Here is a 259,296-nt window from a genome sequence, read left to right as displayed (position 1 = left end):
GACCCTGTCTGTCAGCCTTTAACCAGCTGTCTGAGGACTGGAGCCATCACTTTCCCCAGACTGCCCTGAGCCTCAAACCCAGCAGGACACTTACAAACAACGTTGTGGAGCTGTCCTTGGTGCTGATCCTGCGTCTGCAGGCGCCTGCCTCTGGGACCTGGATTGGGGCCACCTCTGGACTTCGGGAGGAACTGAGGATGCATTATTGGAAGTATTGCATCATAGTCAGGAAGAGTGATTTTTCTGCCATGCTTCATTCTGGCCTGGCACGTCTAAAGCCTTGCCTGTCTTCTCGCCTGAATACTTCTTATGGAGTTTCTTAGGGACTGAGTGAGGCTGATGCAGCCTAGGTTCTGGTTCAGTAATATTTGCTGGACTGCTGAAGGAGAAAAACAGGCCCTTGGGTGTGTTGAGGGGAGGACAACATGTTGAAGGAAGGTCTGAGAGCCATGGCAAAGGAAGATTGTGGCAAGACCCTGTAAGGACAGTGAGGACAGGGGAGCATCACCAGTCATTGTCTTCAGATCATGGTGGGACTGTCCTGGGAAAGGGACTTGGGATATTTCTTCCCACAATCAGAAAGTTGAGACTTCATAAAGACAGATTTCAACTCTACTTAAGAAACTCTTCTTACTGTCAGAGCTCCCCCAGTGAAGGATCATTTTGCCTCAGAAAGAGAGGAGCTTCTAGATATTGAGAAAGACAAAACATCCCATTTTTCTAGGATTCTCATGAGAGCGGCCAACCCTTAGGCACAATGGCTGCCATTTACTCAACACCCATTATGTGCCTGCCATGACCTATGGGCATGTGTATTGAGCCCCATGTTATAGAATAGGAAACTGATGCTCAAAGAGAGGAAGTGACTTGTTCAAGGTCACATGGCTAGTAAGTAATTGAGCTGAAATCATCCCCAGGTATGTGAATACAAACCTGTGCTATTAACCTCTGTGCTACAAAGTCTCCCTGAAACAATACAGAAGGTGTAGAAATCCTACCCTCTCCCTGACATCCCTCCACAGCCTTCCCTCAGTTCCCTCCCTGACTCCTCCCCATGGGTTAAGTTTTAAGGAAGAAATAAATTTAAAATGGATGAGGCACTCAGCACAGAGTGTGGGGCCTGATCCGATTAACACTGATGTTTTTTTCATGAGGGATGGACAGTGATTCTCACCTGCAGCAGCCCGGGGTGGTGGAGGAAGCTGCCTGTAAGTCACCAAGGCCACCTGCCTCCTAGCTCTGCCGGTTCTCTGACCCGCGCTGCCCCACCATCTGCCGCCGCCTTCCCCTCCTCCCGTGCTCCCCATGGCCCAGCCATGGCTCTCAGAAGCCCCACCAAGCTCTGGCAGCATCTCCAAGACTGCCTGGGGCAGAAGAATGAGCTCAGGCTTTGTTTGGGTCAGACCAAAATCTAGATCCTGGCTCTGCCTCTTACTACAAGACTTTAGAAAAGCCAAGTAAGTTTGGCTTTCCCTCCAGGGAAACAGGGGAGGTACCTGCTTCACAGACTCACCGAGAGGTGTGAGTTGACATACCTAGAGCTTGGAACCTAGTTTATCTTCTTCTCAGTAGATGGCCGTTACTGCGACTACTGCTGCAGCTACTATCATTACTTTGATGAATGGAAGCGTTTCTTGTCTTGAGTGCTTTATGACCAAAATGAGAAATGGATGAAAATCAAGGAGGCAAGAGTTGAGGCTCCATTCATGGAGGAGCAGGGCACTCCTTAGGGAAGCCCGAAATTTCTCCCTACCAGCCACGTTCACAGAGCAAGGGACAAGCAACAGAGAGTCAGACTGACCAGTGACCTGGTTATTGGGGGTTTACCCCACCTAACTTTGCAACCACCTGAGAGGCAGATGGAGGTCCCTCACATGGGGCCAAACACATCTGGATCACTGGAAAAGCTGATACTGGAGGATGTGGCCTATACCTGAGGCCTGGGAGGTTTCCTATGGTGAACCCCAGGGACTGACAGGCGCACTGCCCAGCCACAAGGGCACTGGACCCAGCAGCCCCATCACCCGCGGAGACGCAGAGCATGCACGGGCTCCCTGCAGCAGCCTGGCTCTCAGAAGAAACGATCCCACGACTTCACCCTGAGTCCTTGGCCTGAGTGCTTTTCCTCTCTGAGCCCCAGTTTGCTGCTCTGTTAAGTGGGGATGACAACAAATCCTTCCACACAGAGTTGTAGCCAAGGTCAGAGGGTACAGATGAGGCAGGGGGGCAGCGGACCAGAAGGCTCCGTCCAGGGCTTCTCAATGCCCCACGTCCCCAGGGCTAGGCCCTTCACTGGGTCTGAGCCCCCCAGGGACAGGTGGGCCCAGGTGACCCACGGAGGAGTCCAGGCACTGCCCCCACTCCCCAACCATGGAGCATACCTCAGCGGCAGCTCTGAGCCTCCTGCCTTGCGTGCCAGACACTGCACATGGCTGTGAGGAGGAGGGGAAGAGGCCGGGAAGCCTGGGGCCCAGGGGAGCACCCTGCACGCCAGTCTCCCTCACGCAAGGGGCTTGGGCTTGACACGCAAGATGAAGGCATCCACCAGGCCTCCCCCGCCTACCCTTTCCCCTTGCCCTAAGCACATCTAGGGAGGGTTAGCAACCCCAGCCTCTGCCCCAACTCCAGCCTCCACTCCCTGCTGCCTCTCAGTCCTTCTGTCCATCTGTCCTCTAAATGGGCAACTGGCCACCTGCCGCTCCCTTGATCTGTTTCTTGGGCTGTCACTGTGCTGTCACTGTCACTGTGCCCGTCTGTCTGCCTGTTGATTGTCAGACTTCTTGTGGGTCAGGCTGACTGTCCATCTGTCTGTGCGTTGGTCTTGCTTTCTGGTTTCCCACTAGGTCTATCTGTTTGTCTTCCCAAGGGTCAGACTGGCCTCCCATCTCTTAGTCCTCCTGTAGTCTGTCATCACAGTCATCTGTCAGTCTGTCTGTTCATAAACTCTCTTATAGGTCAGGCCAGCTGTCCATCTGTCTTTCAGTGTGTCCTCGCGTTTCCTTCTGTCTACCTGGCAGGTCGTCAGTCCTGTCTTCCTGTCTGCCTGTCCATTCACCTTATTACTCTGCACCCCGATTTCTCTCCATGTGTGGAGCTCATCATTCTGTCTGCCGTGGACCAGGGCTGGCTGGCCCCAGCGAAGCAGAGCAGACAGGCCAGGATGCCCAGGAGCCCCTCCAGCCCTCGAGCTCCCGTTCCCCAACCCCCAGCCTGCACGGCACAGCCTCTCCCTTCTTTTAGCCCCCACGCCCTTTCGCTAGCTCCAGAGTGTTACAGAAAGATTTAGCAAAAGGTATTTAAGGGAGACTAGGCTCAAATTAATGGTGAAAATAAGGTTTTATGATTCCATTTCAGTTTTATTCCTCAACTGATTTTCTCCATTACCACTGAGCATCGGTAGAGGATGGCTATTCTCTGCAGTATTTATGGTAATGCAGGTTAATGTCTGAGTTCGAGGAGCTCAATTAGCAGATTCATGGACAAGGGGGTCTGTTCACACTTCTCTTGTGAAGCCCGATGATTCATTAGCCACAGGGAGATGCTGGGTTCCGTGTCCGCATACAAAATAAGGGCCGCTGTTCTCCCAGGCATGTGGTGCCTGGCTCAGAGCTGGTGCTCAGGACGCCCACGGGTCCTTGTTCCCTGTACCCGTTACAGCACTTGGCATGGAATGGGGCCTCAATATTTGCTTGATACTCAGCACAAGGAACTTGGCAGGTGCCTCTAAACATTGAATAAATCAATTAATCACTTTGTCCCCAGTGCCAGGCACAGAGCCTAGAACAGAGAAGGTGCTTAATACTTGCTAAAGAAATTGACACACCCCTAATCTCTTGTCCTCATTGAAGAATCTGAATTTAGAGACTTGCCCTGGGTCTCACAGCTAGTGAGTAGTGGAGTCGGGGTCAGGATCCCAACCCAGTTCATTCTGTATCTGAGCCCTGAGCCCATACCCACTGGGCACCTGCTCTCTGCACCGCTTGCTTGAGGCTGAGGCCACCCAGCTGCCCACCTACCAGCTCCATTTAAGGCTGGCCCCTGGACTGACAGCTCCCTAGCCCCAGGCAACATTCAGGGCCACCTCCCAGGGGCTGGAGCCAGTGCTGTGACAAGGAGACCAAGAAAGTCTAGGCCGAGGAGGAGCGAGGCCAGGCCCTGGGCTGCTCCCTGCCCACTCTCCCCACCAGGGGTCTCATCAGTGTCAGTAGAGGCCTCTCAGTGAGATGAGGTTGACATTTCCTGTACAGCCTGCCACGAGCTGCCTGTCTCTCCCAGGAAGGGGCTCTGGTGGGAGGGGGTGTGGCATGAAAGGCAGATGTGACAGCCAGGCTCGGGAGACTGGCCCCAGCTGCCCTCCTCCTCCAAGTGCTTGATGAAGAAAACAGATGCAGCTCTGGTCCCACACTAAGGACTCGCAGAGGAGCTGCCATCACTTAGAGAGGCTCCTGTGTGCCAGGCACTGCACTGAGTGCTTCACCTGCACCCAGTCCTCTGTGCTCACAGCTACATGAAGGAGATGCGTGGAGTAGCCCCATTTTACAGTTAGAGAAACTGAGGCTCAGAGACATGAAATTGATTGTCTAAGATCACAAAAACAGAGCAGTGGATGCAGGACCAAGTTCTGTTTGACCCCAGAGTCCTCACCCTTAAACTCCATTCTCAAGGGCCTCAGCTGAAAAATGTAAGTCACGTAAACATAGACCCTGCTCCCTGGGATCTTCTCCCCTACAGCTTAATGAGGCAGGAGAAAAAGCCCCTAGCTGGAAGATACCGAATCAGTCCCACTTCTACCACAGCCTCCTTCGCTGTGTGACCTCGGACAAGTCACTTAACTCCTCTGATCCCCAGCTGTGACATCCTCAAAATGGAGAGCTTATGCATCCATGTCTGAGAGGGATGTTCCTGCCCGTCGGCTCCTTGGAGGCCCCTCGACCTCTCTCTGATTTCATGGGCTGAAGAAGACTGTCATATTGAGAACGAGGAGGTGGCCTATAGCAGTGAGTCTCAGGGAAAACAAACAGCACAGCTTATGAGAAGGTCCCAAAATGTAGGGCGGGGCAGAATCAGTTCAACCCTCATCAGGGATCTGACGACCAGAGAGAAGTGACTTGCCCAAGGTCACACGGCACATTAGCATCCATGAAAGGACTCTCAGCCCAGCACCTTCCCCACACAGCTGCTACAGAAGTAAAAACGTTCAAAGAAATTTAAAAGCTTTACCTTTGGCCCTTGTTGTTTTTTTGTTTTTTTTTTAATCTTTATTCCTTTTTATTTGAACAGAATAGTACATTAGGGTTCTTGGAAACCCTTTTTTTTTTTTTTTTTGTCCTTTTAAACAAAAAATAAGCAAACTCAGTCTAGAAGACCCTGAAGACAGAAATGGCATCTCAGCTTCCTCTTGCTACACCCCCCCCACACCCCCGAGACCCAGTGGCTGTCTCCCCGCATCCCTGGTGGCCGGCACCGTCATGGAAAGGCCCGGCGGGGGGACTAGCCGGACCAGCTGCTGCATAAACAGCCAGCAACTTCAGACAGACTGGAAAATCAGGCGCCACTTCAAAGGCTCAATGACAGGCGGCACCGGCGGTGGGAGCATGGAGGTGGCCTCCCTGACGACCAGCCGTGAAGGGGAGGCCGGACTCACTGCTGTGTTCTCACTGAGAAACAGCCAACAGAAAGGCAGGCACTATCTCTCCCCACCAGCCCACCAGCGAGAAAGCTCTTACAATATTTGTCAACCCCTGAGCTCCGGGACGGTGATGATCCTGCTTGGGGAGGCTGGGGGCAGAACTGGTCCAGCGGTCCAGGACAGGGAGGCCTGATCCCTCCCCAGAGCCAAGCATCCCCTGCAGAGCTGCAGGCCTTGGGCAGAGGGCAGGGCAGCTGGGAGCCTGGCTGAGATGGAGGAGGAGAAAGGGCCAGCCCATCACGAAGCCCACTCCAGGTACCAGACAGTGTGCAGGCCACAGCAAACCACGGAGCCATGTGGTTCCTCTCCCCTTTACAGGGGAGGGAAAGATGGACTCTCTGGCCCCAGAGGAGCCGCAGGAAACCCTGCTAGAAAGGTTGGAGTGGAGCAAAAGTAATGGGGGTTATGCCAACATGTGCATGTGTGTGTGCACCCATGTGTGTGTCCTTAGCACCACGTCCTTCACACTCACACCTTGCTGGGCATATTCCCCTATGGGTTCATCCCACCTCAGGCCCCCACTCCTCCTCACTTCTCCCTGTCCTCCCTCCCCCTCCTCCATGTCTGCCCCTCAGAGAGACCTTAGAATGAGACGACCCAGGTTCCAGACTCAGCCCATCACCCCCAGGCTGTGTGACCTCAGACAAGGGACCCTGTCTCTCCAAGCCTCAGCTTCCCTGTCTGTAAAATGGGACTTGTTGCTCCGCCTTTGTGGAGCGGTAGAGTTGTGTGAAGCTCCGAGCTTGTGCCTGGTGCACACAAGCCCCCAATGTGCACAGGTCCTTCCCCTCCCCCGCTCCTCTTCTCCCCTCTCCTTAGCTCCTCCCAACCCCTCTCTGTGCCACTGCCTCCCCATCTGTAAAACGGGGATGACGCTGCCTGTCTCCAAGTCTGGTGGTGATGAGGAAAGATATGTTTCAGCAGGGCCTGTGGTTTCATCACTCACTAGCCATGTTCCTCATCATCCGTCTCAAACTCTGGCCCATAAACCTAAGTTGTTAGTACTGAGTGGGGGGGGGGGGGCATTGGTCTTGGTGTGTTTAACGGTTTGCACTAATCCTAAGGGAACAGTAAAATGGCTTATTACATAGGTATACACCCATGAAACCACCACCCAAGTAAAAATGTGGAGCATTCCTAGCATCCCAGAATGTTCTGTCTCCCGGTCAATCCCTCTCCCCTCACCAGAGGTAACCAATCACTATTCTGGATACAGCCGAATCTTCAGTCTCAAAAAGCTGCGGAGTTAGACTGCAGGGAGGAGAAGGGACTGGAGGGAGAGGCAGGGGACCAGCGCACAGGTATCTGGGCAGAGACCTAGCAGAGACTGCAATTGGGGTGTGGTGCCAGGAAAATGCTGGCTGTCAGAGAGGCCCCCTGAGCCTGGGGTCTTAGGGGACACCTTCTCCAGAAGCCTCCCACTACCGGAGGGAGAGGCAGGAAGTATGCACGGTGGCTTGTGGTCACGTGCATCTGGGGGCTCTGGGCTGCGCTGGCCCAGCAGAGTCAGAAATGTGGGCAGCTGCCGCCCCCAGGCCTTTGATGTGACAGAGATGGAGACACACACACGCCCGACAATTAATTAATTGTGACTTTCACCATGCAGCGGCCGCTTCCTATTGATCTAGGCCCGTCTGGAGTGAGAGAGACAATTAGGAGGGAGCAGAGCGGCGGCGGCTAATTACCTACAGAATGAAAACCGTGCCTTTCAATTTATTAAACTTCTATCACAAAAATAACCTGGCCACCCCCTCCTGCTGAGAAGCAAAAGGGGTGTTCTGGAAGGGCACCCCCATTTAGCCCTTCGCAGAGGCTGAAAGCCCCAGGAAGTCACGACAACGTCATTGCCACGGAAGACCCTGCACACACCTGGGCTCTGGGAAATAGAGCAGGGTTGGGGGGAGGTGCGCAAAACCAGCCCCAGGGGCCTGAGTAAAATCAGGCAGCAGAGCAAATAAAATCAGGCAGACGCCTTCCGGGAATCCAGAGGCTTAGCTAAAGGCTGCGAACATTCAAGCCAAGTTGCAAAGGCTCTTGGTAGGTCACCCAGCCCTACCCCTCAGGTGACAGAGGCAGCCTGGTGTGTGAGCAGGGCCAAGAGGTCGCCCAGCCCTGGTTCAAACCTCAGCCAGCCCTCCTTGGACTTGTCCTGCCTAAAAGATTGTTTGTGCCTGCACAGAAGGGACTGACACTCCCATTTTACAGATGTGGAAGCTGAGGCTCAGAGAGGCAAAATGCTCACTCAAGGCCACACAGCTGTATATGGTAAAGCCCAGTTTGCGATTTTGCTCTCTTATTCTCACAGTGCATGGCCTGGAACAAGTGATATCACCTCTCGGAGCCCCCATTTTCTTCTCTGTAAACTGGGAATGATAAATCCACCATGCAGGGAAGTTGTGAACATTTAGATACACTTAAATAAAAAACAAAGTCCCTCCCTGCCCTGAAGCATGACTAATTGCCATTGCCTGCAGCGACAGGGGAAAGGAGGTTCCGAGATGGCCTCACAGACTCAAGGCCAGCACGCAGGCTGCAGTGGGAGCAGAAAATAGCCAGCCAGCCCTCTTTCCACTCCATAAATGTCTCTAAGTCCAGACCTGGTTCTGCCTCTTGTAGGATGTCTGTGGGGGACCCACTTAGGAGGGATGTGGATACCCTTAAATCTCCCTGGCTTTGAGGACCCACCTTCTTGAGCATCATCCCATGGAATCTGCCCCCGGCCCCACTGGGCACTCAGGATAGTGCGTGTTAGAGATGAAGATACTAACACTGTGAGAAAGAAGGGAGGAGCTGAGGCAGCACAGACAGCCCCAAGTCAGGGCCCCCTCTGGGTGCCTGGGCAGAACCAGTGCCCAGCCTGACTCTGACAGCAGCTTAGAACCCCTACCCCAGGCTGGCCCCAGGGACCAACCCATGAGCTTTTGCTTCCTCTCCTCCCCGTCAGGTCAAGCTGGCCTCCGGAAAGCCTCCTGCAGCCTCGGTTCCTGCAGGAGATGGTGGGAACGAAGGGAGGGGTGCTAATCCCACCAGCCCCTACCCCAGTGTGTGCCAACTCCCACCAGGGTCTCCCAGCAACTGCTGCCTGCTGGGAGCCAAGAGGCTGAAGAAATCGAGTAGGGGGGCCCCAGAGAGGGCTGCCCAGAGCCCCTTTCCCAGGGGAGCTGGGAGCAGCTGAGCCAGGGCCATTTGCCCTGTTCTCTGCTCCTACTCCGTGCCTTCACCCCAGTTCCCCCACTAACACCTGCAACAGCCTTGCAGTGTGGGCAGCAGGTACATTCTTTACTTCGCGGAGACAAGGAGACGCCAGGGGCGAAGCTGCTCTCTCAAGATAACCGGGCACCTGCTGACTTTGAACCCAAGTGCCATCTTTAGGCTCCTTCCCATGAACTTGGCCAAGATTCCTGGAGCAAGCACCATGCATTTCTTGAATAAATAATATCTAGTGATTTGTAAGCACTAGCTATGTACTTGGCATTGTTCTAAAGACATCACCATCTTGACTCCATTCAGCCTCAGCGCAGTCACATGAGGTGGCTTCTATCACTATCCCCATTTTACAGCTGGACACACTGAGGTGCAGAGGAGTGAGGAATAATGTCACCTGCCTGATATCACACAGCCAGGGAGGGGTGGGGTCAGGTTTGAACCCAGGCTGTAAAGGATGCTTCTCTAGCAAGTGAGCAAGGGTTGGAGGTGGGGGGGGGGGGTGTGAATGAGAGGGAGGAAATGGTAAGGAAGGTGCTGTCTATGTGCCAGGCACTGAGTCAAGCTGGGAAAAGGTGACTCTGACCTGTCCCACCCCCCAGGACTCACAGTCTGCTGGGGCTTCTGTTGGTTCAAACAATTGAATCCAGTCACAAGGACACTTGCACTTCAGGCATCTCAGAAAGAACAAGAGGCCTCTTACCTGGAGGTGAGGGTCCACATCAAGAAACAGGGGGAGTCCATGGCTCCTGTCCCCCTGCCCCTGCCTTCCCCGATTTTCTCTCTTGGGGAGGACTTGGCTAACAAGATCTTTTGGGTGGAATTTTGTTGTGCCTTGGCCCCCATTTTCAATTGTGTGTTCTCATGGAGAAGCTCCTGGGACCAGGTCTCAAATCCCCACTCAATAAAGCAAGAAGAAGCCATGGAGCTCAGCCCTCTTGCCATGATCCCTCTCGCCCGCCATGCCCTCCCCACCCACCTTCTCCACGGCAGCCTTTGAACTGGGCCAGGTCCCTGTGTTGGGGAGGACTCCCACCTTTGCCCCCCAGGGCTTGTTCGGTTCCAAGACCCATTCAGAAAAGGAGTATTTAACTACTTGGCTCCGCTGCCCTTTCCAGCTCGAAAAGTCAGAGTGTGGCAAGATTCAGGATGCCATGTTACCTCTAATTCATCCCACTAGTGCATTGAACCAAAAGGTCTTTGGGCACCCAAGCTGGATACATTCTAGGGGGTGGGGGAAGGACTCTCATTTTTGCTTTTCTTCAAGAGGAGATGATCTCAACAATATTCTGAAGGAAACTCCCTATTCTGCAAGGGAGGGGGTAGGTGACACCAGCCACAGATAATGTTCACCTAAGGTTTAAAGCAGTCAGAGACTTCAGGGAGGGATAGACAGGCGCTATAAGGGCAGGAGAGGACATTTGAGGATAGAGACGGCTTCCTGGAGCAGGGGAGCATTCAGGATGAGCCTTGGGGAACAGGTGGATTTGGACTATGGAGATGGCTCAGAAGGACATGCCAGGTGGAGGGGAACTGTGACAGCAAAGGCATGGAGCTGAATGGGTAGCAAAGTGGCCAGTGGGCTCTGGGCTGGGTGGGGTCTGGTTCCTGAATCACGGGGAACTGGGGATCCTGGCAAAGACCTTGGAGTGGCCCCCAAGGTGGTGGCAGTAGGAGGGTGTCATGAAAGCAGCGACTCTGATATTTGTACAGCCGGGTTCATGGCAGCATTAATCACACTATAACTAGAAGGTAGAAGCTACCCATGTTCCACCAATTGGTGAATAGATACATAAAATGTGGACTATACATACAATGAAATATTCAGCTTTAAAAAGGAAGGAAATTTTGATACATGCTACAACATGGAGGGACCTTGAGGACATTATGCTAAGTAAAATAAGCCAGTCATGAAAGAACAAATAGTGTATGATGTCACTTATGTGGGGTACCCAGAGTAGTCAGATTCATAGAGACAGAAAATAGAATAGTGGTCACCAAGGGCTGGAGGGAGGGAAATGGAGAGTGGCTGTTCAATGGGTACCGAGTCTCGGTCTAGGACGATGAAAAGCATTCTGGAGATGGATGGCAGTGATGGCTGCAGAATGTGAATGTACTTAATGCCACTGAACTGTACACTTAAAAATGGTTAAAGTGGTAAAAAAATTTTGTTATGTATATTCAGACTCCACACAATTAAAATTAGGGTGGAGTCTCAAAGCTCAGGCATTGAAAGAATGAGAGGTGTGGCTGAAGCAGAGGACGCAGTGAGGACACAAATCCTGACCCCAAACAGGCTCTAGTGAAAGGCAGCACAGCCTCCAGTCACACTCAGCCGCTTCTTAGCTGTGTGTCTTTAGGCAAGTCACTTGCCCTTTCTGAGGCTCCTTTTTCTCACCTATGAAATAGAGGCAATACTAGTTATTTCTGTTCTCTTGCAGGGTTCTTGCAAGGGCCAAATGAAGTCATAGTAACAGCTCTTCACTGAGCAATTGCTACATGCCAGGCACTGACATGTAAAGCAGTTTACACATATTAACTTGTTCATTCTCACAATGGCCCTATGAAAATGTACTTTTATTGTCCCCCATTTTACAGATGAGAAAACCAAGGCTTTATGATGCTCTGCATTACACAGTGGGAAGTAGAGGAAACAGGACTTAGACTTGAGTCGGACGAGAGCCTATGAGTACCCAGAGAGGAGTCGTTGCTGCCACCCCCCTCCTCTTCCTCCTCCTCCTTCTCCTTAAGAAGTCACCCGAGATTCCTGCACTTGGGGTGACTCTTATCTTACCCATTGGGAACTCCCACTTCTGATTTCTATGTGTCTCAGGCATCCAATAACCTTCCCACTTTGGAAGTTATTTCTGTGTCTGCCTCCCCCAACAGAATTTAAATTCGCCAAAGGTGAATCTGGATATTTTTCATGTTAGAATCTCGGGAGCCCAGCCTGGATGGCACAGAAATGATGGAAGTCTGGGCTGTGGTGGAGAGCTCAGGCAGAGGACAGGACCCTGGACAGCTCAGCAGGGATCAGCTGGGGATGGTGCTACCTGAAGAGTTATCTTTGTCAGTGACATTGAGACAGCTGAAAACGAAGGAGGAGGAGGGTAGTTCAGACTACGAGGCTAGCAACAATATCAATGTCACACCATTCTGTGTCAGGCCCACCCTGTGCTGTATCAGTCAGGATAAGGAACAACACCAAGGTTTACTCATCATTCCTGAAAAGCCTGTGATCCAGATGACTTTCCAGGTCCCCTGTCCTCCACGCAGACACTCAGCAAGCCAGGCCACTTGGATCCTGTGGCTCCGACCATCGCAATATAACTCTACCACAGCAGTAGCAGGACAAGACTGTGTTAGAGGGTTTGCACCAGTAATGTCACTTCTGCTCAAGTATCATTGTGCAGAACTGATCGCAGACCCCACCTAACCGCTAGGATGAGGTAGGCAAGTGCAATTCCCCTGTGTCTCCAGGTGTGCAGAAGCTCTTAATCTCTCGACAATATGTGAAAAACATTTCACATATCACACCTCATTTCACCCTCATGATGATCCCTGAGCACACATAATCCTGGGAGTGTCAGAAGCATAGAGTTGAGGCCAAGGCCTTGCACTCTAGGGTCAGATCTGGGTTCAAATCCCAGTTCCACTGCCAAACAAGCAATGTTCTGGCTCTGTAGGCAGTAAGCTCTCTGTCACAGGAGGTATACAAGCAGAAGCTGGATGACCACTTTTGTATGTCATCATCAGTGTACACATTGTTAATGTGTGATATCTCCCAGAAGATACATTTTATTTATTCCTAAATCATGTTTTATGGAAATAAAATTTATATACAGTGAAATACATGTAACTTAAATGTACCATATGGTAAGTTTTGACAAACCTGTATACCCATGAATCTGACACCCCAGCTAAGATATAAAATATTTCCATTATCCAGAATATTTCCTCATGCCCCTCTCCCTGCACCCCAGCCGCCATCCCTGACTTTAAAGGACAATGCTTAGCACCAGGAGATTCCAAAGGTGGGGTTTCAGCATAGCCTGGACTCAGATGAGGTGAGTGAGGTACCCAGGGCACATTTTGAGGAGGTCCTCACTCTGGGGGTCAGTTTTGCACTCACACAGTCCTAAGTGAATGCCTCCTTAAATTTTGCTCCTTGGGAGCCTCACTCTCTTTATCCTTGTCCTGTTTCAGAATTTCAGGCGAGGCTGGAGAAATAATGTACCTGGGAACAGGAGGGCTAACCCTGAAACCTTTCAAGTCACACATCACAAGGCTGACTGCCCCTCTGGAAGGCAGACCAGGTGAGGATGTGGCCCCAAGGGGGCAGGGCCTTGACTCAGGCCCATGTGGATGCTTTGGGCATATTTTGATGCTTTCGGATAAGAGTTCCCATTTACTGAACCCTGAAGTGTCAAGCCATGTTTGATAGTTTATGCACTGTCCAGCTGTCAGTAGAAGCCTGAAAAGTATATATTTGTATCCCCGTCTTTCAACGAGAAAAATGAGGCTCAGGAAGGTGGGAGTGAGTCACCCATGTGAAGGACCAGCGGTGTTGCGATTCAAAGCCAGTCCTCTCTGAGCTATTTCTCCCTCTGCATCCCCCAGTGCTTTAGACACAAGGACAGCAGGTGTGCTGGGGAGCTCTGACGGTGAGTCCCCCACTCCTATGCTGAGCCCTCCAGCCCCACCAAACTCAAGGGACCAGGCCCCCTGCAGCTGGGACTACTGTCACCCAGAGCCTGTCCCTCCTCAGCAGCCAGCACCGGCAGCTCTGACAGCCTTTCCCAGGAGCCCGAGGGGGTGGTTTGCATACTACGGGTGTCATTTGCATACTACTTAGGAAAAGCCTTCGCTTTTCCCACCTGCAGCAAACTCCAGGCTGATTAGTTCACCCCACATTGGAGAGTTAATTACTCTCCCGCGTAGACCGGGTGTTTATTTGTAATCAGCAGAGGGCTGGGAAGAGGGGGAGGAAAAAGGCTGAAGCAGCTGTCATTAGCCCAAATTCCAAAGCAGCCCCGCGGGTGGAAAAATGAGTAGGAGCTGATCACTGCAGGCCCACACCCAATCCAGGCTCTGCCCCTGGGCTTGCGCTGCTCAGGGAAAGGAGAAGGGAGATGGGCCTGAGGTAGGGGAATGTAGGACAGAGACATCACAATGGCTCAGAACATCACAATGAAGAAAGCAGTGTCTGGACCTCAGAGCAGGACCCTGTCCATCGCCAGCACCTTCCATAACCACCCTAGGGTGGGGCTGGTGGGCAGGGTCCTGGCCCCCAAGACTGGAGACTGAACCAGCTCTGCTGTGTGACATCGGAAACTGATTGCCCTCTCTGAGCCTCAGTCTTCCTATCAGCTCACTGAGGCTGACAACAGTAGTCTCACCAGTCCCCTGGTGGGGGTATCATTTGAGTCAGAGTAGGGGCTGTGAAAAACATAAATCTACTGACATGTAAGAAATACTCCTGAATTCCCAGTTGGAAATGGTCTCAGCCCTGGGGAGATTTAGTGACCCCTCCCTCCTACCCCGACCCAACACAACAAACCTGGACTTTCTCCCTCTCCTATTCCATCAAGGTGTTTCTAGACCCTTCAGCACCTGCTCCCCACTTGTCAGATGCAAGAGGCCCAGCCCACACGTCAAGGCTGAAGAGACACTCAGTTGCTGTCAGAGCTCCAGAAATGTGCTGGGCTGCCTGCCTCAGCTCACCCAGGGCACCCATGAAAAGTGCACAAGCCCCACCCCAGGGAGTCTGATGCAGTAGGTAGGGGTGCAGCTCTGGCAACGGTGTCCTTAACCAGCTCCCCCGGCGACTCTGACCTAGGGAATTACTGCTTTGGTTCATCTCCTCCCTCTTTTTTACAGATGGGGAGACTGAGGCTGGGAGGGGTGATCTGTCCACGGACACCCAGCAGAGCTGGGAGGAGAACCCAAGTCCCCTGCCTCCAGTCCACAATGGCCTCTCCTGACGAAAGTCTTGGTGATGACTTGCGGGTCACGGTGGGGGAACCTGGCTGGGGTTCTTGGCTCGCCCACAGGGAGCAGTGATCTTGGACCCTAGATGGAGATGAAGGCACTGGTGCCCGTTGCCCCTGGGAGGCAGAGAGAAGCATCCCCCTCAGCCTACCCCTCCCTACCAAGACAGGCTCCCCAGTGAGCCCGGGAGATGGCAGAGTACAGGCTGTGTGACCTCTGTAGGTTGCCAGATAAAATACAGGATGAATAAAATTTTTAGTATAAGTATATCCCACACATAGTGTTGTTTCTGAAATTCAGATTGAACTGGGCATCCTGTAATTTTATTTGTTCAGTCTGGCAACCCCAGACCCACGAGCAAGTCATTTCACTTCTCTGAGCCTTAGTTTCTTCACCTCTGAATATGAACCAAAATACTGCCCTGTCAGGATACTGTGTAACTTGAGATGACATATGTAAAATGCCTGGCACAGGGGCGGTAAATTTGTGAAGCTAGCAAATCTGGCCTTCAGTGTCCCCATACCCAATACTGTTATTTCCTCCATTCCTCTCTCCCCTTCAGAGTTCCTGTTTTAGACCCCCAATCTGTAGGATGCCGATGAACATCTTCAGAAAGTACCTGATGTGGTGGAAATAAGTCTACCACTTACTGGCTGTGTTACTTTGTGAGAGTTGCTTACCTTCTCTGAGGCCCATCTGTAAAAGGGGCTTGTCATAGTACTACCTCCCTGGGGTTGTGATGATGAAATTAGTATATTAAGCACTAGTACTAAACCTAGAATTAGGGCTCACTAAGCAGAGCCCATTAATATCCTGCAAATGCACCAAGACGCATCTTCAATTTTAAAACATCCCAGAGAAGGCAATGATTGTTTCACTGAAAGAATTGCAGGACAAGCCATGGGCACATCATTCTGTTGGGGGAATTGGGGAGTGGTGGGGGGTAGGGGGGAGTAGGAAGATGGGGGACCTGGGGGGTGGGGGGCTTTCCCCAGCCACTCTCCTTGCGTCTATGTGAGCTCCTTGGAAGCTCATGTTATCTGGGTTTTCTGGGTGCCACATGCCCTGGCTGTGGGGTCCAGACAGCCCTCAGGATCTGGGGCCTGGGTCCCCCCAGGCAGACGCTGTCCTCCTTGCTGGCTCCCACAACCTGCAATGTTTGTTTTCCAAACTGTCTCCTAATCCTCTTAATCTTTTTACATCTCACCTGCCTGCATGCCTGGTGGCTTCCATTAGCACCTTTCCAGCTCGATCTGCACGATCTGCACGTTGGGAGCTTCTCCCAGAGTCGCTCCACCTGGCCCCTTGCAGGCTTGGCTGCTTCCCCCTGGGCAGCCAGGATGCTCGGCTCCAGCTGTGGCCAGCCGGTGGGAAGCTTGTTTTCTTCCTATTTTTCTTCTCTCTCCCTCTCCCCAAAATTGCTTTTGCCATATTTGGTCTTCCTTTTACATTTCCCCCCAAAACTTCTCAACTAGTCACTATGCACAGGCCCCCTGATCGGCAGGTGGGATTTTTGCTAAGTACCTGCCACGCGCCAGGTTCAAGTCACAGTGATCCCAGTCCGAGGGGTCATTGCCATCCCCGGACACAGGAGTTCTTTCGTGCAAGAGTACACACACAGCAAAAGGGAGGCAGATGCTGAATTTGAACACACAGTGCCTCCATCTCCACAACAAATTATTTGTTGTTTTACAATCCCCTCCATTTTTCATAAAACAATTCCCCAAAGCTCTTTTATCTGCCAAAAAAGGCAAAGAATAAAGACCGTACACTGATGACATGAGGCAGTTTCTGACAGCTCCCTCCCCAATTCCCAAACACCCCCCCCCAAAAAAACCCTGATCTTATGGGCAGTGGGAAGGAGAATAGAAGGAGAGATCCAGGATGCCCTGGAGGAGGGGGAGGATTTAGGAAGAAAGACAAGATTAAGACAATCTCCACAATAAAGAGTTGGGAGAACGAAGGAAAAATAAAAGTGGATTGGGCAGAGGGACCAAGAGGTTTGTGTTTTTGAGGGAGAGGGAGTTGAAGAGGGAGATGTGGGGCAGTGGATGGGAGAGGAAGGGGTATCCCGGTAAACTCCATGCCTCCTTCCTGGTGTTCAAACAGTCCAGCGGGGATTTGAGCATGTCGGTTCACAACATGGCGCAGGGAGGAGGCTTGGACAAGAATGTTCTTAGCAGCTTTTTTCGTCATAACTGAAAATATTCACAAACGGGGGAAAGGCTGCACAAACTGCACTGCAGGCATACAGTGGAGTACCACTCAACAGTAACACCGAGCACACACAAGCAGTAACACGGCTGAATCTCGAAAGTGCGTGAAATGAGAGAAGCCAGGCACAAAAGTAACCCATGGTGAGAGAAGTCAGAATACTGGTCACTTTGTGGGTAGTCAGGGGTACAGTCGTCCCTCAGTATCTGCAGGGGATTGATTCCTGGACAGCCGCCCACTCCCCACGGATATCAAAAATCCAGGAATGCTCCAGTCCCTTCTATAAAACAGCGCAGTATTGGCATATAACCTACCCACATCCTCCCATATACTTTAAATCCTCTCTAGATTACTTATAATACCAAACACAATGTAAATGATATGTAAATAGTTGTAAATACAACGTAAATGCTATGTAAATAGTAGCCAGCATGTGGCAAATTCAAGTTTTGCTTTGTGGGAACTCCCTGGAATTTTTTTTTTTTAGTATTTTTGATCCGCGGTTGGTTGAATCCGTGGATGCAGAACCCACGGACATTGAGGGCTGACTGTACTACAAAGGGCATGAGGCAGCTTGCTGGGGTGATGGAAATGTTTTGTATCGTGATCTGAGTGGCGGTATAGGGTGTCTTCATTTACATGAAAAACCATTGAACAGGGCACTTAAGATTTGTGTATTTTACTGCACGTAAATTATGCCTCAATTTTTTTAATTATAAAAAAGAAACGCAAGAACTTCAGAGTTACATTGTATACACATTTGACTATCTGCATTTTGCCTAATAAGTTTCAGAGAGAGAAAGAGCTAAAGATACCAATTAAAATAAGGTAGAGTATGCTGCCTGTCACTCCAGACCCTCAAAGAGCCTTTTCTGGAGCGTGGACCTTTTGTCCCCACGTCTGCCTCAGATACTATGAGCCTCTTGTGGTCTAAACTCCTCCCCCTGATTATAGCTCCAACCTTTAAAGAATCAATCATTTTTTTCTTTTTTCAGAAAAGGGGGTATACATTAGCTAACTAACACTCAGCTGTAAGAACAAGAAATCTGTTCTAACATCAAAGCTGAGTGACAGCATAGAACTATGGAGAAATGGTATGATATGGTCTTCATCACGGCACTTTCCAAAGAATTTTTTCCAGCGGTGATATTGACCATTTACAATCATTGCCTTCTATGATGATTTTGGAACCCAACCCTTGAGTAAAACATGACTGCACCATAAAGAATTTGAGTAAATTTAGAGATGATTTTTTCTGGTTACTCCTTAGACCCCTGACTATACTCTGAGTCAAGGCTCGTGGATCATGACCTCACAAGCCTGGCGGAGGGTTTCCTCTCATCCCTGCATCTCCTGCCTACCCTCCAGGAGCTTGAGCTCTGGAGAAGAGGAAGAAAACGCCATCCCCTCTGACGAAGGTGTCCCTGTTGGGACATTCACAAGGCTACTGCCAACCCATTACTTCTCACACTAATGATACATGCTCGTTACTATCGATGCCTTTTATTTCTTGGGAAGTGTTTATACTCTTGCAACAGCCTGATAAGTGAAATCATCCAACACCTGGAAATAAGGCAAATAGATAACTGGTGTCCTTCCAAATTCAAATTAGAGTAGTGTCTAACAAGCCCTCCTAAGGGCCATCTGACACTCGAGGGGAATGTCACTTTGCTTGACTTATTATTTACTATTGATCAGGGCACAGGCTCTGTAAAAGTAGCTGTTTGCTATTGGAAAACTGATAAGTTGCCATTCATTTTTGTCTAGTAGAGATGCAAATGACTTCTTTCCAATAGAGAAGATAACCCCAGCATTATGATTTTATTGCCGAAACATTAACCAGTTTTGTTTCTAACTTAGTAATCTTATGAATATTCCAGAATTCTTGTTTTTTTGGTTATTGGTTCTTTTTGTTTTTACTGAATCTTTCTCTCCATATATAGGTATATCTAAATATTTTTTTCACATCCTTCATTGAACTATCTCTGTTCCTTCATTTATAAGCTACCAAAAAAAATTAACGTGTGCTCACTATGTATTTCTAAACAAATTGTGTATTTAATATTTTGAAAACTATACTTTGAGAAGCCTTTCACAGTATTTGGTTTTTCCTCATGCCAAATCTGCCACTCCCTGTGTGACCTTGGGCAAGTCTTTCTGTCTCATTTCTTTAGTTTCTTCATCTGTAAAATGGGAGCAATCAGGCTGACCATTGTGGCTCTGACATTGTATTTCTAACTCCTCCTGCAGAGAAGCAGGACTGACACATACCATCAAAGAAGATGATGCTGGAAGGGACGTTACAGACCAGCCTTCCTTCTTCCTACCACTCCTTCATCTTGAGAAAGTGAAGCTCAGAGAGGTTAGGTAACTTGCTCAAGGTCACACAGATATTATTCATAATAATGACTTATTTTAATGTGGTGTTTGACAGTACAAACTTCCTCATAAATTCATATAATCCCTCGGCAGTCCACTGAGGGGGCTATACCATCCCCATTTTACAGATAAAGAAACTGAGGTCCAGAGGAATGATGTGGCTTGTCTAAGATCATGCAGAGATTATAGCTCCCCTAACCCCCTGAATCCTGGGGAGCAGGAGAGGGGCCGGCAGGAGAAGCTCTGAGCCCCCACCCTTAAACCAGATCATCCCCACCTGTATACGTCATATATATATATTGAACATCACACAAGATTGCAAAAGAAAAAGGAGTCCAAAAGTCTTGAAAAGCCTGACCCTAAACCGTCATCCTCTGGCCAGGTTCATCAGCCCTCCCTCTTTTCCTCCCCCTTTTCCTCTCTCCCTCCCTCTGGCAAACTTTTCAGGAAAAAAACAAAACCAAACAAAAACAACAACAAAGCCATTGTCGCGGGAAGAAGCAGAAAGACATGGTCAGCCCAGGCCTGAACACACTGGTCTCCAGTCTGGGAAGACAGAGTCGCTCAATCTAAAGAAAAGCATCCTCAGGATCCAAGCTGGCAATGATGAAGTAAGCTGTGCTTACAGGTAGTGAGCACCCCATCAGTGAGAGTAAGTAAGGCTAGATGATCCATACAAACATTAACAGCAATTCTTTAGATGGATTTTTGTCTCTGATCTTTAAATGTTAAGAAAAGCTAATTATTAAGCATCCACCATGTGCCCACTGTTTCCATGTCATTAAAGCTTTATAATAATCTGATGAGGTAGAACCTGTTGTTTCCAATTTATGACTAAAATAACTGAGGCCCCAGGAAGTTAAGTATCTTTCCAAGGGCACGCAGCTAGGAAGTGGCAGTTCTAGAAAGCTGATCACTGAGCCTCATTACTACAGCACTGTTCTGTCTTTGTGCTTTTCTGTATTTCCAAGCTTTAGGCAATGAATACATGCTGCTTTCTCAATCGTGAAAAAGTCTTACAAGTTACTGATTTTTTTAAAACGGTTCCTTCCATCCTGGTTTGATGCTTCTATAGGTCTCACATCCCTGCCCAGTACCCTCTCCACCACCCCAATGTTTGCAGACTTGTTCGCAGACATTTTGAGCAGACCTCAGCAAGACTGGGAAATCGAACATTCTCCCCAGCCATAGCTGGTGTTGGGGCGGGGGCAGCAAGGCTGAAGGAGGAAGTCCGATGTCCCAGTCTTGCTGAGGTCTGCTCAAAATGTCCCTCGCTGGCCTCTGGCCGCTGGGGCAATGCTAGGGGGCAGTTCCAGAGAAGAAAGAGAAGTGGGAAGGGATGTGAAACTTGGCCATGGGACAGCACCGCCTCTGCTGGGTGTCCCACAGGGGTCCCTGGGAGAAGGACAGGAGTATCCAGTCGTGTTGACGACCAGAGGCAGGTGAGGCCAGTGCCTGAGAGGGAGGGGGCTGCGAAGTTCAGGGAACCAGGGGAGCTGGCCCAGGAGGCCAGACCAGGCAGGGAGGGAGAGAGAGTGCAGATAGCTAGTTCTGTGCCAGGACAGGGTTGGGGCGGGGGGACTGATTCAGGACCCAGAATGAGTGAGTGGGGGTACGTTAACTCCATGGGCTTGGGGGAAGGTAGGTGGTGATGACACAGACCCAGGAGCTCTAACCAGAGTTCCTAGGTCTGGCTCCCCAAAACACAAGAAGTGGGAAAACGGCGGTGTCAGAACCCGGCAGAGGGGTCCCATAGAGGGGACAGTGGGTGACAGGCAACCACCTGTCCTCCTATGAGTGTTGAAAGGGGCGGAGTGTGTTGACAGGGAGCAGATGTGTATGTCAGGTGTTTGTGAAGTCCAGTGTGTATGCGCTGCTCTGCCATCTGGGTGAGAGAGTGTTAATTAAACAGAGTAGGCGCTCAATAAATATTTGTTCAATGGAATTGATTGTCTGTAGGAGTACATGACTCATGACTGTGTGTGTCCAGGTGAGTGAGGGATGGAGTGCGTCTACGTGGGTGTCAGTGTGTGTGTCTGGGACGTGTCGTGGATTTTTAAGCTTGCTTACTGTGTTGTGTAGGTGTGTGACCCACAGCTTCTGACTCTGAGTGTGTAACTATATGGGTGTGCTCAGTTGCATGTGTGAATCTGTGTGAGTTTGTGGTTCTGTGTGTATGTGTGGTTCTGTGTGTTGTAGTAGGGGAGGATATGTCTATACCATTGTGGGAGGATTCAAGTGTGTGAGTTGGGTGTGCATGAGTGTGTGATGTCCAGCCTGCCCAGGCCCCGCTCGTGTCTCCACAGTGGCATCATGGAAGCCCCCTGGGGCTGGCTGGTGATCGGTGTGCTGGCCTTATCCCTGGCCTCTTCCGTGACGGAGGACGTGTGCCGAGCAGAGAACGGAAAGGATGGGGCCAAAGGAATACCCGGCCGCCCCGGGCGGCCAGGCCTCAAGGGGGAGCAAGGGGAGCCGGGTAAGCCTTCCCTCTGGACCCCAGCGCCTTATCCCTGGGCCTGGCCTGGCCTCCAGCGGGGAGGCTCAGGGTGGCACTGACAAACAGGAATCCACTTAGGCCCCCACACAAAGCCCCTCCAGTCTGTGCTTGGTCGCAGGGGCTGAGGCAGGCTAGCCTTCTCCCAGGGCCATGTCCCCAGGCCCCAGGGCCTCTCTGTACCCCCTTCCCCTTACTGCCTGGGTCCTCTTCCCTTGGCCTCGCCTTCCTCCTCTGGAGAGTGGGTCACTGCAAGCAATGAATATGAAAGGTCCTGAAGCTGAGCCTAGTCCTTGGTCTTTGTTCAGTTTCCAGAAAGATGAATGCCCTAGGCTTTAGACTCAGGAGCCCTTGTCTTGCTGTGTGACCTTGAGCGAATTCCTGATCCTCCCCGAGACTCAGACTCCTCATCTGTAAAATGGAGAAATGACCCCACCTGGCACATAGAGAGGGATCAATTAATAGCAAGTATCCATCTTTTTTGCTGCCAGCTCCCCAACCCCAACTCTGTCCCTGCTTCCCCATTCCCAGTCCCTTCAGGCTTCAGAAAGTCTCTCATGTTCTAGGAAAAAAAGGCTGGGGGTGAAGGAAAAGGGAGGAGGGCATGACCAGAGGAGCAAAGGAAAGGAAAGTCTCATGTAATCTCCCTGAGCCTCCCAGGCCAGAGCAGAGCAAAAAGGTCTGCATAGACATTTGCAACAATCCTTCCCCAGACTTCTGACCTGTGCTCCCTGAAGCTGAAGAAGTCAAGGTCAGTGGCCTGGCAGGGTGTGGAGTGCATGGCTGTGGGCAGGAGTACCACGGAGAGCCCATGTCCTACTTTTCCCAGAAGTGCCAGTCCACATTTCTGTCCGTTAAACAGATAAAGAAGCTAAGGCTCAGAGAGGTTGAGACACTTGCCTGGGGTCACACACAGCCAGTCAGAATCAACGTCTTGATGGCCCAGGCACTCCCCTGTCCTCTATCCCACAGCCGCCCAGGGCCCCAGCCACCTCCTGGAGGACAGCAGGACACTAGACGACCACTCCCAATCTGGCCTTTCCCCCCACAGGGGCCCCTGGCATCTCGACTGGCATCCGTGGCCTTAAAGGAGACCAGGGAGATCCTGGGCCACCTGGAAATCCTGGCAGAATGGGCTATGCAGGGCCCAGTGGCCCCATAGGGCCCCCTGGCATCCAAGGGTTGAAGGGCATCAAGGGCACCCAGGGAGACATCAAGCACCAGCCGCGGCCGGCCTTCTCGGCCGTGAGACGGAACCCTCCGACGCGCGGCAACCTGGTCGTCTTCGACACGGTCATCACCAACGAGGAGAACCCGTACCAGAGCCACTCGGGCGAGTTCATCTGCTCCGTGCCGGGCTACTACTACTTCACCTTCCAGGTGGTGTCTAAGTGGGACATCTGCCTGTCCATCGTGTCCTCTGGGAGGGGCCAGGCCCAGCAATCCCTGGGCTTCTGTGACTCCAACAGCAAGGGACTCTTCCAGGTGGTGTCTGGGGGCACCGTGCTCCGACTACAGCAGGGAGATCGGGTCTGGGTTGAAAAAGACCCTGTTAAGGGCCGCATTTACCAGGGTTCAGAGGTGGACAGCATCTTCAGTGGCTTCCTCATCTTCCCGTCCACCTGAGCCTGGGAAAGACCCCTCCCCACCATGACTCTGCTTCCTGCTGTGTGACCCTGGCCCACTCACTCCACCTCTCTGGTGTCTATACTCTGCTCTGTAAAGCGGGGGTGCTGTTGCTTTAGCTGCCTGAAGGAAGGTCATTTCTTAGAACTCTTTCTGGAATAAATACCTGAGTCCATGTCTGCTGAGCTTGAAGTTCAGTTGCTACCCTGGGCATTGGGAGGGAGGCTTAAGAATGACACCAGTTATTGAGTTCTTGCTTACAAGGCTGGTCTGTATTTAGTATTTTATAATATTTATTTCACAGGTCCTGGGAGCCTTATCGGCCTGGGTTCAAATCCTGGGCCACTATTTACTAGTAGTCCAATTATGTACATTTTATATTATTTCAGTGAACCTCAGTTTCCTTATCTGTAATGTGGGGATACTGGTGGCATCCACCTCAAAGGGTTGTTTGGAGGATTAAATGACATAATATATGAAAATTGCAGAGGAGTGCCTGCTGCGTAGTAAGGACTATATACATTTTAGATATAATTATATTTCATTTAATCCTTACAGTTGAGTTCTGAAGTGGGTATTATGACCCTGTTTTACAGATGATGAAACTGAGGCTAGGGGTTGGGGCAAACTTAAAGCCCAAGGTCAGAGTGTAAGGGGAGGAACTGGGATTTGACTCCAAGTGTTACTGATGCCCAAGCCTGTGTGTTTACCTGCTTCCCTCGCCAGCCTCCACAGCCACATGCCCAGCAAGTGACACATTTCCAACTCTGAACCAGAAAGGCAGGGGCAGGGCTCAGCAATTGGTCCAAGGGCATCTGGAAGTCCTCCCCAAGCCAGGTTTCCTAAGTCCAGCTCTGCACGTCTACCCTGGCCGGCATGGAGACTGGGGCTGCTGCCTGCTGGGCATCCCGCCTGGACTGGGGACTGGAAGGATCTGGAATGTTCGGGGTGCATTCCCATGGAGCTTGTCTGGGCGCTGCTCAGAAGCAAGAAGCCCCACTATGTTCTTTGTAAGTGAGGAAAATAAGGAGACTAGAAGTTTAGTCCTGAAAATGTCCAATGCCCTGTGCATTTTCCCAAAGGAAGCCAGTTTTACCCTTGTGCTGCATACTCGCACGTATACACACACACAAGCATACACATCACACTCACATGCACACCTCCCGAGATGCACGTGGACCCATGTTCCTGGACCAAGACTCTCTACTCCTCACCCACAAGCCCTCTCCCTGAGACCCTCCGGGCACAGCCCTGGACACACGCCTCCAAACCCAGACATACTCAGGGATGTACGTGTGTCATACCTATGCACCCCCCAACCGCCACCTCAGACACCCAGGTGCCTCCATCAGCCATCAGTAGTGCTGACGCACACACGTGTCCCAGACACACCCCTGACACACAGCTGTACATGCTCTCCTCTCCCTCTGACATGGGTGTGCCTTAGAAACGCCCGTGTTCTCTCCCACGTTGACCTCGGAGTCCTCACACGCCCACAACCCCCACCCCAGGCTCCCACACACACTCAAGACCCTCTCCTGGGGCTGCCCATCCCGGCCCCATCCCCAGCCTCCAGGGGTCAGGAAGAAAGGAGTGAGGTTCTGCAGGTCCAGAGCAGTGCTTGACTGCTCCGGCCCCTCGGCCCCCTGTGTGCCTCCTCTCTGCCCCAGCTCTCCCATGGCCCACCCAGAACACACATCCACTAACTGGGAAGAGAAACGGATCTGTGAGCACCTACTGTGTGCTGGACATTTCATAACCATCAATGCATTTAATCCCAGCAAAATCAATGAGGACACAGAGGCTCGGAGAAGGGAGACAACTACCCAAGGTCACATTGCCAGAAAGTGGCAGGGCTTGAACTTGGACTAGGTCTGCCTGACCCCAAAGTGGAGGGCTCCTTTCATTGCAACAGGCCTCAGACAATGTCAGGGGTGGAGGCCCCATAAGTGGCGGGAGAGGCCAGGTTCTAGATACGGTGGATGCGGGGCATGCCCCCCTGCTTCCTACCCTAAATTCCACCCATACCCATCCTTCTTGGCTGAGGCAAATCACTGGCCCCTCTGAGAGAAGGGAACGAAGCCAGAACCAGGCTGGCCAGGCGGGTGGGGCAGGGGAAGGCTGAGAGCAGGCTGAGGCTGCCACCTGCTGGACAAGCCGGACCCAGGCGCGAATGAGGTGAGGACAGAAGACGGGAGCCCTCAGTGCCATCTGGCTGGTCCCTCAACCCCCATAATACTGTGTCTGTCATTTCTGCTCTTCCCAGCTCTCCACCCACCCGGGAAATTCCGGGGTCAAGTGCATTCATATTCTTGATCTTGTCCCATACGCTGCAGCCCTGTGCCACAGGGTGGAGGGACAGCTGGGGAGACTGAGGCCCTGAGGGTCACACTGCAAGGCAAGAATGGGGCTCCAAACCCTTGCTCACAGCCCGCACAGGTATGCGTTAGCACTGCCCTGCACAGAAACTACCAGAAACCCTCATTTGCAGAAGAGAAATCGACACTCAGGGAGGTCAAAGCACTCACTCCTATGGGTGGCAGGAGTGCATTCGGGGTTGGAATCCTCCACTGCGCATCAGTTCCTCCCTCCCCGGAATCTTCCATGAGGTGAACAGAGTAGGGGGCCTCTCTCAGCTCTACCAGCCTGGCTGCGACTGGCAACCCACAATCAGCCTTAATAAGCTCCAAGATCAGAGACAGGGATGGCAGGGAGGTGAGGGAGGTGGTACTGGCAGGGAAGGTGGAAGCATCAGGGGCCCCAGCAAAGGAAGAGGCACCAACATGCAAACCCTGGGCCTCATCCACCACCCAATATACAGATGAGAAGACTGAGGTCTAGGGGCCAGTGGTTTGATGAAGGCCTTGGAGCAAGGGAGTGACAGGGCTGGAAGGAGACCCCAAGGCTACTGACTTTGTATCCAGAGGAATCCATCCACCACAGCAGGCTTCCTGCCATAGCAAAAGGGAGAGGGCATATGGAAGTTTCTAGAGTAAGACCTGCCACTTGACAAGTGTATATGAGACTTGTTTCTGGGGGCAGCTAAGCAGAGGGGTCTGAGAAAGGCCTTGGACTCAAGAAACCACTCACTATGTGACTCTGAGCAAGGGTTTTCCCCTCTCTGAGCCTCAGTTTCCTCACCTGTAAAGGAGAGGGGTTATAACCTCCCCCTAGGGATCTTGTGAAACAGCTGAGTCTCAGGCCCAGTAAATACCAACAAACGGGGATGGGCGTTAGATGGGCTGAACTTTACTTTGGGGGAAGTCTGGCAGGCACTGGTGTTCACCCACACACACACACAACCTTCATCAGATTCAGGACAGTGGACACTTCCTCATTTCAGACACTCATGACCTGGAAGTGGGGGGACACAGGGGTGTCACTGTGGTCAGCCTGGCTCAGCACCCAAAAGAAAGTACTGAGTCAGGAAAAATTATGGGAAAGGGGATGTGGTATTGTGGGGGAGGAGAGGAGGGGGCCGTCCAGTCTGCTCTGGGCCCTCCTTGCTCTGTCCACTCTGACACGGTGTCCTCCAGCTTTGGTGAGGGGAAGCAGATCTGAGGACACCTCTGGGACCAGACCAGAAACCTCCCGCCTGTCCAGGTGAGAGCAAATGGCAGTTTTACCCCCACCACTTTCCTGAAGCATGGCCCCAGGGACCATCTGATTTGTGAGAGGAAGGAGGGTCCCCATCTCTGCTGAACTGGGGGCCTGAGCTTGAGGAAGAGGCCCCACTTTCAATCCATCGTGTGGTCCCAAGGGCCGAGCGGCCTGGGGAAGGGAGGCAGGCTCCTAAGGACTGTGAAGGGTGGGCCCTGGGGAGAAAGAGGGTGAGGAAGGTGGGTGAGGGGCTTGGGGGCCAACTCAGCTCTCTCATCATCTACCTCCTTCCCCAGATGGACATGAGGTCCAGCTCCTGGCCCCTCCTTGTACTAAACCTGCTGCTGCTTCTGCTGGCACTGCCACCTGGGGGCCAGGCCGCAGACTGCTATGGGATCCCAGGGATGCCGGGCCTGCCCGGGGCCCCAGGGAAGGATGGGTACGATGGACTGCCGGGGCCCAAGGGTGAACCAGGTGAGTCTGCTGGCCTGATGGGGAGGGGTCACCCAGGGCCTGAGGGCAGGGGTCAGAGTGTCCATCCGGGGCTGACCCGGGGAAAGGGAGACAGCAGCTTGACGGCAAAGAGCATGATCCCTCCAGCCACACCTGCTCCCAGGGCAGAGTCTTAACTCTTGTGTCGGTCTAGACCGTCTCCCCTAGAGCCCAGACCTCCAGCCTCCCCAGCTCACCTCTCTGCTCCTCAGAGAGCACAGATTCCTCACCTGATAGTAGGGAGAGAACAAGAACACCTGCCAGAAGGTGGCAGCGAGGATCACCAGAGATGGTCTGGGTGAAAACCTTTGGCGAACTCTAAAACACTCTGCTACTGTTTTATTACAACCCCTCCTCAACTTGCCCTGCAACATGGACCCATGAGGGGAAGTGGGTGCCCACCTGGCCAGGGTTCAAATCCCAGTCCCCGCCACTTCTCACTGTATGAACTTGCACAAGTTATTTAACCTCCCTGTGCCTCAGTTTCCTCATCTGTAAAATGGAGAGATGGTAATACCTACTGCACAGAGGTGCTGTGATGACTCATGTGATCAAACCTAAAGCAGCACGAGCACATGGTAGGTATCAGTAAGTGTGCACTCTGGTTGTTACTGCTGTTGTCATCTTTGTTTTTGTCAGAGATCTGTGCTCACCCACCTCCCTAGGATTCTGGGTAGTTGGAAGGATGGGGGGTAAGAAGTCAGGATCACAGCCACAGAATCTTCTGTCGGAGAGTCATGGGCAAGAGGGCTGAGGACATGAACAGGTGCGGTGCTGGGTGAGAGCTGGAGCCTGGGGGTGGCCTTGCCTGTGCGTAGGTGCACATCTAGGGGGTGGAGTGTGTCCGGAGCGGGCATGGGTGGGGTGGGGGTGGCAGAGGAAGTGGGCGCAGGAAGCCAGGGGAGAGGAGGGTCCTTAGGAATTCCTCACTGTCGTCTTCCCTCCTGGCAAGACAGTGGAATTGTACCAACATTCCAGACGGAATTCTTCAATTTGCGGTGAGCTGGATGAAGCCCCCAGGTCTATCATTTTTCAGGACTCTCTACTTCACAGCTGCCTCTGCCATCTCACTGCCTGGGGTAGATGATGGCCACTAATTTTTGAGCCCCCACTTTGTGCCAGGCATAGTACCAAATGCTCTACATATATTCATCTCATGGGGAAGATAAAATTAACTCTATTTTACCAATGAGAAAACTGAGGCCAAAATCCTATGAAGAAGCAATATACTCCTATTTTACAAATGTCAAAGCTGAAGTTCAGAGAGATTGAGCAGCTTGCCTCAAGTCACATACTGGAATCCTGTCCAACCCTTAAGCACCATCCTGCGCTGCCTCTTAAGCCCCTTCCCCACTGCAGTGTCCTGCCCCTCCCAGTCTGTTGCTGGAAGATATCCTGAAGGATGAGGCACAAGTCTGCTCAGCATCACTGACAGCATCATGGGGACCTGACATTACTGAGCACTGCCTATGAGGTGCCGGCACGTGTCTCCTCCCACCCCATGCTTCCAGCAGCCCTGTGGGATCTGTTCTGTTATGCCCTTATCTCAGCTGGGCAAACAGAGGCTCTGGGAGGGGAGGTCATCTGCCCAGGATCATGTGGCCTGAAGCCTAGGTCTGCTGGGTTCTGATTCCCCCCTCCTAACCCTGAGACCTAAAAAGCTCACAGTTCACAGAGGATCTGTCACAGTAGGTCTGCACAGACACCCACCCTTAGGGAAGTTAGAGAAGGAAGTGCCCACAAAGGCCAGTGAGGGTGGTCAGAGACGGCTTCCTGGAAGAAGAGATGAGCCAGGCCCTAAAAGATGAGTATGGCTTGGATAAGGGAAGAAGCTGAGAGGATCAGATAATCAGGAAGGGAATAAGAATCAGATGCTCTGACTAGGACTCAGCCAGACTTAACTTTGAGTCCTGCCCCCACCTCCTATGGGCTGCATGGCCTTAGGCAAGTCTCTGGCCTCAGTTTCCTCATCTGTAACATGAGAAAAGTTGAATTAGGCCAACTGCCACAGAGGCTGAATTGGGCTGAGTGGGGCTGGGGGAGCTGGAGAGAGCACATGCCAAGCTGGCCTGGGTGGTTCCAGCTCACAAAAGGAAACAGATTTTCTGGGGCTCCGAAGCTTATAGAATGTTGTGGACCCTCTTTAAGAAAAATAATACAAAATAAGGATACATTTGATTGGGGGTTTGGTTACACAAATCTACACATGCTACAAAACTGTATTAGAACTACACACACACACACACACATACTGCATGTAAAAGTGGAGCTCTGTGGTCATACTAAGATCAATTTCCTGGTTTTGATTTCATACTTTAGTTATGTAAGATTGGGGAGAACTAGGTAAAGGGTGCAGGAGACCTCCATGTCCTTGTGTTTTTTGTTTTTTGTTTTTGCAACTTCCTGTGATTCTGTAATTATTTCAACATAAAAACTTGAAAAACTTATAAAATTATTTAAAGGGCCTTGAGGGGGCCAGTGCAAGTTAATGGGGCCTGAAGCTTAAGTCTTACGAGTTATCTGGGAAATTTGCCTCTGACTAATCTTCTGATTTTTGTCAAGAGCAACTAGGAACCTAGACTTTCAGGTGAGGCAGTACCTAAGGCCACATACTGTCCATGGGGTGACAGTCATGGCCTCTGGCACACTCTCTGAGATCCTGCCCAGCTCTGACACCCTGAGCTGGCTGGTCCAACCCTCTCAGTCACAAATGTGGAAACTGAGACCAAGAAACAGGGTCAGAGGGCAAGACATGGGGAAGCAGGACTTGAACCAGGGTCTCCCTCCCCTCTGGCCAGCTTATAAGCTTCTCCCTTCCCTCCTACTCTCTGCACACTGCTCCAGAGTGGCTAGGCCATCTGGGGAAAAGAGATTCCAGAGACCAAATGCTACTGGTATGCCCCCTGGAGGACAGCCCCATGGTCCTTCTTCCCTGTCCCCTGCCCCATCACTTCCTTCCCACCTGCTCTCTCCCCAGGAGTCCCAGCTACCCCTGGGACACGAGGACCCAAGGGTGAGAAGGGAGATCCCGGCAGACCTGGCTTTCCTGGGAAAAATGGTCCCATGGGAACCCCTGGGCTTCCGGGGGCTCCCGGAGCCATGGGACCCCCTGGGGAGCCAGGTGACGAGGGCAGATACAAGCAGAAGCACCAGTCTGTGTTCACCGTCACACGGGAGACAGTCCAGTTCCCGGTCGCCGGCACCCTGGTCAAGTTCAACAGGGTCATCACCAACCCGCAGGGAGATTATGACACGAGCACCGGCAAGTTCACCTGTAAAGTCCCCGGCCTCTACTACTTTGTCTACCACGCATCGCACACAGCCAACCTGTGCCTGCTGCTGTACCACAACAATGTCAAGGTGACCACCTTCTGTGACCACATGTCCAACACCAAGCAGGTCAGCTCGGGCGGTGTGCTGCTGCGGCTGCAGGTGGGCGACCAGGTGTGGCTGGGGGTCAATGACTACAACGGCATGGTGGGAACTGCGGGCTCCGACAGCGTCTTCTCTGGCTTCCTGCTCTTCACTGACTAGGGCGGGCCTGCTCCAGCCCCCTCACGGCCCCCTCTCCCTCAGCAAGATCCCACTGTGCCGCATCCTCACTCAGGCCATTCTCACCGCCAGATGGACTCCTCCTCCAGGAAGCCCACCCTGCCCTCCTGCCCCATGACTTTTCTCCCTCCTCTGAGCTCCTTCAGGAATCACTGCTTTGACATTTAACCAACACCTTCTGGGACTGTCATTACTTTTTTCCAAGTCCTGGAAGAGATGGGGAGATATATAAATAAATAATTACATCAACAAATATGCCTGGCTCCGATTCCTCCCTGCCAATTCCTTGAAGAAGCAATTCCCTTCATCTTCCACTTTGCACCTGCCACAGCCATCTGTGGGCTGCAGATTCAGGCATCTAGTTGGTGCTCAGTAAAGCTTGGTGCCAAGGTTGAGATGCTCAGCACCATTTGGCCTTTTGGGAGAGAGATGCTCAAATGCGGCTGAAGGCTGCAAGGGGTCCCCAAGGTGCCGTCTGCTGTCACTTGTTTGGGTGAGAGGCACTGCTGTCATTAAAGGCATCCATGCTCACAGGTTAACGGGAGTGTGTTTTAATTCTAAGACCTGTGTTGACTGATGTTGAATTTTGGGGACACCCATGCTGGGAGGGGTGTGGGCTCAGGTGGGCCTAGCATAGAAAAAGCCAAGATGCGCAATGAATTTGTGCTGAATTAATGAGTGAATTGGGGTGAATGAATGAATGAATGTGGGTAAATGAATGTCTAAAAGCAGAGTAAATGAATAAATGAATTAAAAAATCGTAATAGCTAACATGCATTTAGCACTCACTATGCACCAGGCATCATGCTAACCCATCTATTAAATCATTTAATATTCATAACTATGCTCTAGCTGGGCGTGGGTGGGTGAGGGAGAGTGAGAATCTGATTCCCGGATGTCTGATTCACCCCGAAGAACTGAGACTCTGGGAGCCCCCAGGAGATCACCCAAAACCACTGCTGCCCACAAGCCATCAGAGTTTCACTGTGAGGTTCCTGATGGTTGGGCCCAGCTGCCCTGATCTTTGTTGGAGGACCAGGAAGCAGCTATAAGCTGCTGCAATTTCACTGTGCAGATCACGAGAAGGGGTTGACAGTTCAGGTTCAAAAAGGTAAAAAGTGTAACTTTCCTGTGGAGATTGCAGGTCTGGCCTCAGAGCCCAGTGAGACCTGAGGTTCACTCAGGCCAGGGAGAACCACCCTGGCCTGGCTGGGCTCTCAGCTTTGCTCCACAAGGCCCCTCAGAGCTCACAGAGGCACGAGACGGGCTGTAACAGCAGGGGCTCGAGCCCAGCTCTCCAACCACTGCCGTCCACTTTTGTTCCTTTGTTCCCAAAAGAAGCTCACACCTCCATAGCTTTGCCCCAAATGGTCCTTCATTCTGTAGTGCCCCCAACCCACTCACACAAATCCTCTGTCCACCTGGATAATACAACTCAGCTGTCAGAAATCAACACAAAGATCACCTCCTCCATGAAGCCTTCCCTGATTCTCTCATTCATGTCCCCACAGCGCCTTCCACCAACCTGGGCCACAAACCCTGACTCATTAGAGCCCGGGTTCTCAAATTGAAAGGGGGGAGGGAGGTACAACAAAATACCTGCAGACTTAGTTACAAAACAAAACAAAACAAAACAAAAAAGGACCCAAGCCTGTTTTATAAGGGTTTGAGGAGGATGGAACTGTGGGTGGGTGGACAGTTTCTAGGTGAAGTCAAAGCATGTGATCCACCAACTGGCTTTCATGCACTTATTTACTTACAGGTCTGCCTCCCCCACTGGACTGTGAGCATCCTTGATGGCAGGACCACTTTGATCCATGCCTGGCGCATAGTAGGGCATGGGAAATATGTCCAATGAGGAGGAGGAAGGAGAGATGAAGACATACACACACACACACACACACACACACACACACACAGAGCATAAACAGAGGCCAGGGCCTAGGAACCCAGCCCGGTTGACAGAGTCTGAGAGCCTCTGGCAGGGACAAGGCTGGGGTCACGGGGCCACTCCACTCACAGCTCACCTCCAGCAAGCACTTAGCAGTCCACCTGGCAATGCCCCAAGTGGTACACCTTTCTTCTCATTTCTCTTGTGTTTAAAAAAATCAATACCCGTTTATGTAGTTCACAGTGTCAGATCAGAAACCTGTACTTTGGAAACGACCATTTTTGTGCCATTTTTATTTTCCATAATTGTTTCCTTGTTGTTCTTTCTTTGTCAGGAAAGACAGACTTTTGAAAATGCCAGCTTGTCTGTTGAGCTGAGGAGAGCTGGGGGAAGATTTTTAAGGTGGGCAGCAAGGGTGGGACAGGAGCCAGAACAAGGGTCCCCCAAGGGTCAGGGAGCCTCTTTCAGACCACGGGACATTGAGGGGTCTTAAGGCTCCTTTCTCACCCTCTGTAGGGATGGTTCCTCTCTGTCAGGGATGCAAGCAGCGATTTTAAGGGTGCAAAGACCAGCTGGCTGCCACTCAGGGGCCAAGGCCCAGAGACTCCCAGCTCCTGAGCCTAATCCAGGCACTGCTCCTGTGTTATCTAGGCTCCAAGAAACTGGGAAACTGAGGTCAATAAACGTGCCTGAGACCACATAGCTAGAAAGAGGCAGACCTGGGATTCAGACTTGGGAGGGGCTGATTCCAAAGCCCATGCCCTGCCCCCTGCCCCCAAATCTGCTGTTTTTCTATTCTCAGGCTCATGTTGCTTCTACCCCAAGTTCAAGCCCAACTTTTCCCATTGTCACCAGCCACTAAGTCATTGGAGGCTTGGCTGAGCTCAGAGACCCTTGGGTTTTATCAAACGAGTCTCTTCTTTCCCTGTCACCCATTGCAGTAAACTCTCCCATCAGGCAGCATCCACAAGCCCAAAGATTTTCTATCATCTCCAAGTATGAATGTCAAGAAGGCCCTCCTGACCTATGGCAGCTCCTGGGACTTGCCAAGCAACCATCCTTAAGCGGGCATCGCATTGCCTTGGACGCAGCCTCAGTAAGAGGGCTGATACCCCAGTGCCAGGGATACCTGGCTCTGAGTCCTGCATCTGCCACTAGCATGAGGTGTGGGCTCCTGCAGCCACTTCTTGTGACATTCTTCACAGGAGCAATGAAGCCATTGTGTCATTCAATGTTTAATACCAGTCTACCCCAGTAGAAAAGACACTCCGTGGGGGCAGGAACCAGGGCTGATTTTCTCTTGGCTGTATCTCCAGTGCACACAGAGGCTCACGATAAATATTTGTTGAATGGTGACTCTCCCCTCTGGGCCTCGGTTTCCCCATATATAAAAGGAGCAGCATGGGCTCGGTGACCTCCAAGCTCCTCTCCAGCCCTGACTTGCTGTGATTCCAGGATCCACAAGCACCAGGCTCCTGCCTGTGCCTATTACCGCCATCAGCTGCAGGCCCTGCTGGAAGCAGAAGAAGGGGTATAAATAAATAATGACCACACTTAAAATTCGTTTTTTATTATTAGGTTATTTTCTGAGAACAGGGCAAGAGCAGGGGTGCAGAATGGAAAGAAAGCAGAAGACATGAGCCCAGAAAGGGGAGGCCTGGGACATGGTATGATATTAACAATTCACGTGTGCACTGCACTTTACAGTTTACCCTTCTCTTTCTCCTCCACTATCCCATCAGAGCCCCCTGGTGCCCGGTGCAATCTGTAGAGCAAGTGCAATTATGACCCCATCATAGAGCAGAGGAAACTGGGGCTCCCTTGGGGTCCCTTGGCTGAGATGTGTAGCTGTTAAGTGGCAGAGCTAGAATTTGAATCAAGGTTTCTGACTCCATATCCAGACCTCAGGCCCCAGGCCAGACACGTTCTCATGCCATTGAGGAACATCTCTGTTCCCTGCAGAAGCTCCTGAGGTCAGGGACTTTGGCAGGCAAGCCCCACGTTGTGGACATTCTCCCGGAACAGCCTGTTCCCCTGCTGAGCTGGTGAAACCAAATTCGCCACCCACCCATCCGCTTTACAGTAAACCCCTCCAGATTGCAGAAATGGGACCTGAAACTGCCTGAAGACAGCAAAACAGGGTGCGAATGGGGTAACAGGGAGGGGGGCTGGCTTGCTGGGCCCCTGGGAGGGGGCTGTCAGGGGAAGGCCCTCTTGTCTCTGGGAAATGGAACTTCTGCTTTGGACTGAGGACGGCCAGCTCCCGGCTCCTGGTCCCACTGCTGCCCAGCCCAGCGGCATCACAGGACGCCAGGTTCCCAGGTGAGGATGGGGCTCAGCACCTGGGGGTACTGAGCAGAGGGTGGTGAGTCCCAAAGTATAAGCTGTGCAACCCCTGCCTCAGAGCCAACTGGGGTGATTGGCAGGGAGGATTCCTTGGGCTCAGTTCCAGACCTCGGGAATCAAACTCTCTGGGAGTAGAGGTTGGGATTCTGTTGCTACCAGAAGACCCAGGTAATGGGGAGGCAGCCTAAACTGGGAGCCACCAGAGTAAAGGCTTGGAGGTCACCCTGCTTCTGCCTCTCAGGGGCTGGTGATCGGGGCCAAGATGCATAACCTCTCTCAACCTGGACCGTTTCCAGGGATAGCAGGATCTTTCAGGGGTGCTGGGAGCCCTAAAGGAGATCAGCTCAGTCAGGGCCTAGTCCACTACCTGGTTCAAGATATATCAGAGGCAGAGGTGACATTGGAACCCAGGTTCCCGTGCACCCAGCCCAGCATGTCTCCAACACCTGCCTCCTCTTGTTTCCTCACAGGCTGGTAAGAAGCTTCAGCCTGACTCTTTCAAGGAAGTAGCAGGACTTGCAGGTGCAGCTGCGATTAGTTATCAGTTAGTCCTGAGAGAGCTCGGTGCTGTTTGCAGGGGAGGGTGCAGGCTTGGGCACCACACCAGGGATGTTGTCCCTTCCAGGTTCCATCTCAGGTAATCCTCTGGTAGAACTGTCAGATCGAAATTAACTTTGCCAAAGGCTCAGAGAGGTTAAGGCACTTGCCTGAAGTCATGCAGCAAGGCAGCAACAGAAAGGGAGATCAAAGTCAAGTCAGCCTGTCTCCAAGTTAATTGGACAGGGACCGTTGGGGCTCGAAGGAGATGGCAGGATAGGAGATGCGGGGAGAGGAATGAGGAGCAAGGCTGCTGGCGGTGATGAATGCTGAAGGCAGAAGGGATCAGGCCAGGTGAGTTTTAAGTCCTTAACTGGGTCTGAGATGCAGTGGCCCCTGAAAACTCCCCCCACCCACCTCTGGCTTCCCCCCAAAACCCCAAGTCTCATCAGGACCCTGCTCCCCTCAACCCCCACCCCACCCCCACCCCCAGCAGCCAGTCAGAGCTCCCTCCACCTGACAGACCTCCTCTCCCTGAGCCCCATCTCCCAAAGGGACCAGATTCTTTTCTACTTTTCCAATCATCCTGCATTATGTCCTGAAACTTGAGGATTCCTGGATGATGCTGATAACAAAAAAAATAGTTAATATTCATTAAGCATTTCCAATCTTCCAGGCTGTCGTAAGCCCTAACTCATCTTCCTCCCGCCAACCCTGCAAGGTGGAGGTTAGTAATATCCCCATTTCACAGAAGGGGAAACTGTAGCCAGAGAGAAGCCACTTGCCTAAGGCCCATAGCTAAGAAGGGAAGAGGCCTGATTTGGACCCGGGCAGTGGTGCTTTCCGGGCCTTTCACCGTTGGTGATTGTTTGCTACCCAGACAGCTGCAATAATAGTAATGATAAAGGCCTTCAGCATGCTCCGGCCCCGTACCCAGCACTGCTCTAAGTACAGCCCATGCTGTAGCTCCTTCTGTTCGGCTGTCTGGCTCCAAAGCCCATGTTTTAACCACCAGGTACAGAGGCATCTTAATGTAACACCCGTGGGGTTTAGATCCAGTGGGAGTGAGTTTGAATCCCAGCCACACCGGGGCTGGGTGACCTTGACTGAGGTTCCTGCCTTCTCTAATGCCCAGTTTCTTCATCTGGAAAATGAGAAGGCAGGAGTGCTTTCTCAGCGGGCTGTTGTAGGGACCAAATTAAATGAGATAATGGCCTGTAAAGCATTTGGCAGAGAGCCTGGCACCTGCTAAGTGCCCAACACACTGATTATTAAAGTTGTCAAATTGTTGTTTTGTAAAATCTCCAGCAAGATAAGCAGGATCGTCCCTGGAGCCACCTGCTCTTGGGAGCCTGACAGAGCCTAAGCCGGTCGCCCATGGCCCTGGTCACACTCACCTCTGCAGCCCCCTTTCCTTGGTGCCCAGCACAGCTTCTGGCCTAACTTAGGGGTCTGAGCCATGAATTGATTAAGACCAGACAGAGGGCCTGAGGCTAATTTTCTGAGCATGTGAACCCAAAATCAGCAGGTTCTTCTGGTCTCAGGAAAGCTCCTTGTGTCACATTCTGGATTGGCAGGGTCTGATCTAGAGCTCAGAACCCCATGATCTCTCCCATCCATGGCCTTGCCTGGATCCCCACAGTTATTCTGGGAGGTGGGTAGGGACAATTCTGCTCTCCTCTTTAAAGAGCAGGAAACTGCTCAGCCTTTGTGGGCTGAGGGGCAATGAGGGAAGACTTCCTGGAGGAAAAAGGCTTTGACCCAAGCCTTGAAGGATGGGGAGAATTTGGATCTGGGTAAAGGCAGAAGGGTCTGCCTTGGTAGGCAATGAGCTTCCCATCACTGAGATGGTACAAGCCATAGATGGAAGAGGCCTTGGCAGAGATGTTACAGAGGAGACTTAACAGTAGGCTGAGGGTTCCTACAGAAGCCTGCTATGGAAGCAGACAGGCAGCCTGAATTCATAAACTCTAATAACTGAGAACACTTGGAAGAAAATTCCAAACCACAGCCATCAAGACCCTGACCCGCCTCTGTCCTCTGTAGCCTCCCTTCTCATCCTCAACATTCCAGCATCTGTGTGGCCTCTAGGCCTTTGCCCTCACTATCCTCTCCTCCTGGAACATTCTTGCTCCAACCCAGTCTGAATCTTCAGGTATCAGTCTAAACATCCCTTCTCAGAGATGCCTCTGTTGTCTAAAAAACTTCCCTGGTGGGAGAACTTCCCTCACAAAACCAGCCAGACCTCCAGGCACCCTTTCATTTCGGTCAGAGTATGAACCACAGTCTATGCCTTGTAAATTGACCTGTTTATCGGCTGTCTTACCCAAGACTGTCAGATCCATGAAGGCAGGGCCCAGACCTGTCTTGTTCATCACTGTATCCTCAGCACTCAGAACAGGGTCTGGTGGATAAAACACTCAGGGAACACAGGAACGAGTGAAGGAATGAATGAGCAAACCATGGTGGTAACCTGCCATATCTTCTTGTACCCCGACAGGGAGCTGCTGAGACAGTGCCGTGATGAAGTCCCAGAGGGGCAGCGGCCTGGTACTGCTGCTGTTGCTGCTCCTATGTCTGCTCCCTGTCTCCCCGGCCCAGAGCACCTGCACTGGGCAGCCACGCATCCCTGGCATCCCAGGCATCCCCGGGGCACCAGGTCCTGATGGCAAACCTGGGACCCCAGGGATAAAGGGAGAGAAAGGTACTGTGGACTTTGGGAACAGACTAGAGTCACGGACTGAGGGCCCATCTCCTGCCTCCCAAGTCACAGCTGCCCACCTTAGAAATTGCAAAACACTTGTAAATCCATCAACTTGCTGAGCCTTCCACAGTAACTTTGCAAGGAAGGAATTCTGATTCCCATTTTACAGATGGGAAAACTGATGTCCAGAAAGGCTACTTACCTACTTACCTGCCCAAGGGAGCCCAGTAAATGTTGAAGCTGAGACCAAACCAGGGCTCTCTTACCACTAAGTCCACCACAGTCACCCAGTCCTGGGTTACCTCCAGGGTAGGTGGCTTCACTTCTCTGAATTGCTATTCCCTCACCTATAAGATGTGGATAGTGATACTTTTGCAGGGGTGTCGCAGGGGGTTCAAATGAGACTTCCTGCCCCCCCCAAAAAATCCCTGCAAGATGTAGTTCATGTGTTCATTTAACCACAGCCAACTGCTCTCTTCATATAATCTCATTTAATCCTCGTGACCCCACAAAATAGCATCATCCCCATTTTACAGATGAGGAAGCTGAGCCTTGAAGAAAGTGACTCAGTCAAGGTGACACAATTAATAATGGCAGATGTGACATGAGAAGCACATCTGTCTGTCCCCCGAGTCCAGGCTCTCAGCCACTATTCCCAGCCATTCTCCTGGAAAAGGTTTTACCTGGTGTTGTGTCCAGCCAAGGAATAGTGGCTGTTTGGAGTGATGGGGTGAGAAGGATTCTAATGCCCACCTCCAGGTTCAGCAAGAAAGAATGACGCAATTGATTAAGGATGTGCGCCATCGGGGAGGGAGTGGAGAGGGACAGCACATGTGCCAAGGACTCCTGATCTCTGCTCCAGGCTTGTGCCTGTATGAGTTGGAGTGGAGGGTGGGCCCACACCTTCCTGAGGGAGATACCACTTCTCACCCCTACCGGATCTGTCCTCGTTACCATCAAGCACATCCCAGACTCAGAAAGCTGGGCTGGAGACTCAGAGGCCCTGCCCTATATCCCAACCTCTCACCCACAGGTGAGAAGTTGAGGTCCAGAGAAGAGTAGGGGCCTCTCCAAGGTTATGGGGCCAGGCTCCCTGTCTCTAAGCCCAGGCTCCTTCCTGGTCCTCAGTGATCTCTGGCCGCCTCATTTCTCTTGTCTCTGCCTTACCAGGGCTGCCAGGGCTACCTGGAGACCGTGGCGAGTTTGGAGAGAAGGGGGATCCAGGATTTCCCGGGATTCCAGGAAAAGTGGGCCCCAAGGGCCCTGTTGGTCCCAAAGGTGCCCCAGGGCCCCCCGGAGCCCGTGGCCCCAAGGGTGAATCAGGAGACTATAAGGCCACGCAGAAAATTGCCTTCTCCGCCAAGCGCACCATAAACACCCCCGTGCGGCAGGATCAGGCCATCCGCTTTGACCAAATAATCACCAACGCCAACAGGAACTACGAGCCTCGAAACGGCAAGTTCACCTGCACGGTGCCTGGCCTCTACTATTTCACCTACCATGCCAGCTCTCGAGGGAACCTGTGCATGAACCTATTCCGGGGCCGAGAGCAGATGCGGAAGGTGGTCACCTTCTGCGACTACGCCCTCAACACCTTCCAGGTCACCACAGGCAGTATCGTCCTCAAGCTGGAGATGGGGGAGAGTGTCTACCTGCAGGCCAACGACAAGAACTCCCTGCTGGGCATCGACGGCGCCAACAGCATCTTCTCTGGGTTCCTGCTCTTTCCAGACACAGAGGTGTGAACTGTGGGGCTGATTCATTCCCTCCCCTGCCAGCCATGCTCACTTTACCCCCAACACTTCCCCCAACCCGGCCAAAGCACACAGTAGGGCTCCATGGATGTTGCTGAATAAATGAGTAAATAAACTTATCAAGGCCAAGGGACAGTGGTCTAATTCAATTCTGTGTTCCAGCACCGGCACATAGTAGGTGCTCAGAAATGCTGCTTGAATGCTGGTTGAATGACTGAACAATGAATGAGTGAATGAATGACCTCTGAAAGCAGAAACTATCTAACTGGAGGTGACTGGAGGGCCAGACTTTGTGTCCAGCTCTGTGCCAGCCACACAATGGGAGATGGGGAAGGAATATCATCCACTGAGCACCTGCTATACTCCAAGCAGTGGGCTAGACCCTTTCCTCTTTGTCTCAACAATCCTCACACTCACCCCTGGAGATAGGTTGAATCATGCCCAGTTTACAGAGGAGAAAACTGAGGATCAGAGGAGCAAAGGGATCACCCTCAATCCCACAGCAGAGCTGGGATTCAAGGGCAAGCCTGCCCACCGATGACCTGAGACTTCTTTCAAGGCAAAATATCTAGGCCCCTAAAGGGGTTTTCTGTATGTAATGTCACAAACCTCTACCCAAGGGATCAAGGAGTCCTTCTCCAGTCCTAACTGCCCTTGGAATCTAGTCCCTTCCCCTTTTGATTCTCCCTCCATGCTCTTCCTTCCAATATCTTCCCAGCCTGGCTCAAGCTCAGCCATCCAGTTAGAACAAATGTCACTCCCCTACTCAATAACCTTCAGGGGCTCTGCACTGCCGGCTGGACATAGTTCTTGCCCACGAGTCTGGCATTCAAGGCTCTCTATGGATTGGCCTTCCAGTCTCAATCCTTCCTCTCCTGGATGAAGAATATCTCCACTCCAGACCAGCTGAGCCCTGTCTGTCTTCTAGGCAAGATCCATGCTTTCCTGCCCTTACTCTCACTGTTCCCCTTCCACTCTGCCTATCTAACCATCCTTTAAAACCTCATTTAAGCCACACCTTCTTCCTAAAGCTGGACCATTCCAGTCCTCACAGCTCTCCTCTGACCTCCTCTAACCCCACTTCTTACTTGCTCAAGTCCAGCACACACTACCTGCATCTCTGGCCTTTCACTCATGCTCACCCCGTTTCCCCAGCTAAGCTGTGAGCCCTTTACCCTGCTCATCTCTGAACCCCTCCCAGCCCTGCACCTGCTCTCTGCAGCCCCTCCTATTAGCCCCACCCCCCAAGACTCTCAACCAATCCTGACCTGAGGTAGGAGGGCTTTAAGGCACTCCAGCCTATCACATAGGGCCATGGCACCAGTCCAGTCCTGCTTGGCTAGCTTGTTTCTCAAGATTCCATTCATTGGGCCCAGCTTCTGCCCCATCTCCTGCGCTTCAAGCCTGGCCCCAACCCAAGATTCTCCAACAGAAACCTGGATGAAGCATTTCCTCCAGGGGCTAGGCCTTCTTTCTGCTATTCAACCCTTTCAGTGCAAACTGTCTGCCTGGTCTTTGAGTCAATAAAAGTAACCACACCACAACTGAGTTAATGGTTAGTGGTTTACGTGTATGAATTCATTCAGTCCCCACCACATTATCCTCATTTTTTAAACAAGAATCTGAGGCTCAGGGAGGGCAGGGGGTTTGCCCAGGGTCACACAGATTCAGGTGCACAGCCAGGATTGGAGCCTGCTTCTGTTTGCCTCAAAACTCTTGCTAAACCTGTAGATAAACCACCTCCTTGCCACCCACTCCTGTTGGAATTCCCTTCTGCTGTCCCCCAGGCTCCCACCCGAACTCATGGGACCTCTGGAGTCCATGTTCTCAAGCCTCTACAGTTGGGTCTGTCTACACAGGGCCACACTTCAACCCAAGGGCAGATCTGGCTGCTGGTGTCGAGCATGTGCTGGGCACCCCAACTTGCTGCAAGGACCCAGGAAAAGGCGACCATGGCCAAGAAATCAGTTTCTCTCCAGTGCTGCCTCGAGTCACTGGCTTTCCTGCAGGAACGGCGCTCCTCTGACTCCTGACCCATAAACGCTGACCCTGCCGCCCGTCCTCCACCAGACACACCCACACCCTCACCCGGCCACCAACAGCGCTCTCAACACTGCCCCTTTCATGCCTCCCCAACCCAGCTTCCAGATTCGCCAGAAACCCAGGGCTCTCACTGCGTATTCAGTCATGCCCACTGCAATCAATCACACCTTGCTTTACGCAAACATTAACTTATCTAAACCCTTCACCTTTGTTGTTTCTCCTTTCCAGCCCGTGAGGCGGGTTCGCCGCTACAGCTCTCCAGGGAGACGTTGGAGTCTCCTCACAGGAACCAGGACCAAGAATAATGGGGGAGCCCAGAAGAGACCTCAGACGGGTCTCAGGACTTTGCCTATCCCGTCACTTTGCCTATCCCATCACTGTTCAGACCTGCCTTTCCCCCTTTGCCCCTTCTCAGAGGGGATGGGGTTGAAACTCAGATCTCCTGGCTGGGCTAGCAGTTGGGCAGGGGAAGGAAGGGACATGGTCTCCTCATGCCTGTGTCCCTTGACCCTACACCCACCTTGACCCTGACTCCCAACCCTCAACATGCCAGAGCCCTTTTGGTTCCAGGTGACAGAAACCTCCTAGAACCCATTTAGGAGAAAAGGAGGGACTGATCAGGAGAGCCGAGCAGCGTCCTACAGGACCCAGGAGCAGGTGGGACAGCCCAGTCTCAGTGGATATGGGAGCCAGAGCTGGATGCCCCCCAGATCGAGGCTGCCATGTTTCTCTATGAGACCTCTCAGCTCTGAGCCTCTCTCTGCAGGCTGGCAGTCTCAACTGTTAAGACAAGTGAAGAGAAGTGGTTGCCCCCATGACAGCCTTGACCACCAAGTTAGCCCGTACCCCTCATCTCCAATTCCCAGTTCCCAGGAGAGGGGAATCTGATTGGCCCAGCTTGGAGCAAGGATACTCCTGGCCCAATGAGCTGAGGCCAAGAAGAAGCAGGCCTATAATAGTAGCAGCTCACAATTATTGAACTAAGTATCCAGCAAGTATTCTCTCCTGAACTGGTCACAGCAAGCCTAGGAGTAAATCTTCTAAGGCTCTGGTTCTCAAACTTGAGCAGGCATCACAGTCACCAGCAGGGCTTGTTAGAATCTGCATTTCCCAGGAGCCCCCACATGCTGCTGCTGCTGCCTGAGGGACCACATTTTAAGAACCACTGCTCTAATCTAATTGCTCCCACTCTATAGATAAGAATATTGAGGCTCAGGGAGGGGATGTTACTTGCCTATGTAGGATTAGGATTTAGATACAGACCTATGTAACCCTCCCGCCCAGACTGCAGTTGACCCAGCCCTGTGGACGGAGCAGATCTCAGGGCAGCGTGGGTGGCCCTACTCTGTCTGCGGCTTCCTGGCTATGTGCCCCATCCCTGCTTCTTCACCTCCACCCTAGTCCATCCAGACCGGCTTGCCCCTCCCAGTGACCCACAATCTTTGAGTCATTTAAAAAGAGGAATGGAGGGTGAAAGCAAAGAAGGAAGGCAGGGCTTGATAAGTAATAATAGTAACAGCTCACAGAGTGACCAATTTAATACTCAGCAACCTTTACAATCATGTCCCCCTTTTACAGAGGGTAACACTGAGACAGAGCAGTTAAGTGGCCTGCCTGACATTACACAACTAGTAAGTAATAGGACAGGATTTAATGCAAGGCACTTGGGCTTCAGAGTCACTGCTCCCCATGGAGAGCAGTGAGGAGGCCCCCTGAGGGGCTGGGTAGTGTGGCAGTTGAGGGCACTGGCTCTTGAATCAAACAGACTCAAGATCAAATCCTGCCTGAGCTTTTTACCAGCTCTGCAACAGAGTCAAGTGACTGCCCTGACCTTCTATGTCACCCTCTTACAAACAAGCAAACGATGCAGTAAGCATCCTGGTGCATGTCCGTGATTCTTCTCTCGGATTAAATTCCTAGAAGCGGACTCCCTAGGGGAAAGGATGTGCAAACTCTGAAGTCTTTGAAATTTGTTTCCAAACAGAAGGATGAGCTGTCAAGGCTGAACACACCAGGCCAGCTCCAGGCTTGCTGCCACCAGGGGGGAGCAGACACCAGGAGAAGGACGGCCTGGAAGAGGAGCTGGTGGACTGGACAGGATGCTCAGGCGGGACTTGGAGCTCCTGCCTCCTCCGTCCTGTCTCCCCAAGCCCATCCCACTCCCTGTGTGGGCTATGAGCTTCTGGGGTGGGATCAGCTCTGAAGACTCAAATTCTTCTAAACCAGGGTCCTCAGTGTGTGGTTCCAGCATCAGCATTCACCCCAGACTAGATGAATCAGAAAATCTGGAAACGGAGCCCCACAATCTGTGTTTTAACAAGCCCTCTAGGTGATTTTGATGCAGCTACAGTTTGAGAATCACTGCTGTGAACCAGGGATTGCCAAATTTTATTCTGTAAAGAGCCAGATAGGAATTTTTTTAGGCTTTAGGGCCATACAGTCTCTGTTGGAGCTACTCAGCCCTGCTTCTGTAGCATGAAAACAGCCACCAACAATATGCAAAGAACTGAGCATGGCTATGTTCCAATCAATCTTTAAAGACACTGGAATTTGAATATTATGTAATTTTCACATCACAAAATACTTATCTTTTGATTTTTTTTCCCCAACCATTTGGAAATGTAAAAACCATTCTTAGCCAGCAAGCTGTACACAGCCCGGGGGCAGGATTTGCCGTCCTGCTCTAGATAGACCCAGGCATGGCTCCAGGCTTGGAAGAGAAGAGCAGGAACTTGAACTCAGAACTGCCTGATTCCCAAGCCAGTCCACCTTCCCATAGGCTAGCCTGCCAGGTTCAGCCTTGGGACACTGACAGGAAAACTCTCTGGGTCTCGTTGTATTTGACGGTAAAAAGGGCATTGCAGTTCCTACCCTGAGTGATCAGAGCCACTCGGTCTCCAATTTTACGAAATCCCCTGAACGCTTGCTGGTGTCTAGGCTTCATCCTAGAGCTTCTGATTCCATAGGAACTGGAGGCCCCAGGAATCTGCACTGTTCTCAGACACCACAGGTGATGGCAATGCAGGTGGCCTTCTGTGTCCAGTGAGAAGGCTGAGCTGATGGACATGACAGCTGTGCCCAGTAGTAACCCAGCCTCTGCTCACAAGAGTCCATGGACTATGTGGAGTTGAGGGAAGAAGGGGAAACATTTCTTGTCTGTTGGAATCTACACAAGATGAGAAATGCAGATAGGGAGGAAAGCCTGGCGGCTCATGAACTGGAAGGACAGAGGGGCTGTATTCAGTTCCCACCCCTGCCACTCATAGGCTGTGTGTTCTCAGACTAATTACTTAAACTTTCTGGGTTACAGTTCCCTCTTCTGTAATATGAGGGTAACAATCATATACACCCCAGAAAGCTGATGAGGGTAAAATGGGATTCTATGTACAGAGCTCCTGACACAGAGAAAGTTCTCGACAAGAATTAGCTATAGCTATTGATGGGGGATGTCACTGGACCTGGGGTGCTGTGATGGTGCAGGACTCCTCAAATTCCAATGTGCACAAACCACACTCCCAGTCTTGGTAAAAGGTGTATTCCAATCCAGTAGGCCTGGGGTGGGGCCTGAGAACGTGCTTTTCTAACAAGCTCCCTGGGGACATTGATGCTGCTGAACCAGGGACCACACTTTAAGGGACCAGTTAGGGGCCCTGGTTCAGTCTGTTGATCTGCTGGGAACTGGAATTCTCTTGACCACGGGCAGTGGGTAGCACAGGAGCTGGTAGCTGGCGAGCACTCGGTGATAGATCTCTTACAGTGATTGCTGCCATCATGGTCGTGGTCATTATGTTCTGATGTGATGGGGAGGGAACTCACAGGCAGACAAAGGAAAGGACAAAGAGCAGAGGGTTCATCTCCTCGAAGCTGAGCACCCGTTGCTCTGAGCACTGTGGGTCTCACTCCCATTTCTCCTCCACATCCTCCCCTTTCTGGTCTCCTACTGACAACGGACACCAGGTGCTGTGCCTTAAACCCCCACTACCCACCACACACACACACACACACACACACACACACACACACACACACGGCCTCCTTTCAGAGCAAGCTGCAAGCTGCGTTTATTTTTGCACGTAGCCAGGAGGCATTCTCATAGACAACCCTGTTGGCCAGATGCAGGAGAAAAGGGTATTTGTTCAAGAAATCCAGCAAGGCCCACCCAGGGAGGGACACCCACAGTGAGGGGACCTGGCAGAGAAGGAAGCATCCTGGATGGGAAGCCAAGAGCTCACAGTTCTAGGTTGGCCTTGGAACCTGACTTACTGTGTGACCTCAGAAAAATAAGTATGCCTCTCTGAGCCTCAGACGTCCCCACGAAAGGAGAAGGTTTAACTAGATCAGTAGCATTAGACTTACTCATGACAGAGATTCTCAGGCCCACCCCCAAGCGTACTGATTAGGAACTTAGGAGAGCTTGTGACACCCACAGGAAAAAGGAGAGTTATTACAGGGTCACTGACTAGGGAGGATGCAGTGGCCACGTCTTCCATCACACCTCACTCATTCAGCATCCTCACCCATATGGAACATAACCTGGACCCAGAAGGAAACAAAGGAGGCTAGAAACAGACATGTCACAGCTCAGAAAGCCCAGAAGATACATGTTTATCAAATGAACGAATGAAAACGTGTGTGTTAGTTAACTAATTGACTGATGAATCTCTCTTACTCTAGAGAGTGCAGGGCCTGGAGACAGACATACATAATATAGGCTCAGTAAATAGTTGTTGAATGGAAGGAAGAAAGGCAAGATGGGAGGAATGTCAAAGTCATGACCTGCCTAGAGAGAGAGGGATGCAATAATGGTTCGTAGGCCCTTGGGACAATTTCCCTGGGAAGAGTTGGCATTTCCAGGGGAAGCAGAGGCAGGCAGGCAGGAGAAACTTAACTGAGATCATGAATGTGCCAGGCATACAGACATTAACCCATTTAATCCTCAGGATGACTCCCCCCTCCCCCGCCCCGATGCAAGCGTTGTCGCCTCCAAATGGAGGTGACTGGGGCTTATTCCCCAAGGACACAAAGAGAACAGGGGCCTGAGCATCTCCTGAGAGACACACCAGCAGCGAGTGGGCACATCTGATGGAACATATTTTCCTGGAAGCCTCCTTCCTTACTTCTGTTCCAGACCTTCCTGCCTCCCCAGCCTCATTCTCCCATGCTCTTCTGTGATTCTTCTCCTCTGTGCCATCTTGCATGCATGTGTCTCTATAAGCTCTTATGGCACCTGGGGAGCAGGGAGAATGTAAACAAACTGATGGCAGATAGAGGGCTAAAGAGGCAAATTTCCACATCTGGAGCATCTCCTGTGCCTCAGGCACCGCATGTGACGCTTTGTGCATGTTCCGTCACTGGCTTCTCACAAGAGCCCCACCTGGTTCAAATCCAGCTTTGCCACATTCTAGCTGGGTGACTTGAGCAAAGAAGTCACCTCCACCCTGAGCTTTCGTTTCCTTGGCTGTAGAATGGAGCTGTATTGGCTAATACTGGCATGAACACTAAGTGCCTGGTGCATAGAAGGCACACAATCAGAAGTGGTTTCTGTAAAGAACCACGTGCCACACCTGATACGTAGGAGGTCCTCAGCAATGCTAGCATCTTCATCTGTAAAATGAGACTTGGTTGTTGTGGGGTTTGAGAAACTGTAGGAGGCAAAAAAGCTTTGCACTTGGAGAAGCCCTGTGCCCACGCTGGGACAAATTTCCCTTTTACCTTCCAGCCTGGGTTTGCGGTGGGGGGTGGGCTGCACCACGGTGCCCGTCTGCAGGCTCTGCTCCTGAGTTCACACCTCTGGGGGCAGCTCTCTCCGCAGACACAGGTTTCCATAGGAGAGACAGCTGGGCCCTCGTTAAAAAGTCGTCTGCAGACCTTGTTTGGAACACGTCAGCTAATGTGATTAAAGACAGGACATAAATGTCAGCCTCTCCGGGACCCACCCCAGCTGGTTTCCGGGGAAGGAGCCCTGAAAAATGTGTTTTCATTCCTCCTATTTCTCAGTGCTGGATGACTGTCCAGGGCCTGTGAGGGGTGGCGAGAGGGACAGTCTGCCAGGTTGATGATTGTGTGACCTGGTGTCACCCATGCCCTTTGAGCCTTTTTTCTCATCTATAAAATAATGATGATAATCTGTGTGCCACGGGCTATTAAGAAGAGCAGGATGGTGCCTTGTACAGAGCAAGTGCACATAGCAACCAGGGAAGTAGAAACGTGGACACTGGGGAATAGAGCCACACTCTTTGTCTACAGAGATGCTCAAAGAATGGCCCCTAAGCTGGTAGGGACTTTGAGATCCTCAGTGAAAGGACATAAAAAGTAGGTAATGAGGGCAGAGTTAGATGCAGGAGCACTGTTCCAGCGTCATTGACTCATTGTGACCTCAGGTAAGTGACTACTCTCTGGGACTAAAAAAGGGGGGCTTACCCCTGGACTGTCCAGGTTCTTCCTTCTGGAGCACTGTCACTGGACTGGGAGCCGGAAGACCTGGGTTCAAGTTCTGACCTAAGCATTCACAATTGCTGTGCAGCTTTGAGGACCACCCTTTCCCTCATGAGCCTCAGTTTCCCTATCTGTAACGTGAGGAGGCTGGACCAGATGATCCCTGGGTCACGTCAGCTCAGGGACATCAAATTTCTTCTGAGAAGTGAAACAATAGTTGGGACTGGGCTGTGGGAAAAGGGCAGTTTAATGATTAACCAAAGGGCAGAAATGCACGGTGGGAAGAAGCCCCCGGACGTTCTTGGAGTCCCCCAGCCAGGTTGAAAGATAAACCCAGAGCAGGGAGTGAGCTCCTCAGGAGGCAGCCCCAAGCCCCAGATAAAGGTGGCACTGATGGGCCTGCACCCCAGACCCAGGAATGGCGGGATGAAGACAGGGGAGGGGAGCTGGGATTCCTTCTCCCGATTGCTTCTTAACCTCAGAAGAGAATAATAGCTGCTGGCATTAACTGTGCTCCTCCCTCGTTCCAGGCTCTGCTCTAAACACTTTGTCTATCTTAACTCCTCTAATTCCCATGAGGCAGGTACTATTATTATGCCCATTTCACGGATATGGAAACAGAGGTACAGGGAGGTTACATAACTGGGCCAAGGCAGCGATGGGACATGAATGAAGAGTGTGGTCCCTAAGCTGCTGTCTTGAAGTAGCAAAGATGAAGAATTATTTAATGAGCACCTACTGTGTACCAGGCTCTGTGCTAGCTTCTTTACAGCACGAGGAAGGTATGTCATTGATCATATTTGGCAGAGGAGGACATGAAGATCCAAAGAGATGTAGTTCTCCCTAGAATGCAGCTGAACTGGGATTCTGACCCAGATCTGCCAGTATCCAAGGCTTGTGCTCCTTCCATGCCACCAGGCTGGACAGGTCCCCTCCCCAGAAACTGCAAGGGGGTGCTACAGCAGGCATCAAGAGGAGACACAACCATGGCTTGTGGGGAATGTGACAAAAGCCCTTAAGGCCCCACTGCCGGGCCAGAGAGGAGCTAGGACCCCCACAAAGGAAGTTTGGGATCTGCGAAGAGCTATCGTGAGGTTCACATGGCATCAGAACTGTGGGGGCAGGTCTCTTTATTGAGCACCCGCTGTGTCCCAGGCACCACACAGTACCTACCGTCAGGGGATTCTTACCTGTGATGTAGTCATCAGCCCCATTTCATGGGTATGGAAACTAAGGCTCAGACAAGTGGAGTCACCAGTCCAGGTGACTCAGCAGGAGCCAATCTCAGGTCCTTGGTTCTCAAAGCCAGTGCCTCTTCCACAGGGCACACTTTCCCATCCGAGTTCAAGTGCTCAGCCCGTGGGAAGCATGGCAGCACAGTCTCTGGCACATGGCAGGTACACATGGAAGGTACACCAGGAATGGAAGCTGCCCCGTGCCCTCCTAGCTCCCTCTCAGGACCCTTAATGGGTTAACTTCCCTAAGGCCCCTGGTCCCTGTCAGTCTCCCATCCTCTCCCCTGCCTTATGAGGACTAGACCCGCTCCTTGCTCCGGGCAGCTGACGGGTTCTCTGCTCAGTGGTTCGCGCTCCAGATATTAAATTACTCATAAAATATTTGGCCTGTCCCCAAAGCGGCTGCCTCCTCCTCCTGCCGCTCACCTCCCACTACAAGGTCAAGTTCCTCAGTGGAGGGGGGCACTCAGAATATGAACCGAACTTCATCTGGAATTAGCCTATGATGGGGGGGTCAGGGAGCCCGGGAAAGAGGCTCTGGGAGGGTAGGGATATTCCAGGGGAAGGGATGCTGTCTGTGACCCCTGCTCTGGGTTCCCCAGGCCTGACCTGAGCTGAGGACTGCTCCCCTAAATCCCGATACTGCTGACCACCCCAAAGTCCTCAGGACAAGGCCAAGGGTGACCTGGAATAGGTTTCTATTGTCTGAGGGGCAAGTGGTCTCTCCTCTCCTCCTCCTCCCCCACTCCGTTGTCATGGCAACTGCAGTGGGGGGTGGGAGGCTGGACCGCTCAGCTCCTGTCCAGGATACCCAGCATGCTCTGCTTTCACCCAGTTTTCTCCCTCGCTGCCCTTCGGCAGGCAGAGGCTGGGGCTGATCCTGCCTGGTCACCAGCCTGCAGAGGGTTCACATCCAAGGGTCACCACCTCCATTCCCCTGTCTTCAGGCAGGAGGTTTTCCAGCACAGCCCTCAGGAACAGGACTTTTATGAATGTAGTTTGACAGAGAATGATTTGGGGGGTCTCTCTGGAGCCCCCTGGAGTTAATGAAGTCAGTTAAGCCCAGGGATTAGAAGGTCGGGGTCATGGGTACAGCCCATGTTTGCAGAGTATCACCCCACCCCACCCCTAGCTCCCACCAGCTGTTTCAGAAATGCCTAATGCTGGTGTCTAGGGAACTGGTGAAGGAGTGTGGATGGGGTCATCCACAGTACCCAAGTACCCACAGTCACAGTCCTCAGAGCTCACACCCTGCAGCTTGGACTGGGAGTCTTGCCCACTTCTTCCAACAGAGGGCACGTTTTCATAATAGCAATGTCTGTGTTAGCAAACCTCATCATCCTCGCCTGGGGTTTCATAAATTCAACACCCAAAGATACTGGGCTTGGCCTTTGCTATGGCTCCTCCTTCTGGGGTACACTGCCACCAGGTGGCGGCAGTCACTGCTGAGGTGTAGGGTTTCCCTGAGATTCCAGGAGGTGATTTTCAAGTTTACACCCTCCACCACAACCTATAAAATGTAATCCCATGGCTTAAAAAAAAAAAAAAAAAAAAACTCTTACATTAAGTTTACTGTGCTTTATCAATAGCTGAAGTTAAGCAGGCTTTAAACAAACTCTACATTTTGGCAGCATAACAACAGATAGCCCAGCCTCTGCAACCAGACTGCCTGAGTTCAAGTCCTGGCTCAGCCGCTTGCTAGCTGTATAACCTTGGATAAGTTACTTACTCTTGCTCTACCTCAGTTCTTGCTCGGCAAAATGAAGATGATAAAAAATTATCTCCCTCGTAGGGCTGTCACGAGAACTTAACAAGTTAATGCACATGAAGTGCTTAGAACAGTGCCTGGCACAGCATTATGCTCTTAAAAAATGTTGCTTATTAATATTTAAAGATGATGCATGAGAGCAAAGTTTCAAAACTAATTTGCATTCTGAGATTCACAGGCATATCTTTCTCTGCTGGGTCTTTCATCTGCTGATTCGTTTCAGGGCCGCACTGCTTAGACACCCATAATCTGCCCAGATGCTGCCTCGGGCTCCCTCAGCCCACAGCCTAATGCTTTCACCTCCTAAGTGTCTGTGGCATCCGTCCCTTCCACTCCAGACTCCTGCCACCCTGATCTCACCCCTGAACCTCTACAACTGTCTCCTGCCTCTCGTTCTGCTCCCCACGGACCCACTGTCCTCAGGCAGCCACAGTGATTTTTCTAAAATAAAAATACTCCCCTGCTCAAATGCCCTCTGTGGCTCCCCAGCCCCTCCAGGATGCAGCTCAGCTCTTCAGCTGAGTCCCCGTCCCCCATATCCCACTCCAGCCTCGTCCCCCTCCCTTGGCTGTCAGAATGCTGCGCTCCTGCCCTCGCAGCCTCCTTGCCTTCCCCCACAGCCTCAGGCTCTCAGGCACTGCGGCCTGTGCAAGGGCTGCTCCCTCTGCCCCCATCTCCTCCTCCCTCCCTGTCCGCCTAGCTCCTGCCTGCTCAGCCTCAAGCTTTGGCTGCTGTCCCTCCTTCTCTGAAAAGCCCTTCCTTGTGCCTCTGCAGCCTCCAGACGGGATGGAGATCTTTCTTGGATGCCTTGAACCCTCTGTACGCTGGATGGGCCCTGTCATAGTCCATCTGTATTCCCAGAGATGCCCTGCGTGCAGCAGGCCCTCTGTGAACCTCTGCGGAACAAATGCAGGATGGCCAGTCTGTCCTGTTCAGCCTGGAATGTTCTCTTTCCCACTGTCTCTGTCTCAGTACCTTCTATTCATCCTTCCAGGCCTGGCTAAATGTCACCTCCTCCTCCAAGAGCCTTTGGTAACCCTGGCCTCCATTTCATCCGTGCCTGAAATGTTTCACTCCCTCCTCCAGCAGGCAATCGCAATGGGCATGAACTCGACGCTGTAACTCTGCAGCTCTACCCCCAGCCCTAGAACAGCGCCTGGCACACGCTCAGAGCTCAAGAAACATGTTGAATGAAGGAACAGACAAATGACCAGGATTCTAGTCTAGACCGATGGTTCTCAGCTGAGGTGATTCCACCGCTAGGGGACTTTTGGTGAGGTCTGGAGACATTTTTAGTTGTCACGGCAACGGGGTGGGGATGCTACTGAGATCTAGTGGGGAGAGGCCGCAGAAACGGTTAGACATGCTACAATGCTCAGGACAGTGCCCACATCAAGGAATTATGTGTCCCAAATGCCAGTAGTGCCGAAGCTGACAAACCCTGGTCTAGAGCCTGTAACAAACAAATCTGTCCCCCTTGCACACGGAGGACTCCTGAGTGGAATCTGATCTTACTTCTCTGTTTCCTCAGCACCCACCAGAGATGAGGCACGCAGTCAACAATTGTTTTTTACAAACTCATAGTGAAATCATTCCTGTCCTGTCCTCTCCCAGCTGCCACCTCTCACTTGGAACTTGGCCTCAGACGGGGCTATTCCTGGGTCTCCAAGCTTCAGTTCGTCAAGTCCCTCCAGTTTTTCCCAGCCTCAGTCTTCCTTTTCTCAGATTCTCCTGATCCCCACAGCCATGTGGAATAAACCAGCAGGAAAGGGAAATCACATTTTCAAGATTGCAGGGAGTTTTGCTGGGCATTGGAGGCCTTGAGAGCAAGTTCTGGTTGGCCACTAACTTGCTAGATGAGGGGGGTGGGCAGGTAAGACACCCTCTGGGCCTGTTCCCCTAACAGACTGCCTGAGGTGTCCCACCTGCCTCCAGCGAACCCCTGGAGTGTAGCCTGGAGCCCGGGACTTCCTGCCCTTCCTGGAGCCTGGGTGCTCCCTTCTCCCGCTCACGCGGGGTGCCGCCATCTCCAAGGGCGCCACTGTCAGCTGTGACCCCTGCACCCCCAGAGGCAGCCAAACAAGCGGCCTTTGTGGTCTGGGCGCGGGAGGCCGCGGGGAGCGGCACAAAGGGTGGGAAGAAAGGCGCCAATCCTCTTAGGACCAGCCGTGCGCTTTCCCACTGCGGCCCATCTGCTCCCGGGGAGCCCGGCAGAGCCGGCGCCTGGCCCCACAGCGGAAAGCAAGCAAAAGCTGCCCAGGAATGAAAGACGGGCCGGGCCAGCCCAGATCCCCACAGCAAACACAGGCCTGGCCCGGGGCCTGGGAGGGGGCAGGGCTGATCCCGGGGGAGAACACAGTTAAAAGCGCCGCCCCAGGAGGGGGACCCGGGGCTAATCCCCGCCTGCCCTGCGCCTTCCCTTCCCACACCCCTTCGCCTGGCTGGGGCGAGGGACAGGATGGGGGAGGAGCAGGGATCCAAGGTCCCCTCTCGAGTGCCAGGCCCCCAGTGGCACCTTTATATGCACCCCTTATCTTTTCCTTGCAGCACCCCATTCTATGAACCTGCTCAGCAAGGCCAAGGTCGTCACCCAGCTGCTTCATGGCAGAGCTGGGATCTCAGCTTGGGACTGAATCTAAATTCACTCCTCCAGGTGATTCTGAAGTTTGCTGAGCCTCTCCATGACAGGGCTCTAAAACCATCTCTATTTCTTACCACAGCGCTTAGACAGATGGGGAAACGGAGGCCCAGGAGCAGAAGGCGATTTGCCCAAGGTCACAGACCAGAAAAAGTCCTGGCTCTACCCTGCGTTCTGGTCCCAACCCTCATAGCTCCATGTGCAACCTTGGGAAAGTTAGCGTCTATGAGCCTCAGGATCTTCATCTGTAAAATGGGTGTAAGATTAACCATCCCATAGGGTGGTTGGGAGCATTCAATTAATTAAAGCATTAGTTACAGTCACTTGGCATGGTGACTCTTTCACCTAGCTCATGTTTAAGTGCCCCAAAATGTTAGCTATTATTAGTTGTGGAGCTGTTCACAGCAGTTTTGAAGAGTGGACAGATAATATTTGTCCCATTTTGTTGATGAAGAAACTGAGGTTCAGAGTGCGGAGGTGACTGACTTAAGGGTAATAGCAGAACGGGGACCTGAATTCACCTCTCTGACTGCTTGCCCTGTAGTCCGGGGTTGGGGCAGTGCAGGGGGAGAGTGGGTCTCTAGACTCAGCTGGGCTCGGGTTCCCGGCCCAGCTCTGCTGTCTCTGGCTCACATCCTGGGGCTGGTCTCTTCCGCCCTCGGAGTCTCACTTTCCTCATATGTACAGTGAGCATCCGTGAAGAGAGTAATTCTGAGGGTTTGATAAGATAATCAGTTAAAGACTTTAGCTCAAGCCTGGCACACAGTAGGTGGCCAACAATGGTATTAAATGACCCAGAGCAGGATGGATCCCAGAAAAGGAAGAGCAGGAAACAATGGGTTTCCGCCCATTAATTGCTGGCCCCAAACACTCCTGTTTTCCATGGTTGGAGTTTGTCTGGCAGAGTGAGGAAGGAGCCAGAGGAGGGGGAGGCAGGTAGCAGCTGGGGCCCAGGATGAATCCCGTCCAGGGAGGGGACTGTGGACCCGTGGCCCCCGCCCAGCACCCACCATGTGAGGCCCAGGGAGTAGTGGAAAGTGGGATTCAGAATAGCAGAGCCCTGATGCTGTCTCCTACACCCACACACACACACATACACACAGCCCAACTCTGACCATTTTACAGATGACTAAACTGAGGCTCAGGAAGGAAGCTGTGAACTCCCTGAAGATCACCCAGCTCCTGAGCATAGCCCAGGCCCCGGCCACCTTCTCCCGTCCCTTGAAGGGATCTAGCCCTGAATCCCACCAGCCTTCCCCCATGCCCTGCCCACCAAGGAGCCACACAAGAAGCAAGGTGGCAGTTACGCTCTGGCCAAAACTGGCTTAGTGAGCCGTCCACCCCTTCTGTCCCCAGGTCTGGAAATGGGCTCTGCTCAAAGATTGAAGTGAGCCCATGGTTCTCTTCTCTCTCCTCCAACCCTCCACTCCTTCCTTCCTATCTTTTCCCTGCTTGCTTTCTGTTTCTGTCTCTCTTTCTTACACTCACACTGTCTCTCTCTCTCTCTCCATTGCTCTCCCTCCTCCCACCCTGGCCCGTGACACACTTTCCCAGGGAACATGGCTGTGTGTCCCTCTCCACGTACCAGGGGCTCTCCTGGGAGCTTTCCTTACTGATAGTGTCCCCCTCTGGGGCACAGGGTTATGGTCAGTGCAAGGTCATCGTCCGGGGCCAGTTTCAGCTCTGTCACCAGTCCTAGGCAATTCCTGTCTCCTCTCGGAGACTCCGTCTCCCTCTGTGCACTCGGCCAGGGCACACGATGGGCATGGCCCCACAAACGTTCCCATCCTCAAGAACCAGAGCCACTGAGTGACTTGAGGAGTGATGTTTGAAAATGGTCCTTCCTCCAAATCCTGTCTCTTCCACCCCTCCCCCCAACAAACCTCCCATGCTTTGTGCCCCTCAGGGACCCCCATGTCAACCACCTGGCCTGACCACCTGCCTGAAGCTCTCAGACTGCATCCTCCCAGAGCAGAGTGGGTCTGCGGGTACTGATTCTGTTGCACCCCAAGGTGTCACCAGATTACCACAACATTCCTAGTTAACTTTGGCCTGGAGGTCCTCAGGAGTCAGGCAACCTGGGTTCAAATCCCACCTCTGTCACATAACTGGCTGAGGATGTTGGGCGAATCATTTTACCTCTCGTGGGCTTATTTTTCCTCATCAGTGAGATGGGAATAATTACTGATTTGTAGTTAAAATTAAAGAAAGGGATATTACAAAAGAAGCTGGGGCTAAGGTGACATGCTGTTGAATTCATGGATTGGCTAATTTATATACAACATAATGTCTGCTCTGCATGGGCCCTTTATACTTATGGGGAAACTGAGGCTGGGAGAAGGGAGGCCACCCGCCAAGGGTCCGACAGCGAGAGGCAGCGGTGCCCAGACTTGAATTCTGGCCTGGCTCTCAGCAGTTACTCAGTGCAGATTATCAAAGACAGCGATTCCAGAAGGGAGATCAAAGGCCTGCTTCTTTATTCACAAAGAGAAATCCTCATTAAAACATGGCCAACGGCTGAGGCAGCCAGGGAGACGGGCCACGTATGCACAAAAAGAGAACTAATGATCCTAGGCAGGCTGTGCCGAGCGGCAAGGGAGCCATTCAGAGAGGCTGAGCTGGGGAGAGCAGGGGCCGGGGCAGGGGCGGTCTGGGAGGGCTTCCTGCAGGAGGAAGGGACTCAGGCCAGCCCCTCAGGGAAGACAGGATGTCCAAGGAGAGTTGACTACAGCTACTATTCATAGAGCACCTACTGTGTTCCAGGCACTGAAAGGATGGGGGTCCTATTCCCATTTTCCAAAGGAGAAAACAGAGGTAAGGGACCTGTCTGAGTGGTGTCATAGGGCAAGCCAGAGCCAGAATTTAAACCAGGCCTGGGGGCTGCGCACCTCCAAGCTCGTCACCACTGCGCTGCACTGCACATGTAGGAATAGTGTGTGTGCAAGTGTGTCTCTGAGGATGAGCAGAGGATATGGATGTGGTCTATCACCAGAGCAATTTGTCAAAAGCAAAATGTCTGGGGAACGGAAGGGCCTGGTTAGAACAGCGGGTGGGGGCCCATCTGAGAAAAGGTACTTTGAAAATGCCAGTTGAAAGGTTCACGTATTCACCCATTCTTTGATTGGACCAAATATTTCATGAGCATCTACTATGCAACAGATACTGTTCCAAACCCTAGGGACACAGCAGTGACAAAAATAGATGGTTCATGGTCTCATGGAGCTGATCCCTTGGAGGAAAAGGATGGAGAATAAACACATAAATAAATAAAATCATTTCAGATGGTATATTAGTCTCCCAAGGCTGCTGCAATAAAACCACCACAAACTGGGTGACTTAAAACAACAGAAATGTATCATCGCAGAGTTCTGGAGACCAGAAGTCTGAAATCAAAGGGTGGCAGGGCCCTGCTTCCTCTGAAGACTCTAGGTAAGGAGCCTTCCTGGCCTCTTCCAGGTTCTGCTGGCTCCTGCGTTTCTTGGCTTGTGACAGCATCACTCCAATCTTTGCCTCCGCCTTCACGTGACCTCTTCACTGTGTCTTCTCCTCTTCTTATAAAGACTCAGTCTATTTTACAGAAGAGGAAACAGTCTCAAAGAGGCGAAATGACTCACTCAAGGTCACACAGCTAGGGTTAGGGTTAGGGGATGGGGAGCCAAGTCCAATTGATCCCCAAGGGCTATGTGGGTGCCCCAACTCTATACTCCATGCACAGGGGGCTGTACACCCATTACCTCCACAGGAAGAAGGCCCTCAGCTCCAGGGGCATCTGCCCTGAGGGAATGGCTCTCACCTGTGTGGGTCCAGCAGCAGCCTCCTTGTTTTCCTTTGGGGACCCCCTGTCCTCACTCGCTGTCTATGCAATTTGGGAGGGGCTGATACTGCTGCCCCCACGCATCCTACCTCCCGCTCCAAGAGTGGGCACACATCCCACACATCCCAGTGACTAACTCAAAAATGGGCATGTGACTCCAGTCAGGCCAATGAGAGCCTCTCCAGGGATTCTGTGGGTGAATATTGGGGAAAGGGAGCCCTCTTTTACTGAGCTTGCTATACAGGAAGCCATCCTGCCAGCACATGAGAAGAGAATGCTTGGGGATAAAGCCCTTGAGGAGGAAAACAGAAGTAAGAGTTGGGAGGCTGATGACATCATTGGGTGGCCTGGATCCAACCATATCAGAATGAGGCCGGCACATGGGCAGAGCTCACCCAACTGCCTGCGGAAGGACCAGGGCAGCCTGGAGTTGGCATTCTTACATCCCAGATCCACCATAAGAGACCTCTCACAATGGTATCAGAGCACCAGACTGAGGTCGGGCCCCTGGCTTGACATGGAAGGGCCCACATTGAGTTCATCTGGCCCAGCACCCGCCTCCACCTGACAGAGTGTCCGATTCTCAAAACACAGCAGAAATTCAAAGGTGAGGAGAACGTCTTTTGGTGGCTTTCCCACTGATGCCCTGAACATGCTGCTCCCCTGAATTTCCCCCACCCCTACCTGGGCACTTTGGGCACCCCCTAGAATGCCCACTCAGCTCCTGGGCCTCCAGCCACTTCCTCTCCCATGTCCCCAGTTCCCCTCTGGGCTGAGCCCTCCCTCAGCCTCTCCTTGGCTGCTCCTTCTTGGAGCTGTCTTGGATTGTGCAATGTTTGCTCAGCAAGGCTGGGAGGAGACAGACCCCCACCCCCATCTCTTGGCTCCTGCCCGGCTGGTGGCTGGTGCGAAGCCTCCAGGCCACACACCGCTTCCCATCCCCCCATTAGCCTCACAATAACAGTCGGTGCACCCAGCTTGGGGACCATCCCCCTGGTCCTGGCATCTCTGCTCTCAGTGACAATCTCCCTTCTGTACAAACTCATCTCCTCCATGGTCCTGGTGCCAGTCTCTGGGTGCTGCACATGGGGGGTCCACAGACACTTGGAACCCAAATAGTTCCAAACAGGATTTACCGTCTCTTTCCCAATCACTCTTCCATCAGAGCCCAGGCTGGGCAGCCAGCACTCAGGCACCAGAGCTGGAGCTGGACTGCAGTTAAAACCACACCCCAGACCCCACCCCTTGGCCCCACTAACCCTCTCAACCCGGCCCCTCCTCGCCAGGCCCTCAGTCAAGATTCTGCCTCAACTCCCAAGAGGGGATGGAATGCAAAATCTGACCTCTCTGCCTCCGGGTCCCCTCATTCAATTCATCCTTTTTTCAGTGTTCAGGGATCCCCCATCAGGGAATCAGTGAGGTCAAAATTTGTTCGTGATAATAAACCAGACATAAAAGAGATCTGCAAAAACATAAAACATGCCACTCTGCCCTCTAAATACTTTTATTTTGGAAGATACAGTTATCTTTCATAAGAAGGTATTGTTTCTTTTAACATGTAATAGTTTTATTATTGTTACTTTGAAATTAACAAGTAAATAAATATTTTAAAGTTTTCTCAGTCTACTGGAGTGAATCCAAGCCCCATGGCCTTTTTTAAATTTCCCTGAAGGTGCCGTTCCCTTTTTCTTGTCTCTAGATCTCTGTCCACACTATTCCCTCTGCCCCAAATACCCTCTTTGTTTATCTTCACCTGGTTATCACCTACTCCCTCTTCAAGATGAGAGTCAGTTATCACTTTCTCCAGGAAGCCTGCCCTGATGCCTCTCATCTTCCCTGGGCTCCCACCATTCTCACACTGCTCTTTCTTTCAGAGCACCTGTTGGGTCTGCATTGGTGCATCTCCTCCACCAGATTGCAAGCTCCTCTCTCATCTCTGTATGCCCCACCCCTCACACAGAGCCTGGCACTCAGTAGGTGCTCAGAGAATTTTGTAGCTGAATGAAGAGCATGTGACAGGTGGTTAGATATTGGTGGGTCCAGAGTTTCTATGAAGGAGAAGGTTCGAGGTGGCTGACTGGTTAGAAGGCATTTCGGAGGGCGGCTAGGATTTGTCTGAAGTTGTAGTGGTTCTTACAGACTAAGCCATTTGGGCTCTCTAAGCCTCCATTTTCTTATATGTGAGATCACCTTAATGACAATACCTCTCCTCTCTACTTCACAGAAATATTTTGTAAACCATAGGGGGCTTTGTATAAGCAAGATTTGCATTACAACTATTAGAAATGGGAAGAAACATGGAGATGGCAGGGAACCTTAATCTTAGAGCTGAGAAAGTCTGAGCAATTGATTCATCCAACCTCCTCAATTTACGAGTGAGAAGACTGAGGCTTGGGCGGAAGAGGTTACTTATCTAATGTCACACAGTGTCATGGGACATAGGCATTTTCCATTCTTGATTCCTAGGCCTGTATCTCCCTCTGTCAACCCAAGGGGCCTCAGAATTATGGGGAAACCTCTTCACCTGGGTATTGACTACTTGGTTTCCATTCTGGTCTATCCCTGACTTGCTTGTGGAAGAAGCTCCTCCCCTCTGTGCCCATTTTCACAACTGTCAAAGTAAAGGGCTGGGTGGATAAGCTCCCAAATATGTTTTAGTGTAATTGACCATTAAGGAAAACATGTCCGACATCCTACAAAGAAACACAAATTAAAATAACAATGAAATACAAAGTCATAATACTCAGTGTTGGCAGGCATGAGCTGAAATGGGCACTCTTGATACTTTTGATGGCAGTGTTAATCAAGACTGTCAAATCCTATAGCCAAAGTCTTTTAAATATGGTCTGCATATCCTTTGGCCTAGAAACTCCACCTCTTGGATTTTATTGTAAGGAAATAATAAAAACACTTACTCCAGGAATGTTATTTATTGCTTATAGTAGTGGAGAGAGAGAGGAAAAAAGAGACAGAGAGAGAAAGGGTCCAATCAAAGGACATTGGTCCTGGCCATTGCCAAAGATATACACAATGGAATAATTCTGCAACCGCTCAAAGTGATGATGTCGCAGTGCATATATAGATGTAGAAAAATATTGAATGGGAAAAGCAGATGATAAACAATATAAGTAGCATATTCCTATTAATGTTGTTGTTTTAAAATGTATGTAAAAAAAACCAAGCAAAATATTCACTAAAGTGTTAAAAGTGGTTATCACTGGGTGCTGGGACTATGGGTGATATATATATATATATATATATATATATATATATATATATATATATATATATATATATATATATATATATATATATATACATACCCCCCCTTTGGGGGTTTTTGTAGTGAGTATGTCTTACTGGTAAAATAAGACAACAAACAGAATCAAGTCCCTTTCAGCTCTGGAATTCTAGAACGTGGGGTCCCTCCCTGGTTGCGTCCTCATTAATATCAACTCGTCCCTTTTAGTGCTAGTGTGAATCATGGAGAACAGGAGTGACAGTCAACCAAAGAGGAATGTGGATTTGGTGGGGAAATGCCGGGAACCTTTGGCCAGGACGTGAGCAGTGGAAACTGCCTGAGTGTGTCATCCATGAGAAGACCCTTCTGTGACTGCAGAGGCAGGAAATCAGGTGTCAGTGGAGACAAAAAAGTCCTCAGGGCGTGAAGTGGGACTTGGAGCAGGACCCACCGGGAGGGGACAGAGGGTGGCTGCCCAGCAGGACAGCCAGTCCTGACTCGGGGAATTCCAAAGACCAGAGCATCCCAGGGCGATTTGACTGCGAGGCCTTCAGAGCATAGCTGCTCCCTCACACCTTTTTACCCTCGAGGAAACTGAGGTCCAGCAAAGTGGATCAGAAAAGCCTTTAGACCTACCTGGGCAAGAGAGGCCCTGCCCTTGGGCCCTGCATTTTGTAAGCAGTGCTCTCAAACTGTCTATTGCAAAGGACCATTTGGCTTTTAAAATTTCCAGTCTGTCACAATAAAAATGAATTACTACCAATAAGGTATCTAAATTAGTCTAATTCATAGACTCAAGAAGTAGAAGGATGGTTACCAGGGGCTGAGGGGAGCGGGGAATGGGGAGTTGTTATTTAAAGGGCATAGACACAACACTGTAAATCAATTATACTTCACTACAAAATACTAAATAAAGGGCATGGAGTTTCCATTTTGCGGAATGAAAAAGCACAAGAAAGCAGTTTCACAACACTGTGAATATGCTTAACACTACTGAACTACACACTTAAAAATGGGTAAGACGGTAAATTTTATGTTATGGGTTTTTTTAACCACAATGAAAATAGTTTTATAACTTGCAATGATGTAGATGCCAATACATAAAGTTCTATTTTGAAACGACAGTCAATGCTTCCTAAGGCAACAGTGCTAAAATTGGGCAGGAAATGAGAGAAACATATTGTATTTGTCTGAGAACATTTTATAAAATAATTAGAAAAAAATGAATTACTAGGGAAATGAACATGAGCTTAGAGGTAACAGCAATGCTAGACAGCTGTGGAAGTTCTGAAACACTCTCGGTTTCTGCACAGCTCACACACCAACCACGGTCTACCAGGCCACACATGAGTCGTACAGAGACCCACGTGTCACAACAGAACACCGGAGCCTTGGTCACTTGGCACAGCACACCCTGTCACCATCACCATCCGCTCTCACAACTGACACTCTTCAGACCCTGGGGAGGGAAGGGAGATGCTTCTGTTCATTCCTTGCTCTGTGTCCTCAACACAAAGGATGGCTGCACCCAAATGCCACCCATGCTTGGGGGCTGCGTGGCTGCTGCCATTGCAGATGCTCCCTGCTTTGAACAGTGTCAGAAAAGCCTTTGCTCTTCCATAAGAGAAAAGACCAATTAATTAACTTGTTAAATCCCTCCTCATCACACGAACGCAGTCAATTCCCAGTGGTACTGAGCGTCCATCTCCTTGCTTTCTCTTTGTGTTCCAACGTGTGGTTCCAGAGGTTCTCAAAAAAAGGCAGACAATTCAAAAGAGTTGCACGGGGCAGCTGGGGAGCATTTTGCACTATTAAATAATTCATATTATTCTTAAATTTGTATAGATGTAGGTCCAGATGTAACATGCTTAAAGCATGACACCAATCGCTTATAGGAGTGTTAGATCTAGATATTGCTTTGAGAGACAGTAAAAATCAAGATACACGTGATAGGATTTATATGAGGAACTTAAAGAGCTTGTAATATTTTCCACAATCGTCATAATTTATCATATGCAATCCCATTTCAACATTTAAGCTTGCTCTGTGAAACCCATGGCTCATTTCCTAATCTAAATATTGCTTTAAGAACATTATTGACAATTTCTTCCTACAGCCTCAACAGAGCAAGTGTTTCCCAGTTGAGATTAATTAAAAACTATCTGAGAAATACAATGACTTGAGAAAGGCTGTCTAATTTCACATTACTATCAACAGAACAGAAATTGTATGAAAATCTTGATTAGAGCAACACAATGATCGATTTGGCTGAAATAAAGGCAAGAAAAACAAAATTGGTAGAAGAAATGTGTAATAACTTATGAATCGTGTCTGTTTTTATTTTATCACTCACTCAACTATCATCAGCCCATCAAGAGACAACCCAGGCATCTACAGTAATCTTTGATATTGGCTGACTTTCAGTCATAGAAAAACAATAGTTTTAGCAGGGGAGAGTAGAGCTCAGTGGTAGAGTGTGTGCTTAGTATGCATGAGGTCCTGGGCTCAATTCCCAGTACCTCTATTTAAACAAATAAACAAACAAACCTAATTTCCTACCCCCCCACAAAAACCCCATAACTTTATACATATTTTTTTGTTTTATTATAATGAAGGTATATTTCTCAAAACTCATTTACTATTGATTAGCTTGATTTATAACTTTGAAATTCAGATACAAAGTATGTGGGGCTCCATTTGTATCTTGACCTGGACCCCACAAATGTTTGAATTTGGCTGAGGGGCCTGCCCATGGCCACACAAGGTCCAAATGCCTTGTCTCTCATTCAAACATGTATTTCATGAGCACCTACATTGTGGTCAGATTGCTAGGCATGGGGATTAGGCCAAGATGTGTAGTTTACAGCTGCTGTTCTTGGGAGTGCACCAGCTCCTAGTGGAGCCAGAAAGACCTGTACTGGGTCTTTGGAGCACCTCTAGGTGATGCCTGGCATGTGGTTCCATACAGAGCAGCTTCTAATTCAAATGGACCAGGGCTGAGTTCTTGAGTCCACTGCATCCTTACTGAGTGGCCTCAGGCAAGTACCACCTCTTGTTGGAGCCTCGATTTTCTCATCTGTGAAATGGGGATAATAACAATACCTATGTCCTAACATTATGAGAGTTAAAAGAGATTATATATGTTTTAGTTGTCTATTGCTGTGAAGCAAATTATCTCCTAAAATTCATGGCTTAAACTAACAAACAATTATTATTTCACACTGTCTGTGGGTCAAGAATTCAGCAGTGGCTTTGCTGGGTGGTTCTGGCTCGAGGTCTCTCACCAGGTTGCAGTCAGAATGTGGGCAGGGGCTGCATTGATCTGAAGGGTTGACTGGGGCTGGAAAATCTGCTTCCCAAATGACTCCCTCACATGGCTGGTGGCAGGAACCTCAGTTCCTCACTGGCTACTTGGAGGAGGCATTCATTCCTTACAACCTGGGCCTCCCAACCCATACCATGTCCTCAAGACATGGCAGCTAACTTCCCCCAAAGTGAGGTGATTCAAGCAAGAGGAGAAAGCCACAGTGCCTTTTTATGACCTAATCTCCCAAGTCACACATCATCACTTCTGCTTTATTCTCTTGGTTAGACACAAGTCACTAAGTCCAGACCACCTTCAGGGGAGGGAATTAGGCTCCACCTCCTGAAGGGAGGAGGATCTCAGAATTTAGGGGATGTAGTTTCAAACCACAACCTGAAGATGCTTAGCAGAGGCTCTGGTAATAAGTGCTCATCATGAATGCCATGAGTATTTCCCATGATTGTATTTCATTTTATAATAAGAGGATTCATTGCCTCCTTTACCACATTTAATGTTCGTAAGAACCCCATGTTATCATTATTTCCATTTGACAAATGAGGAAACAGGCTTAGAGAGAAGTGACTTACTTAGAGTCAAACAGCCATTGGTGGCAGAGCAGGGCTGGAACCCAGTCCACCGTCAGCCTGGCAGGGCAGCAGCAAGCCCCACTTCTTCTCCTATTGCTTCCACACAAGACAGGAGTTCAAGTACTGGGAAGTCTGAGAAGCCATAGAATTCTAGCAGGCCACGGGCAAGGGCAGAGGCTCTTCCAGGAGGAGAGGGTGAGACAGGACGGAAGGGGTCTGGTGAGCATGCAGGAGGGATGGGATGAGACAGGGTGTGGCTGGCTGGCACAGAGAAGCTGCTTTTTGAGCATGAAGTGCTGAGGGATGAGGGCGGGGAAGAGATGATAGAGAGAGACCTGGGGCAGGTGTTGGCAGTACCTGCAGACAGACTGATGCAAGTGACCACGTCTGGAAGTTTCCAGCAGGGTGATAGGAGGCTGGCTGGGCTCCGAGGCGGGGTTAGCCTTGGAGGGGTTCCTATGTGGCATTTCCCCCAGCAGAGGAGACAGCAAATCTCAAGGACAAGCCTGGGACTTGTAGTAGGGTTTCCCCAGAGCCAAACCCTGACTCTACCACCTCTAAGCTACGTGCCGCTGGGTAATTGCTAAACCTGTCTGAGTCTCTGTTTCCACAACTACAGTGGAGACTGACGTCCATTGAACTCCTCTTGGTGTCCCCCCATATCTAGTATAAACACAGCTATCAGGACGCCTGGAACATACTGCAGGACTTACTTGTTGTCACAGGGCAGAAAAGCGTAGTTGTCTGGAGCTGTGCTGGTCCAATGCCGTAGCTACCAGCCACATGTGAAAAAAAATTCACTTTCTCAGTCACAATAGTCAAATTTCAAGTTCTCAATAGCCACATAGGTCTTAGTGGCTACCATATTGCTCTATGCAGAATGAAGTATTTGCCTCACGGCAGAAATGCAGAAAGTTCTATTAGACAGCGCTGGTTAAGAGCAGCAGGTCCAGGAGAAATAGAAAGCAAGCCCCATGAGTAATTTAAAATCTTCTGGTAGCCACGTTAAAAAGAAAATAAAAATAAATAGAGGACATGAATTCTAACAACATATTTTATTTAACCCAACATATTCCGAATGTTATTTTGACATATCACCAGTTTAAAAACAAAACAATTAATGAGATATCTCGCATTCTTATTTTTTTCCTTACTAAGCCTTTGAAATTCAGTGAGTATTTCACATTTATAACACATCTCAGTTCCCACTGCCCGTATTTCAAGTGCTCAATAGCCACATGTGGCCAGTGGCTACTGTATTGGACAGTGTATTGGGAGAGCACAGGCCCAGGGAACTGCAGAGCTGGGTATGAATACTACCTCCTCCACCTGCTGCAGTGCTGTGTGACCTTGGGCAAGTTATTTAGTCTTTCTGAGCCTCAATGCCCTTACCTGTAAAATGGCTGTGGTATCCTATATGTGATAGTATTACATAGGTGCCACTATCATATTCTATATGTGATATTATTATGTTACTATATCATTGGCTTATACCTTATTATCACAATTGTAGCAGCCCGTGGTCGTTGTGAAGATTAACGAAATGAGTAAGTATAAGCCTGCAGCACAGTGCAGGCTACAGCGTAAGCTCTTGACAAATGCCACTTGTGATGGTGGTGGCTGTCACTATTACAGGGCTGACTTCACCAGGCTGAGTTCCTGGATGGCAGAGACCAGGGTCTGTCATTCTCTGCTCCCTCCCCCGTATCCCACCACCTTCCTCCCCACCCCACCCCCACCCCCGCACCTGACCCAGCGCTCCCCTGTCTGGGCCTCTCACTATGGTCAGACAGGTATGAAGGCTGTTCAGCTTCCTGCCTGTCCCCGCCCCCAGGGCCTCGCTCAGAGCTCATGACTCAAGTTCAGCAAACATTTCCAGCCAGGAGGCTGTTGGTGGTTCAGAAATCAATTCCCCTGTGGTGAGTAGGGGCGGGGAGGGAAGAAAGCTCTGGGCTGGGAGACAGAAGACCTGCTGACAACTCCATCTGCTACCTTGGGTGGGTGCCTTTCCCTCCCTGGCCTCAGTTTCCCAACTGTAAATTGGGCAGATCAAACCCAATGAATATCAGGGCCCTCCCATGGCAGCTGTACAGCTGGTAACTAGGGCCCCTGACCAGCCAGGCTCTGCTCAGAGGCAGGAGCACAGCAGATGCATCCTTCCTGATCCACACATTCTCTGGGACCCAAGATCAGAACGCCCAATCCCCACACCTTGAGGAAAATCCAGGCCTGGACCCCAGGTCTCCTGACCCCAAGGTGCCCACCATCCTCCTCCTTCCACTGAGGAAAGTGAGCAATGGCACAGCCCATACTCAGGAGCCAGCCTGTCATCCTGACTTGGCTACTCACCAGCTGTGTGACCTTTAGCAAGTTTCTTAACTTACCTCAGTTTCCTCGTCCATAAAATGGGTGTACTATTACTTACCTCATAGGGTTGTTGAGAGTCTTAAATGAACTGCTATATGTAAAGAGCTCAGAACAGCCCCCAGCTCTTGCAAGTGTCTTCAAGTGTTCACTGTGTATATGTATAGTTTGATGCTATACTATTATTTATATTACTGATGTTATTATATTACGTGAACTATTGTTATATTCATTCCACACGAAGCAGGTGAAAGAGGAGGCAGAGCTGGCACTACGGAGCCATCCCAGGCCGTTAATGGACTTTATCTCACTCAGTCCTCGCATCAGCTCTGTCAGGGTGCTATCACTGCCCCCCATTTCACAGATGAGGAGACTGAGGCTTAGAGGGATGAAACAATTCACCCAAGGTTGCACAGCCAGCAAGTAGCAGAGCAGGGATTTAAACCCAGTTCTGACTCCAAAGAGCTCACCCTGTCTCCCATGCCTCTATCTTCTTGGAGAAGAACTAAACTCAGGGGTCTATGGCTGAGTTCCTGTAGGGTGACCAATCCAAGCACCTCTCTGCTAGGAAAATCTACCCCTGGACTCCTTCTAGAAGTTCTAGCCCCTAACTGGGCCCTGTTAAGTCAGGGTCCATCCAATGGTGGCATGGCCTTAGTGGGTGTTCCCTGGACAGCCTTTACTGTGCAGTCAGAACCACCAGGAGCTCAGAAATCTCCCTCTCCATGGTTTCATTTGCATAATCCCCACTATCCAGTGCAGACCCAGCCTCCCTTTGTGATTTAATTAAGTGGAGGAAAACATCCCGGGCAAGGACAACTGGCTCCTGATTTTTAACCGTTGCCCCTCATGCCACCCGTCCAGCTCACCCCTCCCAAATATATTAGGGGTAAGCTGCACACTCAGAACTCAGGAACAAGAGGTGTGAACCTGCTCCCACACGTCCCCCCATTCCTGCATTCCCCTCGGGCTGCCTGGGCCCCTTGAACCACTGGAGGAAGGAAGGCCTGGCCCCTGCTCAGAGATCAGCCATCAGTGGATGTCAAATGTTGAATTGTGTGATAAAACATACCATTTGCATATAAAAATTATCCCAGAGGAAAATAACAGACTCTTACTTAATAGGTGAAATTGACAAGCTGGCTACTTTCCAATGCCATCTCAGGCAGTTACAGTGCTAAGCTTTGCCCCGCGCTTGAGATGGTCCTAGAAAGATGAGAACCACCTGCCTGGTCTTCTTGGACTCCCCTTGAGCTCCTGTCCAAGCCCCATAGTTGGAAGTCTGAGGCCAAATGCCAAGTCTGCTCCATAACCAGGAGAACACCTCACCCACTAACTCGCTGTGTGACCTTGAGTTAGTCACTTTCCTTCTCTGAGACTCAGTTTCATCATTTCTAAAATGAGAGGGTGGAGAAGCTGATGCCAGGCTCTTCCAAATTTAAAAGTTCTAGGGTTCTGCCATTATCAACACTAAACACTTGTACTGAGGCACAGCACTTTGAGGTTTCTCCTCTCAGGAACAGAGTCTGTCCAAGGGGAGTCTGAGAAGGCTGAGAAGTTTGTGCCCACTACCCCAATCCTCTTTACCCTTCCTCTTCTCAGAACCTCTCCTGGACCCCACATGGTTGTTCCTATCCAGGCACAGAGACAGAAAAGCACCAGGAGATCTGAGTCATTGTCCTGGCATTGCCCCCAACTTACCAGAGACCCTGGACAGGACTGTTCCCTCTCCCATGAGACCCAAGGGCAGAGGACTTTGAACTGGCCAGGGACCTGTGGGTGGCATGAATGCTGTGCCCACACTGGGCTGAAATGCTGGCTGGGCCAATCCTAGTCCCTCCCAAGAGGCACAGTCAAGCAGTCAAGGTGTGTGCAGAGAGGAACAACCTGCAGAGAGAAGAAAGGCTGGAAAGCCTTAAGCAAGCATCCAAAGAGAATCTTCTGAGGAGTGAATGAGATCACATTTGTAAAATGCTCAGCACAGCCCCTGACAGCTATTGTTATTACTATCATTAGCTCAATGGTTAGAGACGCTCAGGCCTCCAGAGACTTTTGCTGGGTTCCATTAAGGCCTGATCAGAGAGTAGAGATTCCCATTTTTTATTGCCAGATGTGTCCTTCCAAAAACTCCTGAGTCAATTTCTCATAATACAGAGAATTGTCACAGCTCATATGTCACCACCTCCTGGAAGCCTGCCTGCTTGTCATCATCCTCCCTCCTCTTCATCCATCCATCCATCCATCCACTCATCCATTTAGTAAATGTTTCTAAAACACCTCCTTGTGCCTGGTCCTGTTTAAATATGAACCAGCTGTAATCTTTGTCCTAAAGGGGCTTCACTATTATCCCAGGACCTTTCCAGAGAGCTCAGCTATACCTGGTTCTATGACTTTTTCTTTTCATGTCAAAGGATCCTTAAAGAATTCCTTACCCTTCCATGAGCTTCCCCAACCCCAGTGCCTGTCTCACTCAGAGTCTTTTCTGATCAGTCCTGGATGGGGACAGCTCTCCTGGCCTTCAGTGCCTCCACACCCAACTTACCAGCCCAGCAACCCCACCCTGCTGCACCCCTGTTGCCAGGCACCTATCAAAACAGCTCTTTCAAACTGCAAGAGAGAGGCAAATTGGGAAACGGCCAGGCAGGTGAGCAGCCATAAAAACCCTGTGTACTCCAGCATGGCGCAAAGATCAAAGCATCCTGTTCCAGGCTTAGTGGTCAACTGTAACAACCTTTTACCTGGATCCGGCACCCACAGTTTACAGAAGCAATTCCTATCTCCTGGTTCCTTTTAGCTCCCATCAGGGCCCCCTGCCACAGGAAATGGAGGCTCAGGGAGTGACACAACCACCCAAAGCCATGCAGAAAGTCAGTGGCGGCATCGGGATTTGAACTCGGGTCTCCTAACATTTAATCTGGTGCCACATCACAGCCACAGCTTCAAAAGGGTCTTTATCTGGGCTTCAGGACACCTGGCTCCCAGCTCAACACCCACAAGTCTGTTGAGTGACCTTAGTAAATTCACCTCCTCTCTCGGCTGCTGTTTCCTCCACCGTAATATGGGGAGGGTTGCCAGGCTTACTAGATTGTTGTAAGGATCAAAGCCATGATGAGTGGGAACAGGCTGTGGAGGCAGGCTGCTCACTTCGAGCCAGACACCCACCCCTACTTCCAGGACCCTCGGCTACGAGCTGGACAATGCAAGCCCTTCCAGATCCCAGGAGGTAGTGACTCTGGTTCTAAGTGGTCATTCCCATGGCTCATAGATACTGAATAGCATTTCACTACCTGTTTCCAATGCCAAGAAGGTCTTTTCTGCCATTAGGAGAGAGGTTTCAATTCACTGTAACAAGCACTTATACAGTACCCATATGCTAGGCCCTCTGGGATTCCGAGGTGAACAGGATGCAGTCTGCCCTGAAGGGGCTTCCTGTCATGAGGGGAGAAAGGGACTAAGTTCTCACAGGTACCTGCAAGCGGCAGGCATTTTGCATGCGTCCTCTCCTGTGCTCATAACAAACTTGTAAGGATTTGGACCATTTACAAATAAAAAAAACTGAAGCTCTAAGAGGTTAAGCATCCTCCCTGCTCAAGATCACACAAGATTTGAACACATACCTCCTTTAACCCCAAAGCCCAGACTCTTTCCACCCCATGAGGCTGTTTGCAAGAATACAAAATAAAGGAAATTGACACATGTGCCATCTGCATGTTGGGAAGCTTTAGAGAGGAGAAACTGACCTATGGCAGGATTCCTGGAGGAGGTGGTATGTGATGAGGTCTTGGAGGATGGGGAGATTGTGGTCTGGAATGAAGCTGAGAATGAGAAGAGTGTGGAGGTGGGGAAATGGAGGATGCCCCTGGAGCCTTGAGGACAACATTTTGGCTGGAGCAGACGGGATCTGGATTTGAACAATGGGGGAATGAGCCTGGTCCCGTTCCTGAGGACCTTAGATGCCAGACTAGGGCATTCGTATTTTTTGCAGGGAGCGATGGGGAGCCATAGAAGACTTTTGAGAAGGAAAGTGGTTCAGTTGGAGATTTCCAGTTTTAAGAGAAACTTCCAGGGGCTGGAAGGTTATGAGCAGAGAATTAGAGAAAGAGAATGAGACTAAATAAGATCCACTCTCTATACTTTGCATTTAGTTTTTTCCCTCGTAATTAAAAACATTGAGTACTTAACTGTGGTCCAGTCTCAGAGCTTAGTACTTCATGGATTATCTCATTTCAGACTCACAACTCTAGGAAATATGCACTATTATCAGCCCATGTTACAGATGAGGAAATTGAGGCACAGAAAAGTGGAGTGGTTACCCAAGGTCACAGGGCTCCTAAGAGGTAGAGCCAGATATGAACTTGGGCAGTCCCTCTCCCAAAGCTATGACCCTTCAGAATGAGACCAGGAAGGAAGCTCTTCTCCAGAATGAAAACTCAGATGATCTCCACCATGGAAGGTTGGTCACAGAGTAGGGTAGAGACCCAGGGGTGGAAAAGTGGAAACCTAGGACCTCAGTGCCACCTGTGTGGTGTTGCGCTCATAGAGGGTGCATTCACTTCCAGGGCCGCCAGGTGGCAGTGGGGAGACTGGCTGATCAGAGCCGCAGCCCAGCCCAGGCTCCTGCAGCTCCAAGTCACAAAAGCCCAGGACTGCCATTAAGGGGTGAGGCACAGCATGGCTTTCAGGGCACCTGCCCCTCCTGGCTGCTCTTCCCCTAAATCCCTGCAGCCTCTGTGCTCAGAGGGGCATCCAAAGTGGAGCTGGGTTTGCAGGTACCCTAAGGTGAAGCAGGAAAGTATAAAGGTTTTATGGCCAGTCCTTCCCTGGAATAGTACACAGCTGATAGCAATACTGTTGCATGAGGGTTTTTAACAAACCAGGGAAATGCTCGCTCCACAGTGCTAGGAGAGAGAAAAACAGGACACGGCACTGTGCATACAGCAAGATTCTAGTTATATGCAAAATTCTTGTGACTAGAAAAATGCCTGAAAGGAAACAGTTTGAAAAATTAACAGTGCTTCCAGGCTAGGTAAATTATGGGTAGTTCTTGTTTCCCCTTTTAACTCTTCTATATCTTCTTTATTTTTTAACCACTTAAAAGTAGTAGGAAAGATATTAGCTGTCAATCAGATTCTTTTTTCTTTCAACTGTCACCTCGTTCAGGAAGGCTTCCTTCCTTCTCCAGGCAGAGGTAGTGACTTCCTTCTCTGTGCCCCTAGAAGGTTTGAATAGTCTTTATAAAAGAGCACGTTTTACTCCTTACGGTAATTATTGGTGTCAATGTCTAAATCTATGCTATTTGAAAGGATAGCCATTAGCCACTTGCCCCATGTGGCTATTAAGCATTTGAAATGTGGCTAGCACAAACTGCAAGATTCTGAAATATAAAATACACACCAGACTTGAAAGACTTAGTATGAAAAAAAGTGAAATAGTTCATTAATTACATGTTGAAATGATAGTATTTTGGATATATTGGGTTACATAAATATATTAAAATTAACTTCACCTGATTTTTTTAAATATGTCTATTAGCAAATTAAAAATTACATATGGGGCTTGTATTTTATCAGACAGTGCTGGTCCAGTTGTTTCTTCTTCTTTTTTTTTTAATGTGGCTACTAGAAAATCAAAAATTACATTTGGGGTTTATATCATATTCTATTGGACACTGCTGGTCCATGAGCTTCATGAGGGTAGATCTGTGACTTCCAGCTCATGCCCAGAGAAGGGGAGGGCCCTGTCTGAGGTCACACAGCAAACTAGTGGCAGAACTAGAACTTGAGTCAAGTCTCTATTAAGAAAGTCCCGCTAAACTGGCACTGGCTCCAGGTGGGGTATGACCCACAGCTGGCCACATGCCCTCATCAGTCCTGCACCTGGGCAGGGAAGGGGCCCTGGGATGGGAGTCGGAGACCTAGGTACACTGAGAGGTGACCTCTATGTCCTCTCTAGGCTCTGCCACTCAGCATAACACATTTCTGTTTCAGAAGCTCCTCCACCTTCCCCCTCAGGAAGAAAACCTCAGGGAAAGCTGAGGGGACCCAGGATGTACTGCATCCCCTGGAATGGCAGAGATGAGGATATAGGTCCTACTGTCCCCACTGAATTCACAACATTGAGACAGTCAGGGCTGAAAGTAGCCTCAGAGAAACCACCTTGGCCATTGTCCTCATTCTGCGTGTGTGTGTGGCAAGCAGGGCCAAGAGAGGGTGAGTGCCCTGCATAAGCTCACACAGTGAGTTAAGGGAGGGCTGGGACATACCCTGGAGTCTTCATCTAGGGTTGTAGAAGCCAGGCCAGCCCCACAGACTGGGATGATGGTGGCATGGATTAGCACCCAAGCTGCCCCCAGACTCTGCTGAACCAAGCTCATACTGCTTCCCCTACCTCAAGTGACTTCATTCTCTACTTATCATCCTTGATAGCTCCCCACTGTGCTTAAAATACAATCATATTCCTCCTCCACGACTTAATCGCCTCCACATTCCAGTTGTTTGACATGCTTCCACAACTGTTCCTAGAAGGTACCCTGGATATTCCCACCCCAGGGCCTTTGCATTTGCATTGCCTTCCACTTGTGCATGGTGGACGCCCCATCAGCCAGCTTTCAACTCTCACGTTCCCTCTTCCAAAAGGCCTTCTCCAGTCCCCCAGCTAGAGCCGCTGCCTCCTCTGACACCCAGGGTCCCATTGCCTGTTTTACTGTCTTCCTAACATTGATCATTATCTCAATTATCTTGTCCATCCATAGGTGTTACACAGCAGAATGTAGGTTCTAGAAGAGCAGGGCCTTTTTCAGGCAGGTCCACAACTGTGTCCCACCTCCTCAGTAACTGGCAAGTAGGAAGTGCCCAACTCATGTTTATTAATCAAATTTGATTGAAAGCGACATGGACAAATCAGGTCACTGAAGCCTAGTTTCCGCTGTACCACTCTCCCCTCCCCCTCCCACAGGTCCTTGAGCAGATACTTTTTCCCCCGAGCCCCACTTTCCCCTCTGAGAAATGGAGCTCCCGCTGCTGCCAGGCTGGCTGGCAGGATAGGCTGGTTGAATTAGCATCAGTCGAGCTGATGGGTGTGAACACTGCTTTGTAAACTGTTAAAGCGTGATTGCAAATGCGAGTAGCTGTTGTCATTAGACAAATGAAGCTTAAGCCGCCTCTTCCTCTGCTGAGGAAGTGATTGGGTCAGATACTCTCTGGGGCCTTCTGCCCGGGAAATGTATTGTTCTGAGTCCAGGCACTGCCTGCAGGCCGCTCACAGTCTGAAGGGGCAGTAGAGATTAGATGCAAACCAGAAACAATCTGAGACACCAGCAACGTCCTTGTAGGGCCGACCATCTTTCAGGAAACAGTAAGTGCAACTGATCTGAAGCGGGTGAGGCCAATGTCAATTAAAGCTCTTGGCTGTGGGTGGGGTGGGGCCAAATCCAAGCCCTTAGAGTGGAGAGGGCAACCAGGTGGAGTGCACAGCTGGGACAAAGGCACAGCTGAAGGCAGTTGCCACAGAGACCAGTGAGGAGGAGCCTGGTCAGAATGTAAAACCCAGCCACCCTATGGGATCCAAAGGGTGAATAAAATACTGTGTAGGGAGAAAAAGATGGGAGAGAAAGGGGCTTTATTTTATTATTATCACTGTTTTTCCTTTTAGCCAGTTAAAGGCCCTGGGCTGCGGTCTGTTTAATAACATAACGCTGAGTGAGTCACTTCCCTCTTTAGGCCTCAGTTTCCTTATCTGTGAAAAGGAAATGTGGGAAGTTGACAGATGACTCCCTGAGCTCTTTGCATCCATGAAAGGTACACGGGGGATCAGTGTTGGGGTCAGACAGGACTGGGGTTGAATCTGAGCTCTGACTTGCTGTGTGACCTTTAACAAAGTGTCTGGTCCTCAATTTCATCATCTGAAAAGGTCAACACCTACCTCATAGGGTTAAAAGATTAAGGGGAACAATGTGTAAACAAAGTTTAGCCTAGTGCCTAGTACCAGATCCTTAGTAAATGCCATTGCTGTTCCTATTTTGAGTCAAAGACGGGGGTACCACTGGGGTGGGAAGGTGGGGACAAGGGCCCCAGGAGACAGAAACAGAGCAGAAGAGCTGAATCCTGCCAGCACATAATAGGTGCTCACGGAAATATTTCCTGAATTGGGAAGCTGCAGCGCACCTGGATGTTGGCCCAGGTGAGTGCAATAGCTTGGAACCGCTCTGCCCAGGAGAGGGAGTCTTGTCTCAAGATGAGCCAAATTCAGGTCTCTCAAATCCTGGGTCCCCTGGAAAGTCTGGGAAGCAGGAACTAAAAATAAAGGCCAGCCACACCCCAGTGGATTTTGACCCTGGCCAAGGAGGAGTCTGAGGCTTAACAGGGGGCAATACCTCCTACCCCCTACCCTTGCCTTTTCCTCTTTCTGCTTACTTTTGCTCTGTCTCCTTCCCAGGCTGTCTCTCCCAGCCTTCCAGGCCCACTTCCTCCTGGGGGCCTTCCACGATGATGCCCATTTCAGTTGGACCCGTGAAGCTTCAAAACACGACCCAGTTTTCCAAACCTTAGAAGCAATCTCAGAGTTTGTGGTGTCCTTTTCTTGTATGAACCATAGAGTGGACCCTGAATGGAGGGACTTGCTGGGACATTTTGATAGTTTGTGGGACAAAGGTCTGGGATAGGTCTGTGTGGCATAGGTTGAATTTAAAATGTCTGTTTCTCCACTGGGGTCTTACGCCCACTCCACAGGGCAGGAAGCTCCTGGTTAAGTTGTTCCTGGTTGAGTCTTGTCAGGAGTGCAGCTCCCAAAGGCTAGGGGCGCTGGTTGGGTGATTCCTGCAGCCCCCCTGCAGCTCGGCCACTATCCGACCTCAGCAAAGCCCGTTAATGATGATGGTGATGAAGGCTGTCAGAGCAGGGATGGAACAAGGGGTTGTGTCCTCCCTGAAGGGACAGCCACAACACAAAACCATGGCTGCACAGACAGGTCCATTCCATGGGGGGGGGGGGGAGCGGGGAGACGGCTTCCCCAGACACCCCCTATCTGCACCACCCCCAAACTGCACTGGGAACGAGATGAACATAGAAGTAGAAATCCAATGTACAGATAGAAAGGTCTGTAGGGAGGGGCTCGTAGGCTCATTCAGAATAAGGCAGGGAGGGTAGGCCTAGGGTCTGCCTGCTAGGGCTTGGCCCACCCCGGCCAGGGTGACCCAGCCCCCCAACCCAGGCCCTCGTGTTAGCGTCAAGGCCTGTTCTCCCAGGCAAAGGCCCCAGCCCAGCTCCAGCGCCTGGGAAAGCCGCCTGTTTTGTTCCCATCTCCACCACCACCACCCCCTTTTTTTCCCCCATTCATTTCAGTTCGGCCCCTTTCCGAGCCGCAGGGATTCGGGTGGCTGGGCTGAGACGAGGGGGTGGCACTCCTGGCCCTGACAGGTAGGGCCAGCCCCGCTTTGGGCAGCCCCTTCCCCCGCCCTCCTCCCGGGTCCCCTTTCCCTGCCCCTGTCAGCCGCGCCAGACGCTCTCCGGCTTTGCAGCATTCAATAAAAATTCAGAAACATTTGGGCTGAAATCGCTGCTTTATCTGGAGGAGCCACAGCGCCGGGAGAGACCACTGCTGCGCGGGGGGAGCCCGGGGTCTCCGTCGCCCGGATGCTCTAGGTCTCCGCGCTCCAGCGCCCGCGCGGCCCCCAGGTGGTCCTGCGGACGCTGGGGACTGGGGCTCGGGGGAGCGCGCGCTACGGGCTGGGGTCCCGGGCGCGCGCGAGTGACGGCAGCCCTGCCGGGCTCCCCCCGCGCCCACGGCTCAGGTGGGCCGCGCCCAGCGCTGGCGGAGCCCGGGTCCCCGTTCTGCCCGGGCTGGATGGCTCATTCTGCTGGCTGCGCGGTGGCGGCGGCTGTGTGTGCGCCGCGCCTCGCCGCTCCCCCCGGCCCCCCGAGCCCGGGGCGCGCGCTCCCGCCCGGGCCGCCCGGGCCCCGCGGCGCCGCGGCCCGAGGCCCCGGGAAGCGCAGCCATGGCCCTGCGGAGGCTGGGGGCCGCGCTGCTGCTGCTGCCGCTGCTCGCCGCTGTGGAAGGTGAGCGGGCGGGCGGGCGGGCGATGGGGGCGGGGAGCGGCCGGGCACGGGCGGCCGCCGGCGCCCACCTCCGCCCCGCGGCCCGCAAAGTTTGCCCCGGGGCTCGCGCCGGGCGCAGGTGGCCGCGGGGAGGTGTGTCCGGCCGCGTCGGGAGGCGCGGGCCCCGCGGGCGCCCGGGAGCGGCGGGCGCTGATTGACTGTGCCAGGAGGAGGCGAAGGGACCATCTTGCCGAGGCTTTGTAGCCAGCCGGGCGAGCGCCGCCCAGGGCCGGGGGCTGCCCACGCGCGCTCGCCCCCCGCCCCGGCCCGGGCACCCACTGAGCGCGGGCCTGGCCTTGCTCGGCACAGGGTGGAGGGGCGCCGGCCGGGGGGCCCGGCGCGCAGTCTGGGCTGGAAAGTTTGGTAGGGAGCGGAGGGAGGGAGGCACCGCTACTGGCTGGGGTAGGGGCTCCCAGTCCGCGCCCCCAGGATGGAGTCGGAGCCCCAAAGAGCGGGGACTGGCAGAGTGGAATTGAGCGCGCCAGCCTTCCGCGCTGGAGTCTGCCCATCGCCCGCGGCGTACAATGGGGTCCCTTCCCTGGGAGGACTACTGGGGGATGGGTTCGTGGGCATCTTTCGGCCGCGCGGGGTCTCTGGGCACCCCTGCCGGCCACCGCCCCGCTGGCGGCAGTGCTCAGCGTGGCCGCTGGAGCCCCGGGAGCTCTCCAGCTGCCGCCAGGGCCGGACCAGATGCTCTTGCCATGTGTTGGCCTTGGCCAGGGTCGCTGGGCCCTCTCCCCGTGGCCTCGTGTGTTGGTACTACCCGAACCCCAAAGGGACAGGGTGGCTGCCAAGTCTCCTGAGATAGCTTGCTCTGGAGGGAAAGTTAGTGGGGTCTGGGTGTGTCCACCAGAAATGGCCGAGCTTGTAAGGCAAGAAATGAATATGAATAATGATTCTCATGTGTACTGCACTTTACAGTTTTCAAACCGCTTTACAGTTTATGAAGTACTTTGCACTGTATGCAGCTCTCTGTGGTTTACAACGTGCTGCACAGTTGACAAAGTACTTTAAGCTTTACAAAGTGCTTTCCCACTCACAATTTTGTTGGATTCCCCAAAACAAGTCTTCCACAGAAGCCAGGTGGGTAAGATTCTTACTTCCTTTTAATAGAAAGGTAAGCCAAGGCTCAGAAGTCAGTGTATCATCCGTGGTCATTGGGTGATAAAAATAGAACAGGGGTCCCAAGTCTCTGTAGCCTGTGCCCTGTTCATTTTGCATCTTCTTGTCCCTAAACAGAGTGACCTCTTTCAGGGTTCTGCCACCATAGTGTTGAGGGGTACCCTTATCTCAGGCCATTTTGGGGTGATATGAAGCCTCTTTCCCTCTTGCAGCTCAAAAAACAAAACAAAACAAAACCGAAACAACAACAACAGAAAAACCTGATAGGACCAGGCATGGAGGCAGCAGTCTCTGGGAAAGGCATGACGGGGGATCCCGTGCTATAACTTTAGTTTCTCTCTCAGTAATGAGTGCTTTAGTGACCGCAGTTCAGGGGGTGGAGGGGTGTCCCTGGATGGCAGCCATAGTTTCTGGCACTGAGGCAGCTGTCCTCCGGCTCCTAGAGGATTGGCGGCTGCCTGAGGTTTCCCGGAGTGGGGCCCCTGGGGCACCGAGGGTGCCACAGGCCCTGGGTGTGGAGGGCAGCCCTGAGGCCTGGCTGCTGGCAGGAGCTCCCTGGAATATGGCTGAGGTACCACTTATTAGCTCTGGCTTTGGGAAATGACTCACCCGTTGGCCCACTATACATTGGGATGTTTACAGTATTATGGGGAGCTTGGCATAAATATTGCTATTTGGGTTGTAGTCAGCGGAGCTGGAGGGGATGAAAATTGGCCCCTCTTGTGTAGGAAAGGGCCTGGGTGTGTTTTTAATTACCATGGGGTAGATGGAAGGGCCACGTCTGTCCACCCTGGCCCTGGCAGGCGGTGGTTGGAATCTGGTGGGCTCTGGCCAGGCTGGACCTTGGGCCCCAGATACAGGGCCGATCTGCTGCCGACGTCAGAGTGGGGGATGGTTGCTTGGGCTGCCACTTGGGGGCAGGGTGGGAGAAGGGCTGCAGCCGGCACCCCAAACCTTGCTTCAGGCTTTTCCTTGCCTCTTGGACACTAAAGAGTCTAGTCCAATAGGGGTTAAGAAGGAGCTGGCCTAATGGATGGGGAGATAGTGTGAGGTGGAGGTCAAGGGCCTGGCTTCTAATTTACTGGGGGACCCTGGGCCAGCTCCCTTCTCCATAGGGTGCTCGGTTTCTCTGGGTATGAAATGTTCTACCTAATCTCCCAGGATCCCATCCTATACACCTTACCTCCCTTCTCTAGCCTCAGTTTTCTCATCTGTCAAATGAAGGTAATCATGTCAGTCCTGCCTTTCTCACAGGTGGGTTTTGAGATTCAGACCAGATCATGGATGGGAAAAAGTCACCTTGAAGAACTGTGTGGCCTTTGGGGGATGGAAGATGGGGTGGACAATGCTGCTTGTGACACAGCCCAGAAGAGACAGGCTCCTCCTGGGAGCAGCACAGTCTATGGAAGCAGATCTGAAGATTGGGTTGACAGGAGGGCAGCTCCTGGGGCTCCCGGTACCCAGAGACATGTGGCCACCACTCCTTGTGCCTCTCCCCCATACCCTGTAGTAACAAAGGCTGCCCTGAGCATTAAGGTCTAGGAAATCCCCAGCCTTTGAGAGAGGAGAGAGGGTGTGTGTAGGGTTGTTTTTTTTTTTTTTTTGGCAGGGGTTACACCTTGGGTTAGGAAGGGGAGCTTAGCATCTCCTCCAAACCATGAGACCCTCCAAAGGAGACACAAATCTGGGGCATCAGGAGTGGGCACTTCGAGAGGTTGGAAGTGCCCCTGGGGAATGTCCAACAGAAGAGGCCAGAGATAGACCAGCCACTAGATGGAATCCAAAAGCTGAAGTCTAGAGAAAACCAACCTCCTCCGTGCATTTGTTCTTTTGATTTCCATATATTTATGGAGCTTCTTTAGCTGGTGTGGTGCTGGGCCCTAGAGCAGGTAGGGAGATAGGGGACAAACTGACAGGGGAACAGTTGGCAAGACAGAATGTGGTATGTGTCCCTGTGCTGCCAGGAGGAAGTTGTGAGCCACCTGGGGCGGCAGAGGCCATTTAGGATGGAAGATTGACTTTGACTTTGTCTCTCTGCAACAGAACTTTCTCAGCCACTGTCACACAAACAAACGAATGGTGTTCTCAGAAGTTAAGGAGGTTGACTTTGGGGCTAAGAGGATGGGGAGAGTTGTGCCTGGAAGAAGAAACAGTGTGTGTAAAGACATAGAGGCATAATGATCGGGTACTCGCTAGAGTGTCTCTGAGGTAGGTGGGTGTTGATGGCGACAAAAGGGGATGGAGGGCAGGACTCGGATGGAAGGCTAAGGAGTTTGGACTTGACGCTGAGGGCAGTGGGGAGCCATTCTAGGTTCCTGAGGGATCGAGGGTCCTGTCCAGATTTGCTTTTGGAATGATCGCTGACTTCCAGTGTGTGGGAGGTTCAGATGAGCCAGACCCCATCCTGCATAGTCAAGAAAAGGCCAGCTCGTCTGTTCCTTGCTAGATTGTAAGCTCCCCGAGGGAGTTCATCTAGCTCATTTTTGTGTCCACAGTTGTGATAAAAAGAGTTCTGTTCAAATGCCACCTCCCAGAGGCCTTCCCTGATTGCCTCATCTAAGAGACCCAGTTCAGACACTTTCTATCCCTCCTGCTTTGTTTTACTTCATAAAACCCATTGCCACCTGAAGTCGTATCAGAGATTTGTTAGTTTCCTTGTTGAGTGTCTTATCCACTAGACTGTAAACTCCAGGAGGGGAGAGGTTTTTATCTGCCATGTTTCCTACGGCAGCCGAGGGCCTTGAACTGAGCCCAGTCACTTGGGTGCCCAGTGACTGAGAGGCATGGTCAGCTAAGGAACATGGAGTGAATGAATGTAGGGTGAACAAATGAATGAATATATTATGTTGCTACAAAATAAGTATCAGGAGAATGATACAGAGGTGGAGGAGAGAGCCATCTCCCCGGCCAGGTGAAGGAAGTCTTGCCAGAGGGAGAAGCAGAGGGGATGGTTTGAGCAGCGATACAGAATGCAGGAAAGTGTTTGGGGATAATGGATAGATGAGCCAGCCAGAGCTAAGGATTCAAATGGACCAGCAGCAGCTATATGCCATACAAGCCCCCTTCTTACAGGGATTGAGGGAGCCTGCCTCCCGCACTCCATACACTCTTGTCTCTCCCACCTCCAGCCTAGCTCTCTGCTGGGCCCACCTCTTGGGCATTACCTATCTAAGACCGAGCGACCTTCAATGGGATTAATTTAGAATTGGTTTTCCTTTTATGTTTATTTCTCCTTCTTCCCATTTTTAAAGGAGGCTGCTTTCATGTATTCGTCTTAGCCAGGAAATCAGGGCTTAGATTTAAAGCCCGAATGCTGTAGAATTCAAAAGCAAGTTGACTTATTCATTCATTCCTCCATCCACCCATCCATATATTTTAAAAGAGTCACCAGGCACCTGCTTCATGTCAGGTGCTGGGTGGGAGAAGGGATTTCGGCTCTGGAGGGAAACAAGGCCATCCAAGTTTACAGACAGTGTGGGGCAGAGAAAAGGCACAGCCTTCTGGGCAATCAGACCAGGGTTCAAAGCCTGATACTGCACACTGTGTGCCCTGGGCAAGAAGCTAGATTCCGTGGACTCCATTTCCTCAGAGATTCCTGTGGATACCCATCCACATCAGTGTCAGGCACACAGCTGTGTACAGCAGAGGCTGTTCTCAGCCCCTGCAAGGTCTTCTTCCTTGGAGCGCCTGTGGTTATGGTCAGTGATGGCTGTGTCCTAATTTGGTCCCCTTTTTGGCATTTAGATTGTTCAGCAACAAATCAGCCGTCAGTGTCTCGCTCAGCCCATCACATAGGCTCCAACTGCCCCAGCCTTGGGACTGCAGACCCACAAGTATGGGCAGGCCCAGAGCCCCATCTCTGCGTCCTTCTTCAGGGCCCTGTCGGCGGCAAATACTTGGTTCTTACAGTGGCGGGTGGGGTGGGGCTCTCAGCTGGGGTCCACAGGCCTCCTGAGTTATGGGGCTCTGTGACTGCCCTGAAATTATAATAGAATGTTGGATGTTAATGTGGTTTTTCCGAGGAAGAGGGACCTTAGCTTTCAGAAGAGTCTCAAAACAGTTGTGAAAACACAGGGCTATACCCAGGCTCACAGTGAGGGGCTTAAGTCCTAGATTGGCCCCATGGCCCGACTGCCAGCCCCCTGTCCCTCCCAGGGGGTTGTCCTTCCTGGTGCCTGGCCCCCTCCACTTCATCAGGGTTTTGTATCAGCCCCAAAGCCAGGGTGGCGGCAGGTTCTCTGGGTAGCTGTGCTGGGTACTCAGCAAGGCCCAGGGTAGCAGCTGGTCAACTCTGCCTGCCCAGAGCTCACCTGTGAGCTTAGGCTAGAGGTCGGACCCCTGCGTGCAGAGAGACCCCTACGAGAAAGGGCAGATGGAGCTGACTGGTGACAGGAGGCCTGGGCGGGACAAGGCAGGGGAGCTGTGCTCCCTCTGAGGGTGGAGGGATGAGACCAGGGTGGCCTGCTGGCAGAGGTGGACCTGGCTGGCACCTCCGACCAGGGCCCCATCCCATCTCGGGGCCTGGCCTGCTTGCCTGACTTAGCTGGAGATTTGGTAGCTCAGGATCAAGTCCTGGGATCTGTGTTTTTAACATGCTCCCCAGGTCCTTCCAGTGGGCAGGCAGATTTGCCCCTCAGTGGCCTAAGATAAAACATAGGACTCCTGAGAAAGAGGAAGAGAAACCTTAGCAGGAAACTGGAAAGACTGAAGTGAAGGGGAAATCAATCAGAGTTTGCGCCCACCAGCCCGGGCTGGCCGCCTGCTGGTGAGCTGGGGGAGGCTTCGCTGGGGGAGGGCAGGGCAGGGAAGAATGTTTGCACACCTCTCAGGGGTAGGGTGGACCGTTGATCGTGACAGCACCTGGAAGCTTCCTGATTGGGATCAGCTGTCTGATAAGGCTGACTTGAAAGCATTTTATGGGTCTAGGGCCTTTTAAAGCAGCTGCCTTCCAGAGGGTGGGAGAGGGGACACCTGTGTCATCTGGGGGCCTTGCCTAGGCCACCTTAGCCTGGGCCATGCTAGGTGAGCTTTCTGGAGCCATCAGTAGCCCTGCTGCAGCCCCCTGGGGCTGGGGGTGTCCTCGGGGAGGAGCCCTTGTCTGTTCTGTGGCCTTGAGCAAGTGATGTGCTCTTTGAGCCTCAGTTTCCTGACCTGTAAATTGGAGATACAACCTGTTGGAGGCTCACGGTGAGGATTCAGTGAGGTCCTGTATGCAGCGGCCAGAAGAACAGCCTGACTCTCGGCCATGCCCGTGTTCATCAGTTGTCACTACTGTGAAATATCAACACCCTCAGTCCTCGCCAGAGAGCTTGCTCCTTTCTCCGAAATCCCAGAGTCCTTTAGCCAAGCCCTGACCACTTTCTCTTTTGTTCCATAAACAGCATAGCCTGGGAGTTACAAGGATGTCTGGAGTCAGACTGTCCTTTACTCTGTGTCCTCTGGCCAGTTACTTAACCTCTCTGAGCCCTGGTTCCCTCATCTCTAAAATGGGAGTAATAATAGTTCTTGAGATGGTTGTGAGGAATGGATGGATTAATCTATGAAAGATGAAGCTGCTGACTGAATGTGTATGTCACGTGTGCTGAGCTGACAGTAAATATTAACTGCAGCTGTTACTTCTCGATACCAATGGGAAACCAGAATTACAGTAGGGGGACATGGGTGCCATTTTACTAGGGGGTGCTATCTCCAGCTCTCCCCCGCTCCCTCTCAACCTCAGGAAGAAGCCAAATATGCAGAGTTCAGTTCTGACTCTGCCTGACTCTTGCTGAGTAATTGAGAGGCCCCTCCAGCCTGCCTCCCTGCTTCCCATCCAGCTTTTCCTCAAGGGCCCATCCCCACCCCAGTTCAGCTTCCCCAATCCCAGGAAAGGGACAGGATCTTCCATGGCTGTGCCCTCTTTCTTGGCGCTGTGCTTGCCAGGCACCAACTTCCATACATGATGATAAACAACCATCAGTTCCTGTGCCTGATGCTCTGTGAAGGGCCTTGTACATGTCATCTCATGTGGTTGCCCCAACTGCCCACCCGGTGGTTTTATGATTGCGCCCATTTTATAGATGTGGAAACCGAAGCTCAGAGAGTGAGTAGCCCAAGGACATGGAACTAGCGGGTGGGAGGCAGGGATTCGAACCCAGGTCGAGGGACCTTTGAAGCTCCGGCTCTTCACCGCCACTCAGGCGGCCTCTGGAATGTACCTCCCGGCTCAGAGGAAAGGCTTGGCTCTGGCGAGGGTCTCCAAGGCAGCCATCCAGCCTCTGACTCCATCAGCATCCTGAGATAATGCAAGTGGGAGGGTTCTGGAACTCACAAACCTGCCATAAAAATGCAATCTCTGTCATAATGGTCAGAATAATGTTGTTCTAACTTAGACAAATCGGGTGTTAACTCATTACATCGTAAGGGGTGCCTCCACAGAGAACTGAGGCCATGCAACAGTCACAGCACCATTCATAGCTTGTATTTCTAAGTCCATTAGCTCATTGGGTTTTCACAGCAACCCGGTGAGTGGGCAGGAGCCATGGGGCCCATTTTAGAGATGAGGAAACTGAGGCCTGGGGGATAATCTGACTTGCCCAAAGTCAGTGACCAGACCAAGCTTGAAGCCCAAGGCCAGCCTCAATGGCCCAGAGATCGTCAATCCAATTTGCATTCTTAGCCAACATTTAAAAACCAAGAGAGTGTACAGAGAAATCCTGTTTCTGGCTTTGTGAAAAGTCAGACAATCTGGCTTCACTAGGCCCACATTCCTACATGGCCACACTTGGCTGGAGCCGAATAGTGGCTGCCTCTTCAGACAGAACACGTGAACGTGGGGGTAACTCACCACCAGCTCGCCTCACACATTTGTGTTACTTGCCCGGCTCCAGCAGGGTTCAAGTTTGCCTCTGAGATCTGCCCCTGTCTCTTTCTGTGATCTGGAGTGAATTGCTTCTCTTGCCCAGGCCTCAGCTGCTGCCGTCTCTAAACTGAGGGGGTGGGGCTCCGTGGTTTTCAAGGCCCCTTCCAGCTCCAGGATTTGATGCCCAGTGCAAGGTTCCAGGCAGGGGAGGGAAGAGCAAGAAAAAGTACAGGGCTTTGCCCCTGGGAAGTGTATCAGTTATCTATTGCTGCCTGGTAAGCCACCCCAGAACTTACTGTCTGAAAAAAGCAGTGATTTATTATTTCTCCTGATTCAGTGGGTTGACTGGGTGTAACGGGGCATTTATTCTGCTCCATGTGGGGTCAGCTGGGGTCATTCATGAGCTTGTACTCAGTTAGACTGTGTTGGAAAGTCCACTGTGGCCTCACTCACATCTCTGAGGCCCTGGTAAGGATGGCTGGAAGGGTGGGCCCCTTGTCTCACTCCTTGAGACCTCTCAGCCATCAGTAGTCTAGACTAAGCTTTCCATGGTGCTCTCCCAAGAGGATGAAGTGGAAACTGCAAGACATCTTGTGGCCTGGGCTGTAACATCACAAAACATCACCTCTGCAACCAGAGCAAATCTCACAGCCAGCTCAGATTCATCCCAGGCTTCCTCATCCAGTTTAGGGAGAGGGGAAATACATGGGGCTTAATTTTTTTGTTTAATCATTAAAGGGAGGAGACATTTCCTGCTAACGATTCAACACACAACATTTGCCTGTGTGTTGCCCATAGTCTTCAGCACATCTTTGGAGGTGATGCTCAGAGCTCAGTGTCCCCCACCCGCCCACTTCACCATGTGCACACATCTCCATGTGCTTTGGGCCAACCTGTGGTCCAAACTTAGCTTTAGGCCCCCTTAATGGGAGGCGGCATTGCGTTTAGTGTCGGCAGGTATAGTTGATGGCCACAGTGTGGGGCAATCTACCACAGGGAGTATCTAGTCTAATGCAGGGTAGGGGTAGCAGGAAGCCAGAAACCTCATTCCCCACTTTTTCTTCCCTCCTATCCCACCCAGCACTTAGCTTCCTGCATTGGCTTCCCAGGCTGTCTGCCTCCCCTGAGAGGGCAGGGACTCTCCACTTCACCTTGTCCCCTGTCCAGCACGAGGCCTGGCTTGTGATAGGCACTAAATAGATGTTTGTGCAATAAGGAGCCTACAGATTAATTACAAATGGCAGTCTGAGGCATAGGTATTCAAGAGCAGGCATGAGAAGGAGGCCCTGGGCTAGTGGGATTGAATTTAGAGGATGGGGCCAAGGTACCATTGTGGCCTGAGGCAGGTGACATCACCCCCCTGGGCCTTAGTTTTCTCATCAGTAAATAGGGGATCATGATTTAAGCACCTCGGAAGGCTGTACCAAGGAGCAACTGTGTCCTTTATTCAGCTATAAGAGAATCTGTGATGGTATGACTGTGGTTTGTCACTCCCACCTTGGCCAGGAGCCACTGTAGGAGCAGGAAAGCACTGGAGGAAACCAAAATGTCTAAAGGCATTGGTCGGCCAGTTGCTATCAGATCTCAGTTTGGACCACAGGTTCACCGAGAGCACGTGGAGATGTGTGCACATGGTGAAGTAAGTGCGTGGGAGACACTGAGCTCTGAGCATCACCTCTGAAGATGTGTTGAAGACTATGGGCAACACACAGACAAATTTTATTGTCAAATTGTTAAGAAAAAAATGAGATTTCTTTTTGCTGACTGAATAGGAATCAAGCCCAATGTGGACAGTAATAAATCACAAGAGTCCTGGCCAGAGACCCCAGGCTCATGAGCTGGCCAGGCTGTGAATGAGTGAGGTGAGCTGGGAGTTGGACAGACTGCCGTGCCTTGGGGGGAGTGCGTGTCTTGTCTGAAGAAGGCGGGTGCTACTCACTTTTGACCGTGTTGCTGTGCCAGGATCGGAGCTCAGTTTTGCCAGATCTTCTGGTTTGCAAAGTTCTGACATTTATGGAAAAACTGATTTTTAAATGTTTGCTCAATTTACTCTAAAATACAGTCCTGGCCAAACCAAATCATGTTTGCTGCCTGGATTTGGCTCACTGGCTGGCAGTTTACAAGCTCTAGTTTAGGTGTCTGGAGGAGAGACAGAGCAAGGGTGTTGTTACATTCATTTTACAGTTGGGAAAGTTTGAGATTCAGAGAGCTGAAGTAACTTACCCAAGGTCACACAGCTGGTAGGCAATGAAGGTGTCAGAAATGCTTCCTACCTTGAACTGGGGATTCTCTTTTCCTGGAACCTCCCTCTGTGGTTTCTGTTTCCTGCCTTCCAGAACAATCCAGGAGAGAAGCTCCTTCTTGTAGGCATCTGCCATGTTTGAAGGCAGACAGCATGTCTTCCTTCAGTTTCTTCTTTGAGGGCGGAGTTGGTGGGATGGAAAGCATGTGGTCTTGGAGTAGAACCATGCCAGGCTGGACCTCTCCTCTGATATATACAAACAGCCTGAATTTGACCCTTTTAACTTAACTCTTTCTGTTGTTGTTGTTTATATATTTTTATTGAAGTATAGTCAGTTTACAATGTTGCGTCAATTTCTGGTGTGGAGCATAATGTTTCAGTCATACATGAACATACACATATTCATTTTCATATTCTTTTTCGCCATAAGTTACTACAAGGTATTGAATATAGTTCCCTGTGCTGTACAGTATGAACTTGTTGCTTATCTATTTTATATATATTAGTTAGTATCTGCAAATCTCGAATTCCCAATTTATCCCTTCCCATTCCCTTCCCCTCCCCGTAACCATAAGTTTGTTTTCTATGTCTATGAGTCTGTTTCTGTTTTGTAAATAAATTCGTTTGGCTTTTTTTTTTTTTGATTCTACATATAAGTGATATCATATGGTATTTTTCTTTCTTTTTCTGCCTTACTTCACTTAGAATGACAATTTCCAGGTCCATCCATGTTGCTGCAAATGGCATTATTTTATTCTTTTTTATGGCTGAGTAGTATTCCATTGTATAAATATACCACAGCTTCTTTATCCAGTCATCTGTCGGTGGACATTTAGGTTGTTTCCATGTCTTGGCTATTGTAAATAGTGCTGCTGTGAACATTGGAGTGCATGTATCTTTTTGAATTAAGGTTCCCTCTGGATATGTGCCTAGGAGTTGTATCAGATAGTAATTAACTTACCTCTTTGAGCCTTAGTTTCTTCTGTGGTAAAATGGGGTTAGGAGAGGCTTCCTAGAAGAGGTGACTTCTGAGACGCTTGATGAGGAATAACTGGGTGAAGGAGTGGCAAGGCAGGCATTGCAGACAACAGGACAGCATCTGCAAAGATCCAAATGGGAGGCCTATGAGTGTGTAATGTATTGGGGGAGCTGGAAAGAGTCCTGTGTGGCTGAGAACAGGGCATGCCAAGCACTGAGGCGGGGTGCAAGCTGCCTGGCCCCAGCAGGAAGAGAGCATGGGGTCAACATTCCCATTATGGCGACGACATATGTCCACAGCACCAACTTGTCACTTGGCCTGAGTCCATGGGAAGCCGGAAGGACAAAAAACATCTGAAACGTGTAAGTGGGGAGAAAGCGGCTTAGCGCACAGTGGGATGCGTCCTGCCTGAATGGGGCTTCTCGGCCTCTCACAGGGAGGCAGAGCCTGGGAACAGCCTCGGCCAGAGCCCGCGGGGCCTTTCTGGAACCCACGAAAGGCCGTGGCCCAGGGAGTCTGTTCGAGTCAGGGCCTCGGCCCGTACGTCCTCTTGCCTGTCCCCATCAGCGTCAGCTGTCACTCCGCACGGCCTCAGATGGCAGCTCCCGCGGCTCTCGGGAGAGCAGTCGAAAGAGCTCCTGAGATGCCAAGGTGGCCCTGACGCTGGGTGTCCCCGAGCCACCGGAAGCCCAGCCACACTCGCCCGTGAAGTCGGGACTGGCCCCTTCTGGAGTTGAAAGGATTTCGATGAGACTGGGCCCCTTGGCCTGGGTCCAGGGACATAGGAGAGGCAGGAGACACTGGGGGAAGATCCCGGACTTCAGAGACAGACAAATGGTTCAAATCCTGGCTTTTCCACTCATCAGCTGTGTCACCTTGGGTGAGTCATGTCCCTCTTCAGCCCTGATTTCTCATCTGGAAAATGAGGATAACATCACCTACCACCTGGTGGTGTTTGGGGAATTAAAAGAGATAATGTATGAAAAGCAGGTGCTTACCGAACCTCTGCTGGCCTCAGTTTCTCAGTGGTTCAATGAAGAATAATAGTAGCAGTAGTACTAACAGTAGCCACCAGCGTTGTTTTGAGGGTTTGCTAGAGACCAGGAATGGGGTTTAGGTGTTATTACAGCCTGCATCCTATAGATGAAAAAATAAAGGCTTAGAAAAAGTAAATAATTTGGCCACAGTTACTTGGCCAGTAACGGTGGAGCTGGAATCCAAATTCAGGCAGCCTGATTTCAAGATAGATCAACAAAGAGCTAATTTCTTTTCTTCTTATTTTTGATATTTCAAACATACAAATTTAAAGTATAGTAAAATAAACACCCATATATCCTTGACCTAGATTCAGCAATTGTAAACATTTTGTCACGTTTGCACCCTTCTTTGTATGGGGGTGTGGGTATGTATGTGTATATATTTTTTTCTGAACCATTTGAGCATAAATTGCTGACATGGGCAAAGAACTAATGTTGACTGAGAATTGATCCATGAATGTCTAAGGCCTACTTTCTTAACCACTCTTTTAGATCATTTTGCCTGGCACACAGTAGGACTTGAATGTTGGCTGCAGTTGGGAAGAACAGCTGGCATTACCTACAGCGACCACGTGCTCCCCCTGTATTCCCTCATTCAGTCCTCACTGCAGCCTACAAGGGAAACACTAGTGGTGTCTTCGTTTTCAGAAGAAGGAAGAAAGGCTCAGAGGTTAAGTCACTTACAGCAGAATGTGAGGTTGGGAATTATACCTGTGTCTACTTGACAGGAAAGCCTGTCCCACGAAACTTTGGGGGCCTGCTTTTCTCCCTTCCAGGGCCCCTATTAAAGCCATGAAAGCATAACCCAGGGCAGAAGATGATAATTTTGCACCCAGCTGCGGTCCTGTCTCTCTGGGAATTGAGGGGAATTTATAGAGGTGGGTGGACTTGGGACTGGCCCAGGGTCCACAGTTAACCAAGTAGCTATGGGAACTCAGGCCTTGGGACTTCTAGATCCACCATGCTGTGTCATGTTGCTTCCTTGCCTAGGTACCCCTCTCATCTTTCTCTGGCTAATTCCTGCTGCTTGTTAAGACCAAGCTGAATGTTTCCTCCTACTTGAAGCCTGCCCTGACTTCTCTGATCTCTCCCCATTCTGTGTGTACTGTTGAACTGTCCCGGTGGCTTCTGTATTCTTGGTGGCACCTTGTATATACTTCTTTCTTATTGCCTAGGTTAGACCATAGTGGGTACTGTGTCAGCATGTCTGGTTTACCTTAGCCATACTTGGAGATCCTCAATCATCCTGGCTAAATAGTGTACAATTGGAGAGGTAAATAGCTGAGCAGTTGGATGGGTGCTTAAGTGATTGATGGCTGGATGGATAGAGGATGAGTGCATGAATATTTGAATGGATTGGATGGTTGGATGAATGATGGACAGGTTGATAGATGGACAAAGGGATAGAGATAGATGATAGATAGATAAAAAGATGATTTGGTGGAGGCGGGTTAGATGGATGGATGGATGGATAATGCCAAAATGGCTGCATGTTTTAAATAGTTGAGTGCATAAATGAATGGAAGAATGAACAAACACAAAAAACCAGAGTGAATTTCTCCCCTTCAGATTCCCTTTGGCATCTAGACTGTGATATTTCCTTATTCTCCGCTTTCTGGACTTAGAAAAAGCTGGCAAACAGCACACTCAACCAGGTTTGGAGAAACCTTCTGAGCCATTGACCGTGGATTTGCCAAATTTTCTGCACTGGGGAGTTCCCAGAGAAGTTAGCCCCCAAAGTGAATTTCTGTAAAGTAAATCCTATTTTCCCATTGACTTGGCTCACACTTTTGGAGATATGTTCCTGCTGTCAGGGGCTGGTGCTCTCAGGGGCTGGTGACAGGTGGGGGAAGAGCTGGAACTCCCAGGGGCTTCAGCTGCCCTGAGCTTTCACTTACTCAACCTTGAGAGCAGACTGATGCTGGCCAGGAGCACAGGAGCTTGGAGCCAGGGGGAAACAGATTTGGCATCTGGTCCCAGAAGCCTCAGCTGCCAGTAGGAAGCTATGCTGCTAGGCTTCTGGGATAGCACACTCAGGCTCCTCCAGGCTTAATCTGTTTTCATTCATCTGTCCATACATCCTTCCTTCTTTCCCATAATCCTAACTTCCTTCCTTCTGTCCATCCATCCATCCATCCATCCATTTACCCATTCAACAATCATTTATGAAAGCCTCCTGGATGCTGGGGGACAGAGAGGAATTAATCAGACTTCACATTCTGATGTCAAAGAGTTATATCCCAGCAGAGGGATAGGCGATGTCTCCTTCCCCCTTTTTCTTTCTCTTTCTTTTTTAATTGAAGTATGGTCAGTTTACAATATTGTGTCAATTTCTGGTGTACAGCATAATATTTTAGTCATACATATACATACATATATTCATTTTCATATTCTTTTCCATTGTAGGTTACAAGATATTGAATATAGTTTCCTGTGCTGTACAGAAGAAACTTGTTGTATATCTACTTTATATATAGTAGTTAGTATCTGCAAATCTCAAACTCCCGATTTAGCCCTTCCCACCCCCTTCCCCCGCCTCTTCCTCCTTTTTCATCTCTTCTTTCCCTTCCCCTTCCCTTCCTCTTCCATCACCATCACCATAGCAGCCTCTCACCTTTGAGTCCTGTTAAGTGCTAGGTACCATACTAGCTGCTTTTCTGACATGTTCTCATTTATTCCCCTCAATAACCCTGCATAATAGTTATTAACACTGATTTTGCCTATAAAAAAGCAGGTTCAGGGATGTTGGTGATGTGAGTGCAAAAGGGAAATGTCTTCCAGCCTGAGCTGGTGGGGAAGACATATTTAGCCAGGGAGGATTTTTGACACACGGTAAAGGGGATGGAGGGCCTTCTTAGGAGAGGGAATAGCTTGGAGCAAAGGCCCAGAGGCTGGAGAGGGACAGGTTTGTAGAAGCCACAGTGAATGGAAATTGAGAAAGAAAGGAAAGGGAAATGAGGCTGGGAGAGAAGGTTTGAACCAGGTAAGAGAGGCCTTGAGTGACAAGCTATGGTGTTTAGACTGGATGCTGAAGGCCGTAGGGAGCCATGGAAGGAAATCAAAAGCAGGGAAGGGTTCAGGAAGATGGACTTGGGGGCCGGTGTTGGGGGAGGATCCAGAGCAAGCTGCAGGCTGTGGAGGGCTGTGTGGGTCTGGCCTGGATTAAGCCAGACCCTGGGTGCAGGCTAATCCTACCCAGCCAGCTACTCTGGCTGCGGGAGGGACCGGGATATAGGGAACATCTGGGAGAGGGGCCAGAATGGAGGGGACCATGGCAGAGTGAACGTGTCAAGGAAAGCAGCTGCCAGGCCCCTTGCTCTGCTCCCGGAAGCACCTCCTGGGATCCTGTCCCACCCCACCCACTTCACCCCTCAGTGCCAGGGAAAGGTTGTGGACACCTTGCTGGGCACAGCACAGCACCCTGCTGGGAGGAGCCAGGCAGCACACCAGGAACCATCCCAGAATCTAGAAAAAATACTAGAGCTGGACCTGTGGGGAAACTGAGGCCCAGGAGGGGACAGCACCTGCCTGGGGTCACACAAGGCCGGTCACAGGCCTAGAATGAGGTCTGTAGCCACTAAAAATCTTTAAAGCCAGTGCCTCCCTTCTTTAACTGTAGAGACTTGGATAAATTATTTAACATCTGCCTCTAGCCCTTTTGAGAATAAGATTGGATAAAAATAAATAATAGACATTTAAAAAATGACAGCCATTCTGACTGTCAGCTTGCCCTTCTGTAAAATGGCAATAAAAATAACAAAAATAAAACATCATTTAGTCATTGTTCTCCCCATAAGAATGTAAGCTTCATAAAGGCAGGATTTTGTCTCTTGTTTACAAGTGTCCAGCATGGTGCCTGGGACATGATAGGTGCTCAGAAATCAATGAATGAATGAATGAGGACTGGCCATCATGTATGGGTGCCCTACAGTGTGCCAGGCACAAAGCCCTTGTCATGTAGAAACCAGCTTAATCCTCACAACAGCCCCGTGGGGGGTAGGTATGATTATCCCCACTTTACAGATGAGGAAACTGAGGCTCAGAGAGGTTACCATGACTTGCCCATGGTCACAGGGTTCCTGGGTGATGGAGCTGGGATTAAAACCCTGCAGGTCGCAGGCGCTGCAGAGCTGCCTGTGTGCCTTGGTATTTCTGGGACATATTTCAGAGCCTGGCACAGAGCAGAGGCTGGATGTACAATGTCCCCTGCCCTGTTCTCCCTATTCCTCTTGCCTGGACCTCAGTTTTTGCATTTGGAAAGTTCTGGGGTTGGACTCCAGCCTTTGCAGGGTCCTTCCACATGGACCTTCCACACTAAGGAGGGGGTCCCACAGCTAACAATTCTAGATTGTCCTGGAAATTGTGACCAACTCCCATCCCAAAGGCAAAAGACCTGAAGGTTTCTCCACACTCCCTTCCCCTCCTGGGACTGCAGCACCTCCCTGGTCTCTCCACTAGCTTCCCGAGGAGCCCTGAATTTGCTTCCAGACAGATCCGCCTGGATGGCAGGCCTTCGGGAGGGGTGCGCTCCCCGCTCCCTGACGGCGTCTTGACGGAGTCCGTCCCAAGGTGCGAGGCTCCAGCTGCACGCGACGGGCCAGGCTGCCGCTCTGTCTGGAGCACTGCGCAGAGAAACAAACACAGCTGTGTTTATTCCAGAAATTACACATCCTGATAATCTGCTCACTCGGGGTAATGCCTCCCAGTTAGGATCACAGGGGGAGCCGTGCCGAGCTTCCCGAGTTTCTGGGCAGATTTTAATTCTCTGTGACGACTGTGCTGTGGGTAGACCTTGGCAAATGGGTAGACCTTAGCCAGCAGGCACCTCGACGCCTTTGGAATGTTTAGTCCTGAGGATGGTGGGCATTTTCACCTGGGCATGAGGTGCTGGGAGGAGAGGACCTTTCACCTTGTCATCTTCAAATTGAGTTGAGTCTACCACCACCCAACCCTGGCCACACTGGGACAGAGAGACACACGGATCTGTTTTAGGAGAACATGACCTGAGGTTGGATTTTTGAGTCTAATCAGGCTATTTCTCTAAAACATTTCTACAACTTCCTATTCCTTTAAGGATAAAGACCCATCTTCCCCATAGCCCAGAGGCCCTGCTTGGTCTGGCTGCTGCCCATTCTCCAGCCCATCTCCATCACCTCCCTCAGCCTAGTAGTTCCACCCACTGTGGCCTTCCAATCCCTTATGCTCCCTAGGCTTCCTCCCACCACAGGGCCTTTGCACTGGCTGGTTCTACTACTTGGAATGCTCTTCCCTTTGCTCATCACCTGGACAACTCTTACCCTCCTCCACTTTTTCAGGTCTTTTACAGCATTTGTCAAAGTCATAATTGTAAAATAATTAATGTTGTTTCTTTAATCCTCTCTCTCTCTTTCTCCCCTACCCAATTATATACTCCACAAGAGCAGCAACCATGATTCAATTGCTTCATCACTAGATTCCCCAGGTCTATCATAGTGCCTGGCTCATAGTAGGTGCTCAATGGCTATGTATTGATTGGAAGAATGAAGGAAGGAAGGAGGGAAGGAATGGTTCTCGGGATAAGTGAAAGGAGGATATGCTTCTGTTTGTTCTTTTGGGTGACAGTTGGCAGAGTGCTGTGACATCCATCATCTCCCTTTAATTGAACAGACTGGCATTGAAGTCTGCAGGGGCTTGGCACAGGGCCAGGCCCAAGGGTGGGGGTGGGGTTCCGAAGTGAATCAGACATCATGGGTCTTGCCATCGGGAGCTCGCATGCTGGATGTGCACAGCCCCCTGGGAGGAAGACCCACTGGGATGAGATTGCTCTTCTAGATGGATGGATAAAGCTTCTGAGACTGAGAGAGGGGGGAAGTGGCTTGGTGGGGCCACTCAGTTGGTAAGTGGGGACAGATGTACACTCAGCTGGCAGGTATCAAGTCTGCTGGCCCTACCCCTGCTTCTCAGATGGGTGGTACCAAGGGGGTCTCTGGCCTCCAGGGCTCTGCAGCCTGTTGACACCCAAGCCTCTTACCAGCTGTGTGATTGTGGGCAACTTACAGTGGGCAGTGCAGGCTGTCCTGCCCCGTGGATCTTTCCTTCTAGTGGGCAAGGCTGGAAATAGCTAGTGAACAGGTTAGGTAGTGATGATGCTAAGAAGAAAAATGGAGGGAGGGGAGCCATGGTCGAGACTTGGCTTCTACCTTGAGCAAGATGGGAGCTGTGGAGGGTGTTAAGGAGGTGACAGGATCTGACTTGTGTTTAGAAAGCATTGCTCTGGCTGCAGTGAAGGGAAGAGACTGGGGCGGGGGTGGGGTGGGCATGGGAAGAGCAGGGGACAGGGAGGAGCCTCTGCAGAATCCAGGCAGGTGGTGGTGGTGGGACTGAGTTGGTGGGAGTGGGAACCAGTTGATAGATGGCCCCGGTTTTGCTGGTTTGCAGGGAGGTAGGGGAACGGGATGAGGAAGCACCATTCATTTCTTCTTGCCCTGACCCTTCCCCTTCCACCCACCCCAGGAAGCTTTGTTGGTGTTTGTGATGTGGCAGCATCTGTCTTTTTGTATCTAACATAAATTAATAATTTATTGACAGCTCAATCTCCTGGCACTCGTGTTGGCAACTCAGGCACGTGCTGGACTGTTCTGGGGGGCTGGAGGGCAGTGGGGTGGGGGAAGCACCTGGCCTGGGTCCGGGTCCAGCCTCGGTCAGAACCCTCTGGATGACTTTGCACAAGTCCCTTCCCCTCCTCGGGTGATGGTTTGTCTATCTGTAGAACAGGAAAATGACACTTGGCGCCTCTGCCCTGGCCGCCATAACCTCGCAGCCAGCATCCTTGGGTCTACAGATATTAAGCGCCTGCTGTGTGCTGGAATCCTTTGAGCAGTACAGAGAGGACTGTGCCCTTTTGCCATCCTCTAGGAAGTCAGAGTCACAGTGAACCGACTGGGTTAAACAAAAGATGTTTCTTAGGCACAAGATGACTAAATAAAGCATGGCCGGAGGCTGTAGTGGAGGGCAGCTGGCTGAGGGGCTCTGCAGCCACGCCAGCTGGGCTCACATCCTGACGCCAGCTTTTACTAGATGTGACTGCCTCGGAGCTCCAGCTTTCTTATCTGTAAAATGGGATAATAATAGTCCTTTACCTGTGACACCCGGTAAGTGCCCAGTCAGTGATCATCATGGTGTAGAAGGCCTTCTGCATGGGAGGCAGAGCTGGGAACGCCTTTGTCCAGACTGCGCCCCTGCCCCTCTATACCCAAGGAGAATTTGCCTAATCCTTAATTCCAGCCGTCCTCAGGTTCCCCCTTGGGTCTCAGGACCTACAGAGCAGCAGTGGCCCCGGGAGACAGTGCCCTCTAGAGGAAAGGACTCCTCTCCATGGCTGGATAGACCATGTGCAGGCTGTGTGACCTCAGGCTGGGGACACAGCCTCTCTGAACTCCAGGAGTGATGAGTGTCCCCATCTGTGCAGTGGGGATAACAAGATCTGCCTCCCAGGGCTGCTTAAGGATGAAACAAGAACCCATTTGGAAGGGGCCCAGAGGGTGGGGCTCAGCGAGTCCTGGCTCTCTCCCTCCCAGATGTGTGGGCCAGTTGCCTCCCAGGAGTGGGAGCCAAGAGCTGCGGGGGCCTGGGAGAGGTGAGGGGACATGGAGAAGGTGGTGGGCAGATGCCTGGTGGTGGGAGGCAAGAGGATTTGGAGGAGGCCCTAGGAGGGGCCAGAGGGGAGCTCTAACAGTTCTCTTTAATTTTTGAGTAAACCTTTCCCCCATCTTCATATAATTAAGAGTATTTTTAAAATGCTGTGTTGAAACAAAAATAGCCCATTTCCATGTGACCTCATTTCATTCCACGCCCCACCAACGAGACTAGATTTTAAAGCAGTCTGTTGTGCCTCTGCTGCAGTGTTCTTATTTTTGTGTGGCAGGTAAATATTTAGGGATGCCCCCACCCCTTTATGTTCTGATTTGCTATTGGAGGCCCTTTCGGGGCCTTTGGCAGTCGCCGGCCCTGCAGCTCTCTGCAGTTTACAGGGCGGGTTCTCGGGCAGTATCTCAGTTGCTCCTCCTGTGGGCCTGGGAAGGAGGGGGTGTCCCTGTGATCCACCACTTGAAGGTAGGACCATTCCGACTTCATCTTTTTATCAGCGGCCTCTGGCCCAGGACCTGGCACGTTCCACATTCAAACTCAGCTGATGTCAGTTGAACACAGATGAAGAATGAGGCCCATAATACAGAGGAAGAAACTGAGGCTCAGAGAGGTGAAAGGACTTGCTCCAGTGGACTCTTCTTCTGAATCAAACCCAGGACTTTCCAAATTTTTGGTGTGTTCCCCTCCTCCTGCCTTTCTAGTCAGCCCCTTCATTTTGAGACTGGGGGACCAAGACCCAGAGAGAACAGAGGACCTATGCTAGGTCCCTCAGGGCTTAGTGATGATGTGAGCCACAAAAAATGTGAACACAGTGTTGACTTTACAAAGTAGGTTCCCGCAGTAGTAGCCGCAGCCTCACTCTGTGCTAATTACAGTGCCTTGTTGCATCTACCACGTTTGCTATCTCTGTTTTCAAGATAAGAGAACTGAATCTCAGAGCGGTTCAGTAACTTGCCCAAGGCCGTACAGTCAGTAAGTGACAGAGGTGGGGTTTGAATCCAACCTCTTCTGCCTCTAAAGCTCTTGCTCAAGGCTACTACATCAGGCTGGCCGGACTTGGTGGGGACAGAGCCAGGAATCCAGGGCTTCAGACTCTTGGCTTCCTGGCCTCCAAAAACAGAACTACAGCCAAGAGGCCACCCCCATCGGGAGCTCCCGAAATGGAGAGGACAGAGCCCTGCCCGCCCCTCCCCACAACCTCCCACTCAGAGTCTAGCCTAGGGTTGGGCAGGGGGCTGGTGTCTCTCTCAAGCCCTCTGTGTGGGGGTTGGGGGGGCGGCCGCTGCTGTGGCCTGGCCTCTAGGCAGCTGGCCCTGTGCCTCTTCAGCAGGGTAAGGTACCCCTCCCCTCCCCCACTGCCACGTACACTTTCCCCTTTGACCTGCACAGTCCGGACTGAAACATCCTCATGAGACAGGCAGGGTAGGGATCCCCAGTCTTCAGGTGGAGAAACCGAGGCTCAGAGATGGTACACCCCAGGAGAGTGCTTGCTACAGGAACATCAGTGTTCTTTGGCTATGGTTCTTAACTTCCTTTGGGTCATGAAGAGCCTGGAGAAGCTGACAAAAACTATGAACTCCCTACCTCGCAGAAAATTGGAGACACACGCACACATGCTTTTGTCTATAATTTCAAGGGACTCACAGATTAAAAGCTTCTGTGGTTTTGCTCTGGGTGCCGATGGTGATGATGACATGCTACTCTGTGGCGGGGAGGAGGGGTGGCGTTTGATGCTTTCCATACATTATTTTGTTGAATCCTCGTAACATCCCTGCAGGGTGGGGAAACTGAGACTCAGAGAGGGTAGCGCTCACTAAGCCTGCACAGCAGGGAACTGGACCAGTTCTGCCCGACCCTGAAGGTTGTGTTCTTCTGCCTCTGGCCTGGGGGCACAGGTTGCAGCATCCTTCAGAGGCTGTTATCTAGAACCAGGGGCTCTGAGCAAGTTCAAAGTTTCTGCCCCTGGGGAAAGGGGTGCTGGCTTACCCCCGGGGCCTGAGAGCAAGGAGAGCTCATGTGGTGGCTCTTCTTCTGCTTCCTAGGGGTCTGATGGGAGGGCCTTGGGGAGAGCCCCTCTCTGGGTTCTGAATGACTGGAAAAATCTGCCGTTTAAACTGACCTCCTTTGGCTTAAATTATGGGAGTTTATCTTCCCTGAAACTGCCCCTCCCACCCCCGACACCCCCAGTGATTGTAGGGCACTCGGATTCTTTGGAAATGAGTCTGCCCTGAGGGCAGTGATAAGGTCACTGGACTTGGGAGCAGTGTTTGCCCTTCATTAACAGCCTTGTGTGGTGGTTGAGTGTGGTCTCTGGGGTCTCGTGGACTTGGGTCTGAATCCTGGCTTTGCCACTTACATGTTCTGTGACCTTCGGCTGCTTTCTCTCGCTCAGCCTCAGTTCCCCATCAGTAAAACGGGGATGATAATACAGTACAAAGAGGCTCATCGCGCAGGCCTGGCACAGAGGAAGTGCTTGATAAGGATAACGGTAGTCGGCCACAGTTATTTTTGCCATACTTGAGGGTGTGTTGGGTGGGCAGGGAACGCGTTGCCCAGCCTCCAAAGGTGTGCATAGATGGGCGTCTGCAGGAGGCTGGCCAGGGCGAGCGAGGAGCAAGAAGGCTGTTGGGGGCATTGAGTGGGCAGTTTGGAGACAAGGAGGCCCCTCTTCCTTGGGTATGTGGGGGATGAGGCCTGGGGGCTGGGCACAGAGGCACAAAAGCCTTTCCCCTTCAACTTTCCTCCCAAATCATTCTGGAGGCTGGACAAAGAGTTCCTTGGGGCCCCATTGCATAAGTAGGGGATCTGTTTAGCTGCCCCCCACCCCACAAACCCGCCTTGGTCACCATGCTGGCCAGAGCATGATTTCTCGGGGGGTGGGAAGGGGCCTGGGAGCATCAATGGGGCCTGCAGGCCGCTGTCTGGTTCCCAGAGGCCCCAGGAGGAGGCCCCTTCACAGCTTCAGCACGAGGCCCTTTGAGGGTGGGGGAAGCCTCTGCAGCCCGACACGTTTGTGCCGCTGACACTGTGGCAGGGTCACCGTGCATAAAGGCGCTGCCCAGACCCCGGGCCCATTCTGGAAAGGGGCTTTCTTGTCAGAGAGGAGCTTTTCTTCCCAGTGCACTGTGGGGCGGCGGCAGGGGGTCGCCCAGCCTCAGAGGATAATGGAACATTGCTGATGGAGACACAGGGCCCAGCCTACGCCCCCCCACCCCCACCCCCACCTCCCATCACAGCTTTGAGGGAAGGGGAGGCTGGTTGGCTCAGAAATCCTGGCTGCCACCTTGGCAATGGATCTCCAGGCAGAATCTAAAGGGGAGACACAACTGAGAACTTGGGACTCCCCCCAGAGGCCTCCGGGTATCTGTGAATCCAGCCTTTAGCCTGACGAGGAATCCTGGGCCAGTCATCCTGTGCTTCAGTTTCCTGATCTGGTGGATGTGGGGAGAGAGTATCCAAGCCAGAGCCAGCACAGTTCTTTTCATCTTTCCCTTTCTCCCTGGCCATTCTGACTGCTCCCTGACTCTCCATCCTTGCAGCCTGCACTTGACCTCCAGGCCTTACCCTTCCTCTCCTAGACTATCTCAGTGACCTCTGGACCCCACAGAGCATCACCACTGAGTCTTCAAAACTGCAGCTCAGATCATATTACTCTCCTGCTCAGACCCTGGGCTCCTTGTTATCTGAAAAATCAAAGTCAGACTCCTTCCCCTGGTTTACTAACCCAGCTGCTTGGTGATCTGGCCCCTGCTGACCTCCCTGCCTATCCTTGTCATTCTCAACCATAAGGTCTAGGTTTCATATATATATGTCATAAACTCCTGTGCCCCCAGACTTTTGTTCAGGCCCTAGTTGCTGCCTGGAATGAATACCCTTCTCTCACTTTTCTGTCTAGCGAACTCTTAGTCATCCTTCAAGGCCCAACTCTAATGTCCCCTCCCTAATATATCCCTCAGCCCTTTAGCCACAACTCTTTTATAGATGATCTTAGAACACCATATATGGCTCATCTTGTCCACGTCAGCCTCCCCCACTTGACTGGACTTTCTGATCTTATTCATTGTTGGGCCGCCAGGGCCTAGCACAGCGTCTGTTACCAGTGGGCGCTCAAACCAGTGTTTTCTGAATGAGGGAATGAATGAATGCACTGCCTGCCCATAAAAATAACTTCGTCCTCTATCCTGGAAGCTTTTACAACTCAGCGTGACACCCTCTCAAGACCTTGGAAGTGGGAGGAAGTGATCATAATACACAGGCTGTTCTGATGCTTCTAAAACTAGGTGGAACCTAGAGAGGACGGGAGCTGAGTCTTGGGCCAGAACAAGGTGGCTCTTTCATGGGCCCAGCCTTGAAGAGGCCTTTGAGTTCCTGCCCTGCCTCGAGGCAGGACCTAATGAGACCACTTATAGGTGAAAAACACCAGCTCATTTCAGAAATGAGAAATCCCCACTTTGGGGCCGTAAGGATTCATGGGGGCCAAGCCTGGCCCAGCCCCCTCTTTGGGGATGATTCACACAGATGGCTTCATTCATTTGGGAGTCTGGTCTTAGCTTCCCTTCCTCTCTTTCCTTGATCATTTTCTTATTCCTAAATATGCTTCGCTCTGTCCACATCTGTGTTGATCTTACCAAAGCCAGGAAAGCTCAAATGTTCTTGGTCTCGAGCCCTGAAGCATCAATTGTAAATAATGATGATGGTCATGGTAGTAATGGTTTCCCTCTCTGAGCCTGCCCTGGTGCCAGGTGCTGTGCCAAGCTCCACTGGTACCTTATTCCATTGCATCTTCTCAACAACTCCTTGTGATAGGTACTACCATTATCCCATATTGCACATGGGAACACCAAGGCTCACAGAAGCTAAGGAGTTTCCCTGAAGTCACCCAGCTAGTAAGTGGCAAAGCCAGGATTCAAATCTACATATGTGTCCCTTGTGCTTTCCCATTGTGGGACCGTACTGCACCCATCCATCGTTCATCCTTTCATTCAGTAGCCATTTATGGAGTGTATATGCTGTTCTTCATCATTTTGATCATTCGTTCTTGGTATTCAGTAAATGTCTGTTGAGGACCTACTACATGCCAGGGCTCTGCTACAGACGTTTCTAGAGGAGATGAGACTTGAGGTTGGCAGAGAGGAAGAGAGGGGGTCCTCATGCTGGAGGAACCCCTAGGGCTGAGGGCCCCCACAGTTCTAGAAAGGTTGGACCTCTGACCTCCAACCTTTGCTTTTGCTTTTCCCTTTGCTCCTGCTGTTCCCCCACCTGGAGCCTGGCAGGTTGGGGATGGCACCCCCAGGGCATCGGCAGTGAGCAGGCACACCCTGGGGGCTTGGTTGGCATACGGAAGAATGCTCAGGGTTTTGGAGTTGGCCCCTAGAGCTTCTTGTCTTAGCTGCCACGTCTTCCTTTCCATCATGTCATCTGTTCCCGGAGCTTCAGTTTCTGAAAAGAGCTGACCAGCCCGAGCTCAGCTGGTTATTATGAGGCCTCAAGGAACTCATATTTGGAGGACCTGGTGCGGTAGGTAGATCAGACCTAACCCAGTCTGGGCATTTCTAGTGTCACATGCAGAGGACCTGTGAGGAGTCAGGGTCAGGAGAAACTGGTCCAAGCCCCCCCTGGCACAGCAGCCCAGCCCCAGAGCTGGGAGTGGAACACCACCACCCTCCCTCCATGCCCAGCCTGGCCTGGAATCAGGCACGGATTTGATGAGTGATTCATAACCTGACGCTGCAGAAAGCTGTGCTGGGCTGCAGAAGGGCTGCCCAGGGTTTGTGGTTTTGAACGCAGAGAAGAATTCCCTCATTGGCTCAGGGTAGGATAACTTACTTGTTGAGAGAGACATTTTCACAAAATAAATCCTTAGAGAAACCAGGCGCTGAGGCAGGGAGGCCTGGGGAGGGATTATCTAAATAAACCCCGTTTTTGAAGCTTCAGGCCCAAATGGTTTGCCTGAGCCTTTTGTTGCTTCCTTGTACTCAGCTTGAGGTCCCCTGGGACCCTGAGATCTTTTTTCAATGGTACCAGTGCAGCCAGGCCCTTTCCTTCTGGGTGGTGTCCCCATCATTTGGCCTCACTGAAATTCTCTTTAGATAGGGTCACTGGGATATGCATGGTTCTTTTGGGGAATGGGTGTCGTGATTAGTCTAATGTACTTTTATTTTTTTAAAACAAGGTTCCTCTCTGTCTTTGGATCAGGATAGTTCTTCCTTTTGTGGGACTATCCTGCCCATTGCAGAATGTTTAGCACCCCAGTCTCCAGCCCATGAAATGCCAGTGGCATCCCCCTCCCCTATGGTCATTGTGCCTCCATGGTTCTCAGAAGGGTGGACCATGGCCCTGGGTTCCTGCAACCTAGCAGGTTTCAAGTGGCACTGCTGTGGCATCTCTGTTGTTATTAAAACAACCAAAACCACCTCTACACATTTCTAAGTGCCAACCGGGAAGCATGGTGCCCAGCTGAGATCCTCTGCTCTCAGTGCAGCCCAGTGTCTTCCACCCTCTGCATCTTGCCTTTCCTTGCACTCACCCTGCTTCTAACTGCCTGCCTTTGTTCCTGCTGTTCCCCCACCTGAAGTGCCCTTCCCCACCCCAGAGCCCCACCCTCCTTAGGCCAAGAACCCCTCTGTTGAGAGCAGACAGCACTCTGCTGGCTCCTCCATCCTTGCTGCTGCGTGGCCTTGGACTGTTCCTTCAGTTCTCGGCCTCGTTTTCCTCATCAGTAAGATAAAGAACAGAACAGAACGTTCCTCCCCTGGTTGTGGGGTGGTTCTTACAAAGCTCCTAACTTGGTGCCGAGTCACGTGAGCTCCTGATGAGTGTGGACCAACCCAGCTGTGGCCAAGCCTTCCCCAGGTGAAAGCCAGGATTGGCACCCCAGCCTGTACACCCGGCCCCTTTCCTCCCCATCTGCTCCCCATGCATTGGTGGAGGGGGCAGGCCCATCCTCAACAGTGGCCTGGCTACACTGGCGAGGAGGGTGTGGTGTAGACCATTGGGTGCCGGGTAAGAGTGGACAGTGCAGCTGGCTCTGGCGTGGAGACACCTCCCCACCCCTCATACTGTTAATCCATCTAGTCTCCTAAGGATCGCCCTCCGGTGGCAGCCTTAGGAGACATCTCCTCTCTCACCCTGGGGCCTCTGGGACTTGTCTTCCTAACCTGACACCTCGACGTCCCCTCCACTTTATCCTCCTTCTAAGAAAAACTCCTTAAGACTGCGTTCCTGGAGCCGCCTGTTTCCCCTCCCCTCCCGACACCTGGCTGCTCTCCCCCCCAGCCTGCGCCCCCTAGTCTCCCTCTTATCTAAATCCCAAGCCGTCTTGTCTCTCTTTGGGAGATAAAGGGATTCCCTCCTCCTCTACCCCCACCCCGCCCCTGCAGATACCGTAATTGCAGTTAGGCACTCATTGCCTGACACTTAAGAATAACTCCTGGCACATAGTAGGCACCTAAATACTTGTTGAGTGAGTGAATGGACTGTGAGGCCCATCTGTTCCTCCGTTTTGGAGATTTGGAATGAAATCCAAAAACCTCAGGGAAGGCAGGATGTATTCTCTCTGACAGCCTAGTTTTCCTTCCCAGCAAGGAACCTCAGTCAGTTTCTCACGTCGGCTCCGTCGGCTCCATCGGCTCCAGCTCAGTCTAATAAGTCACGAGAGCACGAAGAACAGTTAACCTGCACGAAAGCCTCAAACGTGCCATACCTTCCGTGCCCATCTCTGGTGGGCTCTATTTTTCTCCCTGTTTTTTGAGACAAGAAGGCTGAAGCTCAGGGTTAGTTAAGGCACCTGCCCTGGGTGGAGAAGAAGTTCCGTCGGGATTCACACCTGGTCTGGGGCTTCAAGGCCCATGTACATCATCACCACCCCACACCATCTTGGCACATTTTATTTTCCTTGTAAACTCGTCCCATTGCAGATAGGAAAACTGAGGCTCAGGGAGGACTTGCCCAAAGCCTCCAGGTGGGTGGATGGGCAGGGGTCAAGCCACGGCCAGACCCAGGGCCCTGCTCCTGGCCCAGCAGCCATAGGGTCTTGTGAAGCTCAGCTCATGGTGTGGACAAGTCACAGAGTCACTGACATCAAGATGGCCAGCTGGTCTCGGCAGATGCCTGGGAGACAAGCTGGAGACAGACAGCACTCCTGCATTCGGTGGACACAGGACTAGGCAGGAGTCATGGAGGGAATGTTGGTAGGAAGGGTTGGGGAGGTGACGCAGGGAGCTGCAGCTCCACAAGGTGTTCCCAGCCCCGGGGCCTCACCCAGATCCGAAGGGGAATGAGGTTTATTGACTCTGTTTTCCGAGCACTTTGAGGCTGTCTTTCTGGGCAGAGAACGTCACCCCCTTGCTTGGCCCAGGCATCCTTGTTCCACTCCCACTTTGACGTTAGCTACACGCACTTGGCCGTGTGGTTGCCAACAAGCCTTGATCGAGCACAGACTCTGTGCTAGGCTTCATACTCTCGGGGATGTGTTGGCTATTAATGGTCACATCAACCCAGGGCTCTGTAATGCCCAGGCCATCCCTACTGTCCTGATAGGTCACTGACCTCCAATACCAGGAAGCCACGCTTTCCATGTACTTTCTGTGAGACTCAAGCCAAGGCACTTTGCCTCTTTGAGCCTCAGTTTCCTCCTCTATAAAATGGAATAGTCATACTGGCTTCACAACACGTTTGGGAGGATTAAAGAAGATGGAAAAAAGCTTGGAGCACAATGCCTGGTACATAGTAGGCTTCTTCCTACACCTCTACAAATTATAATTACATCTGCTTCTGGACTGGGAGCCCCAGGCTCCCCGTTTCCAGGTCAATTATTAATGGAGCCACATTTATCTGAACCCCCAGATTGTACATAGGAGGTCTGACAAAGGGTTTATAATTGATTTGTGAGCTTATTTCTAATCACCCAGTAGTATTAAAAAGAATCTAGTCACATTTCATTATTAATGCAATAAATCACCTCTCTTCAAAATTATAAAATCACCTCACAACATGATTTTCCTAAGAAAAGATAGGGGCAGTGATGCGAGTAGAATCAGTCGCATAACCCCTTTGGAGAACAGTTTTGCAGTTTCTGATACAGCCAAACATACGCCAATCCCATGGCCCAGCAGCTCCACTCCCTGTTTAGTATGTAGTTAAATGCAGTGAGTACACATGTTCACCAAGGCAGGCACCAGATTAGATTGTTCATAGAAGCTGTGCTCGTAATAGCCCCAAACTGGAGAAGACTCAAATGCCCATCCACAAAGGCTGGGCACATAAATTCTGTTGGTTTCACAGAATGAAATACCACACAGCAATAAAAAAAAAAAAAAAAGCACAAATGGCTGGTAACACAAAGCAACATGGATAAATCTTAAAGTCATGACACTGAGCAAAAGAGGCTAGGCACCAAAGAATGCAGAACTTCAAAAACAGGCAGAACTCATCAGTGGTGATGGAAGTCAGGATGGTGATTGCCTGTGGAGAAGGGCGGTGACTGATGAGGAAGGGGCACGAAGAACTTTCTGGGTGGTAGTTACTTGGGTGCATCCATTTGAGGAATTCATCGAGCTGAACATCAAAGATTCTGGGCACTTTACTGTATATACATTACAATTCAGTTAAAAAAATAAAGAATCTATACAACACCCCTCCCCACTTTCTGACAGTGTGGCTTTGAGTGAGTGACTTCCCTCTCTGAGCCTCAGCTTCCATCTCACAACGGGGTTGTGAGAATTTAGATCACTGCAATCTGTGCCGGGCCTGGCAGACAACATGGGCTTGGCGGCGGGGACCCACGGTGATGCCCAGTGGGGCCCAGACTGGGTCTCGGGTGGGTCAGCAGCTGTGAGCATAGGAGGCGCCCAGCGTCTGCACCCACAGATGTGACCGGGGTGTCTAGCTGGCGCTCATCTGGTTTCTGTGACAATCTCCAGCTTATCTTGCAAAGCATGTCTCCCCATCTACACCCCTGCAGTCAGTCTGCAAAGTGTGGACAAAGGAGGATCGATTCAACTTCTCTAAATGCCACCAAGGCTTGGGAAGAGAGACCTCTAATCCTATAACCATCTGCTCTGCTCTGATCAAAATCCAGTCATGACCAAGTGCCTGCTGTGGGGTGGGGGGGCAGGGGGCCAGTGGGTAACCGTGGGAGGACCACACAAGATGCCTGCCCTCAAGGAACTTAGAGCCTGGGGGCAGAGCAGACAGTCAGAAAAGAACCTCACAGACATGGGACAACCACATCTTCCACAACTACTCCAGCAGAGGTTGTAAGGGAGGATTGGATCTGGTAAGGAGGCCACGGAAGGCTTCCTGGAGGAAGTGACACATAGTGTGGCCTGAAAGATGAGTTGGGAGACGACCTGTCTCAAAGGGAAGGGAGGGTAGACCAAGCAGAGGGAACAGCCAGGGCAAAGACCCAGCAGGTGCGTGGATTACTGGTGACTGAAAGGTCCTAGAGTGGCTGGGACTGAGAGGTGGGGAGGGAAAGGGGTAGTTGAGGCCCAAGAGGCCTGTGATCTTCTGGTCAAGCCCCGCCCTGTATCTCCTTATACTTGAAGCAACTGGAAGCCGGCCCTTCCAGAGTTTTCTGCAGGGCAGGAATGAGATGTAGGAACTGGCCTTAAGTGAAGAATAACAAAGCGTCCTGACTGACCACCCACCGCAGGCTGGGCTCCCTGCGAGACCCTCTGGCCGCACTCCTGATCCTGACCACCGCCTGCCAGGGGTCTCGCTCCCCCTTTCCGAAATGGAGAAGTCAGGTCAGGAAGGTGTTAAGTGTTTTCTTCAGGCCCTTCCAGCTGGGAGTGGAGGCTCTGGGACCCAAACCCTCTGTCTGAGGCCATGTCCACAGACTTCCCACTGCGCCCTTCTGATCTGTAACAGCCTCGGGCTGTGAATCCCTTTCCTTTTCAGCCTCGCTGCCCTCATTTCTGCAAGGGGGTTAGGACCGGCTCTGCCTCCCTTCTTTCCAGAGGGCGTTGCCAAGTCAGATGAAATAAAGGATGAAGGGACACATGGTTAGGGTGGGCGAGCCCCTCAGTCCAAGCCTCTTATTTTATAGAAGGGGAAATGAGGCCCAGAGAGGAGAATTGGCTGGCCCCAGCTCACTCAGCATTGGAGGCAGGGCTGGGATTGAAACTCTGGTTTCTGCACCAATTGCTGCAAAGCAAGGGACCGAACTGCCTTTTTGCTATGACCTCAGTCACTGGGCCAGGGCCCTCGTAAGGCAGACTCATGTCTGTCCGTCATGGTCAGAGTGGCCGTGGACCACAGATATACCCAGGCCAGGTTCGATGCATTAATAATAGGTAAAATTTATGAAGCACTATCTATGTGCCAGACCCTGTACTCATTGTGGATCATGCTGAATTATATTATTTAGTCCATGACATTGTCCCCCGGCTGATGAAGTGACGTGCTCCAGATCAGACTCAATCAAGGTCTGTTGACTCTGGACAGACCACGCTGTTCCAGGAACTCTTTGTCATCTTGGCGCGGCAAACAGAGAGGGACTCGGATCCTCCAAATCCCATCTGCCCACACCTTCACCCAGGCACAGCCAAGGGGTGGGGGCTCTGGGATGACTCACCCACCCAGGGGAGCAAAGCAAACATCTCAGAGTGGCATGTGGCCTGCGAGTTGGCATTGCCAGACCCCCAGTCACCAGGGACCTCTGCCAGCAGGGGTGGTCTGTGGGAGGGTGGGCAGGTGAGCTGTCGGGATTCCATTGCCTTTTAGGGTACTTGGGTGTGGCCTGTCTCGTCCCCTGGAATGAACCCTTTGCTTCCCTTTGTTAGTGGCATTAATTCTAGAACCCGTGGTGCTGTGGAGCTGAGCCCGTCTGCCAGAAGGGAAGGACAGGGAACTTGGGCAGGCCCCTCTCTGCTGTGGATTTGCTGGGTAAATTTGGGCAAGACACTCCACCTCTCTGTGCCTCAGTTATGTTATTTGGCAAATGAAGATGATAATGGCCACCTGGTAGAGTTGTACAAAGCCCGTGAGAAAGCACACGTAAAAGGCCTGGCAGAATGGCATGGTGGCTAAGTGCCAGTGTGACTCTGGAGCCAGGTTTCCTAGTTCAAATCCTGTCTTTACTGTTCACTGGCCACTTGAGCAAGTGACTGTTCCTCTCTTGCCTCAGTTTCCTCATCTGTAAAATGGGACAGATAATCTTATGTATTTCACTGAGTTACTATGAACATTCAACATGTTCCCACACATATAAAGCTCTTAATGCCTGGCAGAGTAAGCATTCAGTGAGTTTTGCCTGTTGTTCTTGTTTTCCTTCATCTTCCCTTCTCAACCTACTTTTCTCACTTAGGCTGTCAGGAAGCTCAAAGCAAACATGGTTTCCTGATTACAGTCATTATCTCATCCCAGATTCATGGAACAATTCTCTTTCTCTTACTTCTAAGGACTTCCTGGATGCTCTTTTTATAAAATTGTAATTCAAATGTTATATATATTTTAAATTATAAACTTTCCTCCAATTCCTTCTAGAAATAGCAGTGTATTGTATTTTATGAAAGCCAGCAGGGTAGGCTGCATATGTTATGGAGCCTCTTGTCTATGGTTCCTTGTCTTCTAGGCCTGTCCCATTCCTTTGTACCTCCGACTTTGCTGGATAGCAGCATATATTGGTGCTCTGAAGAAAGAGGAGCAGAGAGTAGGGACAAGGGCATGTGTGTTTCCTTCGGAATCTTCCTCACACTGCCTAGCCCAGGGCTGTGCACATCATAAACATCCAGCCGAGGCCTGGTAGTGAACAGAAGGATTCAAGGTGTTCTATTCAATTCCGCAGTGACAACAGAAGGTGTTTTGGGGGTTGTCTGATGTCACAGATCCAGGCTGGCATCAGCTCCCACTGAGGAAAGTTGTACCTCCTGGTTCCTCTCAGAGGAAAGGGGAAAAGAAAGCTGAGGGTGTGGGGTCCCTGATATTGAGGGGAAGGGACACTACCCCCTCCCCGTCCTTAGGTGGCTTAGGTCCACCTGAGCCAGTACTGCATTCATTCATTCACTCATTCACTCACTCACTCAGCTGGGCCTCCGTGGGGGTTGAAGGTACTGACCAAGGTCAGCTGGTCCCTGCCTTCATGGAACACTCAGACAGACGGACAGAAGGATGGATCAAGGAGAGAATGCATGAAATGCTACAATTACTGTAGTCAAGACATGTGGTTTGACAAAGAATTTTTTCTCAAATTTTGAGTTTATTTATAACAACAATAATAACTATCCTTTATTGAGTGCTAGCTTTATGCCCAGAGCTGTGCTAAGTCCTTAACCTGCATTTATTATGTTGACACTTCCCCCACTCGCAGCTCCACCAGATTTGGCAGATGAAGAAATGAAACAGGGCAGGGATGTGACTTGCTCAAGGCAGATGAGAAATAGAATTTAAAGTTCAGAATCCTTACTCTTAACCTTGACTATGTATCACGTCCCCATGCAAAGAAATGGAGTGGGATAGTTTAAATTGGGGCCTACGGAGCAAATCCAGGCCAGGTGGTGGCTGTGGCAGGGGTACAGGGCAGGAGAAGGAGGGGACTGAGCGGAGGAGGTACCACGAGCAAACCCTTCCATGGCATCAGGGCTCTCCTCTCCTCTCTTGTTGGAGTCCCAGGTCACCAGAGCAGGACTTTGGACGTACTTTAGTCCCGTGTTTCCCAGGGTGTCCGACAGAGCAGACTGGGGGGAACACGGAAATGGCATTAAATAACACTGAATCATATGGTAAGAAAGTTCCCTTTCCCTTCCCCTCCACGCCTGCTGATTACTCAGGGTGAAAGTCTCTGTTTCCTGCCAACATGTCTCTAACACCTCTCTGACAGCCCCTAATCTCCCTTTTCAATAGGGAAAAGCAGGCCTCAGGCTCAGCCCCAACTAGGGAGCTGGAATGTCAGGGCGCTATCTCACTCTCATTGTGCATAGTTTGCTTATGTATTTTTATTAAACAAACACATACAGCACTTATGGGGTCCAGTGCTTTGCAAATATCAACTCCTTTCATCCTCAAAACAACTTTATGAGATAGGCACTATTTTTATCTTCATCTTACTGATGAGTAAGCTGAGGGACAGAGAGGTTAAGTAACTTGCCCAAGGTCACACAGTTAGTGAGGGTCAGAGTAAGGATTATGAACCCAGGCAGCAGGCTCCAGAGCCCATGTTCTTAACCACCTTGCCAAACTACTTCTGTTTATAAAAATCGGTGCTGTCTTTCTTCTAGTTACAATAGCAATGTGATGAATTTATTTCAGTAAAAAATAAGCGAGTCAATTTAAAAGTAAAGTGTAGTTCAAGTGGTTATATGCATATGGCCAAAGTCCTCAAAATAGTTTAGGAATAACTGACATTTGAGGGACTTTGATTTGGTCTAAGCCCTTAATATACCAGGTGGGAAGCTGAAGCCCAGAGAAGGATGGGACCTGCCCAATGTCACACAACGAGTGAGTCTGTTAGCCGCCAAGGTAGATGGGATGTCAGGGGGCAGGACTGCTGAGGTGTGCTCACCTGCCCTAGGTGTCTGGTGTTGTAACAGGATCCCCATTACTTCTGCTTTTCCCAGCACAAGTAGACACTCACCCTGAAACCCAAGCCCCTACCCACATTTAGGCCCCTGCTGAGCCGACTTCCATCACATCCTCTACCTTCTCTCCCAGGTCTCATTGCAGCCTGGGCGGGGAGCTGTCCCCAGCCTGCTTGTCAACTTCATGCCTTTCCAGAAGTGAGCTGAGACATGAGCTGACCCGGGTTCAAATCCAGGCTTTGTCACGTACCCAAGATGCCGGGCCCCTCTGAGCTTTGCGGTCCCTGCATGTAAAGTGAGGATGCATGGGATCAAGCGCAGCTGGCTGGGAGGAGGCATGCGGTGAGGTGTGCCTGCTGCACTGGAAGGCAGGAGCAGATGTCACCACTCCCCTCCTCTGGGAGTCGCCGAGCTGCTGGGCTGCCTCTTTGTCCTGGAGGGAATAAGGCTCCATTGAAGAGGAGAGTGAGTTGGGGTTACTGTCCCCATCATAGAGATGAGAAAACTGAGACCCCAAGGTGGGGGGCCAGCTTCTCCCATAATCAGGCACTGGTCTGGAATTCCACCCTGTGGGCCATGGCCCCAGTCCCAGATTTTGGACCCTGGCTGAGCACTGGCCCCTGTGGCCTTGGATGGGTCATTTCTCCTCCCTCTGTCTCAGTTTCTTCATCTGTCAAATGAAACCTACCATGCAGGGTTAATGTGAGACTTATGTGATGGATGATCTTTGCAATGTCTGAGACACTCCACAGATGTTATTTATGACTGTCTTTATTCCTTGTGTAGACAGGAGAATCACTATGCGACACTCCTACCGTGTAGACGGGACACATAAGGGAAATAAAACCCTCTTTCCATCAAGAGCCTCTGAAAGGGGCCTGGAGGAGCTGGATCTCGGCTAATATTTTGTTTCCCATTCATTCTTCCAGCCAACAATCTTTTTTCACCCGCTACCTGGCATGGAAGAAAGAGCATGAACTCCAGTGCAGGGCGGTGCTTGGACTCGCGTCCTGGTTCCCCTACTTCCCGGCTGTGTAACCCCGGGCAAGTCACTTCATGTTTCTGAGCCTCAGGTTCCTTGTCTTTAAAGTGGAGGTGTTTACAGGACCTGCCCCACCAGGTCGTCATGGGAATTAAATGAATCGATGACTGTGAAATATTTGGTGTACATCTTGGCCTGTGGTGGACACACGATAAGCGGTCACTATTCTTGTTGTATAATTACCACATGCCGGGCCCTCCACCAGGCTCTCGTGGCCGAGTGGGCGGATTCGGCAGACGCACAAGCCGGTCGGTCATCCCTGCCCTTCAGGAGGAGGCCCAGGCACCACGCCCAGCCCAGGTGGTCGGGGTGGTCGGGGTGGCTTCCCTGCGCTGAGCGGAAGGGGAAGGAAAGGGCATCCTGGGCAGAGGGATCAGCACAGGCAAAAGCCCAGCATCCTGAGAGGGAGCCGACCCTGTCGCTGGCTGCACGCGGCTGCATGGGGGGGAGAGGCAGGAGATGAGGCCGCTGAGTAGACGGGCCCCCTGGGGACAGTTTGTTGGGGAGCTTGACAAGGTTAAGGATCTTCCTCGAACATCCTTTCACTTCCCCTCAATAACCTGGCACGGATCTATCATCCCTGTATTTATCTAAACCCTTGCTGGACCCATTTATATCCTCGGCCTCTCCAGCTTCTTGGGGTAATGAGCTCCAGATGTGGTGAGGGGGCCTTCCCGAACCTCTGCCTCGAGCCCAGGGGGTGCCGGGATTGGGGGGCTGAGGGGAAGGACTTAGGGCCTGCTCCCCAAACCTGACTTCATCCTCACATGGGCCTAAGACACAGATTCTGGTGGGCGCCGGGCCCCTGGGGGTTCTGGTCCACTGCCGGACCCCGAGTCCTGGACCCGAGTGCTCTGCATCTCCTCAAGGGGTTCCCCAGAGATGCTGGACCCACTGTGGCCACTCCCAGAGAGAGACAGGACGCCCTTTCAACCCACAAAGATAGCAGGAATGTCTGCAAACCAAGCCAGAATGTTCGGGCTTCAGACATTTTGTCCTGTGGTTCCCAGTTGTCAGTCCCAATTTCTACTGTCTCGAGCCGTGTTCTCACTGTTCTTGAAACGACTCACTTTTCCACTTACTGGAGTGAATGCATTAAGAAGGAAAGTCCATATCCCTGCCATAAATAAAACACCAATATCTCTTGACACAAACAGAAGGTAACTGTAACTATAAATACAGCAGAAGCGGGACGGGGTGATTATGGCCCAGCCTCATGCTCGCTCTCTCAGCTGGGCTCCCACAGCAAGGAGGGGAGCCTGAGATGGGGTTTAGGGGACCAGCGGGGCAGAGGGAGCAGGCAAAAGCGATGCAAGGGCTGTTACAGACCTGTCACTGCTGTGGGCAGCTGGGGCTCAGTCTCACCGGGACCTTGCGTGGGGCTGGTGATCAGAGTCACCACTGCCCTCACGAGAAAAGGCTGCTCATGGGGAGGTATTTCTTTGCACCGCCGTTTGCTGTATGCGAGAGGGAGAGGCCCCCGCAGACACGAGGGTGGAAGTGGGGGATCCACAGGGGCGGTGAGGAGCGTGAGCCCCCGAGGCAGCTCCGCACTGGCCCTGAGCTGATGCCCACTTGCGGCTCTCTGTTGAAAAGTCCAGCGCGTTTCAGAGAGGTGTTGGAGTCTCAGCAGCCCCCAGTGGAGACTTTCTCTTTGAGGGGTCAGGGGATTGAAGAGAACTGAAAAAGAGGAGACGTTCTCACTGGGCAGCATTCCAGAATGCAGCGTCAGGCCCCACCAACTCTTCTCACCAACTGCCCACATGAGAAAACAGGTCCCGTGAGGAGAAGGGACCTGTCCGCGGCACATGGGAGCTGGAAAGCTCGGTTCTCCTTTCACTGCCCTGACCTGCCTTCCCCAAGTTCATTTTCACTCACTTTTATAGTTTTGTTTTTTTTTTTTAAACAAAGACCGGGAAATATTTTTAGGTGGATACAGGAGAGAGGATCGCTAAAATTGAACAGGTAGGAAGCTACCTTCAGCCAAGCTATGATGTATGGAAAAAACAGAGCCTCAGAAAGGCCCGTCTGTTCCAGTGGTCTCCTCCCCTCCTCTCCACGTCCCCCTCCCCACTCCCACCTGAGCCTGGTGCCCTCAGTGTGAATCTCTGAATTCTTGTTTTAGAGGAGTGACACAGGACAAAGGAGAGCTGTCTCAGTAAGAGGGCTTCCTGGGGAAGCTAGATGCATTAGGTTCAAATCTTCCTTCTGCTCCCAACTGGTCACATGACCTTGGACAATTACTTCGGTGCTCTGTGCCTCAGTTTTCCTCATCTGTAAAATGGGGATAATATAGTACCTATCTCATAAGAGTGTTAAAAAGATAAGGTAATACATGTAAATGCTCCCAACTGTCCTGGCACAAGCACTGTGTGTGTTTGCTGATATTATTATTATTATTATTATTAGGCATGAGACTAATCTTTATTTGGTCCTTCTGAAAGGCCAAGCACTGTGCTTGCAATTTGCATAGTTCATTCTCTGCAGTCCTCAGGACAACTCTGGGGGTGGGGGCAGTTCTTTGTCAGGTGAGCAGATAGAACTCCGAGAGCCTAAGCGATGTGCCCGGGGTCACACCATTGTGAGGGTGCAGCCTGCATTCTGTCTAGGTACCCGGATGCTCACTGCACGGACTCAGGCAGAGTGAGGAGTGGGGAACGTGCAGTAATCGGAGCAGACCCAGCTCAGCAGAGGGCTTGGGGCTGGGGGTGGAAGACAGGCTGGAAGGAATTCCGGGGGAAGAAGTTTGCACTTTCTCCCACAGGCACTGGGGAGCCACCAGCAGGCCACAAGCAGGGAGTGACATGATAAAAGGGGTGTTCGGGAAAGGTCTGTGGCTGCGGTTTCAGGATGGATGGGCGGCAGAATGGTCCAGAAGGGAGGCAGGAAGCTCGGCTGGGCGGCTGGACTGGAAAGGCCCCTGAGACGTGCGCGGGGAGCCTTAGTCACACTGACCCCCAGGACCCTGGGGAAGGCCCAGCCGGGTCAGGGCCCAGGGCCTGAGATGCCGACTGGGCCCCGGAGACCCAACCCTCCTTCCCTTTGCCAGTTCTGGGCTTTATCTGGGAGTCTCCGGAGGGCGTCCCTGCCGCCTGCAGATTTATGAGGTGTGGGGGAAGCAGGCGGGGGTGGCGGCGCAAGAGACGAGCCTGGTGGAAGAGGGGAGGCTGTTCTCTAGCCTTGGACACGCTCTGACCCCAGTTCCACCCCAGAACCCAACTAGCCCTGCAGGAGTGACCCCATCACCCCAGTCACCATTCCTGAGAGCCTGCCCTGGGCTGGGCTGGGAGCTGGCACCTGCTGCCTCAGTTTCCCCTTGCAGACACCCCAGTGGGGAGCAGAGAGGGGCTTTGTACGAGAATCTTAGACACGAGGAGCCTGTCCCAATTAGATTCCCAAGCTGCCAGGAGAAAGAATGCACTGGAACCTCCTGTACCAGGGTCAGAAGATGTCTATGAGACGTCAAACATAGGTTATAATAAACAGTATGTTGGGTGTGATTCCATTTGTGACATTAACAGGCATAAATATGCATTCATGCCTCTCTCTGTACATTTTATGCACAGTGAAATGTCTAAATGATGTATAATTGTGGCTGCCTCTGGAGACAGAGCTGTGACTTTTCACTTTATACTCTCCTACGATGTTTCCCTGTCTTATAATAAGCATATACTTTTTTTTTTTCACTTAAAAACTGTGTTTTTAAAATTCAGAGTAATGGCAGGGGGTGGTATCAGGGAGAGAAGGTTGGGCCTTCTCTGTGCTCATGGAGGGTGGGTGGGCTGCTGTTGCTGGGGCCTGAGGATGCACAGAGCTTGAGTCTCTGCCGAGAGCCCTGCCCCTCCCCGCCGGGGACCCCGGCCTCAGTGGGGAGACCCACATGCACATGGGCTCTAGGGAGCATTGAGATGAGCTGGGCCAGTTGAGTAGGGTCTCCAAAGTGGTGGCCCTTAAGGTAGGGTAAGATTTGGCCAGATAGGAAAGAGAGCTGAGGACATTCTAAAAGGGAAGCTAAGAACAGATTTATCTGGAATCAGGGTGAATCCAAATCCTTGCTCTGTTATTCCTCCAGTTGTGGGACCTGAGCAAATTTTGTCATCTCTCCGAGTCCCAGTTTCCTCATCTGTGTAATGGGGATCCTCATGTTGTTAAAAATCAGACTGTGCTCACTATGTGTCAGCTATTATTTTTTAGGTATGGGGATCCCAAAAGAAAGCTAGGGGGATGAGATGGCCCTCGAGAGCTTGAAAGCACCCTGCCCAGTGTCCAGGACCCCAACCTGGAAGGGAAGAGGATCAGGGAGGATTGTGCGAAGCAACACAGAGGGAAGGCGATTCCTTCTAGGAGGGGGCTTCCCAGGTGGCTGGACAGGGCAGGGAGACTGCAGCCCCTTGTAAGGGCACCAGGCAGCCCTTGGATCAGGGCCCCCCAGGTCTGGGTGTCCAATGGCAGCTGGCACTCATTTACCTGGGTGTTCCCTCCTGAGTGGTACTCTGGGACATCCACAGAGCAGGTCATCATGGTGCTCATCCACTAGTTAGCTAATGAACACACCAGAAAATGGAACCAGATCATGCATACTCCTTCCTCAGGGCCTTTGCACTTGCTCTTTCTTCTGCTTGGAACATTTTTCCCCTAAGTTCTCTTCCTGGCTCACTTCTCCACTTGCCATGGGGCATCCTGAAGGAGCAGAGCATGGGAGCTAATCACCACGGGCCTAGAGCAAAACCCTCAGCCTCACTGAACCACAGTTACATCACCTGTAGGATGACACTGAGGCTCCCCTGTTTCCTGTGTGCCCCTCGTGTGCCCCTGTGCACCCCTCTGTTGTGGTACTGTTACCCTTTGTTGCACTTAATGGTGGTCTGTCCGCCCAGTGTCCTTCCTGTCCCCACCCACCCTCATTATCTGCATTGCTCTGGGAGCCTGATGAATGGGGGAGCATCCACGCTGCAGGGATCGTTGTAAGAAAAGCATGAGACCATGAAGGAGAAAGTGACTTGTCAACTATGAAGCATGTGCGTCATCTTTAAGGAGCCTTGGCCCACGTGGCCCATGGCCACACCAGCCACACCCTCCAGGGCTCTGTCTCAGCCACCCTTCTGTGTGTGTCTGAGCATCTGAGCAGAGAATTCAAAGCAGTGCCCCCCCCCACTCACCCCCACAGTGTGTTCTGTGATGCACTTGAGGGGAGGTGTGGAAAGTGCTGTTCTCAAAAGGGGTGGTTAGCATCTCACCTTTCTTGGTGTCGGTCGCACCCTCCGGAGGGGTCCCCTCAACACAGCCACACCCACCTGATGGCTGCTGCAGCTGGCTTTGGACCCAGCTGACAGCAGGCCTAGGGGAAAGGGGGAAAGGGGCGTGCCCCAAATCCCACCCATGCAACTCTGTCCCCATTAACCTGAGTCTTAGGCCCTTTATAGTTTACAAAGTGCATCCACATCCTCTAATTTGCTATAGATGCCAAACCTCTGAGGCAGGTGAGACAGATGATGTGACTGTCCCATTTTACAGCTAGGAAAACTGAGGCTTAAAGACATTCATGCTTGGTTTATTCAGACAGTGCATAATCTGACTGAGCCCTGCCCTCCAGACCCCATAGTTTGGTGTGGGTGGGGCACTCAGAAACAGTTATATCCCAGTGTGGGTGGGAGGTGGGGACACACAGAAAGGGGGACTGACGGAGCCTAGGAAGTGACCTTTGAGCCAGGTCCTGAAGGCTGAGCAGAATTTTGGCAAGTAGGGTGGGCTGGGGAGGCTTTGGGCCGAGGTCAATTCTGGACCTGGCAAGGGGGCCTGGTTTTTAAGGACAGGAGTGGCTGGGGTATGGAGGAGGAGGGGCAGGCAGAATGGGGAAGGGAAAGACAGGAGATTCATTCCTGAAGCCTGGTACATAGGAGGTTCTCAGTAAGTGTTAGCAGAAACAACCACCAGTCTCATTGGGACCTTCAGCCGTGGGTAGTGGGAGCCACCAACACTCCTTGAGTGACAGGGTCTGACTTGTGTTCTGGAAATGGATGCTCTGGGGAGGCAGAGGCAGGGTCTTAATATCCATTGTGGTTTTGCTTCTCAAAGATCTTCCTTTCCAACTTGTGCCCCTGTTCTCTGGCTCTAGGTGGCTCCCTACCATCCTCAGAAAGCAGCTTCTCACCCTTCCCAAAGCCTGAGTCCCCAAGAATCTGCCTCCTGTCTTCCTGGCCACGGGGGGCAGGCATGTGCCTGTGGTTCACCCATGCCCCCATCCAGGAGGGCTGATACAACTCGGGGAGATCAGACAGTTGGAGGCCAGGCCAGCCGAGCACACCCCAGCACCTGCAGTGGTCACTTCCCCCTTTACAACCCACTTTTCTCTCTTCTGGGGACCTCTCCAGTGTACCAGCTGCACCCCAGGAAAGTGGCCTTAGGACCTTTATGATGCTGGCTTTGGGACAGTTACTCTGACAAGCCTGGGAGGGTAGCAATGTCTCAGATGAGTGTAAGATGCTATTTGGCTTTTTCTCTCATTCTCTTCACAACCTTACAAGAGTGTCCCATTTTTCCAGATGAGGAAACTGCAGCTCAGAGAGGTAAATTTACTCACCCAAGGCCACACAGCTCAGCCTATGGTCCAGCCAGGAGGCACCAGCAGTCTCTGGAGCCCGTGGTCTTGCCAGGCGCAGGTCTGTGGGCTGATCCAGGCTGGCTGCCTCAATGTCACTTGAAAATCCTGTTGAAAATACAGATTCCCACTGCCACTTGCCAGCCTGCTCCCAAGATTCTGATTCTTTCCATCTTATGGGGGAAGGGACAGCCTGGACTGGTGTTTTGAAAAGGCACTTGAGTCTATTGTGATGCACAGCCAGCTGCTACCCTGTGCCACCACCAAATGATATTAAAAGCATCACAAATTACAGGAAGAAAAAAACAAAGAGCTGAAAGAACATGCCAAAATGTAGGCAGTGGTTGTGTAGGGGTGGTGGGACGAGGTGGGGGGAGGGAGACGGTGATGATTTTGTACTTTACATTTCCTTCTGACTTTCCCACATTTTCCAAATGGTCTTTAATGAGCATGTATTGCTTTTATAATGAGAAAAATCAATAACAGAGCATCTGGACAGGTGCAGTTTGGAGAGGGGTGAGAAAGAGAAGGGGAGATGTGCTCACACAGACCTGGATCAGTGGCCCCGCTCTTGCTTCCCGCCAGCTGCTGCACTCTTGGGCTGGGCACTTGCTCTCCTGAGCCTCAGTTTCCTCATCTGTAAAATGGGGATGGGAAACCTCAGTGGGCTGGAAATGTTAAATAAAATAATCCCCCACGGCCAGCAATTGTCCTTCCTCTCTCCCCCACATCTTTTGCTGCCAGCAACCAGTGGGAGCTGCATCCCCTAGTCTGGTCCAGACCCTCGTAGACTGTGGGCTGGCAGGAGCATTGAGGGTCACCTCAGCCAGTCCATTTTACAGCTGGGGAAACTGAGGCTCAGAGCAGCATCAGGGCTTGGCTGCTGCTCCAGCTTCTTAGCCGTGGGAGGGGTGCACGTGCGCTTGCTGCACATCTCTCTCCCTGTCGGCGCCTTGCTCAGTGTGTGTGAGGGGCAGCAAGTCACCATCTGTGTTTTCCAATAAAAGAAAATGAAAATTGAAGCACATTAAAAATAGCTCAATTGGGATTCCGAGCGGGGCTCTGAGGCCCGCTGTGGCAGAGACGCCCAGCCTGCCTCCTTCCACCTCCCAGCCTGGCACTGATGCCACCAGGAAGTCATCTGAGGCGAACATCTCCTAGGAAGGGCCAGGGTGCAGGCAGCATCCCCAGAGCACCAAGGATCTTCGGCAGCCCCCAGTTCTGGCTTTGCAACTGCCAGCTGCTGGTCTCCACGGTCTTGGGGTCCTACTGGAGGGAGCAGAAGATGGGTTTAGAGCCATATGTCACTGTGCTGGGCAGACTCTGGACCTAGGTCCCCTGGGGCCTCCTGAGGATGGCTGGAGACCTGGGTTCCCAACCGCCTCCCCAGCCCCCCTGCACTAACTTGCTGGGCCTTGAGCAAAAACCAGGAACCACCACTGCAGGCTTGTCACCTCCTCTGCACAGTGAGGATCTCAACAGGCCAAGGGCGTGGCGTGTGATGGGCTTCTGAACCCCCGTGGCTAGCCGGCAGTGAGGAAGATTTCAGAGTTACCTCCCAGGGATGTGTGAGAAGAAACGTCAGCAAGCTCGTAGCTGAGTGCCCGGCACGCAGGGGTCTCCACAAATGGCCATGACTCTAACTGTTCTCAGTTATTTTCTGTGAAATGGGAATGTGATGGCACCCAGTGGGAAGCCCCAGAGAAGTTATGCGGATGGGAGAGGGCTTTGCACCAGCTGCAGCTGCTCACCATGAGGAGAGGCTGGCTTCCATCCAGGAGCGCTGCTTCCATGATTCCCAGAGCGGCTCTTCCTCCCCTAAGGGGTCCAGCTCTCTGAGGGAGCCTCCTGCGCCTGTGACCTCACCTACCGTGCAGACCTCTACGAGGAAGACAAGGAGGCATGATTCTTACCCCCAAGGCACAGAGAGTGCTGGGGCAGGGGGTCCCCCCAGGTCCCCCAGCCCGGCCTTTAGCAGAGGTCCACTGCCCAGTAGGCCTGTCAGACCTGAGTGGCCTAGGGGTAGACAGGGCACTCAAGGAGGCTAGGGCTGCCTGTGCTGGGCTTGTGCAAGCAGAAGCCAGACCACATCATGCCAGATGGCTTTGGGCAAGTTGCTCTGAGCCTCAGTTTCCTCATCTGCAAAATGGAGCTGATATAGTTCCTGCACTTTGGGTAGATTGTGTCCTGGGCAAGAATTGGCACATGGTGAGCACTAGATAGATGGCAGCCACCCTGCTTTCCCCCATCTAGAACAGAGACTGTTCCTGGGTCTATGGGTGCCCAGTTACATGGCACCAACATCTGCCCTGCCGAGCCCCAAGCCTCACCCAGATGCACGCATGGGCCAGCAGGACAGGAAATGCTGGAGGGGCGGGCTCTCCTCAGCCACAGCCGTGAACCCCCCAAACTCCCACCACTGCTCTCTCAGCAGAAGAGCTGGCTTCTCCTCAGTGGTGGGAAGTGAGCATGTGGCATTCTTGAGGATGGAGCAGTTGCTAGGGTGCAGGAGAGGACCATTTCTCTGTTAAGGACAGTGTGTTAGATTCTCATTGCTGCTATAACAAATGACCACAAACTTAGTGGCTTAAAATGACATATATTTACCATTATCTTACAGTTCTAGTGGTCAGAAGTCTGCAATGGATTTCACTGGGCTGAACGCAAGGTGTCGGTGGGGCTGCACTCTCTCCAGAGGCTCTGGGAGGGAACCTGTTTCCTTATCTTTTCCAGATTTTTTTTTTAATGGAGGTACTGGGAATTGATCCCAGCTAAGCCTCTGTTCTACCACTGAGCTATACCCACTTTCCACCTTTTCCAGCTTCTAGTGGCTGCCTGCGTTCCTCGGCTTGGAGCCCCTCCCTCCATCTTCAAAGGGCATCACTGCAACCTCTGCTCCCATCCTCGCACCTTGCCTCTAACTCTGGCCCTCCTGCCCCTCTTAGAAGGAACCTTTTGATTCCATTGGGCCCACTTGGATAATCCAGGATAATCTCCCCATCTCAAGATCCTTAATTTAATCTCATTTGCAGAGTCCCCTTTGCTATGTCACGTAACATTCGCAGGTTCCGGGGATTAGAATGTGGAGATTTTCAGGGTGCCATTAGTCTGTCTAGCACGGATGGAAAAGCTGGCACCTGCTTTAGCTTCAACCAGAGGGGCCTGGCTAATGTTGATAATGACAATATCATAACTTCAATTTATTAAGTGACTCCTTTGTGCCAAGTTGTGTAGAAATTTGAGTTTGAATAAGGATAGGCAATATTTTACTGAGCACTATATTTTACTGAGCCCAGGTACTGGGCTAAGTGCTTTCTGGACATATTCTCATTAATTGTCACAACCACCTACAAGGCAGGTACTAATGTGATTCCCATTCCACAGCTTGTGGACATGTGAGCTGTCTTAGGAAAGGAAGTGCTTTGCCTGAGATCCCTGGGTTAGGAAGTGGGGTTCAGATCAAGATCAGCTCCCCAGTGTATACCGAATACTACGCTGCTTCCCTGGCATTTGGACCCAACACCTGGGCTCCACCGCTGGGTTTTGCCGCCAGGCTCCCAGTCTCATCCCGCTGCCCAGCGTCTGCTCCCTGCTCCAATGGCAGGCACCAGAACTGCTTGCTGTGTCGCTGTCACCAGTCTGTGGGCTCCTCCAGGCAGGGGCTGTGGCTGCCCAGTGAGTGTTGTGTGAGGGAGTGTGCTGAGGTCAGAGCAGAGAAGACGGGCAGGGGTGTGGAGGACCGCATGTGGGAGAGGGGAGTGGGTGCATCTGCCTGTGTGATTCTGTGTCTGGGTGGGACATGGGGGACTGGGAGCCAGACAGTCTGGGCACCAATTCTGGCCACACTGCTGAGTGGCCACTGCACAGTCTGGGCCCAGACCTTCCTCTCTGAGGCTTTTCCTCTGTAGTGCGGGGCTCCTGTCTCACTCTGTCCTCGACAAGGTCTTCAGGAGGCACCAGCCCATGGAAAACCCCAGGTCCACCCTGTGAGCATGGTTACTGTCTGCTCAGTCCCTGGGGCCCTTCCGCAGTTCCATCTTTCTCCCTCTCAGTGAGCTTTTGGGGCCCTACTCTGGGTATGTGTCACTCTGAGTTTAGAGCCCCCTCACACACACTGCTACTTTGCTAGGGGATCTTGGATCAACCCCCAGGCTGCCTCCATCTTCCCATCTCTACATTGGGTGCTGTCTTGCTGCCTCGGCTTCATAGCCTCTGCAGGACTGCCAAGGGGCCTGCACACCGTGGGACGGCCCCTCCCAGCTCCCCGTGCTGATCTGGTCAGCTCCCTGGGGCAGGGGCAGAGGGGAGAGAGGCCCAGGTACGGGAAGAGAGCACATGTCCTCCGTGCTCATTCAGGCCCGGGCTCAGGGAGGATTCCTTAGAAACTTCCTGTTCCTGGAATCCTCCATCAGGGTCTTCCCAGCTCCCTGGAGAGCTCAGTAGCAACCAGCAGGAAATGGGACAGATAATTGCAACTTTAAATAAGGCCAAGTTAACGCTCCGTGCCAGGCCCAGCACTGGGGACTTTTGGAGCTTTAATGGGAGGCAGCAGGAAGCCCTAGACAGGCACTCAGAATCCACATTGTTGCCACTAAGTCCCTGGTGACCCCAAGCAAGTCACTGCCCTGCTCTGAGCCTCAGTTTTCTCATCTGTGAAATGGGGACCAACTGGCATCACCTATGAAAATTCCTAGGACAGTGCCTAGCACATACAGTAGCAGGTACACAGCTTAAGTCAGGATTAGGATTATTATCCCTGTTCTAATGCAGCTGTCCATCCCACCCAACCCCAGAGGTTTCTCTGGGAGCTGTTCTCAGTCCCATTGTCCTCTGGGTAACGAGGGGTGATAAAAATTGTGGTACTAACCTCTCCTGGGCAAAGCTGGCTGTGCCAGGCCTGTGCTAAGAGCTTTGTATCCACACCTGTGGACAAGTCTTAGTGCTCCCACTGCCTAGATGAGGTCACTGAGGCTGCAGGCACAGGTGGCTACGAGGAGGAGAGGGCCAGCAGGGAAGGGATGAGGAGCACCAGTCAGCATGAGGGTACAGGACCACCCACCACACACCTTAACCCCATCAGAGAAGCGTCCTATCCCAGCGGGGTGCACACCCACGTGGCGAGCTGCTTGAGGTTCCAGATCCAATTTCTTAATTAGAGCAGGAATTCCTGAGCCTTCTCCCAGTATCAGCGGGTCTGCCAGGGCCACCCCCAGGCTGCCGCCGCCACCACTACTACCACGGAATTCCTAGTGAGGAGGAGCCCCAGTGTGGGCCTGGGGAGTTGAGGGCTGATTGTGGCCAGTGGTCCTGTTGTCTTCTGCTGCCAGGTGGACCAGCAGAGTGGCATCGCCAGCAGCTTGAGAAGGCTGCTTCTTGGTTCAACTCTGAGGCAAGGCCGGCCTGTTGTGTTTGTGGTCTTGGCACAGACCACCTGCTCACTGTCTGACATGGCCTCTCCTTGTGCGTGGGAGGAGCTGTCTCCTGGTCACACTGGACACCAGAGGCCACCACATTCCACCCAGCAGTCACAGGTGGACTTGTCCCCATCCAAACACCAGGCTAGGAAAGGGCACCAGATACTCTCTGGAGAACTGTTGTCCAGAGAAGAGGCATCTAACCCAAGCTGGGAAAGGGGAGGAGGTTGTTGGTCAGGAAGACTTCCTGGAAGAAGAGATGCCTGAGCTAAGTCTTAAGGGTAAAGAGAACTTTTCCAGGTGAAGAAGGTGGGTAGAGGAAGTGGCTTGGTCAGGTGAAGGAGGCAAAAGGAGGTCTAGAATGTTTAAGAAACTCTTCTTTCCTGTCCTGGGCGTTACTCCTGTCACTCTGCCTGCCTGCCTGCCTGCCTGCCTGCCATGGCCCCATCTTTTCAGAGAGAGTATTCCAGGCAGGGATATGACCAAGGGCAGAGGCTGAGCAAGGGAGACAAGAAGGCATGTGCTCTGACAGGGAGCATACTGGCTCCATGGGGTGGAGGGAGGTGCGGGCAGTGTCCTCCTGACACTCCTCAGGCTGCAAAGGCACGCACACGTTGTGGTGGGGAGAGTACAGGACTTCGTGTCAAGTGGCCTTGTCCCCTGCCCTTTCCCCCTCTCTGGGGACAGCTTCCCACCTCTGGATCAGACCATGCCAGCTCCCTGATTCCACGCTGCCATCTTTGGGCCTAGAAGCCCCCCACTTCCTGACCCCGCCACCTACTTTAGCCCTCACCTGAGACTGAGGACTCCCAGAAGGCTTCTTGGGGCCATGAAAGGAGTTTGGGTCACACAGCCCAGAAATCAAAGTCTGCCTTCCTCACCAACTTGCCAGGGATCTTGACCCACTAACTTGTCCTCACTGAGCCTCAGTTTGCTCATGTGCAAAATGGGGGCAATGATATATCCCTTGAAAGGTTTGGGGAGCTCAGATGAACTCAGATATGATCTTCGATGTCCATTGTGTGGCTCAGTGCGTGACATAGTAGGTGCTTAGCGAATAGTCTCCATGATGATGGAGATGCTGGGGGTGGGGTCGTATTCATTAGCCTCCTGGCCAGCTTCCTCCCTGCATCTGGCTCAGGGCGCCCCTTCCTCACTGTCTTCTCCACCCTCAGGGTCCCCTCATTCCAAGTCCTGTTGCTTCTCAGGCCCTTCCACTGTCATGAACCCTTCCGTGCCATTATGTCATGAGCCCTGGTGGCTCATGCTGGAAGCTCTCAGGCCTGCCTGGCTCTTTGTCTGGCATTGCCTCTCAGAGTTTTGGGAAACAGTAGCCATGGAGGCTCTGATCATGAAGATGATGATGGAAATTGTGGGCATAAGGGGAAATGCCCCAGCAGAACTGTCTGCTTCACCACCCGAGATGCCAGGCGCAGTCAGCAAGTGAACCCAGGGAGTGAGGGGGAGCAGGCGGAGTCTCACCGAGCAGAGAGCAGATGCCCTGGGGGCTCTGTCAGTGCACCAGTGCTACCACCGAGGGCCACAGGGGCAGAGCTGGAGGGGACTATTAGCATCAGAGGGATGCAGGCATTCTGGAAACAGCTCCTCTGAGACAGCAGCTGCTTTCAGAATGAGCCAGGGCTTTGGAGCCATCAGACCTGGGGTGGAGTTTCTGCTTTGCCCCCAACCAGCTGTGTAGCCTGGGGCAGCCCTCTGCACCTCTCTGATCCCTAAGCTACAATTTCCTTGTCTATAAAATGGATCCATTACAGCAGAGAATGCAGTGTGACAACTGAATCAGGCCATCCTCCTTTGATGGCTCCCTGCTGCCCTCATGATGGTCTTGGCCATTTGGCCTGGCATTTGAGACTGTTTGTGGTGTCTGCAGTTCTCCTCCTCCTAGGCCTGCCTCTCCCTCATGTAGCTCCCTGCAGGGGCCATGCTCATTCTCTCCTCCTGGCCTTTGCATAAGCTGTTCCTTCTGCCTGGAACACTATTTCTCCTCTCTAGCCTGGCTGTCTCCTGCTCCAATACCTAGGGGTTCAGGCCAGGGTCACTCATTTGATAAGTCTCCATTGATGGATATGGAGGAAGAGAGGTCTACAGGCCAGGGGGGCCCCATTGAAATGGCCTATCTTGAGGCAGAGGGAAATCAGATTCAGAGACTGGAGTACAGAAGCCAGGATGCCAGCCTGACTGAGCAAGGGGCTAGATCCAAGGGTAGAGTATGGAACTTGGAAGGTCCTTGGGAACTGAGGCTGGGAACCATTAAGGGTTTAGAGTTTGTACCAAAGCAACACATTTATTGAAGTCAGTGATAGCATCTATTTTTGATTTTTGATACTTAGAATGGCCCTGGCACAGAGTAGGTGTCCAGTAAATGCAGGCTGGCTGGATGGGAGGAGATAGGTGAGTGGCAGGTTTTTAGGTGTACAAGTGAGTGATGTGAATGGACGGACAGGTAAATGAATGGTCAGGTGGATAGACGAATGAAAAGGAAAGAAGGAAGGGAAGGGAAGAAGAGAGGTTGACTCAGTGGGAAGATGGATGGACGGATGGATGCACAAACGGATGGAAAGACAGATGGATACTTAAGTGGGATGTATGGGAGGGCAAATGGGTGGTAGATTATTGGGCGAGTGGAATGATGGATGGGATAAGTGAGAGGGTAGATGGATGGGTGGGTGGGTGGGCAAACGAGTGCGTGGATGGCAAGAAGGCAGAACGATTTCATAAATAGTTGCTTGGATTGGGTGATTCAGTGGATGGATGAGTATGAAAGTAGGTGGGTAGGTAGATGGATGGGTGGATTGTTGGGTAAATGAATGGGTGGGTGGGTGGATGGATGGATAAATAGATAAGTGAAGAGATAGGCACGCAAAAGGGTTAATAGGTAAATGGGTAGGTGGCTGGATGGCAGGCTAGGTAATGGGTAATTGCCAAGACTGGATGGCTGGAAAGATAGATGGATGAGTTGGGGGTGGGTCAATGGGTGAATGAATGAACAGTAAAATTTCATGTGGCTAAATGTCTGACATCTTGCCCAGAAGCAGAGGGGTGGTCTGGATTCTCGGATTTGAGTTAATTGTCCTTCACTGGGAGAAACCAGTGCCAATTAGGCAAATAGATCTAGTCCCAGCAGGTCTTGCAGCAGGCTTCCTAATTGACTTCAACCTGACAGACCCCAGCTTGGACTTACAGTGGCCTCTGTCTTATTGATTTGTAACTTACACTCCATACACATCCAAAAGGATTTGAGGTGACTTATAGTATTAAACCTGCATGCAACAGGACAGTTAAAAATGAAATGAGAAATTGAGAGGCCACAGAGCAGAGTGGTTAAAAGTGTACCTGGTTCAACTTTTGGATCTGCTGCTTACTAGCTGTGTGACACTGGGCAGGTTGCTTAACCTCTCTGAAGCTCATTTTTCCCTATCTATAGGAAGAAAAGGAGGAAGAGATGAAGGAAGTTGGTTTAATGGGGGAAATGTATGCATGATGATTAGATACCTAGGTGGGATGCTAGATATATGGATGGGTAGATGAATGAGTGGTGGGTTATTGGGCGAGCGGAATGGTAGACGAATGGGGTAAGTTAAGGGATAGAGTGGATGGATGAATGGATGGGTAGATGGGTAAATGAGGGCATAACGTGTTGTGAGTATCAAAGGAGTGACAGCACAGTCGTTGGCATTAAGTAAGCCCTTGAATGATATAGTGTATGGAGCCATCTTGATAACAGTAACCCTATTTCCTGGAGGAAGATTCCAGACACCCAGACTGATGATATAAGCAGGAAAGAGCATTTGATGTCCAGGTAGGCTGGGGGTCAGGGCGAGGTGGGAGGTAGGCGGTTTTAACAGAAGCTGAGGACTACCACAGTGATCCAGACTCAGTCCTGCCCACAAAGTGCTCAGAGTCCAGTTGGGCTGATGAATAGAGAGTCACAGGACAGGGTGACAAGGGTGACAATGAGAGACACATAGGACTGTGGGAGCCCCAGTGCTAGGATCATCAGAAAGACTTCTAGGAGGGGGTGACATCTGAGATGGGTCTTAAAGGATGTGTATGAGAGTCCTAGGCAGGTCAGGAGGGCGAGAAAAGTTGCAGGGAGAAGGAAGAACCTTGAGTCCTGAACTTCAGAGTGAGAGCTCTATCCAGTGGGCAGAGGGGAGGTAAAAAATATTTAACAACCACTCAGTAAGGGTGCTGACTGTAAACAGCTGGGGTGCCTGGGCTCCTGCCTCCCTTAGCCACCTGAGGGGGGTCCCAGAAGTAACTGCCTTTCTGAGTGCTTCTCCTCTTCTTTAAAAATGGCCATGACAAATGTTCCCCACTAATCAGTCGCTGTTAGGATCTCACAAGATAAATTCCAAAAGTTCTCAGCACAGCACCTGGCACACAGTAGGTACTCAGTAATGCCAGCTGCCATCATTATATTTTTATTACCTACTTAATAGATGGGAAGGGTCAGTGGATTCATTTAGGTAAAAGAGCTTTAAAAATTAAAAAACACTGGACAAATGTTAGCTGTGTGAGTTAGCCTAGAGTGTGTCAGGAAGGCTCAAGGGCAATAGACTTGAGTTCAATTTCTAAATTGCTGTGTGACCTTGGCCAAGTCACCTAGCCTCTCAGAGTCTATAAAATGGGACCAGTAACAGTGCCAGGCATCCTCAGGATTGTCGTGAGGACTAACAGAGCTCTCGTGTGTGAGGGCTGTTCCCGTCCCTGCCTCCCTTCTTTCCCTTCCCCAGAAAGCCCTGGTGTTCATTTACCACCCACCCCACCCCCCAGCAACCCCTTCCCAGACCCCCATCCATCATCCTGTCCTTTGCAGAGGTTAAGTGGGTCCCCAAGCAGCGAATCCAAACTCTCCCGAAGCCCTGGCCGCACAATGCGGCCCGCTGTTAGCGAGCACCCCGGCTGGCCCAGAGGATTGGGTTTCAGCCGGCAGCCAGCGCTGGCGGATGCCCAGGCCAGCAGCGGGCAGGCGGGGGGACAGAGCAGAGCAGCCGGCGTCGCGGGGACTCCTCCACCCTGGCCTGAGAAAACAAGAGCAGGCTCCAGGCAGGCAACCGAGGCAGAGAAGGGCCCCCAAGCTGCAGGAGAACAAGGAGGGGCATGTGCTGCAAGAGTCGTCGGGCAGAAGGATTTTACATTAGCTGGGTCCCTTTTCCATGAGCCTGAGGGCAGAGTAGGGGGCCGAGCTGGAAAAACATCACGCTGCCTGTTGGCAGATTTCGCCCTAGAAAGTCCATAGCCTTCCCGGAGCTGGCCCAGGGTTGCTCTCGCATTGCCATCCCTTGCTTGCTTTGAGCCAGTGACCCCAAGACCCTCTTATCCGCTGATCCTCATCTGGTTTTCAGAGAAGTGGCCATGGGAAACCCAGTTGGGCTGGTGGTTCAAATCCAGCTTTGCTTCTTTTTGGCTGTGTGACTTTGGGCAGGTCTCTTAGCCTTTCCGAACTCGGTTTCCTCATCTGTGCAATGGGGGTAACAGTGCCAGCCTTGCGGGGTGTGCAGAATGATTGCTCAGGGCCTGGCACTGAGGGCATGGTACAGGAAAGCTCGGATTTTTTTCCCCTCCCGTTTATGAGGCAGCATAGCCTGGTGGTTTCTGAGGTCAGACCAGACAGATCCTGCCCTGCCCCTTACTGACTGGGTGGCCTTGGGGAGGACCTTGATCTCTGCAAGCCTTGGCTTCCCCATAATTTGTTCTGGGATGTCAGTGAGACAGTGTAGATGACACGTCCACCGTCGTCCTCCATGAGTCCGGTGATGCTCGCTGTTGCCTTTGTATGGCCCAGGCTTTGCGTGTTATAAAGACCCTTTGCACCCAGTACCTCCTTGGATCCTCAGAGCAACCCTGTGAATTACACAGAGCAAGGATTTTATGATCCCCATTTTACAGATGAAGAGACTGAGGCTCAGGGAGATGAAATGACTTTTCCAAATTACCCAGTTTTTCATCACCCTTGAACTTTATCTCCTGATTCCTGACTGTTGCCTTCTCTTAGAATTTCTAATATGGACCATGGAATGAATGCTCTAATTCCCAGCCATTGATGGCCCGCCTCTGGCCTCCCAGCTGTGGCTAGCATCTCACCAGGCCTTGCTGGGGTAGACGAGCCTGTGTTCAAGTCAGCTTAGCCTCATTAGCCCCAACAGGGAGCAGCTGGAGCTGCTGGGAAGGGTTCAGAGAGAACAGCATCCACTGCTTGGGTCACGTGCCATCTGAATTGGCTGCCTGGGCTGTGGTATGCTGGTCAGTCTGGAGCAAAGACCCTGGGGAACAGCTAGGCAGTGTCTGTCCATCTTCAGGATAGACCATGTTGTCAGGACAGGCCATGTCACCACCCTCCTCAGGAATCCTCCATAGCTCCCCATTGCCTTTGGGACAAGATCCAGACTCCTTAGCCCCACATTCAAGGCCCTACAGGTCTGGCCCCCATCCTGAGCTACCAGATCCTTCCACCAAGCATTTTGTTCCCACCCCTTGAGACAGAAACTCCAGCATGGTGCTGTGGTTAAGAATATGGGCTTTGGTGCAAGGTAGACGTAGCTCCCCCACTTCCTGGCCATGAAAACCTTGAACAATCTCTCCTAACTTTAGTTTGCCATCTATAAAGGGAAATTAAATAAAGTACCTTTTTATAAATAGTATGATGAAATGAGATAATGAGTGCTAAACCCTCAGCCCAGAGCCCACGAGTGAGAACCATTCCTCAGATTTTACTGTTGCTCAAACTGCTCCTGAAGTTTCATACCTCTGTGCCTTTGATTCTGCTGTGCCCTTTACACAGCATGCGCTTCCCCTCTTCTTCCAGCTCGAATGCCACCTCCTCTGAGACGCCTTTGCTAATTCCCTGGTCAAAGCTAATCCTTTCTTCCCCTGGGTTTCCTGGCTCCCATCCCAGCCGTTTTACTCTGCCTCTCCCTATAGAAAGCTCTCGTCTCGGGCACTAGTCTGGAAGCTCCTTGAGGGAAGGTCGGGCGGAATGTTTCCAGGTCCCCCAGGCTCAGCACAGGGCCTTGCACACATTAGGTAGAGGAATGTTCGTTGAATGACCCTGATCTTGTTACTTAACCCAGGAGAACTCAGGGAGAGATGCCAAGAAGAAAGAGCCTTTGAGTTAAGTTTTGGAAGGGAAGTTAGCCAGGCTACAAAGTTGGAAGGGCCAGACATTCCAAGCAGAAAAATTGGGAATGGTCGATCACCAAGGCGCAAGGAAGCAGTGCCTTTTGCAAGCAGAAGGAAATTCAGGGCGGCTGGACACGGCTGGAAGGTGATTGGCCGGCCCAGTCAGCAGGGGTGTGGAATGCACTGTTGAGGAACCAGGACTTTGTCCTGCTGGCAGTGGGAGCTCTGAAAGGCATTAAGACATGATCAGACATGGGCTTTAGAGCCATCACCCAGCTACCACGTGGAGATCAGATACATCTACTGTGTATCAGGACCAGTTCTCAGTGCTAGGGTTACAGTGGTGAAAGAGGCAGACACAGAGCTCCCCTAGAATGAGGGCCCTGGGAGATGGCAGAACAACAGGACTCACCTACACAATGTCACTTAATTCTCACATGACCCATTTTACAGATGGGGAAACTGAGGCCCAGAGAGGTGTATGGGCTTGCACACACTAGAGAGTGCCAGAGCCAAGGTTCTAGCCTAGGCAGTGTGTGCCCCATTTCCCTGCTGCCCTCCCCTCTTTCCTTTCCTATCCTTACACAGGCCCACACAGAGGGTGAGAATACAGAAAGTCCTGGTATCTGTGTGTGTGTTTTAAGCCTATTGCTGAAGAATCCTAAAAATAACACAGTGAAGAATGGGACCGATGTGGGTTCAAATCCCAGCCCTGCACTGTGCCCTTGTGCAGGCTGCTTCGCCTCTCTGACTTTAGTTTCCGTGTCTATAAAATGGGGTTAATAGAATGTAGCCCCCAAGTTACCATGAGCCTGAAACTGTATTTACAGTGCCCAGCTCAACGCCTGGCACATAGTAGGTGCTTAATGAAAGTTCCTCCTCATGTCTTTGAAACTCTCACCTACTGTCATTAGTGTCGACAGTGTCTGTGACCCTAGAGGAGTATGGCCCAAGAAGGGGTCAGACAGCTGACCAGGGGTAGACTGGGGAGCAGAGGGTGACCACTCGCCCCTGCCTGAAAACAGGGCCCCTCGCAGCCACCTTCCTGTTGGCCCAGCGTTAACGACTTCAGTGTGTCTCCTCTTTTAGCTCAAATATTTCTGAAATGCGCACTGCTCATTCACACATAGCCAGAGGGGTCTCGAGCCTCCCCAGCCTGTGTGATCGGGGCCTCCTGATTGCTTTCTTCTGTGCAGTCTCCAGGAAGCAGAGGGAGTGCGGGCGCAGTGGGGCGAGGGCCAAAGCCGCTCACCAGGGCCCAGATCCTGTTTTCCCACCAAGAAAGGCACTCCCGGCTGGTGACTGGAGGCCCTGTTTCCAGCTTTCACCTGGATGCTAAGCATCTTGTCCACGTAGCCTCAGTTTCCTCATCTTTCCATTAGGGTTGTTCAAATGGTCACTTTAAGCATCCAGGGTTTGGGTACTGGGCATTTCCAGGATTAACTGGGGTAAGAGTGCCTGGAGGCAAGTGAAAGGCAGGGTAGGGGGTGGGTGGTACCTGGGGGCTGGCAAGGATGTGAGCAGGTGGGTGTGACCCAGCAGGGGGACCTCAGAGAGCCGCCGACCTTTCCTGGGCTGCCTCTGCTCCCACTCTCTAGATCGGCCCTCAGCTCCCCCCACTGCCCGGCCCACCTTCACTCACATCAATTCCCACCAGCCATGCTATTGTCCCCTACATCCCTTTGCCTTCTGCCTTCTGCCTAGCACGCCCCTCCCACTCACCCTCTCCTGACTCCCTTCTAACTCACTCTTCAAGCTTCTATCCGTGTCACGTCCTCCAGGAAGCCGCCCCTTAACTGGGCGTTGTCTTCCGCTCCTTCCACGCCCGGTTCCCATCACGCTCAGTACCCACACACATCCCTGTTGCAGTCTTTGTCACGTCGTGTGGTGATTGATTATCTGTGTACAAGATTGTCGTTGTCACAGTGAGGGCGGGGAGGCGGGCATTTCCAGCACTTCAGAGGCAACTTGGTGGCGCCTAGGGCCCCCCAAAGTGTGGCAGGTGAAGGGATGTTAGGGGTGAACATTTTTAATTGTAATGGTCTTATGTTTATTTCTTTCCTTTTATGGCAAGTGATATTGGTTTCCCATTTATAATAATGCTAACTTTTTCCTCTTTAAAATGCACTTAAGGAAAAAAAAAAAGAGTCAGAAGAAATTTGGTAATTAAATAATAGTACAGCCTGTAGGTGGAAACAGCTGAAGTCACGAGAGTCGTCCTGATGGAGCAGGACACTAGCATGTGTCCAAGGCCTACAGTTTTCAGGTGAGGGAAGGGGATTTCGCCTTCGACTAAGTGCTAAGCCCTGTGCCAGGTCTTGGGTCAGGTAAAGAAGGTGTGAAGGGGGGAAGGATCAGAAGGAACAGTGTCGGAGAGGTCCAGGGATGAGAGTACAAACAGCCTGTGCAGCTAGAGCCCAGCTTGTGAATGGAATAGATGTGTGACCTCGGGCAAGTTCCTAAGCCTTTGTAAGCCTCAGTTTTCCCATCTATGAAATGGAACAGTATCAACTATCTCTTGGCATCTTGTAAGAATGCGTGTGAGGGTCTCTGGCTCCTAATAGACAGGGTCTCTGTCTCAGCGAACATGAGTTCTCTCCCTCTGTGGATTTGGGGGATCAGAGGGGAGAAGTCTGGGATGTTATGGGGAGGAAAGAAGCACTGGTGATGGAAATAGGGCTTGGCTTTCTGAACCCACCCAGGTTCCTGAGGCAAGAACTTCTGACTCCAGATTCCCTGGGAAACTGAGTTTGACTTTGGTGCTTGGTTTGAGAGGAACAAAGGGGAAACCAGGGCATCCCAGGAGAGCAGCATCAGATGGACAAGGGGGAGCCCCACAGAGGCTGTGGCCCTTGAGTGAGAGGCTGATGCTTGTCAGGTGTTGACAGGCACTATCTGGGATGTAGAGGGAGATGCTTGGACTCCTTCACTTGCAGGGGCCACCTAATGAGCCCAAAGGGAAGTGTGTGTGGGCCCTGGGTCAGCCGAAAACACCACGCCTGATCTAAGAAAGAATAGCTGCCACTTACTGAGGGTCCACTTTGTGCTGGGCTGCAAGCTAATTGACCTCCCCCCTCGTTTAGTCCTTCTGTCCACCCTTGGAGGGTATTATGGCCATTCTCCGGGTGAGGAAACTGAGGCTTAGAAAGCTTGCGGGTCCAAGGTTACAGGGCAAGCAGGTGGCAGAGCGGGTACTGGCGTTGAAGTCTCTCTGATCTCCCCACCCTAGCTGATCTGCTCTGCTTACCTGCTTTTTTTGGGGAGGGTGGAAGGAGGTATAAACATTGAAAGGCAAAAGGCCAAAGAGAAGTTATGGGAAGAGCCCTCGGGGTTCCCTCCTGCCATGGCCCCAGGGGTAACAGCTTTCACAAAGGCGGGCTTGCAGACAGAGCCCCGGACTGGCTTGGTGAGAAGGGAACATGGGAGGCGCCGGCCTCTGCATCCTTCCCAGGAGACTTGCAGTCTTGACCTTCCCTCTAGCCCGTTCCTGTCTGTGAACCAGCCAGCCCATTGATTCCAGTCCTTCTGAGATCCTCCCCTTGCTGGTTCCAGATGTGGTGGGAGGCAGAGGGGAGGGGAGCAGTGGAAGCCCCCACCTGAGCTCCCTACGAGCCCAGAGTTTGAGCACCAGCTTTTAGTGTTTGACTTTTGGCAAGTCATTTGCCCTCCCCGGGCCTGAGTTTCCACCCCAGCGATGAGGATGTCAGTTCACAGCCCCTCCTCTGGGCCGTGGAATCCTCTAGTGCTTGGCCTCTGGGTCAGCCCAAGAATCCAGCCAAGGGGTGGGGCCACCTGCTTGGCGGGCTTGCCTCCCCCACCCAACCTTTTTCTGGTCCCAAACAGTCTCCTCTCTCCCTTGTTCCACACAGCTCCCAGCAGCTGTTCCTCGGGCCCAGGCAGAGAGCCCGGCTTGGCGCGTCTCTGGCTGAGGCCGATGAGAGAAAACAGGTTAAAAGTTCAGCCCTTGTTCTCTCCAGGAAGAAAAATCTGTAGCATTCGGAGTGTGAAAAGGAACCCTTTTTTCAGCTCCAAAGCAGCACAATAGAACTTCCCTCCAATTTGCCATCAAAAAGACGTCCTTGGCACTGGACTCCACCGTCCCTGGCACCCTCCTCCCCCCTCACCAGCCCCCAGTGCAAAGGGACACAGTGACCACAAACACAAGCCACAGGCGGTCATGGGGACACTGCCGCATCCTCTCTTGTCATCTTGTGCGTCTGACTGGGGTCACCTCTGGCTCAGTGCATCCTTCTGCCCCACCCTCCCATCCACACTGCCCCTGTCCTAGTTCAAGACCTTGTCACTCCCATTTCGACCTTCACAGCGGCCTGAACACTGTGCATCCTGCCTCCACTCTCCTCGCCCCTGTCCGTGCAGCCCAGGCCATCAACCTAAGTGTCTAGAAGTTTATGAGGTGGGAGGCAGAAGACGCACACCTCCCACTCTGCCACCAACTCCAGTGTGATCTTTAGGAAGTCTCTTCCCCCTCTGTGCCTCAGTTGCCCTATGTCCAAAATGAGGCAGTAAGGCTAGACCAGGGATAGCATCTCAAATGGTACATGCTAGTTTCCTGGAGCACTGTGCAGCCACAGAGTGTGGGGATTGATTAGTGATGTCTGTCCTGGGCACAGAATTGGAGCCTAGTAGCAAGCATGCCTCTCACTTACTCTCGCTGATCTAGGTGGTGTGGAAGGTCCAACCGTGGCCTCCTAGGTCTCTCTGTCTACTCTCTCACAACTATTTTATTTACATTTCATCTCCACTACCACACTGTGAACTGCTCCATAGTAGAGCCTTGCTATTCAAATTTTCTCCCTCAGGGTACCCAGCACAGAGCTTGGTACATAATGGACATCAGGGTGTATTTGTTGATTGAATGTGTGAGCAGTTTGAGTCTGCTCAATGCACTGCAATTCAGTTCAAAAGCATTTGGAATCCCCTGTGGCAGGGCAGGGGTAGAGAGGAGGAGTGCTGAGCCTGATCTAGGGGTGAATGGGGATCTCTCTGGCCCTGTGGGTCTCCTTTGTCACTGGCCGTGTGGCTCCTTTCTTCCAGCTGCTGGAATGAGGGGAAGCACGTGGGGCCCTGGCTGGTTCAGAGCTGATCTGAATTTCCTGAACCCCCAGAGGGCAGGTGACGGACTAGCCCCCCTGGGCACAATGCTCACCTCCAACACCCCTCCACCTCCAGGGCCCTATCCTAGGGGTGGAGTTGGCTGAGCCCTGGGGAAAGGGGCCTAGGGATGAGGACAAGGTGAAGAATTCTAAGTTCCTGGGGAAGGGGGAAATGTATCCCGGACGCGCGGGCCAGAGGGCCAACGTGAGGTAACTGATGCAGCTTGGCCGGGACCCAAGGGAGGCCCCTGTAAGGTTTTGAAAATTTGACGCAAGCTGAAAAGTGAACAGAACCCTAAGTTTGAAGTAAAAATTTGAAATTTCCTTGAGGACTTTCTGAAGTCTATCCAGGAGACCCCAGGTTAGGACCCTTCCCAACCAGTGAAGGAGCAAAGGAGCAATACCTAGGACAGGACTGGCTGGGAGGGTGGGATGTGACCATTCGTAGAAGGGCTGGAGCTGGGCCTTTAGGGGTGGAGCCTAGAGGAACAGAATCAGATGCTTGGCTGGAGTGTGGGGATGTGTGGGGTGATGGAGTGAGAGGCAGGACCTACAGGGAGGGTAGTCTGTAAGGTCAGATGATTGTTTGGACGTATGGGAGTAAGTGGCACTCTGTAAAGAAGGCCCTCAAGGGGTCGGTTCTTGGGGTGATTCACAGTGCTGGGAGGGCAGCTCATCGGTGACTCTTTACTTTCCCCACAGAAACACTGATGGACTCAACCACGGCGACAGCGGAGCTGGGCTGGATTGTGCATCCTCCGTCAGGGGTGAGTCAGCGGTCCTCAGACTGTGCCTGGTCCCCCACGGTGCCTCGGGTTCCACCGCAGGGCCTGGATGCCCCCTCGCATTCCAGCCCCTTTCCCTCCCTCAGGTCCCAGGACCCGACTTCTCAGTGCCCCTACTGCTGGTCCCCTCCCATTGATGGAGTGCCAGTTACCATGACAACATGCTGGATGCTTTCAGCCTTCATCCCATAGAATTCTAAAGGCGAGGCTGAGAAGTGGGTACTTGCAGTACCCCCGTTTTACAGATGAGGAAAGTGAATTGTGATTTCCCGAGCACCCGCTATGTGTCGGATACTGTATCAAAGCACTTTTACACGCATCATCTCCAGTCCTGTGGGGAAGAATTACCTCCATTTTACAAGTGAGAGACTGAGGCTCAGAGAGCGGTAGCTGCCTGCGAGGGACCCCATAGCTTGTAAGTGATGAGGCTCAGGTTTGTATCCAGGGCTGTGACCTAGTCCTCTGGGTCCTCTTTCTGGGTCCCCATCACACGAGGCTCCCGCTTCCCGAGCTCTTATCACCACACTTCTTTGGGTCCAGTGGTCTGAGCCCACGTAGGCTGTGAGCTTCCCAAGAACAAGATCAGGCACAATTTGAGATTCCTCTTTCTTCCCGCAGCAACCAGCCCAGGACTTACACACAGGCTATGGGATCAGACACTTGAAATTGTGTCCCAATTCTGCTACTCCCCAGCTGTGTGATTTGGGGCTAGTTCCCTAACCTATCTGAGCTTTAGTTTCTTCATCTCTAAAATGGTGATAATAGTGTCTTCCTCACAGGACTGTTGTGAGGCTCTTCTGCAAAGTGCCTGATGTGAGTGGGCTCCCCATAATGAGTAGCTGTAGTAACTGTCACCATCACCATCACCGTCATCAGTTCTAATAGCATCCCTTCCTCATCCCCCTGATCTCTGGGGAGGGGTCTGGGCTCCCACCGCCCATTCCTCCCTTTCCCCCTATCATGGCTCCTCCCCTGGGACCCAGCTGCTGCCCCAAGGAGCTGCATCCTTCCACCCCCTCAGGCCTGTGCTCTCAATAGGCAAGGCCGCAGGGTCAGACCTCTTTCTGTGGCTCTTTCTTGTCACTAATTTTCCATCTGCGAAGGCGGCTGGGCCCACAGCCCCTCCCTGCCAGTAATGAGGCCAGGCTGGGCTGCAGGGCCCCGGACGCAATTATTTGGGGTGTTTGGGCTGCAGGGCCCCCGCGTGTTAATTAGAGAGAGGGGAGAAAGGCAGCGCGCTCTAATTAAGTGCTCTAATTAAGTTCTGAAGAAGAGCAGTGATTGTAACAAGGGGCTGACTTTGTCACATGGTGCCACCAAAAAAAAAAAAATTAAATGCAATGTAGGGAGCTTCAGCGCTGCCAGTGAAGTAGCGGGTGGACCGGCTCCGCCTTCCCTGTATCCATTCGCCCCGCACAGCATCATCTCTCCCCAAGCTGGCGGCCACTGCCCCACCCTGTGCAGGCGTGGCCCAGAGAATCTAAGGGAGGCAAAAGGACAAAGAACACCCACTTGAGGGTGACACCTCTCCTACCACTTGCCCTCCCCTCCACCAGTCACATTTGGCAGTTGGGAAAATAGAGGCCCAGAGAAGGGAGGTGACTTGCCTAGCGCTACACATCAAGTTAGCAGAGCTGGGACAAAACCCAGGAGCCCTGGGCCTATGCTGGGTCCTAGTGTTTTGAGACAGCAGGGCAAACACGTGAATGGGTCTGGGTCTGTGTGACCTGGGTCAGGTAACCTCACCTCTCTGGTCTCTACTCCCTCATCTGTAAAGTGGGGATAACTACTCCACATGTGATAATCATGACAGAGAAATGAGATCCTGCTAACGGTACCCACCGGCACAGGTGACGGGGGCATCCTGCTGTTGGGGCTCTCTTGAGTCTCCCCTTCTTGGGTCTACCCCAGGTGAAGCCAGCCCAACACCAAGAGGGGTACAGGGGAAGGAGGGGATGAGTGGCTGCCTTCAACAAGCTCTCAGTCCCACTCGGGAGACCCAAACAAGAGGGCCAGGAGTGCTCAGCACTCATCCAGGCAGATTGTCCCCGAAGGCCCAAGGGAGAGCTGGTGAACACAAACACTGCAGCCGGAGGGAGAGCCCCACTGCAAGAGGTTCCAGAAGGAAGGACGGGGGCACAAAGTGTGAACAAAGGCTCAGCCTGCGCGTGAGCTTGACTTGTGCGTGTCTGTGAAGGAAACATGGCCTGTGCCCTTCCTTGCCAGCTTTCCATGGCCCTGCACGGCCCCCTCCAGCAGTGGGGCTTGGGAATCACAGCTGAGTGTGGGAGAGCCCAGGCCGGGGCCCGTGAGGTGCCAAAGTACCTGCCGCAGGCAGGCAGCGGGGAAGGTCTCCCTCCAGCACCGACCTAGCCACTGAGGCCCCGGAACAGAGGTGCTGTCTCAGGGAAAGGCCCTGCCTTCCTGTGACGGGGCGAGGGCTCTTCTTCCACTGGCCTGGGAGCCTCTGAGGGCAAGGACTCTGTCTCCATGGTCAGACAGGGAACTCCCAGCAGGGAACTCCTGTCTGCCCCATCAGACAGGTAGCTCCCCAGGCACAAGCGCTGTCTGCTCTTAGACAGGGTGGGCCTCTCCCTGGTTGCCCTTCCAGGTGGGAGCTTCCCAGAAGCAAGGGCTATGTCTCCTTTATCAGACTGGTTACCCCTCGGGGTAAGGGTCACTTCTCCCGTATTGAGTCAGAGAACCAAGAGCAGGGTGTGTGCCCTTCCCATCAGATTGGCGAGTCTCCCTCTCAGACTAGGGAATTCCTCAGGTCCAAGGCCATGACTCCCCTTCAGCTTGGAGTTCTCCAATGGTAGAGATCATGTCTTCATCATCAGACTTGAGGACCCCTAAGGAAGATTCTGTGCCCCCCCCCCCCATTGGACAAGGAGGCCCCCCATGGTAGGAGTCCTTCTCCTCCCATTGGACTGGAGGATTCCCTATGGCAGGATCCGGGCCTCCCCTCTTAGACAGGGCGGTCCCTGGGGCCAAGCCCCTCCCTCCCCCACTGACCAGCATTCCCCCCACAGTGGGAAGAGGTGAGTGGCTACGATGAGAACATGAACACCATCCGCACATACCAGGTGTGCAATGTGTTTGAGTCAAGCCAGAACAACTGGCTACGGACCAAGTTCATCCGGCGCCGCGGCGCCCATCGCATCCACGTGGAGATGAAGTTCTCAGTGCGTGACTGCAGCAGCATCCCCAGTGTGCCCGGCTCCTGCAAGGAGACTTTCAACCTCTATTACTATGAGGCTGACTTCGACTCGGCCACCAAGACCTTCCCCAACTGGATGGAGAACCCGTGGGTGAAGGTGGATACCATTGCTGCCGATGAGAGCTTCTCCCAGGTGGACCTCGGTGGCCGGGTCATGAAGATAAACACCGAGGTGCGGAGCTTCGGGCCTGTGTCCCGCAGCGGCTTCTACCTGGCCTTCCAGGACTACGGCGGCTGCATGTCCCTCATCGCCGTGCGCGTCTTCTACCGCAAGTGCCCCCGCATCATCCAGAACGGTGCCATCTTCCAGGAGACACTGTCGGGGGCTGAGAGTACATCGCTGGTGGCTGCCCGGGGTAGCTGCATCGCCAACGCTGAGGAGGTGGACGTGCCCATCAAGCTCTACTGTAACGGGGACGGCGAGTGGCTGGTGCCCATAGGGCGCTGCATGTGCAAAGCGGGCTTCGAGGCCGTGGAGAATGGCACCATTTGCCGAGGTAAGAGCCACAGCGGGGCAGGTGCCCCTGCAAGTATATGGCGTTGGAATCGGCTGTGGGCTTGAGCCTAGCAGCTGGGAGATCAGGCTGGTCAGGGCAGAGGCCTGGAGCTGACCGTGAGGCACTCTGTGGCCAGGGTTTCCAAATCTACAGCCGTGGTTCAGCTTCTTAGAGGGAGACATTGAACAACACTTCTGGAATGGCGGGATGTGTACGTACTGCAGGGTTGTGCACACTGATTTTAGTTGGTATGAGGATAAAGGTTCTCATCTTAATTATTTTTTATTAGTGGTGGTAGGTGGCACTTTATTTCTTCATTTACAAAAATGATATAGTTTCCTTTTTAAGAAAATGTGTAAGTCACAGTAAATAACATTTATGAGATAATATTTATTGAGCTCTTGCTGTATCAGTCAGTATAGGCCAGGCCATGCTGAAGTGACAAAACAATAAAAGTTTATTTCTCACTTAATGCTACATGCCCATCATGAGTCAGCTTAGGATTCCTCCCTCTGGGAGCCAAGCAGATGGAGGAGCCACCGTTTGGAATATTGTGATCAGCGGGGCAGAAGGAAGGAGCAAGTGTGACAGACTGTATATGGACTCTCAAACTTCCCCCTGGAATGGCTCACACATCACTCCTGTGCACATTTCAGTGGCCGAAGCAAGTGATGTGGTTACTTCCAAATCAAGGAGATGGGGGAGCGCATCCCCACCATGAACCAGGCCTCCTGACTACCATTTTTACCACGTGCTGAGCACTTTATAGGTACATCTAACTCATTTAATCCTCATAAGAACCTATGAGGGAGACTGCTATTTTATGGGAAGAGATTGCAGCTCAGAGAGCTCATACAGCGAGGAAGTGGAGGAGCCAGGAGTCTTACCCAGGTGATGTGATTCCAAACCACCCTCTTAACCGCTATGCCCCTTAGGTTAATTTAAGGAAAAATGTTAAGTAAACGATAGTACAGGTGGTGTTTGATTTTGGCAAAGAATCACAAAGCTTAAGAAGTTTGTAAGAGGTACTGCGTGGTGGTGAGACAGCTGTGAAGGTAGACAGACCTGGGTTCAAATCCCAGCCCTGCCCGTTATAAGCTGGTTGTCCTGAGCGGAATGTGAGACCCTCTTTCATAGGTTGGTTGTGAGGATTCAAGACCTTAAGACATGTAAAGCACTTATTAAGGCTTCTGTTATACAGTAAGAGCTTAATAGGTGTTAACTAAATGAGATGCTATGCAACGAGCCCAGCATGGCACAGGTTCTCTGTCATGTGAGCTGGGATGGCGATGGTGGTGATACAGGAGACTTGAAGCCTCCTTGTAACACTTCCTCTTGCCTTCCTGATTGGATTTGAATCCTGGGGTGTGCCAAATGCCAGGTGAAGAGTTTGGACCCTATTCCAGGGGCCTTGAAGAGCCAATTAAAGTTTAGCCTAGGATAGTTGCAATGATCCTTGCCTTTATAACATTCTGTCCCATCCACCATCTCCGTGGCTCCTCCCTCCAGCCCTGGAGGCAGCATTTTAAGGATCCCTGGGAGGATTAAATGGGGGTGTAAGAGACAGGAGCAGTGACTTGTAGGGAAGTAGTGATCTTAGGAGATAGTGGAAGCCTGGGCTGGGCATCCACAGTGCTGGGGAAGAGGCAGTTGGTAAATCAAGGGATGTTTTGACAGTGAATCAGATGAGACATGGGAGAGACAGTTTGGAAAGGGAGGAGTGGGAGAAATCAGAGGGAACCAGGAATTTCAACTTACAAGGCAGCCATGCTCTTAGAAAAGAAATGGGGAAATTGGGAGAAAAGGCTGGTTTCTTGGGGAAGACAGCAAATCTGGTTTTCTATTCTTGAGTGTGAAAGTGCACAGCCTTGGGAGATGGCAGGGCTGAGACAGGCCATGAGGAGCAGATGCCATCACCCACTGCTCATTGGTTATTCACTCATCAAACCTTCCCTGCACCTCCTCTGTAGCAGACCTTGTGCTGAGCACCAGGTAAGACAGAGAAGAATCCAACTGTGGCCTTGCCTTCTAGGAGCTCACAGTCTAGCTGAGGAGACTGACTGTAAATGAACAACGGTGGGAATGTGTTAGACTTGCTTTAATAGGAATTGCTCAGGCTGCAGTGGGCACAGAAAAGAGGGAAGGTTTCACAGAGAAGGTGGTCGAGGTCTTCTGGAGGTTGGATCAGCATCAAAAAAACCCTGGGGACATGAATCATTGTGACCTTTTAGGGAGACTGGTCAACTGTTTGGTGTGTCTGTGGCTCAGGGTGCAGTGAAGGGTATAGGAAGAATTGTGGCCTGAGGGGTGCCCAGCTGAGGAGGTGTACTGATTATCTATTGCTGCATTAACAAGTTACCTCATAATTTAGAAGCTGGAAACATCAAGCATTTATTATCTCACAGTTCCTTAGGGTCGGGAATCAAGTATGGCTTAGATGGGTGCCTCTGTTCAAGGTTTTTCCTGGGGTCGCAGTCAGGCTGTCCACTGAGGCTGCAGTCTCATCTGAAGGCTTGACTGGAGAGGGCTCTGCTTCCACATTCCCTCACGTGGTTGTTTGCAGGCCTCAGTTCCCTCGCCACGTGAGCCTCTCACTTGTGCGGTGGCTTCCCCAGAGCACATGATGTGAGAGAGGGAGTGTGAAAGAGAGCCCCCAAGACAGAAGCCACAGTCTTTTTATAATCTCATCTCAGATGTGACATCTCATTATTTCTGCCATATTCTCATCGTTAAAAGTGAGTCACCAAATTCAGTCCATGCTCCAATGGAGGGAATTACCCGGGGTGTAAATGCCAGGAGGTTGGGGCCCTGGGACCATGTCATACGATCAGAGTCTGAGCAGCTTCTTGCACATGGTGGGGGTTCTAAGTAATTTGGGGGCAGGGGCCATCCAGCGCTGGCTTCCCCCAACTCCCAACCCCCAGACCAGACCCAGCTCAGCTGGCTGCTGGGTGTGAGTGGAGGCCAGCTGGGGTGTGATTAACGAGCTCAGGGAGCCAGAAGGGCACCGGCTGTTGCTGTGGCCTGTGTGCAGCCGCCCAGATGTGGGGCTGCTTCAGCCCAAGCCCCACAGGCCCTGGCCCTGCCAGCGCACGACGAGTGGGAATGGTGGTTACAGCTCGCATGTGAGTGGGTGTCAAGTGCTTTCCCCACCTCCAGCCCAGGGACGCCCAGCCTTTACCATGCCTCAGAATCTACTGGGAAGTTTACTAAAATGCAGGTTCCCAGGACCGGTGCAGCCCTTTTCTCCAGGTCTGATTCTGTGCCTCTGAGGTGGGGCCAAGAATCAACTTTTTCTTTTTTAATTGAAGTACAGTCAGTTTACAATGTGTCAATTTCTGGCATAGAGCATAATGTTTCAATCATACATATACACACATATATTCATTTTCGTATTCTTTTTCATTATAAGGAATCAGCATTTTTAAACAAGCTGCCCTGATGCTCCTGTAAGAGGACCATTAGCTCCGCCACACGATGTGTTAACACATCCTTGGCCAGACCACACAGGACTCCAGGCCAGATGTGACCACAGGTCCAGCTCCACCACCACCCCAGGGAATGTCCACCCGAAGGAGTGGGAGGGGACATTAGTAGAATCTCCAGGAGGGTGGGATTTGGAAAGATCCATTTAATATTGAAACATAATTTAATAGGGAAAATTCCATTACTTTCTTAAAGAAACACAGATTAGAGAAAATAAGGCTGAATAAAGCCTTCTTGGCAGAGAGGGAGTAGGTGAGTCCTCATGGGGAGTGGCCACCATCCCGAGGGTAAGCAGTGATAGCTGATGGACGTGGGACGTTCCCAGTGCACTGAGTGGTTTACAAAACTACGGGCTAAACTGACTCAATCTGACCAACTTCCCTTGGTACCTATTGTGTTCAGGGCACAGTGGGGAGGGGAGGGGCCCAGAAAACCCAATCAACCCCTCAACAAACATGTATTGAGTACCCTCTGTGTGCCATGTAGCCCTCTAACAGATATTTACTGAGTACGTTCTGTGAGCCAGGCACATGCCAGCACTAGGGAACACGGAAGTGAACAAGAGGAACACGTTTGCTACCTTCCCAGAGTTTTTGGTCCGGGTGGATGGATGGGGGAAGATGGAGGAAATAAAGTTAATAAACAAATAAATAGTTACAGATCATGGTGAATGGAAAGGAAAATATAGGGTGCAACAATAGTGATCAAAAAGAGGATTCGCTTTAGCCAGGTGGTTCAGGGAAGGCTTCTTGGAAGAGGCACCATTTGAGCTGAACAGGGCTGCCCTGGGAAGGCCAGAGGAGAGAGCCTGAGTCTCGGGGTTTGGCCTCAAGTGGCTCCTGGGCGGACTCAGACATAAGGAAACGAGGTAGAGCCCGGTTCTTCCAGAAATGAGGTCCATCCAAAGCACTTTGAGAATATGAAGAAGAAGGCATCTTTTCTGACTGGGAGTCTGGGGAGGCTTCAAGGAGGAGGTGGTATTTGAATTAGGTCCTGAAGAATGAGTAGGATTTGGATGCGTGAAGGGAGGGAAGGAATTGTAAATTGAGAAACCACATGAATAAAGGCCTGAGGCTTGGCAGTTTAGGGCATGCTTGGGGGGTGTCCAGTGCCCTGCTGGGTGCAAGGCTGGGGCACGACCTCTCCTCTTCGTTCATCTAGTCACTGTTCACTGTGGGCCTGATCTGGGCCTGCACTGGCCATACCGATGCCAGGTAGAGGACTCCTGGGACTTCCTTCAGAAGAACTCTGCCCCCTTCCCCTACCCCAGTCCTCAACACTCTCAGGATCACATTTCCACTGGGGCTGGCCACCAGCAGATCTGCTGGGGATGGCCGGAGAGTAGCCCAAGAATTCCCTCCCTGCAACAGCTGCTGCCACCCAAGCCCTGACTCTGTTTCCCTGACTCTTTCCCCAATGGGACTGATTGTGAAGGTCCTTGCCTCAGTTTCTCCAAGTTTGTCTCCGTGTCCCTCTTTCCCTCCACTTCCCTTCGTATCTCTTCTTCCCTAATGAAGCCCCTTCTTCACCCTCCCTGCCCATCAGCTGGAGCCCTCAGCCCAGCAACCTCAGGGGGCCCTGCCCTCCTCTCTCCCGATGGCAGACGTGCATCTGTAACAGATCCGGAGGCAGCTCCACCGTGAGCATGATTGCTGTGATACTATCAGGGCGTAATGGGATTTTTAATATTTAGCTTGGACAGGGAAAGGGGCTGCGAGCCAGCGGGTTGAGGGGGTGAGGGGTGGGGGTGGTTGCTCGCACATGTTGATCCACTGGCTCCCGCTCAGACTTCCCAGTTCCCAGCTGCCTGGCTTCTCCTCCCAGCCTCTCCCTCTCCTCCCCCTGCCCTGCTCAGCAGCCCCCAGGCTTGCTCTCTCCCCCACCCGTGGCCTCTCCTTGACCTTGGCCATGGAGACCTGGTTTCAAACCCCAGCTCTGCCTCTTGCTAGCTGTGTGACCTTGGGCAAGCCACAGACCCTCTCTCAGTCTTTGTTTTCTCATCTGCAAAGCAGAATAAACAGATGGGCTGCTGTGCAGAGTAAATGAGAAAATACCTAGAAAAGTGCTGTAAAAATGAGGACTTTTACAAACACTGTCTTTTGCCTGTGAACTTTTTTTTTCTCCTGATGAGCTTTCTTTTTCTTTTTTATTTTGAGGAAAAAATAACTTTTCCTTATCACAAAAACAATACAGGTTATGTGTAAAATCTTTAGAGATGACCGATTAGCCAAAAGGAGAAAGTTAAAAGTAACACAGAGAATATCCACTTTTGACAGACTGGTTGTAGGTCCTTCTAGATGTACTTATGTGTATTTACACATATTGGGTTTGTTGTTTTTTTTTTTAAAGAAAAAAATAGATTCCTGATGAGAATACATAAGAATTTTGACTTATTAATATTTTTGTGGGCATTTTTCCATGTCATGTTAGATCATCATTTGGGGAGGCTCTTAGAATTCCATGGGGATAGATGTGCCATAATTTACCAGTCCTCTGGTGATCGACATGTAGATTGCTAGCAGTTTTTCACTATCTTAAATGCTGGGATGGACTTCATTGTCTCTCTGCCTTTTTGTACTGCTGCTGGTATTTGCATAGGATACATCTCCAGGCGTAGAATTGTGGGGTCAAAGGGTATGTACTTTATTTTTTAAGGGCTTTTGATACACATTGCCAAATCACCCTCCAGAAAGACTGGGCTGAGTTACCCTCCTAGCAGCAGCCTTCGAGAGTGTCTGTTTCCCTGCATGCTCTCCAGCATGGGATATTATGCCTGTGGCTTTATTTTCTATTTTACTCCCATAATCCTGTGCTTCCCTAGCCAAGGTAGGGAGGGACCAGGGGTTGTCTCTGAGCCCACAGAGTTGGATCCTGGGCCACCCTCAGGATGGCCTCCTTCCCACCCTGCTCTCAGCTCCAGCCCTTCCCACAGAGGCTGGACCAGTGGCCCAGATGTGTCTGGCCAGTCTGTTGGGGTGGGGTGGGGTCAGTCTCGGTGAGAAAGAGGGAGGCTGCCAGCTGGCAGAGCCTGGGCTGGCTGGGGGAAGGGGTGTGAGGGTTGGAATGCTGGGTGGGAGGAGAGGCCAGACCCCTACACAGAAAGTTCTGCTGCTGCTTTCCAAGGGCAGGGTAGGGACGCCCAGCTGGGGGAGGGGAAAGGGTGATAGATAACCCCTCCAGACCCCCAGGCTCAGTCCAGCCTTTTGGGAAGGGGATTGGATGGGGACTCTGGCCAGTACACTAAGGCTATTCAGGTCTTTGCTCTTAAAAATTAGAAGCACCCCCTCCCCACTTCCTATATGCTCTCAAAGGATCTGTTCTTTTTTTTTAAATGTCACTTTTAAAAGTTGTTTTTTGTTTGTTTGGGAGGGTAATTAGGTTTGTTTATTTATTTATTTTTAATGGAGATACTAGGGATTGAACCCAGGACCTCGTACATGCTAAGCACACACTCTACCACTGAGCTATACCTTGTCCCCACAAAAAGCTCTATTCTTATTCACAGTTACCCATCCATCTCTCCATCCATTCATCTACCTGTCTATGCATCTAGCCAGCCAGCCAGCCAGCCAGCTTCTGATTTTTTCGCTTCTTGGAAAGATCAGGTGATGCCTTCGTAGAGGACCAAGAAGCTAACACATATTGAATAATACTCCCCAGGCATCTGCTATTTGCCTGTCCCTGGACCAGGTATGGGGACTGCAGACAAAGGAGCTTTTTGCCCTCCTGCAGCTTCTAGTCTGGTATAGGGGAGATGACTCCATCTGTAACTACAGCCTTGGGGCACTTAGGAGGGAGTCAGGGGAGAGCTGGGGAGGCTTCCTGGAGGAAGAGCCATTTCCCCAGGGCTTTGGAGAATGGGAATAGGTGGGGACAGGCATTAGTCCAGAAAAAAGATAGTCAGTTATGAGACTGATTTTTTTTTAACCCTGGTCTCTTGCTGATCCCCGAACAAGATGACAGCCATCTGAGGGGCAGGGGGATACAGGAGAGGTATTCTCAGCCAAGAGAGAAGGGCAGAGGGGCTATCAGGACTTTAGTTCCACTCTGTCAAAGGGCTGAGTGAGACAGAGGCTGAACAGAGTCCTGAGAGGCCGGAGAGGGCCAGGGCTAAGGGTGAACGGTACCTTCTGTGTGCCTGGTGCTGTATTATATGCTATGCTCCATTACCTTATTGAATCTTCTGTTGATAAGTTTAGCTTCATTTACAAATTGTGAGACTGAGGTTCAGAGAGGGTCAGCAAGTCTTCCAAGGCCACACAGCCACGAAGTAGCTGAAGCAGAATGTAAACACAGCTTTCTCCAACTTGCTGGGACAACTGATTAACCAGGAGTAGGTCGATATCTCAGTATGCTCTGCCCTGCCCACCTCCTGGATTACCAAGAGGCCCCTGAGATGGTGGCTGTGAAAAGAGTTCGACAGATATCCAGCTGAGGAGCTCACCCGTGAGACTTAAGAACTCAAAGGAAGGAGGGGGCTCACCCAACTGGGGCCACCAGATGGGCTTCCAAGGGGAGGAGGGAGGTTCACACCTGGTCCCTGGAGGACGAGTTGCTTTCATATCAAGGGCTGTTGGCCAGAACAGAGCACAGTCCCAGAGCAAAGGCTCAGAGGTGGCGAAGCCCCTGTGGGCCTCCTCTCCTCGTGCCCAGCAGGCAGATGGCCTCAGTGAAGGAGGCCCACCCACCCCTAGCTAACTTCTCGCCAGAGAGAAGAGTTCCCCTGACCCCCACGTGGCATTTACCTCATGCTCCCTTCCTGCACAGTTACCTTCTTGAATCCCCCCATCAGATGAAGAAACTAAGACTGGGGCCAAACGTCCCACCCTCCTAGGTGGCAGAGGCAGGTACGCAGTCTAGTGCCTCCCACTTCTGATTTCCTCTGCTTCTTGGAGGTGTCAGAATGGCTTGGTAGCAAGGACCCCGTGCTTATCTCCTCTGGACCAGGCAGCTCCCCACTCAGGGTCTCCCTGACTCCAGGTCACCCTGGGGGTTGGGTATCCTCATCCCTGTTTTACACAAGAGGAAACTGAGGCTCGGAGAGATGAAGCAGCTCGCCCAAGGTGACACAGTTAGGAAGGGATGGGGGTTGAACCCGGGCGCTCTGACCCTGGAACCCCAGCGCTGGCCTCTCAGCCCCCGCCTGGCCTGGCCTCAGACTCTGAAGGCCTCGGGTTGACGGGTTTGGTTGCGGGCTGCCTCCAGAGCACTCCAGCAGGACCATAAACAGCTGGGGAAGTTCCCCTCCCTCCAGCGGCTGCCTTTTCATCTGGCTAGGCTTCGGGATCTGGCGAGAGAAGCCCGTTTATTGAGGAAGTTTATGCATTTAACAGTTTAAGCCTTTCTAAGCCTGTGGTACAACAGGATTTGGGAGCCGTTAACAATTCTGTGTGGTTAAGAGATTTTCATTGCTCTGCGGCAGCTGGCTCAGGCCCCACAGGCCCCATTCTGGCCTCCACCCCGCCCTGCTGGGACACCACCTCCCTAGGGCCCTTTGTCCTCAGCCCCATCCTGCTGCTTCTCCCTTCTCTCCCTGCTCCTAGAGTCTAGGTACGAACTTTGACCTCAGAACAGAAACTGAGGCCCAGAGAGGGGAAGGGAGTTGCCCAAGGCCACACAGCAGGTAAGAGACTTGCCCTGAGACACCACCACCCCCCCGCCCCCCGCCCCGGCAAAGACTTCCCACACCCTAGACTGCCTTCCTTGGGTAAGGAGGGGAGATGCTGGAAGGACATTATTATTGTTAATTCCTCACTGGTGGAACTTACAAAACCCCTCAAAAACCAATATCTGGCCAAGGCTTTGGGACAGGGCTGGCTGGGGTGGCCTGCCCAGTTCATTCACCTTGTCAGGTACAGAGCCGGAATCAGACCTCAGGCCTCCCAGAGTCCTAACGAGAATTCTTCACACTATGCCAAACTGGGTTTTTTTCCATAGCTTGGGGGGGAAATGCCATTTGTAATTATAATGTCTTACACATGTACAGTATTTATTTACTTACACTCTGCCTCGTTCCAGAAAAGATTAGAGGCTGCTTTTGTGTAGCATTTGGTCTCACCCTGTGAGATACTTTGATCTGAATGATACCCACATGAGAGAAGCAAGGCAAAGGTTATTAGCGCCATTTTAGAGACAAGGAAAACTAAAGCCAAGAGGGGACCAGATTCGCCCAGGGTCATGGTGCACTTTGGTGGCAGAGCTGGGGCCAGAACCCAGTGATCCAGCCTCCTGGGCCTGGGCTCCCTCGGGAGCCCCTTGTCATCTCCGCGATATCCATCCCCCTCCAGCTCCCTATGCCTCTACCTGTGTGGGGGTGAGGCCCCAGGGTCCCCTGAAATGCCACAGGAGACCTTAGTCTCCATCCTGTGTGGGCAGAGGTGGCGTGAAAGAGTTCCTCACGGCCCAGAGGACATATGGTTTGTGCGAAGAGGAAGGTGTGGGTGGGTTTGGTGAGATGTGAGCCGGCCCTCAATAGCCATATGGATAAAAGGGCCATGGCTGGGGGCCCTGGGGTCACCCTGCAGGGTGGGCTGGCCTTGGGACTCCTGCCCTGTCTGGTCCCTCCGGCTCTTTGCTCCTTCACCAGGCGTTCCCAGGCTTCTGCGTGGAGCCCGTGGAGGTTGGATGCTGCTGCTGTTCTCATCACAAGGGTTTGTTTCCTGATCATGGTACCCTGCCTGCAGGTCACAAACACAAAAGCACTCCCATTCCACTGGCATCCAAGCCACCCATGCACCTTGTCTCTCATATCTCTCTCTGCATCCCCCAAATGAAGAAACCAAGGCCACTCATCACCACCTTCACACTTATAAAAACAGAAACCCAAAAATGTTAGATGAAATGACTTACCCAGAGACCCAGCAATCAAACTCAGGGTCCTACTGCCCCCCTCAGTTCCCTGCACCCCTCGCTGGACTCCAGCTGTACATAACAGATACAAGAGCCCAGGGAGCCAGGGACACACATTGGTTGAGTGCCCACCTGCACCAGGCCTTGTGCCTTGGAGTCCAATACTGGATCCTTACCATCCCCAGAAGTTGGATATGGCTGTTACCCTCATTTTGTAGAAGAGGAAGTGAAGGCTCAAAGAGGTTAAATAACCAGCTCAAGATCACACAGCTGATGGATAGTGGAGCCAGACATGAAATCCAAAACCTGTCGTCTTCCCACTGGAATATTTGTACGTTTCATTGTTAGTAAAAGTTTTTCACAATCCTTATCGCATTTCATCCTGAACAACCCTACAAAGTAAGGGGGATGTTAATCCCATTCTCCAGTGAGGAAATTAAGGCTCAGCAAGGTGAGGCTCACCACTAGGAAGGTAAGAGCTGGGACTCAAACTGGGTCACTGGGTCAGTTTGAGTCTGACACCCAGATTCTGAATTTCCCGGATTCCTGTTTCAAGAACTCTCTGAAACCCATTCATATCACACCTCTGCTCCATCATTCCACTAAAATTGTTCACAATCAAGGCCTCAAGTGATACTCATCACCAATCCAGTGGTCAGTTCCCAGGCCTTGAGTTCCCTGAGGAGCATTTACAAAGTGGCCCCTGTCCTCTGGGATCACACTGTCTCCTGGTGCCCTGCCTGCCCCTCTACCATGTGGTTCATGGACAGTTCCCGCTCACCTCCCTCCTCTCCACCTCGGAGGCCCCGTTCTAAGTCCTTAGCTTCCTCTTCTCTCTCGCTCTCTTTCTCCCTCCCCACTTCTCTCTCTCTCTCTGGGTGACTCTGTCCATGCCCATGGCTTCCAATGCCCTCTCTGGGCCAGTCTCCAGCCTGGACCACTTCTCTGAAGTCCCGACTCACATATCCAGCTGCCTACTGGACATCTCCACCCTGCTTCCTCCCTGCCCCCTACAGTCTTTTTCCTACCCTGCAGCCAGAGGTCCCTCTATAACTTAGCTCATGCCCCGCCCCTGCTCAGAACCCCCTGAGACCCTTCATCTTACTTAGAGCAAAAGCCAAAAGGGCTCACAAGGCCCTATGCGACCTGTCCCTCCCCTCTCTCGGACCCATCTTTCCCCATTTCCTCCTTGCCTCCTCCCCTTCAGACACACTGGCCTTTGGGGAAATTTCTTCTGCCTGGAATGTTCTTTCCTCAGGGATCTACACTGATCGCCCATCACCTTCCTCAGGTCTCTGCCCAAACATCACCTTCTTGCCAAGGTCCCCCATTGCCCTAGTTTTCAAAAGGGTGCATGTGCGTGCACACAGCCCACCCCCACTTGCCTGTTTTATTTCTCTCCATCCCCCTTACTGCCACCTGACATACCAGGGGTTCACCTGTTTGTTCCTTGACTACGTGTCTCCCCAGCTGGCATGTAGGCTCCAAGATGGCAGGCGTTTGTTTCGTCCACCACTATTTCCAGTTTCTAGGGTGGTGTTTAGTTCGTAGAAGCTACTCAATCAGTATTTGTTGCAGAGCCCCACTCACCCCAGTCTCAGACACTGCACCCTCCCAGCCCTGGTGGGAGCGATGCTCTCAAAGGCCCGGGGAGGGGCTGGGGGCTCTTCCTGCTCCAGAGGGGTGAGCGTGGCCAGGATGCCCAGCAGGCCTGTCTGGGGTTGGGACAGATGTTTCTAGGCATGGATTGAGACTCATAAAATCCCAGATCCTTCATGGAGCTGGGCACCTCAGAGAGCCTCTTTCAGTCTTCCTGGTGTTTTCATACCTGCGCCAGCCTGACCGTGTCTGGACTCCCTGCACCGTGGTCCTAGACCAGAGCCTGTTGGGGGACCCATCTCTCAGCAGGAGCTTGTGGGAGCCCCGCCATGTGCCCGGGTGTCTGCAAACACAGAGCGGGAGGAGGTGCTCAGCCTGCCGAGTCTCCTGATCTCAGGTTCCGACTCGGGTCTCATTGCCTGACTTACTCGGGGAGGTCTTTTCTCTGAGCCTCCGTTTCCTCATTGTTAATTGGGGCCTGTAGTCACAGCCCCGCAGGGCTTGGAAGAGGCCCAGAGGAGTTACAGGAGCTCCGAGAACAGGAGAGGGATGAGGGGGTGCTCCTGCTCCAGGAAGGAGTGTGTCTCGGGGCAGGCACCAGCCCATGCCCTGGCAGAGCGCTTGGAGAGCAGAGCCATGTGTACATCATCCAGGGGGCTGGGGAGTTGTTGGTAATTGTCTCGCAGTTACAAGCAAGCCTGGGTACACAGCAGGCACCTAATATATGCTTGTGGAATAGCATTGTTTTAACCAGAGAGGATGCTTCTATTGAGCAGCACAGAGTCAGGGTGCCAGGGTCCAAATGTGGGCTCTGCGCCCCCCACCCCTTACTCTGGGACCCTGGCAGAGTGTCTCCCTCTCCCCTCCCACCCCTGGAGCTCAAGGTCATCACCTATAGAATGACTCTTACGTACAAACAGCCTCTGATTCTGTTCTGCCTGCTCCTCACAGTGCTCCTCACAGGGCAGCTGTGACCAAGTGTGACACGAGGATAATGACCTATGCTGCCTGCCACACCCCAGAGACCCTCAAGCAGGAAGATTTAGGGATATAGGTAAGAGCCAGCCGCCTGGGTTCTAATACTGGCTCCAACATTTACTACCTGTGTGACTCTGGGCAGGTGACTCACTTACCAAAGCCAGGATCTCCTCATATAAATAGATATAATAATAAATGGAGTGTTACAGGCGAGTTGTGAGGACAATGTGACAATCAAAGTAAAGCACTGGTCATAGCACCCAGCACGTGGCATGTGGTCAGTGCTGAGCGTAGCCTGGAACTTACTATCTAAATGCTCAGGATTGTTACTGTCCCCTTTTGTGGATGAGGAAACTGAGGTTCAGAGTGAGCAAGTGACCTAATTGTTGCAGGCCACACAGCAAGTAAGGCACATTAACCCCTGTGGTCCAGTGGAGCATAAGCTGAGAGGGCTGGGTGGGACTTGGGGGCCAGTCAGATCCATTTCCCAGCTCTGTCCCTATGTCTGCAGCAAATTCTGGGCCCAGAGCCTCATGTTACCTTGGCTCCTTCCAGGTAGCCAGACTCAGATGTCTTCCCTAAAAGGCATCACTGTCTGATTAGCAACATTTTAAAGACCTGAGAGTGGTCGCTGGCCTTTTTGCGCTGCCTGGACCGGCGCAGCTTTGGGAGCCCCACATCCGTATCCCTGGCAACTGCAGCCCTGGGCTGCCCTCCCCTCACACCCTGCTGTCAGAGCTGTCTGTCTATGGGAGCTCCCTGGAGGCCTGGGAGGGATGTGCATGCACATGTGTGCCGGGTCAGTGTAGAGCATCCCCAGCACGCTTGTGTGTACGTGTGCACTGGCCCCATTAGGCTTGGGAGAGTGTGTGCTGGGCTTGCTGGGAGTCTGTTTGTGTGCCTTGGTGGGGGGGCAGTGACCCACCATTTATCCACATGTGTGGTTGGAACATCTCTGGACATAAGAGCATAGGCAGGCATTTCAGCAGTAGGGCGTGCACAGGCGCTTGCCCCCGCAACTCACCCTGGAGCCCACTGTGAGTCAGTACTGCCCTTGTGTTTGTATGTTCCTGTGTGCGTCTGACCTGTCCCAGCACATGTGTGTTCATGCAAGAGCAGACTCATGTGTGTGCTGGGTCAGACGGACCAGTGCTGTAAAGGAGCATGGGTGTCACACCAAATGAATGTGTGCATCCATCATTGTTGGGCGGGGGGACTCTCTGCATCCTTGGGAGAGTGTGTCCTGGGCCAAGTAAGTGTGTGTGTGTTTGTGCACATCCAACCACAAGATCAAGCCAGTGTGTAGGTGTTCATGTGTATATTCTATCAGACCAGATGTGCATGTACTTGGAAATGGGTATTTGTGAGCGTCTGTGTCTGTGTGCACGAGTGGAATATGTGTCTGGTGGGGGAGGGTACACACACACACACACACACACACACACTTTCTAGGGGCCAGAATGTCAGGGCCATTGATTTTCTGTCTCAGAAATTCCCTTTGAGTTCCTCTTCGTGTCTCTTTCATGAACCGAAGTCAGCAGTTCCAACATCCTTAAAGCAAATCGGGCCCGTTTTGCAGCAAGCCTCCGTCCCTGCCCTTCCCCACTGGTTGTGTGCACGACATGTACACACAGAATCTGCTTATGATTTACAGGAAAGCTTGGGGGGCCCTGGAGGGGTGCAGTGACAGTGCTGGGCTGGGGTCAGTTCTTCACCAGGCTCTGCTGTTTTCTAGTCAGTGGCCTTGGGCATTTCCCTTACTTCCCGGAGCTTCCGGTTTCTCATCTGCCAAAGAGGCCCCGACAGTGGTGAAGACATGACGGTGAAGCCCCCACCCGGGCTGGGATCATTATTCCTCTCACATCTGTCTGGGGTATTCTGTTTATGCAGCACTTTTGCCTTCTTCCTGAGGAGAGCGGCTGTTTCTACACGGTACCCCAAAGCAAGGTCGGTGGTAGACAGGCCAGCAGAGGAGCCAAGGTGCTCCTAGGAGGAAGGGAAGGGGCACCCATGAACTGTGCACCCCTACTGTGCTCCAAGCGAATATCACCTCACTTAATCCTGGCCGTTTCCCCTCTGTGTTATCTTCGCTCCACAGAGGAGGAAACTGAGGCCAGAGAGTGGCAAGGGCCTGCCTGAATAGTGGGGTGCAGAAGGCAGCAAGCTAGGAGGGGGCCCAGGTCCAGCTGACTCCTAAGTCTTCCCAATGTTCCAAGAATGCTTCCTAGAGCAGGCAGGAACAACAAGTCAGGCCTTGAAGGATGCCTGTTCTGCACCGCAAGCAGTGCACAAGCCGCAGGCACTGCGTGAGCAGAGGTGGCAAAGCACCAGGCTGGAGGAAATCAGGCCCTTCAGCCTTCACCTCCTGCCCGCCTGCTCCAGCTCTCCCGGCCCCCTCCAGATGGGCAGCCCCTCGCCTGGGTCCCCTCCCGCCCCTCGAGCTGCAGTCTTTGTGGCCCGGGAAGAATGCCTCTCTTTATCTCCTGGAACCCCCCTTCCCTTTGATTCCCCTCTCTGCAGCGTTTCTGCTGACCTCTGTGTGTTGGGAATCCAATTAGAGAAGCGGACAGAGAGAGTGACAGCCGCACGGAATCCCGCCTCGGCCCCTCCGAGCACGCCCGGTGGAGCTGCAGGCGGCGTGGGGCCTGCTTGTCATGCCGGGCCCTGTGCTGCGCTTTGTGGGGATTAGCTGCCCGGGGGTGGGGCACTCCACAGATGGGACCAGAAGTGATGCTGGTGAATGTCACGTCCCTGCGAGTAGGGAGGGGCCCCTCTGCTCTGTGTGGAACCCAGCATGGGGAAGACTGGGAAGAGGGCAGGAGGCAGGCCGGCCTTGGCCAGGAGTGGGCAACCCTGGCCTATAGGGGGTGCTTGGGGAGGTGACAGCCCAGCCTAGCTGGGGTATTTGCTTCCCATTGGAGGCCCAAAGCTAGACTGAGGCAGAGCTGGTAGTGAGCTCAGGTCTGCCTGCTGTGGGGGTGACACCAGAATTTCCATCTAGGAGGGGCTTTTATCCAGAAGTTTCATTTGCAAAATAACTTTACATATGATTGGGAGCGGGAAACCCCAAGGAATGGGAAGAGGGCAGCCGCTGAGTGATGGCATCTGAAGAATCACCCACAAGCCACTCCTTGGCAGGGCCATCAGGCTACGGCCAAGACCCTGGCCTTCCCCACCCACTGCCATGCAGTTACCCTCCTGGTTTACTGCTGAAGAGAATGAGGCTCCGAAGGACAGAAGGCCAGAGCTAGGATTTCTCTTCCGCTCCTCCTGCCCCTAGGTCATCCTGGCCCCATCGCCAACCCCCTAAGATGGGAGAGTTCCCGATGACCACCCCCCCGCAAGGAGGGATATGGCGTCTGAAGAAGTGGATTTCTGGCCCTGAGGGAAAGCAGCAGCCTCATCCCCAGTCCCAGGAGCATCAGGCAAAATATGGACCAACAAGTGCCCCAGCCCCTCTAGGAATGACTGGAGCTCACAGTGCACTCACTCACCGGGCCTCTGCCTCCAGGAGCTTACAGTGATGGAGTATGTAAAGGGGAGACCCACAAGGGGAGCGAGGGGTGGGGATGGGATCACACTTAGCCTGGGGGTCCCAGAGGACTTCCTGGAGGAAGGAGCACCTGAGCTGAGACCTCGAGGACAAGTAGAAATAGCTTGAGGTGGCCCTGAATATTCCAGGCATGAGAGGCAGGGCTGGTGTGGGGCTTCCCGGGGAGGGGCACCTGCCTACCCTCATCCCCATCCTCATTCCACAGCTGCCTAGGCTGGGCAGGGCTGGCCCACCTCCTACCCCAGCGCCCCAGTGGGGCTGCACTGCTGTGACCACCTCCTGGGCCTGGCAGAGTTGGCAGCCTTGGATGCTTCACATCTTCAGTTAGAATCATCATGGGGTGGGATGGGAGAGCCCAGGGAGTCCCACTGCCATCCTGGGGCAGCAGGAGTGGTTGGGAGGCCACAGTGCCAGACAGCACACGTTAGAGAACCGGGTCCCTTACATACACTGTCTCCCTGGATCCCACATCAGCCCCAGGGAGCAGGAACCGCCACCCCATTTTATAAGTGAGAAGACAGTTCAGAGAGACAAAGGATTTGCCCAGACACTCAGAGCATGTTAATTTATGGAACCAGCATTTAAACTCAGCACCCCCACAGACCTTTCCCACCACTCCAGGCTGCCACAGCCAGTGCAGACATGAGTTTACTGTATTTATGTTTTTGGTACTTCTGCCCCAGCACAGTGCCTGGCACGTAGAAGGTGCTCAGTGGGAGAGTGGTGGGGGGAAGGATGGATGGGTGGATTGATGGAGAAAACCAATCGATCAGTTGACCAATTCTTCCTTACCTGGTGCCTTTTTTAAAAAATAACAAATTGGCACCAATCCCCATCTTGCCAGTAACGACCACATTAAATATGAATTAATCTTCCAGCTCGGTTCTCATGAATATAAAGTGAGAAAGGTGTGTGGACCCAAGGGAGCAAGAAAAGACACCCCGGTCTGCTTCCCACACCTGCCCGGGCCTGAAAACACATGCTCAGTCACACAGACCCTCACATGTTCTCACACACTCACACCTCCCTCCCAGCTGATGCACCCCACCGCGACCCAGGGACCTTCCCATCCCCCACCCCATCTTTCTTTTTCCAGGTGGAGGCATCTGCGCTCAGCCAGTGTGCCCACACACCTCTTCCAGCCCCTCTCCTCCCTCTGAACTTGACTCCTCCTCCCTCCCGCCTTCCTCCCTCCTCTGTCTCCACCCCCTCCTCCTTCTATGTTCTCTTTCTTCTTCCATTTCTTGGTGTCTCTACCTTACTCCAGCTTCCAGTCTCAGTCCCATCCTCCACCTGATCATGCTTCGTGCTGCACTGTCTGACTATCTGTCCTCTCAGTCTTTCCTCTTGCTTCCCCTGTGTCTCTCCCACCCGCCCCCTCACCCTTCCTCACCTTCGTCCCTCAGGCCCTAAAGAGATCCCTTGCCCGTCTTGGACTCTCCAGGGGCCTAGGTGAGCTGTCAGCTGGAGATTGAAGCCTTTCTCCTCAACCCAGACACTCAGAGGTCAAGCTGGGGTACAAAAGCAGCCCCCTAACCTTTCTCCTTAGGGAGGGAAATGCTACACACCAATCCAGGGAAACTGCCTCAGTCCCCTCACCTGCCAACCCAGGGAGTCACCTGGCCAGCCCAGGTGAGGTGAGGAAGAAGGCTACAGATTCACGCAGCCCGATTCAGATTCCCTCCGTGCCCTGAGCAAGTGCCTCCACCTCTGAGCCTCAGTTTTCTCATCTGTAAAAGGGGACAAGAGTCTTGGCCTGGAAGGGCTGTGTGAGGCTCAGGTGTTCTGCCCGACACATAGTAGGTGCTCAGGAGTGGCCATGGAAAACAAAAGAGAAGAGGTGGGCTCTGCCCTCAGAGGACTCACAGCCCAGTGGAAGGAAGGCAGGTGACTGGGAGAATGCACCCCGTCAAGCTCTTGGGAGCTGGTAGAGACATGAGACATGATCAGAGCTCATTTGCCCCTGAGGTCAGTAAGTGAGGGCAGACTGAGAGGCCAGGGTCAGGGGTCACAGGGAAGAAGTCGGCCTCAGTTCTGAGTGATGCTGGGGCCAGGCCTCAGGGGGAGGCTTACTGGGGATTCAGCCTAAGGCCTGGCCAGCTTGGAGCTTGTCTGTCAGTCTAGGGGTTCCTGAGCACCCCTTGTTGTCTTCTCTCCTTCCCACCAAGGCTAGAATCCTGCAGGTTTAGGATGAGCCATCCACCTCTTGAGCCCACATCGTCCACCTGTCATCTCTGTCCCGTGCTGGGCACAGGGGGCATGGCCTGCGGATTCTGAAGGAACTTGGTTGGTGCCCTGGTTTGGTGTGACCCCATTTGTGTGTCCTTGAGCCACACCCATCCTCTTTGAGCCTCGGTTTCCTCATCAGGGTCTTTGAGTAGGTTAAACAAAGGCTGCAGGCCCAAGTGGGTGTGGGCTAACTGTCTTCCAACCTCCCGCAGAGTTCCCCACGATGGAAGTTCCAGACCTGCCCCTCCCCTCGTGGCCCCCCTTGGGCCCTCCCTTTCAGGAGCTGACCTCACCTCCCACTGCCTGAGAAGTCTGGCCCCAGGAGGCTCACGCCCTCTGCCCCCTCCCTCCACCTCCCTGCGACCACCCAGCCCAGCCAGCTGGGCCGGAGGGGATCAGAGGCTTCTAGCAGCAACCTCCCTCCCACCCACCCTAGACCCAGGGGTCAGCAAGCGTGGGAGGGGGATGGAGACTGGGATTCTGGTGGGGGTGAGGGCGAGAATCAGGCAGGTGCGTGTGTGTGTGTGTGTGTGTGTGTGTGTGTGAGTGTGTGTGTGAGAGAGAGAGATCACAGTGCGTGTGCCTGCTGGTGGGCTGTAGATGTATCTGAGGACCCGGGAGGGTGAGCCTGGGGAGAGAAGACAAAAGAATGGTGTGAGCTGAAGAAGCTGCTGCTGGGTGGGAGGCTGAGTGCATTTGTATGCAGCAGGAGCCAGAGCCCAGCAAGGCCCACTCTTCAGAGGAGCCTCAGTTCCCGGGACACTGAGGGAGCGCTGCAGAACCCTCCCTCACACACCATCCTGCCCAGCCCTAACTGTACAGGTGGGGAAACTGAGGCTAGGAAGCCACACGGCCAGTGAATGGCAGAGCTGGGACTGGAACCCTGCCAGCCTCCTAGCCCAGGGTTCTTCCCATCCACTGAGTGCTCCTGGGGGCTGCAGCTGGGCATGGAGTGGATGAATGAAGGAATGAGTAATGACCATTGATGCCAGTAAAGAGCACTGGGCAAACATCTTATGATAACTCAGTGATCCTCACACAACCCATAAAGTGTGTGCTGTTTCGATCATGCCTGTTTTACAGATGGGAAAACTGAGGCACAGAAAGGTAGAGTAACTTGCTCAAGATGATACTGCTAGTAAACAGCAGAGCCAGGGTTCAAGTACAGGCCAGCTGGTACCAGAGTCCACACTTGCAGTCACTGTACCATTCTGTCTCTTTGAATGTGAAGTCCTTGAAACATAAGAACTGTTATATGTCTGTCCCTCTAGCTCTGAGCCCAGCCCAGCACATGGCAAGTGCTCAGCGATGCTTGCTGAGTGAGTGAGTGAATGAAAGAGAGAGGGGCTTCACCACCAAGACATCTTCCCAGGCCCCAGGAGCCCAGCTCTCTCAGCACAGCCCTACTGCGTGTGCGTGGCCCTCATCCCCACCCCCACCAGGCAGGTGCTGGCTGTGCCCTCCAGAGGGCCAGGCCCCACGGGACAAAGCCAGGGGCGCGCCTGGGCGGCCCAGCCCCGGCTCAGGCTGAAGCTGCTAACAGGCTGGAAATCTCTTTTGTCAAAGCCTGCGCTGCCTCCAACCTCCTTTAATTAAAGACAATTAGTGCTTTCAGCCCCTCTGCACAGCTCAGCTCCCCTGTTTGCAAACACACAGCTGTGGGAGCTTTGTGGCCCCCCCCTCGCTGCCGCCCCCATCCCCGCTTCCCCAGAGACACACAGAGGTGCCTTTATTATCAGCACTCAGGCTGCAGCACCAAGAGGCGGGCGCCTCTGCTCAAGGGAAGGATGGGAGCGCTTCCCAGCGAGGCGGGGGAGCGTGAAAAGCTGAGGACCCTGGGGTGGCCTGGCACACACGTGGGCCAGGGGGTTCACTTTTCGAGGAATAGCCTGTGGGTGCCAAGTCCAATTGGGGCACCTTAGAGGGACCTGCCACCTTCTTTTCTGCCCCTCTACTTCTTAGAATTGTGTTTTCTCTTAGAACCTTGTGTCTGACCTGGGCACAGGTGCTGGTCCTGAGTGCTACCTTAAGGAAGAAAGAAAAGGGAGAAATGGCCTTTACTGAGCACCTATTATGTGCTAGGGCCCTTGCAGACTCTGACTCCACAGCATAATTCTGAGGTGTCCCCATCTTACAGATGGAGATGCCAAGGCTCAGAATGGCTCAGTAACTTGGCCAAGCACGACGAGGAAGTAGCAGAATCAGCATCCAAGACAAGGCCTTGTGATCCGAGCATACTAGTTGGATCTAAGCACACTGGGAGCCCAACTTCTTAGCATTCAAAAGGTCATCTGATATATAAAATAAACAACAAGGACCTATGGTCCTTGCACAGGGACTATATTGAATTTCTTGTAATAACATAAAATGGAGAAGAATCCAAAAAGAAAAAAAAATATATGTATGTACGTATAACTGAATCACTTTGCTGTACACCTGAAACTAACATTGTAAATCAACTATACTTCAATAAAAAATTTTAAAAAACCAAACAAACAAAAAAGGTCTTCTGGTCCAGCTCCCCACCTGCCTCAGCCTCCATGGACTGGGCCTTTGCCATGTACCAGGCAAGCTGGCCCCTCTGGGTGTTGAAGAGGGCACAGACACAGCCCTGCCTTCCACGAGACCCTACCAAAGGGAAGCTGCCAGGAGCAGACCATTGCACAGCGGCAGCGCCCCATGAGAGCGGAGGGCTTTGCAGAATTCTCCAGCAGCACAGAGGCTGGAGTGACTGCAGGGAGAGGTGGGAACATTTCAGCTGGTGCTCGGGGGTGAATAGTTATTCTCAAAAAAGAGTACGGGGGAAAGAGTGTTCTAGGCAAAGGCCAGGGGCAAAAGAGAAAAGCCGATTTTAGGAAAGGTGAGTGGTTCGGGCAGGAAAAGGATCACTGTGCCCATTATGGTTGAGGGGACAGAGGCCCAGGCGGGCTTAGTGAGTAGTCTGAGGCCACACAGCAAACTGGCCAGGAGCCCGGCCACCCTGTGAGTGCACTACTGCAGTCAGTTGATGAAGGTCTTCCCCACTGTACTTTTTTTATTTGCTTTTTCCTTTCTTTTTCTTATTTTCTTTTTCCTTTCTTTTTTTTTTTTTTTTTTTTTAAATGGAGGTACTGGGAATTGACCCCAGGACCTCATGCAGACTAAGCATGTGCTCTACCACTGAGCTATATCCTCCCCCCACACCGACCCCTACTGGCCTCTAGACTCTAGTGGGAAACCATGTCTGTTCTTGCTCACCTTTGTATCCCAGGGCCTTGCCTAGTCCTGACCCGGGCAGGAGCTCAGTAAATATCTGCTGAGTAAATGAAATATCCCAATGAAGACATGTGAGAGGCCTGCTGGCTGCCACTCTACATTCCTGGGCCCAGGACAGACATCACAAATCCATCACCGCACTCTCCCACTCAGTCCAGAATGGCTGCAGGCAGACTCCTTGGAGCTGGTATGTGTGGTGAAGTGTATGTGTGATTGCAGAGTCAAGTCCCTGCTCACAATTTGCAGGTGAGAAATGACAAGTAGGATGCTTCCAAATGGGGGGGAAGGTATAATAATGATAATAATAATAATAACAATAACTTAACATTTACTGAGTGATTTTCACATACTAGGCATGGTTCTAAGCTCTTAATATATATTCAAGTCCCACAACACCCCATGACGTGGGTATTTTTTTTCTTCTCATTTTACAGACAGGGAAGTTGAGGCACAAAGAGGTTACGTAACCGACCCTAGAGCACACTAATCACTAATTTGTGAGTCCAGAATCCAAATCCAAGGAGCCATGCCCCAGAGCCATGCCCTGAGTTGCTTAGCCACACTGCCTCTGCTGGCGTGGGACCACCTGGCCCCCAAAGCTGGCCACCCTGAGGGCTGGTGAGCATCCAGCCTTGCTAGGAGGCCCCAGCTTCCTCCCCCACAGTGGAGACCCAAAACTTTAGTCAGAGAGGCAGGGCCAGGCCAGGCCTGGGATCCATCTGCCTTTCGGCAGCTCCGGGCTCACTTCCTCCAGCCTGGACAGCTTCCCAGTGGTGCCTCTGCAGGCCCTTTCAAGTCCCCTGGCACCCCCAGCCCCGCTTCCTGCGACCCCTGGCCCTGGCCTGACCCGCTCCACTCAATTTCCCAAGATGAGTTGCAGAAGCTGCGAGGTCTGTGTGCAGAGTCGGGAAAATTAACGAGCTGCTCCCCGGCAATTGGCGGTTTCCAGGCACCAGCTGGCCTGGAGTATTTACTCGGCACCCTCAGAGCAAGACAATTAAGTGGAGCTTAGGCTGGGGTGCAGAGATGTCTACAGATCAGACGGAAACCTTCCTAAGATGTTTTTCCAAGGGATCAGTGCCTGAGAACAAATTTCCAGGGAACTGGGATCTTTACTCATTCTTATTAGTATATTATATATTAATATATATATAACATATATATATAGTCATTCGTTTCTTCCTTACCTGGGTTACCATGTTGAATCTTTAGCTTTTCTCTGAAAGATAGACAAAGTTATTGCCATTTTACAGATGAACAAACTGAGACCTAGCAAGGTTAGGGGACATCACCGGAATTTGCACCTAGGTCTGTCTACTTGAGACTTCTGCTTCTTGCCATAGAATAGGTCTCTTACCTGGTCTTTGAATGTATGTAGCTCTGTATTTGTCGCCAAGGATGAGCCAAGAATAAGAGAAGACTCAGTGTGTGCTGTGTACCTATGCTGTGCCAGGCACAGAGAAGAGTAAGAATGAGACCCCCTTCCTGCCCTTAGAAGTGCCACGTTAGAGGTAGATGCTGTACAGTGCATGAGCCCAAGAAGATCTGGCCAGCTCGAACTGGTTCTGATGACAGGGGAGGGCTTCACGGAGGAAACAAACATTGTTTTGGGCTTTGAAGGCTGAGTAGGAGTCTGCCAGGTGAAGATGGCCAAAGCATTCCAAGGGGGAGGATTGAGCATGGACACTGCAGTGCTTTGTGTGCTAGGAAAGCAGCCCAGAGTTCATTCTGGTGTTTGGTGAGATCGTTGGGGTGCGCTAGGAGGAAGAGCAGAGAAAGCAGAGAAGATAGTTGGGAGAGATGACAAAGGACCTTAGAGGCCTGACTGAGCAGGTTGGTCTGGGCGGCTCTTGTGGTGGAGACCTGGGCACTAGCCCTAGAGAAGAGGCATAGGAGGTGGGAGTGGGAGCCCAGGTGTTGCTGATGTCATACTGGGCCCTCTCCCTGACTCAGTACCACACAGCAGAGGTTCCCCATTCCTCTGGCCCTTTCTCCGATTCCTGGGCCTTTAGATGGTCTCTTGGTAGCCGACAGGAGCGGCAGGGAGGACTGAGCTGATCACCTGTCCATTGAGCCACCTCCTCCTTGCTGTCTTCCAGGAGCTACAGATCGACCTGTCCTCTCCGACCCCCTAAATCGGGCAATTACTAACTCACTCTGCAACCTTTGGCAGGTCACTTCTCTCTGGCCCTCAGTATCCCCAAAAATCAAGGAAGAAACTAACCTAGAGGTCTCTAATGACCCTTAATTTCTGCATCCCATAGTTCCTGCCTCGTGGGAGTTTCCCAGTGGGTGGGGATGGGTCAGGAATTTTGGGGACTTCCCGTGATGACTGTCCCCAGCACAGCTGTCAAGGCAGCAAGTTTATCTTCCAACTTCTCTGCCTCCCTGTCCCACCCACAACCAGGCTCCTTCTTATTCCTTGTCACCTAATCTCCCTTGATATGTCACTTAGTCCCTGTCATCCCACCTCAAGGCTGGGAAAGCGCAAATGTGTCCAGACATTCTGATACAACAAAGAGGATATAAATTTGGGCAGGGGCTCTGACAACCCCAAGTCCCCCTCCCCAACTGTCAGCCCCTAAGTGGCCTTTTATTAAAATGCCTTTGGGGTGAGATGACAGGGCCTAAACTGGAGAGTCAGAAGAAACCAGGTCTGAACACCCACTTGCTGTGTGATCCTGAGTGAATTCTTTGCCCTCTCTGAGCCTTTTTCTCCCCTCATCCATACAGTGAGGGGGTTGAATAGATGAATGGTTCTTTACCCCAAGAGTATATGAGAATCACCCAGTCCCATTTCTGATGCCTTTGGTCCGAAGAAGGGCCCAGCCATCCTGTGCTTGAACTCTGCTAGCCTCAGAGATCCCTGAGGGCCAAGTTCACCTCCAACACTTGTGAACTCTGCTTGTCCATTTGCTCCATGTTTGACCCGTCGCATCCTGATGACCAGGACCACAGAGCGAGTCAGAGTCAGCCCCGTTAGCCCTGCCACACTTGGGATGTCCAGGCCAGAATGTCATCTTTTCCTCTCACTTTCACTCTCAGCATGGCTGTCCCCAAGCCAGTCCGTCCTTGTGGATGGCCTGGGTGAGACAGGGGTTAAAAATAACCCAGCCTGGGCACTGGGGTGGAGGGCAAATACCGTGTACAGGAGGCCAAGGAGAATAAGCCTGCAGGGTCAGGCCGAGGCTTAACATCCCAGCCCCAACCCTGCTTAGCTGTGTGGCCCGGGGCAGGTCAGTCCACTTCTCTGCACCCGTGGACATTGTAAAATATAGATGTGGCACCTACTCCTCTGGATATTGGGAGGAGTATGAAATAATAGCAAATTTATGCACCACCAGTCAGTGCCGCCTTGCCCCAGGTGTCCTGCGTGGCAGGAAAAGAAGACAGCCTTGCAGGGAGCAGTGAAGCTGCTGTCCTGCCAGTGGGGGCGGGAGCGAGGTGGGCACAGAGAACCACCGGTGGGGGACATGGGGGAGGGTCTCAGGCCCACCTGGGGATTTTCTGTAAGGCCTCCACTAGTAGTGGCAGCAGTGATGTCAGTGAAATCATGGAACACATTTTGTAAGAAAATTAATAAGGAACGGATGGAGATGGAAATTATGAGCCCTTGGAAGCTGGGGGGAGGAGATGAGGGGTCGGTACTCAGATGTGCCAGACCCACCCAATTGAGTTGGGAGGTGACTTTCAGAATGAAGGAAGTTGGGAGCAGAGGCTGTGGAGAGTGAAGTGATCATAAAACACATGAGATGACGTTGCCAGTGAAGGCAGGAGGGGACTTCAGGGCCACCAATGGGAGAGAGGGATGTAGCACTGAGATGTGAGACAGGTCTTCCAAGTCCCTGGATATTGGCCTCAGCCTTTCTGAGCCTCAGTCCTCATCTGTAAAATGGGTGTGAGGATTAAAGGAGCACTAGGAGCAAGCCTGGCATCCTTGGAGCTCCATGAACAGAAGCTGGGATTGCTCTCCGTCATGGGTGGGAGTGGTGTTCTGCTCACCCCATCTGAGGCTTTGCAGGCACCCTGCACCCAGCAGGAGTCTGAGTGTTGGTAGAATGGCCAGATTGATGGATTCATGGATGGGCAGACTTGATGGACAAAGGGATGGATGGATGACTATAGACCACACTCACTGGGTACAGTTGCTTAAATCTGTGTTATATGTTTTTGTTCCATCACCCAAAGCCCCTAGTCAGCTGCTGACATCTAGTATCCTTTTGATTGATTACTTGTAATTTATTATAATTAGGCATATTATATTATGTACTTATGTTATGGTTCAAAACTGTAATCCATTATAGTTCTTTAATTAAAGTCCATCGCCTACCTAGTGCTTTTCTGTTTACAAAGCACATTCACACTCATCAACTGGCTTCATCCTCACCACAACCTGTCATGCGGGTCTTCTTTTCCCGGAGAGGAAATCCAGGCTCAGAATCTTGTCAAAAGTCATACCACTCCTAAGTGGCAGGGCCAGAATTCACACTCTGGGTCTTTTGTCTTTGGGGGCACTGCCTGCTACAGTAGGTCATTCTGCGTGCAGCATTTTAGATAGTTTGGAGCCTGGCATGAAGGTGTAACGGAGGGTGAGAGAGGCATCGGGGGTGGAATCAAGAAAAATGGGGTGAAAAAAAAAGAAAAATGGGGTGAAGTCGAGCATCAGAGATCAGAGGCTGAGGGTGGGGACAGCTCAGTGCTGTTCCAGACTGTGATCTGGCTCCTTGGGAGGGCATGAGGAGCCTGTGCCACAGGAGGGTGACCTCAAGACTGGCATTTGAGGTACATGCTGGTGGAGGGAAGAAAAGAGAGAGTGAAGTGGGGGCCAGCCGGGAGGCCAGGTCAGCAGCAGGCACCACGGGGCCTTGGGGGATGTGCGGAAGCCCAGATTTTCCTGGATGCAGTGCATGGGTGCCAGCGTCACTGTCCTCTGGCCATGTGATCTCAGCGAGTGACTTCACCTCTCTGAAACTTGATTTCCTCTTCTGCGAAATAGAAGCTACAGTGGGAGAAGTCAGGGAGCCTTCACATCCAGAGCTTTCTGCACAGAAGCACTCAGGGCACCTTGGCTGGTCTTCCTGTCGGTTACCAGCCTTCTATTCCACCCCCATCACCTTTACCCTCCACCCTGAAATATGCCCCCTGGGCCTCCCTAGACCACACCTCTAGACCTGAGGTTCAGAAGTGATAGTCACCATGTTTGTTCATTTGTTGTTATTTATTTACTGAGAACCTGTTTGAACTTGTCTCAGCGAAGATGGTCGAGCACAGTGTCAGCTACTCAAGCTTATCTGGGTAACAAGTAAATAGATGATTACAGTTCAATGTGCTGGGTGTTGTAATGCAGGTGAACATACAGGGGGCCGTGGGAGCAGGAGGAAGGGGCCCCTGCCACTGCCAGGAGGAGGTGGCCCTGTGCACCTATGCAGGTGATGCTGAAAGATGGAGTTGGGGCGGGGCAAGTGGAGGGAAACCAGCACTGGCTCTGCACCATGTGATGCCCTTTCTATCCATCTCAGTCAGTCCTCCTTGCAGTGTGTCATTGCACCCTCCTCATACCCACTTTACATGTAAGGACACTGAGGCTCAGAGAGGTGAATGCGCTTGCTCAAAGTCACACAGCCAAGAAGCTGACTCCAGCTGAGGTACATCTACTTTCAAAGCTACCAGGGTAGGGTGGGTGGGCCTGAGTAGGGCCCACGGTTACTGGGAGGAAGCAGGAGCTCCAAGCCCAGTAACCCAGAAACCGTGTTCACCAGGCCAGCCGACGCCACTGGCAGCTGTGGTTTACAAGGCGCGGGGCTGGCCTGACATGTTTTGATTCCCAAATGCACGCTGGCTCATCTGGGGTAAGTTTGCGCCTTTATGAGTGTTCTTCAAAAGCCCAGCTCGGCTTCGTGCCTGTCACCATGGAGACGGCTTTGGGTGGCTGAAACTGGCTGCCCTCTGTGGCCACGCGTGAAGGCTGCCAGGTGCTGGGGCCGGCGCCGCACTGGGTGGGGCACCGACAGAGGCCTTTCCCAAGAGATAGTTGCTGAGGGCAAGAAGGCAGGGGTTTAAATCCAGCTCCCATGGAAAGTGAAGAGGTCGAGTCCACTTTCTTGGCAGCGGAGCCCTGGGACCTGGGGGTTCCTCTCTCAGCCCCCCATGTACCGGCTTTACACCCCCCCGCCCAGGGGAAGCAGTACCTTTCCCCAGCCCACTGCCCTTGGAATCTGGACAGGCTAAAGCTGGGTGGTGCGCAGGCTGGATTTAAATCCTAAAGATTGGCTGCACACCCACACCCCTAAAACTGTCATGCAGAAATCCCATTTTGTAAATGGGGAAACTGAGGCCCAGAGAGAAGTGATTTACCGAAGGTCACCCATCAAAGTAGAGGCCAAGTGAAGCTTCGTTGCGCTGTACTCTGAGACCAATGCTCATGGGCTACCAGGAAGCTCCCAGGTCAGACCCGAGGTGTGGCAGGGCCCCCCACTTCAGGCCAAGGCCAATGCAGCCAGCCCACGTTTGGAGGAGGGCTTGCTGGCTGGGAAGGCAGCCTGAGCCCTGCTTTGGCCCCAGGCCCTCCTTGGCTCTCAATTTTGGTCCAAGTCTCAGGGGCTGTTCAAAGATTCCAAAGGCATTTGAACATTTTGGAAGCAATTTGTCAGTCCTGGAAGCTGTTTGGAAGCTCCAAAAACTATTTAAAGGTTCCAGAATCTGTTGCATTTGCAAAGGCTGTTGTTCATGGTTTCCAGAGTGGTTTGAGGTCCCGGGTGAATGTCCCGGAGGCGGTGTCGGGGTCTGGGGCAGAAGCATGCCTAGAGCCCTGGGTAGCACTGGAGGTGGAGCTCCTGGCAGCGTGAGCTCCCAAGTTTCTCTCCACGGGCTCAGCCTGGGAAGCCTCCAAGTCCATCAGGACATCTGCTATTCTGAGGAGCATAAGGAGTGTGGGTGCTGGCAGCAGAGGGACAGAGTTTAAAACCCAGCTTTACCACTCACAGGCTGTGTGACCTGAGGCCAATTGCTTAACCTCCCTGGGCCTCCTTTTCCTCCATCTGTAAAATGAGGGTATTACCACCTCTTCTGCAGGCCGGATTGTCCCCCTCCCATCTCATCTCAGGCATTTGTAGGATTAGTCAGAGAACATCCCTCTCCAGGGCTGGTTAACACTTTCCCGACTGTTCCTGGGTGTGGATTTGGGGGATCTGTATCCAGAGTGGAAGCCTGACCTGCAGTAATTGGCCTGCCAGCCTTCCTGAAACCAGACCTCCCTGGCCCCAAGGCCCAGCCCTGCCGTGTCTCGTCGTTGGGGAAGGAGCCATGGACTGGGCTGAAAGCCTTGGTTGACCTGAATGCCTATACCTGCCCAGGCGCCCACGGAAGGTTCTCTCTAGTTCAGTCCTGCACGCACGCGCACACACACATACACACCCCCCCCCCCACCATGGCCCTCCTGGATCCCCTTGGCTCCTTCTCCTCCAGCTCCACTGCCTTCTTCATGTCGCTGACCAGAGTGGTACAGTCCAGTCTGTCACCTCCTGAACTAAACCTCTTGCTACCCAGTTACTCCCACAGCACCTGTATGGGCTGAGCCTGGGGTGAGGAGTCAGGCAGACCCCAGGCTTGGCTGGGCCTCTCCTCTCAGGGTGGCCTGGGGCAGGCTCATGACTGAGTCTCAGTTTCCCCTCTATGAAGTGGGAATGAGAATTCATGCTCTGCCCAACTCCCATGGTTGTTGTGACGATCAAGTGAGATAATGGGCAGGAACAAGGTGTATAAACTCGAAAGTAATGGGGCCAATGGTGGCCAAGTGATTTGCCTGAGGTCACTCTGGGGAGTTGGGGGCCAAACCAGGACCTTAATCCAAGGCTCCTACAAGAGCAATGATGAGGGCTTCCTCCCCCCAGAACCCCAACCCATCCTGGGGGCCCTTCTGAGAAGTTGTACTTTTCTGCAACTACCTGACCCACTTGCAGAGCTGCGGGTGGGCAGGCTGGCTCCCAGCTGGGACCAACCACCGGCAGCCGACTGATGTGCTAAATGCATCCTGCCTTCTTGGAAGACAGGAAGATCGATATCGCAGTGGACCGGCAGGTTCGCTCGATGCCACAGCCAGCCCCCAAGGGTGAGAATGGGCCAAGAATAAATCTGCCCGGGCTGCTCCCTCTGCAGGGTCAGTCCAGGCCAGACTAGAGTGGCGTGGCATCACTGTCATCATCATCACACCAACAATGAAAGTGTGCCACGCTCCAAGTTTATTTGTAACATGTTAACTCATTGGATCCTCACAACCACCCCATGAGGCAGGTACTGATATTACCGCCATTTTACAGATGAAACGTGACACAGAGAAGTTGTGTGACTTGCCCAGGGTCACAGAGCTGGAAGCTGTCCTGCCAGGGTCAGAACCCACACCTGCCTGGCTCAAAGCTCATGCAGTTGCAAGAACACCTGCTGTTTTGTTAGTTGTACGGAGCACTCTGGCCACGTGCGTGCATGACCACAGGCTCCTCCCCTCCAACAGTGCCCACCTGGGGCCTTGTCCCCTGTGCTCTGGGCACTGGGGCTTTGGTTTCTGAGCTGTGTTTTCTGGGCTTGGCGTGTGCTTTGGCCAGGCACTTCTTGACAGGTTGGGGAAAGCACCTACCTAGCAGGTGCCCATGCTCAACCACATCCTGCCAGAGTTCAGAACAGGCAGGTCAAAGGTGGGCCTGCCCCCCACTATCATTCTGGACATGGGAGACCACCTGGCTGGCATGAATTCTCAGGGGTCTAAACCCTTGGACTGAAGTGGTCTCAGCCTCACTGCGCATCTTACGTGGCATACCTGTAGCCAGGGATGGGTCAGCCCGAGGTTTGGCCAGCTCCACACCTCACAGGTGAAGCAGGAGAAACCCCAGCCCCAGGTGAGGTTAGGCTGGGAGGAGGGACAGATGGTAAGGGCACAAGATATGGAGCTAGGGAGTGGAAAGGAACCAACCCTGTGATCTTCATAAAGGGCAGCTCGAGTGGTAGGAAATTCAAGAGCCTTGGGGTTAAACCCAGCTGAGTCCCTCCTAGCTGTGTGACGTTGGATAAAACACATAACCTCTCTGAGCCTCAGTATATCACCTCTTTCATTTTTCTCTGAGCCACGTGGTTCATCCACGTTCAGGGTCATGGTCCTCATCTCCTTCATCCCTCAAGCCCCGTACACCTGCTGGTCCCCACTGCTTCCTCCCCCAGGCCCGCCCCCACATCATCCTCTCAGCCTCCCTCACCCTCATGCCTTCCACACAGTCAGACACCAAATCGTGTCCACTTTCCCTCCTGAATACCTGAGTAGTCACCTCCCCTTCAGGCCTCACTACTCCCTGCCCTGGTCCAGGCCTTCCCCTTCCCCAGCAAACCATTCCCCTCTGGCAGTTCCAGAAGCTTCTCTCTAAAATGGAAATCTGGTCATGTTGTGACTACCTAGGACATTGTGACTGCACACAGGATAAACCTTAAACTCCCTCCCATCCTACAAAGCAGGACCGACACCAGCTGGCCCCAGCCACTTCTTGTATAGCATCACTCTGCCTCCAGTCGTACTTGGATGTGCTTGGGCCGACCTCTCTTTGCACACACTGTTCTCTTGGCCTAGAATCCCCTTCTTCTTCACCCTCCCCCTCACCATTTGTCTAACACCCATTTATCCTTCAGGTCTCAGTTTTGACAACCCCTCCTCCATGAATCCTCCCTTAACCATCACTCCCCAAGACTGGGAGAGTAGGCCACCCTGAGCTCCCACTCCCCCTGTCATAGCAGCTGTCCCTCTGAATCGTCATCATCTATTTATACGTACCCCTGCCCACTAGACGGGGTCCCCATTCCCAGGCTCAGAAATGACAGTAGATGTCCGCCCACCCTACCCCAGGCCATCTCTCTTCCCAGGTCACTGGACAGCAAGCCAAGTTCTAGTCCCGGCTTCCCCGGGCTGCACTGTGAGACCTCAGGCCACTGCCTTCCTCTCTCTGTACCTTTGCTGTCAAGGATCTATACAAAGGCAAGTCTGAACTAGACAGCTTCCCAGGGCCCTGCCAGCTCTGCAGATCCACTACTCAGTCTCCCAGCAAATGCCCCTCTCTCTGCTGATCTTTGCGACTTTTCATTCTGTCTCGAAACTTCGTCTCCAGCCACTGCCTCTCACAACCTCTGTGTTGGCCTCTCAGCGACACTGTCTCTCCCTCTCTGCCCCCAGACTTCCTATGAGGACTGAGGCCTCCTTTATGCAACTCCAGGTCCAGGTCGAAGGGCAAGCCTGGAAGCCTCCCCAGTCCCTCACCCATCCTCCCGTCACGGGACCCGCCATCTGCACAGCCCCAGTAGGGCCATTAACTCACCATGAGTCAAACGAAGTTATAAATAAGTAAAGGGGTGAAGGTCCCAAGGGGGCTCAACCCCAGCTGGTTGCCCCGTCTCTGGCCAGATCTGGGGTCTCTACTGCCCCAGGACGGACTCAGCCTGACAGATCTTGACATGTCATCAGTGTCCCCAGAGAGTGACGGGGAATCACCAGGCCTCTCCGGCTCCCATTAGTGTCAGTAATTGCCAATCAATTTCCTGGGATCCTGGTGAGGAAATAGACCCCTGGGTGTCTCCGGTAGGGAAGTCACCTCTAATGGCTTTTATTTGGATTGTTGAAAATTGATTGGGCTTTTTTAAATGGAGCTTTGAATTTTTTTTCCCTTGCTTCCTAACTGCCCCCTCAAGACCTGTTAGGCCAAAAGATGAGTGATGGTATGACTTTGCTGTCCGGAAGAACTGAGACCAGGGCTGGGCATACCCATCTCATTCACAGATCCTCCAGTCAACAGACACTTCCTGAAGCCGCAGCTCCCATTCCTCCGGCAGTAACCCCACCCCAGGTTCTTTCCGAGGTTAGCGGGTGGAGACCTCAGAATAACCCTAGTGTGATTTGTACTGCCGTCTGCAGGAAAAGACGAGGGATAATGAGGCGGGCGCGCAGAGGCGGCGAGGCCTGGCTGACATCACACAGCACGTAGATGGTGGAGTTGAGATTTGAGCTCAGCCCTTTCTGGCACTAAAGCCTTGGTTTTCCTATTCTTACATGTGCCTTCCAAAGTGTCATGTATAAACTGATGATGATTCCCCTAAGAGCTGTAAAGCTGTGGAGGCTACAGCTTTCATGGAGCCCCTAGGCAAGGGGTTAGCTGATGATAACTATAATGGCAACAACAGTGGCAGCCATTATTTACTGAGCCCTTAATTATGAAACAGAGACTATGCCAATAGCTTTACATCTGTTTCATTTCCTCCTTAGAACTATGCTGAGAAGTATATATTATGACCATTTCACAGGTAGGGAAATGTGAGATCAGAGGGCAAGTGACTTACGTAAGATCACTCAGATTGTTCACGGCAGAACTAGATTTAAACTAGGTTTGTTTGAATCCATGACATGCATGTTTAACCAACTGTTTCAGTTTGGACTGGGAGTGACAGAAAACCAAATAGGAGTGACTTAAACACAATAGGAGTTTATTCCTCTCTCAAATAAATGATGTCCAGTGGTAAGTCGTCCAAAGCTGGTACAGCAGCTCCACGATCACAAAATTTCCAGGCTCCTTCCGTCCTGATCTTATGATCTAATTTGGCTGCTAGAGCTCCAGCCATCACATCCATATTCCAGCCAACTAGAAAAAGGAAAGGATAAAGACAGACATGCACACTTTTAAGAACACTTTCCAGAAATTGTACCTACCATTTTTGCTAACATCTCTTGGCCAGAACTAAATCACATGATAAAATCCACCTGCAAGACAGGCAGGAAATGTAGACTTGATTCTATGAGGCCTTGTGCCCAGCTAAAAACAAGGGCTATTATTAAGGAATGAGGGGAGATCAGATATTATGGCAATCATCAGTAACTTCCATTAGCATCACTTTAAACTACCCTCCTTAGATATATAGAATTTTACAGTGCAGTCTAGTAGGTCACCAACCCAGCTTCCTAGTATCCCAGAGGAGGAACCTGAGGCCCAGAGAGAGGAAATGACTTGCCCAGGATTGAACAAAAAACTGTAGCAGAGCCAAGTTCAGAAACCTGTCTTAGTAACAAAACTCAAGCTCTTAGCGCAATACCCTTTGTCTCACCAATATTCTGGGATCTTTCTTCTGGCTCTTGGATTGTTCCTCTCGCTTTCCTATTTTTCCAACTTCCTTTTCTGGGCTTAGTTAGTGGCACTTTGGGACTTCTTTTAACCCATGAATTGAGTAACAGAGGATCTGATTCCATTTCCAACATCTATGAAGTCTGACCTTGGCCATTGGTATTCTAGTCTAAGGACCTTAAACTCTCCTGCTCTAACAGTTTATGAGATACTTGGAAGCTGAGGGTAGCTTTTGCTTAGCAAATGTAGCCCTAGCGCCTGTTGACCCATATATCCCTTAGCATGTGAGGCTCAGAGATGGCACTTGTGGGAGAAGAGGGCCCTTGTGGAAGGGACGGTAGTTAAGGGATGAGAGGCAGTGGTAAGGTCCTTGGATGATGCTGGGAAGAAAGAATAATCTTTGCTAGGCATTTACTGTGCACCAGTGACAGTACTACAATAAATGTAAATAGGTTATATCTCCTTAGTAATAGACAATGACTCTTAGATAGGGTTAAAAAATAAAACAAATCCAGCTTCCTGCTCCTTGGAAAAGACACATCGAAAGCAAAATGATGAAGGATTAAAAATAAAGGCATGGGGAAAGGCCTACCAAGCAAGGCTAAAAATAAATTTAAAAATAAAAGCAGGGAAAGAAAGCAGAAGTGGCAATATTATTATCATCCCTATTTCACAGCTGAGGCTCAAAATAGTAAGGTGAGTCACTTGAGGTCGTGTTGCTCCTTAAAAGGCAGAGGTGTGATTTGAACCCAGGTCTTCCTCTCTCCTAAATTTGTGTTCCTCTGGTAAAGTCTAATTGCCTCCAGTGAAGCCATGCAGTGGGATAGCCTTGACCTGATGGGGTCCTGATCAGCAGCCAGGTGCCCACCATCAGAGAGCAAGGCTGGAGCAGGCAAGAGTGAAAGGAAGTCTGAGTTGGCCTATGGTTACTAGCACTGGGTAGGGCATGCACAGGTTGGGGAGAGCCTGGACTGACTCCTGCCTCTGATGCACTACTCTGGCCCACTCTCAGCTGGTTCCAGCACAGCTCTAGGCCCAGAGCCCACAGAGGCTTCTGCCCCTCTTTCCCAATTCTCAGCCTCAGATGGAAGCTAGGATGAGGGAGGGCCTGTCCCACAGAGCCACGTGGCTGAGGTTCATGCCTGTAAGGAAGCCCCCTCTGCCTGGCAGAGGACAGCAGGCCCAGGGGCCCCTCGGAGACAGTCTGGCAAGAGTCAGATCCCAGCCCCAAGCTGAAAGCCCCTAAGGCCTGGTGTACCTCAGCCAGTCCCAGAGGCAGGTCCTCGTATCATAGGAAGAACTGGGCAGGGGACCTGAATACAAGTCTTAATTAACTCTACCTCATTCCCGGAACACAGGATTCAGTCACACTCCAGCCAGCCAGCCCCCACCCCACGCCCCTACAACTCACATTTCCTGGGAAGCACTCAGGTGTCTCTCTCCTAAGCTTTGTGTACACAACAGAATATGCAAACCGAGGTTAGCTAACCTCCATTCAGCTAACCCTGCCCATCCTTCACAGTGCAACTTGGGTATCGTCTCCTCCAGGAAGCTCTCACTGACCCCTCCTCACTTCTGTATCATACTGTATAGAACACTGGACCCTAGTACCTATCATAGTGCCTGGCACATAGTAGATATTCAGTAGATGTGTATGAGAGGAATGGGCAAATGGGTGATTTGGTAGGTGGATGGAAGAATCAGTGTTTATATGAATGAATGATGGTGAGTGAGTGAATGGTTGAGTGGCTGCTGTATGTTGAGATTCAACAGATGTATTGGTAGTTCGTTGGATAGATGGATGAATCATTGGATAGGAACACTGGTTATGGGTGAGTGAATACAGGGAACAAGATGGATGAATGTCTAGATGAATGATTAGATGAGTGGATCACCAAAGGGAAGGATTGATATTTGGGACAAGGTAGATAAATAGGTGAGTTTTTGATAAAAGAATCCATAGATAGGTGAAAATGATGGGTACATGACTTGATGGTTCCTAGATGGATTTGTGAATCAATGGGTAGGTGGATGGATGGATGGGAGGGTGGATGGATAGGTGGATGTACATATGGAAGGATGGATGGATGGATGAAAATTGTACACCAAATTTTTAAGTGTGCTTATAGGGGATTATGAGATGTTTGGTTGGACAGTTGGGTGGATAGACTGATGACTGGATGAACTAATGGATGGATGGATGAAAACTCTACACAAAATGTGTGTGTGTGTTTGTGCATGTGGGAGGGATAGAATGTGTGGATGGAGGGACTCAAGTGTGGATGATGTGCAGACGGATGAATAGGAGGAAGGAAGGGGGTGATGGACAATGGCCTCCATCTAACCCAGGGCAGAGGGTGATGAGGCAGGCACAGAGGGTTTCCTGTGCATAAGGCTGGCTTGCTGAGCAGATAAGCCACCTTTCCTCCAAAGCCTCTGTGTGTGGGGCCCCAGCTGAGCTCTTCCTTCCCATGAGTCCAGGGTCCTGTTGGCAGTGCCAATGCTCAGCAACTGATGTAGGAGGGAGACAAAGGGAGTGGGCAGATACCAGGGCCAGAGGAAAGGAGGGAGGGAAGATGAGTGGGGGCCGGGGCAGCCACTGGGCAGCCGCCCCTATTTACTCAGCTCCGGAATGAAGCCCCGGAGAAGGGCTGTTCATATTTCTCTCTTGAACAGGGAGCTGACATTAATGAACAGCTAATTAACATCTTGGAGTGCCATGGTTCCAGTGTCAGTGTCCCTAATTAGTCTCGCGCTAATCTGCTTTAATTAACTGTCCCTGTCGTGGTTTTAATTTAATTTTCAGCTCCAGCCCAGGATGGCAGCCCTGTGAGCATTCTGTCCCAGGGCGCCTGTGGCCAGGGCAGGGTGGGCTGGCCAAAGTCAGGTTCCCGGGGGCATTTCCAAGCAGCCCAAGGTTGGGCAGAGCTGGTAACAGAGGGCCTGGCTCCTCCCTGGCCCTGGGCGCAGAAACTTGGGAACAGAACACTTTCCCCACCCTCTCAAGGGAGTGTTCTCCAGTCCCCTGTTGTTCCTAGAACATTCACGAGTCAGGAGCAAAGTCTGTGACTGCCCTCTGGACTCAGGCCACACAAACTGAGCACACTTTCTGGACATCGGCCCTGAGTTCAGAGAGACCTGGATTCATGTCCTAGTTCTGATACTTTCTGGTTGCATGGCCTTAGGAAAAGCACTTGATCTCCCTGAGCCCCCGTGATATGGGGCTGATCATCCAGGAATGGCACCCTGCCCCCACCAAGGATGTGGTTTTCAGGGGTGATCTGCACACCCAACTCCCTCATGGTCTAGCCAGAGCAGACTGTGACGGCCACCCTTCAGTCAGGATTGGAGAGGGTGGCGGGTCGCCTGTATCAGTGAGTGGAAAGAGCACCGGACCGGGAGTCAGGATGCCCAGGTCCCAGTTGCAGCTCTGCTACCACCTGTAAGTCTCTCAACCAACCTGGGTTTCTGCCCTGCTCCCGCCCATAGACTGGAGCACCTTGCTCTCCAAGCCCCCCTCCCAATTCACTGACTGCATTGGAGAACGGACGTGCAGGTGGCTCAGAGAACCCAAATCTGGAACAGGAGGACTCAGTGGCAACAGGGCGCTAGGGCGGGTCTGGAGGCCAGGTGAGGTCCTGTCATTTGCAAGGCAAAGCAGGCCCTACAGGGAGAATATGGCTGCCCAGGTTACACGGTGCTGCTGCAGGAGAGAAACAGATCAACATGCCTGCCCCACGATGGAGCAAGAGAAACAGCTGTCAAGATAGTTAGAACAAAGAGGATCGTCTGAGGGGAAGCTGGCTGGTGGCAAAGATGGAGAGAGGAGAGCCCCAAAGCTGAGTCGGGACCCCTTGTCCAAGAGTGCAGGGCAGGGGATGAGGGCTGAGGCTCAAGGGGTAAAAGGGCCCCCTCTGAGGCATGTATGCCAGCTAAGGAGTTTAGCTGCCACCCTGAGGGCACTGGGGAGCCACAGCAAGGTTTTGAGCAGGAGTGTGGCCTGATCTGCTGATTGGCTGCTGGCAGGCGGTGAGTGAAGTGAAGAGACAGGAGGTGGGAAGGGCTGTGAGGGGGGACTGCTGTCTTACTGAAGGTAGTACCGTCTTGCAGAGGTTGAACAGAGGTGAGACTTCCAGAAGCAGTGAGCCAATGTGTGTAAACTGCATGCTCTTTGGAAAAGGCTGGGTGAACCTCCCTCCCCCGAAGGCCTTGAGCTTAATGAATACTTTTGGAGTTTCTCTGTGGCACCAGCTCCAAGGCTGTATCTCACGCTTTGTCAAACTGGGTCTGCAAACCCCAGGATGGTGGCAGGGGGTGGGAGTCCCAGATCTATTTTCAGGGGTCCAGAAATTCTAAGAGAATCTAAAATTTCTATGTTTAGATTTTAATGCTGATTTGAAAAAGAAAAAAAATTGGTTCTTCCCACCTCTAAAGCAACACTACTTTCACAGTGATCTCAGCATAGGGAGCCATCCTTGCTTCCCAGCCTGGTATCTGAGGTCTAGAGAGAGTCTCCAAGGTTCACAAAAGGACACTTCCTTTTTCAAAGGGTCCAACTCTTGTCGGGCTCTGAGAAATACTGTCAGACATGCCTTCCTCCAGGACGGCAAGCTCTTCCAATGCTGGATCCATTTCTGTCTCATCTTGGCGTCCCCACGGCCTGACACAGGTCTGAACTCAGGGAAGGTTTGTGAATTGAGGTGAATTCTCTCTCTGGATGCCCCACAGGCCCCCTCCCCCTGTCTGTGACCTTCAGTTGATCTTTGTTTTCAGTCCATCGGAGCCAAACCAGTTTTTCCTGAAATTCTCAGTAAATTAGTGTGGAATTCAGAGCTCCTGCCTCTCCCCACCATCTCTACCTACACACTGGTGCACAAAATTCCTGTGAAAGGAGGAAAAACCACGTTTCTCTACTTCTGTCCCCTGCCTCATAGCAACCTTGTGCAGTTCCCCAGATCCAGTTCAGACCATGCCACCTCTGGACAGCCCTCCCTGGTTTCTGCAGTTGAATGTGTCAGCTGGACCTTGGCACCCCTGGAGCATGTGCCCCTCCCTGGACTTGGGTCTTCTCTTGCCTGTGTTGTCCATATTCGTGGCCGGGAACTGGATTGCTGGCACCTGTGTCCCCTACTCTCACCCCACCCAGTGCCTGGCTCACACAGGGGCCTGAAGAAGAGACTTACCCCTTGCCCCCAGCAAGGCGAAGTCCGTGCTCCCTGAGCTATATTCTCAGCAGGGGAGGCCGGTGGCCCCCAGCCTGACCTGTAGCACAGTAGTCACGGCAGTGGCTTTGCTGTCCATCCAGCCTGGAGCTCCACCCTAATCAGTGGAGCTGCATCTCTTGAAGTCTCACCTGGAAAACGGGTAATGATAGCACTTACCCCATGGGGGCTCTGTGAGGACTTAAGTGAGGGAATCCATGTAGAGTGCCCGGGACATAGTAAATGCTCAGTAAAACGAGCCGATGCCAGCAATGGCGGTGATGAAATGCTGGAGTATTACGCCAGAGCCCCTGCACCCCCACATCTGGGGCACAGCGGTTCACACACACCCAGCATGGAGTTAAAAGAAGCCTCGTTTGTAATTTAGGGGCCGGTCCTATGTGAGAACTGCTGACCCTCCTTTTCCCTCTCTCACTCCCACCAGGAAACAGCTGGGCCAGAGCTCAAGCTACTGCAGGGATAACTGGCCAGAAGGTGACCCCCTGGCCTTGTCCCGTGGGGCTTTAACGTCCATACCCATACAGAGACCCACATACCAGGGACATGCACGGAGACACCTACCTGCACACACACACACACACACACACACACACACACACACACACACCCCGCTACACCCACACACACTCTCAGATTAAGGAGAAGGAGGCCACTTTTGATGACTCCTCATGCAAACACAAGCATTTCAAATTGGGAGTAGCTGGGGCAGACGACCCCGCTGTGCTGCTTCCCCTGGCTCCCCCAGTGGGTTTCAGCCACACCTGCTCAGTTCTGTTAGAACCAGTTCCTGAGATCTGTGTCAGCGCCTAGAGCAGGGGTACCACCGGGGTCTCAGCTCTGCAGACGTTCGGGGGGACTGCATGGTGGTTTGACTATTTCTGATTTGGGGCTCATGAGGGGGTGCACATGCCTTTCCACGGACCCTGGGACACAGCAGCTGCAGGGCCTGGGCTGCTCCAGGGCCCTCCAAACAGTAAGGACAGCAAAGGGGCTGAGGCATCCAGGAGGCCTCCAGAAACCCCAGCGCCACCCACCTCCACCCCCACCCCCAGAGCTGCTGGGGCCTGGCCTCTCCTACATCTGCACCGATGAACATTTAGTTGACCCAGTCCTTGCTCTGGCAGGAGGAGGCCAGAGGGTCCAGACTCTCAAGAAAGCAGAAGACCTTTCAGAGGGAACTGCGTGTTCTGCTAGAACGGCCAACAGCCAGGGGCTGGCAGTGGGGGGGGGGGGGGGTGTCACGAGGTCAAACAGCCCAAGATCATGGGCTCCCAGGATGCTATAGTCACTGCCTATTACGGCCACAGAATTGTGCGGTGTTAAAATCACTGTCAAGCAAGAATTCTAGAATGTTACAGGCCTGGAAAGGTTATAATCACAGAATTATAGAAAGTTACAATCATGTAATCATAGTAGCACCAAGAAGAGTAAGCACACAGAAGACTAAGGATCAAGCGTTTTAGAATGTTGCAGGCATAGAGAGGTCACAATCATAGAATTATAGAGTTTAACAACTGGAGAATATTAAAATTTTAGCTTAACGAGCAGGAATTTTAGAATGTTACAGCCATGGAACTGTGGCCTGTTAAACTAAACACACACACACACACACACGCACACGCACACACAGAATCTGCATGGGTAGACTTGGAGGCAGGTATTGTAGAATGCTATAGTAGCAGAATGTCGCAGTCAAGAATTATAGAGTATTTCGATCTTCAGGTGTTATAATGTCACACTCAAGAATTCAGGAATGTGAGAGCTGGAAGAACATTTTAGTGATATTGTGCCAAAGCCTGTGCAAAGCACGTGGCATCAGCTAACTCATGGCTCCTCCCAGCAGCCCATGAGTGGGACATAAGCCCGGAAGGAGGGCAGGGAGGGTCGGGAGGCAGAAGCCCCATGCAAGGCCCCCAAGCCCTGGAGTCTTGGCAGGAAAGTGAGAGCAGTTGCCTGGGCCTGTGCTTGGCCCCTCCCCACCCTCAGCACAAACCCAGAGAAGAGAAACACAGGCCAGTTTCTCCTTTTGTGAACTCGTGTCTGAGGGGCCCACTGGGTCAGCTTCCAGTGTGTGGGCAGGAAGCCTGCAGCCTCATGGGGTCAGCCCTCAGGCCCCACCAGATTCCTAGCCAGGGTATGAGGAGCCGTGGGTGCATGATTCCCAAAGGCCTTCCCCCACCTGCCCTGACCCTCACCTGCCTGTCTGGTACACAAATGACCATGATGATTTTCACCAAACACCCTTCATCCATTCAGTGAGTCATCATTTCCAGATCCCATTCTGAGAGCCAAGCCCTATTCTGGGCCCTAAGGAGATACATATGAATCAAGGCAGCCCCCTGCCCTAAGGAACAGAATCGTGGGGCTGTTTGTGGATACACAGAAAATGCTGTCGGGTCAGAGCAGGGCGAAATGTACAGGGCATCATGGAGGCCTTCCTGGGGAAGGAGCTGGGTCTTAGAAGTAGGCAGAAATGGGATATGCAGATGTCCCCCGCTATCTGAAAGTGGAGTATTCCAGTGAAATCTTTCATAAGCTGAAATGACATTTAACAAAGAAGCAATTTTCTTTATCATAAAAGTAAAAATCCTCTTTGAATTTCTTTAATTTAGCAAAAACAGGTACTAATGTAGGTCTTTTGTCAAAGTGAAGTGACATAAATTGCACTTTCGAAAAGCAGGGGATGGTGGGAAACGCATTCTAGACAGAGGGAGCAGAAGGAGCAAAGGCCCAGAGGCAGCCACGTGTGGGATGTGTTCGGAAATCTGGGAGCTTTTGCTTGGGCAGCATGAATGGTGCCGGATGATGGATGTGGGTTGGAGGCTTTGAGAGCCAGGCTAAGGAGGCTGGGATTTGTAAATGGTAAATGGCTGTGCACATTATGAAGATGCTTGGGTTTGACTGGTGGGAAAGGAGGACTGGGCGCTTACAATTTGCTCTTCCTTCCTTTAGAAATGAGAAACTGCAAATTCCTTCCCAGGACTGGTTGGCCAACCCTGGGCTGGGCTCCAAAAACACAGAGAAAGGGCTTTCGCGGGAATTCCAGAGCTGTGTAAGGGGTGCTGGCTGTCCACAAAGGCTGGCAGCAGACAACTTGGCTCTGAGGGCAGGGCAGGGGAGGTGCTCAGGCACTGAGTGGGACCCGCTCGGGGACCACACAATTCCTTCTAGATCTTTGCAGTCTCCGCAGTCATCTTCTCAGGGCAGGAGGTCATGAACACAAGGAAGAGGGCCAGACAGGCCTGCGCTCAAATCCCAGACTGGCCTTGTATTAATGGCTTAGTTGAACAAGTGACTCAGTTTCCCCATCTGTAAATATGGGACTGATAACAGAACCTCCCTCATAGGGATTCTGGGGAGGGGAATGGACACCTGGACCCAGTAGGTTTGCAATTCATGTTTATTCCCTTTATACCAACAGTCCTAGAATCAACCAGAAGCATTTGGTCTAACCACCCATTTTACAGGTAGGCAAACTGAGCCTGAAAACTACAGCAGACATCTCAGAGGTAGAACAGCCAGTCATTTGGTCGCCTGGAGGTGGGGAGCTAGGTGAGCTCAATGTTAACTTTAAAATGTGAAGCCTGAAGTCTGAACCTGGGATGACAGGATAGGCTGTAAACCCAAGGGCTCCCCGGATGAGCTTGGCAGGGACCAACTGCAGCTTTGCAGGTCCTCACTGCCAGCCTCTCCACTCCCTGCCGAGGGGCAGGACAGCAGCTCCACTGAGGGTGAGGGATGCACGTAAAGCGAGACAATTTCTATAAAGCTCCTCAAAGTGTGTCCTGCATATAGTAGGTGTTCAGACTCTGGGAGAGATTATTGTCAGAGTACATGAGCACTGGATACAAACCAAAACCAGGTTGGGAGTGACTGCCCTGCTGCCTGTCCCACCCTGCAAAGTGGCAGCGTTTTGCACAAAAGCTCAGCTGTTGGCACTGTGCACCATTTTTAGAATAACATTTTTCTATTCAGCAAATAGTTATTGAGTTCTTACTGTGTGCCAGGCAACCTGCTAGGCCCTTTGCATGAATCAGCTCATTTAAACCCATCAAGCCTTACAAACAAGTCCACTATTATTTCCTTCTTACGGGTGAAGAAACTGAGGCTCAGGAAGTTGCCTAAGGTCAGACAGAGCAAGGCAGGAATCCAGGGCTTTCTGAATCCAGAGCCTTAACCCTACACCATACCACGCTGACATAGATAGCCAGAGGTGCTGACAAATGTTTGAAAGGGTAGGTCCAAAATGAACACTGAAATCAAATCTCGGTGGTAGCTGCTGGTGGGAGATGCTAACCTGGGCTCCCTCAGGAAGGTGTGAAATGTTGCCTCCCCTGGGCTCTTTAGGGGCTCAAGAGGGGATGTGTTAGTCTGGGCTGGAGACAGAGGCTGACCATGGTGGGTTCCAGAGTGGGGCTACACACACCCCTAGCCAGAGGCAGCCAGGATTCCATTAACCTGATTCTCTGCCCCACATAAACCTGCAAAGGGAGCCCCGGGAGGGAGAGGCACTGGGGAAGGGAGGAATTGGGCTTCCCCAGGCCCCAAATGGAGCAGCCAATGGCATCAGTTTCCTCTCTTACAGTCCAGGAGGGCCTTCAAGGCCTCTGGCTCTTTGAGGAGGGAGTGGGGAGAGAGATGGAGAGCCAAGAAGTAGGGGCAAGGGAATCCAGGCTAGAGTGCAGCAACAGGAGCAGGCACGGGCCACCAGAACACAGAGCCCTGCAGTGCTATGCCTGTACCACACTTGTGTGGCCTTGGATAAGTCACGTCCACTCTACACTTTGTTGGGCAGGCTAGAAACACTATGCCTGACACACAGGAGGTACTCAGGAATGGTGACTGCTACCCTTGCCATGATTTTAAAATCTTGACCCCTTCACAGGTTGCCAAGCACATTCACATTCATTTTCATGTTGGAGTCTCCTAATATTTCTTCAAGGCATGTAAAGATTCTTATCAGAGAGGTTAAGGGACCTACTCAGAATCACACAGCTTCTAACTTGATCGTGATTGTCACAATGAGCCAGTCCAGCCAGGCCACATCTTCAGTCTATTCCTCTGTCAGGATTCAGGTTAAGTGCCTCTTCCTCCAGGAAGTTTTCCTTGAGCAAACAGCCTGGTTGAGTACTCCTCTTCTGTTCTCCCACAGCCTTCTGGACTCCCTCTGACAGAGTATTTATCAGCTATTGTCATATTGTTAAGTACCCCCACCTAAGACACTGAGGGCCCAACCAATGCTCTCTGTAGAAGAGGAAGGGGCACAGTAAATATTTTGGTACTGACTGCAGCTGGGAGCACAGAGGGGCATGCAGGTGTACATAGATTCACGTGTAAGTATGCAGCTGAGCACGTACACAGTTATGCACATGTGGGTTCGTGAGTACGTATGTGCACAGATGGGGGTGAACTTTCTCTAACATGGTAGACTAAGCTGGCATGGATGCCCCCATCTCCCCACACCCACACAGACACACTAGAGATGACACTGGCATAACTGGGAAGAAAGGGAACTCTTTGGGTGATCTTTTTTTTTTAATTTAGGGGATTTTTAAAAATAGTAGGTGGAACGAAATACAGTCATAAAATAGAAGATAGGAGGGAAAAGACTGGGAAAAACTCATGCTAAGATCGTTTGGTGGTAGATGGGGATGTCAGTTAACTTTTGACTAGATTGAGACAAATGTGCATGTTAAAAATATAAGGGTGGCCGTAAAAGACTGGAATATGTAACGTCTGAACCAGTAGAGGAAATAAGAAGGCATAAAGAAAATTAAATCAATTCCAAAGAAAGCAAGAAAGGAGAAAAAATTTTTAAATGGATGACAAATAAAACACGTAAGATAGTATAGATAAAGTCAAATATATTAGTAATCACAGTAAGTGAAAATGGATTCAACGCAACTGTTGAAAAACAGAGATTCTTAGTTTCAATGGGGGGAAAAAGTCCAGCTCTGTTTACGAGAGACACACCTGAAAGATAATGATGCACAGAGGGTGTAAGTAAAGGGATGGAAAATGTCATATCAACAAATGTTCTCTATAATAAAACGGGCAGCAAGATAAATATCAGGGAGTAAAAAGACTTACAAGAAACATTATTGGGGATAGCGAGGGTCATTACTTAATGACAAAATGAGTAGTTCACCCGGAAGATATAATAATCCTGAACTTGCATGCATTTACAAATAGTCTCAAAACACTTTAAAAAAATAATAAACCTGCAAAAATAAATTTTCAAATCCACATTCTTAGATATTTTAGTATAGCCTTCTCAGAAACTGATTGATTAGGTAGACACATTATTAGACTCAAATGACCTAATTAATAAGAACTCTGTCCCCAACAAATGAAAGCTGCACTTTTTTTTTTTCTGATTTGCATACAGAGAGGGTCACACAGACCCACAGAACTTCCCCAAGGTGTAAAAACACAGGGACAGAGAGTGACAAGTTTGTAGGCAAAACTACAGTGGACATCCACAAAGACACCCAGAAGTGGGAGGTCTGTGTGGTGGCCGGGCATTTAGCTAACTAAACACTTACCTGGCGCGTGACCTTAGATGATTATTTACCTTGTCTGAGTGTCAGTTTCCTCATGTGGAAAAAAAGTAGATTAGAAGTCAGCAAACTGTGAAGATCCAGAGAATTAATATACAACTCAACTCTGCTGTTATAGTGTAAAACCAGCCACAGACAGTACGGAAACAAATGGTCGTGGCCATGTTCCAATAAAACTTTATTCTCAAAAACAGGAGACAGGTCAAATTTGGCCCCTGGACCATTGTTTGTCAACTCCGATGTGGGTAGTACCGTTTACCTTGCCAGGATTAATGATGACATAAAGAATACTAATGGAAGTAAAGCATCTTACACAGAATGAGCTTGATAAATGGTCCATATTGTGAAATAAGGGCATAGCATATATCTACAAAGACACAGACGTGAGGATCTGTTTGCATCTGGATATAAAGACTGAGATGTACATATGAGCACATTTTGCGCACAGGAGACATACACATGGATGAGCATGTGTTCATTCATGCAAGCAAATCATTTTGAAAATGGGACAGTAAGACACAGACCTCCTTGAATTGTGAGGATAAAATGAGGTGATCTTGGTATACAGCCCAGCATATGGCAGGCACTCAGAAGTTAGCTTTTATTATATATGGAGACAGGTTCGGGAGACGCAGCGAGGGGTACGGGACACCACACACGTTCACACACGTACCCATAATGCGATTTTTGTGAGCTTGTTTCCAAAGGAAAGCCGGGCTAATGAGGAGGTCGTCTTCATAGCCAGCAGGTGCCCAGGAACAGTTCTGACGGGGATGCAATTTAGCTTTCTCCTGAGATGTTGGGCAAATGAGGAGAAAAGGCGTTTTTAATCCCTTGTCACGTCTCCAAGGGCTGGAGGACATGTGCTGAGTTGGAATTTTTCAACTTCAGCCCTTTTTTTTTTCCTTGACACATCCATCCCAGAAACATCTGTGAGATAAAACAGAGAAGGTCTTATGAATTCAGCTCATACTCAGCCTGTGCTCCCACCCTGGGCAAGCGAGACATGAATCACCGGCCCGGGGGCCCAGCAGCCCCGCAGAGCGGCCTCTCCAGCAGGGCCCCGGCCTTTCCTGAGTAGCTGCTTTTGATTTCCCCCGAAGTCTTCTGATCGTCTACACTCCACAGAGCGTGTGTGTCCAAGGGGAGGCGTGCTGAGAGCTCAGCGCAGGCGCTGGGGTGGGGGTCCAGCCACTCATTCCCCAGGCTCTGCCGGGCCTGCTCTGCTCCAGGCACTTGGGAGGGCAAAGATGGACCAGACGAGGAGTCCAGGCCCCTCAATTGCCCCCATTTTCCCATTATTTGAAAAAACCTCGATTGTGGTTTTGTGGCAGGTGCCTTAATGGCACACAGACCCCTAGAATATTGTACATTGGAAGTTTTTATCCTGCAAGCAGGAGGGAGTGCGTGATGGCTGCTGCTGGGTCAGGAATCAACCACCTAGGGGCTTAGAGCCAGTCGTTAATTGAACTTGACCTTCTCGGGGTCCTCATGCACCGCCCTGCAGCCTTGGATTCCACGATAGTTGAAAACCGGAGCCCTCTCTGCCTGGGCTCATGTTTTGTCTCCCCTCCTCTGTATTCTTTCTTGATGGAAAATGAGTGCATTCAGAGCTGTGTGCCCCCTTGCCTTCTATAGCTTGCACCCAGGCCCGGGGAGGGGTGTGACTGGCCCTCTTGCTCATTTCTTCTGTCTAGTGAACAAACCCATATTGGGTACTTACTATGCTCTTGGCCTGTGCTGGGCACTGTGGAGGCTGAGAAGGATACGACAGACCCCTGCCTTGAAGAGCCAGCAGTCCCAGGAGGCGGCCAGCCCAGGGCACTGATGAGGACAGCAGAAAGCTTTTCATATTCTCAGAGGTGCAGACAAAGTCTGTGGGGGTGCAGGGGCGGAAGGAGAGGCCTGTAGTTCTAGGGGGCTGGGGCAAGCCCAGGGGAGGCATTACGGAGGAGGGGGCCTCCGAGCTGGATTTGATCCTCAGGAGATGGATAGACAGAGTAAGCAGAGGCTTGGAGGTGGGAAAGTGTGGAGTCATTCAGAGACGTCCCAACCAGAAGGGGCTAGTGATCCTCATCTCCCAGTTGTGAGAAAGAAAGCATCTGAGGCCTGAAGAAAGGAGGTGGATTTCCCACTGCCAGAGGGTCCCTGGGATCCCCAAGTCCATGTCTAGGACTGTTTCCACAGTCAGGGGTGAGAGACTCACTGGTGGGTTTCCCCGGCTTTCTCTGCTCTGGTTGGCTGAGGGGTGGGGTGGAGACAATGTGATGTTTACAGTGTCACAAGTTTATAGGGGCTGCTCTTCCTGGAGGGACAGAGTCTCTGGAAAGAGGGTATAGATGGGAGAAAAATGTTTCTCTAGTCCTGTAGTATTTGTCCCTAGGCCCATTTTACAGGTGGAAAAGTTGAGTCACAGGAGACCAAGTCAAATACCCAGAGTTGTTAAGTGTTTAGAATAAGATGAAACCAGGCTTATATGGGGCAGGAGAGAGGGGAGAGGGTGGATGCCAGACCAGGTCCAGCCATCTTCCCATCTGCTTCTGGGTCATCCCTGTCTTCCTGAGGACAATCCCAGCCCAGTCCTTCTGTGTGACTGCTCCTAGTCAGCTTCTCACCTTAGCTGTCCCGGCCTCCTTCCCAGAATACTTAGCAACAGACAAGCAGTCTGAGAGGGGCAGGAATGCCCCCCGCCCTGGGATGGGGCTGGTACCTGTTTACCCAGCTGGAGTGAGCCCAGGCTGGGGTCATGGGGAAGACCTGGGAGGCCTGTCGTCCAGCTGGTGCCCCACTGCTCAGGTCTTCTGACCCCTTCTCTCCCCTTCAGGGCCCTCCTTCAAGTGGTGGCCCAAGGTGGGGCCTGGGCTCATGGGAGAGGGGAACTTGGCTCCTGTTACATCTCCTTCATGTCTCTGCCCTTTCATCTTTCCTGAAAAAGCAGGGGTAGCCAGGAGGGAAAAGGGAGGGCAGTGAAACGGAGGAGCTGGTTAGTAAGGGGCAGGTGGACGGAGCATGGGATTTGGAACTAGAAGACCTGGGTTGGAGTCCCAGCTCTGTGTGACCCAGCAAATCACATGCCCACTCCAAACATCAGTGTCCCAGACTGCCAACTGAGGGCAGTGGTCACCCCTCTCTTGCCAGAGTCCTTGAGAAACTCAAGTACAATAATGGATGTGAAAATGCTCTGCGGAGTCAAATGCAACACGACTGGTGATTGGCACCATTATTTGATTGATTCTGATAGGTATGTGCAACTGACCGGGGCGGGAGCACTGGCCTAGGACTCAGAAGATCTGGGGGCTCGTGTAGGCTCTATGGTTCTGGGCATGAACTTTCACTTCCTCATATTGAACTGGGATAATAAGTCCTGTTCTCCCTGTCGTTTCGCTATAACCAAGGAGGATTATTCATCCGACCAGCATTACTGATTACCTGCTGTGTACTAGGACCCGGGCTAGGCTGGCATGTGGCTCCTGTCCCCAAAGAAAAATCGTACTAGAAGTGTCTATGTGGCTCAGAATCCTAGAGTGTCAGATAGAATTGATATAATTGAGTCTAGTCTCCTCGTTTTACAGATGGGAAAAACAGAGCCTTAAAAACGACAACAGCTTTCCAGGGTATCAGAAATGAGGAGCACCCATCACCACTCCTCCTGAATCCAAGGCAGGCATTGCAAATCAATCACAGAACTCTTCCCATTAAACGCGACGCTACGCGACTCTACTTCAGGATCCTTCTCAACACAACACTCCAGGCACTACCAAGCAATTGATTGAAGTTGGAGGGCAAGAAGAATCTATTTGCATATCAAGCCTAACTCCTACCTGTGGGCTGTCCAGGGGCATTTGGCCAGAATTATCAATGCTGGGACTCAAACCCAGGTTTTCTTACCCACTCTGCCTCTCATTTATTCCTGAAACCAGCCTATTTCAGTAACCACCATGTGCTCAGCTTTGTACTAGATTCAAAGATGAATAAGACCTGCTTACAGGCTCACAGTCGGGTGGGGAAGAAAGTCAAAAGGAAAATAATGATGATATGGGGGATAGCTGGAAGTATAAACAAGTTCCTGTGGGAACTCGGAGAAGTGAGGAAGCTGCCTGTTCACAGACGGGGTTGGTGGCTGGGCGGTGGTGAAGGAAGACTTCCCAAAGGAGGGCTCATTGCAATCAGCACTCAGCCAGCAAACGGCAAACATGAGCTCCAATACAGGGTCCAAATACACCGGGCTTCTCTAGGGATGAATGACAGCCGTAGCCCATGAGATGATGAGAAGTATCACGGGAGGGGCCACCGACACTGATGAATGGGCGTTTGCAATACGGAGAAGGGGCCAGAATAGGACTTCGGAGGAGTGGCTTAGGAGGTACAAGGGGGAGTTTCTAGGCTGCTTTCCTAGTTGGGCTGAAGCCCAGCTACATACACTGTCAGGCCCCTATTGAACTCACCCGTCGTACCCTGCACTCCTTCACTTGTGGCCCTCATCATGCTGCTCACTACTTAATGCAGGTTGGTCTTCCCTGGCTAGACTAGAAGCCCTGACAGGGCAGGGACTGGTCTCTTGTTACCAGCTGGGACTTGAACCGAGCCCTGGCACAGTGCCTACCCGGCTCACAGTAGGTACTCAGTAAATCTTGAACAGATGGATGAATAGATAGGTGAATGGATGAATGGATGGATGCATGGTCAGGCAGCCTCTCTAAGCCTGCAAAAGAGGGGAAATGTGCCAACCTCATAATGTAGGGATTAAACAAGATGATGTGGCTAAAAGCCCTAGAACAGTGCCTGGCATTCAAAAAATATTTATGAAAGGAATAATGATGACTGTTTAAGCACAAGTGTAAAGGCACCGTCGACAGCTCTTGACAAATGCATTTTGTATACTCTCTGCCAGGATGCTTAACAGAGGAGGGAGCCTGGGAGATGACTGTTAGAAGCATAACCCAGCAGTTTCCATCAGGACCGTAACAGCTTATTGGGAAATCCTACGCGTCCTTAAGAACGTGGAGGAACAGAGCTAAGCATTAACTGCAGATACGCAGCTGTAAGCACTTTACACATACTAACTCATGTAACTGCCACACTGACCTTGGCGGTAGGCATTGTTATTATCACCATTTGTCATATGGGGAAACTGAGTTACAGAGAGGTGAAGTAAGGTGCCCAAGGTCACACAGCCAGAATGTGGTTGACTGCCAAGGTCCCTCTCTTAACCATTTGAGAAGCTCCCAGTCCAGTGGAAGAGACAGCTGTACTACTGCGTAGCAGTTACCAAGGGCAGGGATTAGATCCAACATCTTTCTGTCCAGCAAGATGCCCGCTCATAGCAGGTTCTCAGGCAGCATCTGAGCAAGAATGAATGAATGAATGAACGAACAAATGAGCAAACAAGCAAATGAATGAGTCTTAGAGCAGTGTGCCAGGCTCTAATCGTGGTATTGCTAGACAAATGGCAGGGGTAGTGCCTAAGTCATCGGACTGCCTATGACCTGGTCAGTTTTAAAGCACGCCTAAGATATGTGTGCTTTGCTGTCCATTCCTGTCTGTCACTACCCATAAATGGCCTTGTCAGTTATCCCTCTGATCTTAACCAGAGCCCTCTGCTGTCATTTCTGTCCTTGTAGAGCAGAAGGAACCCAGGTGGTAGAGAGGGCTTGTGCCAAGGAGACCATGCTCAACTCAAAGCCAGAGGTGGAGACTTTGGCCCAAGCCCCACGTGTCCCTGGGCAGTCGCATCCCTCTGAGCCTCGCTTTCCTCACCACTGTGAGGGAAATAATAATCACACCCCCTCCCGGGCTGCTGTGAGGTGCACCCATGGCCACACTTAGGAAACAGAGGCAGGAGGTGTGGTTGTTCTGGAAAGTAGCAATTTACAGGCTGGTTTCAGGAGCAGGTGGGTCAGTCTTGAAGGTGGGAGCAGCAGGAGGCCATGGGATATATGAATGGCAGCCTGGTGCCCCGTCGGCCCCAAAGTCCACCTTCCCTACCTGACACGGTGCCTGACCTCCCGGATGGAGGCCTGGGGTCTCCAGGAGGGATCCTGCTTTAACGGATGCAGGGTACAGTGTACCTTTTGACTCCCTGGCAAAAATGTTTCCTTGGCCTCTCCCGGCGCTAGCTGAGTTCAGGAGTGAGACCCAGCTGGGGGCAGAGGGCAGATGCCAGGAGCTGGGCAAGATCTGAGACCCCAAGCAGGGATGCTAGGGGGCCTCAGGGCAGCTCGGGGAGCCAACATGCCTGGGGTTGGGTGAGGGCAACAGGAGGACCCTAAAAATGGAGCAGGGAGCTGCCCGGAGCCACTTTCTTCCCTTTCAACTTTCTGCCAAGGAACAGCATGGCCACAGGCTCCACGCGGCCCAGAGAGGAGGCCCTGCCAGCCCCCCGGGCACCTGTCCCAGAAGCCTAATTATGGGCTCGCGATGGGCAGTCCGCTTGCTGATTGAGAGTCCTTGGGGAGAAGGCACTGCTGAAAGAGTGAAATACTCTGAAGGAAACACTTACTCCTTCGCAGAAGCAGACATGGCATCTCCGCTCTCACCCCTCATGTTCACATGGGAAGTTACCACGAGCAGAAGACACTGCTTGCAGGTCCTCATTAAATCCAGCCACCCCTCTCCACCCTCACTGTCACCACCCTGTCCATCCACCATCGTGTCCCTCCACTGTCCTCCCCGCCTGGCCCACAGCACAGCCTCCCTGCTCTCCCCGTATTTCGTGCTCCACTCAGCAGACAGCAGGACCTGTTCAAATCATAGGCCATTTCACCATCTCCTTTTTGTGCCCACGGGCCCGAGGCTTGGACTCCTTCATCCCACTCTGCCACCATCTCCCACTCTTCTCCCCCTTGTTCACGCCTCTCCAGCCACAAGGGCCTCTTTGCACTCCTCAGACACACTAGGTTTCTTTATTCCCTCCTGAGGAAGGGCCCTTGCATGTGCTGTTCCCTCTGCCTGGAATCCTCTTCCCTGCACTCTCCCCACAACCAGCTCCTTCATGTCCTTCAGGTCCCAGCTCACATGTCACCTCCTCAGAGAAGCCCTCCTTGACCACCTCAGCTAGAGTTGTCCCCCTCACTCAACACCCTCCAGCACATCACCCTGTATTTACTTGATATCCGTTTATTGTCCATCTTCTTCATTTGATTAGAATCTCTACAAGTAGGGACCTAGCTTTTCTTGTTTGCTGCTCTGTCCCCAGCTGCTAGAACAGTACCTGGCACATAGTAGGGCTTCTTGTCTGTTGAATGATCCCTACCAGGAGAAATGGATAATACTAACAGCCACTTAATGAGGCCCTGCAGGCACACAGCATCCTCCAGCTGTAACCTTATTTTGTCCTCACAGTATAAAACCCTACAGGGGAGTGCCCCCATTTTACAGCTGAGAAAACTGAGGCCCCAGAGGTTCAGGCAACTTCCCTAAGGTCATGCAGAGAGCAAGAAGCAGAGACCCAGGTCTATCTAAGTCCCCACTCTGACCTCTGTGTTATTAAAACAGGGGTTATTACCCTTGTTTTACAGACAAGAGAACAGAGACTCAGAGAAGCGTGCTCCTGTGTCTGAAGACCCCAGCCAGGAAGAGCTGGGGCTGGGATTTGAGCCCAGAGTGTTGTTTCTACAGGGACAGGGCTGGCAGGAGGCCCGGGCAGCTGGAAGGCTGGCCCAGCCAGGTAGCCGTCTGTAATGCAAGGGGCTCTAGGGGTGGGCAGAAGCTGTTTGGTTTGGCAGCAGGGTCCAGGGTCCAGGGCTCACCCCCAGAGAGAGCACACCACAGTAACAATAATATTTAGTATTTATGGAGCACTTACTGCACATGTGGCTGTGTTCTAAGTGCTTTATGTGTATTAACCACCATCTTGACAACCTTAGGAGTTAGCATTATTATACCCATTTTGCAGATGACAAAACTAACCACAGAGAGGTTATGTGACTTATCGAGGTCACCCAGCTAGAAGTTGTGCCACTGGGTTAAGCTCAGGCACTCACCACTGCACTGTACTGCCTCTCTGAGGAGACAATGCTGGGTAGGCCTCTGGAGGAGCCCCAAGCCCAGCAAAGTAAACGAAGCCTGCAGTCCAGGGCCACCAGATTCTGATCCTCAGGACCCTGACTGACCCTAGCCCCTTGGGGGCTCTCAGTCTGGTCCGATCTGGAGGCTGGGTCCAAGCTCGGTGCGAGGTGCCCAGGCCTGGTAGGCAGGTGGCAGGGGTGTGGATCCCAGCTCTGCAATCTCCACACCATGGGCTCCTGGCCAGGACTCTGGACCACTCTGAGCCTCAGCCTCCTCAGCTGCGCAGTAGGGCCAGAAGTTCATCAGGATGTTGTAGTGAGAGGGGAGGCAGGCCCCTCCCAGCCTGGAGCCCGACCCCTTGAATGGTGAGCGAGCAGTGGCCGAGGGAAAGCACATGGCTTCCATCTCAGCTTAAATCCCTGCTCTGCCACTCACTGAATCAGTGATGTTTGGCAAGTGACTTACCTCCTCCCCTGTAAATGAGGATAATTATAGTATAATGTGAGATTATATAAATTAATCCACATAAGACACTTTAAACAGTGCCTGGCCCAGAGTAACTCTAAGTGTGAGCTGTTGTATATCAGAAGATTACAAATGTTAAAATAGTAGTCCTGGCCTCTCATGTAACCAAGGAGACGCTCCCCAGCAAAACTGCCTTGAGGTCAAAGTCAGCTCGGGAGCTGTGCTCTCAAGCCCTCACTTGGTGACAGCATGGGCTTTCCCTGCGGGCTGCCCTTCACCAGAAGTTGCCTCCCCACTCTTCATCTCCAGTTTTCTCAAGGATTAGAGTCCTTCCCTGTGGGTGCTAGAACCAAGTGCTTGTCAAGTTTATGAGCTTTCAGAGCCGCCTTTAGTGACAACCAGGCCTCCCCTTTTTTATAAGGACCGAGATAAGAGACGAGTTTATGAGATTAGAGGGTTGTCATCATCCTCTGCTTTGATGTCTGTCTCTGTCTCTCAGTTTCCTCCTCTTTTACGGGTCTATCAATAGGACTTACCTTGGACAAAGCACAAGCTGGAAACAGCAACTTCAGGCCCCATAAACACACTGTTCAAACAAAGGAGACATTTAGGGGAAGGTCGAAGCGCCATTTAAAGGTAATGGCTCTAAAATGATGGCGTCTGGGCAGTCTGTCATGAAGTATCCCGGCTGTTGGCCAAAGATCACTTGTTCTGCAAATCTTGCTGTTGGCTCATAATTTTCAACTTTCGACCCTTTAAAGCTGAGAAGGTGTGGAATTTTTGTAAGCTTTTGGGATAGGGGTGTTTTTAAAGTAACTTTTTAAGAAGCCACCTATTGCTGGGAAGGTGTGGGATCAGGTAGACATGAAGGGCCTGCTGAGGAGGCTCGGATCCCCAGGTCCCTGCTCTGCTGTGGTGGACTTTATGATCCAAGAATGTTCCAGTCCAGGGACTGAGTAGGCTTCTTCCTGATTCTCTGTGGGTTCACAGGCTGTCAAGCCATAGGCAGAGCTACTTGATCTGCAGGCAGTGGGCACGGAGGCAGGGACACATTGCCCGGGATGGAGTGAGAGGCTCGTTGTGGTCCGTGCCTGCCTGCCTGTCCAGCCTTATATCCTGCATCCCTTCATTCACAGACTCACAGTTCTTGCTGCAGGTCCTCAGCCTTGCTGTCTAGTTTCACATCTCCTCACCTTTGCACAGGCTGTTTCCTCTCTGCCCAGCATGCCCCTCCTTTTATTCTTCTGTCTTGTCCTTCTTTATCTTCCAAGACAGCTCAAGTGTTAGCACCTCCAGGAAACGACAATGTTCAGGTCTCCTTCTCTGGGCTCCCAGGCCTGGTACCTCCTCCCTCCACGCCCGGCATCCCCTGGCACTGATCACACTGTTTGAAAACTGCCTATTTACTTGAGCATCTTCCCCACCATGCTGGGAGCTCATTGAGTTTGGGTCCCTGGGCCCAGCAGGCCCCAGTTTGGAAGAAGTGAAGCCATGTGATATGGAGTAATTAATATTCCATCTTTTGTGTGTGTGTGTATATATATATATGTATGTATGTATTTTATTGAAGTATGGTCAGTTTATAATGTGTCAATTTCTGGTGTACAGCATAATGCTTCAGTCATACGTGAACACACATGTATTCATTTTCATATTCTTTTCCACTATAAGTTACTGTAAGATATTGAATATAGTTCGCTATGCTATATAGTATGAACTTATTTATCTATTCTATATATACTAGTTAGTATCTGCAAATCTTGAATTCCCAATTTATCCCTTCCTACCCACTTCACCCCAGCAACCATAAGTTTGTTTCCTATGTCTGTGACTCTGTTTCTGTTTTGTAAATAAGTCCGTCTATTTTTAAGATTCCACACGTAAGTGATGTCATATGGTAACACCCCATCTTTGACCTCGGATGTAGCGCTCCACTGCTCCCCTCCCAGCTCTGATACTGGCTGTGGGTAGGTTACTTATCCTCACAAAACCTTAATTGTCTCCTCTGTAAATGAGAATGTCCCTAGCACCTGCCTTAGAGGACTGCTGTAGGAATTGTTGATAAATGCTTACACATTCTATGGTATTAACTCTGAATCTTCCCCATAAGGTAAGTCCTACTGATAGACCCATATTCCAGATGAGGGCATTGAGGCACAAAAAAGTTAAGTAAGCCTGCCCAAAGTCAGTGGCAGTGCCAGGGTTCAAGGCCAGACGGACCCTGACTCCAGTGCCTGTGCCTCTAACCACTGTGATGCACAGCCCCTGTAACTTACATGAAGCCATCAGCCTGGCACATAGTAGGTGCACAATATATGGTGTTAATAGTTGTTGTTAATAGCTTGGTTCATTTCTGATGATGGAAGAGGTGGGGCTGGTTATAAGAAAGGAGGAAAGCCTCGAGAACTAGGGAAAACAGAGGAGATGGGGTAAGAGTGAGGGGAGATTGGGTCAACTGAGGCCAGAGCAGAAGAGCTGCAGTGCTGGGAGGCAAGGGCCTGGGCAGGCTGCTGAGAGGAAAGGACAGGGCACACGGCAACCATTTGAGCACTGGCACAGGACTACCACTGGCTTCCCTGCTCTTAGAGAATAAAACCTCAGAACTCCATCACTGAGCACACAAAGCCATTGTGTCGTCACCCCAGGTCACCTTTCTTGCCTTGTGTCCCACCCTTTCTCCCACACAGTCCATGCTTCAACCACCCTTCCCTGCCATTCACCCCCTCCATGCCTTTGCACACGCTGTTCGTCTGCCTGAAATGTCCTTCGTCTCTTCTGGTCCTGACAGACACTCCTACTCATCCTTTAATATCCAGTTCAAATGGCCCTTCCTTTGAAAAGCCTGCTCTGATATCCCAGCTAATCATTCTCACTCTCCCCTTCCAGACCATGAGTGTCAGGGCCAGGGACTGTCTTAGTTCACTCTGTACCTGGTGCTCAACACAGGAATGGGCACAAAGTCATTACTTAGAATGTTGGGCTTTTTTTCAATTGAGTAAGTCTGTCCTCACACTGAGGGCAGGCCATGGTGTCCCCAGTGTCCAGGAGGGCTAAGACATGGAGGCAGAAGCCAAGTGAGATTAAGGAGAGAACTCATATTTCCCAGAAACCCAGGCAAGAGAATGCTCTAGGGCAAGTCAGGCTCCAGAACTCTGCTATGTGCCTAGAAAATGCTGCCCAGGGAGTTTGAACCTGGGACACAACTCCAAGCCCCTCCAGCACCATCCGAAGATGACTGCGGATAGAAAGCCAGCCAGATGCCTGAGAGAGCCTGTCCACTATCACTCATTGGATCACCTTAAAATGTGCTCAAAACTGACCCTGCCTGAGCAGCAGGGAGGATGCTGGCTTGTCACTCTCTTTCTACTCTTACAGCCTAAGACCACATTGGCTTTTTCAGCAGCTTTTGGCTTGTGGTCAACTCAAACCCCCAGATCTTTTTCACTGGGATGGCTGCCAAGCCACATCTTGTGCATTTGATTTATGGCTTGGGTTAGCAGAGGCCCACTCCTGCTCCCCAGAAGCCGACAGAAGAAGGGCAACGGTTTCTGTACCCTCAGGAGGGAGAGTGATTGCAGGCCCCCCAACCCAGAAGCCTCAGTGTGAATGTGGGCGAGCTCCCCCTCTCCCTGTTTGTGTTTCCTAATCCCTTTTCCTTGAGGCGCCAAATGCCAGGACCTCTTGAGTGGGGTTTTCATTAGCATTCAATTCACAGGGCACGAGGGCTCAAGCAGACCAACCTTTTGGGTTACTGGGGGTAAGTAGTAGTTCTGGAAAGCACCCAGGAGGGCAGTGAGAGAGAGAGGCACGTGCTGGAGGCCCAGGATCCTGAATGTGATGACCACGTGTCCCGGGGAAGGCCCTTCATCGCTCTGAGCCTCATCTTCTCGTGCAGAACAGGAGCGACAAACCCTGACCCCAGGGCATTGTTAGGCCAAAAGGGCCCTGGCAGAAAGTGCCATCCCAAACATGATGGTGTCTGTCCAGGGTCAGAGACAGCAGGGGCCAAGCAGATGGGTATCCGGTGCCCGGTGATGTCCTGCTCTTATCCCATTACACGGAGAGGAACCGGAGAAGGACCGAGGCACTGAGCTTGCACCACCTTTGCAGACACTTTTCCTGCTTGGTGGAAATTCTCCCCAAGGATTGCCTTTTAAATGCTACCATTCAGAAAAGCTTTCCCCACCACACCCTCTAAAGTGACCCACTGTGGTCCTGCCCAGTGCCGGGCTATCTCCTTCATGGCCATCACAAATCACATAGAATATCTGTGTTTGGCCATTGCTTCTTTCCCTCCCTCTCTAGACCCTCAGCTCCATGTGGACAGGAGCTACGTCTTCCTCGTTTGCCACTGTCCCCACCTCCTGACTTCACCCCCGGCCCGGCCCCAGCACATAGTCAGGACTCAGTGGTACTTGGCAAATGACCATCAGGGACTTTGAAGGCATTCCTTCAAACAGGCATTGGCTACAGAGTCTTTCTTTCTTTCTTTCTTTCTTTTTTTTAGTTGAAGTACAGTCAGTTACAATGTGTCAGTTTCTCGTGTACAGCACAGTGTCCCAGTCATGTGTATCCATACGTATATTCACTGGCTACAGATTCTGATTGTGTTCAGTGAGCTAAGGGATCCCTACAGAACCCAAAAGAGAAACATATATTTATTTCCCTCTGCCACAAACAAGGTCACTTCCCCTCCCAGCCTCAGTTTCCCCAGCTGCAAAATGAGGTGTAAAATGAGAGACTGAACTAACTCCTTTCTCTCAAGTACTTCAAGCTCTAGAAGACTCTTAAGTCAGCACAGGAAGGGGGAGGAAATTGTATTGAATTGTATTGCCTGTTGGGCTGAAAAAAACAACTTCTGCCAGGAAATCTCTCTTACTCTGTCACTTTCTCCACTGGCCTGGAAAACGCAGCCCTGCGCAGGCCTGGGCTTGCGGAACCCACACTGCAGAAGTCACAGGCCCCCTCCTGCCCTGGGGCCTGGGCAAAGAGGCCCCTGAAAGGTGTAAGGCAGCTGCTTCCCCTGGGGTCCGGGGGTTTGTTGCCTTAACCGAGCTCACAGAGCAGGTAAAAAATTCCAGACATGTTCTCCGCTGACAGCTAATTGTGTCCTTTATTAATGACCATAGCTTTCTTGGGGCAGGTGGGAGGAGGGAGGAGCCCAGGGGGGCTCCCTCAGGTGGAGCTGATGACCCCATTTCTGGATCCCATAAAAGGGGAAGTGCTCTGTGAGGTGACCCTGAAAGTGCACCCCCCAGCTGGAGAGGAGAGGGGGCTTTCCCAGGCTCCCCAAGCCCCAGTAGGGGCGGCTGGCGCCGACAAAATGATGCAGGGATTTTGGAATCTGGCGGCCCAGGCTCTGGGTTCTAAGTTGGCCTCTCAGAACACAACACCAAAGTAAAGTGGATGGTCTGAAGAGGGGGATCCCCAAGGGGGGTTGGGAGATGCTCCCAGCCCCATCCGGCCATTGCCCCTCTCGTGGCACGAGGACCAGGCTGACGGGCCCTTCCTCAGTGACCTACTGCACCACCTGTCAATACAGCAGCCAGATGTGCCGGGGGACCCGGGCCTGCCCTGCCAGATGTGTCAAGCTTTCCGAACACATCCGGCTTCCCCTCAGGCACGTTGTGATTATTATTTAACACTCGCTTTTCCAGCATCTGTGAGTCCTGAGAATTACAGACTGGGAGGCTCCGCCATGTCGCTCCAGCTTCAGGTCTGGGGGCCTGGAGCTCACTGCTGGTCAAAGGGCCTGTTTTCTCCAGGACCCGTTAAGGCCTTTACAAGCCCTGTTGCAGTGATAGCCTTGAGCTGGGGCGGCCTTTTGTGGAGCTCTGTCTGTCCCCCATTTTCTCACTAGGATACCATGTTAGCCTGGGGAGGAAGGTGGGGTGTGCAGCATTAACCCCAATTATAGATGAGGGATGTGAGACTCAGAGAGGGACACATGAGGAAGTAGCTGAGCTAAGACTTGAGCCAGGCAGGGGAAACAGCACGTGCAAAGGCCCTGAGGCTAGGGGAGGCATGATGTACGCCAGGACAGCCAAGAAGCTAGTGTGGCTGGAGTGGAGTAGACACAAGGGAGAGTTCTAAGAGGTGAGTTCAGAGAGGCAAAGGGAATACAATTAAATAAAAAAGAATAAGGATAAGTTTAACCAGAGTGGTAAAGGGGGCTTTGTAGCCTATTCTTTTTCGCCCCAAGTGAGGTGGGAGCTGTTGAAAGGCTATGAGCAGAGAAGCAACACACCACTGATTCCTCTTCTGCAGGGTCCCTCTGGCTGGTATGTTGAGAGCAGACTGCAGCCAGAGGAAAGTGAGGAGGTGAGAGGGCAAGGGTGAAAGCCAGGAAGCCAGTTGGGAGGCTACTGCGGTGAGCTGACAGCTACTGCTCCTCTGCCCTTCTTTTTCCCTTCCAATCTGGGTATCAGGACTCCTGGGCTACAGCCACTAACTTGCTGTGTGACCTTAGGCAAGTCACTGTCCCTGTCTGGGTCATGTATTCTGGACTCATAAAATGAGGAGCTTGGAATAAAGATCGTGAAATTTCTCCTGACTTACAGTGACCCAGGCCCGACCCCCTCCTCTGCCTCTCCAGCTTCATCTCCCATATCTCCCAGACTTGAACTTCATGCTTCAGCGACCCTGAACTATTTGTAGCTACACACACACACATACACACGCTTTATGTTATTCGGGCCTCCGTGCCTTTGCACAGGCTGCCCCCTTTTCCTGCAATGCCCTCTCCTACAGGTCACCCTGCGCACGGAGAGCCTGTGTTCTTCAGCAGCTCTCAAGCTCGCTGGCATCTCCTCCATGGGCTTCTCCAGCCCACTCCCCTTCCTCACTGTTCCGGGACATCCGGGCAGGCCATACTATTCTTTAAGAGACAGCTGATAAAGTAGATGTGGACTCAAAGCTGGCTTCAAATCCCAGCTGCATCTCTGGAGTTGCCTAGTGTTTTGGACCCTCTGTTTCCCCATCTGTAAAATAGAGATAAGTATATTTCCTACTCCCAAGGTCAAGGTGAGAATGCAGTAAGATTGTAAAGCACCTAACCCAGTGCCTGGCATGTGGTAACTGCCTGGAATCTGTGAGGCCAGATGTTAGCTAAAGAGAAAGGGCTGTTGCATGAAAGCGGGGCGAGGGGTCTACCCTGGACAGAGTGGCCCCAGATCTCTGGAATAGCCCTGGTCAGGATCCCAGGACAGCCTCCCAGCAGTCCTGTGGCCCAAGGGGATTCCTACCCACACCTCCTGTCAGCAACCCCTCCCTCTGCTCACCTCCTCCATCAGGGTCTGGTCAAAGCTGCCTACCGGCAGCCACACAACACTTGGAAATATCCTTAATTGCTTCACCAGAGTGGGGAGTCACCCTGCAGGCAGATAATTAAAAAGTTCAGAGCTTGATTAATTGGGAGGAAATTGGAGGAATGGGGCTGCCTGCTGGGCGGGCGGGAGCTCGCAGCCCCTACCGTGGGGATGGCATGAGGGAGGCAGGCCAGAGCCAGGACTGGAGGCCCGACGTAGGATCCAGGGACTGGGGAGCCGGGAGTGAAACATTCCTACCCACCCTTGTGATTGCGGGCTTTGGGGTCTGGCTCCCTGAGGAGACTGTGAGTTCGCCCCTCCCTCACGGCCCCGGCACAACTGCGGAGGAGATGTCTAGAGACACAGTGGTCATGGAAGTTCTAACTGCTCCAGGTTTGGAGCCTTCCAGCCTGTTGTTGAGTGAGGTATCACAGAGGGTCTGCTCTGGGCCAGGCTGCAAACAGGACGGAAGTGGGGGTTGCCTTAATGGAGCTCATAGTTGGGCAGGTGAGAGGGTAGAGAGACAGATGTTAACCAAATGCCAAGAAGGACGAAAGTAGGATGTCTTGAGAGCCCATAACTGGGCTCACGAGATGAGCTCTGGGGCCTCTGACATGGTCCAGAGGCCTAGAACAAAATCTCCAGTCCACATACAAGCTGGGTGTGACCTTAAGCACAAGATTGCACCTTTCTGAGCCTCAGTCAGCCAGTCAACAAACACTTTCTGAGACCTCCTGTCCATCACCTGTCAGCCAGACCCTGGGGCTGAGAAGAGCCAGACCTTGTGGGTATCCACTGCCGCTGGGTTCACAGCCTCGCGCAGGAGGCAGACAGGCACACCGTATACTTGTGCAATGGCAGAGGCGAGGTGCTGGTGCTTTGGGGGCACAGAAGAGAGGCCCCAAACCCAGCCTTGGTGGGGGTGGCATCCAAGGAAGACCAAAAGGTGATTTGGGTTGGAGCTGAGATTTGAAGGATAAAAAGGAATTAGCCAGGCTGGAGAGGGAACTGCCTGAACCAAGGCCTGGATGGGAGACCAGGCACAGCCTGCTGGGGAGCTGGAAGCTGCCTCCGATGACCGGAGCCCAGGGCGCAGCTGGGAGGGTGTGGGAGCTGAGGCTGGCAGGTGGACCATGGAGGGGAGGCTGAAGCAGGTGGGACTCACCACAGGCACCAGGGAGCCGTTGAAGGGTCTTGAGCAGAGGAAGGATCCCGCAGATAGCCGTGTGGACACTGGCCCGGAGAGGCCCTGGATTCCCCCCTCGGGCAAAGAGGAGGCGTGTTAACACAGTTCCTGCCGCTGCCTTCTGACTTCTGTAGTCCTGCCAGCTGCTGGCAGGCAGCCACAGAGCCCAGGTCCCAGCAGGGACAAGCATGGGGAGCCTGGGCATGTGTGGGAGGGGGGCAGAATGACTGACATCCCCTGGGTGGTCCCAGTAGGAGCTAGCACTGCAGGCGGATGACCCTGAGGCACTCTGTGGACTTAACCTGGAAGAGCAGAGCTCCCCCTTGAGGGGGGGGGGGAGGACTGGAAGGGCAGGGGGGCACCCTTCATCAAGCTGGAGCACTAAGGGCCTTGCAGGTGATGTTAAAGCATGGACTGTGGGGCACAGGCGCTGCCCCGAAGCCTCTGAGTAGTTTAGACAAGGCACTTCCTTTCTAAGAGCCTCTGGGCAGTTTCCTAATCTCTAAAATGGGGATAACACCTCCTGCTGCACAGGGTAACCGTGAGGACAGATAAGGTTATAGGCCCTGGAAGCTCCTGGCCCAGCACCAGGCGGCTGCGTGTGGACACACAGCGGTTGGAAGCTCCTCCCCTGAGCCAGGAACTTACCACCTGCTTCCAGCCCAGCCCAGGGGCACTGACTCCACTGGCTTAACTTCAGCAGCAAAAGCAGGAAGCGTGCAAAATGCAAAAGCCACTTTGCATGAGGGAGACCCCCAAATCCTGCCCACTCAGCCACAAGAACACCGCAGGCCCAGCCCTGACTGACACTCAGGAGGAGCCCCTGCAGATGCACACATCAGATCAGTTTCTCCATCGAGCCCCGGGCTGGGTGCCTGAGTCTGTCCACAGCCAGCATCCCGCAGCTGGAGAGGCCGCAGAGATGGTCCAGCCACACGCAAAGTATGCAGGAAGCTGCCCAGGCCCACAGAGCAAGGGCCCACAGGGCAGCCGAGCCCTGGCCTCCCCACTCTGGGCCCAGGACTCTTTTCTCTGTCCAGACTCCTCTCCCCAACCTAAATCTAGAACCTCCTGGAGATCCCAAGGCAGGAAAGTAAGCCAGCTGCCCTTTAAACCTGGCACTGCTGAGCCCGAGACGACTTCCTGGCGCCTCTGCCCACAGTGGGCAGCCGTCAGCCCTGGTTAGAGGAAGGTGTACTGGCTCTGTGCTCAGTTGTGGCCTCTTACAGGCCGAGCCTGGGCCTTTTTTGTCTCCATGACCCAGTGCCTAGCACACAACAGGGGCTTAATAAGTGCCTGTTGAATGAATTCACAACTCATCATCTTCCCAACTGGACCTGTACTCCTGAGGGCAGTGCTACATTTTCTTTGTCTCTGTATCCCTAGGGCTTAGCACAGAGCAAGTGATGGGCCAAGAATGAATGCATATAATAAAAGCCAACGCTTGTATAGCCCTTAACGTGAACCAGGCAGGCACTGTTGCAAGTGCCTTCTCTGTATTAACTCATGTAATCTCAGCAAATATAAGAGCAGTGTCATCATTCTCCTTTGTTACACAGACAAGGAAACAGAGGCACAGAGAGGTAGGTAACTCACCCACAGTCGCACTGTTAGCAAGAGGCAGGCCTGGGATTCTGCCCTGGCAGCCAGCTCCACAGTTCATGCCCAGGTTCAATTTCATCGGGTTCTCGGGAGTGGGAGCTAGACTGCGGTGAGCCTGTCACTCGCTACCCAGAACCACAGACAGAGCCCTCTGGTCGACAGGACCCCCAGGAAGATAGAGAAACTCCTTCCCCACCCCCGAGGCCTGGCACACTGGGCACATGGGACTCCACCATGGCACTAGTCGTTCTGGGGATTAATCCAGAGTCTCTGGGAGGAGAAAGGGGAGCAGAGCTGCACGCCTGCCACGGAGGCTTTGAGGATCACCCGGTGCCAATTAGCAGCCCCACTGTGCCAGGCCCAGATGGAGCCCTGCCTCGGCCTGACTCGGGGCTCACTCGGTCAATTATCACCTATCCCTGGAGCACAGGGGGCAGGCGGGGAGAAAATCTGTTTCTCCGTAATCCTCTCTCCTCCTCCCCGGCTGACTGCCATCCCCGCCTTGGGTTGCCCAGCCAAGGGCTCTGGGCATCTGCTGAAGGCAGGTGCTGGCTGGAGGCCTTGGCTCCAAGTCCTGGGTTTAGGGCCCAGGCTTTGCCTCTGCCTTACTGAGTGACCCCAGCAAGCCCTGTCCCCTCAGAAGGCCTGACAAGATGGTCTCCAGCCCTGACACTCAGTCACTGGATGATTTCTATATCTAGTAGTACCTGGAATCACAAAGACCTAGAGTGAAACCTCTTCTGCCATTTGGTAGCTATGTGACCTTGAGGCATTCACTTCACCTCATCTGAGCCTCAGTTTCACCATCTGTAAAATGGGGGTGATAATGGTACCCACATCTGCAGGTGGTCATGTGATTTATTGAGAGAACCCATACAAATCACTTGCACTGCACTTGGCACCTGGAAAGCACATGAGTGGGAATTGTGATTGTCCTTACTTGCTGGATGAGTAATAAGAGCTAACATTTATGTAGCACTTACTGTATGTTTTAAGCCCTTAATGTATATCATCATATCAAACCCACGGCCCCTCCCTCAAGTTGCTCACTGTCCAGTTAGGGAGATAGACCTGCCTTCATTCAGCAAACTGAGTTAAATGAGCACTTACTATGTGCCAGACCCTGTACAAGGTGCTAGGAATGTAGAGATTAAAGCCCCAGCCCCTACATGAACCAGCGTTCACCAACAAGTAGGTGGTCACCTGTGGGTGAGGTCCAGTGGTGGGACGGGCTGGTTTGTACTGGCTTGGCTTGCAAGAGCCGATTCTGGGTATTTCTTCCTGGCTTAGTGTTCAGTTATCTCAAACCGGTAGCTTGAAATTTGCCCTGATGGGAGCTTTTCACCACAGAAATTGGCAAACACAATAAATCAAGGCTTTTTTTTTTCCCCCTGAACATCCATTTACCAGCGCACCACTGCCCTGTGTCTGGTGTGTTGCAGTGAAGTGTGAGGTATCTGCAGTAGGGAGTGGAGGGCAGTCCTCCCAGAGGTGCACACATCAGATTCACAGTCTAACAGGGCAGGAGGATGGGGGAGAAGGGCATTCAGGCACAGGGACCAGTGCATGTGCAACCAAGGCATCCAGAGAATTTCAAACAGAAAAGAGAGGTGACAGATGCGGCTGAGAAGCATACAGGATGGCTGCCTGGGACTGAGGGCATTTCTGGGATGCAGGGCTTCCACTTTGAAAACCGGGGATGACTTGGTCACCCTGTGGACAGGAACCTGGGAGGACCCGTGGGGAGAAGAGTGAGAAATGGGAAGGGGTCTGAGCATCAGTGAGGCCTGATGAAACTGACCCGGTAACGGCAGTACCAAACCTGGCATTTACTTGGCTGAGTATCTTCTCCCCACTTCCTCATCTGCTTCTCACGACACCCTTTAAGGGGCATATTCGTTCACTCAGCAAATATATATTGAGCACCTACTGTGTTCCCACCACTCTGCCAGGAGCTAGGGAACCAATGAGAACCAGACAAACCTGGTTCTTCTTTCTCTCTCCAGGTACTTCCAGTGCAGGGAAAAGACAGCACACGAGTTTCTAGACTGTTTTCTAATATAATTACAAACTGTAATGAGGATCAGCGAGGGAAACTGAGACTAAGGGGGATGGCAGGAAGGGGCAGGAAAACCCCAGAGCCACCCTTGCAGGCCTCGTGAGCCAGAGCTAGGCGTGTGCACACCTTCTAACTGAGTGGGGAGCCCCTGGTGAGTTTGAGCTCTGATTCATTCTCATCAGATCACCCCAAGCCATCGTGGAGGGGATGCAGACAGGAGCAGGAGACCCGTTCAGAGGCTCTCAATGTGTCAACACCGTGCAGGTATCATCAGCTCCTTTTCTGGAGGAGGAGACTGAGCCTCAGAGAGGGCGGAGGACCTGTCTAAGCCCACACACTTGTCAGAGGTGCAGCTGCCCAGGTCTGAGACTTCAGCTCACATTGTTTCCTTCTCACTTCTGTACATGAGACTCAGGTGCTGGCAGGACGGGGCACCTTCCCAGCTGAGAAGCTTGGAGCACATATCAGATACTCCTGATGTGTGGCCCTGGGGCCCTGGGCACCATGGATGGGCGGCTGCCCCAGGCCCGTCTCTGTGGGAGAAGAGGTAGCTGATGGGAGCTGAGGCCCCAGCACACCCCAACCACACAATACACCTGGGATCAGACTCAGCCTCTGCTGCTAAAGAGCCCTGGTGTCTGCTCCTCTCTGGACCTCAGTTTCCTCAAATGTCCAACAAGGTGGCTCAGCTGCACACCCCCAGCCCCCCACCATGCCCACCCATCACTCACTAGGTACCCTACATCGTATTGGGAGTTTATAGCCCAGCCAGGTACTTACAGATTCATAGGTAATTAAAAGAGACACATCAACCCTTTGTGGGGGCTTAGGGAAGACTTCCTGGAAGGGGTGATAACTGTGCTGAGTGTTAAAGGGATGTGGGAGCTTGCCTGATGACAAGGGAGGGCCTTCCAGGTAACGAGGGCAGGAGGGACCAAGGCCAGAGGTGTGGGGGTGGGCCTGGGGGCACCGTGTGTGGAGCATCAGGCACAGGGCGCGGGGTGGTGGGCAGTGCCAGCCCTGGGGCCCCGGGCACCCTGAGGAGTTTAGGGAGCTGTTGCGGATTTTCTTTTCAAATAGGAGTTTTATTTATAATTCACATGCCGTACAAGTCACCTGTTTAAACTGTACAGTTCACTGACTTGTAGTATTTTCACAAATTGTGTAACCATCACCACAATGAATTTTAGACCATTTTCATCACCTCAGAAAGAAACCCCGCACCCATCAGCAGTCACTCCCCATTCTCTGCTCTCCCAGCCCCTGGCAACCACTAGTCTGCTTTCTGTCTCTATAGATGTGCCTACTCTGGACATTTTCATATAAATGGAAGCATACACTGTGGCCTTTTGTGACTGGCTTCTTTCACTAAGCACAACATTTTCAAGGTTCATCCCCGATGTAGCATGTATCAGTACTTCATTCCTTTTTATGGCTAAATAATATTCCACTGTATACCATTGTGGATTTTTAAATGACACAGAAAGGTTTGCACTTTAGAAAGCTGGCTCTAGAGGGTGGGCAGGAGGAGGCCAGATGGCCTTGGAAACGAAAGGCTAAGGAGTGGGTGGGAGGAGCTTTCTGGATGCCCTCAGGGGTGGGAGGACAGCACAGAGGAGCCAGGACTGGGCACTGCTGAGGAGGGAAGACCTGGTAATTGATTGGCTGCAGGGGGTGAGGGGAGGGAGGAGGCACCAGGGTTCCTGGTGACCAGGTGGAGAGCAAGGCCACTTCCCAAGACAGAAGTGTGGGTTTTATGAAGCACGGTGCCGATAGATACAGAGGCGTTGAATGCCTGGTGGGAGGGCTGGCGGGTAGCCAAGCAGCACACCTAAAGAGGGAAGGCTTCTGGAGGAGGCAGCCTAGGGAGCTGGAGAGGGGGCCAGGACATGGTGATGGGAGCGGACAGGCAGGGAGGCAGTCCAGATGGAGGGGCTGGCACAGCACGGAGGGGAGAGTGGGCAGCCACCCACCAGCCAGGCCCATGGAACTGCCAGCAGATGGAAGAGGCGTGCTAAGCTGGGCATGCTCTCGCCTGAGAGGGAGCCAACAGGATCATGGTCTTGGGGCCGAAACCTTTTGGCATCTATCAGGATGGTCCTAGACCCTTATAGGAGCCCTGAATCCCCATTCTACAGCAGAGGAAACTGTGGCTCAGAGAGGTCAACTGCTTAACTGGAGCCAGGGCTGCAGCCTGCGTGTCTTGATGGACAGTGCCGGGATGGTGAGGCTGCCCCTGCATCCGGTCAGCAGGGAAAGGCTGGTGCCAGGAGGAAGGTGAGAAGGAGAGGGGGCAGGAGGACTCCAGGATTCTAGAGCCAGTGCAGCAAAATGCAGAAAGCCCTGGACGGACACCCAGGGCAGGAGCTGCCAGTCCTTGCCCAGCACTCATGGACTATTTTTGGCACAACATAAGTCTCTTGAAGGCAGAATAGTGTGGTGGTTAGGGAAGTGACCTCTGGGGCGAGACCACTTGGGGTGGAATCCCAGCTCTGCCAATGTAAGCCCACATCCTCAGAAAGTTAGTTCTCCTCTGTGCTTTCTTTCCCCCCCATCAGAAAATGTAGGTGATAAATCACCTCCGTCGTAGGGCTAGGCAAGGTGTGGATGAGTTACTAGGACAGCGCCAGTACTTAATAAGTACTCAATCAACTAAACATTGTCCGCTTCATATTTATGCTCTGGAGCCCTGGTTTCCCCATCTGTAGGACAGATGCCCTAATAACTCCCCAGAGATACTGCCATCCTCCTTGTTGGAGTCACGTAGCCTGGTTGGTTGGATGCATCAAAGTCCTGTCTTCCCCTCTTCTGGCAACTCCTTAAGGACTGGGCTGAAGCTGGCTCTTCTCCCAGATCCCCGCAGGACCTGGTCAGGGTGTCATCAGCCAGGGTTGCAGGATTAGGAAGGTTACCACCTTCTGGAAGCTCCCTCCGAAAGGCAGGCAAAGTAGGTTCCCAGGGGTCTGGGGGTGCTGTTTTCTAGCACCCCAGGGGGAATGGTCCTTGGCTTATTTACTGAGATTGTAACTGCAACCCTTCCCTGACCCTGCACCAGGCAGTGTTCATCACATGCAATCCTCATGGACACTTTATTGGGTAGATGCTTTCTTACCAATGAGAAAACTATAGCTCAGAGAGGTTGAACTACCTGTCTGAGGTCACCCGGCAGATTGGTATTTGAACTAGATACAGTTTAATAATGTCAGGAATTGTTCAGTAGTTTTGCCTGAATTAACCAATGTAATCCTCGCAATGACTCTAGGAGGTAGATACTATTGTTCCCATTTTACAGATGAGGAAACAGTTTACGTGACTTGCTCAAGGCCAAATGGCTGGCATAGGTGGAGCTGGGATTTGCCAGGCAGCCTGCACACTAACCACCATTTCTCAGTGCCTTTCTGCTTACATGATCTCCAAAGCCCATGCTCTTTCCACTTAAGCAGGAAGCTTCAGGAAGTATTTATGGAATGCCTGCCAAGTGCCAGGTTCTGTGCTGGGCACAGGGGAAGGAGCTGTGCATCAAACATGGCTCCAATCCTGGGGTTGCTGAGAGCACGGCCAAGAGATCCCTTTGATGAATAACTATCAGGGGAGTAAAGCACTCTGGACTTGTCATGTACAACCAAGGAGGGGCAGCATCTCTGAGGCTGGAGCTGGTTAAGGGGTTAGGGGGAGGGCGATTTGCTCAGACTTGGATTTGGAAGATAAGCTTGAATACTAGGGCTGGAAAAATGATTTAGGGAAATTTATGTGAGCCATTTAGATATGAGGAAACTGATGTTCAGAGATGCAGAGTTGCTTGCCAAAGGTCACACAGCACATGGACATGGAATGTGATCCAGGTGAGAGCCCTTGGCCTGTGGACAGTTCAGCCACATTTCATCCCAAGGAGGAACTTGCCCATTGCAAAGCTCAGCAGAGCTAAGATTATGAACCCCAGGAAGTGAAAGAAGAAACAGGCCAAGAACAGGGCAGAGCCTAGACCCTAGGCCTCCTGATTCCCAGCCCAGGGCCAGGAGGGAGAGGCGGGTGGATTTGCACACAGGCCCACACAGGAGTGGTCACCTCTTGAAGAACCTAAGCCTTGAACTTCAGGGCCTGAATCCAAAGCCTGAGCATCCTCCCCAGAGCAGGAAGAAAGCCAAAGCCCCCGGGGAGCCCAGATTGCCGAATGCCCACCAAGTGCAAACACTGCCCTCCTCAGGCTGTCCCTGGTACTGCAAGTCCTCTTTATTTTAATAAATTGGTCAACCACCTGCTATAACAACAGCTGCTAGTCATTTGGGCACCTGTACTGTGCAAGGTCTCATGCCATGTGCCTTACATGCTTATGCCAAATGCTCACAATGGCCTGCAGAAATCAGTCTTAGAATGGTAATTTTACTAATAAAGAAACCAAGCCTCAGAATGGCTAAGCCACCTGTTTGGGCCGCACAGCTAGGAAAAGGTCAAACTGGGACTCAGATCAGATCTGTCTGCTTCCAAAGCCAGCATTCTTTCCTGTTCTACCCCATCACCTCCCCACCTACCTGTGCTGTGCTAGGACTTTTCTCCTCTAATGTAATCATCTCCATCATCTGGAACCCAGGAATCTAGTTACAAGAGTCAAGGCCCAGCCAGCCATTAGTAAACAAGACCAGGCCGTGGGCACTGCCCTAGACCTCTTCAGACTAAGTCAGGATTGGCCCTAGAAGCTGTGGCACTGGCATAGGTGAGGAATGATTGCTAGGGGCCCCAGCTGAACCCACAGACAGCTTCAGAGACAAGAAACCAGTCAGCCTGGAACCTTCCAGACACAGCTAGGACTTCCACGTTGGCAGCTGGAGACTCCCAAGAACTTCAGGAGATGGGGTTTCCTATCATGACACTGCGCGGTCCCTCCTTATGCTGCATGATCCTCCCATGCCTCTCTGAGTCCTCATCTGGTTTCCCCAGTGACTCTCCTTGTCTTCTCTCCCAGGTTGTCCATCTGGAACCTTCAAGGCCAACCAAGGGGACGAAGCCTGTACCCACTGTCCCATCAACAGCCGGACCACTTCAGAAGGGGCCACCAACTGTGTCTGCCGCAATGGCTACTATAGAGCAGACCTGGACCCCCTGGACATGCCCTGCACAAGTACGTCCAGAGCCCCAGGAGGGCAGTGCCTGACCGAGTCCCAAGCCCACCTGCAGAAAAGCTCAGAGTGAGAGTAGGGTGGCTGTCTAGCTATAGTCAGCCTTTCCTAAGTGAGGAGCAGCCAGTTACCTGGTGGGAGGGGAAATGGAAAAGTGCCTGGAAAGGACTATCCTGGGGTAGCTGTGCTGCCAACGTGCAGATACCACGGAGCTGGCATATGGCTCCTTACCCCCTTCTGCTCAGTCACATGGAAGACGAAGTCAAGGTCTTGATTCACAAAAGGACAGAGAACGGGAGGCCTGGCAGAAGAAGAACCCACATGAGTGGTGTCTTTGGTAGAAGAGGCGCCCCAGTGTTCTGCCCTGGCAATGGCTCCGTGAATCACAGGCCAAGGTTCTCTACAAACAGGGTGACTACAAGGGCAGTGTTACAACCCCTGTGTCAGACAGGAATGGCAGTCAGCTGCAAGCAGCAGAGAGCTGACCCCAGTGGCTTAAACCATAGGGATTTATTCTCTCATACGATAGAAGCCCAAAGATAGGCAGCCCTGGGGAAGTGGGGCAAATCCATGAAGCTCCCTGAGACCCGGCTCTTTCTTCTGCTCTACCATCCATAGCATGTGGTGTCTACCCATCAGGTCATTTCACAGTCCAACATTGCTGCCGAAGCTCCAGCCATCACACACATTCTCAGCAGCAGAAAGAAGGAAAGGGACAAAGGGATACGTTACAGCTGTCTCTTTTTAAGAAAAAGTTCTAACCAGCAAACTTTTGTGAATCATTGGCCAGCACTTAGTCACAGAAGGCTGGGAAATATAGCCTTTAGCTGGACATATTACTACCCTGAATTAAATTGGGTTCTGTCATAAGGGTAAAAGGGGAAATGGACATTGGGTGTATATAATCTACAACACAAAAAGACTGTCCCTAGTAACAGACACGGAGGCTGGTGGAGTCCAGGGAGAAAGGTTTAAGTGGATGTGTGCAGCAGGATGAGCTATATTCTAGAAACATGTCTGGTGGGTGGAGAGGAGAAAGGATTTGGAGGAAGCATTATGGGAGGCCTAGGCTGGAGCCATGGCAGTGGTACAGAGCAGTCTCTTGGGGAACATGCTCCCACAGCCCCCACTGACCGACACCTCTCCCCCTCCCCAGCCATCCCCTCCGCACCCCAGGCCGTGATCTCCAGTGTCAACGAGACCTCACTCATGCTGGAGTGGACCCCGCCCCGTGACTCAGGAGGCCGGGAGGATCTCGTCTACAACATCATCTGTAAGAGCTGCGGCTCGGGCCGGGGGGCCTGCACCCGCTGTGGGGACAACGTGCAGTACGCGCCCCGCCAGCTGGGCCTGACCGAGCCGCGCATTTACATCAGTGACCTGCTGGCCCACACCCAGTACACCTTCGAGATCCAGGCCGTGAACGGCGTCACTGACCAGAGCCCCTTCTCACCGCAGTTCGCCTCCGTGAACATCACCACCAACCAGGCAGGTAAGCGCTTCAAATGCCAGCTCCCAGGGCAGCCCTGCACCGTGCTGTACCAGATGGGTAACCTGCCAGCCCTCGTTAAACACTCCCTCACGTCTGTGGAGTGGTTTCCTCTTTTCCAAGGCTGTTCATGTGATCAGCCACCTGGGAGAGTGAGTGCTACCTCTCCACTGTAGTGGCATTTATAATAATTGCTGGTGTTTGTTGAACATGTTTTATTGAAGGTGAAAGGGAAGCTGCTATAACAAAAGGGCCCAGCATTTGGTGGCTTAAAGAACATAGAAATGCGTTTGTTTCTCTCTCATGTAAGAGTCCGAGGGTGAGCAGTCCAAGTCAGCAGGGTAGCTCTGATCCATTGGGAGGTTCAGGGACCTGGGTTCCTTCAGTCTTGTCTCACCAGCCTCCATGCTCATCTGTGTGGTCGAAGCTGAGAGTCGCAGTCCCGTCTGTGCTCTAGCCTGCAGGTGGGGAGAGACAAAAGACCCAAGGCAGCAATCGTGTTTTAAGCAAGGTGGATGAAAGCAGTGCCCATCACTTCTGGGCACATTCCACTGGAGCCACAAAGGACGTTGAGAAATGTAAACTTTCCCAGCCTAACTTAAACCTCCATCACAATGGAAGGTGGGGAGGCGGACTTCAGTGGACCTCTAGCAGTTTCTACAGTGCTTTCTTTGAACCTTCAGCCCACTCCAGTCCAAATCCAGCAAAACTCTTCTCCCCAGGCCCAACTTTAACACTCCTTTCTGTGACCCCATGTGGCCACTCGCATCTTCTGCCCTGCTTTCCTTTACAATACAAAAAAAGTTGCCAAATGATGTAGTCTCACCACCTCCCCCCATCCCCTCTTCAGTCCACTGCCTTCAGGTTGATGACCCCACCTCTCCCCCAAGACCACTGTCTCCAGGGTCACCTGGGACCTCCACAGAGCCAGGCCCAGGAGACACATCCCAGCTTCATCCCCACCCAAGGGCCACGTGAGACTTTCACAGACCTTATAGTTCCTGTGGTTCCTGCAGAAGACTCTGTGGTTGGCACTGAAAGTGTGCCCCTCATTTATTCATTCAACAACCTTTGCCAAGTCCCTGCTGTGAGCACAGTCTGGGCCCCGTCTAAGTAGAGCCAAGGGAGGTCGAGCTCCAGGAGAGAAAGTGAGTGGGCTGCCCAGCGTAGCTTTCCGATACCAAGTGGGCCCCACACAGTAAGCTCTCAGGGCATCCAGAGATGGAGGTCCAGGAAGGCTTCCTGGAGGGGGCAGGATTTGACCTGCAGTTTGAAAGACGGACAGAATTTTGAAAGGAGCAATAGAAACAAAGGGAATTCTGAGAAGGAGGAAGGGCATGTACAAGGACATGAAAGGAGAGGGGGCAGCCAGCCCTGCCTGGCTGAGAGGTGCTTTCATGCATGACCTCACTGCCACCCCACTGGCCTCCTTGAGTGGGAGGCATTTGTGTCCCCATTTCACAGAGGATGCTCAGAGAAGTTGAGTCACAAAACCAGGCAGGGTGAGAGGCAGCAATTGACTGGGTCTAACAGACCCCTAGGGCACAGTCTGGGGTGCGTCCAAGGAACCATGGACTGTGGGTCTGATGCGTGTGTGTATTTGTGAGAATGTGTAATGTGTCCTTGGATGTGTCTGGGTGACCATGTGTTTGCGACTGCACGTGACTGTGGCTGTGTGGTTTCTTATGTGTACATGCATTCGTGAGCATGGGTGTGTCTGAATCTGAGGGGTGTGGAGGGGGCTGTGTCTGAGCTTGAGTTTGCATGTCTGAAGGTGGCTCTGCCAGTCGTGTGTTTGTGCCTGAGAAGGGGTGTAGTTTTGTTTGTGAGTGTTCACGGTGTTGGTTGGCTGAGGTGATGCATTTATGAGCGTGTGCAGCAGTACTTACAGGCCTGTGGACATTTGACCTCCACTCAGATTGGGGTCCAGATAAAGCTGACTCAAGGCAGGCAATCTGAGAGAACCCTCAAAAGCCAGCAGTTGCTGGCAAAGACATCTAACAGATTATAAAGACTCGGCTGAGAGTCTCTCCAGCTTGACAAAGCTCGGAGGTAGGGAAGCCCAGGCTCCCAATGGGAGTGGAGGGGAGGGAACTCTTTTCAACTGGGAGAAGCTAGAAATTCCCCAGAGCCCCTGGAGTTCTTTCCCTGGCTGTGGAGGCCTCCCCTGCATCCATTTGGGAGCCCTGAGGATGGAACTACTTACTCCACAAGGCTCAGCTGATTAGCAGCAAGGGCTGCTGGGATGGACCCCTCCTGTCTGGAGCTGGAAGTTCCCAGAGACTAGACATGGGGCAGAGTGGAAGCAAGGGCTCCCAGAGAGGAGGGTGCAGGAAGAGCCCTCAGGATTGAAAAGCAGAAGCAGTGAGAAACAAGCACTGGGTTAGGAGCAGGGGACCTGAGTCTGAATCCCATCTTTGCAATACATTTGCTATGTGATCTTAGTGTATTGGTCAGTTATTGTTGTAATAATGCTGTATAACAAAACCACCCCCCCCAAACCTGGTATTTTACAGTAGTAACATTAATTTTCTCACTCACTAGTATGTGGGTCAGCTAGAGTTTAGCTAATCTGTACCAGGTCCTCTGAGCTCAGCAGGACTCCAGAATGTGGGCTGGATTTGGTCTGTTCCATATGTCTCCTCGTTCTCTGTGGACTATCAGGGCCCTCTTCCCAGGCTTATTTCTCTCATGGTGAATGGTGGGAACACAAGCAGCTAAGCTAAGCCAGGCCACACAACCCATGCCATTGCTTGTGGCACAGGGCTTGGAACACGCCCTGTAGGGTTACTTGAAAGGGTGTAGGTACCTGATCTCATTACAAGAGAGGCAGAGCTGAGATTACCCATCTAATCTATCACACTTGAGAAACTCACTTCCTCCCTCTGGGCCTCAATTTCTCCACCAAATTGTGCACCAGAGCTCTGTAAGAGCTTTTTCAGAACATAGGTTCACTGGCCCCAACCCAGACTGCTGAATCAGAACCCTAGGAATAAGCCCTAGGAATCAGCATTTTTAACCAGTGGCTCAAGTGTTTCAGACAGAATTGGGAAGTCAGATCTAAGTGAGTCCAAGCCCCGGTAAGCCCTCAAAGCCTTGAGACTTTCTGGATCATAACTGCCCTTTCCCCTTCCTCTTTGTTCCAAGCCCCACTCTCATAGAGGCTAAAAGCCCAGCTGGGGGCTGTGTAGCCACACGCATCCTCACCACACTATCCCCCTTTGCGGGATGAGGAAACAGAGGCCCAGAGAAGTGGAGTCATTTATGCAAAATCCTGCTACTAAGTGGCCTCAACTAAGATTTAAACCCAGGACCGTGTGACTCCAAGTCTGCACTGGAGAAGACATGGCTCCTGCCATTGAGGATTTATGCCGTTTGAGAAGATGAAACCTGGACCAAGTATATATACAAGATGGCCTGAATGAGGGCCCAAGGAGGGATCTACAAGGTGAAGGAGAGCACAGGCAGGAGAAATCATTTCCTCCTGGGAAATGGGAGAAAGGCATGCCATGGAAGGCTTCCTGGAAGAGGAAGCATTTGAGCTTAGCTTTGAAGAATGGAGAGGCTTCTAACAAGCAGAGATAGAATCGTACAGGGAGGAAGGTATCCCAGGAGAGGAAAGTGCAAGAGGCAGGCTGGAAGGAGAGTTCTCCTTTCTCTTCCCCTTGACACCAAACTCCTCTGCCACAGGGTCTTTGCACATGCTATTCCTGCTGCTTGGGATGCTTTGCCCCTTTCCCCCTTCCGTCTGACTTTAGCTCATCTTCACTGACCTTCCTGACCTGGTCATATGCCCCCAGCACCATGGCCCTCAAGCCCCTGTGGCTGAGATGTTAAGCCTCATGTCTTCGATCATTTCATTCCCGTCTGTCTCCCCCACCATCACCACTTGGAAGTACACAATGGGTCTGCTTTCCCTAAGTGTGGTTTTCCTGGCACCTAGACAGGGCACCAGGGTGAATGCTTGGTGAGCATTTGCTGAAGGGTCCAGAGAAGCATGGAGTGAGGTGGGGTGTGGAGGTGTATGATGGGGCTGGAAAACAAGGCCGGGGACTTGATTTCCAGACAGATGCATTCAATGCTCGGTTTTAATCAGACCCTAAAATTCAATATATAAATATCCAGCTCATGGCCTTAAAAGGAAAAAGTATTTCTTTTGGGCAAGTGACTGGGCCTTGCTCACAATCCCTTGGCATTCATTGGGGCCAGAGCTGTCTCCTGACTTCATAAATCTGTCACGCTGCCTTCGAACTACACTCCGCCATTCCAGAACGCCTTTCTGCCCATGTTCACAAGTCCCCTCGGGGCCCCGGGAGGCAGGAGGCCAGGTGGGCTGCATATCCCTGCTTAAAGGATGAGGAAGTGGCATTGGGAGAGGTCAAGCACGTGCTGGGCTCACTCAGCTGGGAAGCAGCAGGCGCAGGATTCAGTCTGGCTGTGCCAAGCCCATGGTCCCTGACACAAACAAACTAGACAACATAGAGATGGACAGGAGTGGGAGGGCAAGCCTTGGAGTGGGCATCAAAGGATCAGAGGAGAGTCTCTCTGAGGAGGCAGTGTGTGAGCTGAGATCCGGATGACAAGTCAGAGGCAGCCATGCAGACCTAGGTGCATGTAGCATTTCAGCAAAATGGGGTTCGTCCTCAGAGCCGCCTCCAGTACTACTGGCCGCCCTCCAGGGCTGCAGCGGACACGCTTTCACTCCAAGCAAGCCCCGAAGAGCCCCACCTCTGTCTGGTCCCAGAGGTGGAGGGAAGGGTCTGGGCTTTGGAATCAGGCAAACTAATCTGGCTTTGAATCAAGCCTAGCTGCTCCCCAGCACGTAGCCCCGGACACGTCACTTAGCCTGAGACTGATCGCATCTTCCTCATGGGTACCACCACCTACTCCTTGAGGGACGGCTGTGAGGCTTTGAGCTCATGTTCTTAAGGTGCCTCACAGGCTGCCTGGGGTGGTAGGCACTCAGCAAGCAGAGACCGTTCTATATTCACTGCAATCATAATAGCAGCTCACGTTTGACAAGTGTCCCAGACCCCATTCTGAGCCCTGGATGCTGAATCTTCCCAGCGTTGTGAGGTGGGTCCTATTACTCTCTTGTCTTAACAGGTAATGAAAGCAAGGTGTCAAGAGTTAAATGACTTACCCCCAGTCACCAGGCAGTCACCAGCAGAGCCGGAATAATTACATTACTGCATGATCAGGGCCCGGTATGGGCTGGAGCCAAGTCCTCTGCAGGGGTGAGGCAGGCTGTGCGCCCGGCCCGTCTGCACCACAGCCTGGCCGAGCGAACGCAGCCTTTGAGGCCACCCTTACTAGCTGAGCAGTTAGGAAGATCCCCTGTTGTCATGTCCTAGGGGGTTGTGTGGGAGAAAAGGCATTAGCGCTGGGCTTGACAAACTCCGCCCTCATCCAGCCTGCCCCTTTCCAAGTTATGGGATCAGGCTGTCCAGGAAACCTCACTTCTCTGAACCTCAGTGTCCTCACCTTCGAAATGGGCATCACCCCAGTTTTGCAAGATAGTTGCCAGGGTATTAATAATGTGGACAAAGCACCTGGTACAATACTCAGCAGCTCGGCTTAAAATGAAATCAGAAGGTGTGTTAACCTTCTACTGCTGCTACGACAAAATACCACAAACTTAGCAACTTAGAATGACATGGAGTTCTTATCTTACAGTTCCATGGGTCAGAAGTCTAGTCTGGATCTCATCAGGCTAAAACCAAGGTGTCAGCAGGGCTGTGTTCCTTGCTGGTGGCTCTAAGGGACGATCTGTTTCCTCACTCATTCAGGTGTTAGCAGAATTCAGCTCCATGTGTTTGTAGGAATGAGGTCTCTGTTTCCTTTCTGACTGTCAGCTGGGAGGTCCCCTAGCTCCCAGGGGCCTCTCTCTCATCCTTGCACAAAGTCTCCTGAATCTCAAAAGCAGCAACAGGGCGTCAGGTCCTCCTCATCCTCCAGCTCTCAGGTCTGACTCTCATCTGGGAGAGATTCTCCTCTTAAGGACTCAAGTGATTAGATTGGGTCTTCCTAGATAATCCGGGATAATCCCCCATCTCAAGGGCCGTAACCTTCATCACGTCTGCGAAGTCCCTTTTGCCGTGTAAAATAACATATTCCCAGATTCCAGGCTTAGCTGTGGACATCTTCGGGGGCTGTTATTCTGCCTATCACAGAGTCAGATTAAAGCACATCCACATTCATCCCGTGCAAACACCTCCTTTTATAAAGAGGAAAACTGAGGCTCAGGGAGATTCCTAAGTGGCTGCCCAAGATGGTACAGCAGGTCCTTGGCAGAGCTGGTCTCCAACACCCTCACCAGGTGTTACAGCCTCTGTCCGTGACACCACTCCGCATGGCTTTCTCATGGAAAGGCTTTCAACTTCCCAAAGCCCTTTCTGCCAGCCGTGTTCTCCTCTGATCCTTTCAGCCTCCTGTGGAGCGGGCACAGTGGCTCAGTCTCTAGCACTGGCATGAGCATGTACTCACCTACTTCTCTCCCTGGGGGCGAAGAGGATCAGAAAGAGACAGGCCAAGAGAGCCCCCAGCGCGGCCCATGCCTGGGGAAAGGAAGACAGAGGGAGCGGGCACTTCCCTCCTCAGGCCGAGCCCTCTGCACGTGTCGTCCTCTTTGATCCTCCCAAGTGTCCTGCTGGGGAGGCACTGCCCGCCTAGACTATCAGCTAAGATTGGCTTTGGCTGCCTATAACAGGAGGAAAAGTAACAGGTAGCCACTGCCACAGTAATGCTGTTAAACAATCAACCACAAAAGCAGTGGCATAAAAGCAAGAAGCACTTACCTAGCTCGTCAGTCTCCTGGCTGGATGGGTCTCGGCGGGGAGCATTCGTATGTTTGTGCTCCATCTACTCCAGGTCACTCAGCAGCTCTTTGGATTTTGTCAGGGCTCTGTTGCATGTTTGGGGTTGACTGCTGTCAGCTGGTCGTGAATGGCCCTGGCAGAGACAACTGGGGCAACAACTCTGCTCCCTTTGCTCCGTGTGCCTCGGCCTCCAGCAGGTCAGCCTGGGCCTCTTCTCTTGGCAATCACAGGGCACCTAGACAGCCGGCAGATTCATGCGAGGGCTTTTTCAAGCCTCTGCTTATATCATGTTTGCTTATATTCCCTTGGCCAGTGCAAGTCACATGGCCAAGCCCAGAGCCAGAGTCAGAGGGAGACTACCCCAGTTACAGGGCAAAGGCTGTAGATACAGAGAGACAATTAGTACAACCAGTCTACACAGTGGCTTAGACAAATGGAGGTTTATTTTTCTTATGGGTAAAGGATGTTGGAAGATAAGAGTTAGAGCAACTCCATGGACTCATTAGGGAGCCAGGCTCCGCAGCATACTTCTTGTTCCTATGGATCAAAATAGCTGCAAGAGTTCCAGCTATCACATTCATGGCCCAGGCAACAGGATGGAAGAAGGACAGTGACAAGAGTAGGGCCCCTCCCTTTAGAGGAAACTTCCTAGAAGTCCCACCCTTTACTCATCAGCAAGCATATTGTCACATGGCCACTTCTAGCTGCCAAAGAGTTTGGGAAAATGTGGTCTTTTATTTGGGCACAATGTACCCAGCTAAGATCCAGGATTTCTGTCAATTTGAGAAACAAAGAATGGATATTTGGTAGGCAGTAAGTACTGTCTGCCACAACCCATTAACAGGGGAGGGACCTGGGCCCAGAGAGAGGGGTAACTCGCCTGAAGTCACAGTCACCTGGTCATAAAACAGCTGGGATTTGAACTCAGAATGCTGCCTCTTCTCCCCTCTTCCACTATCACCACCACTGTTCATGATCCTTTGCTGGGGACTCAGCTACTCACAGTGCTGTCTGAGAGTCTGGGTGGCCCAGACAGCTACACCTGGCTGATGTCCCCCGATCCCTTACTCTGGGCCAAGTCCTGTGCTAAATACTTTACATGCAGGTCTTCATTTAACCTTCCCAACACCCCTGCCACTGTCCCCACAGAGGTGTGAGGTAGGTTCCCTGGGCCACCTGATTCGAGGCCCAGGCTCTTACCACATTGCTAGTCCAGATGCTGGGGTGGGACTAGCTCCTGCTGGGCAGCCTCAGATGAGATAAGGGTGGTCCAGCGGCCTACTAGGAGGTGGGCCACTGGATGTTCCTGCAGCATGAAGCCCAGCGCCTGGCCTCAGTCTGCTCAATTCCCACTTGTGAATAGGGCCAGGCAACCAGCGAGAGAAAAACCAACCTGAGCTTTTGAGTCAGGCAGGCCGGGGACCTGATCCCAGCCCTGCTGCTTATGAACTAAGGCACCCTGGACAAGACACTTGATCTGACTCTCCCTTTCCTCATCTGTAAAACAGAGGTAGTTAGCCCCTACTCTGATTGTGTGGTGCCCAGAAGGTGCAGCTAAATCTGAATCAAGGGAAGAGTGAATAAGCAGGTGAACAGCCAGTTGCCACCCCAAAGAGCTGTTTTCCTCAGGTTCAAGAAACAAAAATAATAGCATTTCCTGGACTCGTTCTTTTCCCCTTCCAAAATGTGTTCTTCAGATTGCTAGTTTCAAAAGACAATAACCATTGTATAAAAAAAGGGCTTTGAGGCCAAATGAGACTGAGACTGCCAGGTTAAACCAGGTTAACTGGGCCTCTCCCCTGCAGGACTTCTCAGACCCTTGAATAAAAGAATGTGCCGTCCACAAGCAAGAGTCTAGAACTCTTGGCCACAGAACACCTAGGTTCTATGAGGCAAAGTGCTACCCTGGCACCATGTCTCAGCTTTTCCTTTTTTCTGTCCCACACCACTCTCTAAGAGCTTTGGTCCAATCAGAAAGAAACAAAGGCCCATTTTCTGGAAGAGTTTTATTTGTGGAAATTCTGTTGTGAGAAGTTATCATCAGGTCACCCAGAATTGCAGCTGAATCATCAGGGGTTAAGTGCCTTGCTACAGGTTTAAGAGATGGAACACTCAGAACAGCTATCCCATTATCAGCTGGAAATTCTAAGAGTCCTCTCACGGGTAAGGTGTTCCTACTACAGACCCTGGAGAATGTGAGCAATTATGGTACTGCTGGCCGGCTGGTCAGCAAGAGGCCCCATGTCACAGCAGCAGGTCAGATCACAGGTGGGCACGGGGTCTGAGGAAGAGTGAATTGTTAGTGACTATCGTACAAGCCAGGCTGCCTTCTCCTCGCTGCTGCCTGGGGCCATGCTCCAGGGTCCCGCCCAGCGTCAGTGGACTCAGCCAGTTTCCTGAAAGGGCTAGAAAATGAGAGTCCGTCCTTCCATCCATCCGTCTTTCCTTCCTCCCTCCCTCCCTTCTTTCCTTCCTTCCTCCACTAAATATCAACCAAGCACCTACTCTGAACCACACACTGTTCCAGGCACTAGGAATAGACTGAATAAGAGACACAAGGTCCCTGCCTGCAGATAAGACAGTGTTAGTTAGCACTATAAAGAAAAGAAAGAAAGTGTGGGGTGGTGAGTGACTGGAGCAGGGGTAGGGGTCAGGGAGGGCCTCTCTGAGAAGGTGATGGTTTAGCTGAGACCTGAATGAAGAGGAGATGCTGGCCACGGGAGATTTGGGGGAACTGGTTTCCAGGCAGAAACACTGTGGGGCCAAGACCCCAAGAAAGGAATGACCTCAGCGTGGTTGGGAATGGAGAGGCAGCCAGTGTGGGTGGCGCATGGGATCCAGAGGGCGAGTGGAGGGGGGTGGCCGGTGGGCCTTGCAGGTCTTGCAGGCCACGTGGAGCCCCTGCATCTTGCTCCTGGTGCAGTGGGAAGCCAGTGGGAGTGCAGATGTCAGAGAGGCAGCAGGGTCTGAGAGTCTGGGGCCTGGGGTGGGGTGCCAGCAACTCCTCCCCACTCCCTCTAAGCTCACGGGGTCTTCTGACTGGTGAAAGGGTAAAGGCCAAGTGTGGGTCTCCCTGAGAGCTCAGGGCTGGGGAGGCGAAGCTGAGTGAGACCCAAACCCACACGCTGTAGCAGTAGCCAGGCTCACAGGCCTCCTGACTTCCTGCCTGTCGAAGGATCCTAGCCCCAGGAGTCCCTTAGAGACAGCCTCCATCAGCCCTTCATGCTGAGGAGGAGCGAGCACACAGAGGGAAGGCTAATTCCCCAAGCCTCAGCTGACCAAGAGACTGGAAGCTCCCCCAGGGCTCGCTGGGGGCAGCAGGGCCCCCGGCCACCTGCTCCAGACGAGCAGGCCCTGCCTGACCAGGGCCTCCCCCCTTCCCCTCCCGGCCACAAGCCTCTTTTGTGCTGGCTCCCTGGGGCTCCATCTCCTTGCAGGGGTCACAGGGCACCGCTGACCCCATCCCCCTGCCGTGTGCCCGGCTGGTAATTGAAAATTCCAGAATTCCCTGAAGACCAACTTACAGGGAAACCTGACACCTCAGGGTGGGCGGCAGGCAGCAGGAGGGACGGGAGAATATCCAGCTGTTCCTTTTTCTCCACCGTTAATCCCCCCAGATTCCAGGAGAAAGGCCAGCCCTGCTTGGCCCTCCCTGGCCTGCCTTGATCATCTTCCCAGCAAATGCCTCCTCCTTGCCACACCCAGGGTTAGGGGGCTTATGGGATCAGAGCCGGGGTTAGCTGCCTGTAACCCAAGCTTGCCAGCTAAGCCCGCCAAGCCCAGACCCCCATGGCCGTGGGGGACCTGCCTCCGCCAACAGCTGAGCGCCCAGAGCCGGGGCTGCTGGGTGGGTGGTGGGTGAGGTGAGTCAGCCAGAGCCGGGTGGAGTTAGCTTTGCACCATGAGATGGGAGCCAGACCAGGCTGTCCTCAGAGGCCCTCTGAGGCCCACTGGTTTCCAGACCTCTGTGGTCAGTCTGTGTCAGCCGCCGCCAATGGAAGGAAAGGATATGTTGGAACTGGGTGGGCCTGGGTTCAAATCCCTGCTCCACTGCCTGCTAACTATGTGACTTTGGGCAAGTTACCTCATACCTCAGTGCCTCCGTTTCCTCATCTATAAAATGGGTATGATAATGATACCAGCCTCATATGGTTGCTATGAATATTAAATGAGTTACTTGATGTAAAGCATTTGGAAAGGTGCCTGGTGTAGAAGTGTTAAGTGTTAGCTGTGGGGACCCTCCTACTTTCTTTTTCTTAAGCATCACGAGGCATCCAGGGGGTGTGCAGATGACAAGCTTGTGTTTTAGTTGAGGTGCAGTTGCCACCCCTACTGCAGTCCTTCTGTGACTCCCCAATGCTTTCCGGACAAAGCAACTCCCAGGCGTGGAGGTCTGGTCCACACCTGCCTCATTCTCATCCCTGTGCCTCTCCTGAAACTATTTGTACTAATGCGTCAAGACTCTCTAAGCCCATGGGCCCCGGGGGAATAGTTTAGCCTGGGCAGATGAGAGGGACAGTCTCCGGCAGAAGCCAGGCTGTGAGAAGCAGTGTGGTAGGTGGAAAAGATTGCAAACTGGACCTCTGCTGATTGAGGCTGTTGTCCTCGGCCCACTTCTACCTGCTGTGTGACCTTGGACAAGTTAATTCCCTTCTCTGGTTGAATCCACCACTCCTCAGAATGTGGTCCACAAGCCGGCAGCATCAGCATCACCTGGGAGCTTGTTAGAACCGTAGATTCTCAGGCCCCATCCCAGGCCAGCTGAATCAGAATCTCTGGGGGCAGGGGAGGTGCCCAGCAATGCGAGTTTTAACAGAGTCTCCTGGTTATCGTCTTACTTCCCCTCAAGCTGAAAAAGTGCAGTAATCTATAGAGACACATTCTACCTCTTTCTTCCATTTTGGGGAGGTGAAATTGCAGGGAGAGATGTGGAGGGAACAGCTTCACCCCTGCCCGGGACTGGATTATCTTGTCTGAGTCCCAGAAAAGGGGCTTGGATCCAGGAGCCCCACACCAAGTCCAAGTCTCATGGCTTCTCCAGTGCTTGGCACGGTGCCCAGCCTGGAGTAGGCACTCACTGGGTTGAAACAAATATGCCTTCTCCCATTAAACTGTGCCCTTATGGAAGGCAGAGACCCTGCGAGATTCCTCTCTTGAGCCACAGCACCCAGCATCGTGCCAGCATCATAGTAACTCTGAATTGAAATTTTTTCCAGCTTGAGGTATTATTGACTGACATAGAGTATACGCAGGTTTAATGAGTACAGTGTGATGTTTTGATACACATGTATATTGCAAAATGATTGCCACAGTAAGGTTAGTTAATATCTCACATAATTACCTTTGTGTGAGTGTGTTGATAACATTTAAGATCTACTCTCTTAACTATCAAGTATATAACACAGTATTGTGAATTACAGTCACCCTGCTGTACATAGGTCCCCAGAACTTATTCATCTTAGAGCTGGGAGTCAGTACCCTTTGACCAACATCCCCCCATTTCCCCCAAACCCCAGCCCCAGGTAGCATTCTACTTTCTTGGAATAGTCCTAATACTATCTCCCTCCTAAGGCGCCAGGCATCACACTCAAACCATTACATGCATTTCTCCTTTCATCCTCCCCGCATCCTTGCCAGGTAAGATTCCCCATTGGACAGGTGTGCAAACTGAGTTTCAAAGAGGTTAAGAGAACTTGCTCAAGGTCACAATATTAAGGAGTGGAGGAGGGGGATGCTGCATGCAGGTTTACCTGACTCCACCTCTGGGCTCCCAGCTCTAACCTAGACTGCCCTTCTGAGGGCTGGACTGGGATTTCCTCAGCTGAACGTTCTCCAGTCTAAGCAGGAAGCGCTAGGTAACTGCATGTAGTGTTGGCTTAATGAGAATACTCCTCACCCATCCCTAAGGGCTCAGTGTGTGTCCAGTGCTCCACAGACATGCAGTGGCAGCATGGCCCACGCCACATACAAACCCCTCCCACCTTGGTGAGGGATCCCATCATTCCAAGGAGCGCCGGAGATGACCTCAACCAGCCCCTCACACCAAAATTATCTTCAGACCCTTGGAGGCGGGGGCAGGAGGTATCCCTCCCCAAGTCTTTGGTGGCTGAGTTTGAAGCATTCTCACTGATTTCTCAGAGCACATGCGTATATGTGCGCGCGCGCACATGCGCGCACACACTGAGTGCTCACTGCCCAATGGGTTATCTCAGAGGGACTGAAAAGCTTGGGGGAGGTCTAGGGGTGTTTCCAGGGCCAGCAGTAAGGGTAAGCTCCCAGCCAGGATCCCCCAGATTGGCCCAGGTCTGTGAAACTCCAGAAGGGATTTATTTTTGTTGTTTTTAGTGGGAAGCAAACTGCACTAGGCTAGAGAGAGGGACAGACAGCCCCAGCCTCACAGAGGAGCCAGGGCTGCCAGCCATCCAGGAGAACAGAACACTTCTCCACACAAAGGTGGCTGCAGAGGGGAGAGATGGAGCTGAAGCAGGAGACGGGGTCAGAGAGTGAGGGGACAGGCAATAGGAATGGCTCTGAGGGCCAGCAGGGAGCAGAGCAGGGGCAGGATAACTCAGCTCCAGGCCCAGCTCCTCACTAGCTGTGTGACCTTGGGGAAGTCACCTTGCCTCTCTGAGCCTGTTTTATCTTCTGCAAACTGCAGCTAGGAAACGGTGACACAGAGAGCTCTAACCACCCCTCCACGGGATTCTAGCAATTTCTTTGTTAATTTCTGGTGAGCAGGTACCTACAACCAGGCTGACCTCACAGTAACCAGGACTGCCGCCGGTGAAGGGCCTGAGCCACCAAGTTCAAGTCCTAGCCCTCCACCACCGTGCTGCATGACCCTTGAGCACGTCACTGAACAGCTCCAAGCCTGTTTCCCCATCTATAAACTGGGGGTGTTAATAGCCCCCAGCTCATGGGGCAGTTGTGAGAAGTGTGTTACACCTGTGATAAGAGGTGTAGTCAGGCTGCAAAAGGCTCAGTAAGGGTTAGGTTTGTGGCTTTATCGTTATATCATACACGTGCACACAGCCCTGAAAGCCCTTCCAGTGACTTCGTGGACCCTGAGGGTATGTTGCTTTGTCCTACAGCTTACTGTTGGTATAGCTTCAGGTAAGTCACTTTACTGTGATTCTCAGTCTCCCCATCTGCAAAGTGGGCTGAAGGAAGTCTGCTTCACAGGTTGTTGTGAGGACTCAATGCGCTCATGTATGTTGAGGGCATAGCCCAGCATTAGTAGATGCTCAGTAAGCAGTGGTTACTGGGGCCCCTCCTTTGGATTGCGTCTTCTTGATGCCCTGGGAGGGAACAAGGAAGAAAGAGTCTCCTTGTCTGACCAAGGAGGAAACTGCAGGGAGCTGGGTCCCTGGTCTTCCCAAGAGGCTCACTGCACCTGGCAGGGCAAGGAGCCACCTGAGGGCCAGGCGACCCTCCTGTGGGGGGCAGAAAGAACAGAGGCACTTCAGGGACACTTGGACCAGGGTCCAAGTCTTGCTTTTGGGTAGTGCCACCCCATCTAGGATGCCTTGGGCCAATTCTCCACAGCTTCTTGGGGGTGCTGGAGGGAATCCCAGACCTGCTCAGGCCCACAATGGCCGCTAGGCTAATCCAATTCCAGGCCAAGGGCTATCTGGAAGGACAGGCAGGGAGCATCTGAGCTGCAAGACCTCAGGGATCTTTCAGCTGGGCCTGTGGTACAGAAGAGGAACCAGGTCTAGAGAGGGGGGCATTTGCGCAAGGCCACCCAGCCAGTTAGCAGCAGGACAGAGAGCAGAGCCTGGGTTTTCTGACCAACAGACTTCTCCCTCCACCTTGGGGACAAAGGGACAGAGAGCAGGAAACAGGTGAAGCATCTCCAAGATCTAATCCTCCAGGAGCTGCTACCAGTCCCTGGTCCACACTCATGTCAGTATGATCAGATCCCCTGCAAAACAGAATTTGGATAGGAGAAGGGTCAGTCTCAGCTTCCTTCCGGCACTCCTGTGATGGTCAAGACAGGGCATCCACTTGTCGTGAACCTGCCCAAGAGCCAGGAGAGACTGCAGGAGGTGCTCCGCTCACCCTGGTGAGTCTTCAGCCCCTCCTGAGACCATGAAAACCTCAGGCCCAGAGAGGCGAGGGGACTCCGCCCCAGTCACACCACAGGGAGGGACCAGGTCAGGACTCACGGACAAACCCTGCTCTGGAGACGGCAGACCTAGGTTCAAGCCCTGGCTCTCCCACTGATGGGCTGTGTGATCCCAGGAAACCCTATGCTCTTCTGAGCTTCGGTGGCTTCACCTGTCAGTGGGGCTAATACGGGCCCCTCACCAACAGCTCAGGACACACGTGTGAAGGGCCCAGGGCCATGGCCAATGCATAGTAGGTGCTTTGTGCAGGTTTGTTCCATTTGAGAAGAAGGCAAAAAACAGAGGCAGGAAATGTGGCATAAGGAATCGCTGTGACATAAGGAATCAAGGAATGGGATGCCAGCTTGAACTCACTGTGACTTTGGGCAGCTGACAACCCTCTCTGGACCTCAGTTTCCACATCTGCAAAATGAAGTAATAGGACTAAATTATTTCTAAGGATCTTTCTAGCACTATACACAGCCTCCCCTGACCCCTTACCTCCATCATCTAACCACACTCCATGAGGACACTCGCAGCTGGGGGGAGCGATGGGTGAAAGTCCCTTAACATACAATTAACCATTTTAGCCCGTACAGTTCAGTGGCACTTAGTACATTCACAGTGTTAGGCAATTGCCACTCCTATCCAGTGCCAAAACATCTACATCTTCCCAGAAGAAAACCCCATTCCCAGCATTCCCTGTGCCCACTCCCTCAGCCCCTGGCAACCACCCATCTCCTGACTATCAACTCACCTGTTCTGAATATTTCGTATAAATGGAACCATGCAATATGTGACCGTATACAATCTGCATCTGCCTTTCACTCGGCATATATTTGAGGTTTACCCTCATTGTAGCACAGGTCAGTACTTATCTCTTTTTAATGCCTAAATAATATTGTTGTGTGTGCACACTACAGGTTGTTTATCTGTTCATCTGCTGATAGGCGTTTGGGTTATTTTCACCCGTTGGCTGCTGGGAATAGTACTGCTATAAATCTTTGTGTACAAATACTTGCCTGAGTCCGTTTTCACTTTTTAGGGGCATATGACTAGGTGTGGAATTGCTGAGTCATATGGTGATTCCATGTTTAACTTTTTAAGGAACCACCAGACTTTTCCATGGTAGCTATGGATTTATTTTTATATATTTTTGGTGGTCAGTTTCATTCATTGCTTTATCCCTGCATATAGGAGTCACTCAAAACAAATTTGTGGAAGGAATGAAGGAATCTCTCACTTTCTCTGCTTCCCTGTCCCAGAGCTCCATCATCCTGTCTAGGGTCTGTATGTCCCCTGGGCCAGTAGACTGTAAGCTCTAAGAGAGAATGAACGACATTTCATCCAGCTCACTCGGGGCCAGAACAGAGAAAGGGCCCAGTGCATCTGTCTTGACTTGAGGTGGCCGAGTCTCCCCAGGGATGGCCAAAGTTGTCTGTGTTTCATCTGAAGGTGCCCCATGAGAGCAGTGCCTGTGGCCCTGCCTGGGTCCCTCTGCACCCTGCTGGCTCCCAGGCCTGCTGTGTGGCCTAGGCCAGTTGCCTTCCCCTCTCTGGTCCCACAGCTCTCTGTCTGGGCACCTCTGAGGCTGGGCCAGAAGCTGCACCCTCTCATGCCCACCCCTGAGCCCTGACTTCTGACCTCTCTTCCAGCTCCATCTGCCGTGTCCATCATGCACCAGGTGAGCCGCACCGTGGACAGCATCACCCTGTCGTGGTCCCAGCCCGACCAGCCCAATGGCGTCATCCTGGATTATGAGCTGCAGTACTATGAGAAGGTACCTGTGCTCCCAGGTGCTCCCCCACCCCCTACTCCCCGAGGGGCTGTCTCTCAGGCTGGGGCCTGCGGTTGCACTGTCCCGCAAGACAAGGCACCCGGGTGAAGCAGAAAGATCACTGGCCTCGGCTCCCCAGCTGTGAGACTTCAGGAGGGCTCCTTGACCTCTCTGAGTCTTGCTTTTCTGGTCAAGGGAGTCAGGCCACAGTCCCAGTAACAGGCAGTGGTCACATCCCTTCCCCACCAAGTCACCTTTCATCTTGACTTCAATGGGCCTGATGTTATGAAAGAACTGGTTTTCCCAAAAGCTGCATTTATTAACTAATAATCAGTCATTTACCCATTGGGAAGCAGAGATTTGAAACTGCTCAAGAGTGCTTCTGCGCAGGTGAGAGAGTGGAGCTCCCTCCCCAGGTTGCTTTGATTCCAGCTAAAACACTCATTTTCATTTGCGCGAGTGCCCTTTGTATGGGGAGGGAGTGATTTCTCCTTGAAATTTAAGTCAGACCTTTATTACTCCCTTCGGGGATCCAGAGTTGGAAGCCACTGGTGTAACAGAAGGGGCACTGGACGAGGAATGAGAAGCTGCAGGTTCAAACCCCAGCTCCATTCATAACCAGCAGTGTGACCCTGGGTGGGCATCTTTCTCTCTCTGAGCCTCAGTTTCCTCCTGTGTCAAGTACAGATGAAACCACCTCTCTCACTTGGGGGCTGTGCAGGTCAAGGAAGGGAGGCAGGTAGAGTGCCCAGCACTGCCTGGGCCTCAGCAGAGGTGAGTGTGCTGCCCCTTCCTGCCTCCTCTGCCCTGCCTGCTTCTCGCTGGGCAAGGGCTACCTGACATAAGGCCAGGGGAGCTCAGCACATCTTAATGTGAGGACCTGCACAGTACAGAGGCTGGGGGTGGACAGAGCAGCTGAATATCAAAGGTCCAGGAAACTCTCTTTTGACAGATGCCTGTTTTTTCACCTGCTCCCTGAGGCACCAAATAGCCACAGAGACTGCAAGGGTCTTTGGGAAAGGCATCACTGGGCTCCCATTTAGACTAAGGTGTAAATGACTGTCGGAAGTGGTTGGTTGAGGGTAAGCCTGCTGGGAACCAGCGATGGATGGAAAGCCTCTGCTTAATGACTGAGAAGAACAGGTGGAGGCAGTTCCCGGCAGCCCTGCTGGAGCCCCACCTTCTGACGCCCCGTCCAGCCCTTCCACTCTAGTAACTGCTGGGTTGTCCAGTGAGTCTCAGAGGTTCCTCTACACCTATCCAGCCTCACCCAGCTACTTTGTGATTGTTTCCTCGCTCATCCCCTCCTCCAAGGAGTGCAGGGGACCTCCGAGAGGCCGGGGACCACATCTGTCCTGTTCACCACCTTCTCCCAGCGCCCTGGGCCTGGCCCCAAGGAGACACTTGATAATGCTTGCTGAATGAGTAAGTGAGTGATCCCTGCCCATGGCCTTGATGGAAGGTGGAGACCTCACCTTACCTCGGCTGTGTCCACATCCTGGCTGGAGGTGTCGTTGCACGGCCCTCGCAGGGCCCTGGAGAGTCTTGGGGGAACTGGGCATCCGGGGTAGCCGGACCAGCTCCTCCCAGGCTCAGGAAGACCCAGGCCTTGCAGGAGCCAGCATTTCCACTCCCTCCGGCAGGGGCAGCTTAGCAGCTCAGAATTTAAAAAAAAAAAAAAACCTAATTAAGAAGCTTTATGATTAAATGAAACTGAAAGTGTTTGTCCCCAAAGACAGAAGCGGAAATGAGAAATCCCTGTGCGGGTCCTGCCTACGACCCATTTCCTACCGAGACGGGAGGGGCTGGGGAGGCTGACAGAGGTGAGAACTGGGAGGCAGTTCTGCCCTACTTTCTGCCACTGCTCGGGCATCCCTAGGCCCCTGCCAGGGGTGGCAGAACCACCAGGCCTTGCAGCAGCCGCAGTTGCCACCTGCTCACGTCCCTTGAGCACTCACTACCTCCATGATCTCATTCAGCAGTGCTGTTTATCCCATTGGACAGGAGAGGAAACTAAGGCACAGAGAAGTTGTGTAACTTATCCAAAAACACCCAGCTGCTAAGTGGCAGAGCAAGGACTGGGAGCTGTACTCTTATTATTCACCTGGCCCTCCTGCCTCGCAGGTTTCTTCCAGATGACTGTAAAGAGGTGGACCAGATCAGGCTCTGCTGGACAACATTAGGCACGAGAGGAAGGCAGACCTGAGGTATGGCTGTGATAAGACATGGCCTTACTTCAGTCAGCCCCTCCTCCCAGGGCCTGGGTGCAGAACGAGGCAGTTAGGCTCTGCCAAGGGGGAGATGGACATTGCTTCATTTCACATTGTCACCAGCTTTGGGCTGGGCCCTGAGCTGGGTGCCAGGAATACCCAGAGTAACCAGTCATGCCTGGAGGCCTCAGGGACTTCACAGTGCAGGGGTAAAAGACAGGTTTAGACACAGCCATTAGACAAGATATGATACAAGCCACAAAAGGACCAGCAAAGTTTTCATGGGGGCAGCAAGGAGGTGCCCATAATCCTGGCTTGGGTGAGAGGAAATCTTTATTTAGGTGACATTTGAGCCAAGCCTTGAAAAGATGTTAGGAGTTTATCAGAAAAGATGTTAGGAGTTTATCAGACAGACAAGTGTTGAGAGCAGGGTCATTCCAGGCGGCAAGAACAGCATGCGCAAAGGCCCTGGGGCAGGAATGTGCTGGCTGCATTCAGAGAACAAAGAAGCCAAGTGTGGCAGGAGCCACATGAACAAGGGAGAGATCTGCAGGGGAGGAGCTTAGGGAGGGAGGCAGGGTTGGGGTGTGAGCCTTCCGGCCCTTTGGAGTCTGGATTCAATTGACCAAGTATGACAGGAAGCCATCAGAAGGTTCTAGAATGATATGATCTGACTAAGATAAAAGATTCCTGTAGCTTGCTATGCACATGGAGAACAGACTACAAGGAGGTCCTGGAAACACCAGTAGACCAGCACAGGGCTCTCATGGGACACCAATGAGAAGTGATGGGAGCATGGAGTTGGGTGGCTGGCAGCAGAGATGGTGAGAAGCTGACAAATTCAGACAATATTTTGGAACTTAGGGGACCAGGGAAGTGTGAAGGATGACTCCCAGTAGGTGGGGATGCCTTTTCCTGGGGGCAGATGTGGGCTTGTGATTTGCAGGTATAGGTGCTGTGCTTGCCAGGGCTAGGGAGGTGTAGCCAAGAACGGACAGGAGAGTGTGCAGAGGAAAAACAGAAGTGGAAGCACAGAATCGAGGAGAATGGCAAGATTTAAGGAGAGCAAGAAAAAAAGAGTTGATCAAAGTGTCGGAGGAAGCACCAGGAGAGGGGCAAGGGAGAATAGGAGTGGGTTCTGCCCCTGAGCTCTCAGGTGAGGCTGTGACATCCCAGCCACCATGTCTACCTTCCTGAGTCAGCCCCTCCACTGGGGAGGGTCAGCCAGGATGCTAGTGGTGAGATTGACTTCTGATAATCCATAGCTGGCTCTTACCTAAAAACGGACTCCTCCTGGTGCCTGCAACTGATTTCTTTAACGAATGCTCCAGATCCTCCCAGGTAGAGAAGTCAGAAACTGAGCCCTGCAGCCCCACGTGGGTCCCACTCCCACCATCCTTCCCACTCTAACTTTCCTTCTTTAGAAAGGGCTCTTTTGAGGTGGGCTCTCCATTTGGCCTTCCCCCAGCTCCACTGGGATTTCCCAGCCTGCCCAGAGCCCCACAGCTGACAACCACTTTGCTGGAAGACTTCTGGATGGTGCTGATGAGTGGTTAGCCAGACCAGGGCTGGCTGCTTCCACTGGGTCTGGCATCCCAGGGGAGGTGGCCTCCTTTGGCAGCTGCCCCGAAGCACACAGGTTCATGCTCCCTTTGGCTCCCCAAGAGCTCAAGAAGAGTCACTTGTGAGGCCACCTATGGCCATGGGCCCTCGTAGGCCATGTTGATTTATGTGTTTATTCAACAAACTTCTCCTTGGCAGAAGTAACAGGGAAGGATATGCCAGGCAGAGGAAGCAAAGGTTGGGGGAGGATAGGGTGGACTGTGAAAGTCCAGGCTGCATTCAGGTTGTTGCCCAGTGTCCGTGGAGCAGTATCTACGTGAAAAGGTTTGTTTACTCGTTCATTCACTTTTTCCTGTATTCATTTATTTAATGAACGTTGGTGAAGGTTTACTCTATCACAGTGTGATGATAGCAGGGATGGTGAGAGCCAACGTTTACTAAGTCTTTATATGTGCTGGAGGCTATGCCAAAAGCTTTGCCCATTTTTTCCTATTAAATCTCCACAATCACCCTGTGTGGTATATAGTGGTGTTACCCTACTTTAGAGATGAGAACACTGAGGCTGAAAGGGCTTAAGAAATAGACCCAGTGCCTCATTGGTCCCGTGGGTAAGGACTCAAACTAAGGGCTAGCGGATTTCATACTAAATTTCTTTCCATAGTCCATTGGTGCTTAATCCTTATTCAGATACTGAAGGGAAGGGAATTGACGGCACGAGAGCATCTTCAATGTGCCTGGCACTACCTGATCAAATTTTATCTTCAAAATAACCCAGAGAGGTTGGCATTTGTTGTTCCATTTTCCAGAATAGAAAACAGGGGCTCAGGAAGTGAAAGGTCTTTCCCAAGGACACAGTGCAAGTGAGTGGAAGAATTAGCATTTGAAATGACTTCCAGTCCCCTGCTCAGTCCTGTGCCTGGCTTTAGAGAAGGGATACACTCAGGTTAGTTCCTCAGTTTCCCTAGGCACCTATGCGACTGGCAGTTTCTTCCACTCTCCCTCATGTAATCAGAACTTAGAACTTCTAGCCTCTCTAAGAGGGCACCCACCCAGTCTTGGGGAATCCAATCCCCTTTTCAAGCCTGAGCTCATTCCACGTTGGATGGTGGCACCTAGTGGCCAACTCTGGTACTGCACCCCAGGTTCACAGACAACAGTTTTAACATTCATTCATTCATCTTCCCAGTAGTTAGTGAGCACAGACTGTGTGCCTAGCCTGGGGGTCCTGGAGATGAACCAAATAAAGTCCTTGCCCCAGGAAACCCACAGTCTTTACAGAACACACATGTATATCAGAACAATGGATGGGAGAGGAGACAATGGACCTGCAGTCTCCGGCTGGGACATGCCGGAGGTCTCTTCAGCGGAGGTGGTACTTGTGCTGAGTCTTGAATGATAAGTAGAGAACGGCCAGGCAAGTGAGGAAAGGGTATTTCAGACAGGAGCAATAGCCCTTGCAAAGGCTCAGAGTGTCTAGGGAAAGTCAGATTGCCAAATAAAAAGTAGGACACCAGGTTACATTGGAATTTGTGAAAATAAAATTCTAGTATAAGTATGTCTCAAAGAATGCATGGGACATACTTATACTAAAAAAATTATTCATTGTTTATCTGAAATTCAGATTGAGCTGAGCATTCTGTTCCATTTTGTTTTGTTTTGTTTTTCTAAATCTGGCAGCCTTACCAGGGAACAGGGAAGCAACTGCATATGGCTGGAGCCTGGAGGATTTCCAGGGATGTGGCAGGAGAGACCGGAAAAAGCTGGGTCATGGAGAGTCTGGAATGCCAGGCTAAGGAATAGGGCCTTCACCCTGTGGCCACTGGGAAGGCCTCTGCATGCAGGCTTGGTACAGGGGAACAAAACACAACCCCTTCCCTTTGGGGTTCACAGTCAATGGAGTAAGACGAGCCTGGGCCCAGAGCAAGGAGCTGTCACAGAAACACATCGCTCCCCTGAAACGTGGCACCAACAGGAAGTGCTCCAGGGCTCAGAGGAGGAGAGGCACATCTGGCTGGGAAATCAAGGAGGCTTCCTGGAGGAGGGGGCAGGCAATCTGGCTCAGGAAAAAAGATTTCCTATCTGCTGCTGCCCCCTGGTATGAGAAGGGGGGAGGCACTGGCAGGTCAGTCCCTTCTCTTGCCCCAACGTCCCAAACTCTTTCTCACCTCCTTGCCTTTGCACCTGCTGCTCCTGGGGGACTTCTATTTGTTCTTTAGGATTCCATTCCATTTCCCCCCACTAACCAGGGCGCTTTCCTTGACTTTATCTAATATCCCCCACCCAGGCCAGGTCACATGATCCTCAGTTCATTGTGCTTACCCTACCCATATGAAAAAGCATTTTATACATATTCATTCATTTCATCCTCTAAACAACCCTTTGAGGTAGCTACTATTATTATCATCCCCATTTTACAGATGAAGAAAGGGAGGCAGAGAGAAGTTAAGCAACTTGCCCAAGGTCACAAAGGTAGTAAGTAGTAGAGTCAGGATCTGAACCTAGAAAGTCTGGCTCCAGTTTGTGACCTTAACCTCCACACTATAGTAACACTGTAATTACATTATTACAGTGTAGTTGTACAATTACATAATAGAATTGTAGTTACAATTATTATCTGTAACAACATTGCTCATGCTGAATTTAATTGTTTTATCGTAAGAGTTTTCAAGGGCTCTGTGTACATGATTAACATGTACAATCAGGTGTACATTTTTCTGCAGAAGGGTTCACAGGGTTAAGATGTCCACATTATTTGCCTATCTGAACTGAGCTCTCCAAGGAGGCCAGGGCCTACGCTTTACCTGCTGTGGGTGCCTAGTGCAAAGACAGTGTCTGGGGGAGGTTTGCTGGGTAGCTGACGGGTGCCTGAACAAGCACCTGCATCAGCTCAAGCACTTCTCCATTCCTGTGGCAGCAGCTGGACCTTTGTCCTGTCCCTGACTCCTCTGGCCACCCTGGACAGTGCTCGGCATTCTGCATCTCTCAAAGGAGGGAACAAGGCATGGATATTAGAGGTGGCTCCACACAGGAGCCTGGTTTTGAATCCCAGAGCAGCCACCAGTTGACACATGTAACGTTGAGCATCATTTTCCCCATCTGGGCCTTAATTCTTGCCTCACTCAAATGTGCTGAGGCTAAACGAGGCTCCTTCTACTTAACCCATTGAGGCATGGGGCAGGGAGGAGGGTGCAGAAGGGAATAAGGTGGGCCCTCTCCCTAACGTCTCTGAGGACTCACAGTTTAGTCTTGCACACAGTGGCCACTCAGGATATGTGTATTAGTCAGCTGTTGTTGAGATGATGCTACAGAAGAAACAGTTCGAACAATCCAGTGGCGAACAACAAGCGGCACTTTTTCTTGCTCACGGGTGGATCTGTGGGTCAACTGAGGTGGTGCTGTTTCAGCCTAGGAGTTAGGTCAGGGTCTTCTCCACGTGTTTCTCATTCTGGAACCAGCTGTGACCCAGGTTAAGCCTCCCCATGGCAGATGGCAGAAGCACAAGAGGCCAGGCCAAATCAACAAGCACATGGAAAGCCTCTACTTGCACCAGGTCCTCTAGAGTATTCCAACAGCCAAAACAAGTCATGCGGACAAATTCAGCATCCGTGAGGCAAAGAAATATCTCTGCCTTCTTTTGTGGGAAGTGTTGCAGAATCATATGCAAAAGGTTTAGGTGTGTGATTCTGTTACAGGGAGGGAGTGAAGAATTTGGAACCACAGATGTTTATCCAGTAGCCAGACCTGCCCCGAGTGGCAGGAGTGGGCAGTGGACTCTGGGCAACAACCTCACTAACTGTTTTCTCTGTTCCTCGGCAGGAGCTCAGTGAGTACAACGCCACAGCCATAAAAAGCCCCACCAACACGGTCACTGTGCAGGGCCTCAAAGCCGGCGCCATCTATGTCTTCCAGGTGCGGGCACGCACCGTGGCGGGCTACGGGCGCTACAGCGGCAAGATGTACTTCCAGACCATGACGGAAGGTAAGCAGGGCCCAGAGGGCAGAAGGCGGGCCCCGACTCTACAGACAGAACAAGGGCCACCATTCCTATCAAGTGTCTTTGGCAAATGAGAAAAGCCTCACCGACCCCCGCCCTCTGCTAGATGTCAGTCCTCCCTCTTGGGTAGGAACCTTTGTGCACTGTACAAACTGCACAACCATATACAGAGGCACTGTTTCTGCAGCCTGGAAAGTATATGGACTCCTCCATTACCATCATGTTCTTTCCCAGGACCCCTGGGGGCTCAGCCAACTTGCAGAGCCACTCTGAGCAAGCTCCTTTCATTCCCTGGTCCAATTTTTTCTCATCTGTAAAATGAAAGGATCATATTCAATCTGAGAAAGCAAACATATTTTATCCATATACTATTCGAGTGTTTTGCAATTGGATTGAGAAGAATTCTGAAGCCACATTTGAGCTCAGCAGGCAGAAGTGCTGAGATGGGTTAGGAATGTCTGCCCTAGGCAAGAGAATGGCAGGCTGCAGCCCATGTGCTATGTGTCTCTCAGCCTGGGACCACATGGGCTCTAAGCACCCTTCCTGCTCTAATAATCTTTGAGAAGGAGCATAGTTAAAGAATGTGGGCTCTGATGCATGACAGATGGAAATTACAGTGCTGATTCAGCTCTAGCTGTGTGGCACTGAGCAACTGACCTTACCTCTCTGAGCCTCAGTTTTCTCACATAAATGGGGGTGATAACAACTATCTCATCATCATCAAACTAGTGTAAGGCTATGGGATAAAAATGTACAGGACCCAGCACAGGGTCGGCACTAGGTCACAAGTAGTTAGTGCTCACCTAAAAGTAGGTAAGGTCATAGCTGTCATTGCTGTGAGTCTGGGGGCCCTTTCAGCAATGAGCCAAACTCCAGGGCAGAATACTTAAGACCAGACTCCAGCAGCCACTATTAGCATCAGCTTCAACCACTGGGCATGAGCCTCAGCCTTTACCTGGTTAAACATTTCAGAGGCTCCAGGACCCCTGGATTCTTGTCTTATCACAAAAGTCCTCCCTTACAGCTCCACCATCTCTTCCAGTACCCAGTTTCTCTGTAAAACCCCCTTCCTCCTGGCCAGTGTTCCTCACCTCTTTAGGCCCTTTTGCATGTTGGATGAGTGTCACTGAGCTGGGGGCTGAGGGACTGCCCCAAGATCTTTCTTTATTAATTCAACAAATATACACTGGTACTAAGAACCCAGAAATGACCTAGTTCCTGACTTCAACACACTCCTGTCTGGTCACAGAGGCAATGAGTAGTAGTAGTAAATTTTTAAACAATGAACATATTGATGGCACTCAGAATGTACCAAGTGGTTTCTAAGAGCCAGGCTGATGCTGAGTGCATTTTATACATTATCTCATTTAAGCCCATAGCCTTGGGTCAAGCAGATTCCTGAGTTCAAATGCTAGCAGTGGTCACTTTCTAACTGTGTGACCTGAGGCAAGTCAGTTTTGCTAAGCCTCAGTTTCCTGATCTGCAAAACGGGATAATTACAGGCAATGCATCATAGGACTGTTCTGAGAATCACAAAGGATACTTAACACACTTAGCACCATGACTGACACTTTAAAACAGTAACAGTTAATATTTACTGAGTGCTCACTGTGTGCTATAAGTTATTCTAAGTGCTTTATGCAAAAATGTTCCTATGAGATGGGAACTATTATTCTCTCCACCTGACAGACAAGGAAACTGAGCCACAGAGAGGTAAGTCACTTTACCAAAGATCACACAGATAGGAAGTGACACCACTGGGACTCAAACCCAGGTTCTTGGCTTCAGAGTCTGGTTTTAACTGCCTCTGTATATGTGGCACCTTATCACTGCTGCTGATTTTTATATTAACACTGAGATGTAGATACTATTATGCCCATTTTATAGATGAGAAATTGAGGTTGGAGCAGTTCATGGACTTGTCCAAGGTTACTTCTGAGGGAGTGACAGCCAGTTCTCCACCTGAGCAAGACAGGTGCTCTGTCAGGAGCGGGAACAGGGCCTGGGGATCCCAGGAGGCCCAGCATGGTGGGGGTGTGGGCGGTTAAGACCCCCCGAGCCAGGCTGAAGACACAGCTCTGTGCTTTCTCCCCAGCTGAGTACCAGACAAGCATCCAGGAGAAGCTGCCACTCATCATTGGCTCCTCGGCGGCCGGCCTGGTCTTCCTCATCGCCGTGGTTGTCATTGCCATCGTGTGTAACAGGTGGGTAGTGCCCTCCAACCTGGTCCAGGTCCAGCTGTCCATCTCTTCTGCCATCCCTGAACAGTGTTTGTGAACCGAGGAGGCAGGAGAGGCTCGGGTAGGCCTGGAGACCATAAGTGGCCCTCCACCACCTGAACGGCCACCGTTGACAGCCCGCCCTCTGGGTCTGGCGTCACCCATACAGCTATTTGAGGAGGTGGCACATGGAGACACTAATACTGCAGCATGAAGGAGCGTCTCAGAATAGTGGGAGGGAAAGACTGCAGGATGCCAAGACCTAAGGGGTGGTGGGGAGCGGGTACGGATCATCCCACTTTCTGTGCTTGTTGAGCTCCCTTCATGAATAGGGCCAGAAGCAGTTGAGGAACTCGGGTAAGCCCCCCTCCCCTTGGCTGAGGGGGCTGGAAAGAAGAAGAGAGGACACAGACGGGAGGCATCCCAAGTGGCTAGCACAGCAAAGGCAGGCGGTGGAACCAGTTCCCAGACTTCTGCTGGGCATAATGCAAAGACAGACTCTTCCTTCTTCTGTAAAGGGTTCCCCACTTTAGAACAGACTAGGGCATAAGGTCAGATGGACATAAGTCAGGAGCCACAACCAGAGATGACTTTGCTCTTTGAAAGGGGCTCAGCTGGAGAGGAGACAAGGGAAAAATAGTGAGCCTGGACCTGAAGTCGGGGAGGTGGGAAGGGATGGGTGGGGCCAGGAAGGGTGAGGCTGCTAGGCAAGGCGGCAGGCAGGGAGTCCTCTGGCACAGGGGTGGTTTCAAGGACCAGCCCACCCTCTCCCTATCACCTCCTGTGGCTCCCAGCTCCCTGGGCTCCTCCAGGTGGCTCCAGCCCTTTGCTCTTGTTCCAGAAGACGGGGCTTTGAGCGTGCTGACTCGGAGTACACGGACAAGCTGCAGCACTACACCAGTGGCCACAGTATGTATACCCCAGTGGGGCCAGCACCATGGGGCCCTTCACCACCAGCTCCCCAACAACCTCTCCAGCCTTCTTTCCCTGCCTCCTCCCTTGCTGCAGTCAGACGGAATGTTCCCTGACGGTGTCGAGCTCACGCCCACCTCTCAGCCTTTGTCCAGGCTGTTCCTCTGCCTGGAGTGCTCTCCCTTCTCTCTACCTGTGTTGCTCTCACTTCCCCTCGGGCCTCATCTATACAAACCCCTCTGAGACGCCTTCCCTGACTCCCCAGAAGGGAGGTGGGAGGCCCCCTGTCATGCCTCCCTGGTGACTCTGGGCTGCCACTTCCCCCACCCAGTGCCTGCATTTCCCTCACTGCCTCATCCTAACTCAGGCCAGGGTTGGGGCACGTGTGCCAAACACACCCAGCACAGGTATCCCCTCCAGGAGAGGCAAGCAGAGAGAAAAGCAGAGCATAGACTCCTCTGTCTGACCCCTTGGGCAGGTCATTTAACCATCCTTCTACCACAGTTTCTTCATCAAAAAAGGAGGGATAGTATTAGGTTGGACCAAATGAAACTGCCATTTTTGTAAGTCAGGAGCAGCCAATACTGATGGTTTTATGGGGCTCAGCCTAATAGCAGTGTTTACCTGGGACGATTGTTAGGGAGGATTAATTGGGTCGAAATCTATGAAGTGCCACGAAGGGGCCTGGTACATGGTGCATCCACGCTCAGCTGTGAGCCAGCAGTGTTACCAATGGTGAGGCGAAACCAAAGGGTCACCAAAGCAGGAATGGCTGTGCTCAAAGCCAAACTTTCAAAAAGTTTTTATTAAGCATCTACTGTATGTCACCTCTACATATACTCCAGAGAAAACGTTCCAGAGCAAGGGCTTATAACTTGGGGTTCACGGACACCTAGACCTTCAAGGGCATCTGGACATTCCAAAATTGTATGTTGACCATGGGCGTGTGCACACACGTGAATACTTTTACAGGAGCAGATTCATAGCTTTCATCAAATTCTCAAAAGCATTCTTGACCCCAGACAGGTTGGAGAGAGAAAAGGAGGGCACGTCAGTGAGTAATGCTATTATTCTTTCAATAAACATTTATTGAGCACCCTCTGTGTGCCAAGCCCTGGGATTTAGGAAGAACAAGACAGACGTGGCCTCTGTCCCCCAGGGGAAAAAGGGAAAGCCAGCCCTCACAGGCAGGAAAGTGTTCCAGAAAAAAGTGGCAGGAGGCTGTGGGCCTGCGAATCTGGGAACCCTGATACAAGGTGGAGACAGAGCTGTGGGAGCCTGAGAAGAAAGCACTAGTCTCCACTGGAGAGATCCAGGCAGGCTTCACAGAGGAGGTGGCATTTGATCTGGATGCCAAGAGAAGACAGATGTTCCAGGTGGAGAGAACCACATGGACAAAGGCACAGAGACAAGAAACTGTAAGGCATGTCTGGGACCTTGTGCTGGCATGTGAGGAGCAGGGAGCTATAAGTGGGGCCCATCATGGAGCACTTGGAATGCCAGGTGAAGGCATTTGCCTTTGTCCTGAAAGCAATAGAGAGCCCTTCTGACTAGCACTCCGGGCCAAGGCTTGGGGACGGCATCTGATTGGTTGGCTGCACCCAAGCAGGCTTTGAGCTCCTGCCATGCTTCCCCTTGGCTCCCTGAGCTGACCTATTCCTGACCTATTCTGGCCCAGCTGAAAGGGCTTCCTCCAGTTCTGTTGGGAGGAAGGTGGCAAGTCAGTCACTAAGAACCATAGGCCAGGCACTGGGTTGGGCAAGAATGGGAGCATCTCTGGAGCTGATGCCCTGGCTCAGAAGGAGGAGTCATGGCTGAATAATCCAGGAGGAGGAGGCATGGACCTGATCTGGGTGGATTTCCTCCAGGAGGCAGTGAGCGTGGTGATTAAAAGCACTGGCCCTTGGCTCAAGTCTGCCAAACCTGGGTTCAAATCCTGGCTGTGCCATTTGCCAGCTGTGTGGCCATGGACAGACTACCTAGCCTCTCTGAGCTGCAGTTTTCTAATGTGTGAAATGAGAAAAATAATCCCTTCCTCCAAGAGTTGTTGGGTGGAAGAGATGATAATGCATAGAAAGAGCCAACAGTGTTGGGCACACAGGACTCAGTCAGTGGTAACTGGGATTAATCATCTTCTAGCTCTGTCTTCTGGATTCTACAGACACTGATATCTGTTGTGTGCAGAGTTTTATGCAGTGTGCCAGGGAGGGAGGAACGAGAAAAAATCATGCACTCACCCCTCTCCTCCCAGGGCCCCACAGTCTAAGATGGTAGTTCTTAACTCTTTGAGGGGTCTTAGGCTCCTCTGAGTCTGCTAAAAGTTTTGGATCCTGTGGCCACAGAAATACAAATATGCATGTGTGTGTAAATAAAATAAGGTAAAAAATCCAGGAAAAAATCTATATTCAGAGATAAAGTTTTGGAGAACTTTTACTTTCAACAATATTTATTTATATAATTTTAAACTACTTATAAGAAGCATAATTTACTTTTCTAATTCAAAGAGGCAATAATAATAAATGCATTCCATTTCAGGAGCCCCTCCAGACCCATCCTGGGACTGCCAGGTGGTTCACAGACCCAAATTAAGAAAATTAAGGGCTAGACCGACACCCACACAAACAATCCAAAATAAAACTAATGTATTAGAGCAGTGGTTGGCAAGTTTTTCTGTAAAAGGCCAGACAGTAAATATTTTAGGCTTTGCAGGCCTTACAGTCTCTGTTGTAACTGCTCAACTCCACCGCTGGAGCATGAAAGCAGCCACAGGCAAAGGAATGTCTGAGGCTGTGTTCCAATAAAACTTTATTTATGACACCTTATTACACAACAGGCAGTGGGCCATATTGCTAACCCCTGTGTTAGAGATTCCGACTCCTAGATTACTGGCATGTCTGAATTAGAGGCTGAAAGTGGTCACCTAACATGTCCAAGACCGAGTGAGTTCAAGTGACTTGCAGGGGGCTGTCCAGTTCCTATGGGGGCCACACAGGAGTGTATTTCCCTCCACGGAGAGACTGGCTCTCACTCTTTCATTTGTTCACCTCTTGAGTCTGTGCATGTGACTGAGCCTGGTCTTCTCTCCCAGTGACCCCAGGCATGAAAATCTACATCGACCCTTTCACCTACGAGGACCCCAATGAGGCAGTGCGGGAGTTTGCCAAGGAAATTGACATCTCCTGTGTCAAAATTGAGCAGGTGATCGGAGCAGGTAAGTGCCTGGTACCCTCCCTGGTACCATGGCCTCAGCCATGGGTGGGGAGACTACCCCAGTTGTACTCCTGGGGCAGAGTAGGATGTGGGGCAGGAGCCTCACAGGATCCTTCAAGGCCCTAAGGCTCAGAATGCCCAAGGTGGAAGAATGCCCTCAAAGATCACCCAGTAAAACCACCTCATCAACAGATAAGGAAACTGAGGCACAGGGCTGGGAAGGAGCTTGCACATCCCATCAGAGATTGAACTAGGTCTGGAACCCAGTTCTCAGGACTCACTCTCATGCTTTGTCCATCCCACCATTCATCCCAGGTCCCTCTCTCCATCTCCCCAGGTTCCCCTACATCCTCACCCCACACCCAGCCAAATACCATGGGATGGCCATGAAGGGTTTACTCTTACTCCCAAAGGTGGCTGGGACTCTTCTGGGCCCCTACACTCTACAAAGTGGTTCTGTGGATGAGAGGATGAGCTGACTACTGAGGAGGAAAAGCTCCTGCAGCCCCCAGGGGCAGATGTTACAGGGAACAAGGAGGTGGCATTTCCACCTGGTAAGTGACATCCTGCCTCTTTCGGTGTGTCTGTCCCAGGGGAGTTTGGTGAGGTATGCAGCGGCCACCTGAAGCTGCCAGGCAAGAGAGAGATCTTCGTAGCCATCAAGACGCTCAAGTCAGGCTATACTGAGAAGCAGCGCCGGGACTTCCTGAGCGAGGCCTCCATCATGGGCCAGTTTGACCACCCCAACGTCATCCACCTGGAAGGTGTTGTCACCAAGAGCACCCCTGTGATGATCATCACTGAGTTCATGGAGAACGGCTCCCTGGACTCCTTCCTCCGGGTAGGGGAAGCCAAGAGTGCCAGGGGCCCATGGGTGGGGCAGAAAAAGGGGTGGTGGACACAGTTTCATACTGTCAGAGCCTGGAAGGGTCTTGGGAAAGATCTAGGTCAGGATTGGCTTGCTTGCTGCCACCTTCCTTCCCTTACCCACAGGAGGCATTGCTAATAAACCCCAGACTGTCTCCCACTGAACCCAGAAGCAATGTCAGAATCCTTCTCAATCCAGGAAACCACAGCCGGTTGATCAGAGTTGGCATACAACCAGAAATCTTTGCCATCCAAGCTCTCAGCCAGCCTTCTCACTATGCACCAGAGAAAACTGAGGCTCTTAGAGAAGCAGAGTTTGCCCAGGCTCACCCAGAGGGTCGAGATGAGAGCCAGGACTACAACCAGATCTCTTGATGCCTAGTCCAGGGTTTTCACCAGATTTGAATTTCCCCAAAGCTGTATAGGGAGAGAGTTCAGAGCACAAGGACAACAAAGGAAAGCTTCTAGGCCCCCCGATATATCATAGTCAGCCAGCTAGACAAAGAGCACTGACGAGGAATCAGAAGTATGCCATTGGACTAGTTGCTATTTAACAACTATTTATTAAGCCCCTAGTGTGTGCCAAACACCTTCCATGCACCTTCTTGTTTAACCCTGATGGCCCTGGAAGGTGGGTGTTAACTTATCCCCATTTAACACACGGTGGAGAAAACTGAGACTCAGAGAGGTTAGATCATTTGTCCAAGGTTGCACAGCCAGCAAAGGGTGGAGCTAGACTCAAATCAGCTGTATCTGTTCCAAAGCCTGTGTTTTCTCCACCATCCTGAAACTGGCCTCTCCTGGGCCTCTCTAAGGTCCCTGAGCACCAGAGTCCTTCCCACAGGGAGCCCAGAGGCCAAGGCAGCAGGGTCCTGCTCTGGTTCTGTTGGGAGAATGCTCCAGAGAACTGATTCATGCCCTTCCATTTACTCTGTGTTTCCTCCACTTCCCAAAGCAAAATGACGGGCAGTTCACAGTCATCCAGCTGGTGGGCATGCTGCGGGGCATCGCAGCCGGCATGAAGTACCTGGCAGACATGAACTATGTCCACCGTGACCTGGCCGCCCGCAACATCCTCGTCAACAGCAACCTGGTCTGCAAGGTGTCTGACTTTGGGCTCTCACGCTTTCTGGAGGATGATACCTCAGACCCCACCTACACCAGCGCCCTGGTAAGATGAAGGCAGGGAACAGTGGGGTCACAGGGCCAGGAAAGAGGGCAGATATCCGTCTCCCCCTGCAAGACATTTTTCACCAACACCTGCTCATGCCAAGCGCTGTGCTGGGCCCTGGAGACATAAAGACATAAACCACATGTTCTGCCCTCTTGGAGCTCACAGGCTGGAGGGGGACACAGAGGTGCAGAGCAACACAGAGTGATGGGGCTATGAGTTAGACACCAGCTTTGGGAGGCAGAGGAAGGCTTGCTAGAGGGGGTGATGTCTGAGCTGAAAGCCAAGGGCCAGTGAAAGTTTACCAGATGCCATAGTCTCATGGGAAGATGTGACTGGAACACAGGCTATTGGGGGAAGTAGTGAGTAACAATGCTGGAGAGGTTGGTAGGGCCAGACCTTGGAGACCTTTGAATGCCCCAGCTCAGGACTGTCTTCTCAAAGCTATTAAGGTTGTTGAAGTGTTTTAAACAGAAAGAAATAAGACACAGTCCCTACCTTCACAGAGCTCAGAGATAGTTCAAGTAGAGCCAGGCAAGTAGGCAGACGGTTGAGGACTGCTCTGTATGAGAAGTACCTCCTTGATGGAGAGGCATGGCGCACAGCTGTAGGATTAAGAAGCAAAAGCAACTCTTTGGGACCTAGGAAAGATTTTCAGAGGGACTTCAAGGATGAGAAGGAGGTTAACAGATGGCAAAATGGGAAAAGGCACCTCATGCAAAGGGAATGGCATGTGCAAATGCCTGGAGGTGTGGAGCACCAGGTGAGTTTGGGGAAAACAATAAGGTATTGCATGTGATTGTGCAGCACAGGACATAGGGTAGGAGTTTTGTGAGCAGAGGCCATTCGGGTCAGCCTCCCACCCACTAACCCATCTCATTCTGTCCCCCAGGGGGGTAAGATCCCCATCCGCTGGACAGCCCCAGAAGCCATCCAGTACCGGAAGTTCACCTCGGCCAGTGACGTCTGGAGCTATGGTATCGTCATGTGGGAGGTGATGTCCTATGGGGAGCGGCCCTACTGGGACATGACCAACCAGGATGTAAGTCTCCAAGGGGGTGGGCAGAGCCTCTCGGGCCAGCCAGATGGGAGGGGAAGATCCAGAACTCCTAGCCTTTTGCCTGTCTCTCAGGGGTGGGAGCAAGGTCTCTGAGATCCTGGGCCAGGGTAGCTCCCAGCCTGATGTTAATTAATTCAAACATCTGCACAGGACCCTGGACTCTCCAAGGGGTCAGCAGTAGTAAGACCTATCCACCCACGAATCAGCAAGTCTTCAGGATGCATTTACCTTGTGGCCAACCCTGAAAGAGACCATATCTGCCCCTTGGATGTTTACCACCCATATGGGAAATAAGACAATTATTCCAGGAACCAGATGTAGTTATCAGGTGCTATCTATGATCAGGTACTGAAGTGGAGAAGGCAGGTGTCAAGCCCCATAGGTACGGAGGCGAGAGCAGTGTGGCCCAAGACCAACCAGGAAGTCGTCATGGACAAGTGGGGCTCAAACGGAAGTGGGACTTGGAGATGTGAGGGCTTCCAGTGGAAAGAACAGCCTGTGCAAAGGCCCAGAAATGGGATGATGAGGGGTCATGCTGGAGAGAAGTGAGAAGCTGGTCAGAAAAGTTCATGAGGTTCAATAATGTGGTGTTTGAAAGTTAAACCAAGGAATTCTGATTCACAATGCAGGACAGGGAATACGTGAGGCTTGAGCAGGAATGGTGACCACAGTCACGTTGGGGAAGATGAACTTGGCCCTGGTGGGGGGACAGAACTGAGAGGAGTTCGGCTCCTTTCCCTGACAGAGGAGTCAGGTGGGGTTGCCCACAGGAGGGTCAGCCTGGTGGACCCTGAGGCAGAGGGTATCTCAAGGTGCTGGTCAGGGGGAGCAGACACCCAGCTGCCAGGACAGGCTGAGGCCACAGATGGTGGGAACCCAGGTGAGGAACATCCTGGGGCTACCTCCAGGGGGTGGAGGCAGTTGCCGTGGCAACCAAGTAAGTCTGTCCTGCGATGTACTGGGCCAGGCCAGAGAGCAGATGCTCGTACCTCACCCACCCAGCCCCACTCTGCCCCTGTGCTGTCCCCAGGTAATCAACGCCATAGAGCAGGACTATCGGCTACCACCACCCATGGACTGCCCAAGCGCGCTGCACCAGCTCATGCTGGACTGCTGGCAAAAGGACCGCAACCACCGGCCCAAGTTCGGCCAGATCGTCAACACGCTGGACAAGATGATCCGCAACCCCAACAGCCTCAAAGCCATGGCGCCCCTCTCTTCCGGGTACGGCCCCACCCTGGCCCCGCCTCTTCCCAGCTCCACCCAGGCCCCGCCCCCTCCTGTTATGGCTGAGTTGGATGGGGAAGGACAGCACTAGTGCTTGTGGGGAGCCTGCCTGCCTTTGGGTGCAGAGTGCAGGACACAGGCTATCCTGAGGAGGAGAAGGATGCCCATTCTGTGTAGCAGAGGAAGCATCTTTTAAAGCATAGTCAGAGAGGACAACTTTTAAGAGAAATTACCAGAATCTTGGTGAATAGATTTACTCATCACTCAGTGTCCTCCATAGCTACCCTCACACACAAACCTAGGCCCTCAAATTTGCATCTGCATCTTCCTCAACACAGCCATGCTCTCTCTCTCTCACACACACTCACGCAAAAATGCAGTCCTACACATGTACATGAACACACAGTTGGGCACGAACACTCATGCTTACGCTCAAACAATCTCACACACATGAATATACCCAACCGCAGGCTCTCGCACCTACACACACCCACAGGCACCTAAGCACACACATTCAGAAGTACGTACTCACCACACACACACACGGGCACACACACGTGCATGCCCCCATAAACAGGCTGCCTTTCTCATTATCAGAGAGACCGGCTCAGCTGGAGGACCATTAGCTCAGTGATCCCCCTGCTTCCCTTCTCCCAGCGGTCCCGGGACACCCTCCATCAGGCCTGCAGCCAACACTGCCTTGCTTGGGCAGCTATGACAGGCCCCAGTCCCAGCCCTGCACACTCTCACTCTTCGGGACCCTCGATCACACAGGGTTTCTGAGAGGCATCTGGCCAGGTGTCCTCAGGGTCCATGGTTGGCTGTGTCCAGAGACTCTTGAGGCCCAAGTCCTTCACCTGCCAATTTCTTGGGGCCAAGAGATGTTTGTGTTTGCCTCTGTTTTCTCCTCACTGTGACCCTACATCAGCCACTCCTGATTCTCCAGATAAAAACCACTCCGAGTTTTTAGCCTCATGAGGGTCATTTCACACCCTGCCTGCCAGGACGTCATTCCCATTAGTGCCACCAGGTTTGTCTGGACTTTGGAGATGCAGTCCACAAGATCAGCTTCCTCTAGCACAAGCAGGGTAGAGAAGGAAAGAGAATGGCATTGGGGAGGAAACAGCAAATCACAAGCACAGTCAGTCCAGCTGAAATCCCTTCTCCTCAAACTAAGCAGGAAAAGGGTCTCCTACCTCACCACTGTGGTCCTGTCTCTCAGCCGTACCATAGAGGCTTCCCTAGACCATCTAGGCAGCCCCAGTTTTGGGCCATGCACACACACTTGCTCTTGCACACTCATGCATATATGTGTGCATATTTATGTGGGTTCAAACTCACGCCCACTCTCATACAGAAACACATACGTACACTCTTACCTACATTCACACGGATGGATGCTCACGTGCAGGTACACACACAGCCTGCAAGTGTGCCCTCCTCGCCCAGGCTTACCCTCACCCCCATATCAGTATGTGCCCTGACCGTTCCTGTTGCCCACCCCACCCCCAGAGTCAACCTGCCGCTGCTAGACCGCACGATCCCCGACTACACCAGCTTTAACACAGTGGACGAGTGGCTGGAGGCCATCAAGATGGGGCAGTACAAGGAGAGCTTCGCCAACGCAGGCTTCACCTCCTTCGATGTCGTGTCGCAGATGATGATGGAGTAAGTGCCCAGCCGTCTCCACCCACCACCATTGGCCCCCCGCCCCACCCATCCCACCAAACGGCAGGCTCGGAGAGTGAGGAATAGGCAGTGTCCCAGCAGGGATATAAGGGACCAGGGGGCAAGACAGGCAACATGGAGTCACATTCAGATCAACACCCAGGTCTCCTGCCACCCACTGGCTGTGACCTTGGGCAAATCACAGAACTTCCCTTAGCCCTGGTTTTCTCCTGTAAACTGGGAAGTGGAAGGAAGATCAAAGGATTTAGAACGTGAGTGGGTACTTAGTTCCCCCGTAGCAGAGGAAACAAGTGCACCTAGACGCCCTGACTCCCAGTCACCTGTTCCTTCTGTCTCAACATTCACTCACCTCAGCTCCGGATGCCCACCCACTCCCCTAAGCCCCTCACCTTGCTCTCTCCAGCAAGAAACCCTCAGAGAAGCCCAGGCACCTCTCTACCTGAACAGAATCCCTCCACCCACCCTACATTTCACTAACACACCTGCTTCTCTCCCAAAGGGACATTCTCCGAGTTGGGGTCACCTTGGCTGGTCACCAGAAAAAAATCCTGAACAGCATCCAGGTGATGCGGGCACAGATGAACCAGATCCAGTCTGTGGAGGTTTGACGTTCACCTGCCTCAGCTCACCTCTTCCTCCAGGCCCCGCCCCCTCCACCCCACATGCCGGCCCCTCGGTTCTCCATCCACCGCCGGGTCAGCGACCTGCCAGGAGGCCACGGGCAACAGGCAGAACCAAGCAGCACTCCAGCCATGAGACGTCACCAAGAACACGTGCAACTCAGATGATGGAAAAAAGGGAATGGGGACAAAAGAAAATAGATCCTGGGAGGGGGCGGGAAATACAGGAATATTTTTTAAAGAGGATTCTCATAAGGAAAGTGATCATTGTTCTTGGGGAAAAACAAGGGCTTGGGAGATCCATGCGATTTGTCCAGTCGGAGATCAAAAGCAGTTTCTCTCCAACTCCCTCTGGGAAGGTGACCTAGCCAGAGCCAAGAAACACTTTCAGGAAAACAAATGTGAAGGGGAGAGACAGGGGCCACCCTCTCTCCCAATGCCAGGCTGCTCCTCCAGGCCTCACTCAACAGCCACGTGCCAGGCGGATGGGCAGCCACCCCAGGAAACACTCTGGGAAAATCCAATCCCGCTGCCTCTGGGCAAACAGAAGAATTTTTCTGTCTTTGGAGAATATTTTAGAAACTCCAGTGAAAGAGACTTGTTTCTCCTGTCAGCTCCTGGGGCTGAAAAGGGACTTTTGTCCTCCTGGGTCAGGGAGAACATGGGGACACCAGAAAGGTCAGCCTTCCTGAGGGCGGCCGCCCCCCAGGTCTGCGGCTCCACATCCACGTCACGCACACGGCCGGCGGCCCCAGCCCAGCTGGGCGCCCACTCCCGCCAGCCCCCACCTGGAGGACTGATGCCGCAGTGACTGCCGTCAGCTACGACTGCCACTGAGAAGGACTGCTCCTGCATCTGGGTTTGTTTACAGCAATTCGTGGACTCGGGGGTATTTTGGTCAGGGGTGGATTTGGTTTGGGGGGGTTTGTTGGTTGGTTTTTTTTTTATGACAATGAAGTGACACTTTGACATTTCCTACCTTTTGAGGACTTGATCCTTCTCCAGGAAGAAGGTGCTTTCTGCTTACTGACTTAGGCAATACACCAAGGGCGAGATTTTATATGCACATTTCTGGATTTTTTATACAGTTTTCATTGACACCCTTCCCTCCTCCCCCTGCACAGAGCTCCCCGCTGCTGCCAGGCCTCACCAAAGCCAACTGCCACAGGACCATCTGGGCCATTCAGAGACTGAGATTTGGGCAGAGGGTGGGGGCCAAGGTGGAGGAACATCCCACCCGAGGGCTGTTTCTGAAAAGCAACAGCTTGAGAAGGAAGTGGGCTTTGAGGCTGCAGGGCCAGAAGTCTTTGCCCACTTCTCCACTCTCTTTCTTTCCCAATCTATCCAGTACTTTCTAGGCAAATAGGCCCCTTCAAGGTCCCTGAGTGCCCTCAGATGGCCAGAACCCAGTTTCGCCTCTGGGAGCCTAAACCGGGGTGCACCAGAGGCTAGGACCCGGATCATTCACTGTGATACCCCAGCCCTCCAGAGCGTCACCCTCAAACACATGTGCAGGCATGCTCCTTTCCTCCCCTAGGGAGAAAGAGTGTTATATCTCTCCCACCTCCTCCCCGCCACCGGACCTTCGCCCAGGCTGAAGGTCTTGGCCATAGGAAAACCATCAGCCAAGGCATCTGGCCACAGACTGTCCTGTGAGCAAACACAGTCACCTGAGCGGAACAATCGGTTAGTGAATTGAATGGAAATAAATGCTTTAGTTAGAAAATGACCCTGTTCTCTGTAAGTTGCAAGAGAGACCCTGGCACCCTTGGGAAATGTCAAGTCTTCCAAGGGACCCTTTGTCAGGGCTCCAGAAGGCCCGGGGCTGAGAAAACACATAGAGGACACCAGTGGTCCACATGGCCTTTGCGGCTCTGGCTTATCAAAAGCGCAGACGAGGAAAAAAGTGAGTTGGAAGTGGCTCAGAACTTGGAGTCCGATGCCCTGCAAATCAGGGTGAGCCACTGCAAGATGGATCGGGAGCAGGGAGTTGACAGCAGTGCACTCAGCTCTTCTGGGCCAGAGGAAGGGGGCCTAGGTATCAAGTGAGCTGCGATAGTGGGAGTGTGAGGGTCCCAGAGAACCCATGGACCCTCAGTCTAAGCAACAGGTATCATCACCTTATCCTGGTCAACTCCAATATTCTCTCAGCAGATGGGCTTCTACTCACGTACAATCAAAATTCTTTGTGTGGGAGGACGAGGCGGGGGAGGGGGAGCCAAGGACACCACATCTCAGGACCTTTCCCTCTGTCCCTGGGAGACTGACCAGTGAGAAAGAGTCAGGCTGCAGGTGGCCGACTAAAGGCCCCTCAGTCAGAGCAAGCATCCAGCATGATCCAGCCTGTCGTCTGTCACTCAACTGTTCTCAGAGCCCGAGATGCAAAGGGAAGGAAGGGATTAGAGGGGAGCACGGCCCCCAGGGGGAACAGCAGAGCAAGCCACAGGGAAGGCATTGGCTGGTTTCCCATGAACTGGCCAGCCTTGGCCCAGCCAGCTGCCCTTTGTGCCCCAAAGATGCCCAGCACGGGTGGCAGCTGTCCCAGCACACAAGGTCACCTTCTGGAGGGAGCTGCCCTGATGCTCTTTAGATTAACTCCGTCTCCCCAGCCTGCCCCCCACTGCTCTGGGGCCCCACAGGGGGTTGGCACTCAGTGCTTCCTGTCAGATGGCTTCCTGTCCTAAGCCGCTAGGCTGGTGTCTGCTAGCCAGCACGTCTGCCCATCCACCTTCAGGGCCCAAGTCCGCAGCGGTCCTGGGCCATGTGCCTGCTTCTGAAGAGTAAGGGTGCTACCCTGACCCTCTGTCTCCACTTTAGGGCAACATACAGACACCACTGTGACTGTCCCGGATGCAGGCAGATGCTCACCTCTCCCGGCTGCTGGGGCAGCTCCCCCCACCCCAACTCTTGCCTGCTTCTCAGTGGGGATGGTAGGCCATGCTGCCAAGCGCCTTCCACGGACGCTGCCCGCTCACCCAGGCAGACGGCTCTCAGCTACCCGCTGCCTGGTTACTAATCCTTTCCTGGCTCAACCTCCCCAAGTGCCAGCTCCCACCTGCCCAGCAGTGTGAGAGGAGTTTCCGGCTGCTCCACAACCAGTTGGTACTTGAGGAAAGAAAGCTGCCTTGGAAACACTGGCCAGGGCACCGTGGAAATGGGGACCAGCTGCTCTGAGAGGGTGTGACAAGCAGATCTGCGCAGGGCCAGGCTGGGTAATGGCGAGCCCTGCCATTGCCCCCGCTCCTACTGCCCCAGAGCCCCCAGATGGGATACTGCTGATGGTCAGCGACCTCCTCTTGGGGGATGATAGTCCAAGTATCTATCAATTGGTAAGACACGTGCAAGCCAATCAGAGTAGATGATGGCGTTAGTGCCAGACCAAAAGGCCCCAGAGTAGGGGTGAGGGTGGCAGGGACAGTTGGGAACACTTAGGGACTTGCGGCGGTAGCTGTTTACTAGCCTGTGGTGCCTCCTGCCCAGATGGCGTCAGCTGGACTTACTTTCCTCATCTTTTCTGACCCTTCTCTCTCAGGGAGCTCTCTGCCGCCCCCTGGTGTGCAGCCACTAGCTCTGCACCCCTCAGATCAGCGGCTGTCTCCTGTGCCCGCTCTTCCTCAGCCCTGGCTGAAGCACAAGCCATGCTCACGCCCTAGAGCGGCAGCTATGTTCCTGTCATTAACTTAAGACAGGGGTCTGGGCAAGCCATATCCCCTCACTGAGCCTCAGCCTCCCATTTGTAAAATGAGAGTATTGGACTGGGTGAACCAAGCATGCAAAACACTTCGTACACTGCAGTCCTGTGAGGAGAGACTTTTTCCTCCCACAGGCAGCAGAGGGTGCGGGGATGGGCTCAGAAGTAGCTTGCCCAGGAGTATTACACAGCCAGGAAGGGCAAGAGCAGGGCTGTGTTTACCGGCTCTCAATGCTCACGCCACCACACTGTTAGATGACATGAAGCACCTGGTGTCTGAATGCCAGCTGGTAAGAGAAGAGAAAAATCAAACGGGCTGGGGTTGTCAGGGAGAGCTTCATGGAGGAGGCTGTCTTGAAACTAACAGAGCTTGAGAGAACAGTCACTCCAATGGGGAGTACAGTGTAACCAAAGATGCAAAGGCCAGAATGGTTAACAGTGAGGAGTTGTGCCTAGATGAGCAGAGCAGTGCTGGAAGGTGGGAGCTGGCTTAAGGGCAGGCTGAGGCAGTTTGGACATGATGCACAATCCAGCCACAGCAGGTTCTTAAGCAGAAGAGTGGCAGAGTGAGCATAGGTCTAGAAAGAGGAGTCAGTTCAGCCATAGATGAGAGCAGGATGCCTCATAGCTCCCCCTCTCCCCTGGGAGGAAGAGCCCCCGGGAGAAGCCCTCCTTTATTCCCGAAGAATCCAGGCCCTGCGGCTTCATTTTCCATCCTCAGTCACTGACGCAGATAATCCAAAGAGTCATTTCAGCTGCTTGGAACAGCAGGGTTGGATTTTGTGCTACCTGGTTCTTACTTTGGCTGCATTCGACTGAGATGCCCACCCCACTTCCTCCAGACCAGGCACTGACAGAGCTGCCTCTCAGGGCCAGAGCCGAGTAGATGCGGGTGGTGGTAAGGACATGGGAAGGCAGGGAGGGGAACGGACATGGCAGACAGTACCCCGAGGGGACAGGGTGGAGTGATGAAGCGAACAGGGCTGGGGATGGGGTGAGTGGCATGCAAACCGCTCAGGAAGCCTGTCTCTGCCCCGTCGCCCTGGCCCTGGAGAGACCACATGGACATGATGAAAGGGGGGCTGGGGTCTCACCCTTTCTAACTGTGTGTTTTGCTGGGGAACCCATGGGGAAGTCAGGGAGCCACACCCACATGCGCACTCCACCTGCCCACCATGACCCAGCCTCCCATGAAATGACTCCCACCATGAAACTCAGCATGGACTATGGCCTCGAAGCTGGCCAGATTCCCCTTCAGGGAAACCAAAGTCAGAGTGTTGGTCCCAGGAAGTGACTTGGCTTTTGTTCTGGGACACAGGGAGGCTCAGGGACACCCCATCGGAGGCTGGTCTCAGGGGGCTGACGCCACAGGGACTGCGCTAATCGCTCCACACTTATAGGTGGGTGTTGCCATCCCCTCTCTACAAGTGAGGAAACAGATTCCCAGAAGTGATTCTCAGAGGATTCCAGCCTGGCCATCTGCCTATTCCACCCTTACCCCTAAATCTGAATACCCAAGGTTGGGCTTAGGAGCCTCTATTTTTAACAAGCTCCTCTGGGAGAGTACTCCAGACGCTGAAATCCTCTCTTCACTTCCCCCACGATGACCTGTGCCCTGAAGTCTGCAGAGAGAGGGTCTGGCGTAGACAGGGATTAGGAAAAAGCAGGACATGGTCAGATAAGATGCCTAAACTCAGACAAAGATTAGGACCCATGAAGTGGGGGGAAGGGCTGATCCTCAGGAATGTATTCAGAGTTGAGATTTCAGGAGAATTAGAAAGATCCCCCCGCACCTCCAGACCCAGAGTCTGAGTTTAGCTTCACAGCATGAAGGCTACTTCAGGAAAGCTGATACAGCAAGAAGCAGAAGGAACCTAATACTTCAGAGGGGCCCAGCATCTTGCCCAGGGCCACCCTACGGAGACCTCACAGACCTCAAGGCTATGATCCAGGCCTGCTCACTCAACACCTGGCCAGCTGGGCCCGGCAAAGGCAGGGTGGGGCTTCCAGCCAGACCTGGAGCTTCATATAACTCCCCGCCACCAACCCCTGCTTGCCAGACTAAGGCATGGCTTTCCCTGGAGGAAGAAGAGGGAGTGAAGGTCCTTGTCTCTACTCAGGGTTGAACTGCCCCTGTTGCAGGAGAGGAAGGGGAGAGGGGGAGGGAGGAGGTCAGAGCCAAGACCACATACACTCTGGGGACCCTGCCGAGACTGCAATTCTAACATTCCATGAGTGAAAGATTCCAAGACTCTAAGGTTGCAAAACCTCATAACTCTTAAGATTCAGACAGAAGGGGTCCATGTTTTTAAGATTCCACCACCATACGGTTCTAGGCTGTCAATTCTTGAAATGTCAAGTCCCATTGTTCATCACTGATCCCCCAACCTGAGGGTCCCAGCAGTGACAAAGCACAAAGAGAGAGCAAGACAAAGATAGAGAGAGAGACAGGGAGGGAGACAACTAAAAGCAAATACTAACAGCTCCATCCTTTGAATCTGAGTCAGAGATCTTGGCAAGGACCAAGGACCCTCCTTTTGAGTGTGATGCTGGATTTCCCTCGCTGGGAGAGGGACAGAATTGCCCACACCTGGCCCTCCCAGCGGCCAGGGGGCTGACTGCCCCAGGCTGCAACTAAGCCCCACGGAGGCCACAGTGCCCACTGGCAGGAGGGCTAGACTGCTCAGTTCAGGAGCTCAGGAGAGGCCCCAGTGGCTCAGCTTAGGGAGGAACTCAACTGGGGTGGACACCCGCCACCCCCTTACAGAGGAAGCTGCGGGCCAGGGATTTGCTGAGGAATCTTCCCCAAGCACCCCACCTTCCTGTTCAGAACCAGAGTCCTAACACCAGGCAACCGGAGAGTCTTGCTGCAAACTCCAGAGCCAGGTGCCTTC

The 259,296-nt window shown here is 52.0% G+C and overlaps 4 protein-coding genes and 1 long non-coding RNA gene across 9 annotated transcripts; 4 read left to right on the top strand and 1 right to left on the bottom strand.

Annotated features, from left to right (window-relative positions):
• The first annotated feature begins 20,761 nt into the window (after nucleotides 1-20,761).
• On the top strand, nucleotides 20,762-23,776 carry C1QA (complement C1q A chain). Its single transcript, XM_010957395.3, has 3 exons — nucleotides 20,762-20,919; nucleotides 21,784-21,953; nucleotides 23,023-23,776. The coding sequence occupies exons 1-3, from the start codon at nucleotides 20,774-20,776 to the stop codon at nucleotides 23,595-23,597; spliced, it is 891 nt and encodes a 296-aa protein (XP_010955697.2). The 5' UTR covers nucleotides 20,762-20,773; the 3' UTR covers nucleotides 23,598-23,776.
• Nucleotides 23,777-27,041: 3,265 nt separating this feature from the next.
• On the top strand, nucleotides 27,042-31,780 carry C1QC (complement C1q C chain). The gene is made up of 3 exons (XM_010957394.3): nucleotides 27,042-27,200; nucleotides 27,494-27,671; nucleotides 30,667-31,780. The coding sequence occupies exons 2-3, from the start codon at nucleotides 27,494-27,496 to the stop codon at nucleotides 31,221-31,223; spliced, it is 735 nt and encodes a 244-aa protein (XP_010955696.1). The 5' UTR covers nucleotides 27,042-27,200; the 3' UTR covers nucleotides 31,224-31,780.
• Nucleotides 31,781-35,296: 3,516 nt separating this feature from the next.
• C1QB (complement C1q B chain) lies at nucleotides 35,297-40,606 on the top strand. The gene is made up of 3 exons (XM_010957392.3): nucleotides 35,297-35,454; nucleotides 38,516-38,719; nucleotides 39,890-40,606. The coding sequence occupies exons 2-3, from the start codon at nucleotides 38,539-38,541 to the stop codon at nucleotides 40,462-40,464; spliced, it is 756 nt and encodes a 251-aa protein (XP_010955694.2). The 5' UTR covers nucleotides 35,297-35,454; nucleotides 38,516-38,538; the 3' UTR covers nucleotides 40,465-40,606.
• A 37,190-nt stretch (nucleotides 40,607-77,796) lies between these two features.
• Nucleotides 77,797-253,771, top strand: EPHB2 (EPH receptor B2). Of its 3 annotated transcripts, none has more exons than XM_074377220.1 (16): nucleotides 77,797-77,954; nucleotides 138,370-138,434; nucleotides 141,485-142,169; nucleotides 213,624-213,779; nucleotides 214,934-215,269; nucleotides 231,848-231,972; nucleotides 239,652-239,721; nucleotides 241,832-241,940; nucleotides 242,797-242,864; nucleotides 245,956-246,078; nucleotides 246,671-246,918; nucleotides 247,900-248,115; nucleotides 249,008-249,157; nucleotides 250,206-250,399; nucleotides 251,915-252,070; nucleotides 252,591-253,771. In XM_074377220.1, the coding sequence occupies exons 1-16, from the start codon at nucleotides 77,894-77,896 to the stop codon at nucleotides 252,697-252,699; spliced, it is 2,871 nt and encodes a 956-aa protein (XP_074233321.1). In that variant the 5' UTR covers nucleotides 77,797-77,893; the 3' UTR covers nucleotides 252,700-253,771. The 3 variants fall into 3 exon arrangements, with proteins under 3 accessions (XP_074233321.1, XP_074233319.1, XP_074233320.1); XM_074377218.1 differs by having other exon boundaries at nucleotides 77,799-77,954; nucleotides 239,559-239,721; XM_074377219.1 differs by having other exon boundaries at nucleotides 77,800-77,954; nucleotides 239,559-239,721; nucleotides 242,800-242,864.
• On the bottom strand, nucleotides 215,475-234,925 carry LOC141579630 (uncharacterized). Of its 3 annotated transcripts, XR_012511402.1 has the most exons (4): nucleotides 233,450-234,925; nucleotides 222,064-222,319; nucleotides 220,410-221,966; nucleotides 215,475-215,724 (listed from the first exon to the last, which is right to left on the bottom strand). It is a non-coding gene; the product is annotated as an uncharacterized LOC141579630 (long non-coding RNA). The 3 variants fall into 3 exon arrangements; XR_012511401.1 differs by lacking the exon at nucleotides 233,450-234,925 and having other exon boundaries at nucleotides 222,064-227,473; XR_012511403.1 differs by lacking the exon at nucleotides 233,450-234,925 and having other exon boundaries at nucleotides 220,410-221,697; nucleotides 222,064-227,471.
• Nucleotides 253,772-259,296: the final 5,525 nt, after the last annotated feature.

Source organism: Camelus bactrianus, chromosome 13 (assembly GCF_048773025.1).
Source record: "Camelus bactrianus isolate YW-2024 breed Bactrian camel chromosome 13, ASM4877302v1, whole genome shotgun sequence".
Lineage (NCBI taxonomy): Eukaryota > Metazoa > Chordata > Mammalia > Artiodactyla > Camelidae > Camelus > Camelus bactrianus.
Note: the sequence above shows the minus strand (reverse complement) of the source record. Positions and strands in the feature narration are given on the sequence as shown.

Excerpts from the sequence above, each read along its gene's own strand:
- C1QA (XM_010957395.3), top strand. The coding sequence starts at position 20,774 with ATGCTAGGGGGCAGTTCCAGAGAAGAAAGAGAAGTGGGAAGGGATGTG. Across the intron at positions 20,920-21,783 it reads GTGTTGACGACCAGAGGCAG|TGGCATCATGGAAGCCCCCT; the intron begins GTGAGGCCAGTG and ends GTGTCTCCACAG. Across the intron at positions 21,954-23,022 it reads GGGGGAGCAAGGGGAGCCGG|GGGCCCCTGGCATCTCGACT; the intron begins GTAAGCCTTCCC and ends TTCCCCCCACAG.
- C1QC (XM_010957394.3), top strand. The coding sequence starts at position 27,494 with ATGGACATGAGGTCCAGCTCCTGGCCCCTCCTTGTACTAAACCTGCTG. Across the intron at positions 27,672-30,666 it reads GGGGCCCAAGGGTGAACCAG|GAGTCCCAGCTACCCCTGGG; the intron begins GTGAGTCTGCTG and ends CTCTCTCCCCAG.
- C1QB (XM_010957392.3), top strand. The coding sequence starts at position 38,539 with ATGAAGTCCCAGAGGGGCAGCGGCCTGGTACTGCTGCTGTTGCTGCTC. Across the intron at positions 38,720-39,889 it reads AGGGATAAAGGGAGAGAAAG|GGCTGCCAGGGCTACCTGGA; the intron begins GTACTGTGGACT and ends CTGCCTTACCAG.
- EPHB2 (XM_074377218.1), top strand. The coding sequence starts at position 77,894 with ATGGCCCTGCGGAGGCTGGGGGCCGCGCTGCTGCTGCTGCCGCTGCTC. Across the intron at positions 231,973-239,558 it reads AGCTGCAGTACTATGAGAAG|GAGCTCAGTGAGTACAACGC; the intron begins GTACCTGTGCTC and ends GTTCCTCGGCAG. Across the intron at positions 241,941-242,796 it reads ATTGCCATCGTGTGTAACAG|AAGACGGGGCTTTGAGCGTG; the intron begins GTGGGTAGTGCC and ends CTCTTGTTCCAG.